Here is a 288,358-nt window from a genome sequence, read left to right on the forward strand (position 1 = left end):
CAACATCCATGGCTAACACTCACGCTAGACAGTATGATGGTTGTAACCAAGAACCTAAGACAATGCAAGAAGTATAGGTCTTGGTCAGACACTCAATAGGCTACTAAGTAGGGGTTGACATCATAGAGACTCACTTGGCATCGACAAGCCCAAGCTCAGATCGTGTGGATACAACATCCCTCAACAGAAAGGCTCTCACACATACATTTTATCATCTTAAGTTTTATTACCACTCACACATTTTATTTAGTTATCACTTATTTAAAACTTCTTCAATCAACCAAGAAATGGACACTAGGATGCATGACAGAAGCCCCCTCCATATGCTACCCTACCCTACCCATGATCATCCTACGACAAGTGCCCGTGGGCATGCATATTTCGAACCCAACCCCAATGATCATAACTTTTGAAAGTACCATGGAAGATTGGGCCCTGCCAGTCACTCGACAAATGTACACACATGTACTCGTGTGTGGCACACCACCATCACAAAAATCATAACACAAGGGCTGGATGAGAACACAAGGCAAAATATCACTCAACCAAAAAATAACTCAGGAGGATGGATTCTACATGAATCCCAAGAACCAATAAAACCATACATCATGAAATCACTCAACTAGCCTTAATCTGAGAGTATGGATCCTACACAAATCCCAATGATGCAACAAGACGAAAAGTCATGAACTCACTCAACTGACCTCAATTCGAGAGCATGGATTATACATGATTCCTAGTGTCCACAAAACAAGAACAAGGTCCAAAAGAAACCATAACAACAGGTATAAAATCACTCAATTGAACGCAAAGTTTGAAGTACAAGTGTGGCACACATCCCAATGCAACATAAAAGTGCAATAGTGGTATGACTGATATCCAAATGGATCATCTAGGTCCATGACCCACATTGTGCCAAGAAAACTCGAGAAAATAGGGTGGCACACAAAATGAGGTAAAAACCCCAAATTTTGGAAAACTTCAAAATTAAAACCCATTTGGTCTTTGGGTACAAAAACCCAAAAAATCTAAAAATAATTGAGTTCAGACACCGTATGCAAAAACGGCTAGCATAATGGTGCAAAACCCTAAACCCTCATCCCAAAAAATAGGGAAATGTTCATACCCGCCCAACCGGGTAGAACTAGCAAACAGAAACAGAGGGGAAAACTAGTTCTTAGCCTCCTAACAAATGGCTACCAAGAAAAAAGCAGAAATGGAGCCAAAACAATAAAACAGCAGAGCCTTACCTCGCAGCAAAAAGGGCAAAACAAAAATCTGAGCCATAAAATAAAAAGCCTGCAGAAGTGGCTGAAAATTGTGGCAAGCCAAAGTCTCCCCGAGTTGGATCCAACGAGCTCAAACTCACGACGATCTCATGCTCGTAGCTCCCACAATGAACAAAATAGTAAATCCTCATGAAGAGGATTTTGGGTTCTACTCTCCAACTTTCTAATTCAAAAGTGAGAAGTCAAGACTTAAATTCCTTTTTGGATACTTATTCACTTTTTGAGCGAATAATCGATTAGGGCAATTAACCAGCCAACCTAGTTAAACCCCAAATCGATCGAAACAAACATAGGCTATTCTTAGAAATAAGAATTCATTTATGGTAAAGCTACCAAATATTAAAATAAAATTAATTAAAAGCCTGAAAACCCAAAAACACATAAATTTCCTTAACAACTTTCATGACGATGCAAACCTCTAAATGCACAGACACACTCATTGGTCTAATCACATAATGCAAATGAGTTTGGATTTAATAATCACTGAAAGGCTTAATTAAATAATTAAAATAAGGATACATCGACCAAATAGGGATGAAATTGGTAAAATATGAATAGTTGAATCACTAACTCCATGTGTCACTGCTAGGGATATAAATCATGCACACTACACAACACGATCAAGTGCAATTGCATATAATAACATAGTCGAAGCAATAAATGCATTAAATCACCTAATTTAACCATTTATTTAATTATATCAGAATACTCTGTTTACATCACACACATTCACATAAAGCATAACAACATAAGAATGAAGTAAATAACCATAGCATTAAATCCATCACATAACATAATCAGTAATATGTCAAAATACTAAATAACCAGATATCATCATAAATCACACTATCATCTCAAAATGGCATCATCATGCAAATATGATCAAATGAACAACATAGTAGTCTAAAATCTATGATGTTGAAATCAAAGTATGACATTTGACCCTCAGGTCATCTCAAAAGTAAAACATAACATAAGTAGATATTTGTAGCACATAACCAATGAATCCAACATGGACAATCCACTTCTAATTATTTAAGAATTTAATAATGATTGTTTAAACAACATTAAAAGGCACTTAAAATACATAAGAGAACACGGTCATAAACATGACTAACCACTGCTATAGGAACCTAGTCCAATGTAGCATGGTAATAGTACACAGTGCAATCTTTGCACATATCTCAAGGTAATCACAAAACAACCTCATGATACCACATCGATCCTAGTAACCATTGGCAAAAACCTCAATGAACCATAAATCACATCATAATCTCATAAATCAGCCAGAGCATAATCAAAGAAATTGATATAGAAACATAAATCAAATCACCTCTATGGTGTAGACCACTCATGGTCACAATCATGATCCATCACAACAAAGGATCAACAAGGTTGCATCCATTACGATGACTTACATAAGTCAAATGGGAGAGGCACTACATAAGTCACTAGTCAGCTACAGGATCAACTTGTTCTTACCACTGCATATTTTGAGTTCTGCTGAAATCAACATCATTAATCAAATGTTTTTCCCTTTAAATGTTGAAGGACTAAAATGTGATGCCCTCACTTAGCTTAGCAATTTCTTTGGCCATGTTATTAGTTATTCCATGTCTAAGATTTATGCATAAGTGTTAGAAGATTGAAGGATTTTTCTGCTTTGTCAAGATTCAAGTTTATATTTTAGCACTGGTACCATATAAATGAATCTGAGGTACACCCACCTAGGTTTTGCAGAGCCTGAAGTAGAAGAATGGTCCAACCTTATAGTTGGCCTAGTGTCTGAAAGGGTATGTTGAAGATGGGAAGTAGCTACCCCTAGATGTATCTTGTTCTCATCAAGGTAATTTGAAACCATAGCATTTCAAAACTCCAACAACCACAATTCACTTTTTCCAACTTAGAGTAAAGATCTATGATGTTGGCCCTAATTGGACAAGCAATTATTTTGTAAACAAAATAATCCTTTCCTTCAATTTTGCTATCTTCTTTCACTATTAAAACTAATATCACTTTTCTATACACTCCGTACTGACTTCCATGTTTATACACATCATCATCAACATGTATACAATCTCCATCTAACTTCACTATTCATAATATGACATCACCAACAAGTTATAAGCAAAATAATACATTGTTGTATACAAAATTCATACTTAGACAATTTTTTGATAACCAAAAGCTTGGTATCTTTATTTCTAAAGTTTCCTATGAGCATGTACATCATGTTTTGCCATAAATGACAAAAATTACATATCTCTATTAGCCAATTGTCAACAACCCAAATATGACAAATACATAGGAATATCCAATCCCCCAGATCATTTGAGGCTATTTGGTGTTTTGTCTATGGAATTCATGCACAATCAAACGTATCTTATGTGTTTGTTCCCACAAAGTCTAGATGGTCAAGCCATGGGATTATTTTCAAGATTACCTACTGGTATTAAAAAATTTGATGAGATTGCTAATATGTTTACCTAGAAATACTCACACAATATACAACATCCAGTCAACATACGTGATTTGTGTAACCTTAAACAAAAGATTAGAGAACCTCTCATGTTTCTTCAAAGATAGCAATAATTTTATACCAAATACTCACGAAAAATCCCTAAAATAGAAAAACTCGATATCTTCATGGATAATCTTTTACCCCATTTTGGGTATAGAATACAACTTCAAGGTCCCCACACCTTTGAAGATATGATTACACAAGCTATCTGAATAGACAAGTTTATGGTCAAAAAGGATGAAATAGCCCTTCAAAAAGACATCAAGCAAGGGTCTACCTCTAGTAAGGATAAATCTAAGTATGTTAACAAGAATCGAGAGGTAGTACATGATGGAATAGTAGATAATATTACTCTGAAACCCTCTAAGATGGCTTTCAACCTCACAGATAATATCAATGCATCTAAAAATGCTAACAAATCTACTCCTGATAACAAGAAATATGGAAACAAAAAAAGAACTCATCTTGGGTTACATGACCAAAATGCAAGTACACACCTCTCAATGAACCTCTAGATGTGGTCTACAAAAATTTTCTTCAAAATCAGATCATCACTCCATTATATAATACTCGTGCTTATGATCCACAACCATGACCCATTTGGTGGAATGAGAATGCATTTTGCGAATACCATCAAAACAAGGGTCACAAAAAAAAAAATTTGTATGAACCTGCATCATAAAGTTCGTGATTTAATTGATGATGGTGAAATCATAGTGGGTGGATATAGTAAGAATTTAGACCACAAATCTTTTGAGCCATTTCCACATTATGACAAACAAGAAAACTCTAAACAAAAAACCAATAACAAGGTCAATTATATATACACCAATGATGATAACATGATCAAAATATCGAACCCTTGGACTTTGAACATTCTAATGTTATCATAATTAAAGAAAAACATGACAATATGAAACCTAAGAATCCATTTGTCTTAAGAGGTGCTACATCTATTACATCTGTTGAAGAACAATCACAACCTTGTGCCAATATTGTTGCGCGTTCTCATGCCAAGATAGTACTTAATGGCCCTATTCCTTCTGCTTCCAAGGTAGATCAACCTAAAGACAAACCTATTGCTGGTCCATTTGGAAAAGGTATGAAAATTGCAACATCCTCCATAGTTACCAGCTATAGTATCCTTGACAAATTACAATGGACGAATGTTCAAACAACATTATTTGAATTACTTAAAATCACACCTTCTCATTGGCAAATTTTTGATAAAGCCCTCAATGAGCTAAGTGTACCTAAAGATCTTGATCTTGGTAGGTTTCAATCTATGGTAGGTCACTTGACCTCACCTCACTATTTGTCCTTCTCTATAGAGGGTGATAATTGGGTTATTTTGAAGAATCAACTGATCCTCATCAAAAAATAACCATCAAGGCATATGATGAATTCGAACGTAAATCCCTAGATCTTATTGTGTTGCCACTCTAAGATGGTCCAGTCAAAAGGGATCTTACTTGCAAGTCCTTGACATTCCATTAGCATACAATATCTTGTTAGGAAGACCATGGATACATGAAATGCAAGTCATACCTTCAACGTACCATAAATGCATCAAGTTTCCATTCCAAGGCTCTTTAAGTTACTATACCTATTAATACTAGTGACACCTATAACATGCTAAAATATGTTGAAAGATTTGTACCTTCTAATAGAGAATCTACAGATAATTATGTCAATAAGCTAAAAGAAATGGAGAAGTCACTCAAGTTGACAGAAATAGGGATGGGTGAGTATCACATTGAACCTATTCTATCTTTGGAATCTCAACCTGAATCTCCCTGTCACTATGGGAGACCATCATAAGTGAAGAGACCTTTTGTGCTGTCACCTCAAACTAAATTTAATGGTGACTTTTTCAAAGCTACTATAACTATGGAAGAGGAAGATGAAAACAAAGTCATCGATGTATGGTTATATAAAGAGGAAATTTCAGCTAATCTCACATAATAGTCTCATGAGATTACTCCTAAGAAGTATGGTCCAGGTCTAATAAAACACTTTGGTTACAAAGGAAATGGGCCAATTGGATATAACAATAATGGATTGATTGATCCTATCAAAGCAATATCTATAAGGTCTAAAGATGTAATAGGCCTAGGTTTCAAGAAGGTTCCCTTTCATCTAGGGACCAATAAATTTATACTAGAATCTAAGAGTTCATTTGAATGTGAGTCATAAATTGGGTCAAATAATCATAAGGATAGATCTAATTATGAGGATACCTTTCCTTATCCAATTCCTTTATATCTTGCTAAGTTCTTTGCAGAACTAGATGACTTCATACCATGTGTTAGTGCTTGGGATGTTGACAATGATTCTTCTGAAAACACTATTGATACTCCCCATATTCAATAGGAATAAGGAGAGTCCATTCATTCTATAGTTATTGAAAGACTTTGTAAAAATCAAGATGATAATGAAAGTGGATAATGGATTCCCATCATTTTTGGGGAATCCTACAATCTGACTCCATGCAGCATAGATTCTGGAGAGTAAAAATATTATTCTCTCTCAGAGGCTACCTTAGACAATTATGCCGATCAAGTTCATATATATGAAAACTAGATTGAAATAGGTGAAAAATCTAGGGTTCGTTCAAATGAGTCTCATCCTACTAGTGTCAACGAGTCTTCAATTAATGTCATTAGAACTCAAAGGCATTCAAATACACCTTTGGAAGAAATCTCTTTAGGTCTCAAATTACTTGTCCAAGAATTTGATGACTATACCATGAATACCATCGAACCTACCACATATCTCTCACTCACTTAGCCCAAGTTAATAGATATGAATTCTAATACTACATCTAATGAAGACCTTATATTCCATAATTATTATGCTCATGCCTACTATTTTCACATTGTTGAACTAGTAATGCCCTCCACTAATGAACAAAGTATCAATATGACTAAAGTTGATATCAAATATCTCAATCACACAATTAAAAGAAAAAGAAATAGATGGTCTAATGGTGTAGTATTAGAACCCAAAATAGTAAAAATAAAAGATGTATCCAAAGGTGAAACCCTCTCTAAGGTGCCTAAGGATGAGATATTTGATGTGCTTCCAAGTCATTTTTAGGAGAAATCATCATTTTTGATAGAGAAAACACAACCAATCAACTTGGGAATAGCAAAACATTCTCACATGATGCACATTGCACAATTATTATCTGCAGTAGTTTAAGAGAAATCTATTGCCTTCTTTCAAGAAAAAAAATTGATTTTGCATGGACTTACTCAGATATGCCAGGCATAGATCCTAACCTCATTATTCATCATTTATCTATTGCACTAGAAGTAAAACGTGTCAAACAAAAGTTTAGGAAAATGCATCCTAATGTGGCATTACTTGTTTTGATTATGTAAAAATTAGTTTTAAAGGACCCGAAACCTTTAACAAAGTATCATAGAAGAACTAACAAAAGAGTTCAAAAAATAACGTGCCTCAGAGAATGAATAAAGAAACACAGAACCATGAGGCCAAGTATAGATATGCAGTAAAAGATAGTAAAAAGAAAGCAAAAGGATAGCACCCAAACAACTGTAGATTTTTCAACAGGTCCGTAGCTTGATTTGCCAGAAAGTTCATATTTTATGCAAAAGCTTTCATTTTATCCAACTTTTTCACTTCCACTTCTTCATTCTGCTTGGAATTGGCCCTTGTGCACTTGCTCGGTCCCAAGTCCTCATTCACAATAGAGGAGTCAATTCCTTCAGCCCGGTCCATCTTGTTCAGCAATGTATTGAAGTTATCAGCCACAGTCCTCAAAATGCTACAATTTTGGTCTGCCAATTTCTTGATCATTTTTTCCATATTACTTACTCTAGCATCTAGGCTCTCCATCCTTTTTTGGATATATTTATTAACCTATTATAGGTTTTTGTTTTTGGTTTCAATTGGTGGCACCCATTTCATTAAGTTTTTAACCTCTTCTGCATTGTCACTGATTCTAGATAGCCTATCAATATTGTGATATTGCTATTAGGATTTAACTGTGTGATTTTGAGTCAAACTCATTGACCCATGTTCCATGAGTAGTGATTCAACATGAATCCATCTCTCATGAGAATAAATGGAACACATAGCATTCATTAGATCTAGGTGATGCTCACAGGGGTGAAGCACCGATACTTCCCGGGAGGTCACCCATCCTAGTATTACTCCAGCCTAAGCGCACTTAACTATAGATTTTCCTCCTTGGAAAATGGGGTTTCAAGCTTTGGATTTAACCAAGGAGGAAACTTTGTAGTTAAGCACACTCAGGCTGGAGTAGTACTGGGATGGGTGACCTCCCAGGAAGTCTCGGTGCTTCACCCTATGAGCATCACCTAGATCCAATGAGTGCTATGTGTTCCATTTATTCTCATGAGAGATGGATTCATGTTGAATCACTACTCATGGAACATGGGTCAATGAGTTTGACTCAAAATCACACAGTTAAATCCTGATAGCAATATCACAATTTGACTTGCTGTGGAAATTATCTCCTACTTATCAACCTATCAATATGTTGACCCATCGTACGCTTCTCCCTTGTCATCTTACTGACTTGCTTAAAATCCTTTGAAATCACCTGCATTTTCTATTTAAGGGTCCTGACATCCTTCAAAATTGACCCTAGGTTACCCATGATTCCCTTTAGGACCTCCTTCTCATCCTCTTCCCTATTTTGTTCAAAATAGTGCTCCTACTCCTCTTGTTTGTTTTTATCCAATTGCACCTCCTTGGGAACATTTTCATCACCCTCATCCTGAACTGACATTATTTTTTCTTTTTCTTTCCATCCTTTGAATTAAGGTTCATCATCAGAGGGGACAAAGACCCTATCCACATTCTTACCCCTATTACTCGAGACCTTCCCTACAGTTCCTCTCTTCTGAAACCCTTTCTCATCTCCTCCTTGTAGTCACTATCTTGATCCAACTCACTCCCCTTTCCTTTCCTTTTCTTCTTGGAAGTGCTACCAAAATCCCCTGTCATGCTCTACTTTGCATCCACCTCATCCACTTCATCCTCGATATCCTTATCAAATTCCTCCTTTGAATCATTACCCTCCATCTCATAATCAATCACTTTCTTACTCTTCCTAGGCCTATCCAATTTTTTTGACCTCAAAAGGTTCATAATGAGAAACATTAACCCCTCATGGCATGCATGATCTCCATCAAGGTTATTTTGAAAGGCCATAATGGAATTACCCAAAGATTGTCTAAGATAAAAAGGTATATTTATCCTAATCCCATGCCTAAAATGTTGACTAATATGAAATGGTGACCATAAATTGTAGTGAAGTTCCCATCCAAAGTAAGGTACTCAATAATCACAAACACAACAAATCTCCAAGGGCATGAAATGAAAGTTGGGTTAAAGTAGGAATTACCTATTTTATCAGTCTATTGTGTTCTTTGGCTAAATCTGCAAACTCATCGATCACCCTATCTGAGAGCTTCTTATCTTGGTAAAAATTAATGTCCTCCATCTCTAGTATCGTAGATTTAGCTATGATGTCTTCAGACACCTTTATCCTTTGATTTCCCACTAGAATAATCCCATCTCTCCAAGTCTTAATGAACTGTCAAGTAATAATAGGGTTGTTTCCTTTTAACTTTTCCATAAAAACAGTAAACTTCCCTTGATCAAGAATTTCCTAGATTTCCTTCTTCTTCCTCCACTCTTTAAAAGTAGCTAGTTCAATTCTTTTTTACTTTCCTTCCATCTTCTTGTCTCCAAACTGAATTTCTTGTCTTCTCAAAAAAACCTCTGCAACTAAATGTTGTATTCGATATTGCAGCAAGGGAATAGAGTGGAAAACAAGACCCACAATCTATGTGGTATTGAATGGTAATACGTTGTCCTTCTAATAATAGCTCGTCGCTTCCCAATTCTATCCATATAATAATTACTTTTTTCTGACATAATCATCATTAATGAAGCACTTTTTCTTACTATTAACTTTGTCATTTTTTATTCGTAAGCACCCCTCAATAGGTATTATATCATTACAGTTTCATATTACCTTTTCCTCACTCTTGCATGCCACATTAGCTACCCAATGAACAACTTGATTTGTTTCTCTATAATTATGAGTGACAACACAGATTTCAAAGGAATTGATAAGATCTATGTCATCACTAATAATATTATTAATAGTCCAAGAAGACTTGGTAACTTTATTAAGGCAATTAATAGTATTAAGGCAGCCCCCCTCAAGCCATATCTTATTCAAATTCAAACTCTGTTCATAGATAAGACCATAGAGGGTAGCATTAGCCTTAGCAACATGCTTTGTTTTAATACCAACAGGAATGGTTGTTCTGCCCATTCTATTCCCATTCACATTCCTAATAATGATACCAAAACTAGAAATTCCTAGGTTTCCCTTTGAGGCCCCATCAAAATTTATGTTATACCAATCCATCGGGGGACAATCCCATCTAGCTAGATCCATGAGGTTAGGACTGATTTGCATCAAACTGAAACCATTTAGATTCCAACTATGAATCACCAATTCTTCCCATTCATTTTGAGGTTGTTGACCTTTTTCACTTGATCTGATATTCTCAATCACCATATTCTTAATCTTACAGAAAACCTAATCTAGATTAGATTCAACAGCCCTAAACACCCTATAATTATGTTCCTTCCAAACGCCCTAGCAAAGGTATAGGAGAATAAAATTCCAAAATCTCAAAACTAAAGCATTTTTAGAAGGTGGCTTCCAACCATTGAAAAAATGTCGAATGGTAGCAGGGAAAACCCAAGCAATATTCAATAGACTACAGACCCTTTCCCAACCCTTTTAGTATAAGAGCAATGCATAGTCATATGGTTAACTGACTCAACATCATTCTTACAAAGGTAATATCTATTAACAATGTTGAACCCTCTCTTCAATAGGCTATCCGTTGTCAAAAAATTTCCTGCAAAAGAATCCAAAAAAATATGTTAACTTTGGGGGTCATACCTTTAAACCATGCTTTAGCCCAACAAGGTGTAGGATGCTCTTCAAAAGCATTAGAATACACTGACGACACAGAAAAAAGCCCAATAGGATTATATTTCCAAATCAGTCCATCCTCCTCATGGCTTAAAAAGAAAGCATTCAAAATCTTGTTGAGATCAATCAAGTTTGTATCCACCCTCTTGAAATCTAGCCATATATTCTCCTCCCAATAGTCTTCTATAAAAATTCTGAAGAGATTCTTACATTGCTCCACTAGAAAAGTTGAACTAGAAAAGCTTTTAAAAGTTGGTTTCATCTGTGCTATTGATTATGCTGAATGGATCTTAAACATTGTTCCAATATCCAAACATGATAATTCTATTTGAGTTTGTATAGATTTTTGAGATCTAAAATTAGCATGTCCAAAGAAGGACTTTCCACAACCAAATATCGATATGATAGTGGATATGACAATAGGAGTTGAAATGTATTCACTCATGGATAGTTTTTCTAGTTATAATAAAATTAAAATTGCATAGGAAGACCAAGAGAAATTTTCTCTTATTCATAACACCATAGAAATATTAATTTCCTAAGGCGTACAACATTCTATTTCCTTGTACAAATAATATTACAAAAGATGAAGCCTTAATCAATAGCATGAAGATAGCAGTTGAATGGAGAGTAGATGAATTGAAGATCTTTAGTGATTCATAGCTAGTAATCAATCAGGTTAATGATGTTTATTAGACAAAGGATGAGAATTTGACATCTTATAAACAAATGGTTGATGATTTAAAAAAATACTTTGCTAGTATCACTTTTTAACAAGTTCCTTGAGTAGATAACAACATAGTCGATGCAATGGCTACTCTCACTTACATGCTATAGGTGCCTGAGAATGATTTTTGATATGAATTCCTGGTGGACATGTTAGCCTACCCTTCTTATAATTCACCTAAATCCTGAATGTTTTGTTCTATTGTAGGGCATGATTCATCCCACTACCATACTATCTACTCTTATCTATATTACCAAATAATTTTGAACAATCTAACTCGGAATGAAAAATGTCACCTAATCTACAGTACATCATGGTATATCATTATTATCAATTACTTGTTAAGGAGAGGTCTTCACGGAAAACTCCTTAGGTGTCTAGAACTCGATGAGTAGAAATGTGCATTAATCGGTGTATATGAAGGCATTTGTTGATCTCACTCTAATGGCTTAACACTAGCTCGCAAACTTATCAAAGCTGGTTACTATTGGCCAAATATGGACCAAGTGGCAATTAGATATGCCAAGTCTTGCAAGTAGTGCCAACTCCATAGAAATTGGATTCATGCTCCAGTCAGGGAGCTAATTCCATTTTTCATGCTTTAGCCATTTCAACAATGGGCCTTTGATCTAGTAGGTCAAATTCATCCATCTTCTTCAAATGGACACAAGTTCATTATCTTGGCTATAGACTACTTAACCAAATGGCTGAAAAAAATATTTCTTTATGAGGAAAATGGAAAAAAAACAGCTCTGTTCATTCCTAATTATATCATATGCAGGTATGGTGTACCATCCTCCATCATTACTGACAATGGGGGATAGTTTTAAAAAAAGGATCTCAAAGAGTTATGCTCATAGTGTAAAATCAAGCAACATTGATCATTTATTTATTACCCCCACAGTAATGGAGAAGTGGAAGTATCCAACAAGGCTATCCTTAAGATCTTACATCACATTGTCAACAAATCTAGAAGGGACTGGTAACTTCAGATTAATCTAGCTTTATGGGCTTACAGAGCTAGCATCAGAACTGCAATAGGAACAACACCCTTTGCATTGGTATACGGAGTAGATGTTGTGCTTCCTATTGAGGTAGAGATTCCTACTTTGAGAACCTCTCTGAAAGGCCTCATTAATGATGATGATTGTAGAATATCTCATCTTCAAGAGCTAGAATTGCTAGATGAACAATGACAAGTTGTATTTGATCATCTCCAAGCTTATTGAAGCGTATGTCTAAAAGCTATAATAAGAAAGTCAAACCATGTGACTTCCAAGTAGGTGACCTCATATTGAGGGAAAACCCTAAGAATCAACAACAATAGATATAGAAAGAGAAGTTTGAGCCTAAATAGTTTGGTCCATACATTGTTACTGTAGTGTTTGGATCTAGTGCTTATTAACTTTCAGCAATATTTGAGGGAGAATCGCTCAAATAGTTTATCAACACCCTTTATCTAAAGAAGTTCTACAATTGACATGCTTTCAAAAGTTCTTTGTACATACTTAAATGTCCTAAAAAACTCTATTATCTATGGTTGTGTGTACCTTGACTCATTTTATTTGGACACTTTCATGAGGTTGGGTCTTCTCCTTGTCTATTTGAGTGAATTCTCTATGCTATAGTATAATACTGGCACTCATCCTGCTAAGTGAACGTATGGGTTGCTGCGAGTATCCTTAACATAGTTCTATCTCAGGTTATGAATGCAAGGGTCATTGTGTACAAAATCTTTACTGAATACTTCACATAAGAAGGATCTCTTGTGTGTCTAGTGAGTTCTCATGCAAGAAACATTCTGGTCATCCTAGAATTTATGCTCTAATGCTTATGTTTGATTGTTACATTAAAAGGGACAAATATTTTGGTCATTCTAGCTTCTTGTGCCTTAATGCTTACATATAATTCTGAAAAAACTAAGACAAATGTCATATTCATATTCTCATGATTGCAATGTTAGTGTGAATTATATGACATTTGTGGGTCTAACAAAACACTCGATGATGATAATTTTATGGCTTCGGTAACTAGACCTAGGGATACATATAGCATAGAGTTGTATTTTATACTCCACTGGCATGAGAGTATATTTTGATTACTACTTTACTTGCATCTTTTGACATGAGATTTTTTTGGTTTCTTCAAATCATCATGTTTATTCTTAGTTTCACAAGTGTACAACTCCTTAGGTTCATCCTTTTGAATTTCATGTGATACATGTCATTAACAACAAACTTGACACCTGCATGAGATTTTAGTCCATTCACATTTTGCATTTCATATACATTTTTTCATATTCATATCATCTACACTACATTCATACATTTCATCAATTTTCATTCATCACAAATCATATCACTAACATCTCATGTATGCAAAATTATAAGAGACAAAGTGACACATGCAAAGATACTCAAATCAAAAGTGTAGATTCATACAAAAATGTGTGTTGCTCAAGCACTATCGATCTCAAAATGATACAAAATAATGTTGAGACCTCTAAAATACATCTTCAAAAGGTAAGATAGAAGAGAGAAAGCTAACTATTTCCTTCTCCATCATCCCTAGGTGGAGGAGGAGGAGGAGCATTTTGACTTTTGTTGGCTGACATACACCATTTGATGGTCTAGCTTACTCAGAAAATAAAGGCATCTGCTATGCCATATCAAGAATTGCTACAATATACCCATCATAGTAATAAGCTTCTCTGGTGCCCTATAACCAAGCCTCATCTTGCTACTACTCCAACTACTCACAAAGCTCATAGATCTCTTGGTCTCAATCTATTAACCGCATATCTCTAACTGCAACCTAAATCTGCAACTCACCCAGTTGCCATTTTGTCATCCTTAATCTCTCTCTAGATCTCCTAAGAGCATCTTAGGTCTATGCCTAATCCTCTTTGCTATGTGGATATGAAGCAGGCTGGTCCTACATCTCCTCATCAAACACATCCTACTCTGGCTATTGAAAAGGCTAGTCATCAACATGCTACCTCTATGCCTCTCTTCCAACAAAACCTAATGTCCCCATCTCACCTCGAGCATGTCTATGCCTAGTCCCACTCCCACTAGCATCTAGATCCAATCTCATTTGACAAGGAGGGATCTACACCTATGATGTATGTTGTCTCGGTACCTACTATTTTGGTGCCTGCACTAGCTATAAAGGTACTACCATCCCCACTAAATCTATAAATCAAGGAAAGGGATGACTCACAAAATACTCCATGTATGTCAGAGTCATCCCCCCATCTGCAACTACTTCCATATAATCCTAGCATGTCATGGTAATGGAGAGCACATCAATCATTAACCTCTATGGGTCTAGTATAACCGACCACCCCTTCTCCACCTCTGTGGTGAAGTAGGTGTAGGTGCAATACTCCTACGATATGTTTTGTGGCCTATCATTATTTTGTCACACACATGACAATGAAAATATCTCAATCACCTATATCAAGTGACCAATCAATGGTTGAGAGGAAAACATTTATCTTATCTCCACTCATGCATCATTCCATGCCTCAGTCTCTCTCCATGACCACCATATCACTTACACCATGTTATCTAGCTATGATCTCCACATCTTAGTATTACCCAAAGCAGTCTAGGTCATCTGACCTTGGTACCTACAAATGTAAGGCTTCTTCGGCTATCTCATATCTGACAAATGGGTCTTGTAATTGAAAAGTGCTCCCATGCCCAGACTATAACACATAAAAACCCACTGCCATGCTCTTCTTCTCTTAATATACAATCTCATGCATCTTATGATACATGTGAGCCAGCATACACTGGCCCCATCCAAAATGTGTTGGCTACTCTAGCATCCTTAGTAGCATCTAACCCCAACCACACTCTAATTCATGATGGCCTTTTCCAGGCATCAAAAAGAAACTCGGGAACACTACAATTACCATGGCCAATCTATGTGTATCACCATAGAGCTAAATCAACTCCTCCCAAAGAATGGCTCTACCCATCATGATCTCATCCTATAAGATGGTTAAATGTCATACTCTATTTGAGGTACATGAAATGGGTTATATAGTATCCTATAAATTTCCTCTAGTGTAATGGTCATCTCTCCTGGCATGAAATAGAATGTGTTCATCTTCAAATGGAAACACTAAACAAGTGTTGTCAACAATATGTGATTTAGCCACAGAACCAAGATATGACATAGACATGATAAACCAAGAGTACCAATATGTGTCTACTCTATAGCATCTAGTTGCCTAATCAATGCTCCTATAGTTAAATTATGTGATGTGAAAGAAATGTTTGGAAACACAACCTACAAACATGAAAATAATATGACACATTTAGTATCTAACATCTGAAACATCATACTACTCTTAAATGCACACAAAAATACTGCATACATGCAACAAAGACTAACGATAATGTGAAATGACAGCTAAAAATCATGTTTTTGACAAACTAATCATGCAAAAAATGTCATAATCTTGCATGATTTTTCATATTCTCACGCAAGCATGTAGATTCTCGCAAGAGGATATATATTCTCCTATGAAGAAAATACTTCCTCACATAAGGAAATCCACTAAACAATGAAAGAAAATAGTTCTATGTGAGAAAACTCATCATTACATGAAAATAAACAAAAAAAAATTAGGGTCTCTCACATGAGAGATGGGTACCTCCCACATGATGAAACCCTACACACCATGCAAGAAAGTGCCCTACTAGCACTTCCTCGTGTGAGTTTATCTATCGGCTTGCATGAAAAAATGGGTTCTCACGCAAGGATGGCTACAATAGTAACTTTAAAGCACTCAAAAATATGCAAAAAATGATCAAAATGTGTACAAATTTCAATGTAGGGGAAGATTTTCAACTACTCATCGGAGGTCCATAATCCATGGGTTAGTTGTGTCACCTGGAGCGCTCAAAACAATGACTGTACACTAGGACCACCATTTTCACCTCGGAGCTCTTTTCTTCACAAAAGACAAAATACACAAATGAATTGGCAATGACCTTTTGGGCCCTTATATAGGTTTTGACTTAATTTTTCAAAGTGCTTTGATTGACGTGAAAATTACCCCAATAGCAAATTTGGCTGCTCTAAACTCATTTTCAAGATCAAATTTGAAATCTGACAAACTTAAACAACTAAAAAACACACTTTAAATTTTTGGGACCGACATGATTGAACGCTTGTGTAGTTCCACTTACTGATACTTTGTGACTTTGACAAATATTTTCAAATCACACATTACTTCAACCTTGTCAAAAAAAATTGGAAAAGTCAACTCAAGTCAACTATGTTAAAATATAGTCAACCATGATCAACCAAGCCTTCAAAATGCTTCAAATCAACTTCATTCTAATGTGTCATCTTTTGACTTTTCTCTTGAGGGGGCAGGATGATGATTACATCATTGAACATCTTTGAATCTTTCAAATATGGCTTCAAATCTAAATATAATGTCTTATTCACTAGGGGCATCCCATCACTTGGGGCATCTTTATTCCCCCAATCTAGCATCATATGCTATTCAACTGATCAATCTTATAATAGGCCTTGTCATAGTTTGATGGATAGGTATTGGTGCATTCTAACCTTGACTCCTAAGGATTAAGCCTCGTTCTGGGGATGATTCTATGACTCATGATTAGGTATTGTTAGCTTTTTATTGACCAGTATTCAGGTGTTCTATCTGGACTTTGGAGAATTAAGCTTTCTCTAAAGAGAATTCTAAACTCTTGATTTCACTCACTATTTAATGGACAAGTATCAAGGCAATCTAAGCTTGACTCCTGAGGATTAAGCCTTGTTTTGGGGGTAATCCTATAAATCATGATTAATTTTGTCATCATCTAATGGATAGGCATCGGGGAAATCTAACCTTGACTCCTAAGAATTGAGTCTTGTTCTAGGAACAATTCTGTGAAGTTTGATAATCTTTTTTATTTCATATTGTTATCTAGGTGTTCTATCTAGATTCCCTAATGTTAAGCTTTGTTCTAGAGATAACCTAAAAAATCTCATTGATTGGTCTCTTTGTCATCAATCTTAGAAACAATCTTAGCTCTTGGTCTATATTCTCAGATTTTTTATTTCTTTGAATGAACATGTTGCCTGTGCATTCATTCAAAGAGGGGCAAATGTAATACCCCTAAATTGGTACATTGGTATTATGAACCAATTTCGGTTTATCAATATTACTTAAAGTCCTATTGTACTAGGCAATTCTGATTTTGATAATCTCTACTCGACTTACATGTCAAATGCAAAAAATTGTTAATCTTTATTAATCACTTACTTTACTTAATTCCTAAATATTAATTGAATTGGCTAAATTAAACATATTAATTGAATTAATTTAATTATAAGTCCTAAGTACTTTAATTTAATTAAATCTACCCCTTTAGCTAATACACATAAAGAAGGAATTAAAATACTTTGGTTTAATTAAATATATGGCATGCTTATTAAAACTAATTGTTTATTTAATTAAAATATCTAATTATGACCACATGTTTGAATGGATCAATATCCTTTCCTATTTCATCTCACATGAAAAAGGAATTAATAATATTAATTAATTCAAATATGTCCTCATAATTGTTGAAACTAATTAATTAATTAATTAGAAAATAGAATTACGAGCACAAATTTGAATGGATCATTGTTATCTCCTATTTCCTTTCATTCAACTCCATAAAAAATGGAGGACTCAATCTTATCTTCAATCAAGACCGTGCACTCAAATCGATCTTGACCATTGATCAAATTCCAAGATTCTATATAAGGAACCTTCAACCTCTCATTTTAGGAGGATGCACATGAAAAGTATCGAATTAATGCTAATTTGATTACTCAAGTGCCTTGTATTTGAATTTTATCTTGCTTTCATATGCTCATCATTTATACTAAAATGCATTCATCTAGATCTTACTTTCCATTGCTCTTAGATTAATTTCAATGCCATCTAGATTAATTGTTGCATCTTTGCATTTTAAAAACATAAAAAAAGTAGATTAAATTTCATTTTCATGCTTTCAAATCCTTCCTACTAGTTTGGACTAGTTGTTGATTCTTTCAATCCTGAGAGTGAATATAAAAACCCTATCTAGTTTGAAGGCAACAGTTCACTTTGTTTAGTCATACCGTATGGACAATCCCATGTTCATTTTGGAATGTTTTTGACATGTAAAGATCATGTTGAAGTGTGTATGGATTTAGAGGCCCATAATTGGCACTCACACACCTAACCCTCAGACTAACAAGAAAAGATAGACACAACTTTATAAGAAAACACATTGCTGAAAATAAATACACTTGCAAAAATTTTTTTTTTTTTATTTTTTATTTTTTTAAAGAGGGGTAAACTCTTTGACTTGGAGCAATGAACCAGTGAGGCCACAAATGGGGGACCTCATCCCCATTGGATTTGAACCTTGATGGCAAGGATAACAACTTAACCATCACAACATGCCACTATTGGCATACACTTGCAAAAATTAAACACACTTGCAAAAAACAATTTTTTTAATTTTTATTTTGAAATGTTTTGCTCTTTTAGGCCTCAAAATAATGTTTCAAAAATTGGCCATTGATTGGCAATGAGACCAATTCCCCTTGTAAAGAACTTAGCCTAAAATTATTTTCTCCCAAAATCTTTGCAATATGATAAGGGCCAATCCACAAGCATTGAAATTTAATTTGACTACTCAGTTTTTCTTTCACCTTGGCCTACAAGAGGACAAGGTTGGAGATTCTAAAGGATTTGATTGTGGCTCACTTGTCGAACCAAAATTTTATGATTGCATGATGTTTTGCCATATAATTTAAAGTAGATATCCTTTTCTCAACCAATTCCAAGAGATTCATCAACCTGATCTTTAACTCTGTCAGCATCCTCAGCATAACCTCTTATGAATTTTAACACTTAAATCTTGAGATTAAGTGAGCATATTGGTTTATGTCCATAGATGAGTAGACAAGGGGATGTTCCCAAAGCATTCTTAATCTTGACTCTATCTGTCCATAGTGCATAATTAAGTTGAGTGTGCCAATCTTTTGGGTTCTCCTTTAGCAAGTTCTTTATCATTGTGATCAAATTCTTATTGGTGGACTCAACCACACCATTCCCTTAGGGATAGTAATTAGATGAGAACTTTGTTATAACTTGATTATCTAATGCCCATTGAGTAAGGAAAACCAAAGAAAAAGATGATCCACTATCACATACAAGGAAGAATGAAATTCAAAACATAGTGACAATGTGCTCTTCCAAGAAATCAGTAACTACTTTTGCTATGCGATTTGGGAATGTTTTAGCTTCAGTCCAGCGTATGCAATAGTATGTAGTTGTGAGGATGAACATATGTCATGTTGATGATGGTGGGTTTATTGGTCCAATAAAGTCCAACCCCCACTTAGCAAAAGGGCATACTTCAAACACTAGTTGTACTGGCACAGCTGAATGGCTTTCCCTATTGGAACTTGTTTGACAAGTGTGGAAAAAGCGTTCATGTTCAAATGTGTCCTTAAAAATTATAGGCCAAAAGTAACCTGATCTCAAAATCATATGGTTCATAGCCTCTATTGATCCTTGTCTTGTTCCATACTTATCATGATCCTATTCCAATACATCTTTTTCTTCCTTACATCCCAAACACTTCAAATAAATTCCTTCATAGTTTCTTTTGTATATTTTCCTATCTTGAAACATATAGGATTCACATTTCATCTTGAGTCCTCTGCATTAGGAACTATTCATCCAGTTAGAGTATTGATTCTGTAAGAGGTAGTAGACAATATCTTGATATCAAACATCTATCATTATTCCTTTGTCAATGTCTACTTTAGACACTATGATCCTTTTTTCATTGTCAATTTTGGTTTCATTACCAAATCTGATTTCATTGTTAGTTATCATCTTGGCCAGCCCTTGTCCTCTCACTAGCTTCATTGGTTGAATTTCCAAATTGAACTCTTGTAATATGGCCGTCCATTTTCCTCTCCTTTTGCCTATTTCATTCTGCATCAATAATGATTTGACTGTAGGATTTGGATAATAGCATATACCTTACTCTTGAGTATGTAATGACAAAATTTCTTGACTTCCTTTATTAGGGTGTAAGATTGTTTGTCAAGATTGGAATAGTTCAATTCAACATTCTTTAGTGAACAACTCATTAATGTGATGGATCTCTCATCTTCTTTGTCTTTATTTTGAGTGAGAATCCCTGCACATGAGTGTTCCAAAGCAAAAGAATAGAGTTAGAAAGGTAACTCATAATCAGGACTTATAAGTACCAAAGCCATGGAGACAGCTACTCTAATATCTTTGAAAGACTTCTTTATCTCAAGAACCCATTCTTTCTTCCTCCTTTCTTTAGAAAGTTATTGAGGGGATGAATTATTTCAGTGAACCCACTAATGAACTTTCTCACAAAGTTAATCTTCTCAAAGAAATATTTAAGCTCTTTGCAATTGTAGGGAGATGACAACTTCATAATAGCTTCTACCCTTTTAGGATCAATGGATATCCTAACTTTAGAAATAATGTGACCCAAAATTTTTCCTTTGTTAACCCCAAATGAACACTTCTTAGGATTAAGAGATATGCCATATCTCTAGCATCTATTGAAAACTTGTCTCAAATAAGTAATATGAGTACTCCAATCTTTTGAAAAGATAGTTAGGTCATCCATATAGATAACTATACATTTATTGATCAGCTCCTTGAATCCTTCATCCATCACTCTCTAGAACATAGCTCATGTGTTGATTAATCCAAAGGGCATTCTCATGTATGCAAAGGTTCCCCTTTTCGTTGTAAATGTAGTCTTTAATCTATCTTCCTCATCTACCATCACTTGGTTGTATCTTGAATATATATTTAGAAAAGACATCATTTTGGATCTATTTACAATCTATAGTACCTCATCTAATGAGGGAAAAGGGCAGTTATCCTTTTAGGATACTAGATTCAGATTGCAAAAATCCACACAAAGGGGAATTTCTCCAATTTTTTCTTATTGGAACTAAGTTAGTAACCCATGTAGAATCTTGGATTCGAAGATAATTTTAGCATCAAGAAAACTTTGGACCTCTTTTATTATTAATAGTTCAATAATGGGATTCATTGATCTTTGTCTTTGATGGAAAGGTTTGGCATCATGCTTTAATGGGATGCCATGAGTAATGATTTCAAGATCATACATCTTGATTTCTTCATAACTCCATGTCATAGCATCTTTGTATTATGTAAGAAACCAAAGCATACTTTCTCATTCTTGAGTATTACATGCATTTCCAATTCTCAACAACTTAGGGTCTTCTTCTGTGACCAGATTATATGAATCACATTCTTCGATCCCTTTTTCTTCAACAGTTCTTCTACTACATGTTGATTCATCTTGATCAAAGATATGGTCCAACTCTACCATCCCCTTAGGAAAAATATTGGTTTTCAAATTTATAATCCCATCTCCATCTTCTAGTTTGTCATCCTCAAGTTTATCATCGAGAGTATAATCAATCTCTTGTCATTTGAAAAAACTATTGCACATAATGAACTCAAAAATATGTTGGTTAGCTTGGAAGACCTAAAAGTTAGTAATATTGTCTATGATAGATGGAGTGACCACCAATTCAACATAAAACCTTTTGAGTTTTTTTCTTTCAATGGGTTGTAATGCATTGGCTGAAATTGTATGGGTGTCAACTACCATGTTTCTCCTTCTCGGGATGAACTTAATGTTTAGGGGCAACAAATCTTTCATCACGTCCCAAAATATTTTTTCGTAAGAAAGTAGTATTTTATTATTACAAGAGTGAATCTAATCACCAATTGAGATTCTCCTTCAATTATGAGACCTTTGACATCCTTCTCTAATACAAAGAGAAGTTTGGGGATCAAGGATTCATATTCTACAACATTTTTAGTACATCTAAATTATAAATGACATGTAGCATAAAATGACCTACCTTGGGATTAATTAGTTCAATTCTTGCACCAATTCTTGATCTTCATTTAGATTCATTAAACCTGAGTATCCAAATTGGTTGATCTTTTGGCTTTCTTAACTTGTGTTTATTTATTCGAAGCTTTTCTCTCACTTGAAATTTGAAGGACTATTTTTTTGGGATCCATTGCAATCCTTCATGTGCAAGACTTGGTGAGTTATTATTGTTTACCTTTGATATGGGGGTTTTTTTGTTTCTCTTGTTGATCTTGAATCTCCCCAATCAATTATGTGATTTTATCAATTTGTGGCTTAGGATGAACAACTATTGAGGTCCGGCATTAGCCTTTTATAAAATGTCTTCTCCTTAGGACTTTAATCATCTATGGTGGAGAACAAAACAAAGCTACACCATCTAAAGAGGTATCACTATATGACACATTAAGATCTTCCTTTTCTTCTTCAATATTCTCCATGACTTCAGGCATGCTTGTGGAACTTAAATTTTCCTTTTGTATCTCACTTGGAGATTGACCATTTTTTAAGTGCATTGTCCATTTCAATACCCGAGCAATAATAACTTGGTAATGTGAGAACTCAAATTCTAAATGACTTACTTTGTTTAACCTACAACATACTAGAAGGAGAAAAACATTTTGGTCTACTTCTTCTCCTAAGCATTGAAAATTTGCAACCATGTTATCTAAAACTGGGTCACAATCTTTTTTCTTGTGGTAGGGTTCATTGATTCTCTATTTAGATTGTTTATTCTTTCAACTGGAGTGATGTTAAGAGCTATCACCTTGTAAGAACCTAGGTCTAATTAAATAAATGCTACTTCATTTGGGGCATTATATTTTGTAATCATCATTTTAACTTTGGCTCAGTGTTTATCTTGATCTAATTATTTGATCCTTCCAAAGGTAACCATAGTTGAGTGAAATCAATCGAGAACCATCCTCTTAGATAGTGGGTCCATTCTCTACTTAGTAATAAACCATATGTTTCCAAAATTTCTACCACATGTATATCTATGATGTCTTGAATTCTGGGTTCCATACTTAATTGTATTCGAACATCTTTCGATACCCTAATAACTTTTACTTATGTTTTATCAAGTTGAATCACTATCAAATTCATATGTTGAGGGGTGGCTCCGAATCTTTGAGCTATCAAAAATGGCATGATATTACAGGAAGATCTAAAATCTATGAGACAATTATGAAGGTTTCTTCCAAAAATTCTAAGATTGAGAAAGAAAGGAAACACTTCTACCTTGTCTTTACACATGGTTGGCATAGCCTCAAAAGTGTTGACTTGTGATACTATCTTTTGAGGATCTACATTAAGTGCTACCTTTGTATGATCAAGGATCTTTAGCAATGCTTCTCCATGATTAGGAAAATTCTATAGTATATCGACCAAAGATATATTGGCCTCCATTCTTTTTAAATCTTCACCTACACTATACTTTTCAGTTGACCATGCAAGATTCCTCAGTATCATAGGTATGTTTCCTTGGTTCTGATTTTATTTCCCAACATAAGGTGCTCTAGTAGGCACTAGATTGTTATTCGGTCATGGATCAAATTGATTGATGTTTGAATATTGAGCATTATTGTTGTTATTTGCATAGACACTTCCATTGTTTGGACGAGTATTCCATTGTTGATTCTATCTTTGAAAACTATTATTGTGGTCTGGAGGATTGAGATTGTTCCCTGCATTGTTGTTTCCACTGAGATTCTTGTTGTAATTCTAACCATAGTTTTTGTTGTAAGGACTTGCATTCATTCTTTGAAATTTTTTATTTTTCCCTTGCAACAACCTCAAATGGGTTATCTTGTTGGTAATCTGAGACATAATCTTCTTCATTTGGCCAATCTTAGTTGTAACATTATCTTTTTCTTCAATAGATGTTGCTTCCTTTTGTTCAAAGAAAGAAACTTTTGGAGGTTCATATTCTTGGTTTCTTATGGTTGGAACTTGTATAGTTAGTGCTTGTTGTAGTGGAATTGGAGTCAGTGGAATGAATTGACTAGGCATCAGTTGTGCCCCAACGAGATACATTGGTACTGTTGTACTAGCTTGGGCTAGAACCATCAATCCTCCTCCATTAGGATTGGCTTGTTTTGTAAAGGTTATTTCTTCTTTGAAGGCTTTTTCTAATGTATCAATGTATGTAGGATGCAATCTCCTTAGGAAGATAGCAGTGAGATGGTCCATAGCATTCAGATAAATTTGGGTTACAGCTTCAACTGCTATGGTGTAGGGTGTTTCCAACTTGTGGTATGTCATGTGAAATCGATGATTAAAACATGAAATGGTCTCTTCTAGATCCCTCTTGATTGATATTGAATAGAAATAAAATAAGTCTTTCCTTTCTTAACCCTATTTTCAATGTGATGATCCAAATTGATTAAGCATAAGAAAGTGATCAATGTAGAAATGGATCATCTGATGGAGAATAGGGAGAGAGGGATTTATATGAAATTTCTACTATGAGGGAGTATGTTCTTAAACCCTAAAATAGATAAAAGACAAATACTAACTTTGAATCTGGAAAGTGTTATTTTCTAGTGTTTATGAACAGTTTCTGGAAAATTTGTAGTCTTTTATGGACTGGAAATGTCGAGACAAAGAAAATCAAAAAATATTTTGTACTTTTTAAGGGAGTTCGACATTGACCCTAATAGTGGAGCACAATCCTACCTTGGGGCACAATTGTACCCCTAAAAAGTCAACCTCGACCTGCACTGCTCCAACAAAATTTATGTCCATGGATCTCACAAGTTCAACAAAAAGGGTATTTGAATGTACTCTTAAATTTGTTGTTCCACACTTGTATCTAAAAGAAAAATGATTTTTTTTTTGGACGGGGGGGTTTGCATTGGTCAAACCCTAGTTTGGAATTAATCTTGAAATTGAATTGATATTGTAACAAGCATAAACAAAGTAAATGAAACAATTCACCTTACTTATATTAAAATCCTTGTAGAGGATTTGAATCCTTGAATCCACAAGCACAGATATTCCAAATGTATGTAGAATGTCTCAAATCAATGGCATCAGATCTTCAACGCCAATCTTAAATGTATCTTTGCATAGGAAAAGTTTTGAACGAATGTAGATGGAGAAATCTTCAACAAGGGGGCTCCATAGAGATTGAATCCTTCAATGGGTAACAATGGATCTCCTTAATAAATTGGATACTTGAACACTTGAATTCTTAAATGGTTGAATGATAGTAGAACTTAAATTCATTGATCATAGGTAGATGCACTCATTAATATGGATAGTGGATAGTAGATAGTAGATCATGGATGTCAAAACAAGGGAAGGAGGCTTTGTTATATAGGGATCTAGGGCACTAACTCCTAGAGAAGGGTAACATAGGATTATTAAATCCCATTTAACCTTAACCCCTAGGAATATACCTAGATTGAATGTAATTTAAGAGTCTACCATTTTGAAAGCCAAAATAGCTAACCTAGAAGCGGGAAAAAGAAATTTTATGAAGCTCGATGTCCTAAAACTCCTAAAAATTGAAAAATAGACCTACGGTCAAGGATGAGGTTGCTCCTACCCTAGGTTAGGTTCAAGCCCATCCTTAACCTAGGTTAGGGTTGAGGTCAACCTTGACCCACCAAGTCATCCTTGACCCAAAAGTCAAAATCTTCAGTTTATAAAGCAGGTTGTCATAAATAGGCTAGAAATGGAGGGAGGGAGGGAGGGAGAGAGAGAGAGAGAGAGAGAGAGAGAGAGAGAGAGAGAGAGAGAGAGAGAGAGAGAGAGAGAGAGAGAGAGAGAGAGAGAGAGAGAGAGAGAGAAGCAGAATAGGGGAAAATAGGAAGATCCATGCAAACACCCATTCAAGGCTCTTGACATGACCCAAAACACTTACTCAGAGGGATAAACACTCTTAACATAGAAGTGCTTCCATTTGAAGATGATCCATTTAGCCCCCACTTTAGCAACAGTATGGATTTGATGCAAAATCTTGGTAAACTAGATCACAATGAAAAGATAATCTTATTAAAATCAAAGAGAAAAAGAGATCCTCAAGCCCCTAAAGACTTAAGTCTTTGTCAACTCTAAGATCATAATAAGAGAGACATCTCTAGAAAAAGAGAAAAAGAAAAAGAGTGTGATTATCTCACCCAATGAGAACTTATGTCCTATTATGAACACACAAGGAAATTGTGCAACTAGAAAGATGGCATTGAACCATCTAGTGAATGTGGCTACTCACTAGTCAAACCATCAAGGATTCACTATTAAGAATATTCTATTCTATAAGAGTAAAACCAAAAAGCAAAAGAGATCCAATCTTAAGGACACCCTTGACCTTAAGGGATCAAGAGATCCTAAAATATAAATCCATGTTTTAATGATTAGTGACTAATCCAAAAAGGGAGAAAGCTTATCTTGAAAAATAATATATATGTATTGAAAAGTGTATGTGTGTGCAATAAGTGAGTAGAGTGTATGTCCCCACATTAAAGTCATTGCTAAAACTTTAAGGGGAGCAATAGTTTTGATGGAAACATAGAGAACTCTATCGATTACATTTCCACTACAAGATGCTCCTAGATGAAGATAAATCAATGGAAATAGTACATAAACATACAGAGATCATAGAGGGGATCTACCTACTATTGGGTTAGTATGATCATAAGATAATATATATGATATTATTTCAAATGAATTGGCATCATTCCCCAAAGAAAGTAGAACTACAATCATAAAGGAGGAAAGATCACATATGAAATACAAATAATAATCTTTTCAAACCATGACCTAGAGATAAAAAATAACTAGTTCTACCAAGTCACAAATCCAAGCAGATTACACACGAAAACATGCACAAACAATAGCAAAGGTACAACATATGGAAGAATAGAGATACATATAGAGGAATATTACAATAGGTTTTATTATTTTATCACCTTGTACCAATAGAGAATTAAAGATTCTATAAAAGAATCTAACAACATATAGAAAGCACATCACAGGAGAAATACAATACAACACACAAACACACAAAAAAGACTAACATGAAGGATTAGCCAATCAAGCTCACTGCCTACTCTCTCCATCTCATTTTATATCATTTAGGTAAGGTGGGTAACTCACAAGAGGGACTATATCCAATATAGTAGGAATGATAGCTAGTTCCAAACAAGGATCCTCTTTAGAATCAAAATGTTCAATACTAGGTGTAGTTGTTAATTGTGAGGAAAGAATTTTAGGTAAATCAATGTTAATGTCAATAGTTTCATATTCATCATTAACATCATCAACATCATCAAGAGTATCTTCTTCATCTAAATTAATCAAAATGGGATTCGAGATATGAATATAATCATCATAATCATGCAACTTATTATCATTATTAGCAATAGCTTCTTCTAACACATCATGTATAGTTTTATCCAAAGAAGTTAAATATTTTTGAAGAATAGAATTATGAGCTTTAGCTTGAGCATGACACTTTTTATGACATTCATTAGTAGATTGATTATGTTTTTCCTTACTTGAAATTTATTGAGAACTAAGAGGAACAATTATAAGATCCTTCATAGTTTCTATAGGAGGATAACTAGTAGACTAAGAAACAATAGGAGGAGCTCGATTAATGGTTGTAGAAGATATAGATAAAGGAGACATGGAAGGTGTAGGAAAAATACCATGATTGAGATCTTTAGGAGGTAAACTTAACTCGACTCAAGAATCTTACAATGCTTATAGACTTGATATGCAAGGAAAAGATGATCAGGTCAAAATAGACATGAATTAGGTAATGAAGGCCAAAATAATTCAATGGTAGCATAATCCCTAGGCCTAGAAGTATGATATAACTATGATTAACTATCTTCACTTCATCATCATAAATAAACTTAAGACATTTATGAATAGGTGAAGCAATAGAATGCATGGCATTTAACCATGGTAAACCAAGCTTAACTTGAAATTTCTTAGAAGTAGAAACAACAACAAAGGTGGTGTTCACAATCTTTCCACAAAGTTGAACCGGTAAATCAATAGAACCAAATGATGGATAAAGAAAATCATTACAAGTTTGAATCCATACATCTAATTTATCATAAAAATCATGTTGCAAAATTTTCATAAAAATATTTTCTTCTATAATAACATTGACTAAGGAGGTAGAGTGAACAAGAAAACCATGAGTGGGTATCTCAACAATTCAATAAATTTAAAGGGGAACATCAGGATCTTTAATAGTCTCAAAATTATCAAAGGTAATCATAAGTTCCCGAGGTCATTTTTTCTTAGGTTGTTGTCAAGGTTTAGGTTGAAGCTTCAATTTAGGCTTAGGTTTTAGTTGAGGTGGAGGTGAAACTTGAGATTGAAGTGGAGGTTGAGACTAAGGTGGAGATATAGATTGAACCACATTCTCCACATGATTAAGATCATTCATCTTCAAATCATACACAATATCCATAGAAGATGGCTAAGCAATAGTATTAGTATCATGTGTAGGTAAAGGATTCATATAGAGTTGTAAATTTTGATTAGGAGGAGAAACAATTTTTTTCCCACTACCATCTAAATTATCAATAGATAAAGCATTAGAATCAATTAAGTCCTAAACTTTATGTTTTAAAGAATAACATTTCTCAATATCATGACCATTCTAGTGATGATATTGACAAAAATATTTTGGATCAAAAGATTTAGTTGCCATTGTAGCAAATAAAAGAGGTCAAACGATGGTAAAATAATCATATTAGTAGTTAACAAACTATTCATAATAGAATGTAAAGATTCAGAGAGAGGAGTACATGTACGATTTAACTTAAAAGCAGTGGATGTAGAAGTAGCATTATGAGATGCAACAATAACTTGATCAGAAATTGCATTTTCTTGTTTATTTACCTTGACATAGTTGTTGAATTTTTGAAATTTATTTGGTTTAGGAGAAGCATCACCTTTATCAATAGGAACAAGAGCCATTGGAGTCGTGCTCTCAAATTGACTAACTTGTAATTGATAATGATGAAGTGCTAAACAAAGTTGTTGAAAAGAAGTAAATTTAGTAAGCAGAATGTTATCTCTAATAGCATTTTGCAAATTTGAAAAAACATATGTTTAATATCAATATCAGGAATAGGATAGGAAATCTGAGCGTGCAAATGCTTAAATCTACCAATAAATTCACTCAAATTTTCTTTAGAATTTTGTTTACAATGCATCAAATCAGTCAAAGACACTTGCGAGCCAATGTTGTTTTGAAATTGTTGAATAAAAGCATTAGCAAGTTGGGGAAATGAAGTAATATAGTAAGGAGTCAAGGAGCAAAACCATTGTAAGGCCTTGTCACAAAAATTTCAAGAAAATAACTTAGCTAAAATCCTATGATCATGATCATAATCACTACAAAGGATTTAAAATGTTTTAACATGATCAACAAGGTCTCCCTTGCCATTATAATTCTCAAGATGAGGCATATTGGCTTGCTAAGGAATGAGAGTACGAATGATATCTTGAGACAAAAAACTTCTCATGTCACAAGTAGGAATACTAAACTAGTTTTAAGTCAAGGATGCAATTTTTTGTTGTAAAGATGACATAGTTTAAGCCAAACTAATAATTATAGAATCATGAGAAGAAATAGGAGGTATAAAAACATTAGATACACTAGGTAAAGTGTAAGAAGCTACAGGAATAGAAGATACAACTGAAGGAACAAATTGGTAACTATAGTTGGCATGGGAGTAGAATAAGTAAAAGGAACAATATGATAAGAAGGTTGTGATATAGGAAGGGACACAAGAGGAAAACTCATATTAATAGAGGAAACCATCACATTCACCAAAGAAAGAGTATAAATAGGAACACTAGGAAGAGGAACAGAAGAAGGTTCAACACTAGTGATAGGAGGAAACAACCCTAAATCTTGAGCTTCTTCTTGAGCTAAAGGTTTAACATTCGAATGCACAAGGTGAGTAATACCATGCAAGTGATTAACACCTTGGTCACTATCATGAAGAGCATTTTTAAGAGCCTCAATAGCTTGAATAGAATCTTGATTATGTTTTTCTTGAAGAAGCCAATTACCCATTTTATCAAGTTCATTTGAAAGTTTTTAGACTTATTCAGGAGGAACTCTTAAAGCATCATCCTCATGATGAGATGAGTAAGAAGAGTTTTTGTCCACAAGAGGATTAGAATAAGGAAGAATAAAAGTCTCATCTAGGATCCTAAGGAAAGGAGAAGAAGACTCAGGCTCAAAGGTACCCATAAGTCTACGACTGCATCTAACCCTAAGATTAGAAGTAGGACTAGAAGTAATAAAACTCATAAACCAATACAATGTAAATAAACTAAACTAAGAAAACATAAAGCATAAATATTTATTTATTTTGAATGAAATTTTGCAATTTTTTTGTATTTTTGTATTTAAAATGCAAGAGCATAAACAAAATCTAATCTTCATGCAACAAAAGACCTAACAAAATGAAATGAAATATAACACCGCAAAACACAATAGGGCATCTAAATTGACAAGATAAAAGAGGGTAAGTGTGTCGGGTTCCCCAAAATGAATAGAAAGAAAATAAGGCTTTCCTTTCTTAACCCTATTTTCAATGTGATGATACAAATTGATTAAGCACAAGAAAGTCATCAATGTAGAAATGGATCATGTGATAGAGAACAAGAAGAGAAGGAGATATATGATCTTTCTATTATGAGGTAGTATGTGCTTAAATCCTAAAATAGATAAAAGACAAATACTAACCTTGAATCTGGAAAGTGTTGTCTTCTGGTGTCTATGTACAATTTTTGGAAATTTTGCAAATCGTTTCGGGCTGGAAAAGTTGAGATGGAGAAAACCCAAAAATATTTTGTCCTTTTGAAGGGAGGTCAACCTTGACCCTGATAGTGGGGCACATTCCAACCCTGGGGCACAATTATACCCCAAAAACTCAACCTTGACTTGCACTACTCTGATGATATTTATGTTCGTGGATCTCGCAAGTTTGACAAAAAGAGTATTTGAATCTTCTCTTTAATTTGTTTTTCCACACCTATATCTACAAAAAAAATGGTTTGTTTGTTTGGATGGGGGGTTTGACTTGGTCAAACCCCTGTTTGGAATTAACCTTGAAATTGAATTGAAATTGTAATATGGATAAACAAAGTAAATGAAACAATTCACCTTGCTTATATTAAAATCCTTGTGGAGGATTCAAAACCTTGAATCCACAAGTACAAATACTCCAAATGTATATAGAAATGTATGCAAGATGTCTTGAATCAATGACATTAGATCTTCAACACCAATCTTGAATCTATCTTTTCATAGGAAAAGTCTTGAATGAATGTGGATGGAGAAATATTCAACAAGGAGGCTCCATAGAGATTGAATCCTTCAATGGGTAACAATGGATCTACTTGATGAATTGGATACTTGAACACTTGAATACTTGAGTGCTTGAATGATAGTAGAACTTCACTTCATTGATCGTAGGTAGATGCACTCATCAATATGAATAGTGTATAGTAGATAATAGATCATGGATGTCAAAATGAGGGAAGAAGGCTTTCTTATATGGGTCAGTGCAAGAAGTTGGGTCTCACTTTTGGCCAAAATGTGGAAGTTTTTTTCCTATTTTTGAAATATTTTGTCAAATGATGCCAAAATTTAAGCCATTTAAAGATTAAAATTTTCAAAACTTCAAAAATAAAAATTGTAGTGTCTGAGATCTTATTTTTGAATATGTAATTTATTTGTATACCCATATGATAGATTATTGTTTTGGTATGAATCTTTAAAAACCACTTTTTTCAAAATGCCTGTTTTAGGACCATACCATGCTCGTGTATGGACACCATAATTTGACACAACTAAATGAATTTTTGTGAACCCTTTTAAACAAAGTTACCTAACACACCAAAGATTAATGAGAATATTTTTTTTGAATTTTTTAATGAATATTTTTTCTATTATTAATTTTTAATTGTCTATAAAGGTAAATTTTTAAACCTCTCATGTATGGACAACATAATTTGATCAAAATTTCACTTTTTTCAATTTTTTTTAACTTCAAAAGACTTGAATGTAGATTGATGACATATAAATTAATTTAAGAAAAATTATAAAATAAAAAATTTATTAAAGTTTTAGTGAACATTGTTATTTTACATTTAGGTACCACCTTTGATTAAAAAACAATACAAAAATAGTAAATAAAATCATAATACTATAAACTTTATATTTCTAAAATCAAGACAGTGAGAGCTCTAATGGGGTTTTGTTTCATAAAAAAATTTGATTAGGAAGACCCTCTAAAATTTATAGCAAGGCATGAATTTGTCAGTTCAATGTCTTAGCCAAATCTTGAGAGGCCAAGGCATAGGGTATGTCTCACCAAGCCTATCACAAACCAAAATTCGAGGCAGGAAAAAAAATCCCACCTCATGTTGTAAGAAACGAGCACCCATTATTTGAATTTCAAAAAATGGGTACTCATTTTGAAAAACTAAAAGCGACATGTAAAATCCCCTTTTAAGAAATGGGTACCCGTTTTTTGCTTTTAAAAAATGGGTACCCGATTTTTCAAAAAATGGGTGCCTATTTTTTAAATCTAGGGTCGGGTACCCGAGCCAAAAATGGGTGCCCATTTTTTAAAATTGGGTAATCGTTTCTCAGAGGTCTCATTCCACGGATTTGACTTCCGCAGAATTGTGACCCAACTTTGTGCATTCACCCATATAGTGATCTAGGGCACTAACTCTTAGAGAAGGCCGACATAGGATTATTAAATCCCATTTAACTTTAACCCCTAGGAATATACCTAGATTAAATTTAATTTAAGATTCTACCATTCTGAAACCCAAAATAGCCAACTCGAAAGTGGGAAAAAGAAAATTTTTGAAGCTCAATATCTCGAAACTCTCAAAAAATTAAAAATGGACCTAGGGTCAGGGATGAGGTCAACCCTTCCCTAATTCAAGGTTGAGGTCATCCTTGACCTAGTTTAGGGTTGAGGTCAACCTTGACCCCCCAAGACATCCTTGACCCAGAAGTCAAAATCATCAGTTTCATAGATAAGGTTATCAGAAATAGGCTAGAAATGGAGAGAGAGAAGTAGAATAAGGGGAAAACAAGAAGATCCATGCAAAGACCCATTCAAGGTTCTTGACATGACCCTAGACCATTTACTTAGAGGGTTAAACACTCTTAACATAGAAATGCTTCCATTTTAAAATAATACAGATATAAACTAATGATGTATCACGATCGGGTTGATGAATGTTTTGAATTGATCTGAGAATAATTTTTCAAAGGTCGCCTAGTTTTGGATACATCCTAGTGGTAAATTCATGTACCAATTGAAGGAAACTTCTCCCAATGTGTATGGGAATAAATGGAGGACCACATTCTCTTGTTGAATCTATTTTTGATTGTATATTCCTTTGAATACTTTGATATGATCCTCAGTTGTCTGTGTTTCTCTGTAGATGAACCTAGGGCATAATTTCTTAGGATTCTTAGGAAGGTCATTGAGTGCACCTTGCAAGTTGATTGGTGAATCTACTGTATTTATGAAAGCCATTGGTGGAGGATTAGTTGGAATGATAAGGTGAGGTTGGTTGTAAGGTGGAACTGAAGATATCGAGATTTGGAATGGGAGTGGAGGAATTTTGGGTATCCCCTTATCACTACAAGAGTTTCGAAAATGACTAATTTCTAGGAACTCATGTCCACTAGGTGAAGATCATAAAGCTTGTTGAAATAGAGATGGTGGATCAGGATCTTCTAGTTTGTGTCAATTCTAGAAATGCACACCTTTGAGAAGCACATCTCTTCAAAATAACACACCTGCTCACCTATTGACCTATGTACCTTTCGACAGTGTCGGACATAAAATTTTCTAAACTTCCAAAAACTACAGATTTTCAAGTAGTAACTTGTTTTCCTTATCCAAAAGGTTTCAGGACCTCCTTCTAGCACCATTTCTTGTGAGCTATCATTTTGCATGACGTTGAGGAATTTTTTCAAATCCCTCTCTTGAAAAAATGATCAAGGACCAACTCCAAGATTTCAAGTGGTTTTGCGCCCTACTAGGTTTACCCAATTGAAGATAAATGTGCAACCTAGGGCATAATTTCTCAGGATTCTTAGGAAGGTTATTGAGTGCACCTTGCAAGTTGATTGATGAATCTACTATTTTTACAAAAAAGGCCATTGGTGGAGGATTAGTTGGACTGATAGGTTGAGGTTGGTTTTGAGGTGGGACTGAAGATATCAAGATTTGGAACAGGAGTGGAGGAATTTTGGGTATCCCCTTATCACTAAAAGACTTAGAAAATGACTGAGTTCTAGGAATTCATGTCCACCAGGTGAAGATTGTAAAGCTTGTTGAAATAGAGATGGTGGATTAGGATCTTCTAGTTTGTGTCAATTCTAAAAATGCACACCTTTGAGAAGCACACCTCTCTTCAAAATAACACACCTGCTTACCTGTGGACCTACGTACCTTCTGATAGTGTCAAACATAAAATTTTCTAAACTTCCAAAAATTGCAGAATTTTCAAGTAGTAACTTGTTTTCCTTATTCGAATGGTTTTAGGACCTCCTTCTAGCACCAATTTTTGTGAGCTATCATTTTGCATGATGTTTAATGGTAGGAACACTTTCAAATCCCTCTTGAAAATATGCTCAAGGACCAACTCCAGGGTTTCGGGTGGTTTTGAATGCTAGTGGGTTTGCTCAATTGAAAATAAATGTGTATGTTCATGAGGAGGCCTTTCCTAGTTTGAACCAATTTTGGACAATCTATTGTTATTTGAAATGTAACCACAAAAAAAGGATAAATTTTTGTATTTTTCATTTTATGATGAATAAAATTTATTAATGCAACTATATGAATTCCTATTTTAACCAAGTGTTAGAAAAGAAAATACAAAGATAGAGTAATGAGAGATTAAAGCAAATGACTTGAAAGAGAAATTCCTAATGGATATAAACCAAGGTAACAAAACATTTGAAAATTAAATTATTTCAAGAATCAGGTAGGAATTCAGTGAAATTAGGAGCAATGCTTCCCCAACTCCAATGATGCAATCATTGATGGGAACTTGATATAAACAAAAAGATGTTTCACATTTCATCAAATCATGAGGCCATGGAGAGTGTGCTCACGCAAGACAAAATGCTATGCAAGAACAAATATGATCCTTTTTCCAATTTCATCATAATAGTAGAATTCATTAACACAAGGAAAACACCAAAACTAAAAGGTTGCACAATCATAACAATAGAATAAAACCATTGGCTCCATTATTATTCATGAACATGCATTCACAAAAATAACACACTCCAGCAAGATTTACAACACTCATAATGAAAGAACCAATAGCATATATTATTGTATCAAAATAATAGCCTAGAGTACATATTACATCCATGTATTTATAAGAAATCATCTCCTCCATTTGTGTTGGGAATGATAGCTCTTTAAATGAAATCTCATGCTAAAAACTAATAAAATAAATCTAATTATATACAAACTGACACTCTAAATGGTGCTAAGTAGGTCTTGAACCTTTTTTTATCTAATAATGGGTGTACGAGCCCTTACATGACTTAAAACAACAAAATAATAAGAAGATAAGAAGAAGGAAGGTCTAAGATGATCTGGAAGTCTCTGGAAGCTCTAAAAATGGGATCTCAGGCTTCTCTACATGTTTCTTGGAGTTGAACTGTTGTCAAAATACATTTCTGGTGCATGGGATACTCTAAATTAGGAATTGGAAGTTAACTATTAGTGTAATTCTTCATCTTCAAAAGTATCGGTGCACCTCTATGAAAAGTGCACCTATGCACCTTGGTGACAATTCCCAAAAATCTAAAAAATCTTCTAAGTGTCCAAATTGAATTTCTAGCATATGGGTTTTCTTCCCATTTAGATCAAAATGATGTATGGATGTTTATTCTTAAATTTATCAATAATATTTTCTATCTAAGTAGATTCCAATAAATCTAAAGCCTCATACTTATTCTTCACTACTTGTTGGTAGTTACTGATTTTTATTCTTGTCTCTACAAAACCCCCAAGCTTGGTGTCCAAATCCAACAATGCTTCTTCAATTTTGAAAGCTTGTCTAATGTCGTCTTCTAAAGAAACATAACTTCCCTCTTCACCCATGATGGTGTGGTTCCCATAGGTGGCATGTACTTAGCTAAAGACGTTGGTTGTACAATAGGACCCTTTCCCTTATCACTTCTCTCTGGAGTCTTCTCATCTTGAGGAAGATCTTTAGAAAGAATATTTGTACTTTGTTGGGTAAGGATCTAGCCTCTATATCTCAAGGATTTTGTCAAGTTTCTTCTAGTATTTATCCCTCCTTAGATACTTCATAGGAATGAAACTATTGGAATTATCTTTCCTCTATTTCTTGACCTTTTGATTAAGCTTCTTCTACTAGAGGAGGTGGAGATACTAACCCTTTATCTAGAGTGATAGTTGTATCCTGTGGTGGTGGTAATGGAATACCCAAAGGTCCTTGAGGTAGAGGAGGAAATTTATTCCAATCCTCTCCTAAAGTCTCTCTCATAAGAGTATCTCTGATCATCTCTCCCACCATCTCAATACCCACTAGCATAAAATCAATGTTGGAGAGGTTAAAGATATTAGTTGCTTCACTCTCCATCTCTACTATCCACTTCTGGTGTTCATCTTCTAAAGTTGATACTTGGATAGCTCTCCTAGAGCAGATGGAGGTGTATGTGTATAGATTCTTCTCCTCTCTTCCTCTATGGCTTTGGTCAAGTGGGTTCTCTAGCTTAAGGGGAAAAAATTTATTTGTTCCCCTTTTTTCTCATCAATGGCTTCTAGGATGGTTTCTGGATCCTATGGGGATGGTGTATTATTTTTCTTCAATCTTCTCCTTTGTGTACCCACCATAGTTATTTTGGTCCTTTGTCTCTTTAGAGATAAGGGGGAGGATTCTCCCTTTGTCATTGTTAGTAGTGGGAACCTCTATTCCTCTCTGTGTTCCTCCTCTCGCTATTCTGGTTGTGCCTATTCTATTGGCTCTACTTGAAGCTCATCTTACTCCTATTGAGTTGGTATTGTTTGTGCCTCAGCTACTTCTCTCTTTTCCCTAGAAGGTGTCATCTTCCTCTTCTTTCCCTTATCATTTGCAAAGTACTCAACCTCTCACTCATGTTGATGTTTCATTTCTAGCCTTATTAGGGATTAAGCAGGGTAGGTTGGTATGGTGATTTTTGCACCTTTACCTTTGATAAGTCTGGTCGTGGCTTGTAGCAGTATGACCTAAGGAACTAGATCCATCTAAAATGGCTTCTAGATCTATTCCCTTGTCAGTTCAATTAAAAACCTGGCTCGATGATATATGTCATCATTTTTCTCTCTCCCTATCTCTACATTCATGATAGGCATGTCAGAGATTTTTTCTCTATTGTACAAAGGATCCATAACTTATGGTATATCCTTTTCCATGGCCTTGACAGGAATTTTCATCTTCAGCACATTCTCTGCTAGGTATAGAATCATCCTACAATAATCACTTATATGGATATCATAGTCATCTATTGCATTTATCCAATGATATTCTAAGGCATTCATATGTACAAATTATTTCCCCGCCCGATGGTGAACCATCCCAATATTGTCAAAGAATAGGGAAGGGGAGTTGTATTCTTCCAAGGGATACTGACCTCATTCAGAGTCAAAGGTGGAAATGTCATATTTCTGCTTCACCTCAAATGTGCCAATTATAATTGGTCAGACCCATGTCTTCTTCTTTTTTTTCCTCACTTTTTCATACACAGAAGTGAGTTGGTAGGCTATCTCTAGGAGAATCAACATGTCTGAGGGGTGTCTCAAAAGCTCCTTGGGGTATATTAGAGTACTAGCTACCCAAAGATATGTAAAGGTTTTGAATTGAATGTAGTAGGCACCTATCTCTATAATTCTACGTGTCGCCTCTACTGACATTCTCTTTCCATAATCACCTTCAATGAATCTGATGATGGTGAAGATGAACCCATCATTGACCACTCTATATTCCACACTCTGTAGTGGGAGCTTATTTTTCATCGATTGTGTGAATACCACATAGGGCTAAACATTTGCATCTTTCTTTCTTCCCTTTCTGTATAGGCCTAGATAATCTGTGGTTCTTGCCGATAATAAGTACACCATGTATGATATAATGTAGAATTGAGGATTAGACTTAAAAATGACTAGTTTCTAATCTAAGTTATCACTGAGTTTGGTGACCGAATCAATGATCATCTTGGTGGTCCTTATGGTTTCAATGAAACGAACCATCCATGTTAGTAAGTGACTCATTGCAAGAAGATCCATAATTATACTAAGGAGGAAAATTGAGTATCTAATGCCCTCTTTCATATAACCTCTAGTCATATCTACCTTGCCTACTTTACAACCCATAGATGTCATGTCGATCAGCAATGAGGACTGCACTAGTCCTTCACCTCTTTCTCATTCTCTTTATACCATTGTTCTGACACATCATATGAAAAATATAGGTATTGATCCACCTTTGGAAGGTGAAACACTTTCTCTATGTTTTAGGGTTAAAGGTCTAGGACTATATCTCTAGTTATGCTCTTTACGACCTTTTCCTCAGTCACATAGTGCTCTACTAGTGTCATTATTAGTTCAAAAGATTAAACAGATGTTGGATGGGATATTACATTCATTAGCCCTGATTGAATCAATGCAAATACCATACCAAACCTTTCCCTTGGTTTATTGCAGATTATAAGGAAAGCATTTTGGTCGATGTGTCCTAGCTCTAGGTCTCAAATTTCTACATGTCTACCCTAGAATCATGGCTTCTTTGGGGCTCCTTGATAGTTGAAAGGAATAGGTTTTGGTGCTAGCTTCTCTACCATGGAAGATGGTGAGGATGCTATTTGATCTACATGAAAGAGGAGATTGATGAAATTTATCATGGAAAAATCATTATTTTGTCACTAATGTCAAACTTGCAACTTGTCAGTGAGACAATTCCTAATTTGGTGTAAATTCTATCATTTGATTGATTGATGAAGAGGATTTGAAAAGAAAGGATGACAAGAGTACTTAGAGAAAGGTTGAGTTATATGGTGTATAAAAGAAGCACTAAGACCAAAGAACACTTTGATGATGTAGTGTATTATTTATTTACTCAAGGTTGCAATGAAAGGATACTTGAGAAAAGACAAGAAGAAGACTAAGAAAAGAAATGTGTTTGTCAAGCCTGACCAAGAAAATAGTGAAAGTAGAGCAAGTCAGTGTAGGTCAAGCAGAAAGTTAGTTGCGATTGAGAAAATTTAATATGTACCGAGCAAAGAGAAATCTAGTAGGTGTCGAGTGAAGGAAGTTTAATATGTGTTGAGCACCAGTTAAACTTAGTGTATGTCAAGATTTGATGAATTTGAGCTGAAAAATGAGTTTGATCAGAGATTTGATGAATTCGAGTCGAAAAAGTTGATTTCTTGAATTATGTGAAGTGTGTGGAAGATAAGCATGATGAGATGGTGGCACACAATTCAAGATAAATTGTATTAAGATGAATTTGAAGAGGATTCTAAGGTAAGTTTATAGAAGGGAACAAAATGAAAATGAGGGTAGATTCAATGAATCTGACCTAACCTTAAGATGGAAAATTATAGTGAAGTGGAAAAACACCTAAATTATCTATATAAGGAGATAGCAGGCCAAAAGAAAAGTGTCATAGTATGAACCAGAGAGAGAGAAGGAGTCTTGAGGTGTTGATTCATTTGGTGGCTGAAGGAATGAACTTGTAGTTGGCATACTAAGCATTAGGGCTTAAGGAGATGAAGGCTTGAAGGGTAAAAAAATTGTTAGAGATGAAGGAGATCGAATGCCAAGTAGTATGGAAGACTGAATAAGAGATTTATAATATGCAAGTGAGTTGTTTTGTTATCAAATCAAGTCCTACTGTTACTTTCTAAAAACTATATCAATTTGGATAAATCCTTTGGATTAATGTTGACCTAATAGACATGAGTAAATCCTTTAACAGGTTGATTAAAATTATTTAATCAAGGTCACATTTAGCAGTGTGCATTGTAATCTTTAACAAGTTTGGCTCCTCACAGAGCTCACTTCAGAAGAGTGAAAATTGGTAGCATGTTACTAGTGGTTTTTCCCAAATTGGGTTTCCATGTAAAATCCTTGTGTCAAATTGTGTGAATGATTTTGTGCTATTTCATGCTTACATTTTTGCAAAGTTCATTTGACCTAGGACAATAATATACTATGGTTTGAGATATTGGATGATAAATGCATGCACATATATTTGTTAAGTACTAAAAAAAATTATCTGTACATTTGGACCTTGAATAACTAATTCACCCCCCTCTCATTTATTCTAAAGTATCCCAACAATTGGTATCAAAGCGTACCTTAGCTTTTGATTATAACTTGGATCCTGAATGCAACTCGGCATCCATTGTATGTGACTTAACAGTCACTGATTCTTTTTTATTAGCAGCTACAATATCATTAGCTTAGTAGACATGCCTTCATAGTGGTACATAAAGGTTTTGTAATTCTCAAGTTCCTCCTTTTGTTCATCTTCATGTATTTCTATATATTCATCAAATTTTACATTTGCATTTTCCACAACTTTTTTAGTGTTAGTATTTAAAAACTTATAAGCTTTACTTATTGTGGAATAACCTAGGAATATACCTTCTTCAATTTTAATAGTAAGTGTACCATTTTTGTTTTCCTTAAGAATGTAACACTTGCTTCCAAATACCTTAAAATATTTGGCATTGGGTGAGTATCCATACCATAATTCATAAGATGTGAAATTTGTATCTTTCTTGACTTGTACTTAGTTCAAGGTATAGACAACTATACTGATAGCTTCTCCCCAATATTTTAAAGCAACATTCTTCTCCATCATCAGTATTCTAGCACAATCCGTCATAGATCTATTCCTCCTTCATCTATCCCATTTTGTGGAGGGGTCCTAGGTGCAGAAGTATTTCTCTTTATTTCTCTATTATTATAGAAGTTATTGAATTCATTTGATATAAACTCTCCACCTCTTTCAAATCCCAAACATTTCAATATTTTACCAGTTTCCTTTTCAACTTTTTCCAGATACCACTTAAACATTCAAAAAGCATCGTATTTTTCTCTCAAAAACATAACTCTCATCATTCTTGAGTAATCATCAACAAATAGAATGAAATACTCATCAACTTTGTAGTTTTGTGCATCAATTGGTCCACATAGATAAGTATGAACTAATTCCAAATTTTCTTTTGAAGTATGAGTCTCACTCTCAAAACTAGACTTTGTCATCTTGTCCAACTGACATTGTTTGCAAATCACATTGCCAAGTTTCTTTAGTTTATGTCAAGACAAAAAATACTACCTCTTGTATGATCTCCACTCCCAATGAGTTATCCATCAACATCATAGATCTTATCTTTCTTGTGTTCATATTCAACTTTGTACCCTAAACTATTTGATTGTGACACACTCAATAGATTATAGTTAACTCCTTCTACATAGTAAGCATTGTTACACATGATCTTGTTTGTCAATCGTATTGATCCATTACCTTTTACTGGACAGGGTGCATCATTACCAAATCTAAGACTATTCACATTGTAATTCTAAAGGGTTACTCAAAGGAATGAAGGAAGAAATCATTGAACCTGTGGTAATTTAGTGTGACAATACAAGTGTTATAAACATATCTAAGAACCTTGTGATGCATACAAAGATAAAGCACATTACAATTAAGTACCATTACTTGAGAGAGTTGGTTCAAGAAAAAGAAGTGAGAATGGAATATGTGAATACAAAGGAAGAGATAGCTGATATATTCACAAAGATTTTACCAAGGCATGCACATGAATATCTTAGAGGTAAGTTAGGGGTAATACCCCTATCCAAAGCTACTTAAGAAGCAAGAGTAGTGCACTGCATCAACTAAGTTGGATGACATATTTTACAACTTGATGTAGTGGGTCATACTTTAGGAGTTTAGCCTAAAGCAAGGAAGGAGTTGAAATGGAAGATTTACTATCACATGCAAGGTGATATAGGGAGAACCTAAATTGTTGATATCTACATGAGAAGATGCCATGTATTTGGCATTGTTGTCAAAGAGGGGGAGTTTACTACAAGTATGAGAGAGAGTTGGCACCTAAGAGAGAGAGACTAGAAAGAGGGAGAAAGATGTGAAAGATAGAGAGGAAGAATTACACTAAATATCTAAACAAGAAGAAGAAGAGAGATTGTAGCTTATATAGAAGGAGGACAGATACTGATAAAGGGAGAGATTTCAAAACAAGGTATTAATTTTCTTTTTGGCATTGTTTTCAGTATTGGTTTTCCATCAATGTCAAAGTGGGAGATTGCTAAAATGAAGAAGACTATTGAAGTACATAAATGAGGAGATTGATGAAACCTATCATGGAACAATCATTATTTTGTCACCGATGTCAAACCTGCTATTTTTTAGTGTGAAAATTTCTATTTTGGTCTAAACTCTATCATTTGATTGATTGATGAAGAGGATTTGAAAAGAAAGGATAACAAGAGTACCTAGAGAAAGGTTGAGTTATAAGCTGTATATAAGGAGCACTAAGACCAAGTAAGACATTGATGATATAGTGCATTGTTTATTTACTTAAGATTATATTGAAAGGATACTTGAGTAAAGACAAGAAGAAGACTAAGAAAAGAAATATGTCTACCAAGCCTAACCCAGAAAATAGTGGAAGTTGAGCAAGTCAATGTAGGTTGAGCAGGAATTTAGTTGTGGTCGAAAAAATTTAGTATGTGTCAAGAAAAGAGAAATCTAGTAGGTTTTGAGCAAAGGAAATTTAATATGTGTTGAGCACCAGTTAAATTTAGTGTATGTCAAGAAACCTAGTGTTGACCAAGTATCAAAACATAGTTTTTGTCAAGCAAATAAAATATTATTTTTGAGTGCCAGTAAAATGAGTTTGATCAAAGATTTGACAAATCTGAGCTAACAAAGTTGATTTCTTGAATTATGTGAAGCATGTGGAAAATAAGAATGAAGAGATGGTGGCACAAAAATCAAGATAAACTATTTTAAGATGAATTTGAAGAGGATTGTAAGGGAAGTTTCTAGAAGGGAACAAAATGGAAAAGAGGGTAGATTCAATGAATCTGACCTAACCCTAAGATGGACAATTGTGGTGAAGCGGAAAAAGATATGAATTATCTATATAAGGAGATAACAGGCCACAAGAAAAGTATCATAGTATAAACCAAAGAGAGACAAGGAGTCTTGAGGTGTTTCTTCATTTGGTACTCGAAGGAATGAACCTATAGTTGGCATACTAAGCATGAAGGCTTAAAGAGGTGAAGGCTTAAAGGGTGAACAAGTTGTCAAAGAAAAATGAGATTGAATGCCAAGTAGTATGGAGGAATGATTAAGAGATTTTTAATCTTCAAGTGAGTTTTTTTGTTATCAGATCAAGTCCTACTATTACTTTCTAATAGTTGTATCAATCTAGATAAATTCTTTGGATTAAGGTTGACCTAACAATCATGACTAAATCCTTTAACATGGTGACATTCTAATGGAATTTTCTTAAGTCCTCTAACAAGGCTCACTCCTAATAGGGTGATCAAAATCTTTTAATCAGGGTCACATTTAACAGTGTGCATTGTAACCTTTAACAGGGTTGGCTCCTCATAGAGATCACTTCAAAAGAGTGAAAATTGGTAGCATGTTACTAGTGGTTCTTCCCAAATTGGGTTTCTACATAAAATCCTTGTGTCAAATTGTGTGAATGATTTTGTGGTATTTCATGTTCACATTTCTGCAAAGTTCATTTGACCTAGGACAGTAATATAGTATGGTTTGAGATATTGGATGATCAATGCATGCATATGTATTTGTTAAGTACCAAAAAGTTTAATCTTTACATTTAGACATTGAATATAAGATTCACCCCCCCCCCCCCCCCAAATTATTCTAAAGTATTCCAACATAAAATAGATCAAAATGTAGATCCCCCAAAATGGCTTGATGTGCAACTTAGAGAAACTAAAGCATTTTTATTGATGTGCTAGTGCACTAATATAGCCTTGACAATGGTTTTAATTACGTAGTTGCGCACATGCACATGTGCACACCTTGGGGAGGTGTGCACATGTGAATGTCTGTAACTATGCACATGTGTGGTGCCTTGTGCACTTGGGGAGGGGGGGAATTTTGCCTCTTTTTCTTTGTGTGAGAGAGGAGGTGTGTGCATGCTCACCTCATAGGGGTGTGCATGTGTGCACCTCATTGAAGTCTTTAGGTCGATTTTTTAGTTTTTTAGTTTTTTTAGTTTTATGTTTTTTGAAATGTGTGGAGGTGTGCACATCCTCTAAGGGGTGTGCATATGTGCACATCTTAGGTGTTGACCTTTTTTTTTCTTTAACCCAGGGGGGAGTGGAGTTGCACAGAGTTGTGGATGTGCAGTTGAATCAAGGAGTATGGGGTGAAGTGAGGTAAGGGGGAGGGGTTGGGGCCTTATATAGGCCTCGAGGAGATGCAAAACTAGGAGGGACGCACATGTGTGCACCTCTGGGGGTATACAAGTGCGCACCTCTGGGGGTATGCAAGTGCACACCTCTAGAGGGTGTAGATCTGCGTGCCTCCAAAGGGTGTGCATATGTGCACCTCTTAAAGGTACACAGTGTGCATCTTTTCTAGAGATGACCATTTCCTTCTCAATTCTCATTTTTTTCTCTATCTCTAACTGCTTGAACCTTCCCAATCAGAGACCAAGGTTTGATCTAGACCTAGGGGAGGGTCCAAAATGATTAGGCCTTTGAACTAGAAGGCTTAGAAGGGATTTTAAAACTAGGGGGTCCCCATTTTCTACACAAAAATGGTGTGTGCATTTTGAAACCACAAGAAGTCTTTATAGAAACAATACTATGTTGACATCAATGAAAAAAATAGTCATGAATACAACATGTCAATCATGCTAGTGAACTCTCCACTGCTTAGAATACTCCCCCAAAGGAATACCATTAACATTCATGCTAACAATTATAGGTCCCCAAATTAAGGATCTTCTATCCTCTCATTTTTTGGTTCTCATGGTTGTTTACAAAATTATTGGTAAAGAATTCATTTTAAGATTGAAAGATATCAAATACCCATAGATATTACATCAATGTATCTTGCAATGGTGAGTATGGTCAAATTTCAGAATTTTAACATAGCATTACTATGCAGAAGGCTATTTAACAATTTGTCTTGGATAGTTAGAAAAGATTCAAATAAATATAAATGATGAATGTTTGATTCCAACACCATGTAATTATGACATTAACCTAAATGGAGGGAGAAATGTGCCTCTTTTTCCCATTGTGTTCACTTCATACCATAAAAAATTCAAAAAATGGAAACCTATCATTAGAAGTAATGTAGAATTTTTACTTCACTTCTTCATGTGCTCTGTCATCCTTTGATGGTATAGATTGCTTCATGAATGATGACTAGGTTGGAATTTGGGAAGATATGGAAACTATCAGTCTTGAATTGATAGTGCCAAAATGATCCATTTGATGATATTTCAAGATCTGATGTAACCCCTTCTCCTTAAATACGTGTATTTGTTAGCCCCAAATGATGATGTAACTGAGAATTCTATGAATTTATGTGAAATATTCATATTTGTTGTTATTTTTTTATTGATGCCACAGTCTTAGTTGGCTAGACATTATGTTGATTTAGTAGAGTGTCATATCATTTGATTGATGAAGAGGATTTTAAGAAAGTATCTTGATGGTAGATTTGATAAGTATAGTATTCAATGGGCACTTTAATGAGTTGGAAAATGATGATGTAATATTGGTTTGATTTTTTTACAATCATGCAATTCTGTAATGTAATGACAAAGTCTATGTATTCACTAAGTTATACAAGCTATACTAAGTGACAAGGTGAAAGGAGTACTACATTGGTCGAGCTACTACAATGTTAGCCAAGTAAATCATGTGTTAATCAAGTGATGTATTACCTGAGTGAAATGTACTATTCATGAAGTATGATATGGAAGAATAAGTAAAGAAATATGGAATCTCAAGTTGACTTATGGTGAAAATAGAGAATGTTCAAGAAGTTCGTAGGTGCAAGTCAAAGTTAGCTATAAGAATTAATGACTTGAAAAATACAATGAAGATGTAATGATGGATATTGAAACATGATAAGGATGAGTACAAACTTTAATGAAAGCTATATTTTGTAAGTTAATAAGTATAGTGAATTTGAGATCTATGAATGTGGTTAAGTAGAAAAATCTAGAAGCAGAGGGTTTCCTATTTAAGGAGATATTTGAACAAGTTTTTGGTTGTTAATTGATATTGTTGAGTTGGAGATTTGTGTAAAGCAAAAAGAAAGAAAGAAGTAAGGAGAACTGAGCATAGCAGTGTAATACCCCGAAATTGGCACATTGATATTCTAAACCAATTTTGATTTATCAATCTTACTTAAAGTCCTATTGTACTAGACAATTTTGATTTTGATAATCTTTACTCAACCTATGTCTCAAATGCAGAAAATCATTAATCTTTATTAATCACTTACTTTAATTAATTCCTAAATATTAATTGAACTATCTAAACTAAACCTATTTATTGAATTAATTTAATTATAAATCCTAAGTACTTTAATTAAATTAAATCAACCCCTTTAGCTTATACACATAAAGAAGTAATTAAAATACTTTGGTTTAATTAAATATATGTCATGCTTATTGAAACTAATTTTTTTTTTTAATTAGAATATCCAATTATGACCACATGTTTGAATGGATCAACATCCTTTCCTATTTCATCTCACATAAAAAAGGAATTAATAATATTGATTAATTCAAATATGTCACCATAATTTTAAAAATAACTAATTAATTAATTATAAAATCTAATTATGAGCACATATTTGAATGGATCATTGTTATCTCCTATTTCCTCTCATTCAACTCTATCAAAAATGGTGGACACAATCTTATCTTCAATTAGGACCATACACTTAGATCGATCTTGACCATTGATTAAATTCTTGGATTCTATATAAGAACCCTTCAACCTCTCATTTTAGGGGAATGCACATTAATAGTATCAAATTAGTGCTAATTTGATTACTCAAGTTCCTTTGAATTTTCTCTTGCTTTCATATGCTCAACATTTAGACTAAAATGCATTCATCTAGTTACTATTTTCAATTGTTCTTGGATTAGTTTCAATTTCATTTAGATTAATCCGTGTATCTTTGCATTTGAAAAATATCAAAAACATAGATTAGATTGTATTTTCATTCTTTCAAATTATTCGTACTAGTTTGGTCTAGTTGTTGATCTCTCAATTTTGAGAGTGAACAGCAAAAGCCCATCTAGCTAGCAACAGATCACTTTGTTCAGTCAAACTGAATGGACAATCCCATGTATATTACAAAATGTTTCTAACATGTAAAGATCATGTTGAAGTGTGTGTGGATTTAGAGTCCCATGATTAGCACTCACATTTTTAGCACCCAAAATGGGGTAGAAAAATCAATTTTCTGGCCTCAACTTTTAATTATTTTTTGACATTCTGATATTTATATCCTTACAATTCAATGAATTCTTTCACAATAACATCAATCCTCAAACAAAGAAAATGAATTTTCACTCCTACCTCTATACTTTCTCGCACACAAAAGTGTTTTCTTGTGCGAAGAAAGCAATTTCTCACATGGCACACAGTACTTCCTTGTGCGAGACCCTGTAGATTCTTGCACGAAACCTAGCACCAGTAAAGGAAAACTTGCAATTTTCAATTCTATTTTTCAAAAATTTCTTTGATCTAACACTTGTTTCTAAAGCATTTTTTTTTTTATTTTTTTTTTTTGAAGCAGCTTAATAGTGGTTTGCATATCAATTGTCAAAGACACCTTTTTACAAACATACAAATAGTACTAACGGTTTGATTGTAGGACATTTAGCCAAAGATTCACTTGTCAAAGAATATATTCAATCCTACTCAAACAATGTATTTGTTTTAATGCTTTCTTACACACATAGTTTAATAGGGCTTGTGAACTTCATAGGGCTCTAGACAAAGGAATAGGGGAGTATGCTCTTTACTAATTGGAAGTCATGCCCAAGAGTAAATTAGAAACCTAGAATCCTTTGGAAGATAGTACCTGAGGAAGGCAAGAAACTTAGTAGTTCTCCCAAGCAAAGCTTTTTATGAAGAGATGATGACTTCCTTTTATGAACATGTTTTTCGTATTTAGGTAAGGTGGCAAGGTAAAGGAGTATGCTCTTTTTCCTTTGGAAAAATAAGAAACTTTGACCCTTGAATATGAGCTACAATCCAAGTCAACCTTCGAAGGGCCTTCCAGAGCAATCCAACCTCCGAAGGGCCTTCCAGAGCAATCCAACCTCCAAGAATGACCCAAGTGAGCACACACTTTTTTCCGGTGATTCCAACTCACTCTAATAAAGAAGCTTTATAGAGAGAAATATTCCAAAGCCATGTTAATTTTCTCTTCTTCATTATTATATCACATATCAAGATGAGGCTATGTCTATTACACTGGGCGACGTCGCCCACAGTCTTGCTAGTCAAGTCTGTGCACTTACAGATGCTAGTGTGGGCTACTAGCCTCAACTTCATTCATGAAGCCACCAAGGATTAATGTGAATGGAAGCCAAGTAAAAACTTTGTAGACAGTTGCTGCCCAATTCACCTCTGAAAGGGGGCATAATCTTTATGCAAGGAGGGGAAAGAATCTCTCATGTACATCCTCACCATAGGCATGTACCTAGATGTTGGAAGGTGGTATACACCGTTGACCCCTACCACAAGGGTTATCATTGAGTGTATATGTTATTGAGTCCTTGGAATACACCAAAAACATGGGTGCCCTCTAGTGGGGTGACACGACTATGTGAGCTGAATGCATGCGCATAAGTTGTGAGACAAAGATTTTGTTGCCTCTACCATATCTGGTTATAGGGATAAAAGAGTATCTTTTTTTAGTCTAAATTTTTTCCAAATAATCCAAACAAAAAAAGATCAAGACTTCCCCATCCTTTCGAGTTTATTTTTCCTTGATTGGATTTTTTATGACTACTATTTGCATCCCTTGTCTAAAAAACAATTGTTTACTTGCAAACAAATATAATGTCCAAAATATGGAAATGATGTTCATATCTGCCTAAAACTTACCAATATTGTTAATACTTTGTGCAAAAGCTACCAAAATTATCAAAATCTCTTCAAGTATAGTTCAAACTTGTCAGTTTTGTCTTTTGCTCACATGCATTTTTGCAAAGCTTCGCATGAGAAAATACCTTTACAACTATTAGTTTGTGTTTTTTTGTGAGGCTCTCTATATTTCCTCACATGGGAAGCTGAGAATCTTTACACGAAAGTTTACTTAAACACTAAAATTTTGTCAAGAACCAATCTTTATTATCAACTTGTCAAATCCTCACATGGCTTTGTCCACATTTTCATGCGAGAAAACACTTGCAAAATTATTGTTTTAAATTCTCACCTAGTTCATTTTACTTCCGCATGTAGCTCTTTTTGAATCCTCACACAAAATTCGGTCTTAAAATTGTTAAACTTTCTCTGCTAGAAGTGTTTCCTCATTTGGTTGTCTTTATTTCCTCACCTAGAAGTCATTTCGTCGCGCGAGTCTATCCAAAATTGTCCAAAAATAGTGAGTTGTTCTGAGATTCCTCATCAAAACTTGATCCAAATCTATTCTATATCTAAAAACATTTAGTCATTCCTCTACCTATAATAGTGTAAAACTTTGATTTCTTATTTTTTTGGCCACTTATGATTCACACACAAACTAGTCTCCTTACTTGGTTCTCTTATTTTTCTCTCTTGTGATTGCTATACCTTTCATCATGATAGTTAAAACTCATTAATATTCTACCCATTTCTTAGACTATTCATACCTAGATATACAACATGCTTAGTCACTTTGAGACAATGTTCTAGTGTGATCCTTGTTCAAACTTTATCTTCAGTCATTGTATATGCTATTGCCACAAGGAGTGGAAACTTGTTTACTCCTTATAGACCATGAAATGATAGAGATAGAGGTAGAAATCACAGAAGAGGTTGCTGCCAGATTTACATACAGTTTGAATTCAGTGAAGGGTCCTCATGATCTCTTTCGCCTGTTGGTTTGCATAGTGCTCAAAGAATATTTTTCATAAACTTGTAGAAAACTACAAATCCATTATATCAAGAACATCTAAATATTGACAGAACACCTATGCCTTTAAATGGAATAGCTGAGTTTTTGTTCCAAATACCTAAACAACTGACACATACTGAAACCTTCTACACTCATAAATTGGATGATCAAGATCAAGAAATAGGAGACAACAGTAGAAGACAATACCAACAAGACTAAGAAAGAACTGAATGACTAAAAGAACCTTACAACTACAAAATGAGTATGGGGATACTGAAGAGATACCGCTAGAAGACGTAGAGAAATGTTTTAAGGATAAAAACTTTTAGAAAATGATGGAAATCTTGCTCCATGATGAGAAAGAAAAATATTTTTTCAAGCTCACTCAAGAATAAGAAAAATTATCTCAACATTTTAATGTCAAAACAATTGTCACATGAGGAGAAGAAACTGAAACATCCAACTTACGAAAACAACTACAGGCCATGCAAGAGAAATTGGCCCAAATGATGCATGACAAGGATAAACCAACTAATGCATACACGTTAGACACCATTTGTCCATTTCCTTTTGACAAGGATTTGAATATGCCTCCTTTTCCAAAAGGATTTGAGTTACCCAAATACAAAAAATACTTAGGAACATCTGATCCCCAAGATCATTTGAGGGAATTTAGTGCTTTGTCTATAAAACTCATGCACAATCAAACGTATCTTATGTGTTTGTTCCTACATAGTCTATGTGGTCAAGCCATGGAATAGTTTTCAAGATTGCCTACTGCTATTAAAACATTTGATGAGACTGCTAATATGCTTGTTTAGCAATACTCACACAATATACAATATCCAATCAACATACATAATTTGTGTAAGCTTAAACAAAATATTGGGGAACCTTTGCTCGTGTTTCTCCAAAGGTGGCAACAATTATATACCAAATAACTATTGAAATTCTTTAGAATAACTTAGAGAGGGGTGAATCAATTATCCAAGGTCCAGATGTACTTATTAAAACTTTTCATAGCTCAGTGAACCCATAAAACATTTATCATCATGCATGCATCCATAAGATTATGCAATCACTTAAAACTTGTAGGTTACTGTCAAATCAATTTGCAAAAATGTAAACATGAAACCTAACAGATTTAATAACACACTTGACACAATGATTCATGTGGAAACCCAATTTGGGAAAAATCACCAGTAACATGCTACTCTTTCTCACTCTTTTGAAGTGATGCCTTGTGAAAGGCCAACCTTGTTAAAGGTTACGATACATACTATTAAATGTGACCCTATTAAAGGATTTTAATCACCTTGTTAGGAGTGAGCATTTTTAGAGGACTTTAGACCATTCAGTTGGATTGTCACTTGGTTAAAGGATTTACAAATAACTATTAGGTCAACTTTAATCCAAAGGATTTACCCTAGACTAGTACAATTATTAGAGAGTAATAGTAGAGCTTGATCTGATAACAACTTACAACTCCATTTGCAGATTATAGATCTCTATTTTAGTCCTTCATTCTACTTGGCTTTCACACATTTCAACTCTGATAGCTTGTTCACCCTTCAAGCATCCATACCCTTAAGCCTTCTTGCTTTACTTGCCAATGAAAACTCTTCTCGTAGGTCACTGAATGAAGAAATACCCTATACTCCTCGTCTTCTTTAGGTTCTTGCACATGACCACCTTTTCTTCTGAACAACCATCTCTATAAATAAAGAATTAAGATATTTTTTCATTCATTCTCCATCATCCAATTTAGTGTTAGAACAGATTAGATATGATTCAATGAATCTACCCATTATTTTATTTCATTCCCTTCTAGAAACTTCTCCTTCAATTCTCTTTGAATTTACCTAAAAATGGTTTACAATGAACTCTGTATCACTAGATCATCAATCTTATTTTCCACATGGTTCACATAATCCAATAAATCAACTTTAACAACTTAAATCCATCAAATTCACCATCTTTCTAATAATGCTAACACTCAACATTAACTAGCTTCTAATGCTCGACACATACTATGTTGCTCAACATCTATTGAAAAATCACTCGGCATGAACTAAAGTTTACTAGTACTCGGCATCAACTATTTCACTTGGCTTAAACTAAAATAGACTTTTTCTCGGCTCCAACTAATTTTTTGCTTGGTTTGCACTAGCTTTTCTTGGCACCTATTGTCCACTCAGTCAAGCTTGGTAAACAAACTTCGTTTAACTTGTTCTTTTGAACTCGCTCAATGTAACCAACCTTTGCAACCATGAGTAGATTATCAATGCGCTATGATATCACTATCTTAGTTGATTCTTGTACTCTTTTTCCATATCATAACTCATCCTTTCCTCTAGGTGTTATTTTTACATCATTTTGATCAAATCCTCTTTATCAATCAAATAAATGATGGTACTTAAATCACATAAGTAGTTGTCTTACTAGTAGATAGAAAGTTTGACATTAGTAGAAAATAATGATTGAAACACATTTATCATACTTGTATCAATCTATTTTCAAAAATCTCCCTCTTTGGCATTGATGGTAAACCAAACGGATCGACCAAACTGACTAAGTTTGAATAGTAAGACTAACAAAATACGAAAAAGAAAATAATTCCTTGTATTGAAATCTCTCACTCTATCATCAACTTTCATCTTCTAAATAGGTTACCAAATTCTATTCTATTCTGATCAATAGACAATCAACTCATCCTTATGACTCCCTCTAAATTACTTCTTATATCTCCCTCTACATTGTCTTCCTCTTAATAGGTAGATGTAATCAATAGATAAACTTTCTCTCTTAGCAATCAAAATTTCTCCCTCATACTATGTGTTAGGATTTCTGCCTCTTTGTTCAGTACCTTTATGTGTTGTTAAGAATATCTATCTCCCTCATAGGATTCCCCTCTTTCTTCAGTATCTCCCCTTACAATTTTATATTTAGTTATATCTCCCTCTTTGACAACAATGCCAAAGACTTGTCATCTTAATATGCAAATATGAATATCTTTAGTTTTTCCCTCGATCACCTTGCTTGTGACTAATTTGTAAATCCATCTCTTTGATTACTTTAGGTAGCTCCTAATGTAAGATCCACTGCATCAATATGTAACATATGTCAATCAATTTGTTTGATGTAGGGCACTCCTCTTGGTTCTTAGATAGCCTTTGATAGTGGTATCACCCCTAGTTTACCTCTTAGATACTGATGAGCATCCTTGGGTAATGATTTTGTGAAGATATCAGCAATTTGCTCTTTTGTGTTAACATATTCCATCTACACCTCTTTATCTTGAACTAATTCCCTGAAGTAATGATACTTAATTCCAATGTGCATAGTCTTTATATGCATCATATGATTTTTTGATATATGTATAACACTTGTATTATCACAATAAAGTATCACTAATTCAATGATCTCTTCCTTCATACCTTTGAGTAGTTGTTTGATCTATAATGTTTGTACAATTTACTACAGCAACAACATATTCAACTTCAGGAGTAGATTGAGAAATACAATTTTGTTTCTTGCTAGTCTATGTAACCAACCTTTTGCCTAAGAAAAATGCTCCTCCACTGGTGCTCTTTCTATCATCAATATTTCCAGTCCAATCAACATCAGTATAGGCTCTTAGTTCAAATTTCTCATTTTTCTTGTAATATAGACCATATTCCTCTATTCCTTTTAGATATCTCATTATTCTCTTTATAGCCATCAAATGATTCTCCCTAGGATTAGCATAGAATCTTGCTACTATCCCTACATATAATGTTATATCAGATCTGTTATGTACTACATATTGCAATTTGTCAATCATAGACATGTATAATGTTTGATTCATCTTAGTTGAATCATCATTTTTTGACAATTTATGTCATGTCACCATAGGTGTACTTACTGGCTTGGAATCTTCCAATCCAAAAGTTTTTGATATCTCCTTAACATACTTTGATTGAGTGATGTATATACCATATTTCATCTGGTGTACTTGCAAACCCACAAAGAACTAAATCTCTCCAAACATAGACATCTCAAATTCTTGCTTCATTTGATTTGCAAAAGCCTTACATAAAGTATCTTGACCTCCAAATATGATATCATCAATAAAAATTTCAAATAATAAAATTGTAGTGCCCACCCATAGTTTATTTTTCTATTATATTTATTAAACTCTTTTATGCCTATTTCATGGATGTATTAGTTTCAAGGATATTATTTCATAACTTGGGCTAGAGATATATCAACAACGATTACTTAGTTGACTATATTTCATGTGTTGTTTAATGATTATGGTTATTGGTGCATTAATAATGCTTTAATGATTCGTAGTTAATAAATGTGATTTCTTTCATAGTAGTGTCAAATGATGCTTTAATGATGATTATTTCATATTCGTAATGATGCATTATTTTATCTGAGCGTTTGATGTTTGACTTATAATTATTATGGTATTTACTCCATACTTGCATGTGTATGGTGTGTGTGTTTGTTTTATCTTTCTATTTGTTGTGTTTGATGGGGTTAAGGGAGGGAGTCGTAGTCACCTGCTAGTTGGGATCTACACGATGTATCACTCCCTGTCATTGCTTGTTTAGTGTAGATATATTTATATACATGTACATGCTTGTCTTTTATGCAAAATGTAAGTATCAAACATCGACTTCCCTAAATTGCCAGGATGAGTGTGCCCTATCACAATAACTCAATGGTAAGAATGGGGAGATAATGTTCAGGTCCAATCCCAACCATAGCCTAAATACTTGTCTTGCAAAGAGGAATCATAACTGATTTTTCACCCTTTTTAAAACTCATGATTTTATCTTTGTCTGTGTTGTTTGATTTTGAGTTTTGGTATGTTTTGATAATATTGCTTTTATGTGAATTTTGCTATGTGATTTATTTGATAAATGATTTAATTATAATATTTGGGTTAATCATATAATTAAATATTATTTGATTGAAAAGAAAATATTAAAGTATTATAATATTTAATTAATTAAAAAATTAATTAAATATGTGCTTTAATTTAAAAGTCTTAATTTAGAAGTCTAAATTTAGAAAATTGGTTAAAGAGAAATTATAATATGATGATATTTAATTAATCATTAATTAATTAAATATGTACTTAGTTTAAAAGATTTAATTTAAAAGTATAATTTAAGATGTTGGACAAAAAGAGAATTAAAATATTAAAATATTAAAAATTTAATATTGCTTTATTGTAATTATTTATTTAATAATAATTAAATTAGAGTTGCATTTAAACAATGAGCTTTGATTATTATTATTAATTTAAATAATAAATTATGCTTTAATTAATGCTTGCACTAATTAATAAACTAGAGGAAAATAAAATATAACAGAATGAAATTTAAAGATAAAGTTATAGTTCTAATTGTGATGTAGTTATATTTATATAATTTAATGATAATTATTTAAGAGTTGTATTTTGATAATAAACTCTAAATAATGTTATTAATTAAATTAATAAATATATTATTAAAAATGCTTCAAAAATTAATTAAAGAGAGAAAGCTAATTATTTAAATTAAGATATTTTTTAATTAATATCTAAAAGAGTTGTGCATAAAAAGGTAAAAGGTAGTAAAGTAATAAATAGTAATTGATCGGTGAGTTCCCTCTCATGATTGCACAATCAGAGCCCCACTTTAGGGGAGAACTCTTAATCAGAGATCTAGAGCTCATTTTGCAATTACACAGGTTTTGAGGAGCAAAATTTAGAATTGGTTCAAAAGAATTCTTGAGAGTTTCAGAGGGTTTGGATTTGCATGCATTCACAGATTGTCTCAGATTTTAGCTGTGGTTTTGAGGTTTTAGGGAGCAAAATTTGAAATTGGATCAAAAGAATTGTTGAGAGTTTTGGAGGGTTTGGATTTGCATGCATTCATAGATTGTCTCATATTTTAGTTATGGTTTTGAGGTAGGGCTTGAAAACCCATTGTAGAATTTTATCGAAAAAATTGTCTACTTCGTGTCTTCCTGGGTGTTTTCATATTGCTTATTAATTTACTATAGTAATTGTTGAATAAGGAATTATGTTGTAGATTTTGAAAAAGAAAACTTGACTGAGGAAAATTATAGAAAAACTACAGAAAATTATTATGAGTGTATTCTTTTAAACCCTTTTTTAATATAGGTAAAATTTGATTACAGAAAATTGGAAGAAAATAAAAAATATGTTAAACATATAAAGCTAATTATACTATGGTTACATGCATGTGAAAATAAATATGCTAAAATAGAAACCTAAATATAGTAAGGTTACATGCATGTGAAAACAAATATGCTAAAAATAGAAAACTACGTATAATATGCATGCATGATTTGAGAGATCAAAGACATGCAAAAATACTAATTGCATGTTTATTTTATTTTATAAAAATATAATTTAATTTTCAGATTTATTTATTTAAAAATAATAAAAATAATAATTTATTAATTTCTAAATGAAATAAATATTATCCATTTAGTTATAAAGTGAATGTTAGTATTAGTGATTATTTAAGTTTAATTAAACTCTTAGTTGCATATAAATGATTTTGTAATTAATAATGCAAGAGGGAAGTTAATAAATAAATATTTAAAATTTTATTATATATTAAGAGAAGTTGTGGTAGAGTTCACTTTGTAATCATTTAGTTAATAACTAATTGACTTTATGAGAAAAATTATAAATAATTAAATTAAATTTATAATTTTATCTCTAGTTGCATTATGAATTAAAGGAAAAGTAAATATTAATATTGGACTTAAATAGAAGTCAAATTAATATTTTAGAAATGAAATTGATATTAGTATGTAATCTAATAATATACATTTATGTTATTAATTAAGTCGTTTATGATTTAAGACTATTTTAATTAATAACATGGTAATATTGCATGATATTTTATATGCTCAAAAAAGATTGGATATTGAAATACTTATTGTTTTAAATAAGTATTATAGCATAACAATTTATATTAACATGTATATTCTTACTTCATTTCTAAACACATCCTTATGACCCAAACTAAACAAGAGAAATTGGTGGAATTAAATCATGTGACTGAAAATTATGTGTTTTCTAATATTCTATTTATAGTCTTGCGATATTTATTTTATTGATAGTTTTTCTTTGTGGGTTGTTTAGTTGGCCAAGTTATGATGTGCACTAAAGGAATTTTTGAGATTTCTTTTATGATTATTTGACTGGATGTCATGAAGAACTTTATGATTTGAATTGAGATTTATATTTTATGAGCTTTATACTATTGATCATTTATGAGAACTTGGGTTTCAAGAACCAATGTTATTTTTTTTGGGTTGCCTGTTAAGGAACCAAATTCAATCAATATTACTCTTGTGGTATGGTACACTATTGTGGTTTGTGATTTTTGGAAAGGTGGTCTAGGTGCATGTCTATATGAATGGCTTGCAATGGGGGTTGAGGCCCAAAGTGGCTGCTAGGGTAACTCATTGTAAGTTGTGTAACAAGTTATAACATAGTAATTAAAATATCTTGCCTAGCCCTTTTCCTTGAGATACATTAAAAAGATAAGTTAGAGATTTTTCCTCATCCAACTTGAGTGCTTATATAGACTAAGGATGAGATTGAGATGATATCTTGAGAAGTATGACTAGTTCCCTCGTCTTCACAAGAGTGTATCCTAGTTTCGCATAGAGTCACTAGGGGGTCAGGGTCTTGAGAGACTAACAAGGTAACCTTAGAGTTGGCTTACATGATGACACTCCATAGTATGTAGCCTGAGTCTCCTTCCTAGTTTTTAAAAAAAATTTGCCTCTAGTGGTGTACTTGTTGGATATTACTTTTGATGGTGCTTTTATTGTGAGCTGTTACTCATTGATTGAATGTCATTTATTGTTGACAGTTGACTTTTATTAATGAATGATCAGTTATTCATTGGTGGTATTTTATTGTTCGAGTTAGCGATTGGTAGTTTACTTTTATTGATGACAGTTGTTATCTGTTGCTCTTTGTGCTTGTGACACTTGATATTGATTTCGAGGTGGTTGTATATTTTTGGTCTTGGTATTTTTATGTTGACTTGGTATGAGATGTTAGTATTGGAATGAGTGTCCTTTTGATTTTGATTATCTCTTCTTCTTGAGTAGTTTGTGTTACCCTTGAGGTAATTTTGGCTATCAAGATTTCTTGCCTAGGATTATTTTACGATTTGATTATCTTTGTATGGATCGTACATTATCTCTCCTGCATGGTAGGAGTGGGAGCCTGATCAGGTGACCATGCAGTCAAGAGGTAGTGTATTCTTACCATTTGGGTCCCTCTCGAATTGGCATATGTCGGATGCTCCTTGATATAGTGGTACCATTATCATTCTTCCTCTTATCTTGAAGACTTCTATTCATTTTATGTATCTATGTATCATGTGTTTTGAGATCCTATGGAATATTGTATTATATATTGATGTACTTGTATCTATTTTAACATACCCTATGACATGTGCAATGGATGTTATTTATTAGATGTATTTTCATATTATTAGTTGTACTTATACATCTGCTTATATGACTATGTATGTGTTTATTCACTTTATTATTATGGACATTGTAATAGAGACTTAAACTTATTAATAAAACTTTATTAAATGTGACTTAATGTGAAGGAACCCTTAAGGAATTGAAATTATATTTGTAATTGATTATATATTCTTGATGTGTGTATATATATATTGCTTTCACATAATTGTTACTTTGATGTTGTTTAAACTTTTTTTTTAAATAGTTCAATAAACTTTGTAACATATTAAGTTTATTTCTTTTGGGTTCTCGAGTGGGGTGTTACAAAAACATATTTTCCTTGATTTTTGTTATCATCATCCCTTTCAAATCCAATATTCACAAGATAATTATGAAGCCTCTCATACCATGCTCTTGGTGCTTGCTTCAAACCATATAAAGCTTTGTGTAATCTACATACCATGCTTTTATTGTTAACATCAACAAATTCTCTGAATTTTTCTATATAAACTTCTTCCCCTAATATACCATTCAAAATGTAGAGTTAACATCCATTTGATAAACGTTGAAACCTTTGTATGCAAAGTAAGAAAGTAGAGTTCTTACTCTTTCCAATCTAGTAACAGGGGTAAATGTTTCTCCATAGTCAATCCCTTCTTCTTGTGCATATCATTTACAAACTAATCTTGCTTTGTTCCTTGTGACTTCACCATTTTCATCTAACTTGTTTCTATATACCCACTTGATGTCAATTATATTTTTTTGTCTTTTGGTATAAGAACTAGAGTCCATGTTTTATTTTTCTCAATTTGTTCAATCTCTTCTTCCATGGCTTTACTCCAGTCCACATCTTCTAAGGCATCTTTCACTATTTCGGGCTCTTTCATGCTTAGCAAACATGTATCATTTCTTAATTTTTTCCTGTCATTGGTCTAGCATCTTTATCTCCAATGATGTGTGTAGCAAGATGATGTCTCTTGACATATTTAGACAATCTTGGTTCAACTCTAGTTTCTTCATTTGATCTCTCAACTTCTGAATCACTATGTACATCTCTGTCAGGTAGTTCATCATCTCTTTCTTGTACACTAATCTCAAAATCAGCATGTGCCTCAACTTCATTCTGTAACTCGGCACCTGAATGTAGCTCAATTCCTTAATGCAACTTGACATTTATAGTATGTGACTCAGCAGTCATTGAAACTTGTTGTTGGTTTGTAACTTGATTTACAACATCTTCTTTAGCAAGAATACTTTTATAAAAGTATACAAATGATTTGTATTCTTCTGGTTCTTTCATAGGTTCAACCTCATATACTTCTTTATATTCATCAAATTTTACATTTGCACTTTCCACAACTTTGTTAGTGTTAGTATTTAAACACTTATAAGCTTTCCTTCTTGTGGAATAACTTAGAAATATACCTTCTTCACTTTTTGCATCTAGTTTACCATTCCTAAAATCTTTGAGAATATAGCATTTGTTTCCAAATAACTTAAAATATTTTACATTGGGTGAGTATCCATACCATAGTTCAAAAGGTGTTGAATAAGTACCTTTCTTTACTTGCACACTGATCAAGGTATAGACAGTTGTACTTACAACTTCTCTCTAGTATTTTAAAGTAATATTTTTCTCCATCATGAGTGTCCTAGCACAGTCCATTATAGACCCATTCCTCCTTTTAGTAATTTAATTTTGTGGAGGGGTTATAGGAGCAGATGTTTGTCTTTTGATTCCTTTTTCATTGCAAGACATCTCAAACACATTTGATGTAAATTCATCTCCTCTATTAGATCTCAAACATTTCATACTTTTTCCTTTTTCCTTTTCAACTCTTGTTAAGTACCACTTAAAATTTTGAAAAGTATCAAATTTCTATTTCAGAAACATAACTGTCATCATTCTAGAATAATCATCAACAAGCAGCATAATGTACTTATCTCCTTTGTAGCTTTGCACTTCAATTGGTCCACACAAGTCAATATGGAAAATCTCTAGTATTCCTTTAGAAGTATGAGTCTTTCTCTTAAAACTTGACTTTGTCATCTTGCCTAGCTAACATTGTTTGCATATTATATTGTTAGGGTTCTTCAATTTAGGAAAACTTCTAACTTTTCTCATGTTATTGATTCATCACTCTAGAATAATCATCAACAAGAAGCATAATGTACTCATCTCCTTTGTAGCTTTGCACTTCAATTGGTCCACACAAGTCAGTATGAAAAAGCTCTAGTATATCTTTAGAGGTATGAGTCTTACTCTTAAAACTTGACTTTGTCATCTTGCCTAATTGACATTGTTTGCATATTATATTGTTAGGCTTCTTCAACTTAGGAAAACCTCTAAATTTTCTTATGTTATTGATACTAACATGACATAACCTCTTGTACCATAGCCACACATCATCAAATCCTACAAATAAACAAGTAGCATCCTCTATATCAAGGTAGAATAGATTACTTCTAGTTTGATCACCCTTTCTAATTAGTTTTCTATCAGTATCATATATCTTAGCAATCTTGTTTTCAAACTCAACCTTACATCTTGAATTATTCAATTGTGACACACTCAATAGATTATAGTTAAGTCCTTCAACATAGTAAGCATTGTCACATAAAATCTTTTCTATGAGCTTTATATAACCTTTTCCTTTTATCAAACATGGTGCATCATTACCAAATCTTATATTATTTCTATCATAACAATTCAAGGTAATGAACTTACCTTTATCTCCAGCCATGCGATGTGAACACCCACTATCAATGATCTATCTATCATTCTTGTTCACACAAGTGCAGTTGCCTCATCTTCATCAAATGTGTCCTTCATTGCAACATACACCACTTCATCATCATCATCATCATATTCATCTCTTGCTTCCTCTTTAGCTGTAGCAAGACTTCTTGCCGTTGTCTTTGTAATATTTGTTTGGCTTCATCTCTTCTACTTTTGTACTTGTCACTACCTCTATAATTCTTCTTCTTTGGACATCTAGTAGCAATATGACCAACCTTATTGCAATTGAAATAAATGATAGGTAATTTACCTTTAAACTTTCTTTTACCTCTATGAAATCTCCTTACAAGAAATGCTTCAAGTTGATCTACATCCTCCTCATCTATCTCACTTTCACTGGACACATATTTTGTCTTTTTCTTCTTCTTCTTCTCATCGAGTTCCTTCAATGATAACTTAGCTTTGAAAGAAGATTCAATATTTTCAAGTTTTTAATTGTCAAAATTAGATAACACAAAAGTAATGAGCCTACATGTCAGACCTTCAAGTTTTAGATCATTCCCTGGTACACATCTTAGTTCTTGTATTATAGAAACTCTAATAGCATTGATGGGCAATAGTGTTCTCAACAAAATTCTTAGTACAGTATCATCATCCATTTTATTATTAGCTCCTCTTATTACATTAGCAACATCTTTTATCCTAGAGAAATATTGAGCAACATTTTCACATTCTTGCATTCTCATATGATTGAACTTACCTCTGAGACATTCAGCTTTGGCTCTTAGAACATTCTTGTCACCTCCATAGATGGTGCATAGAGCATCCCACATTTTCTTTATAATGTCACATCCTTCAATATCATCAAACTCAGCATAGCTTAGGGCAAAGGCAATCTCCAACATTTATTGGTTGTGTTCTTTCTTCTTTTTTAGATCTTTAGCCGTTAAGACTCTAGCAAGATCAGCACGCTCAACAAAAATGATAAATTATGTATGATCTCCAAGTCCTCAAAGGTGTAACTTCATTAGACTTTTCCATGCAGGAAAGTTATCTCTATTAAGCTTGGGTACTTCTCTTTTTGACATCTTGTTTTTTGTGCTTCTAGTACCTTCAAACTAGTCCTCTTAAGCAGATGGCTCTGATACCAATTGTTGGAATTCTTTTGAATAACTAAGAGGGGGTGAATTAGTTATCCAAGGTCTAGATGTACTTATTAAAAAATTTCATAGCTTAGTGAACCCATAAAACATTTATCATCATGCATGCATCTGTAAGATTATGCAATCACTTTTAATTTATAGGTTATTGTCAAATCAATTTGTAGAAATGTAAACATGAAACATGTCAGATTAAATAAAACACTTGACACAATGATTTACATGAAAACCCAATTTGGGAAAAACCACTAGTAACATGCTACTCTTTCTCACTTTTCTAAAGTGATGTCCTATGAAAGGCCATCCTTGTTAAAAGTTACAATACACACTATCAAATATGAAATTGTTAAAGGATTTCAATCACACTATTAGGAGTGAGCCTTGTTAGAGGACTTTAGACCATTCATTTGGAATGTCACCCAATTAAAGGATTTACAAATGAATATTAGGTCAAGCTTAATCCAAAGGATTTACCCTAGACTGATATAATTATAAGAGAGTAACAGTAAGGTTTGATCTGATAACAACTTACAACCTCATTTATAGACTACAGATCTCTATTTCAGTCCTCCATTCTACTTGACTTTCACACATTTCAACTCTAATATCTTGTTCACCCTTCAAGCATCCATACCCTTAAGCCATCTTGTTTTGCTTGCCAATGTAAACTCTTCTCTTAGGTCATTGAATGAAGCAATACCCTAGACTCCTTATCTTCCTTAGGTTCTTGCGCATGACAACTTTTGCTTCTGACCAACCATCTCTGTAAATAGAGAATTAAGATATTTTGTCATTCATTCTCCATCATCCAATTTAGGGTTACGATAGATTAGGTAGGATTCAATGAATCTACTAGTTATTTCATTTCATTCCCTTCTAGAAACTTCTTCTTCAATCCTCTTTGAATTCACCTAAAAATAGTTTACTATGAATTCTATTCCACCAGTTCATCAATCTTATCTTCCACACAGTTCACATAATCTAAGAAATCAACTTTGACAACTCAGATCCATCGAATTCACAATCTTTCTAATAATGTTGACACTCGACATTAACTAGCTTATGATGCTAGACACATATTGTGTTTATTGGCATCCATTAAAAAATCACTTGGTACAAACTAAATTTTATTAGTGCTCAGCATCAATTATTTCACTCGGCTTACACTAAAATAGACTTTTGCTTGGCTCCACCCGATTTTTTGCTTAGCTTGCACTAACTTTGCTCAACATCTACTGTCCACTTGGTCAAGCTTGGCAGAGAAACTTTATTTAACTTGTTCTTTTGAACTTGCTCAGTGTAACCAACCTTTGCAACCATAAGTAGATTATCAATGCACTATGATATCACTATCTTAGTTAATTCTTGTACTCCTTTTCCATTTCATAGGTCAACCTTTCCTCTAGGTGCTATTGTTACATCATTTTGATCAAATCCTCTTCATCAATCAAATAAATGATAGTACTTAAATCATATAAATAGTTTTCTTACTGGTAGATAGCAAGTTTGACATTAGTGAAAAAACAATTATTGAAACACATTTATCATACTTGTATCAATCTATTTTCAACAATACCCATGAAAAATTCTTGAAACAAAAAAACTTGATATCTTCATGGATAATCTTTTACCCGATTTTGGGTATAGAATACAACTCCAAGGTCCACACACCTTTGAATATATTATTACACAAGCTATCCAAATAGAGGAGTTTATGGTCAAAAAGGGTGAAATAACCCTTCAAAAGGACATTAAGAAAGAATCTTCCTCTAGTAAGGATAAATCCAACTATGCAAACAAGAATTGAGAGGAAGTACACAAGATAGTAGTAGATAATACTACTCCTAAACCCTCTAAGATGGCTTTCAACCTCACAAATAATATAAATGCATCTAAAATTGTTGACAAATCTACTCTTGATAACAAGACATTTGGGAACAAGACAAAGAACTCATCTTGGGTTAAACAAGCCAAACAAGAGTATAGACCTCTTGGTCAATCTCTAGATGTGGTCTATAAAACCTTGCTTCAAAATTAGATCATTACTCCATTGGATAATACTCATCCTTATGATCCACAAACATGACCCACATGGTGGAATGAGAATGCATTTTGTGAATACCATTAGAACAAGGCTCACAAAACAAATAATTGTATCAACCTACGTCATAAATTTCAAGACTTAATTGATGATAGTGAAATCATTTTGGGTGGACATAATAAGAATTCAGATAACAAAGCCTTTAAGGAGCCATTTCCACATTATGACAAAGGAGAAAACTCTAAACAGAAAACCAATAATAAAGTCAATTATAGATACACCAATAATGATAACGTGATCAATATGATTGAACCCTTGGACTTTGAACATTTTTATGTTATCACGATTAAAGGAAAACATGACAATCTGAAACCTAAGATGCCATTTATCTTAAGAGGTGCTACATCTATTGCATATGATCAACAACAGTCACAATCTTGTGTCAATTTTGTTACAAATTCTCGTACCAAGATAGTACTTAAAGGTCTTGTGCCTTTTGCTCCTGAGGTAGATCAACATAAAGACAAACCTATTGCTGGTCCATTTGGAAAAGGTACAAAAATTGGAGCATCCTCCATGGTTACCAACTATAGTATCCTTGACCAATTACAATAGACAAATGCTCAAATAACAATCTTTTAATTACTTAAAATCTTGCCTGCTCATAGACAAATTCTTGACAAAGCCCTCAATGAGGAAGGCGTACCTCAAGATCTTGATCTTGACATGTTTCAATCTATGGTAGGTTACTTTACCTCATCTCAACATTTTTCCTTTTTTGAAGAGGGCGATAATTCATTAAGTCATCCTCATAACCAATCGTTGCACATTGAAGTTATGATACTTCAAGAACATGTCTATTGCATGCTCATTGACAATGGAGTTGGTCTTAAACATTTGTTTTGCTACTTTTCTTAAACAATTGGGTTATTTTGAAGAGTCTATTGATCCTCGTTGTAAAATAACCATCAAGGCATATGATGAAGTCAAGCATAAATCCCCAGGTTTTGTTGTGTTGCCACTTTGAGTTGGTCCACTAGAAAGGGATATTACTTGTCAAGTTCTTGATATTTTATTAGCATACAATATATTGTTAGGGAGACCATGGATACATGAAATGTAAGTTATGCCTTCAACGTACCATCAATGTGTCAAGCTTCTATTCCAAGGCTCTAAAGTTACTTTACCTGCTAATACTAGTTACACCTATAACATGCTAAAATTTGCTGAAAGCTTTGTACCTACTAATATAGAATCTACAGATCATCATGTCAATAAGTTCAAAGAAATGGAGAAGTCACTCAAGTTGACACAAACTAGGATGGGTGAGTATCACATTGAACCTATTATATATTTGACATCTCTTCCTGAGCCTCCCCATCATTATGGGAGACCTTCTGAAGTGAAGAGACCTTTTGTACTATCACCTCAGACTAAACTCAAAGCTACTATACCTCTAGAAGAGGAAGATTTAAATAGAGCCTTCATTGCATGGTTATGCAAGGAGGAAATTCTAACTGATCTCATAGAATAGTCTCATGAGATTACTCTCGAAAAGTATGGTCCAGGTCTTAAGCTAATGAAAAACTTTGGTTATAAAGGCAATGGTCCAATTGGATGTAACAAAAATATCTTGATTGATATTATCAACACAATATCTAGAAGGTCTTGGGATACAACAATCCTAGGTTTTAAGAAGGTTCCCTTTCATCTAGAGATTAATAAATTCATACCAAAATCTGAAAATTTGTTTGAATGTAAGTCACAAACTGAGTCAAATAATCATGAGGATAGCTCTAATGAGGAGGATACTTTTCCTTATCCAATTCCTTTAGATCTTGCTAACTTCTTCATAGAACTAGATGACTTTGTACCATGTGTTAGTACTATGGATGTTGATAGTGATTATTCAAAAAATAATACTGATACTCCATGTATTCAACAATAAAAAGGAGATTCAATTCATACTATAGTTGTTGAATGACTTTGTAAAAATCAAGATGATAATGAAAATGGAGAATGGGTTCCCATCACTGTTGGGGAATTCTACAATCTGATTCTATGTAGCACAAATTCTTGAGAGTACCCATTTTTTATTCTCTCTTAGAAGTAACCTTAGACAAGGATGTAGATCAAGTTCATATATATGAAAATCATCTTGAAATAGGTGAACAACCTAGGGTTCAGTTGGATGAGACTCATCCTACTAGTGTCAACAAGTCTTCAATTAATGTCTTTAGAACTCAAAGGCATTCGAATACACCTTTGGACAAAATCTATTTAGGTCTCAAATTACTTGTCCAAGAATTTGATGACTATACCATGAATTCCATCGAACCTACCACATCTCCCTCACTCACTTATCTAGAGCTAATAGATTGTAATTCCAATACTACATCTAGTAAAGTCCCTATATTCTAGAATGACTATGCTCTTGCCTATCATTTACATGTTGTTGATCCAATAACATCCTCCACCAGTAAATAGAATATCAATATGATTGAAGCTTATATCAAGTATCTCAATCACACAATTAAAAGAAAAAGAAATAGATGGTATGATGGTGAAAACCACATTGTGGGAGCATCAAAACCCAAAATAGTAAAAATAAAAGACTTATCCAAAGGTGAAAACCTCTTTGATGCACCTAAGGATGAGATATTTGATGCACTTCCAAGTCATTTTTAGGAGAGATCATCAGTGTTGATAGAGCCAACATAGCCAATCAACTTGGGAACAATGGAACATCCTCATATGATACACATTGCACAATCTTTATCTGTAGAAGAAAAAGAGGAATTTATTGCCTTCTTTCAAGAAAAAAAGACTAATTTTGCATGGACTTTCTTAGCTATGTCGGGCTTAGATCCTAACCTCATAATGCATCATTTCTATATTGCACCAAGAGTAAAACCGGTCAAACAAAAACTTAGTAAAATGTATCCTCATGTAGCATTACTTGTTAAAGATGAACTAGAAAAGATTTTAAATTTTGGTTTTATCGATGCCATTGATTATGCTAAATGGATCTCAAACATTGTTCCAGTCTCCAAACATGATAAATCTATCCGAGTTTGTATAGATTTTTAAGATCTAAACTTAGCATGTCCAAAGGATGACTTTCCACTACCCAATATTGATATGATAGTGGATATGATAACAGGATATGAAATGTATTCACTCATGGACAATTTTTCTGGTTATAATCAAATTAAAATTACACTGGAAGACTAGGAGAAAACTTCTTTCACTTGTGCATGGGGTACCTTCTGTTGGAATGTGATACCATTTGGTCTGAAAAATGTTGGTGTTATGTATCAAAGGGAAGTTACAACAATCTTTGATGATATGATGCATAAAATAATGGAGGACTATGTCGATGACACCTTGGTCAAGAGTACACAGTGCAACACTCATCTTCAAGATTTGGGAGCAATCCTAAATCATATGGATAAATTTAGTCTCAGATTAAATCCAAAGAAATGTGCATTTGGTGTCACATCTAGGAAGTTACTTGACTATATTTTCTCTACAAAAGGAATTTGAGGTGGACCAAGAAAAATTGCAAGCAATAATGGAAATGCCTCCACCCCAAAATATTATTCAAATGAGGGGGTTCCAAGGAAAACTTTAGTGCATTCATAGATTCATTTCATAGTTGGTAGATAGGTCACGACCTTTTACTAAGAGTCTACATAAAGGTGTAAAATATGACTAGAACAAAGATTGTGATCAGAGTTTAACACAGATAAAAAAATATCTTGCCAATCCATCGATCCTAATGACTCCTACTTATGGGAAGCCTCTCATTTTGTATATCTCAGAAATAGAGTCATCTCTCGGTATCTTTCTAGCTCAGGAGGACAATGATAACAAGGAATAAGCTATCTACTATCTCAGTCAGATGTTGATTTCTTATGAAATGAACTATAGCATTATTGAAAAATCTTGCTTGGCATTTGTCTTTGCTTTTCAAAAGTTGAGGCACTACATGCTTGCTCACAATATGCAACTGGTAGCCAAAATTGATCCATTAAAATATTTACTTAGCAAGGAAACTCTAACAGGAAGGTTAGCTAAATGGGTCATGATACTAAGTGAGTTTGATATTACATGTGTTGAAAGAAAGGCTATCAAAGGATAGGCCATTGCTGATCAATTAGTAGAAGCACAATTGCAAAGTCTTCTACCACTAAAAATTGAATTTCCCAATGAATCTATTTTAATGGTAACACATCAAACATGGGTGATGTTCTTTAATGGTTCTTTTACACAACAAGGATCTGGTGTTGGGCACTTATTCATAACACCACATAAATATCTATTGCCTAAAGTGTACAAGATTTGATTTCCTTGTACAAATAATATTGTAGAATATGATGCCTAATCAATGGCATGAAGATTGCATTTGAATGAAGAGTAGATGAATTAAATATCTTTGGTGATTCACAACTAATAACCAATCAAGTCAATATTTTTTATCAGACAAATAATGAGAAGTTAACACCTTATGAATTAATGGTTGATGATTTAAAAAAATACTTTTCTCGTGTCACTTTTCAAAAAGTTCCTCGGGCAGACAACAAGGCAGTCGATGTAATGGCTACTCTCACTTCCATGCTACAGATGCCTAAGAATGATTTTTGACACAAATTCTTGATGGAGACATTACTCTACCCTACTTATAATTCACTCGAATCTTGGATGATTTTTTCTATTGTAGGACACAATTCGTCCTACTACCATCATATATATTCTTACCTACATAACCAAATAATTTTGGACAATCTAACCTGGAATGAAAAATGAAACCTAATCCACAATTCATCATAGTATGTCATTATTTTTGACAACTTTTTTAGGAGAGGTCTTGATGGAACACTCCTTAAGTTTCTAGAATCTGATGAGTTGAAACATGTGTTAATCGATGTACATGAAAGAATTTGCAGATCTCACTCTAATGGCTTGACACTAGCTCGTAAACTTATAAGAGTTGGTTACTATTAGCCAAATATGGAGCAAGAGGAAATTAAATATGCCAAGTCCTACAAGCAGTTCCAACTCCATGGAAATCAGATTCATGCTCTAGCCAAGGAGCTAATTCCATTTATCATGCTTTGGCCATTTCAACAATGGGCCTTTGATCTAGTAGGTTAGATTCATCCACCTTCTTCAAATGGACACAAGATCTTTATCACAGCTATAGACTACTTCACCAAATGGGTAGAAGTAGTCCCTCTTTTTGTTCATTCTTAATTACATCATATATGTAGGTGTGGTGTACCATCCTCGATCATTATTGACAATGTGGGATAGTTTAAAAATAAGGATCTCATAGAGTTGTGCTCAAAGTTTCAAATTAAGCAACATTGGTCTTCTATTTATTACCCCCATGGTAATGGCCAAGTGGAAGCATCCAACAAGGCTATCCTTAAGATCTTACATCACACAGTCAACAAATCTAAAAGGGACTGGCACCCTTAGATTAATCTAGCTTTATGGGCTTATAAAACTAGCATCAGAACTCCAACAAGAATAACGCCCTTTTCTTTGGTATATGGAGTGGATGTTGTGCTTCCTATTGAGGTTGAGATTCCTACTTTGAGAATCTCTATGAAAGGCCTCATTAATGATGATGATGATTAAAAAATATCTCAGCTTCAAGAGCTAGAACTACTAGCTGAATGTGGAGAGGTGGAGTTTGATCATCTCCAAGCTTATCAAAAGCATATGTCTAAAAGCTACAACAAGAAAGTCAAACCACGTGACTTTGAAGTGGATGACCTCATCCTAAGGGAAAACCCTAAGAGTCAACAACAATGGATACAAAAAGGGAATTTTGAACCTAACTAGCTTGGTCCAGACATAGTTACCACAATGTTTGGATCTAGTGCTTATCAACTTTCAACAACTGAGGGAGAATCGCTCAAAGAGCCGTTCAAGACCGTTCATTTGAAACAGTTCTAGAGATGACATAGTTTAAAAAGCTTTGTACATACTTAAATGTCTTCAAAAAATTATTATCCTGGTGAAAATCTAGCAATAGGCACCTTGGTAATAACAAGAATAATTCAAATTTTCAAAAATATTTTTTTTTGAAAATTACCAAAAATAATTGAAAAATACCAAAATATTTTTTAAAAAATTGAAAAAATCAAAAATACAAAAAAAAAGTGAAATTTTCAAAAAAAAAAAAAAATGAAATATTCAAAAATACAAAAAAAAAAAAAGAAATATTCAAAAATGCAAAAAAATTGAAAAACAAGAAAAGTGTCATTGATGAAAACCTGACAAACAGGCATCATGGTAGCAAAAATAGAATCTCTGTCAAGAAGATGAAAACTTGGCAAACAAGCACCTCTTGTTTTAAATGCTACATCTTGTGGTGCATATTTTGACTCTTGTAAAATTGCTTTCCTTCTTTAGTTGTTGCTTTCACTCATGCATCAATGGATTGAATCTAGTCATTGTCTTGGGGGCAACAACTTATAGTGTCATAGAAGATCTCTTAAGCTTTAGTCACTAGTTGTTCTAATTGCATCTATCTAGTGTTGCTTATGATACTATAGAGATTCCTCTCAAAGAAGATTTCTTAAGCTTCAGTTGCCAGTTGTTCTAATTGTGTCTGTCTACTCTTGCTTACTTCACTACAGAGATTCCTCTCAAAGAAGATCTCTTAAGCTTCAATCACTAGTTGTTCTAACTACGTCTGTCTATTATCACTTACTTCACTACAAAGATTCCTCTCAAAGAAGATCTCTTAAGATTCAGTCACCAGTTTTTGTAACTATGTTTGTCTACTATTGCTTACTTTACTATTGAGATTCCTCTCGAAGAAGATCTCTCTCATGTCAGTCACTAGTTGTTCTAACTGTGTCTGTCTACTATCACTTAGCTTCCTACTAAGATTCTTTTCACTAAATAATTCTCTCTAATTTCAACCACCAGTTATCCTTACTGAGTCTATCTTCTGTCGTCCTCCTACTAAAGAGATTTCTTTCTCATATGTTTTGAACATCAACACTTGATATCAATCCTATAACACTAACATTGAAATGGAAAACATTGATATTGTTTGTGTTATGCTGAGATTTTATTTTCTTGTTTTTCTTTCACTTTATCATTTTCCTTTGAGCAACTCAAGGGTGTCACTTTTCACTAGAGAAGCTAGGACTGGAGGCATGATCTTTTCTTTTGCTTTCTACTTGTTGGTTTGGTTCCAATGATCTAAAGCACACATATAAAAGGGCTGTCCACTATAATAGCCTCTATCTTATATTAGATGGTCGTGTGTACCTTGACTCATTTTATATGGATACTTCAGTGAGGTTCATTCTTCTCCTTGATTGTTTGAGTGAATTCTCTATGCTACAGTAAATACTGATACTCATCCTACTAAGTGAACATATGGGTCACTGTGAGTATACTTCGAACATTTATGTCTTAGGTTATGAATGCAAGGGTCGTTGCGGCCAAGATCTTTACTAAATACTTAGCATAAGAAGGATCTATCATGTGTCTAGTGTGTTTTCATGCAACAACCATTATGGTCATCCTAGCCTTTATGCTCTAATGCTTGTGTTCTCTTGTTACATTAAAAGGGACAAATGTTCTAGTCATTCTAGCTTCTTGTGCCTTAATGCTTACATTTAATCCTGACAAAACTAAGCCACATCTCATATTCATATTCTCATAACTACAATGTAAGTGTGAATTGTATGAAATTTGTGGGCCTCACTAAATACTCGATGATGATAAATTTATGAGTTCAGTAACCAAGCCTAGGTATACATCTTGCATAGGGTTGCATTTCATGCCTCACTTGCATAAGAGTACATTTTGATCACTACTTTACTTGCATCTTTCGGCATGAGAGATTGTTGGTTTCTTCAAAGTATCATGTTTCTTCATGACTGCACAAGTGTTTAGCTCCTTGATTCATCCTTTTGAATTTCACAGGAAACCTATCATTAACAACAAAATTGAAACTTGCATGAGATGTTAGTTCATTCACATTTTGTATTTTATGTACATATTTTCACATTCATCTCATTTACACTACATTCATACATTTCATCAATTTTCATTCATCACAATCATATCACTAACATCTCATGTATGAAAAATTATAAGAGAAAAAGTGACACATGCAAAGGTACCCCAATCAAAAGATCTAATATATATATATATATATATATATATATATATATATATATATATATATATATATATATATATATATATATATATATATATATATATATATATATATATATATATATATATATATATATATATATATATATATATATATATATATATATAAGTCTCTCCAATGGAGTCAAGTGTACATCGATACAAAAAAGCATGCTACTTGAACACTATTGATCTCAAAATGATACAAAATGATGTTGAGACATCCACAATACATCCTCAGAAGGTAAGACAGAAGATTGAAAGATAATTTTTTCCTTTTGCCTCATCCTCGAGTAGAGGAGGAAGAGGAGCAAGAGGCGCATCTTCTCTCATTGGCCGACATACATGATCTAATGCTCTCACGTACTCAAAAAATCTAGGCATCTTCTATGTTGCATCAAGCATAGCTACAATATATCTTACATAATAATAGGCTACTTTGGTACCCTATAATCGAGCCTCATCTCGTTGCTACTCTAACTGCTCATGAAGCTCATGGATCTCTTGATCTTGATCCACTAATCACATATCTATAATTGTCAACTAAATCTGCATCTCACCCAGTTGTCACTATGCCATCCTTAATCTCTCTCTAGATCTCCTCAATGCATCCTAAGTTTGTGCATGTGCCTCTCTACTTTGTGGCTCTAGAATAGGATGATCCTACATCTTCCATCACCCATATCCTATTATGGCTGTTGTGGAGGCTAATCATCAACACACTGCCTCTATACCTCTCCTCCAATAGCACCTAAGGTCCCCATCTCACTCTGAGGATGTCTTTTCCCAATCCCACTCCCACCAACACTTAGATCCACTCTCATCTAATGTAGAGGGATCTGCACCTGTGATGTACATTTCCTAGGTCTTTTTTGTTGTTGGCCTACACTAGCTATATCGGCACTGCCATCCCCACTGGGTCTATAAATCAAGGAAAGGGATGACTCACAAAATGCTCCATGTATGTCGAAGTCATCCCCCATCTGCAACTATAGGCATATAATCCCAATGCGCCATGGTAATGGAGCGCACATCAATCATAGACCTCCCAAGGTCTAGTCTAATTGACCACCCCTTCTCCACCTCCATGGTAAAGTGGGCATAAGTGCAATACTCCTGTGAGATTTCTTGTGGCCTACCATACTGTCGCCACACACATGTCAATGGAAATGTCTCGATCACCTAGATCAATGGCCGAGAGGCAAACATGTATTTGTACTTTTCTCGCACATCATCCCATGCCTCTGTCTCTCTTCATGGTCATCATATCACTGACACCATGTCATCTAGCTTGGATCTCCATATCTCAATCTTACCCAGAGAATTTTGGATCATTTGGCCTCAATACCTACAAATGTAAAGCTCCTCAGGCTATCTCATATCATCATAGAAGGGTCTCTTAATCGACAAGTGCTCACATGCCCAAACCTATAGCACATAAACACTTGTTGCCATGTACTTCTTCTCCCAATATACCACCTCATGCATCTCATAATACATGTGAGCTAGCATATGCTAATCCCATCCAAAATGTGTTGGCTTCTCAAGTATCCTCTGCAACATCCTGTTAGAGTGGGGTTGTCATTGCACCAACAAACTATTCTATTAATGCCTGATACAATCACTCAAATTTTAGTACACAAGAGGTGGTTAAGCCCTTGTCACGAATCCTGAAGGGAGTGCTGAAAAAATTTCTAACAATCTCACCCTCAATGTTACCCAAGGGTCTGAGGATTCAAACCTGTGACCAAGCTCTAATACCACTTGTTAGAGTGGGGTTATGATTGCAGCAAAAGGCCAATCTATCAATGCCCAATACAACCACTTGACTTATGGTACACAGGAGGCGGTTAAGCCCTTGTCATGAATCTTGAGAGGAGCACTGAAAAAATTTCCAACACATCCGACCCCAACCACACTCCAATCCATGTTGGCCTCTGTCAAGCATCAGAAAGCAACTCAAGAACACTTCAAGTACCACTACTAATTGGTGTCTATCACCATAGAGCTAAATCAACTCTCCCAAGGAATGGCTCTACCCATAATGATCTTGTCTTGTAAGATGGCCTTCAGTGTCAATGTACTAGGACTGAACATCATACTCTATCTAAGGTCTGTGAAATGGGATCCAAAGTATCTTGTAGATGTCCTTTTGTGTGATGGTCATCTCTCCTAGTGGCAAATGGAAATTTTTCATCTCTGAATGTAAATGCTCAACAAGTGTTGTCAACAATCTGTGATTCACCCGCAGATCGAGGATATCACATAGACGAGATAATCTAAGTGTGTCAATATGTGCCCACTCAACAGCATCTAGTTGCCTAATCAATGCTCTTATAGCTAAATAATGTGATCTGAATGAAATATCTAGAAACACAGCCTACAAACATGCAACATCATCACATGATTAGTATTTGCCATTCAAAACATCATACTATTCTTAAATGTACAAAAACATACTGAATACATGCAACAAAGACTGACGATAATGGGCAATGACAACTAAAAATCAAGTTTTTGTCAAAATTACTCATGCACACAATGCCAGAATCTCGGGCGAGATTCTACATTCTAGAGTGAGGATGTAGATTCTAGCATGAGGATGTAGATTCTTGCATGAACAAATGACTTCTTTGCATGAAGAAATTGACAGGACCACGCGCGAATATAGCTCTATGTGAACAAACTTTACATTGCATGTGAAAAACAACCCAAATTTAGGGTTCTCGGGTGAGAGATGGGTACCTCCCTTGCAAGGGAACCCAACATGTTATGCAAGAAAGTGCCTTAGTGGCAAGTCCTTGCATGAGTTTACATAGTGGCTCACGTGAAAAGTTGAGTTCTCACGCTAGGACATCAACAAAAATGACTTAAAACACTTAAAAATATGTAACAATTTGATCGAAACGCATAAAAAATTTAATACAAAGGAGGATTGTTGACTACTAATTGGAGGTTCATAGTCTATCGGTCGGTTGTGTCACTTGGAATGCTCAAAACAATGACTTTGCACTGGGACCACCATTTTCGCCTCAGAGCTCTTTTCTTCACAAAAGACAAATGCATAAATGAATTTTAAATGACTTTTTGGGCCCTTATATAGGTTTTGACCTAATTTTTCCAAGTGCTCTAGTTGACACGAAGATTATACCATTAGTTAATTTGGCTATTCTAAACTCATTTTCGAGATCAAAATCAGAATTTGACACACTTAAATAGCTAACAACGCACTTTTTACAATTTTGGAACCGACGTGATTGAACACTTGTACAGTTTCACTTACTAATACTTTTTGACTATGCAAATATTTTCAAATCACATATTCCTTCAAATTTTTCAAAAATTTTGAAAAAGTCAACTCAAGACAACTCTGGTCAAATCTGGTCAACCATGCTCAACCAAACCTTCAAAATGCTTCAAATCAATTTCATTCTAATGTGTCATTTTTCAACTTTACACCCAAGAGGGTAGAATGATGATTACATCATTGAACATCTTTGAATCTTTCAAATATGGCTTCAAATCTAAATATAATGTCCTATTCGCTAGGGGCATCTCATCACTTGGGGCATCTTTGTTCCCACTATCTAGCATCATATGTTATTCAACTTATCAATCTTATAATAGTCCTTATCATAGCTTGATGGACAGCTATTCAGGAAATCTAACTCTGACTCCTAAGGATTAAGCCTAATTCTGGGGATGATTCTACGACTCATTTTAGGTATTCTTAGCTTTTTATGGACAAGTATTTAGGTGTTCTATTTGGACTCTAGAGAATTAAGCTTCGTTCTGGAGAGAATTCTAAACTCTTGCTTTTAATCGCTATTTAATGGATAGGTATCGGAGCAATCTAACCTTGACTCTTGAGGATTAAGCCTCGTTCTGGGGATAATCCTACGAATCATGATTAATCTTGTCATCTTCTAATGGACAAGTATCGAGGCAATCTAACCTTGACTCCTGAGAGTTTAGTCTCATTCTGGGAACAATTCTATGAAGTTTGATAATCTTTGTTCTTTCACATTGGTATCTAGGTGTTCTATATGGATTCCATAAGGCTAAGCTCTGTTCTAGAGATAACTTTAAAAATCTCATCAATTGGTCTCTATGTCATCAATCTCATAACCAATCTTAGCTCTTGGTTTATATTCTTAGACTTCTAATTTCTTTGAATCAACATGTTGCTTGCACATTCATTCAAAGAGGGGAAAATGTAATACCCCTAAATTGGCACATTGGTATTTTGAACCAATTTTGGTTTATCAATCTTACTTAAAGTCTTATTGTACTAGGAAATTCTAATTTTAATAATCTCTACTCAACCTAAGTGTAAATCAATAATCTGTATTAATCACTTACTTTACTTAATTCCTAAATATTAATTGAATTAGCTAAATTAAACCTATTTATTGAATTAATTTAATTAGAAGTCCTAAGTACTTTAATTAAATTAAATCAATCCCTTTAGCTAATACACATAAAGAAGGAATTAAAATACTTTGGTTTAATTAAATATATGTCATGTTTATTTAAACTAATTATTTATTTAATTAGAATATCTAATTATGACCACATGTTTGAATGGATCAACATCCTTTCCTATTTCATCTCACATGAAAAAAGAATTAATAATATTGATTAATTCAAATATGTCTTCATAATTGTTGAAACTAATTAATTAATTAATTAGAAAATCTAATTATGAGCACATATTTGAATGGATCATTGTTATCTCCTATTTCCTCTCATTCAACTCCATCAAAAATGGAGGACTCAATCTTATCTACAATTAGGATCGTACTCTCAGATCGATCTTGACTATTGATTAAATTCTTGGATTCTATATAAGAAAAAGTCAACTTCTCATTTTAGGGGAATGCACATGAATAGTATCAAATTAATGCTAATTTGATTACTCGAATGCCTTGCATTTGAAGTTTCTCTTGCTTTCATATGCTCAACATTTAGATTAAAATGCATTCATCTAGTTACTATTTTCAATTGTTCTTAGATTAGTTTCAATTTCATTTAGATTAATCCTTGTATCTTTGCATTTGAAAAAAATCAAAAATATAGATTAGATTACATTTGCATGCTTTCAAATCCTTCATACTAGTTTAATTTGGTTCCTGATCTCTCAATTCTGAGAATGAATCGCAAAACCTCATCTAGTTAGAAGGCAACATGTCACTTTGTTTAGTTATACCGAATGGACAATTTCATGTTCATTTTGAGATGTTTCTGACATGTAAAGATCATGTTGAAGTGTGTGTGGATTTAGATGTCCATAATTAGTACTCACAAGCAAAAGAAATATCAAGAAAAGTTTGAGCAAAGTGAAAGTGTGAAGAAGTGGATCAGCCATGCAGAGATTAGAGGAGGAGGAAGACAAAGAATAACAAAGATCTATACAAGCAAACTAATGCTAATCTTACAGATCATTTGAGGGTTACTTTCTTCCCATTGTAACAGAAAAATATCTTAACCTAGTGGACCTAACAAGCCTGTGAAATGCTATATGGTAACATTGATTAGTGATGTTTGTAAGTGCTTTAGAGCAAGCCACTCTTTAGACAAGATCAAGGAGTGATAAGGTCTATATGATCTTTATGTTAAAACCCTCTAATCAGGTCACACTAAAAATGTGCATGTAAACCCTTAACAAGGTTGGCTCCTAATAGAGCTCACTTCAGAAGAGTGAAATTATTTGGGTTACTCGTCCCAAGTGGTTTTTCTCTTTAAAAGGGTTTCCACATTAAATCGTGGTGTCAAATATGTGAATTTTTTTTATAGTTGCAAGTTTATTTTCATGATATTTACTTTATACTAAAACTTGGTAGCAATTAGGTAATAGTAAGGAAAAGTGAAGTTATATTTCTAATACTTGATAATTACATAAACAGTGAGATAATAGTTTGGAGTAAATTGATTACAAGGTTGAATTGTGAAGTTGAATGATATCACAAAGTTATTACTATTGATTTTTATAAAGTTTAATTGGTACTAAAGTGTTTGAAGGTCTATAAGATAACTAGACATAATTGATTTCCCACACCCCTAATTATCTAACAATATCATAATCTTTCTATCATTAATAAAAGAAGATTTTGAGGTAGTTACTGCTCTTTTTTTCTTTATGGGTTTGTATGTTTTTTATATTGTCCTTATTATCCTTTTGTTATAGCTCTATCAAAATTTATTTTAATTCACATGTGTTATAAATTAGGTAAATAAAAGTCACCTCAATATAAATATTGTGTGCAACCAACTTTCTAAAACATTACTAAAATTGAACAAAATAATAATATGATACACAACATAAATATATGTGGAGAACCCCAAATGGATAAAAACCACAAGAAAAGGATCAACAACCTTTTATTAATCATAAAAAATGTACATCAAAAACTCTATTTACAATTTGAAAAGAAGCTTATTATGTAGATGTGGAAACTACCAGAGAAATTATCCACCAAACTACTTATGAAAACTAAAATGGTTCTAAACCTAATCTCCTCATTAAAAGATTTATTATATTATTTGATCTCACCACTAACACTCTCCCACTTGAGATCAAATAGAGGATATTATTTATATTTTTATGTTGCTAATCCAATTTCAAACTATTTCATCATGTTTGTATCAAACCAACCAAGGCTCTACAAAGATATTATTTATCGCTCAGTAAAAAAATTGTTAACATATCGGTTGGATTATCTTTGGTGTGTATTTTCTTCAATTGTAGAAGACCATCATTGATCACTTATCAAATCTAGTGATATCTAACATCAATATGTTTTGTTTTATCATGAAAGGTTGGATTTTTGCCAAGATGAATTGTGTAAGTATTTGGTACATGGCTCTGATACCATGTAAGAATTTGGTATAGCTATGATACCATGAAGAATTTTCCTTACGAAAAAATGAAGCCAAGATCAAGAAGCACAAGACTAGCACAATATAGACCAAATAATGTATGATCAGAATAATAATATGAAATTGAATTGATGTACATAAACACTTGGAGTGCCTAAATATAAAGGCCTCTAGACTGACTAGGAGTCAGCACAATGATAATTCTCACAACTAAGCACATGTCCACTAAGAGTGGATTATCCTCTATTGAGCATAGAAGTTAGTGTGATGATGAGAGGATAAGCTTAACATGGGTGTGTCATGTAAAATTATGTTGTACAAACCATGTGCTTAATTTAGAGTGTGAGCAACTATGTAATTTAGAGTATGAACAACTATGTTATTTACATGACAACTCAATTGATTATGCAAACTCTAGCGTTGTAGGCACCATGTGCTAAAATAGAGTTGTTAACTCTTATGTTGTCAACATGAAAACTCATATGAGTATGCATACTCCTAGTTGTCTAACCTAATAGATAATAAAATAATGCATTTATCCTAAGTAAAGTGTAATAAATAATTATTTACACTAACACCCCCCCCCCCCTTAAGTGCAACTTAGGGGAATCCACTTAAGCTCACAAAAGCTAGGATGAAATGCATAATGGGTCCCAGCTACTAGGCCATGTTAGGTACCGATGTACAAATGCAATGTTATACACACAATGTAATGCAATCTCTCTGCAAAATGAAGAAAGAGGGAAATCCTCATGGGAAAAACCCTCCCCCAAAAAGAGAGATAAGTACAATAAAGAAAGATGCATGAATGGATGGAGTAAACAAGACCCCCCATTATGACATACATCATGCATATATAATAGAGAATCCCTCGATGAAATCCCCCCCCTTAGTGAAGGATCTTCTGATGATGAGTGTCTAAAGACAAAAGAAAATCCAATGCCGACAAACAACATTTCTCCCTTTAAGAAGAAAATACACCAAGTAGAGGTGCAAATATGCTTCCCACTGTGGATAGGAAGATGGAAGAGGGATCTGTATGTAGTATGCAGAGATTACTTTAGTGGAGAATCGTTGCCATTTGGAGATCCCATCTCATGGGTCGATTGTCATTTGGCGAATAGTGCATGCAATGTAGGTGAACTGCATCATTGAATATTTATCAAATTTGGGTCCAACGCCCATGGTAGTCACCCATTAGTTATCACATGATTGGTCAAAAATATTGGTCCAATTGCCAATGCAATATATATTTTGGATACATTTATTTTAAACATTTTGCCATCCTTTGTATGTTGTTTCTTATTAGCCCACGTTCTTTCGCTATTACTACAATCAAATGATTTTCCCTTGGGTTGGGTGTCACCTACCATTTTCTCGACGTGTGTTGACCACCAACCCTATTTAGCCAACTATTTCTTATTATGGGCTTGCATAGGAGGGTGCATTTCGCCTACATTTGACATTCTCGCTTGTTAATCCCACGTAATTCACCAACCTAGATTAGACTATAAGATATTATTATTCTACACAATTTTCTCTTTTCTATTCTGAAGACTAGCATTTCTTATTCCTACCAAAGTTTCAGAGTGTTGAGTGCATTGCCCATTGACTCATGGACTGTGGTTTTCGTAAAAGGCAAGTGATTTTTAATTTATTTTTTATGTCGATACTAGTATTGGTACAGTGGTACTGGTTTTTTTTTTAGTTTTACTGTCTGGTGTCCATTGGTGACTGGACATCTCACATGCTAAGATAGCATATAGGTTTGTGAATTATATTGGGTAGTACTGTAGACTGTAGTACCATAGTAGTACTACCCCTTTTTTGAGAATGAATCATATTATTATTATATGTAGTCTAAGTAGTCTATTATCATTGTTTACAGTCTTTGACTCATCACTATTTGAGTCTTTTGTTCAACAACTAAGTTGATTTATTTTTTGCAACCTTTATCAGTTTGCAATGTTAAACAAGAGGGGTAACAGGGGTTCCAATAGGATCCCTGAAAGCCAAGAGAGACCACATTACCAAAACATAGAACCATATTGGCATACTTTGGTGGTGGAAATCTTGGCAACCTATAAGATTCACAAGCTAGATCTCCAGTGCTTATTGAAAAAGGAGATTCATCACAAGTTGGAGACTTAGACCATATTAAAGAAGTTCAAGTTATTGAACCTGATATCTCAGTCGAGGATGATTGAACATGATTTGGAGGCACTTCCCCTAACTAGGGAGTCACAAACTAATATTATAGAGTTGGAGTCAGTTCCAAACCAGTCAGGTGAGAAAACCAAAAGTGATTCCATAAATCATGTTCACGCACAAAAGAGAAAAGAAAATTGGAATCAAAGAAAGATCGATCTCGCTGGGATCTATCCAAAAAAAAAAATTCAATTAGAATGGGTGGAAAAGTACTAGTTCATTGAACCAATGGCCAATACAATTGATGGTGAGCCTCCTATAGAATGCAAATGTAAGATTTGCACAAAGATAACAAAGAAGGAGAAGAGGTTGCAGCTTAAACTTGATACTGTAGAAAAGCATATTGGTAAAGTTTACAAAAAGGAAACTATAGATGGAGTTGAAAAATCGGTGCTAACTTGGAAAAAAAAGGACAACTATCTACATATCAAGAATGCCGAAATATACGAGTTACAATAGCAATTATGGGAAAAGCATTCTGCAGTAAAAGGCTTCATTCAATATTTCATTGGGAAAGTAATGGAAGTGCAAAATATGGGAAAATTAGTTCAATTAAGTGTGGTCTTTTTTATTTTGAGTAGAGGAAGTCCTATGATGGACTACCCTTCAATTATTGTCTTATTGCGCTTTTTCAAAGTTTGAAACTATCTGAACAGTCACTGGTCAGTAAACAGTGGGTGAGAATGGGCTAGATGTCTTGCACAAGTTGAAAATAAAGATATGAAGGAAAAAATAAAACACTCAAATTTCATTGCATTATCTCTAGATGAAGTTACATCAATTGATAATACTTCCTAAGTGTGCATGCATATTTATACTGTAAATGATCTTTGTCGTCAACCCTTTCTACTATCTGTTGCTAAATTGAATTGTAGTGTAATGGCTGAAAATTTATATGATTTATTAAAGAGTACTCTAATTGAATGTGGAGGTTTGGATAACATGGAGATTGCCAAAAAATTGGTGTGTGTTGGAGTGAATGGAGCTTCAGTTATGCAAGGTCATAAAGGCGGTCTTTGCAAAAAGATCAAGAATGATTTGGCACCCTATGCTATTTTCATTCATTGCATGGCCCATCGAATGAATCTAGCTTTTGGAATTGTTAGCAATTTTGGTTGTGTAAGTAAAGTGGAATCTCTAATCAAAGAGATTTACCAATACTTTTGTCGAATTCCAAAATGAGTTCGAGAATTTCAACACTTTGCTTAAGGACTTACTGATGGGAGGAAGCTTCTTAAAGACAATAATACTAGATGGATCTCTTTGGATGGACCAGTGCATCGAGTAATCTTTGAATATTCGTCATTTCTTGGACTAATCCACTCTATGTGAGACAGATTCCCTTAGCTATATTCAAGTTTAACTAAAGTTAAGATACTCTTAACTTTACCAGCTATTCTCCCCATGCTACAAGACATGAGAAATATTATTAAAAAAGTTCAACAAAGAGCTATGTACATTGTAGAATATAATAAGCTGCATAAAATGACATGTAATAGCCTACATACTCTGTATCGATTACTACCATTAGATGAATCAAAGTTTGCAAAGTGGATAGAAATCAAAGATTTGAACAATCCTGGGAACTTTTTACATATTGGTGCAAATAATGAGGTATGTGCTAGGGTACGTGGAGTTGAAATACCAATGCAGTACTATGCCCACGTCAACCTCGACTCCAACTCCAACGAAGCAAGAAGCGAAGTAGAATCAGAACTAGAGAAGGTACTTTCATGTGTTACAAGTGAAGACTTCAAGAAGATCAAAGACTCTATGCTTGACTCTGTCAAGCGAGTTTGCTACAATCTTTCATTAGAAATTAGATTCAGATTCCCTCAAGAGGAACTACTCGCAATGTCAATTATTTTTCCTCAATATTGGTCTCTAAACTATCCAACTGATTTTTGAAGAAGGATGATGACTTTGATTCAACATTTTTGCAAACCTAAAGTAATCAATGAAGTAACTATAAATGTAATTTTAGATGAATCTTGACTGAGAGATCAATCATATTCTTTTGCAAACATAATGAGGGAATAATATGATCTTATGGAGAATCCAAATAAAGAGGGAGCGGTAACAAAGCTTTGGAAAAACCTTGGTAAGAGCAATCAGTTGAGAGAGTCAATACTAGAATATTTCAAGGTTACCAATTTATGTTTGACAATGATATTGGGTTCAGTGGAGGATGAGAGAGTTTTCAGTACTTTGGGCTTCCTGAAGCCAAAGGTTAGAAACAAATTAGACAAAAAATTAGATAATTGTTTGAGGCTCTATAATTTTAGGTATAAGGTAGATAGTTTCCCTTATGACAAGGCTCTCAGCATTTGGAGAAGCAAATGTCAAACAAGAGGGATGGCCAACATTTCAAACCTAAGTGGCAGTGGAAATGTCAGTGGCAGTGGCAGTGGTTCATGTCCTAATATTGGAAGTAATGAAGATGATGTTGACTTTGGCATGCATATTGACACTGACAATGAATCTAAAGAAAACACAATGAACAATGAAATGTTATATGCAATAAATGAGGAGGATTCTGATGATAGTGATTCTGAGTCAGTCTAGGAGTGGCAACTAGAGTAGCTTCTCAACTTCAAGTTCTAACTTCTGTATGAGTCAAGTAGTAGGCTAGTAGCTCTGATCTAAGACTCTATCTACTAATTAATTATGTTTGTAGAAGTTAATTTATAGCCTTCATTCACTATCCTTTTATAGATGCTTAAATTTTTTTTTAAACATGTTGATGTTACAAATTTACATGTTGAGATTTTTATTGAAACTAGTTTTTACTTTTAGAGTCTACACATGTTGAGATTTTCATTGATTGTATTTTTTAAACATGTTGAGATTTACATAGATTCTATTTTTAATACAATAGTATATGTTGAACTTGAGATTTTCATTCATTCTAGTTTTTAGACATTTTTAATTTTAAATTTTCATTGATTCTAGTTTCTTTAAGAAATTGTAACATAATGCATTTAACAAAATAAGCTCTATTTTTAAAAAATTGTATTATAATTTATAATTATAAATTAGCCTGTAACATAATCCATTTAACAATTACAACCATTTGTAAATGACTCAATGTCAAATTGAAATGACCCTGAATTCCCTTTTGTAGATACAAGGGAGCAACAATAGTTGTAGGTTGCTTTGTAATTGTATATATAATTAGATTATTACTACATAATACATTATGTATGTACAATCATATTTTTAATTGTACAATTTTTTCAATTGGTAGTAGGAAAAAAATTTCCATCTGCTTTGTGTAGTAATAGTATGTTAGTGCCTAGCTATCCAACTATCCTAATATGTTGGCTCTTAATTCCTGAAACAATTAACATTGAACAAAGTTGAAATTAATATGAAAATTTTAAATTAAAGAGCAACAAGTAACAAAATGATTATAGTACTATCACTTTCTAAGTTGTTACTTCTTAGTGCTATCAACTATGACTGCCACTAATAGCAATAGTAACAGTTTGAGAAGATGACCCAGCTCAAATGAAGTTCTTTAGGGTGCTCCATTCTACATCATTTGGAAGCTATATTTGTTTGAGGTTGAAGCTATATTTGTTTGAGGTTGTAGCTAAATAGTTGTAACCTCGTCAACAATGAATACTTCACAGAGATAGTTTTTCATGAATCGAGGAATTTATCTATAACTACATTCATTATTGATAGTGGTTTGATGCAACTTGTAATTCTTTCTAGAGTAGTTTCCTTAGGCAAGTTGCCTAAATCAGAATTCATGATGTTCTGCAACTTTTTTGTGTAATCTTATTTTCCAATGAATTTGTCATCTGAGTAAGCTAGATTTCATAATCCAACATTTAGCAAGTTCAGTAGGCTGTGATTCATCTTCATCAAGTCTTTGGAAGCAGATTTGAGAGCTTCATCTATTTCCATTACTTGTTCACAATTGTGACAGATAGCAAAGGTCATTACAGAGGCATCCAAATGGTTTTTTATTCCATGGTTTGCCAAATCCCTGTCAGTGGATCTCTGTACTTTATTCAAAAAAAATTTAGCAAGATTTTTTAATGAATTAGTGAAGATTCATTTTTTACCTTGAACATCTTTTTTTACATTTTCAAAAACAAGTCTGAGATTGCTATTTAAATCAAGCCATTCAAACAAACTGTCACTATTCTTCATTATTTTGTCCCAATTTTCTTGTTTGATAAGCTTAACCGTGTTTATTATAATATCCTTGACATGATGGTCTTCAAAAGATGTTGTTCTATTTTGTGCAATTACATTCTCCATCTTTTTCTTCATTTTAGACATCTCTATTTAACTCTTTTTATGTATTTCCTCTAGTTTCCCTTGCCAATTAGTTGCTCTCCTCCTCTCATCCTCCAATTTCTTCTTCAAATCTTGGATTGTCTTTGCAATAGTTACCTCTTTTTTCTTCTCATCCTCAACATCCCTTTTCAAATCATGGATTTTATTCACAGTGGATGACTCATTTTTCTTCGCATTGTCCAATTCCTTCTTCAAATCATGGAGTGTTTGAGTATACTCCTCTTTCTTTGCACTCTCCAATTCCTTCTTCAAATCTAGGATTTTCTTTGCAGTTAACTCCTCTTTTTTCTTTGTATTCTCTAATTCCTTCTTCATATGGTGGATTGTGTTACTGTTTGTAGTAGCACTAGACTCCGTTTTCTTCACAATCTCCAATTCCTTCTTCAAATCAATGATTATTTTTGCAATTGACTCCTCTTTTTTCTTCATATTCTCCAATTGCTTCTTCAAATTGTGGATTGTGTTTGCACTAGACTCCTATTTTTTCTTCTCATTCCCCAATTCCTTTTGCAAATTATCAATTATCCTTGCCTTAGACTCCTCTTTTTTCTTTTTATTCTCCAATTCAATCTTCAAATTATTAGTTTTCTTGACAGCAGAGTCTAGGTTAGTTTTCAATTTATTGTTGACCTATGCACTACTCTCTACAAACTTGAACAATTGTGTAGTAGAGGCTTTTTGATGCTGATTTTTTTTTTTGTACTCATCCAATTCTTTAGTCAAATTTTGCACTTGTTCATTTAGCTTTTCTTCCTAGAAAATTGCCTCTATAGGAGAAGAATTTTTTATCCTGTTTTGCAATTCTTTGAACCTATTGTATGTTGCTCTCTCCTTGGTCTTCACATTATCAAGGTATGCATGTAACTTTTTTATTTTCTTTGTAATCCTTTTATTTTCTTTCTCCTCTTTCAGAAGTGTAGAGTAGACCATTTTGTTGCTCTCTTTTGATATATTGATTATGTCAATATTTGTCACTTTTTAAAAATTCATTTGAAGACTGGTAACTTGTACATTGTTACGATTTATTATATTTTCTGGTGGATTATTATCTCTAGCCAGGGGCATAACAGCCATGAAGTTCATCATTTCATTTTTTGGATCATATTGGAAATATTCTGTTACTAGATCCCTAACATTCAGTGACTACATCACTTTTTAAAGTCTTCATAATTTGCCTATTTCTTTCACTTGTCTGATCAAACTTTGATGCAAACTTGTTCAAACTAAAATTTGGGTTTGCTGACACAATTGAGTGTTTGAAAGGTGAATTATCAGTTGTATTGTTGTATGCTCCTCCAACTCTAGTTAAACTTACTCCTCCTACAATTGTATTTTGAGGATTGCCAATATATTGAAGATGGCCCATTCCAAATCCTAGCATTTTAAGACTATTTTCAAGGTTTTGTATAGAAGCTACTGGTGCATACATTGGTGAAGTAACCATTGACATTGCTTGCAATGTAATTATCATAATTTTTTTCTTTTATGCACAAGGTTCATCCATGCTAGTGCCAATGGGATCAACTACAACTAGATTTGAAGATTTAACAAATAATGTGTTGGGATGACTTTCAAAAGTACAATTATAATGTTTTTTGCCCTTTCTAGATAAATCATCTTCAACCTCATCAGAGAGTCCAATGATTGGTTTACTTCCTCTTTTGGGTGGGTCTAGTACTGGAACTAGACTCTAGATCCCTTCACCACTTGCACCAATGGGCCTTATACTTGCATAACCCATTTTCGTATCAGAGTTGCCCCTTTACCATATGTTTGTTTAGTAGAATCACTCATTTGAAGATTAACACTATGTCTACCCCTGGTTGACCAAGAATCCTAAATACCTTGAATGTTGGCATCAAACTCAAGGTCCTTCTATCTTTGAATATAACTGTCACTACAACTACCAAAATCATATAGTACAGGTGAATGCTCTTTATTCCAATAATCACTAAAAATTTCATCCTCGTCAATTTCCTCAAAACCTACTGATGTCTTTGGTTCACCCAAATTTTGCCTCATTTTTCAAAAATCAGTCATCTTGGTTTAATACCACAATTCAGATGCACATGCCTCTTTAATTGCTTTCAGCATAGACCTCTTAGAAGGTTGTGATACTTTCTTGTAGAAATTTAAGTATGTTAGAGGCTCTAATTTGTGTGACTCTGATATGTGCAATGTCATAATTTGGGATGACAATTCTTTCATTAAAATATTATTCTCTGTTGCATGTTTCTCCATCTCTTTCTTAACCTCATCCCACGAATCCTTGTTTTTTAACTTTTCTACCAATGGCATCTCCTGATGTTTATATTTGCTCACAAAGTTCCCATTGGAAATAAGTCTTGCTTTTATTATGTTCAATGGATCATAATTCCAATAACTGACAAAATCAAAGATTAAAAAAGTTACCAATTCATTTACCACTTTGAAAGCTTTTCTTTCAAATGTGAGGCCTCCAATTGCAAAAGACAAGGAAGGAAATATCATTTTCTTTTATTGTCCACTGAAAAGTTCATCTGTGCTCTCCATGTGTCATACATATTCTAGTGCAAAAACCCTTTCTATAACATGCATTGCAAGTTTGCATGGTTCAACCGTTGACCAATAAAACCTTAAGATAATGTACTCTTCCATGAAGAACTAGTCAGCCAATTGAATTTGACTTCCTAGTTGAATGCAATCTTTACAAGACACAAGCAATCTAAGCATCAAAGTGCCTATGATTTTTTGGTAAATAGGTGCCAAAAAGAAGTCTACAAGATGATTGTAGTTATTATTGTTAGCAATCATCCTCATCTTATGTGTCCACTCATATACTGGACTTGGAGTTTTTGATTTCTTCTAGGTTTTCTCATCAAACTTATAAACCTCAATATCAAGCTTGTCATTCTTTATATCAAATATTGGGTGATGCTTTGCTAAACAAAGGTAGCACAAATAACTTGTGAACCTAAATGTCTTCGTCTTGCCTGTAGTTGTACTTTTCTTAATCATTAATAATTGTTGTTGCATAGATTCAACAATGTGTTGAACAAAATTATATCTTACATCTACCTTTTCAATTGAATGACCTTGACAATGGATATTATGAATCATTTCAAGAACACTAGCACCCACTTCCTTGTTACTGTCCAATCCCAGACAAAATGATAACAAAGAAATAGTATTATGAACCCATGGCACAAAAATATCATATTGATAAGGAGGCTTATGGTCTATATCCAGTGTAACACTAGTAGATGACTCTGATTTTATTAAACCCTTAATATATGAATCTTGAAAAACTCTTTCTAGTTTGTCATAAGCCTGTGCTAGTTTATCCAAGTCAATGCGCTCATTAAAGCTTTTAGGTTTAAACCCTAGTCCTAGGTCTAACAGAGTGAAAAATTCACTCTCACTTATGGATAAAATTTCCTCCTGAGTGTTTTGGTTTACAATTGCCTTTCTATTTTCATCATAATTCTGAGTGCATAGCATTACAATTTCAATGCAAGGGAATTTTTCGGGTACAGCAAGGTTTGCTAATCCAATAACCAAAGCAACTAGTTTATTTGTATGTGCACGAATACTATTGTTATATTTGTAATAATTTCTCCCCTTTTGTATATCTTTCCACTTATTAAAAAATGAATGACTAATTCCCATGATTCCAGAATCTCCATGGATAACAAGATCAAAAATATCATGACATTCATCGGTGAAATCCGAGGTTTGTAGCACTTGCCTGAGTTCTATATTGTCTTTCTTTTCCTTTATGCTTGCACTCATATTGGAGGTTTTTGATTTTGTTTTGCTCATACCTGCTACTAGTTATTACATAAAATTCTTCTTCAAGCCCTATTTAAAAAAATTGTAGTATAAACCTAAGACAATAAAAATCAAGATTTCTATTGCTGCAAATTGCAATGAGAAAAAAATTTAAAAATTTAAATACTCAAGTTTCACACTTTCAGTCTTTAGAACACAAAATGGAATTCAATCAGCCTTTGAAAAGTTGAAATTTTAAAACCCTATCGTATTGAACTCTCAACTTGGAGAACTTTCAACTTCATACTCTAAAAACATTGAAGGTAAATAGTTAAAAGTTAAAATGAAAGTATTAAGTAGTTAATGGTTTTAGGTACTTTACTAATAGTATGTACAATGTACATGTAAACAACATAAAGACTCAATAATGTAGTAATGTACATAACTATAATAATAAAAAGTAAAAATTTATTATAGTAATATACATTTGAATTTTGAAATTTGTTCGTTTTAAATAAATTAATTAATAAAAATTAAACTTAATTATTGATATGATTTTCAGGTCAATTTGTGGAATGTTATCACTGTTGTCACGAGTCATCCGGAATCGTGACACTTGTCAAGGACACATGTTACGATTCTATATGTTTCTTGATGATAGCAATAGTAGAACCAAACTTTACCTAAAATTCATCCCGGGCTGTTGTCATTGTCGTTGATCTACCTTTTACTTAATAATTGTGGCATCACCGTGTCAGGATTAAGTAATATATTTTTTTAAAGACTAAACATAATAATTATTAATATTAACTAAGTCCTGACACTTAATTGAGCTGGACACGTATCACGATTCTGGATGAATCTAGACACATGGAAAAATATTTTCCAAATCAGCCCAAAATTCATCCCGGGCCATCGATCTTTCTTTTAGGTAGAATCTTCGAGTACACGTGTCCTAATTTTGGGTAGAAATAGAAATTAACTTCAATCTTTTAAAATTTGGCCCAAAATAGAGCCACGGCCATTGATCTATTGTCATTGAATAGTCCAGATCAAATTGTGAATCATTAAAACTTAAACTTTTCGAATAACTAATATTAATTATTTAAACAAGGTTCCATAGCAATTAAATTCGTGGCAAAAAAATTGATAGAATTAGTAAAAAAATGATTTAAAAAAATATTATCATGAAAAGAATTTAAATAGCATATTAATTAATTTAGAAAAAAATATTGTTAAAGAAATTGTTGTTAATTATTATTATTTTATTTTTAAGTTTGAGCATGTCAAAATCATGATGTTAATGTAATTAATTTTATATATATATATATATATATATATATATATATATATATATATATATATATATATTATTTAATTTATAATAGTTATTATAATAGTTATAATATAATATAAATAAAAGATTTTCTTTTCTATTATAGAAATGATTTTCTTTTCTATCATAAACTTTTTATTGTAAAGATGATATGAAAAATTCAATGAAGATATATTAAGTTTTATAGAATAAAATTGGTGCAAGATATGAAATAATAATGACAATAGTTTAATTTTTTTTTAAATAATTAAAATTTAAAAATATAATTACAAATGCTATATTTTTATTCATATTTATTATTTAGTTTCAAAATCAAAATGTAATATAGTTCAATTATCTATAAATTATTAACATATATTGAAAATTGTGATAACTGTTCTTCATCATTTAAAATATTTCATAATGAAAAAAGGTTAGATGACAAGATAGGTATGAAATAAAAAATTGACACATAAATTATCAAAATTTTATTTAACTTTGTTAAGGTTATAATCTTTAGTTTTCCTTGAAATCTACTCTTATCACTTCATTTGTTTTAACCAATCAGATTAAAGAAAAATAGTTTTAGAAATTACAAAACTTTTAATTGGATAATTTGCAATTGAATAATTTTTTACTATAAATCGTTAATCAAATATGAAACCATAAAGGGATTGTTGAAACCCTTTTTTTTGTTTCTAAGTTCTAAATTTATAACTATTAACAGTTAATTTTTTATAACAAAGTTGCAGACTAACATTTGAACAGTGCATTGAGATGCCAAAAAGTTGCAAAAAAGAAGTCGTAAACTAACAGGAACAATGATTTGAGAAGCCAAAAACTATTATTTTCATTGATAATATTTTAAAGTGTATAATGTACATAATATTGATTCATAGCATAGATATTCAAAATAGTTCATTAAATCAACCTGGTTTTACTATTTCGTAATTTACAATAAAGGGCAAGGTCTAATCCAAAGAAAAAATAGATATCTTAAAAACATTTTTTTGCCTAATGGGCAAGGGTTAAGGAAATAGGATTCAAGAACCAAGGAACAGGGAGGCTGGAAGCATCAATGGGTTGAGGGGCCGAGGGCTTGAAGCCTTCAATCAGAAAGGTTTTCAAATCCCTCCATGAGGAATCTGTTGGAGAAGATAATGTCATTGAACTCATCCAGCGATGTGAAGTCAGTCTCGCTAACGTCATCCAACAATAGCCACTTTTGTAGAAAATCCCTTCCAAGCCGCACCCACTTACGATGGCGAGTCAATTACCATTCATTCATGCCTAGTAGCAAGGGATACTTCTATATAATACTCCCTATGTCTTGCTCCCAACACTTGTCTGCTATGTCTACAAAAGGGATGCCAATGCCTGGCCCCGGTACCTGCTCGAACAATACAATAATTTTGACATCATCTTCTGAAAATATTTTCTTAAAAATGTTACATAGAAGCATCAAAATGTCTATTTGACTGCCTCCAAGATCGAGAAGAGATGCGAGGAAGTGGGAAGTAATATTCGTGAACACACGGTACCTCTTATCATTTCTTAAGAATTCATGGCCAAGGACTATGAATATAGCATGGCAGATAAAAGGACTTTGGGCATCTCTCTTGCAAACCATGGCAAGGACATTGTTAGGAATCCTACCCGAAAAGGGCTTTTGCAAAGCCATTGTAGTGCATTTCAGGCAAATTGGTGTATCCATGACTAAGATTCAAGAAACTCTACAAACCAAATTTAGATTGAAAATTTTGAGAAATGATAATAAAAGAGAAATTGAAGAGGTTATTTAATGGCAGTTGCATTAAGTTTTTTGGCCTTCATGATCTTTCATATCTTATTTTTTCGTATTCCTATTAATTTTCAAGTGTGTGAAACGTCGAAATTTACACACATTAATGTCGGACAGTCAAAAGTTTCTGACATTGAGTACATTCCAGTTAATGCCTTAATGGTTTTTGTGCCCACGTGTCTCCATTCTAGAGAATTTAATGTGACTCCAAGTCTTTTCAAGCCAGTGGCCCCGAAATGCATCTTCTGTCATTGATCTCTAATTAATCAATAGTTGATAAAAATATTGTATTAACAATACGAAACTTAAAAGTGATAGTAGTTGACTTGGTAATAGTGACACTGACGTAATGACGTTACGACATTATTAATAATAGACCTAAGATAGTACACAAGTCGAAACTTGAAGTGACTACTAATTTGATTTTAGATTAAACAAATTTTTAGTTTACCACTAAAGATTAGCCAATACCATTATTATTCATTTTCTTAAAAAAATAAGTAATTCGCCTCTAACATTATTAATTCATTTTTGGCAAGGGAAAAAATAACCATCATTTATTTATATGTCAACAAGAAAAAACATTAATTCGCCACATTTAAAATGACTTTTTGATGTAACCCCAATGTCGTTAAAGAATAATTCAATATTTGACACAAAACAAATGTTTCAGAATGCCATAACTCTTCATTAAAAATTATGCCACTCTACTCTGCCTCTACAATGAAAACAAACACCTACTTATTACAAATCAGAAAATTACGATATTTGGTAGATTTTTGGGAAAAATAGAAATTTCCATTTTTGGTAATTATTAAAGCACATCTTATGAATCCTAATTTTTCCCAGGAAAATCCCCCAACTAAGGCAAGACGAATTGTCAACTAATCAACAAAATCAAAGATACGATTTTGGATTTATTACAAAAACAAAATTCTAAAAAAATTGGAAACAACACTAAAAGCCAATTTCGGAGGTCAAGATGAGTGTTGGCACTCAAAATTGCAGCCCTTATTTTGAGCACTGTTGAGAAATTAAGCCCTATGAAAGCTTTTTGATGCCTATGCACTCGACTGCCAGTCTGAAGCCTAAAAGGTGTTTAATGTTTCTAACACCCTATATTCAGCCTGTCTAAATGTTCTATGAAGTTAAAACATCATTCTGAGTCATTTGACGAAGTCTTGCTTTCAGAAATTGTCAATCTTGCTTTTTACCCTAAGTGTCAAACAGCGATAGGAGGCTGTGTTTGAACCCGAATATCTTTTGTCTAGAATTGTATCATAACTCACCACTTTGAGAGTACCTAGTATCCATACCCAAGAACCTATGTTTCAAATTTCAAGCTGTTTCGAGTTCGTTTGACTAGGTTTTGAATCCCTCAAAGTTGGTCAGTTACTGTTTTCATTCATTTGCACTTTGCACACTTTTCTAAGAGGCCCTGTTTGACATACTATATCTTTGACCCAGTTGATCAAAATCTTGAATTTTCTTTTGCATTGCATGGTAGACGTCAGAGACTTCCTATGTTTAAATTTTTAAGTCTTGACGAATCCGTTTGATCAGTTTTCAAATGCTATTCCAAATACAATTTTTGAAGTTTTACTAGTGTCAGCAAGCGCAGATTGATTGGGAGCCTAGTTCGGGACGTCATATCTTTGTGTCGGTGATTGGTAAGACCAAATGGTTTGTTCCCCTGTATTGTCCACTAAAAATATTACTAGTGTCAGTTTTTAGAAATTGATGAATCTGTTTGCACACTTTTCCAAGGTCATTCCATTTGTAAAAATTGTTATGTTGTCATTGTTCCTTGTCCTACAAATCCAGGTAGCCAACTTCAGACGCTTGCCAAATTTTCCCAGTTATTTTTTATGAGCCTAAATCGTATATCCATAATGTCCTCATGACAAAGAACTAGTGTCTCAATTTTCGTCCTTCCAAGTGTTAGTTTACCCAGCTTTTAAACTCGATTCCGAACCCAGTTTAGTGTTTTCTGAACCGATTCTGAAAATGAATTCTAGAAATATTTTTACCCTTCTTGAGTTCATTTTTAATCAAATTTTACCATTCCAGATCAAGAATCAAATCAGTTATTTGTTCAATCATAGTTTCAGATATTTGATGCTTTTAGAGCCATAACTGAAAGGGATTTGATTCATCATTTGAGGGAAAAGATTTGAAAGTTGTTTTGAACCTGTTGAGAAGGTTTTTTCAGTTGGACAGATGGTAATAGCATATCAGATCCAGGAATTTCATCTTCTCCTATATCTTTCATTCTTTCTTTCATTGTAAAGGTTCCAGTCTTTGGAGAAAAATCAGTCACTACTAAGATACCAGATTTTGGATCCAGTTTTGATATGTTCCCATACTGTGATACCACATATTTCTTCAGCAATATCTCTCATGTGAACAGTAGTAGGAAGATAAATATAGATAGCTCAGATCTGTTAGGTTGTTTCATGTCTTTCATTTCACGCATATGATTGTATATTTTCAAGGAAATAATGCAAAGAGCAGTAGATAATTAAGTTTCAGTTGAATCTTGTCTCCAATCTCATTGAATTTCAATGTTTTGCGATCTCTGAACAAAGAGTTTAGGTCGTAGTTGCAGTCCCCTAAGACTGTATGTTGTTTCATTGTTGCTGATAGTTCAAAGAATTGTGTAAATGCTTCATAGAAATCAACAGGGTTGCAGATTTATTGAGGAGGATATCAGGTAAGAACAAGATTTTAAACTGAATATAGATGTCTATTTACAAGTTAAATAGATAGATCTATATCTGAAGATACACACATGTCTTAGATATTCATATGTATGTTTGTGATCCATGAATTTGCCCAATGGACTAGGCACTAATCAGCTATAGGGTCATTACTTTCTCACTGTTGCATATCTGAGGGTTGTTGAAATCAACATCAAAAAATCAAATGCTTTTCCCCTTTCATGTTGAAGAGCTATCATAGAATACCCTCACTCAGCTTATGAGATTCATAGATTTGCATCTAGCTATCGTAGGTTTGTGTTATTTCATGAGTTCTTAGGAGCAATAAGGGTTTTATCTACTTTGAATAGATTCAGTGTATGCTTTGATAACTAGTACCATATAAAGAATCTATAGGTTCACCCGCCTAAGTTTTGCAGAGCCTAAAGTGCAGAAGGAGTATAGCCTTATAGTTGGCCTGGTGTCTGAATGGGCATGTTGAAAATGGGAGTTAACTGCCCCTAGATTTTTTTTGTTCTCATCAGGATAATTGGAAATGGGTAACGTTTTCAAACACCAACAATGAGTTTTTAGGCTCCTGAAAAAATGTTGAAACAGCCACCTATCAAGTTGACCTCATTGGCAATCCAAATAACTCCTTCTAGTGCAACTACCTGTAAACTTTCAACCAAAACCCACATCCGAGTCAAAAGTTATGACCCCCAGAAGTAAATCTCAACCAAAACCCACATCTGAGTCAACAGCCTTGACCCTCAGATGCCCCTGCATTATTTTTGCTAGGGCAAGAAAAAATTCACCAACATATAATATTTTATTTCCCTATATGGAACAAAAAAATCACCCTCGACATTAAAAAATTTCCTACCCACAAAATGTTGGACTCGCGAGCATTTTAGGCATTTTTTTCTGGAGGGGTTTCTTAAAGTTATCCCTGGTAGTATGTTGTGGATGTTGCCTCTGAAGTCTACTCATATGTTGACAAGTCCTTGATGAATGAAGATGCCACAAACCAATCTGGTGGATGCCCAAAAGAAAGTGGCAAACAAGGTAACATGTTCATGGATGAAACTGAATCAAACTCCAAAGACGATGAAGTATCTTGATAGGAAGATGTAGAAAGAGAAGCAATATCACCTCCCCTCAATAATGAATGCACACCCATGATAGAGGCTCCTTGATGACCGAAGAAGTTGCACCATGAAAGCTGCTTGATGGTCCTCCGTGTGGGAAGAAATGGTGCCATAGGTGAAGTAGAGAATGCTCCCCAACTAGTAAGAAGAAACCTCAGAAAATATGATGTCTGAGGAAACTAGAATACAATCTCCAAAGATTGATATGTTTCCTTTGAAGTGAAAGAATCCTTCTCCATCTGTTGTAAAGAAATGTCCACAATCATGTCAGAAAGATCAAGTGGTTGAGGGTCAGAGTGTTCCCTCGCAACAAGTGAAGAAGAAGTCTCCTCAACAAAGAGAAGATGGATGTCATCAATGATGTCTCCCACATCTTCAATGTAAGACTCCATGAACAACACTACAATATCTGGAAGGGAGTCATCCCATGAAGATGAAATAGGAAGACATGGTATTTCCTGTTGCACTAAATCAGGAGTATCTGTGGCTGGAACTAGATCAGTAGAAGCAACAGGAGCATCAGGATGTAAGATCTCATTTGGAGTTGAAGGTACCATAACTGGAGTGACTACAAGAAAAATGTCCTCTAGAAATGGAGGAATTGTTGGATCTCCATATGCTTTCCAAAGAGCCAGCCAAATGTCATAAGGATCAATGAACTTGTCAATGATATCAAAACAATAAGCATTGACAATGAAAGAAATTACCAACATAATTATTTTGATAGGTATCAGATCATTAGAGGGTAGTTCTTTGGAACATAGAATAAGGAAATACTTCCTTATGCTCTCTTCTTAGATGATCAATTATCAAGGCACTCCATTTCTAATAGTTCCTCTTTATCAACCTTGGTCTTATACCAAACTGACATGTGAAACAAAACTCCATGAGATCAATAAATGTATGCACCTCCCAAAATGCAAAAAATAATCAATCAAACTCCCCTAATGCATGATTTGGCACTTTATACTTAGTGCGATTACAATAGGCCACTTTGTCAAAATGGACTTGGTGGACTTTTAATTTTGTTGTTCACAACCTCCTCTTGTAGGTCAAATCTGGAACTTTACAATGTAGCTCAGGATACAACAATTTTGAAGCAATACAATGCAAAGAAATGACCTATTTCTGAAAGTGATATTTTTGTCCACACAAGCCTATAATTGGATTGCAGATCTGGAAAGTATACAAAAAATTATTCACTTTCAAAAAAATGAAACCTAAAAATGTATCTAGATGAACCCGTACGAAGTATTTGAAGTTGCAAAATGCAAGATTGGACAAGTACAGTCACCAAAAACTAAAATTTTTGAAAAATTCGTGGACCAAAACCAGAAAATAATAGCACCACTGAAAATTTGAGGAAATTATAGCCAAATTCAAAAAACAATTGCACCTGATTTGGAGTCTAGATCACTAAGATATGGCCTCCTAAAGTCGGACTATCAAATCAAAACTAAATATGGTGAGGGGTCTAATTACCAAACTACGAGGTTAAATTTGACGTCCAAACAATAGTTGTAGTAGTACAATTTGGCCTACTAGTGACGGTCAAATGGCCATCAAATTTAAGATAGTGACTGGCTGACGTTAACAAAAAAAGGCCTCCCGGGGTGACATAGCAGTACGGATTGCTAATGTCAGTAGGTGATGTCAGCAATACAGACAGGGCCACGTGCGAGTGTACAGAAGGCATACTTAGACAATGTGGCAGGTACGGTGTTGGTGATGTGGTAGTTGCATGGCGTTGTTGTGTCACATGTGACATGTTCAGCTAAGCTGTTCGTAGGTACACGTGGAGGGTTATCAAGGACACTGCATGGCATAACTAGAGGCTGATGCAAGTGTCGAAAGTTTTTAGGTCGCCAATGGCTCAAAGCACCAAGAGGTTAGACTGTGTCATGGGAAGAGGACCAACGGCTGAGTTGCTGTAGAAAAGTAATCATCGGCTCGTGCAGCAAATAGTCGTCGTCAGAGTTTGACGTTACTGACGATCAAAGAGTGGTTGTCGGGATTAGCACTGGCGGGAGAGCACAATCGCTAGTGGGAGGTTGTTGTCACTAGCGAGTGTTATGGGATTAGCCCTACATACATAATGCAGGGCCTCTTTTACTTGTTTAAAAATAAGGAGCCACCATCGTAAAATAAATCAAAGTTGTCGAATGCTTGATGAGACCGTCGATTATGTCGCCGATTGGTATGGGGTTGCCAGTCGGTTTGAATGTGAACTGCCAGAATTTGTGGTCGGCAATGATGGTTATGTTGATGTTGTTGGATTTTAAGGAATATTCCTCCACGAGGGTCGGGATTTGACCACTCAATTCTTGCAAAAAAATTTCTCTACAGGCCTAATTAGCTGAAAAAAATTCAAAAATATAATCCAAAAAATACAATAAATGTAGAGAAAATAAATTGATAGATTTGAAACAATAAATTCATAGATCTAATAGATCATACCAAATTCTGAAAATTGGGCCTTCGGGTGCCAGTTTGCAAAAAAAATTTGCCTCAATTTTGACTATTGCCCAACATAGGCAAATTTATAGTCAAAATTCACTGAATCGACACTTCGGATGCAATGGTGAGATCTGCTTTGGCTCTAGACACACTCAATGACTACAGATTCACCGAATCTAAATAGGTGGCCCTCTAAGAGGTGAAGCAAGAATGGTCTCCAATGGCTATGAAATGATGCTCCTATGTCTCTAATACCATTTAAGAATTTGGTATAGCTCTTATACCATGTAAGAATTTGGTATAACTATGATACCATGAAGAATTTGCCTTAGGGAAAAATGAAGCCAAGATCAAGAAGCACAAGACTTAGAGCACAATATGGACCAAATAATGTATGATCAGAATAACAATATGAAATTGAATTGATGTACATACACACTAGGAGTGTTTGAATATAAAGGCCTCTAGACTTACTAGGAGTCAGCACAATGATAAGTCTCACAACTAAGCACATGTCCACTAATAGTGGATTATCCTCCATTGAGCATAGAAATTAGTGCAATGATGAGAGGATAAGTTTAACATGGGTGTGTCACGTAAAATTATGTTGTAGACACCATGTGCTTAATTTAGAGTGTGAACAACTATGATCTACATGACAACTCAGTTGATTATGCAAACTCCAATGTTGTAGACACCATGTGCTAAAATAGAGTTGCTAACTCTTGTGTTTTCAACATGAAAACTCATATGAGTACGCATACTCCTAGGTGTCTAACCTAATAAATAATAAAATAATGCATTTATCCTAAGTAAACTTAAGTAAAGTGTAATAAATAATTATTTACACTAACAAATTGGACTTTGATTATCAGAATTCAATACACGCATGTCTTGTTTCAAACCTAGTTCTTCCAATAAACTTTCTCATCCATGGCATTTCTTTTCCCACTTTAGTCAGTGCAACATATCCATCCTATGTGGCAGACAAAATGACTTCTTTTTGTAACCTAGATACCCATGAGACTACAGTTCCTATAAATATATAAATATATCTTGTTGTAGATCTTTGAGAATCTGTCACTTATCATATTAGCATCTATATATCCTTCCAACAAGATATCAACATCCTAAAAACACTAAAAATGATTCATTGATCCTTTGATGTATCTAAGAATCTATTTAACATCCCAGTGTTCTTTTCTTGGATTTGTTAGAAACCTACTTACAACTCCCATAATATGTAATTTCAGGTCGTGTGCATACCATAGCATACATAAGACTTCCTACTATAATGGAATATGGAATCTTTCACGGTTCTCCCTTTTCTTCAATAGTAGTAGAAAGCTGATTAGATGGTAATTTAAACTGAGAATAGAGTGGTGTATCTACAAGCATTGCATCAGACATATTAATTTTTTCTAATACTTTTTCAAGATGATGTTGTTGTGATAACCATAATTTTTTATTCTCTCTATCACAAGTAATTTGCATCCCCATCATCTTTCTTTTTAGTCCCAAGTCTTTCATTGCAAAATCCTGACTTAATTCTTCTTTTAACCTTTGCATCATCAATTTGTCTTTTCCAACAATCAACATGTCATCAACATACAATAAGACAATACAACTTCTATTTTCTTCTCTTTTAAAATATACACAATGATCTACATCTAATCTTTTAAATTCATTATCAACCATAAAAGAGTCAAATTTCTTATACCATTGTCATGGGGCTAGTTTCAACCCATAAAGACTCCTTTTTAATTTTCAAACCAAACTCTCTTTACTTTTTCCAATAAATCCCTTTGGATGCTCCATATAGATCTCTTCATCTAAATCTCCATGTAAGACAATTGTCTTGACATCTAATTGTTCTAATTCTAAATCTAGAGCAACAATAAGACCAAGTACTACTCTTATTGATGTCATTTCAACAATAGGGGGAAATAATTGTAAAATCAATACTTGGTTCTTGTTCAAATCCTTTCACCATAAGTCATGCTTTAAATCTTTTCTAATTTTCTTTCCCTTCATGTATTTTGTGATACACCCACTTGTTCTTTAGAAATTTTCTTCCATTTGATCTTTCAACCAAATCCTACATCTCATTATCATGTAGAGATTTTATCTCTTCTTGCATAGCCTCTTTCCATTTCACACAATCTTCACCTACACTTCCTTCTTGAAAACAAGTAGGTTCACTTTCATCTATTAGTAACACATATTTGGATGCAGGATATCTTTGTGAATGTCTATGTGCCCTACTTGATCTATGAGTATGTTCTTGTACTTCTTGTTGGCATCCCTAGTTTTCATTTTGTTGCAAGAGTTGTTCATTGTCTTATTGTAATGGTGGCTTATTTTCTTGTTGTGTTTCAATTGGAATTCCAATATATTGATTCTCCACTCAGTTTTCACTAATCTCAAACATTTTTTCTTCATTAAAAATAACATCCCTACTTCTAATAATCCTTATTTTGAAAGATCCCACAACTGATAACCTACCAACATATCCCAAAAAAATAAATTTAAAAGACTTTTCATCCAACCTAGACCTTTTTCCATTAGGAATATGCACATATGCTTCATAGCCAAATACTTTCAAATGAGTATAGCGTAGATCTTTACTGGTCCATACCTTTTCAAGAATACCACCATTCAGTGAAGTTGTAGGGGAACGATTTATTAAGCAGCTAGTTTATGTTTAAATGTTCAACCACTAAAATTCCTTCATTTTTTAGATTAAATAATATTTTCATCATTAAAAAAAATCAATTGGCATGTCTCATTCATATAAGTCATGGAGTTTCATCTATAATGATGATTGTCGAATAGTAGCAATTGTCTTTCAATCTAACTTGCCCGAATCTTTATCACTCATATTCTGTGGTTGCTTTGATTTTCCCTCAATCAACAAATGTAGATCCTTGAGGATGAGTAAATCTTTCATTTTTTTTATCTCCATATATTGAAGTTTGCACATGTAAGTTTTTCAATACTTATCATTGATTCTATTGAGTCTCATTCCATTGAGTCACTTGGAAATAAAACTTATGCACACCAAATCTACAACAATGGCTTAGCAAGGCTCTAATACCAATTGTTATCAATTAGGTAAATAAAAGTTACCTAAACCTAAATGTTATGTGCAGCCAACTTCCTAAAATATTGATAAAATCGCCAAAAATGTACATTAAAAACTCTACTTACAAGTTTGAAAACAAGCTTTATTATATAGGTGCAAAAACTACCAAAGAAAATGTCCACCAAGCCACTTATGAAAACTAAAATTGTTCTAAACCTAATCTCATTAAAATATATATTAAATTATTTGATCTCACAACTAACAATATGGGCTAAGATTAAAATTGGTGTCTATTCAACTACTTTTATCAAAAGAAAATTTTGAAATAAATACTCTAAATCCTCCTTTCAATTGATGAGCTTAAGGGGCTTGCTAATAAATGGTTCATAAGGCACAACACTTGGTGAAGGTTTTGCAAATGGGGTTGCAAGCAGAGTGGGTTTAACCATGGAGGAAACTTCGTCGTTAAGCGCGCTCAAGCAAGAGTAGTACTAGGATGGGTGACCTAACAGGAAGTCCAAGTGCTTCACCTCTATGAGCATCACCTAGATCCAATGAGTTCTAAGTGTTCTATTTATTCTCTTGAGAGATCGATTCATGTTGAATCACTACTTATGAAGCATGAGTCAATGAGTTTGACATAGTACTAGGATGGGTGACCTCTTGGGAAGTCCTGGTGTTAACTGTGAGCATCGAAGTGCTTATGATTTTTTGGTAAATAGGTGCCAAAAAGAAGTCTACAAGATGATTGTAGTTATTATTGTTAGCAATCATCCTCATCTTATGTGTCCACTCATATACTGGACTTGGAGTCTTTGATTTCTTCTGAGTTTTCTCATCAAACTTATAAACCTCAATATCAAGCTTGTTGTTCTCTATATCAAATATTGGGCGATGCTTTGCTAAAAGAAGGTAGCACAAATAAATTGTGAACCTAAATGTCTTCGTCTTGCCTGTAGTTGTACTTTACTTAATCATTAGTAATTGTTGTTGCATAGATTCAACAATGTGTTGAACAAAATTATATCTTACATCTACCTTCTCAACTGACTAACCTTGACAATGGATATTATGAATCATTTCAAGAAGGCTACAAAAATATCATACTAATAAGGAGGCTTATGGTCTATGTCCAGTGTAACACTAGTAGACGACTCTGATTTTATTAAACCCTTAATATATGAATCTTGAAAAACTCTTTCTAGTTTGTCATAAGCCTGTGCTAGTTTATCCAAGTCAATGCGTTCATTAAAGCTTTTTGCTTTAAACCCTAGCCCTAGGTCTAACAAAGTGAAAAATTCACTCTCAGTTATGGATAAAATTTCCTCCTGAGTGTTTTGGTTTACAATTGCCTTTCTATTTTCATCATAATTCTGAGCACATAGCATTACAATTTCAGGGCAAGGAAATTTTTTAGGTACAGCAAGGTTTGCTAATCCAATAACCAAAGCAGCTAGTTTAATTGTATGTACATGAATACTATTGTTATATTTGTAATAATTTCTTACTTTTTGTGTATCTTTCCACTTATTAAAAAATGAATGACTAATTCCCATGATTCCAGAATCTCCATGGATAACAAGATCAAAAATATCATGACATTCATCGGTGAAACCTGAGGTTTGTAGCACTTGCCTGAGTTCTATATTGTCTTTCTTTTCCTTTATGCTTGCACTCATACTGGAGGTTTTTTACTTTTTTTTTCTCGTACCTGCTACTAGTTATTACACAAAATTCTTCTTCAAGCCCTATTTAAAAAAATTGTAGTATAAACCTAAGACAATAAAAATCAAGATTCCTATTACTGCAAATTGCAATGAGAAAAAAATTAAAAAATTTAAATACTCAAGTTTCACACTTTCAATCTTTAGAACACAAAATAGAATTCAGTTAGTCTTTGAAAAGTTGAAATTTTAAAACCCTATCATATTGAACTCTCAACTTGGAGAACTTTCAACTTCATACTCTAAAAACATAGAAGGTAAATAGTTAAAAGTTAAAACGAAAGTATTAAGTAGTTAATGGTTTTAGGTACTTTACTAATAGTATGTACAATGTACATGTAAACGATATAAAGACTCAATAATGTAGTAATGTACATAACTATAATAATAAAAAGTAAAAATTTATTATATTAATATACATTTGAATTTTGAAATTTGTTCATTTTAAATAAATTAATTAATAAAAATTGAACTTAATTATCGATATGATTTTCAAGTCAATTTGTGGAATGTTATCACTATTGTCAAGAGTCATTCGAAATCGTGACACTTGTCAAGGACACATGTTACGATTCTGGATGTTTCTTGATGACAGCAGTAGTAGACCCAAAATTTATCTGAAATTCATCCCAGGTCGTTGTCATTGTCGTTGATCTACCTTTTACTTAATAATTGCAGCATCATTAAGTAATAATTTATTTTAAAGACTAAACATAATAATTATTAATATTAAATGAGTCCTGACACTTAATAGAGCTAGACACATATCACGATTCTGGATGAATCTAGGCACATGGGAAAATATTCCCCAAATCGGCCCAAAATTCATCTTGGGTCGTCGATCTTTCTTTTAGTCAACGATCAGGATTTTAGGTAGAATCTTCGAGTACACATGTCTTAATTTCGTGTAGAAATAGAATTTAACTTCAATCTTTTAAAATTTGGCCCGAAATAGAGCCATGACTATTGATCTATTGTCATTGAATGGTCCAGATCAAATTGTGAATCATTAAAACTTAAACCTTTCAAATAACTAATATTAATTATTTAAACAAGGTTCCATAGCAACTAAATTCGTGAAAAAAAATTGATAGAATTAGTTAAAAATTGATTTAAAAAAATTTATCATGAAAAGAATTTAAATAGCATATTAATTAATTTAGAGCAAAATATTGAAATAAATATTGTTAAAGAAATTGTTGTTAATTATTATTATTTTATTTTAAAGTTTGAGCATGTCAAAATCATGATATATATATATATATATATATATATATATATATATATATATATATAATTTATAATAGTTATAATATAATATAAATAAAAGATTTTCTTTTCTATTATAGAAATGATTTTCTTTTCTATCATAAACTTTTTATTGTAAAGATGATATGAAAAATTCAATGAAGATATATTAAGTTTTATAAAATTAAATTGGTGCAAGATATGAAATAATAATGACAATAGTTTAAGTTTTAAAAAATAATTAAAATTTAAAAATATAATTACAAATGCTATATTTTTATTCATATTTATTATTTAGTTTCAAAATTAAAATGTAATATAGTTCAATTATCTATAAATTATTAACATTTATTGAAAATTGTGATAATTGTTCTTCTTCATTTAAAATATTTCATAATGAAAAAAAGTTAGGTATGAAATAAAAAATTGACACATAAATTATCAAAATTTTATTTAACTTTGTTAAGGTTATAATCTTTAGTTTTCCTTGAAATCTGCTCTTATCATTTCATTTGTTTTAACCAATCAGATTAAAGAAAAATAGTTTTAGAAATTACAAAACTTTTAATTGGATAATTTGCAATTGAATAATTTTTTACTATAAATCGTTAATCAAATATGAAACCATAAAGGGATTGTTGAAACCCTTTTTTTGGTTTCTAAGTTTTAACTTTATAACTATTAACAATTAATTTTTTATAACAAAGTTGCAGACTAACATTTGAACAGTGCATTGAGATGCCAAAAAGTTGCAAAAACAAAGTCGTAGACTAACAAGAACAATGATTTGAGAAGCCAAAAACTATTATTTTCATTGATAATATTTTAGAGTGTACAATGTACATAATATTGATTCATAGCATAGATATTCAAAATAGCTGATTAAATCAACCTGGTTTTACTACTTCATAATTTACAATAGAGGGCAAGGTCCAATCCAAAGAAAAAATAGATATCTTAAAAACATTTTTTTGCCTAATGGGCAAGGGTTAAGGAAATAGGATTCAAGAACTAGGGAACAGGGAGGCTGGATGCATCAGTGAGTTGAGGGGTCGAGGGCTTGAAGCCTTCAATCAGAAAGGTTTTCAAATCCCTCCACGAGGAATCTGATGGAGAAGATAATGTCATTGAACTCATCCAGCCATGTCAAGTCAGTCTCGCTGACATTGTCCAACAATAGCCACTTCCGTAGAAAATCCCTTCCAAGCCGCACCACTTACGATGGCGAGTTAATTACCATTCATTCATACCGAGTAGGAAGGGATACTTCTATATAATACCCCCTATGCCTTGCTCCCAGCACTTGTCTGGTATGTCTACAAAAGGGATGCCAATGCCTAGCCCCGGTACCTGCTCGACCAATACAAGAATTTTGACACCATCTTTTGAAAATATTTCCTTAAAAATGTTACATAGAAGCATCAAAATGTCTATTTGACTACCTCCAAGATCGAGAAGAGATGTGAGGAAGCAAGAGGTAATATTCGTGGACACACGGTACCTCTTATCATTTCTTAAGAATTCATGGCTGAGGACTATGAGTATAGCATGGCAGATAAAAGGACTTTGGGCATCTGGCTTGCAAACCATGGCAAGGACATCGTCAGGAATCCTGCCTGAAAAGGGCTTTTGCAAAGCTATTGTAGTGCATTTCAGGCAAATTGGCATATCCATGACTAAGATTTAAGAAACTCTGCAAACCGAATTTAGATTGAAGAATTTGAGAAATGATAATGAAAGAGGAATTGAAGAGGTTATTTAATGGCAGTTGCATTAAATTTTTTGGCATTCACGATCTTTCATATCTTATTTTTTCGTATTCCTATTAATTTTCAAGTGTGCAAAACGTCAAAATTTACACACATTAATGTTGAACAGTCAAAAGTTTCTGACATTGAGTACATTCCAGTTAATGCCTTAATGGTTTTTGTGCCCATGTGTCTCCATTCTGGAGAATTTCATGTGAGTCCAAGTCTTTTCAAGCCAGTGGCCCCAAAATGCAACTTCTGTCATTGATCTCTAATTAATCAACAATTGATAAAACTATTGTATTAACAATACGAAACTTGAAAGTGATGGTAGTTGACTTGGTAATAGTGACACTGACATAATGAAATTACAACATTATTAATAATAGACCTAAGATAGTACACAAGTTGAAACTTGAAGTGACTACTAATTCGATTTTAGATTAAACAAATTTTTAGTTTACCACTAAAGATTAGCCAAGACCATTATTATTCATTTTCCTAAAAAAACAAGTAATTTTCCTCTAACATTATTAATTCATTTTTGGCAAGGGAAAAAATAGCAATCATTTATTTATATGTCAGCAAGAAAAAACATTAATTTGCCACATTTAAAATGATTTTTTGATGTAACCCCAATGTCGTTAAAGAATAATTCAAAAGTTGACACAAAACAAATGTTTCAGAATGCCATAACTCTTCATTAGAAATTATGCAACTTTACTCTACCTCTACAATGAAAACAAACACCTACTTATTACAAATCAAAAAATTACCATATTTGGTAGATTTTTGGTAAAAATAGAAATTTCCTTTTTTGGTAATTATTAAAGCGCATCCTATGAATCCTAATTTTTCTCAGGAAAATCCCCCAACTAAGGCAAGACGAATTGTCAACTAATCAACAAAATCAAAGATACGATTTTGGATTTATTACAAAAACAAAATTTTAAAAAAATTGGAAACAACACTAAAAGCCAATTTCGGAGGTCAAGATGAGTTTTTAGGCTCCTAAAAAAATGTTGAAATGGCCACCTATTGAGTTGAGCTCATTGGCAATCCAAATAACTCCTTCTAGTGCAAATACCTATAAAATTTCAGCCAAAACCCACATCCGAGGCAAAAGTTATGACCCCCGAAAGTAAATCTCGACCAAAACCCACATCTGAGTCAACAGCCTTGACCCTCGGATGCCCCTGCATTATTTTTGCTAGGGCAAGAAAAAAGTCACCAACATATAATATTTTATTTCCCTATATGGAACAAAAAAATCACCCTCGACATTAAAAAATTTCCTACCCACAAAATGTTGGACTCGCCAGCATTTTAGGCATTTTTTCTGGAGGGGTTTCTTAAAGTTATCCTTGGTAGTATATTGTGGATGCTGCCTCTGAATTCTACTCATATGTTGACAAGTCCTTGATGAATGAAGATGCCACAAACCAGTCTGGTGAATGCCCAAAAGAAAGTGGCAAACAAGGTAACATGTCCATGGATGAAACTGAATCAAACTTCGAAGACGATGAAGTATCCTGATAGGAAGATGTAGAAAGAGAAGCAATATCACCTCCCCTCAATAATGAATGCACACCCATGATAGAGGCTCCTTGATGACCGAAGAAGTTGCACCATGAAAGCTGCTTGATGGTCCTCCATGTGGGAAGAAATGGTGCCATAGGTGTAGTAGAGAATGCTCCCCAACTAGTAGGAAGAATCCTTAGAAAATATGATGTCTGAGGAAACTAGAATACAGTCTCCAAAGACTGATATGTCTCCTCTGAAGTGAAAGAATCCTTCTCCGTCTGCTGTAAAGAAATGTCCACAATCATGTCAGAAAGATCAAGTGGTTGAGGGTTAGAGTTTTCCCTCGCAACAAGTGAAGAAGAAGTCTCCTCAACAAAGAGAAGATGGATGTCATCAATTATGTCTCCCACATCTTCAATGTAAGACTCCATGAAAAACACTGCAATGTCTGGAAGGGAGTCATCCCATGAAGCTGAAATAGGAAGACATGGTATTTCCTGTTGCACTAAATCAGGAGCATCTGTGGCTGGAACTAGATCAATAGAAGCAACAGGAGCATCAAGATGTAAGATCTCATCTAGAGTTAAAGGTACCATAACTGGAGTGACTACAGGCAAAATGTCCTCTAGAAATGGAGGAATTGTTGGATCTCCATATGCTTTCCAAAGAACCAGCCAAATGTCATAAGGTTCAGTGAACTTGTCAATGATATCAAAGCAATAAGCATTGACGCTAAAAGAAATTACTGACATAATTATTTTGATAGGTATTGGATCATTAGAGGGTAGTTCTTTGGAACATAGATAAGGAAATACTTCCTTATGCTCTCTTCTTAGATGATCAATTATCAAGGCACTCCATTTCTGATAGTTCCTCTTTGTCAACCTTGGTCTTATACCAAACTGACATGTGAAACAAAACTCCATGAGATCAATAAATGTATGCACCCCCCAAAATGTAAAAAATAATCAATCAACCTCCCCTAAAGCATGATTTGGCACTTTATACTTAGTGCAATTACACTAGGCCACTTTGTCAAAATGGACTTAGTGGACTTCTAATTTTTTTGTTCACAACCTCCTCTTGTAGTTCAAATCTGGAACTTTACAATGTAGCTCAGGATACAACAATTTTGAAGCAATACAATGCAAAGAAATGACCTATTTCTGAAAGTGATATTTCTGTCCACACAAGCCTATAATCGAATTGCAGATCTAGAAAGTAGACCAAAAAAATTTCACTTTCAAAAAAATGAAACCTGAAAATGTATCCAGATGAACTCGTACGAAGTATTTGAAGTTGCAAAATGCAAGATTGGACAAGTACAGTCACCAAAAATTGAAATTTTTGAAAAATTCGTGGACCAAAACCAGAAAATAATAGAACCACTGAAAAGTTGAGGAAATTATAGTCAAATTCAAAAAGAAATTGCACATGATTTGGAGTATGGATCACTGAGATATGGCCTCCTGAAGTCGGACTGTCAAATCAAAACTAAATATGGTGAGGGGTCTGATTAGCAAACTATGAGGTTAAATTTGACGTCCAAACAACCATTGTGGTAGTGCAATTTGACCTACTAGTGACAGTCAAATGGACATCAAATTTAAGATAGTGACTGGCTGACATCAATGAAAAAAGGCCTCCATAGGTGACGTAGCAGTACACATTGCTAATGTCAGTAGGTGATGTCAACAATACAGACAGGGCCACGTGACAGTGTACGGAAGGCATACTTAGACAGTGTGGAAGGTACGATGTTGGTGATGTGGCAGTTGCATGGTGTTGTTGTGTCACATGTGATGTGTTCGCCTAAGTTGTTGGTACGTACACATGGAGGGTTATCAAGGACACTACATGGCGTAACTGGAGGTTGATGCAAGTGTCAAAAGTTTTTAGGTCGCTAGTGGCTCAAAGCACCAAGAGGTTAGACTGCATCATGGGAAGAGGACCAACAGTTGAGTTGCTATCAAAAAGTAATCATCGGCGGGTGCAACAAATAGTCGTCGTCAGACTTTTAGGTTACTGACGATCAAAGAGTGGTTGTTGGGATTAGCACTGGCGGGAGAGCACAATTGCCAGCGGGAGGTTGCTGTCACTAGCGAGTGTTATGGGATTAGCCCTACATACACAATGCAGGGCCTCTTTTACTTGCTTAAAAACAAGGAGCCGCCATCATAAAACAAATCAAAGTCATTGGATGCTTGATGAGACTGTCGATTATGTCGTCGGTTGGTATGGGGTTGCCGACTGGTTTGAATGTGAACAGCCAAAACTTGTGGTCGACAATGATGGTTATGTTGATTCTGCTGGATTTTAAGGAATATTCCTCCACGAGGGCCAGGATTTGACCACTCGATTCTTGCAAAAAAAATTCTCTACAGGCCTGATAGGCTGAAAAAAATTAGAAAATATAATCCAAAAAATACAATAAATGTAGAGAAAATAAAATGACAGATTTAAAACAATAAATTCATAGATCTAATAGATCATACCAAATTCTGCAAATTGGGCCTTCGGGTGCTAGTTTCCAAAAAAAATTTGCCTCAGTTTTGACTATTGCCCAACATAGGCAAATTTATAGTCAAAATTCACTGAATCGGCGCTCCGGACACAATGGTGAGGTCCGCTTTGGCTCTAAACACTCTCAATGACTGCAGATTCACCGGATCTAAATAGGTGGCCCTTTGAGAGGTGAAGCAATAATGGTCTTCAATGGCTATGAAATGACGCTCCTATGTCTCTAATACCATTTAAGAATTTGGTATAGCTCTAATACCATGTAAGAATTTGGTATAGCTCTAATACCATGTAAGAATTTGGTATAACTATGATAGCATGAAGAATTTTCCTTAGGGAAAAATGAAGCCAATATCAAGAAGCACAAGACTTAGAGCACAATATGGACCAAATAATGTATGATCAGAATAACAATATGAAATTGAATTGATGTACATACACACTAGGAGTGTTTGAATATAAAGGCCTCTAGACTTACTAGGAGTCAGCACAATGATAAGTCTCACAACTAAGCACATGTCCACTAATAGTGGATTATCCTCCATTGAGCACAGAAATTAGTGCAATGATGAGAGGATAAGTTTAACATGGGTGTGTCACGTAAAATAATGTTGTAGACACCATGTGCTTAATTTAGAGTGTGAACAACTATTATCTACATGACAATGCAAACAGTGTTGTAGACACCATGTGCTGAAATAGAGTTGCTAACTCTTGTGTTGTCAACATGAAAACTCATATGAGTACGCATACTCCTAGGTGTCTAACCTAATAAATAATAAAATAATGCATTTATCCTAAGTAAACTTAAGTAAAGTGTAATAAATAATTATTTACACTAACAAATTGTACTTTGATTATTAGAATTCAATAGATGCATGTCTTGTTTCAAACCTAGTTCTTCCAAAAAAAATTCTCATCCATGGCATTTCTTTTCCTGCTTTAGTCAGTGTAACATATCCATCCTATGTGGCAGACAAAACGACTGCTTTTTGTAACCTAGATACCCATGAGACTACAGTTCGTATAAATATATAAATATATCTTGTTGTAGATCTTTGAGAATCTGTCACTTATCATACTAGCATCTATATATCCTTCCAACAAGATATCAACATCCTAAAAACACTAAAAATGATTCATTGATCCTTTGATGTATCTAAGAATCTATTTAACATCCCAGTGTTCTTTTTCTAGATTTGCTAGAAACCTACTTACAACTCCCACTTAATATGTAATGTCAGGTCGTGTGCATACCATAGCATACATAAGACTTCCTACTATAGAGGAATATGGAATCTTTCACGGTTCTCCCTTTTCTTCAATAGTAGTAGGAAGTTGATTAGATGGTAATTTAAACTGAGAATAGAGTGGTGTATCTACAGGCATTGCATCAAACATATTAAATTTTTCTAGTACTTTTTCAAGATGATGTTGTTGTGATAACCATAATTTTTTATTCTCTCTATCACAAGTAATTTGCATCCCCATCATCTTTCTTTTTAGTCCCAAGTCTTTCATTGCAAAATCCTGACTTAATTCTTCTTTTAACCTTTGCATCATCAATTTGTCTTTTCCAGCAATCAACATGTCATCAACATACAATAAGACAATACAATTTCTATTTTCTTCTCTTTTAAAATGTACACAATGATCTACATCTAATCTTTTAAATTCATTATCAACCATAAAAGAGTCAAATTTCTTATAATGGGGCTAGTTTCAACCCATAAAGACTCCTTTTTAATTTGCAAACCAAACTCTCTTTACTTTTTCCAATAAATCCCTTTGGATGCTCCATAAAGATCTCTGCATCTAAATCTCCATGTAAGAAAATTGTCTTGACATCTAATTGTTCTAATTCTAAATCTAGAGCAACAATATGACCAAGTACTACTCTTATTGATGTCATTTCAACAATAGGGGGAAAAAATTGTAAAATCAATACTTGGTTCTTGTTCAAATCCTTTCCCCATAAGTCATGCTTTAAATCTTTTCTGATTTTCTTTCCCTCCATGTTTTTTGTGATACACCCACTTGTTCTTTAGAAATTTTCTTCCATTTGGTCTTTCAACCAAATCCTACATCTCATTATCATTTAGGGATTTTATCTCTTCTTGCATAGCCTCTTTCCATTTTACACAGTCTTCACCTTCACTTCCTTCTTGAAAACAAGTAGGTTCACTTTCATCTATTAGTAACACATATTTGGATGCAGGATATCTTTGTGAATGTCTATGTGCCCTACTTGATCTATGAGTATGTTCTTGTACTTCTTGTTGGCATCCCTAGTTTTCATTTTGTTGCAAGAGTTGTTCATTGTCTTATTGTAATGGTGGCTTATTTTCTTGTTGTTTTTCAATTGGAATTCCAATATATTGAATCTCCACTCAATTTTCACTAATCTCAAACATTTTTTCTTCATTAAAAATAACATCCCTACTTCTAATAATTCTTATTTTGAAAGATCCCACAACTGATAACCTAACTCATTATCAACATATCCCAAGAAAATACATTTAAAAGACTTTTCATCCAACCTGGACCTTTTTTTCATTAGGAGTATGCACATACGCTTGATAGCCAAATACTTTCAAATGAGTATAGCGTAGATCTTTACTGGTCCATACCTTTTCAAGAATACCACCATTCAGTGAAGTTGTAGGGGAACGATTTATTAAGTAGCTAGTTTTATTGATAGCCTCTGCTCAAAAAAAAAAAAAAAGGCAAACTAGAATTTGAACGCATACTCCTTACCTTCTCCAGTATGGTTCAGTTCATTCTTTTAGCTATTCCATTTTGTTGTGGGGTATTAGGAACTATTTTAATGTGCTTTATCCCATATTTGTTACAATACTCTTCAATAATTTAGAACAATATTCCCCACCATTATCTATTTCAATACATTTGAACACTTTGTTAGTTTCTCGTTCAACAACCATATGAAATTTCTAGAAAATATCCAAAACTTGATCTTTTCTCTTCATAGGATAAGCCCAAACCTTCTTTGATGCACCATCAATAAAAGTTACAAAATAAATTTCTTCTCCAAGAGATTTTACATTAAATGGACCACATACATCCGAATGTATCAACTTCAATATGTTTGTATCTCTTTTAGGACCATCTCTTATAAATGATACCATTTTTTGTTTACCCATAACACAATGTTCACAAAAAGTAAATTATGTACCTTTTTATTGCAGGTAAAAGTTTTTGTTTGACAAGAATTTCAAACCTCAATTAGTCATGTAGCCAAGTCTTTTGTGCCACAAATCAGCTCCAGAATCTTCCTTTGCAACAACAATAGTGTTCGATCTGTGAACCTTTGGTAAAGTTCCAAATGAAATCAAATTCATTCCAAGTTCGGGTACATGCCTAACTTGTGTCAACAATAGACTACAACCATCTTATGTTTTTATTAGAATGTCTCTTATCCCTTTAATATTACAAAAACTCTTATCACCCAAGCGAACTTGACCCATATAAACCAAATCTATAAGAAATAAAAATTTCTTTGCTTGGTGTAACATGATAAGAGGCTCCAAAATCTAAAATCCAATCATTATCATTATTTGAAGTAGAAAGACATACATCCTCATAAGGTACAATAATTAATACCTCTACTTCTAATAGAATAGCAGTAGTTTCCTCATTATTATTGGCTACCTTTTACTCCTTTTATTTCTCCTTTAATTTCCAACAATACTTTTCGATATGGTCAGGCTTTCCACAATGGTAGAAGGTAATTCTTCCACACCTAGACTTTAACCTCCCTCTTGAAATTGATCTCTTGGAATTATTTCTATATGACTTTCTTCCACGATCAAATAAGGTTAATGCCTCCTTATTTGGCATTTCCTCTCCCATAGACCTCCTATGCATTTCTTCATTCAACAAACTATTAGAAACATCTTCAAAAGACAATTTGGCTTTTAGTGTTGCATTACTTATGATGACAAATAAGATTTTCCAACTATCGGGCATAGAAATTGAAAGTCGAAGTGCTCTAATTTCATCATCAAACATAATTTTAAATGATTTCAATTGATTCAACACAGCATGCAACTCATTTAAATGTTCAACCACTAAACTTCCTTCATTTTTTAGATTAAATAATATTTTCATCATAAAAAAAAAAATCAATTGGCATGTCTCGTTCATATAAGTCGAGTTTCATCTATAATGATGATTGTCGAATAGTAGCAATTGTCTTTTAGTCTAACTTGCCCCAATCTTTATCACTCATATTTTGTGGTTGCTTTGATTTTCCCTCAATCAACAAATGTAGATCCTTGAGGATGAGTAAATCTTCCATTTTTTTGTATCTCCATATATTGAAGTTTGCACATGTAAGTTTTTCAATACTTATCATTTATTCTATTGAGTCTCATTCCATTGAGTCACTTGGAAATAAAACTTATGCACACCAAATCTACAACAATGGCTTAGCAAGGCTCTGATACCAATTGTTATTGATTAGGTAAATAAAAGTTACCTAAACCTAAATGTTGTGTGCAGCCAACTTCCTAAAATATTGATAAAATCGCCAAAAATGTACATTAAAAACTCTACTTACAAGTTTAAAAACAAGCTTTATTATATTGGTGCAAAAACTACCAAAGAAAATGTCCACCAAGCCACTTATGAAAACTAAAATTGTTCTAAACCTAATCTCATTAAAATATATATTAAATTATTTGATCTCACAACTAACAATATGGGCTAAGATTAAAATTGGTGTCTATTCAACTACTTTTATCAAAATATTTTTTTGAAATAAATACTCTAAATCCTCCTTTCAATTGATGAGCTTAAGAGGCTTCCTAATAAATGGTTCATAAGGCACAACACTTGGTGAAGGTTTTGCAAATGGGGTTGCAAGTAAAGTGGGTTTAATGATGGAGGAAACTTCGTAGTTAAGCGCGTTCAAGCAAGAGTAGTACTAGGATGGGTGACCTCACAGGAAGTCACAGTGCTTCACCTCTATGAGCATCACCTGGATCCAATGAGTTCTAAGTGTTCTATTTATTCTCTTGAGAGATCAATTCGTGTTGAATCACTACTTATGAAGCATGAGTCAATGAGTTTGACATAGTACTAGGATGGGTGACCTCTTGGGAAGTCCTGGTGTTAACTGTGAGCATATCACCTAGAGTGCTGAGTGTTCTATTTATTCTCATAAGAGATGGATTCATGTTGGATTTCTACTCATTGAGCATGGGTGAATGAGTTTTGACTTAAAAACTACATAGTTAAATCTTGATAGCAATATCACAATCCTCCTTTCAAATTATGAAATAAGCAACTTTCAAGTTATGAAATAAACAAATTATTAAATGAATGTTACTTTACCCTTTCCCTTACATCTAATAAATCTTATTATAAGACAATACAAAAAAGCAATGCAATAATTAAACATTCTTGAACCCTAGCAAAATGAAAGTGACGTCCCCCGATATTAACTAGGAAAGACAATCTGAAAAGTTAATTAAAAATAAAGCAACGTTGACAAATATTTAATTAAAGAAATGTTAACAACTATGTAAAACGAAAAAAAATTGTCTTTAAAAAGTGTGAAGGGTAAACACTTGGTATCCCACAAAATCCTGAATGACACTTGTGCACTTAGAACGCAAATCCCAAAAAAAAAAAAACCTCTCCAAACCCAACAAAGAAAAAGTAGGGTGCAAAACGATATAAATATACATGAGTGTAGTTGATTTTTTTAATATTCATAATTATACCATATCACGTGTTTATCCTTTTCGAGATTAGCTACCGTGCTGGTTACCAGTCGTTCATGAGGATAAAAGATTAAGGGCGGTTTGTTCAGACATTGAAAGTACCAAATCATGTGAAGATTGGGAGATTTTCAAGCTTTCTCAGAAAATTATGATACATAGACTTGCTTGTTTAAGATCCTTCATGTATACCATTGTCCCAAAATTACAAGGGAATCAAGGTTTTTCCTATTCCGTTGCGAGTGTAAGATTTCTATGTAGACGATGTTAATTGTCATCTTTGAGTTTTCTCAGCTAATTATCATGGCGGATTGAAGTACACATTAAGAGAATTTCCTTTTCCTAAGACTGTGCATTTGTTCTGCACATTGTTAAAGATCTGACGTGAGGGGAAACAGGACGAGCAGAAGCGACGGGCATGGGCTGCCATGGCGATCTGTGCGTGGTGGCTGTAGCAACTCTTTCGCAGGAGGGACACATGGTGAGGGTTGCTGCTGGAAGTTGCATGTACAATGGAGTTGAAACCTTCAGAGCTCGCAGCTCATGCACTTCCTTCTGCAGCCGCCTGTTCTCTTCCGTCAGATTTTCACAGCACCGCTTCAGAAATTCGCAGTCCACTTCTGTCTGCTTCAACTTTGTCCTGCAATATAATCACAAATTATTTTTTTAGCCATAAATTATTCGTAATCACAAATTATTTACCCGTAACATCTTTGCAATCACGCCATCTGTAAGCAGTTGGTAGCTTTAAGGGAAAATTATACCAGACGGTTACCACAACAAACTGGATTCTGTTAAAATGGACCGTTTGTTGTGATTACTGTTTGTTATGATTTCCGGTTGTGCAAATGTTATGGAGTTGGGCGGTAAGAAGTTAATAAATATTTAAAGCTAAAGTTTTGTGAAACTTGTAAATCTTCTGGAATTGTGCGGTTAAGTAAATAAATATGTAAAGAAAAAGTTGTGCTAAACAAACCTTGCTCTTCTGTTCTGGAACCAGACTTCAACCTGCCGTGGACGAAGGTTGAGCTGCTTTGCCAGGGCAATTTTTTGCTTCTGCGCCATAAATTTCGATTCGGTGAGCTGAAGAGAAGAGGAAGAAACAGAAAATCTTGCTATATTTAACAGATTTGAGCAGTTATTTAAACGATTTGAGCACTTATTTAAAGAGTTTGAGCAGGATTTGAGCAATTACCTCAAGAATTTGAGCAATTAATTAGAATTTTTGAACATCTACTTAAAAGGATTTGAGCACTTATTTAAAGGTTTTGAGCAATTATAGAAAGAATTTGAGCAGTTATTTTAAGGATTTGAACACTCGAAGGATTCGAGCACAAATTTAAAGAATTTGAGCACTTGTTGGAAAGATTTGAGCAAATATTTACCGGATTGAGTGTGTTGTGCTTTTTAAAGCTTTCTTCTAGGAGAGCCGACTGATCTTTGGAAAGGCGGAGTTTCTTCCTGCTATTGTCTCCTTCCTCTTCATCGCTCCCTCTCCAGGACGCCCTGTCGCTCTCCCTTTTGTTGTTGCCACTGCAACAAAGCCCGCCCTCTTCCATGTGAAAGGACGAAACGGTGCTATTAGGAGAAGACACGGCGGCCTCTTCATCATATTCGCAGTCGCCTGCCGAAGGCGAGGGCATCTGGTTCATATCGATGCCCTGCCTCTCCTTCCTCCCTATACCGCACCATAAAAAAAAACCACTCAGAAAACCTGACAATTTCTCTAAATAACCAGATAATTTCACTAAATAACCAGACGATTTCACTGAATAACCCTAAACAAACGAAACAGAAACGCAAAAACACACCAGAGGATTTCATCCAGGAGAAGACGGTGCCACTCAAGGGCGCAGAGCCAGGGTTTGCAGGGGCCAAAGAGAGCAGATCCAACGGCACACCAGGCCCCTCGCCTCTGCTCATTTCCTTGTGCAATGATCGCGCTTCTAAATCTTCTTCGACACTGCAAATTCCGAGCTGTAGCTCGGCACCATAGCTATCCATGGAGGCTGGCCTCGTCTTCGCCCAGTAAGGAAGCTCAGCCATGGAAGAGGAAGAGGAGATATTTAATGGAGTCTGGGCTGGCGCAACAATACAAAGTTTCCGGCGATTCTCGTGAACGGCCAGTGAAGATTCCTGGGCCGCAAGGGGAGTAGAAGAATAGGCCAGAGCCGGAGCGAGACGGCAGGCGGCAGAAGAAAAGATGAGATCCCGCTATCGAATCCTCAGACGAGTAAGGTATGAAACAAGAACGATAGTGGAAGGGAATGGATGAGAGTTTGCAGCAGTTGGGAATATAACGACGGCCTTCCCCGATTACCTCGCGCCCTACACCTGCACTCGCAACTTTGACTACTGACCACTTCGCTGGAAATCAGGTTAATAAACTATTAGTAATCATTATTTATAATAAATGAGTTCAAGCTGCACGCTGCACACTTCACCTTTGTATTTTACTTTGACAGGCGTAATTTATTGGCTATTTGACCGGTTTTGACGGTATATAGCCGGTTTTCTAACAAAATGAAAATAAATAAATATTAGATTTTCCTATGGCCAATGTATTAATTTGAAAAAATTGTGTGGAAATATATGATTTTTTAATTTATTTTTTTAATACAAATTATGTATTTTTATATGGGAGTGTGATGGATAGGCAATGGGTTTTTTTTAATATGTGAGATGTTCTAATGAAATTTTCTTAAAGTTCAAATATCCAAAGTATTGAGTTGAGATTTTTCTTTTGAGATCAAAGATGTGGTCACATATTGTAACTTTACTCTGTTACATTTAAATGTAATGTCACAAAAAGGTGTACGAGATGTGGTCACCAATTTGACCTCACTTTCTTGTGGAAACAAACTATCATAAAAGGTGTGGTTATCTATTATAACCTCACTTTCTTACTTAATGAAATGTATGAACAACACCTGAAATGCAAAGTTGACATCCATTCCCTTTGAATGGGAGATATGGTCCCCTCTCTTTCTCTCTCTCACACACACACAATTTCAAATGTATTTTTTCTATTTAATATTATTGTTGTATTAATTAAATATAAAAGTATTTTTATTTTACATCATTTTTATGGATGACATAAATGTATAGTATTGACATTCAATCTGATACATTAGTCAATTTTAATTTGTTTTTCTTTTGAGTGCAAAGTGGGCCAAGCCACATATATAGGTGAGAGTGGAATTTAAGATTTCCTATATGGAGGACACCCCACTTCACTACTAGAATTAGTCAATGTCTAATATGTCATATTCATGCCTTCTTGGATACAAACATCATCATCTTATCAATCCATACACTCATTTTTTAAGAATATCCTTTAAAGGACATTTTCCAAATCATTAGTTAGGATCATTATTATTATTAGAATGTTAGAACTAAACCTTCATTAAAAGATTAATTACAATATTTTACTCTAATTTTATCTCTTTTTATCTTTAGGTTTAATTTTAGTACAAACATCTATTAATTTAAAGGAAGATATTTTGTTTTGATTCATTTTGGTGAATTTTGTAATTTCCATACTTCTAGATAAAATTGTCCAAAAGGACTTGACTTTGACAAAAGTCATGTTTGTAGACACCTAAATGGTACAAAGTTCAAATCTTCTACACTATCAAAAAATCTTTCTATTAATATTTATCATGAAGTTCATTTATTGATATCCATAACATTTGCATTCATATTGTCCTACCACAACCAACATTCCCCACAAATGACCTTTCGCCATTAAAGATTTGGAAGACATGAAAACTCATCCCAATTACTTGTAAAGGTTTCCCAAAAAGGATTCATGAGTTAAACCATTGTCAGTGGTATGTAACTTTTCCACCAACCTCATGTGGTTGAAAATAATGAACTTTATGACTAGTAGAAAAATATATTATTATCCCCAGTGATTATATTTGTCTAGTAAAGTACAACTTTTCATTTTTATATCCAATTTAATTAATAAAAAACCACTTCTTGAATCTTAACAATCTATTTTCAAAGCCTACACGAAACCGATTCCCCCTGCATCAGTTAATTCTTTATAATTTGTAATATGTGGGGTAGTAGAGTTCGCTTGAGGTTGTGGGTAGTTCCTCAAGGTCTTCGATTCGAATCTATTTCCATATTAAAGTGGTGTGATGACTTGCAGATGAATAGTCTCGCTTGAGTTCGCACAAGTACCCTCTAGTACAACATGGATATGAGAGAGAGGACTTCATAACTACTCAAAAAAACTATTTCTAATCGAACTAAACTCCCAACACCACCCTCTTAACTACTATTTGTAAGATGGTCGGATTTAGAATACTTTCTCAAATAGTCTCACCTTAGCTTAGAGGACGCTAAACTAAATCAGAGAGATGCCTCTTAGTACCACATGAACTTGAAAGGGGAGACCTCATTCCTATCCCAAAAAAAATTATTACTAAATATTAAAAAACTCCCAACCCCACCCTCTTAACTTCTATGGGCATTGGGAACATAAAGAGTTCCCTTCCCACAAGCTCTCCACACCCATTCTAACTACTATCTAAATGTGGGCCGACAGGGAGAGGTGGGCGTCAAGTTATAGGCAGCGCCCAACCCATTTTTAAAATGCAATAAATGAAAGTGTTATGAATAGACAGGGAACAGACTGCCTACCGTGGGCGACACAATTGAGGATATGCCCCCAAAGGAATGGGATGACGATGACTAGTTGTAATCTTCATCCACAACCATCGTGTGATATCTTTTATTAACCCCACCCCTATTTTACGTTTCACCCACCTACCCATAAATAAATAAATTACCATTTACTCCTCACGATCTTCGCGTAATCCACCTCGACTGCGCACACTACTAACTCCCAGATTTCCTCAAGGTAAATATCTCTGACAAAGTCACGAGACTGAATGATGATTACATATACGAAGTCCCTTAAAACCCCTTAGGGTTGGGTGGGTGAGTCCACCGGGAACGGCCGGTTCCCGGTCGCCTTGCGACCGGCTCGGGAGCGTTATAAGTTAATAATGAACGTACGTGCAGGCGACAATAAAATGTGAGGGCCACGTGGGCGGAGGAGCGATATGGAGGAGGTATTGTCACATGGACCAATTCTGTTTCGTCTAACCGTTCACCGACAGTCTGCGTGGATGGTGACAGGACGCAGCAGCAATGATGACGCCTGCACGAGGCACGCCGCTCTGCCCCCTCCACTGGGAACACCTCCGTGCCTACAATCATTGGCTGCTATTTTCTATTGCTACAAGTCACCGCCGGACCCACGGTCAAAAACATGTCGCCCCCTGCGCCCTTGCCTTCTCTTATTCCTTAAACCCGGCCCCACCGCCGCCCTCCCTCCCTTTGCGTGGGGCCCGCCACGGCTGGGACCCGTCTCACCCGTCCTACCCGACCCGGGCGTTCACCACGGTTCGATGGCCATTTGGAGGTTGTTTATTAGGCCTTTTGTGGTTAGGTGTTGATAAGGCAGAAAGATATATATATATGGTATGGGCTGACTGATTTTCTTTTTCTTTTTAAATTTTAACTTAGTTTGTGATAGTGTGTTAAAGTTTCTTTATCGGTGTTTTGGATCAAGCTATACAAGTCATCATGAGGACAGTAGAGAATTGCAGTATCGTTAGGGACAAGGACTCAAGTGAATCAACCTCTCTAAGTCTGTCATGAGGATATGAGAGAGTTGGGATCATCAAGGGAAAGGAGAGGGAGTTTAATGACTATGATCTTTTTGCCATTTAGACCTTCTAATTACTAATATTTAAAGAGTTTTAAAATTGATGTCATATGTACCAATATTTGATCTTTTTATAGTTTTTTGGTTGACAGTCGACCCACTTGTGCACTACTATTGGGACATATTGTAACTATTTCTGTGATATTTGGCCACAAGTATTAGCATGTTGAGTGGATGACTATTGGTACAAGAACATAGTGGGTATTGAGCAACATTTTGAAATGACCATTTTTAACCACCGTGTGTTTGACACTCTCTATTGAGAGAATTGTGAATACCTAGAAGTTGAAACATTAGCTTTAAGGAGTTAACTTGCATATAGAGACAACAATTTTTTTTAAATACCAAAATTTTGCCTTCCTTTTATAATATACAAATGCACAAAGTCAGGGTGTGCAAGTATTCGATCCTTTCCCCGTGTGTGTGAGAGAGAGAAAATAAGAGCGAGGGTTATGATTATATTTAGGATTCTGATTACATTTAGCATTATGATTAATGTCAGAATAAATTAAGACATGATGCTTAATGTTGGGGTTCGCATTAAAATTAGGGTTAGATCTATGATTAGAAATAGAATTGTGATTAAGAGCAAGTTTGTGGTTGAGGTTAGTTGAAGGTTACATGAGATATTAGAAATAGATAAACCTTATGATTATAATCACAATTAATACTATAAGAACTAAATTAACATTATGAATATGATTCCAAACCTTGACAATTGATTGTAATAGATTGTGGGACCATCAAAACCTTTATTTATAAGATTCAACAGCATGAATATAATTGTGTCAACATTTGGATCATACTCCCAATAGTAATAATAGAAAGTATGAGGAGAATATAAAGGGCATTGATAGTTCATTAGCAACATTATTAATGGGACTTGGTCCCATGTGGTGCATGCCTTGTTGCTCCATGTGACAATCCATGACTTGCCCTAACTTTCCAAGAGCATAGGTTGAACTTCATCAAGGGGCTCATCATTACAATAGCAACAATAGTTTATCTACACTTTCGGCAAGTCCCGGGTTCCAATCACAGGGTTACGTGCGTGGAAAAAACATCTCAACCAAGAAGCATGTGAACACGGCACCTTGGCCCATTTTGATTGATTGCCTCTGAAGAAAAGATTTGTTTTTAGGTTACACCAAGTACTTTACTAGTCTCTAATATATGTATGTATTTGTTTTCTACACGTGCAGTAGCAATCAATACCCCGACAACGTGCATTGTTTTCCTTGTTTTCAAAGATAACAAATGGGTGCCAATAGGTACTTGGGTACTTTCCTTCCTCTCTTCCTTCCTTAGCATGCAATTTGCAATGCTTTTCTTTATTTATCTGACCTCTGATGTTTCCATGTGATAAAGTGATGTGGATCACATCCCAAGAATTTGGTGGTGGGTGGGGTGACTTTTGGTCTTAATAATTGACTCCCATCATTTCTCTAAGCCTCCTTTTCAAGCAATCAAATGAAATGATGAATGAAAGAGGAGGAGGAAGGCAATAAACAAAGAGGGTTGTACGGAGGGGGAGAGAAGAGAAGGAACAAAGGTGACCCACATGCTGGATCCCTTTCATTGCCCCGACAATAGCATATTGTGTGTATAATTAACCCCCCATTATTGCCTTTTAAACTATTTTATGCATAGGTATCACCACCAATTATTACTTCCTCACTCATTCATTGTCTCCAACTCATAAGTACCATCACTAACTTCAAATGGAATCTCTAGTGGGTAAAATATCATGGTTGATTCGTGGGTCATCCATTTCCTATTGTATGATAGTTTGTTAGCTGTTACATCATGAGGATGAGAAGGTGAGAAGAGTTTAGGATTAGTGGCATAGCATGCTTATAGATATTTTATGAATATAAAAACTAGTATCTTATGAGGGATCTTATTAGATTTTCATTGGTTTAGTCCTTATAAGCTTTGTTAGTACAATGTTGTTTTAAAAAATTAAAACATTTAGTTAAAATATATTATGTTATGTTAATTTATGTTGTTATAATAGTGTCATTCTTGTGGACGGGTTATAGTATATGAAACTAAGTCTTGTACTCTAATATTAGAGGCATCTACCCTACTTCAAATACAAGGCGTGAATATAAGTTTCATATACCCTACAATAAGAGTTAAAAATTTGACCTCTCTTTCAATAACACAAGTTCTTTACCATTAGGTCATTTCAGATTTACTATCATTCATCTCATCTTGTATGAAACCATTGTAATGAGGTTAAGAAGGTCAGAAAAGTTCATCATTGATGAGTGTACTATTTGATCACGTGGTTGTTATTAAACATTCCATTTTTATGTAAAGATTTGATGAAGATGAAATTTGATCATGTGTCCTTCATATTCATATTTATACTTCACAATTTGAAAAGGAAGTCTTAATGAAATGATTATTTTTCATCATAGCCTTTTTTTTCTATTCTTTAAATAATTGAGAATCAATAGCTTAGCATTATCATTGTGTCATATCATTATTGAGAAAATCCATGCTATGTCAAGGAATAACACCAACCATTTTTGCTAGGGAGATTGAGATTTTATTAAAATTTATTGTTTTGGATGCAAAAGGAGAAAATTGAATAGGGTAAATAAGAAATTATTAATGCAAACTTTCAAAATGAATTATAACCCTTTTTCTTGAACTTGGTTTAGTCCTTATAAGCTTTATTAGTACAATGATGTTTTAAAAAATTAAAACATTTAGTTAAAATATATTATGTTATGTTAATTTATGTTGTTATAATAGTGTCATTCTTGTGGACAGGTTATAATATATGAAACTAAGTCTTGTACTCTAATATTAGAGGCATCTACCCTACTTCAAATACAAGGTGTGAATATAAGTTTCATGTACCCTACAATAAGAGTTAAAAATTTGACCTCTCTTTCAATAACACAAGTTCTTTACCATTAGGTCATTTCAGATTTACTATCATTCATCTCATATTGTATGAGACCATTGTAAATTATTACATTGTAATGAGGTTAAGAAGGTCAGAAAGGTTCATCATTGATGAGTGTACTATTTGATCACGTGGATGTTATTAAACGTTTCGTTTTTATGTAAAGATTTGATGCAGAAGAAATTTGATCATGTGTCCTTCATATTTTTCTACTCTTTAAATAATTGGGAATCAATAGCTTAACATTATCATTGTGTCATATCATTATTGAGAAAATCCATGCTATGTCGAGGAATATCACCAACCATTTTTCCTAGGGAGATTGAGATTTTATTAAAATTTATTGTTTTGGATGCAAAACAAGAAAATGGAATAGGGTAAATAAGAAATTATTAATACAAACTTTCAAAAATGAACTATAACCCTTTTTCTTGAACTTGATTTTCTCTCATAATATGATTTTTTTTGGAATCAACATTACACTTTTTAAAATAAAATGAATTGAAAATTGATCATGCACTTATCAAATGCTATCATAAAAAACTATTCCTATATTTCAAATCTTGTAATCATTTTTATTCACTTGAAAATAGATATATCACATAAAGTCTAACTCATGAAAGGAAAATTTCAATAGAAGGTTATTTCTTAAAGTGCTTGAGCTTAATTTTCTTTTATAATTGGTTATATTTTGTATATTTAATTAGTATATATTTTTTAATATGAATTGTGAAGCTTATCACATAAATTTTGAATGGAAAATAAATAACTACTCTTATATTTCAAATTTCTATTTATATGAACCACACATAAATATGTATATTATGTGTGTATACATACACATAAAAGGATAATCTTAGTGGTGAATATTCACTAATTGGCCAATTTCATTCATCAGGGACCCCAAATTTGGTAAAACAAATTGCACTTTTGGGGTGGTCATTTGACCTACACTATATGAAAATTGGGTCTCATGCTTAGGCCTATCACTAATAATGATACAAAATTATTTGCATTTTAGTGATGACTTCACCAATAGAATCTAATCTTTCCATGCGGTAAATTTAATATTTTCTCCTGCAATTTGCAAGGCTCATCTTAATCGATGGTTGTATTTGCCAATATGTGGTAAACATTTAAATGAGGTTAAAGGTTAACTACGTATATTTGACATTTCTCCCTATTTCAAAGACTTTCCATGGAAAAAATTATCCTTTCTCAATTTGGCTCAAAATATATTTGATTGTGGACACGTGTCTTTATTTTAGGGGCATATGATGATCTCCCGTCTTTTTACCATAATAGAAGGAAGCCGTATTGCTATAAAACTAAAGCATATTCTAGAAGTGACAATAAAGATGAAAATCAACTTAACCTTCCTATGTCTGAGGATGTCTCTACAAAATAAAATCTTTTGATCATTGATACCTTCAATATAAAAATGGATCCTAATGATCCCAAGAAGGTCATCAGGGTTAGAACATGTTTAAATGAGGAAGAACACATGCAACTTACTTCCCTTATTCTGGAATTCCCTGATATCTTTGCTTGGACTTATTCTGATATATCAAGTTTTAACCGTAAGATCATTACTCACAACATCATTCTTTCTCCTACTGCTAAACATGTGAAACAAAAGACACACAAAATGAATCCTTGTGTTTATCTCTTGGTCAAAGCTATGATAAAAAAGCTTCTTGATTTTGGTTTTATTCAACCTAATGATTATTCTCATTAGATTTCTAGGTGAGAATAAGATTTGTATGTGCAATGACTTTCATGATTTAAAAAAAGACTCCTTGAAGGATGATTTTCCTCTCCCTAATAGTGATATGATAGTTTATTATACAAAAGGACGTTCTTTATTTTCACTCATGGATGGTTTTTATGAATACTATGAGATTTTCATTGCCCTTGAGGATCTATACACAACTACTTGTGTCAAATCATGGGGAACCTTTTGCTAGGTTGTTATGTCTTTTGGTTTAAAGAACACAAGTGCTACATATCAAGTTGTTATGATGTAAATCTTTCATGACTATATCCATAAAATTATTGAATATTATCTTGATGATATTCTTTCTAAATCCATCAAGCATTCATGTGTCAATACTTAAAAAATAATTGAATGAATTCAACTTTATAATATGCACCTAAATCCTAGAAAATGTGCTTTTGGTGTTGAAATTGGTAAACTTCTTGGATTTATCATTTCTAACCAAGGAAATGAGGTGGATACTGAGAAAAATAATGCTATAGTTAATATGCCACTTCCTCAAAATATTTCACAAATCTGAAGTCTACATGAAAAAATACAAGTTGTTCATTCATTCATGTCAAATCTAGTAGATCGTATAATCAATTTCACTTGTTAAAGAAGGATATTATTTTATTTTAGAATGATGATTGTAAAAACTCATTTGAACAATTCAAAGAGTAAATGACTAATCCTCCAATTTTAAAACCATATCAACCCAATCAACCTTTCTTCTTATACACTAATGCTTCTCCAAATGCATTAAGTATGATTTTAGCTCAACACGATGATAAAGGTAAAGAGTGACTCATATATTATATAAATAATACTTTGGTTGATTATGAAATATGTTACACTATAATTGAAATTCAATGTCTTCAGTCAATTTTTTATTGTCAAATATTAACACATTATCTCCTTAATGTAGAGTTCAATGTCATTATTAAGTTTGATTCTTTAAAATGTCCTTTTTCCAAAACAAATATTTTAAGTCACCTCACTAAATGGGTGATGCTATTGAGTGATTTTGATTTTAAATTTATTTCTCATAAGGCTATTAAAGGACAAGATTTGACATCTCATTTGCTTGAATCTCTTCCATCATTAACCCCTGATCCTATTATTTTTCCTGATAATTTTGTGTTACTTATTGATATTGACACTACATGGAAATTATATTTTTATGGGTCTAGATGTAAAATTTGTTGACATTGCAGTCAAGTTTTTTATTAGTGACACACACTTATTCAGACAAATAGTATCTTCCGAGCTTAGTGTACAATTAACAATGTTAACCAAGCATTTCAAACTTTACTGAGTTCTATAGTTGCTACCAAGTTCAAGGAACAACATTTAGTTTGCGTCGAGCAGTTTCTACCAGGATGGTGATCATCAATATAAATCAAGCTTCTTAGTGTTTACTGAGTTCCTCAGTGCAAACCAAGTTGTGAGTGCTTACCGAGTTTGCAATTGCAGTGATGTGAATCTAGTGTTGACTGAGCCACTTAGTGTACAGTTTATATTGAGCTCGTAGTGATAGCATTGATCAAGCTATGCAGTGTGAATCAAGTGATTCAGTTTATATGTTGAGTTTCATAGTATTCACCGAGTCGCCAATGCAGACCGAGTTTAGACTACTTGGAAGTGATCAGTATGGACCAAGCTTCTATGTCTACTAAATGCATGATGATGTTGAGCATTGATAGTGGATGTCGAGTAATAGAACCTCACCAAGCTAGTCTTCAGAACCCGAGTTCCTGCAGTTGGGCCAACTTTGTGTATTTTGTGTAGTCGACTTTGTTGAATTATAATTTGGATTGGTATATATGTAATACATTTTATCACATCCAAGATGTGAAGATATATGATAAGAAGTATAATGCAAATTTTAAGAGAAGATGTGTGAAGTAAAAGGCTACAATAGTATAAGGAGTAACAAAGATTTATCTATCATAGCAAGGTGATCATTACACTCAAAGGTATCTCATTCAACAAATCAAGTTGCAGATCAGAGATCAGCCACTATTTCATCCTAACAGGTGGATCAGTTAAATCCTTTTACAAGGTAGACTTAACAATCTTTTGTAAATTTCTTTACCAAGTGCATACTTTATTGTATGTTTGTAAATCTTTTTGAAAGGTGGACCTAGTAGTCCTTATTGCTCCTAACTAGGCAGATCATCAGAAGTGATCATTGTAAGCCTTAACAGACCAAATTTATACTGTAGTACTAAAGCTTGTGGGTATCATCCCCACCCCAATTTTACTTTCTATTTGGAAGGTTTCTGGGTCACCATATTGTGTATCAAAGTGTTATGAATGTTTTAATGATTTCAGTTTTTCATGCATGCAATTAGATCAAGATTCACATGAAGAATTAATTAGTAAATAAAGATTAAGTTTTGTTGGTTGTTGATTTACCCCTCCCCTCTCAATAACTTAACCCATCATATATATTTTCAACAATTGGTATCAGAGCTTTGTGGTTCGTAGGAAAGAAGTTTAACAACTTGAGAAAAGGTCAAAGGCTATGGAGGTATTCAGACTTGACAAGGCTATTGACAATGAAAAGTTGGATTTGGAATTGGCTATTGGACAACTCAAGAAAGAAAAGGAGCAACTCTCTCAATTCTTGAAAAGAAGAAAAGATCTTGCAGTACAGATGAATGACCAACTCTACATTGAAGAAAGAATTGAAGACATTCATTCTAAAAGAAATTCAAATGAAGCAAATGAGGCAACCTATGAACTATTAGAAAAGAATAATACACTTCAAAAAGATGTAAGAAAGCTGAGAAGAGAGCAAGAAATCTAGTCAATAAGATTATGTGAAGTCGTGGAAGAGAAAAATAAGATAAAAGAAGAGATAGAAGGAAAGAACAATGAAATTCAACACCTATCCCTTTAGCAAGCAGACTTTATTGATCAGCTCACCAAAGAAAATGAAGAAATCATAAGTCTAAGTTCAAAAAGTGAAAGACTGTAGAACGATCTAAACATTGAAAGGAAAACCAATGAGAGGATGATGAAATCTCAAGCAAACATGGATCAACTAAATGAGAAAATCCAATACAGATAGAATGGAAAAGCAGGAATTGGATATACAGAAGAAGGTGAATCATCTAAGTAAGGAGCTCAAAATAATCAAAGATCTACTTGCAATTACTATGGTAAGTTAGGTCATCATCAAACAAATATTGGAGCAATGGAAAAGCTAAATTCACTACAAAATGCTACAATTGTAATCAACATGGTCATAAAGCTAATGAATGCAAGAGAAACCTAAGTTTGAAGGAAAATCTCACAAATGTATTAAGCATGGGCACAAATCCTCAGAATGCAAAACTAAGATATTGAACCCAACAGAACAGATTGTAAAAGCTACATTTAGTTGGGACTATAACACTCGGTGCAGAAGTCATTACTGTGGCGAATATGGACACATTGGAATGAATTGTGGTAAACATCACATGAGGACAAGAGACACCACCAAAAGATGTTTTATTTGTACAAAACTTGGTCATCTTGCCAATAATTGTATGAATAGTAGAAGAATTGAAGATGAGAAGAAGGCAAAAGATGATAACATCAAAAAGTAGATGAGACATCAATCAATTCCAAAATCTTTTGAAAATACTAGTCTGAGCAATGAAGCAATTGTCACTCAAGAATTGGGTGACTCAAGCATTTCTACTTGATCTCCCGCAAGGAGAACTGGAACTAGGATTCTGAAGAAGACATCTCACATCAGTTCTAGTCAACTACAAGAAAAGATCCATATCAGCATTCAAGATGCAAAGGGATCATCGAGCATTCAAGAAGATGCTAGGCATTACCAAGTGAGGTCAGGTTGTAGACCTTACTGAGCAAGGTTGGGTTGTAAGACCCTGTCGAGCTAGGTTGGGAGTCACTAAAATTTTCATGTGGACACTAAGTCATGGATGACTCTACCAAGCATTTAATGCAACTGAAGTGGAAGATAGTCTATCATCAACCAAGTGATCATACTAGGCTTTTATGGTGATTGAAAGGCAAATTTTGATAAAAAGGTGAAATCAAATTCATTTGTCATTGTGAATTTTGAAGAGCTATCTATGCAGAGCTATTTTAGTTCATATGAGTGATTTGTGCGAATTACTGTTGAAGATTTTTGTGTCTTTGCAAACCTTATCGAGCAAATGGGATCCTCTAGCAATAAGGATAAGAAAGGGACAGAGATGTTAGTTCGAGGCGTGGACTGGAAGGCACCAGACTTCAAGTTGAGTTCGACTGTCATGGAAACCCTATATCCAAGTGAAGCACAATCTCAAATTCCATCCAAGGTACTATTGATTAATGATATCCGTTTGTATTTTTGATGTGTTATTAAAGATATTGGAACGCTAGAAATGGATGAAACCTTGGAGAAGCTATGTGTGAATGGCGTATTAAAACCAGAACATCAACATCTTGAAGCTAAGGGTTTGACTCACATTCCTCACATGACACAAGACTTTCAAATTAAATGGATAAGATTTATTCTCAACCATGTGCATAACGGTCAGTTGTGGTTGGAGCAACCTATTGTGATAATGAAGAAAATGATTCATAGGATCACAGGTCTCCCAATGCTAACTAACGTAAAGATGCCAAAACCTTAAGTTGGGTCAAGCTAGAAAAGAAAACCCTAGCCGAGTGGGATGGAAGGGGAATGAAGATTAGTTGTGTTATGGATATGGAATTGAAGTTTGGGATATATATCATTGCACATAAAATATACAACTCAAGCAGACTCAATAGTGTATCATGTGAAGCTATGGATCTCACGTACAAAGTGGTCAATAATAATATGTCATTTGACCTTGCTGAGTTGATGTTGAATTAGTTCAACAAAAATATGGAGAGCATAAGAACTTCAAAGAACAATCCTTGTAAGTTCGGTTCACTCTTAACTTGTCTATTTTTCTATGTGCAAAAGTTCTTCCCATCAAAAGGTACATTTCTATGGAGGAAGGATGTACCTATTCTTTACCAAATTAATGAGTATATAGCTAAAATGGGAGAAACCTATGTTAGTATTATAGATAACTATTTTGATGCATTTAAGGACAAGATGAATAACAGATTCAAAATCCCCAAGAAACTTGTAGATGACTATAAAGATGATATTTGTTTCATGGTTGATAGTGATAAAGTGTATATATAAGCAATAAGATTGAGAATTGTATGGTTCAAGCCTCTAGGTTATGGGGTTAATATAGATGAAACCAAAGATATCATTAAAGCACTGTTAAATGAGCCTGTTGATCCAAAAGTTGTCCAAAAGTTGTATACTTTGGCACATATGATGAAGCAAAAGCAAGAATAGAAGTAGAGATAAAACTTCCTCAGGAAATCAACACAGGAAAGAAGAGAATAGCAAAATTGAAACAATCTAGCACCACTCTTCTATTGACAGAAGGGAAAAGGTGACGACATTGAGGAAGATGAAGTAGAAGATGAAGAGAAGTCAAAGGAAGAAGAGCCAATAAAGAAGAAAGGTAAGGTTATTATAACTAAACCTATAAAACCATCTACTGCAGTGTTCACAAGGAGGGCATCCAGGAAGAAACAAGGAGGAGATATAATCTTCAAATGGCCACAACCATCATTCCAAGAAAAGTTGAAGGAAATTGACTCTGGAGCCGGTATGACAAATTTCAAATCACTGAAGTATGAGACAAGAACTACAGAGGAGCAGAAGAAAATTGAAGATATGTTTATGTCTATGATGGGCAAATGGAAATATTCTCTAGACCACCTTGTTCAACAGATTCCAAGTGAAATGATGTAGAAAGTTAAGCCAAGATGGGAACAAGCCAAGAAAATTTCTAAAGACATATATGAGCAAACCTTGAGGCAACTCATGCTGAGCTTGAGTAATAAAGAAGTTAATGAGTCCATCAAGTAGAATGAAGAAAAACTTACCTTGAAGTTTAACACTTGTCTGATATTAATCAATGACATTGAACATGTAGTGAAGAATGCTACCAACACATGGAAAAATATTTTTCATCTTCATAAGAAGAGTGATTTTTTTGTTAATGTCGGTGACAAGGATGATGATGGTGATGATGGTGACAAGGAAGAAGAAGGAAATAATGATGAAGAGGAAACAAAAATTGACAATTTAGATGATGAAGAACAGGAACAGGAAGACAATGAAGGGAATCTACTTGAGATTCAGAACACTAAGGGGACCAACTCTGAGAAGATTGCAGCAATAGTCATAGCCTCACTTCTTCATTCTCCAGCAAAGTATTGAAGACATCAAGCTCAGAGAAAGCTACTGCAGAATTCATTGTGTCAAACATTGCAAGCACAAGCACTCAATCAATTTTGCACCTGTTCATCTTAGTATTTCATTGATAGAAGTGGCAAGCACTTCATCTACTAAGCAACCAACATTTCCTCCTCCATCAATTTTGGTTACACAAGGTATTTCTTCAATAAGTGCAGTATCTACTTTTTCTGCCAGTCCTACTATTTCTACCATTATTTCCATTCCAAGCATGCAATTAATAAGTACAAGGACAGTTGAGACCAGGCCTCAACCAAGTACAAAATTTTTGAGTAAAGGCAAGGAGAAGGAAGAAGAAATTGATCTTGATGAGGCTATAGTCATCTCAAATTGGGATATCTCCAATCTTAATCCTGATCAAATGCACATCATTGGAGAACTTCAGAAGAAGAAAGCTAAGCAACCTAGGCTTAGAGAAGAAAGGAACAAAGAATTTCAAGTGCTTGAAGATGCAAAGAATATTCTTGCAAAAGCACTCAGCGTAGGGGTTGACACTTCACAACTAATTTTGGCTCAGTTAGCAGAGGTAGTCCAAAAATTTAATGAAGATTTGAATGGATAGGAGAAATTTTTGCAAAGAGCAGAGAAGAAATTTGAGAATAAAGTGTTGGAGCTTGTAGCATAGAAGATTGCAATACATCAAGTAGGCTTGTCTACTATTCTAAGCCCATTGAAGACCTCTGCCATCAATGTGACCTCTTTATTTGGTAAACTCTATGACACTTCAAATTTCACCAAGGCAATCAAAGATAAATTTTCAAAGATTGATGAAGATCTAAATGCAAGTGCACAACAGTTGCAACTTGACTCGAGTTACAACTCTGCCCACTATACAAAGATCTGATTTCAAACTGGTATACATGCAAAACTTCAAGAGAAGAAGCCAAGATAAGAGCTATGTTGGTAGACATATAGGGCATGATTCTCCTGAACATTGATGCATTGCAGAAATATATTGCACATGCTAAAACCTTCATCCATGATAATAACTTCTCTATTGTTGATCACATGATAGAACTATCAACATAACTTCAGATTACATTGCACACAAGCAAGGTGTTGCACAAAAATTGGGACAAAACAATGGCACTAATTCTAAAGGTACATTATGATTTCTTTTCACATTTTGGCATTATTGTATAGTATATAAAATACACCTTTGGCATTAATGTCAAAAAGGGGGAGAAGTTGTATATAGCATACTACAAAGGGGCAGAATATGTAGATGTATATAAAGCATACTATAAAAGGGAGAAGATATGAACAAAGGGGAGAAGATGTGAGAAATATGTATAGTATATTGAATATATATGTATGGGGGGGCAACATCATAATATATACATGTACAGATATTCAGTGATACATCTCTTACAAAAGCAATTTTTAAAAATCTCAAAAACAGAGTATGCTACCGAGTTGAAGACACAGGATGAAGAATAAAAAGTGTTTTGAAATTTTTGAGAATTCAGTTTTGACTGATAGGTGTTTTTGTCACTAATACTAAAGGGGGAGATTGTTGACATTGCAGTCAAGTTTGTTATTAGTGACACACACTTATTCAAATAGATAGTATCTTCCAAGCTTATTGTATAGTTAATAATTTTAACCAAGCATTTCAGGCTTTACCAAGTTCTACAATTGCTATTGATTTCAAGGAACAATATTCAATTTGCACAGAGTAGTTTCTACCAGGATGGTGATCATCAATGTAAACCAAACTTCTTGTGTTTACTGAATTCCTCAGTGCAAACTGAGTTGTGCAGTGTTTACTGAGTTCACAATTATAGTGATGTGAATCTAGTGTTGGCTGAGCCACTTAGTGTTAACCAAGTGATTTAGTTTATACCGAGCTTGTAGTGATAGCATTGACCAAGCTATGTAGTGTGAATCAAGTGATTCAATTTATATGCCGAGTTTTGCAGTATTCACTGAGTCACCAGTGCAAACTGAGTTCAAACTACTTGGAAGTGATCATTATGGACCGAGCTTCTACATCTACAGAATGCATGATGATGTTGAGCATTGACAATGGATGTTGAGTATCGAAACCTCACTGAGCTAGTCTTCAGAACCCAAGTTCCTGCAGTTGGGCCAACTTTGTGTATTTTGTGTAAACTTGTATTGTAGCCGACTTTGTTGAATTATAATTTGGATTAGTATATATGTAATACATTTTATCACATCCAAAAGGTGAAGAATATATGACAAGAAGTATAATGCAAATTTGAAGAGAAGAAGTGTTAAGTAAAAAGGCTACAATAGTATAAGGAGAAACCAAGACTTATCTATCACAGCAAGGTGATCATTACACTCAAAGGTATCTCATTCAACAAATCAAGTTGTAGATCAAAGATCAACCATTATTTCATCCTAACAAGTGGATCAATTAAATCCTTTTACAAGATAGACTTAATAGCCTTTTGTAAATCTCTTTACCGAGTGCATACTTTATTATATGTTTGTAAATCCTTTTGCAAGGTGGACCTAGCAGTCCTTATTGCTCCTAACAGGGTCGATCATGATGAGTGATCATTGTAAGCCTTAACAAGCCAACTCTATATTGCAATACTAAAGCTTGTGGGTATCATCCCTACCCCAGTTTTACTTTTTATTTGGAAGGTTTATGGGTCACCATATTGTGTATCGAAGTGTTATGAATATTTTAATGCTTTCAATTTTTCATGCATGTAATTAGATCAAGATTCACATGAAGAATTAATTGGTAAATAAAGATTAAGTTTTATTGGTTACTGATTCACCTCTCCCCTCTCAGTAACTTAGCCTATCATATATATTTTCAACAAAAATGGCCATAGTGTTGCTATAATCTTGATATTCCCTTCAAAAAGCCTATCCTTTATCTTATAAACTCTATTTTTTGCACTAACAATATAGTGGAATATGAAGCTCTCACTTTTGTCCTGAAAGACACTTTATCCCTAAATATTTAAAATATTAAGATATTTGGTGATTCATAGTCAATTATTTAAAAAAATACTGGAACCTATCAATCTAAAATGATAAGTTAACCCAATATCATGCTTTGGTTTTAATTTGTTTTTGCCAAATTCACCTCTCGGTCTATTTCCTCACTTATTTGAAAAGACAATTGACATGAAAATGCTATAACTAGTGTGTCCTCCCTTCTTTCCTTTAATAATGACATGAGTAGTTAACAATTCACTATTCATGTTCTAGATGCTCCTGCCTTCTTTGACAATTCTTCACTTGATACTTGTTGTTTGCATTTTCATAAGGATGTATTGTATTGATACACTTATCATAATTTGTGTTTAGTAGTGAAAAATGGATGTTTGTTAATGAGTTTGATGATGTAAACTATATGAGGCAAATTCATTTACAAATAGTTTTCATGCATAAGTATTGAATATGAGAGAGAGGGTCTCAAACATAACTCTCAATATAACTCAAGTTAGATTAGCAAAACCCAAATGGATGAAGGGATGCCAAATCTACACCCTAATTATATTAAGGAATTACATAAGAAATTCTTTTTTATGTAATGTCAAGTTATATAAGATAGGCATTGTGAAAGTAAATTGAACTAATTGATTTAATGTCAAGTGTAAGATAGATCTAGATGCAAAATGTATGCAATCAGCCCAATTAAAATATGTAAATACGTATATGATAAAAGGTGAAATGAATGATGAAGGACTTACCTTGAATTATATGAGAGAAGATGTATTTTTTCTCTAAAAATCATAGATTTGAAACTATGACTATAATTATGACTATGAATTTGCTATCATGACAGAAAATCTAGAAAACCATATTTTCTTAGACCTCCAAGAACAAATCAACTTGGTGGGAAATTACCCAACAACCTTATAGGAAGATGGACATGTTCCTAAGATACTATAGCAAAGTCAACCCAAGTATTTGTGCCTTATAATTACTACAAGAGATGATGGATGTGAAAATGAGGTGCTTAGGCTTCCTTTTATACTAGCTTTTGGGTGTGAAAATAAAGCAAGCTGATAGGGTCATCTAATTTCCAAATTTTTAACCCAAGACAAAATTGGCCTCAAGACCTAAAGTCCATATGAAATAGGTTGAACTTGGTCATTTTATTCTAGAATAGGTTGGCATAGGCTAGTCTATTCTAGGGTTGACCCAAAAAAGGCTAACCTCGAGGTCTCAACAAATTTGTAGATGAAAATGTAAGAAGCGTGACATATTAGAAAGAGTTGATTGAGCACGAATCCCTCCATGGTCCATAGGGTCACTAAAGGATAGGAGATAAAAGGTCGTAAATGATGTTGCTTTCATTTTAAGACAACAAAGTTAGCCCACACTTTAGTAGGAGTATGAGTTACCTCAAGCTTATAGTAAAGTAAATCAAAAGAAAAAGTTGATCATTGTGACTAAGGAGAGGAAGAGACTATCAAGCCCCCCAATAGATTTGATTCTTGATCATCTCAAAAAATTTAAGAAGAGATATGTCACTAACAAAAAAAAAAGTGAGAAAAGGTGTAGTCAACTCGCCCAATAAGGTTTGTGTTCCTTATTGTGAATTACACAAAAAAGGTGTGCTACTACAAAGATATCGTTGAATCATCTAACAAGTGTGTGTGGCATCCTATTAAATCCATCAAAAATATTCATCCTCAAGGGAGCTCCATCAAGGGGCTCATCATTATGACAACAACAAGAGAATACAATAGTTTATCTACACTTTCAACAAGTCCTGGGTTCCAATCATAGGGAGGCCTAGGTTATGTGTAGGGATAACTTTAAGAAACCCCTCTCAAAAAATGCCTAAAATGCTAGTGAATCCAACATTTTGTGGGTGGGAAAAATTTAATGTCTAGGGAAAAAAATTTCCATGTAGGGAAACAAAATATTATATGTTGGCAATTTTTTCCTTGCCCTAACAAAAATCATTTTAAATGTGGCGAATTAAAGATTTTTCTTGCTAACAGATAAATAAATGATGGATTTTTTTTCCTTGGCAAAAATGAGATTGTAATGTCAGAGGTGAATGATGTGTTTTATAGGAAAACAAATAATAATGGTCTTGGCTAATCTTTAGTGGTAAGCTGGAATTTTTTTAATCTGAAAGCGAATGTGCAAGTGTATTGGCTAGTGACCATTAGTAACCAACTGTACTGACTAGTGTATTTTCTATTATTAATAACATCAGTGTCACCATTGGCTAGTGACCAACAATACTGACTACTGACTAGTGTACTTTCTATTATTAATAGCATTAGTGTCACCATTGGCTAGTGACCAACAATATTGACTACTGACTAGTGTACTTTCTATTATTAATAACGTCAATGTCAATGGTCACCATTAACTTGGGTACCATCACTTTCGTATCATTAATACATTAGTTTTATCGACCGTTGATTAATTAGAGATCAACGACAGAAGATGCATTTCGTGGCCAGTTGCTTGAAAAGACCTGAAGCGGCATGTGAATCTCCAGAATGGGGACACATGGCATGTTTTGCACGAAAACCATTAACTGGAATGTAGTGAACATCACATCGAGATTAAAATCATAAACATGGTATTGATAGTTACAATTATTATATTCCATTTACAACCACCTTGGCAAACACTCCGACTCTTTAACATTAATGCGAGTACATTTCCCACACTTGCAAATTTCTAGGAATATGAAAGATCATGAACATCGAACAATTTGATGCAATTGCCATTAAAGAGTCTCTTAAATTCCCCTTTCATTATCATTTCTCAAATTATCAAATCTCAATTCAGTTTGCAAATTTTCTTAGTTTGCAGGGTTTCTTAGAATCTTAGAGTTGTAAATTGTAATTGTCATGGATACACCAATTCGGTTGAAATGCACCACAATGGATCTACAAAAGCTCTTTTTGGGCATGATACTTGAGGATATCCTAGCCATGGTTTTCAAGGGGGATGCCATGGGTCCTTTAATCTGTTATGCTTTTTTCATGGTCCTAGGTCATGAATTCTTAAGAAATGAAAAGAGGTGTCGCGTGTCCACAAATATTACCTCCTTTTTCCTCACGTCTCTTCTCGACCTTGAAGACAATCAAGTAGATATTTTGATGCTTCTACGAAATTTTTTTAAGGAAGCATATTTAGAAGATGACATCAAAATTCTTGTATTGGTGGAGAAGTTACTAGGGTCGAGCATTGGCATCCATTTTGCAGATGTAGCAAACAAGTGTTGGGAGCAAGGCATAAAGAGCATTATACAAAAGCATCCCTTCCTTCTTGACATGAATGAATGCCAATTGACTCGCCATTGGAAGTGGGCACAACTTGGGAGGGATTTTTTGCAAAATTGGTTATTGTTGGACAACATAAGCGACATCAACTTCACATGGTTGCACAAGTTTAGTGACATTATCATCTCCAAGAGATTCTTCATGGAGGGGCTTGAAGACCTTTCTGATTGAAGGCTTCAAGCCCTCAGCCTATTAATGCTCCCTGTTCCCTGGTTCCCTGTTTCCTATTTCCTTGACCCTTGTCCTTTAGGAAAAATAATGTTTTAAAGATATTTGTTTTTCTTCGGATTGGGCCTTGCCCTTTAATGTAAATTATGAAATAGTAAAATCAAGTTGATTTAATTAGCTATTTTGAATATTTATACTATGAATCAGTAGTATGTACATTGTACAAGCTCAAATATAATCAATGAGAACAATAGTTTTTGGCCTCTCAAATCGTTGCTCATGTTAGTCTATGACTCTGTTTTTGGCTTTTTAGAATCTCAATGCATTGTTCAAATGTTAATCTGTGACTCTGTTATAAAAAATTAACTATTCTAAAGTTAGAAACAAAAAAAAGATTTCAACAATCCCTTTATGATTTCATACTTGATTAATGATTTATAGTACAAAATTATTCAATTGAAAATTATCCAATGAAAATTTGTAATATGTATATGTATATGTATGTCCTTAAAATTTTAATACCTGCAAGTTATTAGTTATAATAGTTTTAACTATTATTAATTTATTTAAAAATATTAAATAAATAAATAAATCGTTTGTTAAAGTTTAACTTATGATACATGTAATATCATGAATCATGATTGGACTGAATCTTGATCAATGATCATGCAATTTAAATTGTATAAGATAAGATAGATAAAATAAGATAAATTTATTAATGTCCAACGAGAGACCAATAAATAATATTGAAATTTGATATAAAAATAAAAAGTTCAAATGAACATATATATATATATATATATATATATATATATATATATATATATATATATATATATATATATATATATATAAATGTCCATATAAAATATTGAATATTAATTTATTTATTCATTACTTCTTATTTTCAAATGTAAATTTATAGAAATATCATGATCATCATAATATTTTTGAATTTTTATCATATTTTGAATTAAATGAAAAATACCATGGTTATTTAAATTTAAATTAAGTTATCACTTTTCATTATCAAGCTGAAGCAATTTAACAAATATTGATTATAGTCTAAATTAGTTTTAATTAAGTAAAAATGCTATGATTATTAAATCAAGTTATCATTAATTTATCAAACGATTGCCAATTATTGATTGATGAATGATAATCGATTACAATTTACAAATAATAATTTTATATTTTGAAAATTTCAATGTTTCATTAATTTTACATGTTTAATTTTCTTCTAATCCAAATCAGGGATTTTGGAAATTGTCAAGAAATTCAAATAATTTGTATGTTTTAACTAAATCATTTAGTTAAAATGTGTGCAACTCATTACTATACTTTGTGATTTAAGTTTTAATTTGCATTATGCAACAATAAGATAAATTATAATTTAAATAATTGATATTAGTTATGCGAAAGGTTTAACGATTCACAAATTGATCTAGACCATTCAATGAATGATAGATCAACAACCGCAACTCTATTTTGGGCCAAATTTTAAAAGATTTTAAGTTAAATTCTATTTATACTTGAAATCAGGATACATGTACTCGAAGATGCTTTCTTATAGTTATGTCTGAGTCCCGACCGTTGATTAAAAGAAAGATCAATGACCCTAGATGAATTTCAGGTAACTTTTGGCAATCCTATCTCTATTGTCAAGAAACATCCAGAATTATAACACATGACTATGAGAACATTCCACTACCCGAAATTGGGACACATGTAGTCCAAGATACTTTCTTATAGTTATGTCCATTGTCTAATTCCCAACCACTGATTAAAAGAAATATCGATGGCTGGAGATGAATTCCAGATTGATTTGGGGTATGTTTTCCCATGTGCCTAGATTCATCTGGAATCGTGACACATGTTCGATCATTGCAATGCTCGATTAAGTGTCAAGGCTCAATTAATAATAATTATGTTTAGTCTTTTAAACTTTTTATTAGTTAATCCTAACTGTTAAGTAAAAGATAGATCAACGACTCGAGATGAATTTTGGGTAAATTTTGGAAATGCTATCGCTGTTGTGAAGAAACATCTAGAATCATGACATGTGTCAAGGACACATGTCCATGACAAGTGTCATGATTCTGGATGACTTTTGACAATGATAACATTACACAAATTTACCCAAAAATCATATCGATTGTTATTAATTAAGTTTGATTTTTATTATTTAATTTATTTAAAATGTACAAATTTTAAAATTTAAATGTACATTGTACATTGTATATTAATGTAATTAATTACTACTTTTTATTATTATAATTATGTACATTATTGAGTCTTGATGTCATTTACATGGACATTGTACATGGTATTAGTAAAGTACTTTAAACCATTAATAACTTAATACTTACATTTTAACTTTTAACTATTAACCTTTTATGTTTTTAGACTATTAAGTTTAGAGTTCTTAATAGTCCGATACTATAGGGTTTTCAAATTTCAACTTTTCAAAAAGTCTGACTGAATTCCATTTTCTATTCTAAAGATTAAAAGTCTGAAACTTGAACATCATTGGACACCACCAATTGTTTGAGTATCTAGTAGCATCAGTATTATCAAATCTTGAACCTTGATTCCAAGTATTTTTTTAATTTTTTTTTAAAGTTTGCAGTGCAATTGTAGCAATAGAAATATTAATTCTTACCATCTTAGGTTTACACTTTACAATTTTTCAAAATAGGGCTTGAAGAAGAATTTTGTGTAAACAGTAATAACTAGTAGCAGGCATGGGCAAAAAAAAGTCAATAACCTCTAGTACGAGTGCAAGCATAAAGGAAAGAAAGGCATTATAGAACTCAGGAAAGTGCTATAAACCCCAGGTTTCATCAATGAATGTCATGATATTTTTTATCCTGTTATCCATAGAAATTTGGGAATCATGGGAATTAGACATTCTTTGTTTAATTGGTGGAAAGGTCCACAAAAGGGGAAAAATATTTCAAATATAACAAAACTACTGGCACAAATACAAATAAACTAGTTGCTTTGGTTAATGGATTAGCAAACCTTGATGTGCCATAAGTTTTCCCTTGCCCTAAAATTGTAATGTTATACTCAAAATTATGACGAAAATAGAAAGGCAATTGTAAACAAAAACACTCAGGAGGAAATTTTATCCACAACTAAGAGTGAATTTTTCACTCTATTAGACCTAGGGCTAGGGTTTAAACTAGAAAGCTTTAACAAGCGCATTGACTTGGATAAACTAGCATAGGCTTATGAAAAATTGGATAGAGTTTTTCAAGATTCATATATTAAGGGTTTAATAAACTCAGAGTCGTCTATTGATCATACTAGTGTTACTATTATAGTGGACATAGACCATAAGCCTCCTTATCAGTATGATATTTTTGTGCCGTGGGTTTAAAATATTATTTCTTTGTCATCATTTTGTTTGGGATTGGACACTAACAAGGAAGTGAGGGCCAATGTTTTTGAAATGATTTATAATATCTATTGTCGAGGCCAGTCAATTGAGAAGGTAGAAGTAAGATATAATTATGTTCAACACATTGTTGAATCTACGCAAAAACAATTACCAATGATTAAACGAAGTACAACTATAGGCAAGATGAAGAGATTTAGGTTCACAAGTTACTTGTGCTATCTTCTTTTAGCAAAGCACCGACCAATATTTGAGACATCTAGAACAACAAGCTTGACATTGAGATCCATAAGTTTGATGAGAAAACCTAGAAGAAATTAGAGACTCCAAGTATAGTACATGAGTGGAAACATAAGATGAGGATGACTACTAACAATAATAACTACAACCATTTTGTAAACTTCTTTTTGGCACCCATTTACCAAAAAATCACAGGAACTTTGATGCCTAGATTGCATGTGTCTTGTAAAGATTACATTCAACTAGGAAGTCAAATTCAATTGGCCGACTGTTTCTTCATGGAAGACTACATTGTGTTAAGGTTTTATGGTTCAACAGTTGAACCATGTAAATTTCTAATGCATGTTACAAAAAGAATTTTTTGCACTAGAATATATACGATAGATGGAGAGCGTCGATGAACTTTTCACTAGACAACAAAAGAAAATGATATTTCCTTCCTTGCCTTTTGTAATTGGAGGCCTCACATTTGAGAGAAAGGCTTTCAAAGTGGCAAATGAATTAGTAATTTTTTCTAGCTTTTATTTTGTCAGTCATTGGAATTATGATCCACTAAACATAATAAAAACAAGACTTATTGCCAATTGGAACTTTGCAAGCAAATATCAACATCAGGAGATTCCACTGATAGAAAAGTTAAAAAAACATGGATTCATGGGATGAGGATAAGAAAGAGATGGAGAAACATGCAATTAAGAATAATATTTCAATGTAAGAATTGTCATCCCAAATTATGACATTGCACATATCAAAGTCACACAAATCAAAGACTTTGACATACTTAAATTTCTACAAGAAAACATCTCAATCCTCTAAGAGTTCTATGTTAAAAGAAATTAAAGAGGCATGTAAATCTAAATTATGGTGTCAAACCAAGATGATTGATTTTTGGAAAATGAGGCAAAATTGGGGTGAACCAAAGACCTTAGGAAGTTTTGAGGAAATTGAGGAGGATGAACTTTTTGACAATTATTGGAATAAAGAGCATCCAACTATAGTATATGATTTTGGCACTTGTAGTGATAGTGATAATCAAAGATAGAAGAACCTCGACTCTGGTGTAGACATTCAAGGTACTCAAGATCCTAGGTCAACTAAGCATATTTTTAATCTTAAAATGAGTGATTCTATTAAACAGACATATAATAAAGGGGCAACTATGATACAAAAAATGGGTTATGTAGGTATAGGGTCCATCGGTGCAAATGGTGAAGAAATTTGCAATCCAATTGTAGCAGAAAACCCACCCAAAGTTGGAAGTAAATAAGTCATTGGACTCTCCGATGAGATTGAAGATGATTCATCTAGAATAAAGGGCAGAAAACATTATACTTCTACTTATGAAGGTCATCCTGACACAAAATTTGTTAAATCTTCAAATCCAGTTGTAGTTGATCCCACTGGCATTGGCACTAGCACTAGCATGGGTGAACCTTGTGCAAAAAAGTAAAAAGTTATGACAATTACAATGCAAGCAATGTCAACGGTTACATCACTAATGCATGCACCAGTAGCTTTTGTACAAAATCCTGAAAATAGTCCTAAAACACCAAGATTTGGTATGGGCCATCTTCAGTATGTTGGCAATCCTCAAAATATAATTATAGGTGGAGTAAGTGTAATTGGAGTTGGAGAAGCATACAACAATACAATTGATAATTCACCTTTCAAACACTCAATTGTGTCACCAAACCCAGATTTTAGTTTAAATGACTTTGCATCAAAGTTTGGTCAGACAAACAAAAGAAATAAGAAAATTATGAAGACTTTGAAAAGTGATGCAATTATTGAACATCAAGGCTCTAGTAACAGTATATTTTCAACATATGATCCAAACACCAAAATGATGAACTTCATGGTTATTATGCCCTTAGCTAGAGATAATAATCCACCAAAAAATCTAATAAATCGTAACAATGTACAAGTTACCAGTCTTCAAATGGATTTCTCAAAAGTGAAAAATAATAAGAAAATCAATATATCAAAAAGAGCAACAAAATGGTCTACTCTACACTTCTAAAAGTGGAGAGGAAAAACAAAAGGCTTGCAAAGAAAATACAAAAGTTACAGGTAGACCTTGATAGTGTGAAGGCCAAGGAGAAAGCAATAGATAATAGGTTGAAAGAATTGCAAAATAGGATAAATAATTCTTTGTCTATAGAGGCAATTGTCCAGCAAGAAAAGATGAATGAACAACTAAAAAATCTGACTAAAGAATTGGATGAGTACAAAAAAGATTTTAGCATGAAAAAGCCTCTACTACACAGTTGTTCAAATATGTATAGAGTAGTGCACAAGTAAACAATAAATTGAAAAATGATCTGGACATTGTTATCAAGGAAAATAATTATTTGAAGATTGAATTGGAGAATGAAAGGAAAAAGTACTCCTCTACTAAAAATACAATCCATAATTTGAAGATGGCATTGGAGAATGAAAAGGAAAATGAGGAGTCTAATGCAAGGATAATTGATAATTTGCAAAAGGGATTAGGGAATGAGAAGAAAAAAGAGGATTCTAGTGCAACCATAATCCACAATTTGAAGAAGCAATTAGAGAAAATGAAGAAAAAAGAGGACTCAACTGCAAAGGCAATCCTTGATTTGAAGAAAGAATTAGAGAATGTGAAGACAATGGAGTCTAGTGCAACTACAAATAGTAACACAATCCACAAAATGAAGAAGGAATTGGAGAATGCAAAGAAAAAAGAGGATTCAACTACAAATAAAATCCTTGATTTGAAGAAGGAATTGAAGAACGCAAAGAAAGATGAGTCTACTCATACTGCAAACAGACTCCATGATTTGAAGAAGGAATTGGATAATGCGAAGAAAAAGGAGGAGTCCATTGTGAAGACAATTCATGATTTGAAAAGGGAACTCAAGGATGAGAAGAAAAAAGAGGTAACTACTGCAAAGACAATCCAAGATTTGAAGAAGAAATTGGAGGATGAGAGGAATAGAGCAACTAATTGGCAAGGGCAACTAGAGGAAATACAGAAAAAGAGTGAAATAGAGATGTTTGAAATGAAGAAAAAGATAGAGAATGCAATTGCACAAAATATAACTACATCTTCCAAACACCATCACATCAAGGATACTATAATAAACATGGTTAAGCTTATCAAACAAGAAAATTGGGAGAAACTAATGCATAACAATGATAGCTTGTTTGAATGGCTTGATTTAAATAGCAATATCAAAGATGTCTTTGAAAATGTAAAAAAGATGTTGATGGTAAAAAAAAGTATCTTCACCACTTCCTTAAAAAATCTTACAATATAGATTTTGAATAAAGTATAGAGATCCAGTGACAGGGATTTGGCAAACCAAGGAATAAACAACCACTACGATGCCTCTGTAATGACCTTTGTTGTTAGTCACAATCGTGACCAATAAATAGAAATAGATGAAGCTCTAAAATCTACTTCCAGAGACTTGGTGAAGATTAATCAAAACATACTGAACTTGCTAGTTGGATTACCAAATCCAGCTAACTCAGATGGAAAACACATTAGAAAAGAAGATTACATGAAAAAGTTGCACAACACCATGAACTCTAATTTAGGCAACTTGCCTCAGGAAACCACTCTAGAAAGAATTGCAAGTTGCATCAAACCACTGTCAACAATGAATGCAGTTATAGATAAATTCCTAGATTCATATAAAAATATCTCTTTAAAGTATTCATTGGTCATGACGTTACAACCATTTAGGTACAACCTCAAAAAAATGGAGCTTCCAAATAATGCAAAATGGAGCACCCTAAAGAACATCATTGGAGTTGGGTCATCTACTCAATATGTTACTGTTAGTGTCAGTCATAGCTAATAGAACTAAGAAGTAACAATTTAGTAAGTGATAGTACAAATACTATAATCGTTTTGTTACTTGTTGCTCTTTAACTTCAAATTTTGGATTTAATTTCAACTTTGTTTAATGTTAATTGTTACAGGAATCAAGATCTAGCATACCAGGATAGCTGGACAACTAGGCATTGGCATACTAGTACTACATAGAGCAGATGGAAATTTTTTCCCTAGTCCTACTTGAAAAAATTGTACAATTGGCAATGTGGCAAAGTGATTGTACACACATAATGCAGTAAGAATATGATTATATATACAATTAGAAACTTATCCACAACTATTGTTGCTCCCTTGTATCTATAAAATGAATTTTAGGGTCATTTGACATTGAGTCATTTGACAAACCGACCTACACGTGTCTTTATTTTAGTTACTTTCTCTAAAAATCGACATCCTCTAAAAGTTGTTAATCTCATATTGGTTTTGACAAGGCAGTTACAAAACACTTAGTCATAATCTAGCAGAATTATAGTGGAAGCCAAGCACATAGTGTATGTTGAGTGATTAGAGTGAGTTGAGCAATCAGTGCACGCTGAGTGATTAAAGCATGCCAAGCATAAGTTGTCAACCAGTACATGCCAAGCAATGTGGATACTTAGTGTCGAGTCACTCAAATGTTGATCAACCTATACATGTCGAGTGGTTCAAGTGCCGAGTAAATAAAGAGTGTCGAGCTATTCAAAAGCTAAGTTATAACATTAGGAGCACAGTGAAGGCCAAACATCAAAGTCTTTGGATGCTGAGTGAATAGTTTTTGGCATAGTTTTTTGTAATGGCACAAACTTCTATGTAAAACATTTTTGGGCCGACATAATCATGTTTTACAATTATGAGAGATAAGTATGGAGGTATATTGTGAATCCCTATGCAGTACATGCAACCAATTAGAAAAAGAAGAAGCTTAAGGTGACAATATGGATCAACCACAGTCATTGATTATTGTCTAATCCATCCCCACCAATATTTATCTAACAAGGGAAACCCTAAAGATTTTGTGTGTGTGCGAGGAGACACATGTTAATAGTTCATAGAGAATTCATGGTGGCTGAGATGGCTATGACAGAGCTATGCAATGAAGAATCATTTTGAGAAGAACAAAGTATAGAAGTGAAAGGAAAAAAGAAGACATATTTGATCAGGAGGATCAAGGTTTAATCAATAAGGAGAAGATCTAACATCAAGCAGAAAAGTGCTAATTGAAGGATCATGGTGTTGAATCATTCTAATAGGTAGTATGGAGCAAATCTCTTAACTGAGTAGTCTTAACAAGCTGTTGTAAATCTCTTAATCGAGTGCTTGCTTTATTGTAATTGTAAATCCTCTAACAAGGTGATACCTAACAATCTTTGTAAGCCTTTAATAGGGCAGACCTTTCACAAAGTAGATCATAGATTATGATCAAACACATTGTAGTGATAATAGGCCACACTTTACAACTACAGTAGTGAAGATTTGTGAATCCCTAACCCCGTTTTACCTTCTCATTGGAGGGTTTCCAGGTAACCAATTTACTGTGTCATGTGTTATTATTTTTCTACTATGGATGTGATGCATGTTATGTTATTTTAGTTTACATGTTAATTTATGAGACGGATGTTGGTGATATGTTTTAGAGGAAAAAGTTTTAAGTGTTGATTCACCCCCACCCCCCTCTCAGAACTTACTTTCCCATTGTTATTTCCAACAAAAGTTTGGCTCAAAATAGGATTCATGCCATTAATTTAAAGATCATCCAGCTATTATCTAAAAATAGCATTGCTATATGTTAAATTTTGTAAAATTAACTCGAGAGTGCACCAAGGGTGCTGCCCCCAAACCTTCATTCAATAATTTGGGCAAACTTCAACGATAAAAAGTGGGCTAAATTTAACCATCAAGTCTGATAATTAACTAGGCTCCATATAATAATAATAGGAAAATGATGGGTGCTAGGTATGTGTACTTGTGGTCATGATTTTCTTCAATTTTGAAAGATTTTCCATGATTTTATAGATTTTTCATACGATTGAAAAAAAATTGCCAATCAAATTAAAAAATTTCTTACTTCAAAAAAAATCTCCAATAGAAATTAAATTGTTTCCCTTGAAATAATGATGTATTTTCCAAAATTGTATACTTTTTCCAAAGGGGTTTTCTTAAAGTTGTCCCTACGTTGAATATTGACCACATTTGTGTCAAACCCCTAAGATTGATGAATCCTTATTTAATTGATTACAGTTATTAGAAAACCTCTTTTAACACTTTTACCATTAATGATGTCTTGACTTATTTCTTGGGGGATATGATGATCTGTAATTTTTTTACCATAATAGAAGGAAGCATTATTGCCATAATAATGAAGCATATCTTGGAAGTGACAATAAAGATGAAAATCAAACTAACCTTCCTACACTTGAGGATGTCTCTACAAAAAAAATTTGATCTTTGATACCATAAATATGAAAATGGATCCTAATGACCCCAAGAAGCTCATCAAGGTTAGAACATGTTTAAATGAGGAAGAACGCATGCAAATTACTTCTCTTATTATAGAATTCCCTGACATCTTTTCTTGGATTTATTATGATATATCAAGTATTAATCGTAAGATCATTACTCACAAAATCATTATTTCTCCTGATGATAAACCTGTGAAACAAAAGATACGCAAAATGAATCCTTGTGTTTATCTCTTGATCAAAGCTATGATAGAAAAGCTTCTTGATGTTGGTTTTATTCAACCTATTGATTATTCTCATTACATTTCAAGGTGAGAATAAGATTTGTATGTGCACTAACTTTCATGATCTAAAAAATGCCTCCTTGAAGAATGGTTTTCCTCTCCCAAATTTTGATATGATATTTTATTATAAAAAAGGACATTCCTTACTTTCATTCATGGATGGTTTTTATCAATACAATGACATTTTCATCCCCCTTGAGGATTAATACACAACTACTTTCATCACATCATGGGGAAAATTTTGCTAGGTTGTCATGCCTTTTGGTTTAAAGAACATAAGTGCTACATATCAACTTGCTATGATGTAAATCTTTCATGACTATATCCATAAAAATATTGAAGATTATCTTGATGATATTCTTTATAAATCCATCAAGCATTCATGTGTGAATACTTCAATAAATTTTTTTGAATGAATTCAACTTTATATTATGCACCTAAATCCTAGAAAATGTGCTTTTGGTGTTGATAGTGGCAAACTTCTTGGATTTATCATTTCTAACCAAGGAATTGAGGTGGATATTGAGGAAAATGATGCTATAGTTAATATGCCACTTCCTTTAAAATATTTCAAAAATTTGAAGTCTACATGGAAAAATACAAATTATTTATTCATTCATGTCAAATCTAGTAGATCATACAATCCATTTCATTTGTTAAAGAAGGATGTTATTTTATTTTAGAATGATGATTGTAAAAACTCATTTGGACAATTCAAAGAGTACACTAATCCTCCAATTTTAAAACCATATCAATCTAATCAACCTTTCTTCTGATACACTTATACTTCTAAAAATGCATTAAGTGTGATTTTAACTCAACATGATGATCAAGCTAAATATTGACTCATATATTATATGTAATGCCCCACCCGGAGATCCTTGGAAAAAGGATGAAATATAGCAAGAATTTTTTTATTTTTTTTTTAAAACCAAGTGTAAGTGCACATGATAACAACCTACATAGATCAAAAGATCGCAATGGAAAACTAAAAAACATCCAACACCAACGAATCTCCAAACATCACCATTGACTAAAACATAACCATTAAAAATAAGAGATCAACCAAGCTGAAAGACAAAAGTGGATTCCTAAAAATTGGCTAAGGCTGAAATCCTGAAGTCCTAAAATTTGGCTAAGTTTGAATTTTTGAAGCCCCAAAATTTCCTATAATCTTTATCTTAGCCTATAGAGGTCTGGAACCTATCTCAAATGAATTGTCACATATATTAAAATATATCTTAAGTATAAGAACTTATACTTAAATGATATATTTTAAACCCTTAGGAAATCTGTTTTGAACTAAGAAGGTGGAAAACCTAAAAGGGTGTCCAAAACTAATTTCCAAACTTTTCTCTGACAACCCTAGATAGCCCCTTTTTTCATGCAAAGGAAAAGAATATCAGAGGCTCGCGTGATGAAGTGCCTTCTTGCACAAAGAAGTGCATAGTGTCATGCGAAGAAGTGCATTTCTGCATGAGAAAGTGCATTACAACAACATAAACTAATGTCGGGTTTCGCATGAAGAAGTGCAAAGCTGCGCAAAGAAACCCATCATGTCGCACAAAGACTTGCATTATCATGTGAGAAAGTGCAATCTCACACGATATCTTAAATTAGCATGCAAACATGAAACACAATAGAAAGATAAGGAAACTACGAAACAAAGTTCCTCCACACCGGGGAGTACTGGATCCACATTTCAAAGAAATAACACTTGACATAAAGAGAAATATGGAAAGCTGGAGCCTAACCATCTAATCAACATCGAAGGAAATAACAAAAAAAAAAATTGCAGTATACTGAAAGCAACATTGCATTTAAACATAAATAACAAACTAAGTACGTGGTTCCTCCCAACCATAATAGCATCATCAGACCATCGTGAGCCCTAGCCAACCCCCGTGCATAACATTGTTAAGTACCGATCGAATCATCGATACTATCATAATGGAAATGTCACTACTAAACATGCTACAAAAAGCAAAGGAAATCTAACATGCTAGTAGTAAAGAAAAAGATAATCCTACGAAGTAGGTAACATAACCTACCACATGCTAATCATCATAATAAGGAATGCATTAAAACTAACATCATCTAAACATGATAAACAACATCCCAATGAAATCATAAATCGTAAGAAAGCATACTCCGTAAACCAAAGTACCAAGTGAACACCTCCAACAACGGTCGCACTAGGATACAAGACCATCTCTGTACACCTGTCCCTAGCAGTGGTGTAGGTAGCTATGCCTCCCAACCATGTAGCAGTCGTAGGTCCACACCTGCCATGCTAATAGAGATAATGATCCAACCACAACCACACACGAAGAAAACATCCATGGTTAACACACACGCCAAACAATATGATGACTGAATCCAAGACATAGACAATGCATAACTACAGGTCCTGGTCAGACATCTCAAAGGGCTACTAAGAAGGGGCTGACATCATGGAGAGTCACTTGGCATCCAAAAGCCCAAGCTCGGATCACATGTGGCAACACTCTCAAGGTACTCCCTTGGAACCATCACATTAATGCAGAACTTTTCATTATCTTAAGTCTTATTACCACCCAATGTTTTATTTACTCATCACTTATGTGAAGCTCCCTTTGGCAACCCATGGTGCCATGATCGTCGGGCTGCGAGATAGAAGCCCCCTCCATATGCTACCATACCATACCCATGCTCATCTAATGATGAGTGCATGTAGGCATGCAAATTCCCAACCCAACCCCAATGATCACAACTTCTAGAAGTACCACGGAAGATCAAACCCCGTAGGTCACCCAACAGATGTACCCATGTGTGGCGTACCACCATCACGAAGATCAACACAAGGACTAGATGAGAACCCAAATAGAACGTCAATCAATCGAAGAAAAAAATAAGGATGACAGATGCTACACGCATCCCAATGCAACAACAGATGCAAAAGTGGTTTAAAAAATATCCAAACAGATCATCCAGGTCCACAAACCACATTGTGTCGAGAAAACCTGAGAAAATAGGGTGGCATGCAAAATGAGGTAAAAACTCCAAATTTTGAAAAAAAATTGAAATTAAAACCCATTTGGCTTTTGGGTGTGAAAACCCCAAAAATCCAAAAATAACTGAAATTAGATACCGTACGCAAAAACGGCCAACATAATGACTCAAAAACCCAAACCCCCATTTTAAAAATAGGGAAAACATTCATACCTGACCAACCGGGCAGAGCCAAAACCAGAAATGAAGGGGAACACTAGTTCTCAACCTCCTAACATATTGCTACAAGATGCAGACACTGAAATAGAGTGAAAACAATAAAATGAGAAGGCCCTACCTGACAGCAAAAAGGGCATAAACCAAAACCTCCGCAATAAAATAAATACTTCGTCGAAATTGCTGAAAATGACGACAAAGCAAAAACTCCCTTGAGCCGAATCCAACAAGACCAACCTCGTGAAGATCCCACACTCGTAGCTCCCAAAATGAGCAAAACAAGAATCCTTCAAAAGAGGATATCCAAATTTGCTCTCAAATTCTATTTCTAAAATGTGAGAAGTGAATAATAAAATCACTTTTAAAATACTTATTCACTTTTCGAGTGAATAGTCGATTATGGAAAATAGCCAACTGGAGTAGCTAAACTCTGAATCGACCCAAATGAAAATAGGTTATTATCCATAACATAAATTCACCTAAGGCAATGCTGCCAGAAATTAAATCCAAAAATATTCAAAACCCAAAACTCAAAATCGCAAAAAATCACTTAACACTTTCGCAATAGAGCGAACCTCTAAATGCACAAACACGCTCAATGGTCTAATCACATAATGCAGATGAGTTTCGATTTACTAATCACTACAGGTTTAAATTTAAATAACTAAAATAAGGGTACATCGACCATACAGGGACGACATTGGTAAAATATGAATAGCTGAATCACTAACTCCATAGGCCACTACCAGGGATATAATTCCTGCACACTAAAATATACAATCAAGTGCAATTGCATATAATATAGTAGCCAAAGAAATTAAAATATTAATTAATTAATTAATCCATTTACATCACTCGCATTCACAAAAAGCATAAAAACCAAGAATGAAGTAAATAACCATAGCATAGAATCCATCTCATAACATAATCAACAAATATGTCTAATAAACCATATAACCAGATATCATTATAGATCTATTGTTATCTCAAAATAGCATCAATAGGTAGATATGATAAACTGAATAGCATAACAGTAAAGCATCTATGGTACTGAATCAAAGTATAACATCTAACCCTTAGGTCGTCTCAAAGTACATAAACAATAAGAGTGACAAGTATCTCTCTAATCAAAATAAACAAGGTATAGATTGCAAACCCAAGAGGCACTACATCCTCCCCCACTAGCATAGGCTTACTCCTGGAAGCTAGCAAAAAGGTAGGGGTACAATCCCCTCAGTCATGTAGCATCTTCCCAAGTTGCAGAGGTCTCATTACTCGGGTCCCATTGGACCCTTACTTGCTCAATGTCTCGACCTCGTAAGGTCAGCCTCTGTGCTGTAGGATATGAATGGGCTCCAAAGTAAGTTTCTCATCCACTACCTATAAATCATCCCAATCAAGAACATGGGTCACATCTAGAATATATTGCCACAAAATAGAAACATGGAAAACATCATGGATGCACGATAGAATAGGTGGCAATGCCAGTCGATACGCAATAGGACCAATCCTCTCGAGGGTCTCAAAAGGTCTAACAAAATGTGGCGCCAACTTAGAGCCTTTCCCATAATGAATGGGGCTCTTACTCGGACGCACTCACAAAAACACCTTGTCAGCAAGAGAAAAGTGACAATCCAACCTATGGACATCTGCATACTTCTTCTACCTCTCCTAAGCAGTAACCAAATGCTCCCTAATGCAAATGACTTGTTGCTCCATATCCTGAAGCATCTCTAGACCCAAAAGAACTCGGTCCTCTAAATGATCCCAATTCAAAGGGGTACGAAATTGTTGTATGCAAAATCAACAAGGTAAAAATAGTCCGCCCACTTCACCTGCCTATCCATAACATACATGTGAAGCATATCCTCCAGAACTTGATTCACTCTCTCAATTTGACCATCAGTCTCTGGGTGATAAGCCAAACTGAAATTGAGCTGCATGCCCAAAGCATGCTAGAGAGATGTCCACGGTGTAGAAGTAAACACTAGATCTCTATCTAAAATGATCTGACAAGGAATCCCATGCAAATGAACAATGTCCACCAAGAAAACATGTGCTACAAAAGAATCTACATAGGATGCTCTCATGGGTGAACGGTGTGCTACCTTGGACAACTTGTCCACTGTCACCATGATACAATCATGTCTCCGCAATGACATAGGCAACCCTGTGATAAAATCAATAGATATCGTATCCCACTTCCACTCTGGAATGGTATGTGGCTGCAAAAGACCTGTCGGATGCTGATGCTCTGCCTTCACTCTCTGGCACTCAAGACATCTAGCAACAAAATCAGCAACAACATGTCTCATCCCTACCTAAAAGTACAACTATTTGAGATCAGCATGCATCTTCTTGACTCTAGGATGTGTGAAATATGGTGCACGATGCGCTTTCAACAAAACTAAGGTATGAAGATCACTCGACACGAGCACATAGATAAGCCCCATGTGTCACAGTAGTCCATCAGACTCAAGCATATAACTTGAAAATCTCCCCTCAAGGGTACATCTAGACTCGATCTCCACCCTCGCCTCTTGATACCAAGTGTCACTGGGCAAAACCTCCAAGATATGGCTTTGCAAATCCACTCCCAGTGACATCACTGATACCTCATGTTGCCTTCTGCTCGAAGCATCCATGACAAAATTCTCCTTCCCTTTGATGTAATGAACATCAAATTCACACACACACAAGAACTCCATCCAACGATGTTGTTGTGCATTCAAGTTTGGCTGAGTAAAGATATGCTACAAGCTTCTATGATCGCTATGCAACTCAAACCTGTGTCCCAAAAGAAAATGCCTCCAATGGACAAGGGCATGCACTATGGCTACAAGTTCCAAATCATGAATGAGGTAGTTAAGCTCATGGTCCTTGAGTTTTCTAGACTCAAAAGCAATCAATCAACTATCCTACAGTAACACCACACCCACGCCTTCCAACAAAGCATCTGTGCAAACCATAAAATCACCTACATGATTAGGCACTACAAGGATTGGTGCACTAGTCAAACACTCCTTAAGAGTATTAAATGTTGCCTCACACTGGTATGACCAAACATACTTCTTCCCTTTCCTCTAAAGAGAAGTGATGGGATGAGCTACTCATGAGAAATCCTTCATGAAGTGACATTAGTAGCTTGCCAATCCCATAAAACTACAAACTTCTAAGACATTAGTGGGTACCGACCAATCCATGATAGCACGAATCTTCTCTGGGTCCATTGCAATTCCATCACCAGTGATGATATGTCCCAAATACTTCACCTCAGACTGGAAGAACCTACATTTACTCAAGTTGCCATACAACTGATGGTCTCTCAAACATTGCAAAACCTGATGTAAATGGACTTCATGCTCCTCCTCAATCTTCAAATATATCAATATGTCATCCAAGAATACTATGACACAGTGATTGAGGTAAGTGCAAAATACACCATTCATCAAACTCATAAACACTAATGGCACATTGGTTAACCCAAAGGGTACAACTGTGAACTCATAATGCCCATACTGTGTACAAAAAGTTGTTCGATGAATATCAACCTCCTAGATATGAAGCTGATGGTATCCCGACTTTAGATCAATCTTTGAGAACACTCATGCTCCCTTCATCTGATCAAACAAGTCATCTATCCTCAGCAAAGGATAATGATTCTTCACTATCACCTTATTCAACTACCGATAATTGATGCACAAATGCAATGAACCATCCTTCTTCTTCATGAAGATGATTGGTGCACCCCATGGGGATACACTAGGATGAATATGGCCCTTGGCCAAAAATTCCTCCAAATGCACTTTTAGCTCACTCAACTCTTGAGTAGTCATGCAGTAAGGAGCTCAAGAAATTGGCTCCACTCCTGGTACAAGATCAATCCAAAAATTAATGTCATGTTGCGGTGGCATACCTAGTATCTCATCAGGAAACACATCAGCGTACTCATGAAGGAGTGGGTGATCATCAAGAGTTATTGTATGGCTCTCGGCTTCCTCGAGATCACTGAGAGACACAAGAAACAACTGGAAACTCTTTTGCACACTTCACTTCAGCTGATTAGGTGAGATCATATGAAGTGAAACTAGTCTTTGAACTCCCAAAAGTTCCACTTGCCCACCTATGTTCTCAACACACTATACCACCTTACGATGGCAATCAATATTCACTTGATGGGCGGCTAACCAATCCATGCCCAAGACAATGTCATTTGATCCTAGAGGTAGAATCTGTAGATCCATTATGGTGGTGAAGGTTCCCAAATTCAAACAACAACTCCTAACCAATGAGTCAATAGCCAACTTAGAACCTGTGGCTAACTCCACCTACCACCTATCAACCTGACACATTGCCACTAGCCCACATCGTTGAATAAGAGATGGCAAAATGAAAGAATCGGAAGCACCAGAGTCAAACAAAATTGAAGTTGAAATACCATGCAATGTACCTGTAGCCTTGACTATCGTACCTTGACGCTTAGCTTGACGGTTGTCAACCATCGCAAAGACTCTCTGATTTTGACCCACATCTCCCACAGTAGGCTTAGATCTCATTGCACCCTTACCAGGTCTTGAAGATGGTTCAATGAAACACTCAAAAGATCTATGGCTAGGCTGACCACAAGAGTAATAGTTTCCTCCAAAGCTGGTACCTGTTCTACGGCCACCTTGAGTAGCACTAGGGTAAGGTACATTACCCTTACTGGAATTTTGCTGACTGCTCTAAGGAGACAATCCTACTGAGATTTTTCTCCTTAGTTTTGGTTATCTCCTTTCTTTCCTGATTTACCAGAAGATTGTCCCTTCTTACCCCAAAGTTTCTTCTTACTCTTACCATGATAACCACCTTGAGAGGGTTTTGATTGGGATTGGCTCTTGCCTGAGGACTAAGTGAACTGAGCATCCTATCCCAAATTATGAGCACTTTGGTTCTAAGAACCAAATTTACCATTGTACCCCCTAGCCACATTACTCTCGATGATCCTTGCCTTCTCCATGGCAAGAGCAAGTGTCCTCGGTTGATGGGTACAAACATCTCTAGTGATGGAGTTTCTGAGACCCCTAACAAAATGTTGGGAGATGAGTGCATCATCATGCCTGTAGCTTGAATACTATTTCAAACCAAGGAACTTCTTCTCATACTGATCCACCATCATAAACCCCTATTTAAGCTCATGGAATTCATCAATGCGAGCTTCACGATACTGTGGTGAGAGAAACTTCTCTCTAAACCTTTCCTTGAAGTTCTCCCAGCTGAGATATGTGACATTGATACCAATTCTTTCACTCTCTTCACCCCACTAAATGGAACCATGTTCCCTCAGTTATGTGATCATACAATGGGCCTTTATGTTGCTCCCATAAGGTAATAATGAGAAATAATGCCCCATGTCCAATAACTAGGTCTCAACCTTGATTCTTGTTCCTTGGCCATCAAACTCTGGTGGTTTGGACCTTTGAAGTTCCCACATCATCTCAATCTATGTAAGATCAAAATCATCTTGGCCATGGCCCCTCCATCAGTGCCTTCTTTTACCGAGTGGTGTCTGAGAACGTTCACATTCATGCTCATGTTCCTCCTCTCTATGCTATGAATGGTGGGACTCCCCATGATGAGATCCCTCTTCCGGCTCTTAATCATGCTAGCACTCCTCAACATGAGGGCCCATTCGAGTAAGAATTTCCTAGAGCACTGGCATTAATGCCCCCAAGAGATTCTAATTAGCATTGTTATCCTGTTCTCCCTCTCCTTCTTGACGTTCCTCTTCTCGATGTTCTTCCTCCTGAACAACTCGTCAGTTACCACCCTAACTAGACCTACGTGTAGGAGGCATCCCTATAGAAGCAACAATAAAAAATTAGACATAAGGATCACAAGCATAAGAGTCAAAACATGAACCCAAGAGATATCAAAATAACAACATAATATAACAATACATAATGGAAAACAAAACCATAGTGGAAGCATAACACCGAGATCCCAATATTGCAACATGGGCTCTAATACCAGATGTAATGCCCCACCCAGAGATCCTTGGGAAAAGGATGAAATATAGCAAGATTTTTATTTTATTTTTAAATACCAAGTGTAAGTGCACATGATAACAACCTACACAGATCAAAAGATCGCAATAGAAGACTAATAAACATCCAACACCAACGGATCTCCAAATGTCACCACTAACTAAAACATAACCATTAAAACATAAGAGATCAACCAAACTGAAAGGCAAAAACAGATTCCTGAAAATTGGCTATGGCTGAAATCCTAAAGCCCTGAAATTTGGCTAAGTCTAAATTTTTGAAGCTTTGAAATTTCCTAGAATCTTTATCTTAGCCCATAGAGGTCTGGAACCTATCTCAAATGAATCATCACATATATTAAAATATATCTTAAGTATAAGAACTTATACTTAAACGATATATTTTAAACCCCTAGGAAATCTATTTTGAACTAGGAAGGTGTAAAAACCTAAAAGGGTGTCCAAAACCAATTTCCAAACTTTTCTGCGACAACCCTAGATAGCCCCTATTTTTTATGCGAAGTCAAAGAATACCAGATTCTCACATGAAGAAGTGCATAGTGCAGCGTGAGTTCCACGTGAGGAACTGCATTCCAATAACATAAATTGATGCCAAGTTTTGCGCGAAGAAGTGCAAAGCTACACGAAGAAACCCACTATGTCGCACAAAGACTTGCCTTATCGTGTGAGAAAGTACAATCTAGCGTGAGATCTTAAATCAACACACAAACACGAAACACAACATAAAGCTAAGGAAACTACAAAACAAAGTTCCTCTACACCGGGGAGTACCAGATCCACATTTCAAAGCAATAATACTTGACATAAGCAGAAAGATGGAAAGCTGGAACTTATCCATCTAATCGACATCGAAGGAAATAACAGAAAGAAACATCGCAATATCCTAAAAGCAACATTGCATTTAAGCATAAACAACAAACTAAGTATGCAATTCCTCCCAACCATAATAGCATCATCAAACCATCATGGGCCCTAGCCATCCCCCGCGCATAACATGCCCAAGCTACTGATCGAATCATCGGTACTATCATAACTGAAATGTCACTACTAAACATGCTACAAAAAGCAAAGGAAATCTAACATACTAGTAGTAAAGCAGAAGATAATCCTATGAAGTAGGTAACATCACCTACCACATGCTAGTCATCATAATAAGGAATGCATTAAAACTAGCATCATCTAAACATGACAAACAACATCCCAATGAAAGCATAAATCACAAGAAAGCATACTTCGTAAATCGAAGTACCAAGTGAACACCTCCAACAACAATCGCACTAGGATACAAGACTATCTCTGTACACTAGTCCCTAGCAGTGGTGTAGGTAGCTATGACTCCCAACCACGTGGCACCTCTAGGTCCACACCCACCGTGCTAATGGAGATAGTGATCCAACCACAACCACACACGAAGCAAACATCCATGGCTAACAAACACACCAAGCAGTATGATGATTGAATCAAAGACATAGACAATGCATAACTACATGTCCTGGTCAAACATCTCAAAGGGCTACTAAGTAGGGGCTGACATCATGGAGAGTTGCTTGGCATCCAAAAGCCCAAGCTCAGATCACGTGTGGCAACACTCTCAAGGTACTCCCTTGGAACCATCACACGAATGCGAAACTTTTCATTATCTTAAGTTTTATTACCACCCAATGTTTTATTTAGTTATCACTTATATAAAGCTCCCTCTGCCAACCCATGGTGCCATGATTGTTAGGCTACGAGATAGAAGCCCCCTCCATATGCTACCCTACCCTACCCATGCTCATCCAATAATGAGTACCCGTAGGCATCCGAATTCCCAACCCAACCCCAATGATCACAACTTCTAGAAGTACTGCAAAAGATCAGGCCTTGCAGGTCACCTGACAGATGTACTCGTGTGTGGCGCACCACCATCACGAAGATCAACACAAGGACTGAATGAGAACCCAAACAGAAAGTCAATCAACTGAAAAAAATAAAAATTAGGATGACGGATGCTACATGCATCCCAATGCAAAAAAAGATGCAAAAGTGGTTTGATAGATATCCAAATAGATCATCCAGGTCAACGAACCACATTGTGTTGAGAAAACTCAAGAAAATAGGGTGGTACACAAAACAAGGTAAAAACCCCCAAATTTTGGAAAAATTCTAAAATTAAAACCCATTTCGCCTTTGGGTGCAAAAACCCCAAAAATCTATAAATAACTAAAATCGAATACTGTATGCAAAAATGACCAGCATAACGGCTCAAAAACCCAAATCCCCATTTCAAGAAACAAGGAAAACGTTCATACCCAACCAATCGGGTAGAACCAGTAAACAGAAATAGAGGGGAACACTAGTTCTCAACCACCTAACATACTACTACAAGATACAGAAGCTAAAATGAAGTGAAAACAATAAAACAAGAAGGCCTTACCTGACAACAAAAAGGGCAGAAACTGAAACCCGCATAATAAAATAAATACTCCATCAAAACTGTTGAAAATGACAGTAAAGAAAAAACTCCCCGAGTTGAATCCAATGAGACCAACCTCTTGAAGATCCCATGCTCATAGCTCCCAGAATGAGCAAAACAAGAATCCTTCAAAAGAGGATTTCCAAATTTGCTCTCAAATTCTATTTCTAAAATGTGAGAAGTGAATAATAAAATCACTTTTCCAATACTTATTCACTTTTCGAGTGAATAGTCAATTATGGAAAATAGCCAGCTAGAGTAGCTAAAGTCCGAATCGACCCAAACAAAACCAAGTTATTATCCCTAACAAAAATTCACCTAAGGCAAAGCTGGCAGAAATTAAATCCGAAAATATTTAAAACCCGAAAACCCAAAATCATAGAAAATCACTTAACACTTTTGCAATAGAGCGAACCTCTAAATGCACAGACACACTCACTGGTCTAATCACATAATGCAGATGAGTTTAGATTTACTAATCACTGAAAGGTTTTAATTTAAACAACTAAAATAAGGGTACGTCAACCATACAGGGACAACATTGGTAAAATATGAACATCTAAATCACTAACTCCATGGGCCACTGCCAGGGATATAATTCCTACACACTAAAATACATGATCAAGTACAATTGCATATAATATAGTAGCCAAAGCAGTTAAAGCATTAATTAACTAATTAATCCATTTACATCACTCACGTTCGCAAAAAGCATAAAAACCAAGAATGAAGTAAATAACCATAGCATAGAATCCATCTCATAACATAATCAACAAATATGTCCAATAAACCGTATAACCAAATATCATTATAGATCTACTGTCATCTCAAAATAACATCAACATGCAGATATGATAAACTGAACATCATAGCAGTAAAGCATCTATGGTACTGAATCAAAGTATAACATTTGACCCTCAGGTCATCTCAAAGTACATAAACAATAAGAGTGACAAGTATCTCTCAAATCAAAATAAACAAGGTATAGACTGCAAACATGAGAGGCACTACATTATATCAATCATACTTTGGTTGATTATGAAATATGCTACACTATAATTGAAATTCAATGTCTTAATTCAATTTTTGCTTGCCAGATACACAAATATTATCTCCTTAATGTTGAATTCAATATCATTATTAAGTTTGATTCTTTAAAATATCTTTTTTCCAAAACAAGTCTTTCAAGCTACCTCATCAAATGGGTGGTGCTATTAAGTGATTTTGATTTTAAATTTATTTCACGTAAGGCTATTAAAGGAAAAGATTTGACATGTCATTTTCTCAAATCTCCTTCATCGTTAACCCGTGATCCTATTATTTTTCCTAATAATTTTGTGTTACCTATTGATATTGATGCTACATGGAAATTATATTTTTATGGCTCTAGATGTAAAAATGGCCCTAGTGCTAGTCTAATCTAGATATCCCCTTCAAAAAGTCAATTCCTTTATCTTATAGACTATATTTTCTTGCACTAACAATATAGTGGAATATGAAGCTCTTATTTTTGTATTAAAAGATGCTTTATCCCTAAATATTTAAAATATTAAGATATTTGGTGATTCATAGTTAATTATTTAAAAAATTACCGGATCTTATCAATCTAAAAATGATAAGTTAACCCAATATCATGCTTTGGTTTTAATTTTTTTGCCAAATTCGCCTCTCGATCTATTTCCTCACTTCCTTGAAAAGACAATTGGCATGAAAATGCTTTAACTAGTATAGCATCTCTTATTTCCTTTAAGAATCACATTAGTAGTTAAAAATTCACTATTCATGTTCTAGATGTTCCTACCATCTCTAACAATTCTTCACTTTATACTTGTTGTTTGCATTTTCATAAGGATGAATTGTATTGATATATTTATTATTATTTGTGTTTAGTGGTGAATAATGGATGTTTGTTAATGAGTTTAATGATGTAAACCATTGGAGTTGAATTTATTTACAAATAGTTTCCATGCATAAGTATTAGATGCAAAAGAAAGAGGGGCTCTCAAACATAACTCTCTGTATAACCCAAGTTAGATTAGCACAACCGATGAAGGGATCTCAATTCTAAACCCTAATTATATCAAGGAAGTACACAATAAATTCCTTTTTTATGTAATGTTTAGTTATATAAGATAGGAAATGTGAACACAAATTGAACTAATTGATTTAATGACAAGTGTAAGATATATCTAGATGCAAAATGTATGCAATCAGCCCAATTACAATATTGAAATAGGTATATGATGAAAGATGAAATGAATGATGAAGGAATTGCCTTAAATTATATGACAGAAAATGTATTTTTCTTTGAAAGTCATAGATATGAAACTATGACTATAATTATGAATATGAATTTACAATCATGACAGAAAACCTAGAAAACTTTATAGGAAGATGGACATGTTCCTCAGATACTGTAGCAAAGTTGACCCAACTTCTTCATAGAGGTTTCAATGAGTGGTTTTTAGGTTTATAACCACAATTCAAATATTTTGCTCTTGCACATAGGAAAAAAATGGTTTTATTTGTTAACAGAGGGATTACCTTTTTCAAGACCTAAATTAAGGAATCAACCTTAAAATAAAATGTAATGTAAAGAATAAAAGGAAAAAAGAGGAAAATAAATATTCAACTTTCTTGATGAAAACATTTTTAATAAGGATTTTGTAATGCGTGTGTGTTGTCAATGTTGAATTTATAATGAAGGATGTAGGAAATATCAACAAATATAATCGATTTACCAAAAGCACATCATGAAGCCATGGATGTAAATGTACATCAATGAAGAAGATGATTAATGCCACAATTTATATCTCTTCCCTTTATGGCCAATAAAATGCTAGATCTTGAAGAAGAGATGCTCACAAAGAATCCTTGAATCTTGAATGCCTTGAATGCTTGATGGATGGTTGAAATGTCTTAGGAATATTTGTTTCTTAAGTGCTCATATTTGTGCATTGTAATTACTACAACAGATGATGGATGTGAAAATGAGGTCCTTAGGCTTTCATTTATATGAGCTTTTGGGTGTAAAAATAAAGCATGGTGATAAGATCATCTGATTTCCAAATTTGTAACCCAAGACAAAATTGGCCATAGGACCTAAAATCTACATGAAATAGGTTGAATTTGGTCATCATATTCTAGAATAGGTTGAATTGGGTTGACCTATTCTAGGGTTGACCCAAAAAGGGCTAACCTTGAGGTGTCAAGAAAATTGTAGATAAAAATGTAAGAAGTGGAACATAATGGGAGAAAGAATTGATTGAGCATGAATTTGTCCATGGTTCATGGGGTCACTAAAGGATAGGAGATAAAATGTTGTAAATGATGTTGCTTCCATTTTTAAGATGGTATGGTTAGCCCCCACTTTAGTAGGAATATGAGTTAACTCGTACTTATAGTAAAGTAAATCAAAAGAAAGAGTTGATCTCATTGTGACTAAGGAGAGGAAGAAAATATCAAGCCCCAAATAGATTTTATTCTTTATCATCTCCAAGATTTCAACAAAATATATTTCATTGAGAAGAGAAATAGAGATAAAATGTGTAGTCAACTCACCCAATAAGGTTTGTGTTCCTTATTGTGAATTACACGAAACAGATATGCTACTGAAAAAATATCATTGAATCATCTACCAAGTATGTGTGGCATCCTATTCAATCCATAAAAAAGATTCATCCTCAAGGGAGCTCCATGTTCCAAAAGAATAATAAAAAATAACCCAAGCATAAGGATGTGTGTGCCCTTAAGGGATCAAAAACAAGATTAAGATTTCAAGACTATCAATAGTCCAAAGAAGGATCAAAATAAGGATCGATCCTCCTAGAATGTTAGTAATCCAAATAGGGACCAAAAGAAAGGACCGGACCTCCCATACTATTAGTAATCCAAAGAGGGATCCACAAGGATCAAGCTCCTCCAACTATTAATAGTTCAACAGAAGAATCCAAGTCATTGAAGTATGTGTGTGAACAAGAGAGAAAAGTGTATGCTCCCACATTAAAGTAATTCCAAATTCCTTAACATGAGCAATAACTTTAACATAAGTGTACATGCATCTACTAGGAATGTTTCCACTATGAGTTTTCCCCAATAGAGAACACTTCAAGGGAAATAAACACATGCTAGAAATAATGCACAAAAGGGATCTACTAACTTTGGGGTCATTGTGATCATATGATAGTATATAATACTATATCAAGTATGAAATGTCATCATTCCCCAGAGGAAGTAAAATTACAACATAGTGGAGTAAAATCACATAAGAGATATAGAGAATGGTCTTTTTGGGTTGGTAACAAGGAGACCAAAAAGAATTAGTGCTACCATGTTTATAGTATCCAAGAAAACTACACATGGGCACATTTACAAATAGTATTGCATATATGACACAACATGTAACTGTTCAGGGGGGAAATGACACCAATGATAAACAAGACTAACCAAGTTGAACAATTTCTCCTTGAGTCATGTAATACAAGAGAAAGAGGGGCTTCCAAGCATAACTCTCGACAAGCCCTAAATTTTACTAGCAAAACCCCAAAGAGAATAAATGGATGCCAATACAAAATCTAAAAACTTGTCAAGGAAGTATGCTAGCAAGTTCTCTTTCATGCAATGCAAACAAGAGATATGACAAGTATAGATCTGAAATACACACAAATATCCCAATAGAGATCTGAAAGTAGATGTATGCTAAGAGGGAAAATAAAAGATAAGGTACTCACCTCAAAATACAAAGAGGAAGATTTAATTTTGCTTCAAAACTTGCATATATGATCTTTTTTTGAACTTCTAATCAGGGATCTCCAAATAAAATGAAGAAAAGACCAAAACCCATAAATCTCCCTGAAATCTAAGACTAAAGGACTAGGTTGACTTGGGAAGATGTCCTACAACCAGGTTGACATAGTCTGGCGACTTGAAATTGATGACTCCATAAAACTTGCGAATAGTAGGTTTGAGATCTATAATTGTTTTTGCTCCCTCCTACAAATCAAGCCCCCAAGGCTAAAGTACTCTAACCATCTTTGAGATCCCTTCACAACTACATGTTTTGTGTATTTTCCTTTGTATGTCCTTTTGTCTCAAATTTTGCATCCTTCACAACAAATTAACTTGATAATCAACAAGGAGAAATTTTTTCTTCATCTCTCCAATCATCTTCTCCTATACATTCTTAATATTTTATTTTCCCCTTTCTTGTCTCTTAGTATGAAAACGATCCCACTAATGTGAAGCATGACCCTTCAACTGTGTGATTTCTATTTCAACCTTCTTATTATTAGGAGCACCTTCACACTCAAAATATTTATCCATCTTAGCAATCCAATCTAATACAACATTAGTCTCATGTCTTCCATCATAATAGGAAACTTCAATAGCAGGTCTAACATTCACCCTAGAAAAAACTCTCAAAAGACTTTACTCATCTTGTTCAATCTCAAGTTCAAGATTAGGATTCGAGGCTACCTCTTCATCATCACTAACATATTCAAGATGTACATGTCTTCTCTACGTTGTCTCCATAGCTTCAACTCTTGTTGCAATCTACCTCAATATGTCCATAATAGTATTAAGCATTTCCTCTACCGCGAACCATCTTAACAAAAGCTCTTGCAAGATTGAAACCTTCTACAAGTTATAGGCCATATTTCAATTATGCCACCTTACAACCAAATTCAACAAGGTTCTCCACCATCCAAGCCTCAAGAAAGAAAGAACTCTGATAGAACCTGACATAAGGAGGTAGGGGAATTAAATAAATGCATGTGGAATAAACTCAACTTATCCAACACTCCCCTCTTAGAGATGCAAACGAAAGCTACACATATGTTAATAAAACTAGAGAGAACACAAGGCTAGATGCAACATATTTTAGGTGTTATTATTTAAATTTGCATATAAAAAAAACACAACATGCCTGATTGTGAGGCCTTTTGGGTTGCAATCTTATACAAATCAAGAAATATACAATCATAGATCCTCAATTCATATCTTCTATCTTCCTCCAAGAATGCTACTTTCCTACATCTAATCAAGATTCTTTTATAACCAGCTAAGCCACACGTTGGCTAGTCAAGCATTTAATTACAATATAGGTCCATACTTGGAAGAGTAAAGCAAAATCCATGCAAGTGACAATATGAAATGATTTTCATATGAAGGTAGGTCCCCACGTGTGTTTGGAGTTGGCTAAGCCACAATTCTACTTTCCTACATCAAGCCAAGCTTCTTTTATAACTAGCTAAGCCACAAGTCAACTACTCAAGCATTTAATTACAATATAGGTCCATACTTGGAAGAGTAAGCCAAAATATATGCAAGTGAAAAAATGAGATGATGTGCACATGAAGGTAGGTCCACACATGTGTTAGGAGTTAACTCCAAACTGTGTAAGATGTCACATAAGCAACAAAAATTGCACCAATCGATACAACATGCTACATAATATGAAAATAACATGAAAATTGGACCATAAAGAATGACACAAAAGTTGAGAAATATAGAAAATAAGAATTTGTGCACTTAGGAAAAGGATCTAGGATATGTCCTTAACATGATGAGAATTGCGCATAACATGAAAATAAAAGTAGTAATGGCTACTCTGAGACCAGGAGGCTGGTATGGGAAATAGGAAATATTTTTGGTTGATCCATCCTAGGCAAGGGAAATCTATACTTCATTGTGATCTTATCAATAGCTCTTGAATCAGTGCACATTCTCCATTCTCCATTCTTCTTAGGTGCTAATACAAAAGTAATGCACAAGGATTCAAAATTTCTCTAATCAAACCTTTCTTAAGAAATTCTTCTACTTGTCTATTCAACTCATCATTTTTAGCAAGTTTCAATCTATGTGGTGATTTATTAGGCAAACGAGCTCTAGGTATCAAATCCATACATTAACTAAGTAATACTTTTCACAAGAGGTAAACCATCATGTACATTATGAAAAATGATGTCTTGAAACTTTGTTAATAAAGACTCAATCTCAAGTGCATGTTCGAGTTCATCTTGTTTCTAAGTCTTTCTAGGAATCAAAGCATAATAAACATTATGTTCCTTCATATCCTTAGCAAACTATTTTCCTTTAACCAAACATACTCTAACTTTGGTATAATAGTTCTCATCAGGATTTTCTACCAAAAGTAACAAAATTTTATTCTTCCCATTGACCCAAATAGTATACTAATTCAATCTACCATCATGCAAATTTTGTCTATCATACTGCCAAGGTCTGCCCAAAAGAATATGACAACAATCCATAGGCATAATATCACACAAGACTTCATGAAGATAATATTATTTTAAATTTAACAAGGCACTGCTCACAAGTAAATTATGCTCCTTCTAGATCCAAGCAACATGGTAGGGCTTAGAATGTTTCAATCTCTATAATTGCAATTTGTTAACCAACTCCTTTGTTGCCAAATTATCATAACTTCCATTATTAATGATTACTTTTCAACATTTTCTAGCAATCTTACATATGGTATTGAACAAAATTATTCTCAAAATATGTTCTTCATCATATTTTTCATTCCACAAAATCCTTCTTATCATCAGGTTCTCACCATGCTCAGGTTCATTAGGTGTTTCAACAACTTCTTCATAAGCCAAAGTATTTCTATTGCTACCTCCAATCTTCTTACTAGAGTTAGAACATTCAAAAGCTCTATGTCCTTCTTCTCCACAGTTGAAACAAGTGCCCTTAAACAAAGACATTTCTTCTCTTTTACCACTGTTATTATTCCTAGAGTAACCAGTATAACTACCTCTTTTTTTCAAGAAAGTTCTTCTTTCCTTTATCTTGCATTGCATTGTCATATTTTCTACATTCTCCATGGGTTCTGCCTCTTCTTCTTTGAAATCTACCACATCTACATCTTAGTCTTAGATCATGTTTCTTCGCCAATCTTTCTTTAGCCTTTAGAGCATACTTATTTCCTTCTTCTAGACTATCCATCTTAACATATCTAATCTCATCTTGAATTGTTGTCGTCAAACCATTCATATATCTAGCTGCTTTCTCAACTTTATCATGCACATTTCTTGATTTGACATCCAATTTGTAGAATTCCTCAATACATTCCTTCACACTCATGTCCTTTTGTCTTAGATTTGGCATCTTTCTCAACAAATTGACTTGGTAATCTATAAGGAAAAACTTCTTCTTCATTTTCACCCATATCTTGATCTTTTATTTTCCTCTCCTCTATCTTTCAGTTTGCAAATGATCTCACCAAAGTGAAGCATGGCCCTTCAACTTTGTGATTGCTATCTTCACCTTCTTGTTATTACGAGTTCTTTCATACTCAAAGTATTTATCCATCTTAGAGATCCAATCCAATATTGCACTAGTCTCAAGTCTTCCATCATATAAAGTAACTTCAATTGTAGGTCTAGCATTTACCCTAGACAATACTCTCAAAATCCTTTGTTTATCTTGTTCAACCTCAAGTTTAGGATTAAGATTAGTTGTTGCTTCTTCATCATCACTAACGTCTTTAAGATGTACACCTCTTCTTTGGGTTATCTCAACAACTTCAACTCTCACTACAATCTACCTCAACATGTCCATTATGGCACTATTTGCATTCTCTCTACCACAAACCATTTCAATAATAGTTCCTCCAATATCATAACCTTCTACAAGTTATAGGTCAATTTTTAGATATGTCACCCTACAAAAAATCCAATAAGGTTCTCCATAATCCAAAATTCGCAAGGAAAGATAACCTTGCTTTGATACCACCTAATTCACGATGGATGATAGGAGGAGTAAGATGGAATAAAACCAACTTAAACCTACTAACACCCCTACTAAGAGTCACACATGGAAGCTTTACTCATATAGATCAACAAAGAACACAAAAACCATATGCAATAGATCAATAGTGTAATTATTTTACTTCACATGTAAAGGAATAACATGCTAAGGTGTGAGGCCTTTTGAGTTATGACCTGATACAAATAAAGTTACAAAATTAGAGTCCAAGGTCACATCTTCTATCTTCTTTTTATCTAAGATGATCTTCTACATCTAACCAAGCTACATATATAGACAACTAACCCACAAGTCAGCTAGTTAAACATTTAATTTGTAATTATAGGTCCAGTCTTGGAAGAGTAAACAAAAACCAAAGCAAAAGAAAACAAAAGATCATGCATTCTAAGTAATAGGTCCACACACAAGTTTAGAATCAAAGTCCAATTGTGCAAGATGTCACATCAACATGGGGAATTGTGCAAAAATAAACAACACACCATACTAGATTAAAACTATAGAAATAAAGACCACAAAGAATGACATAGAAATCAAAGAATATGAAACATCAGAATACACATTCTTAAGACAAGGATCTAGGATAGGTCTTTGCATGGTATCAGTTGTCATAACATGAAACCAAAAGCAACAGTAACTGCTTCATGAATAGAAGACTAGTACATAAAATAGGAAATATTTTTTGTTGATACAAGATTTCTCAAAGACCCAAGATGTTCCTACATTAGAGCCCTGCCCCTGTCTAGCCTGAATTGAGAGTAGACAAGCATGCATCAATCCATGATCAAGGAACAAAGAAGTATAAAGTTGGATTGCTGAAGAACAAGGGACTAATCTATAGGGGGAGCATTCAAAAGAACATAAGAGAAGAGAAACAAAGTGGAACACAAGAAAGAAGATGAGAGGATCCACATAACAATCAAAGCATATGGATGCACTATCTAAGGGGGAGATGTTGAAACAAGAAAAGAAAGAAAAGGAAATGCACAAAAAAAGTGAGTGGTAGAATGTAGTGCCAAAGGGGGAGATTGTTGGCATAACTATCTTGAACCCTAAAGACTAACTAGTAGACATAGTTATCAAAGGTGTTTTCATTGATGTCAAGGAACATGTGGGAACTAAGACTAGTAGAGAGAAATGAATGAAAAATCACATTGATGTGCATTTAGTTGACAAGGGTGATTGGAGAAGAGAAGAATTGTGGGCCCAATAGAGGTGATCCACTTAGCTAAAGTATACTAAGCGAAGTTTGTGTGAGAAGAAGAATGCCAAGTAAAAAGGAAAGAAGATCAACTAATGGCCAAACAAGATGGTTTGGAAAGGTTAGAAAGGTAAGTATGGAGCAAGCTACTTGTGACTGCCAAATAATAAAGAGGGTAGGAGTGCACTCATCATTATACTTAATGACGATGGGTTAATATATTGATGAATAGTCAAAAGAATTCAAATTTGAATTCTTTCCAATAAGAGTAAGTCATTGAGGACACATGAAACTTGTGAATCTTATATGAACACACTACATCTCATAAGAGTGGCACACTACTACAATAGGAAGTTAAGCTAGTAGTAGGGTGAGAATTCAAATTTTGAATTAATAGATTAGGGATTCAAATTGAAGATAGAAGAAAGTATAAAGGGAGACAAAGTTGAAAGAGAAAATGTTAGATTGTTGAGTGATTACCCAAAGGACCAAAAGAGTTGAGCTAAGTGGGATCTCAAGGTGTGAAGGAGAGTGACAAGAGAGAAGTCAGTTTCAAATAGTTATCATGTTGAGGAGAAGTGAGTAACCATGAAAAACACAAGGTTTATCATGTGCAAGAGAAAGGAGAGTCAAGGACACAAGTGATCAAAGTATGAAATTGTAGAGTGAAGAGAAGTATCTAGCATAGTTCTAGATGGGTCAAGAGAGTTGAAGAAGGACTTATTTCAAGCTAATTGTAGTAGCTATTTATTAGATCATTCCCTATTGTTTACTAATCTTTGCAATAGTAATTACTATTGAGGGTGGACCCTAATAGGTTCTTTGTACAAATTCCCTAACAGGGTGATATATTAAACTATGTTCCAAAGTCCTTTAACTAGGTTTCTCCTAGTAGGGAAATAATTTAATAGGTCTTATCAAAATCCCTTAACCGGGTACCACCTAACAGTGTCTTTGTAAACTTCTAACACAAATAAGCTCTTGGCTAGGTGTACTTCAAGAGAGTGCAAGTTTTGTGAGGATTGACTCATGCACCATGATGTTTACCCTAGTTGGGTTTTCATGAGATAAATATTGTGCTATGTGTTGCTATTTCCACATTCTTTATTTTTTCTTAATCTTGGCTGGTTAAGTTATAGCCAACACAAACCTATAGACAAATGTAAAGTGTGATATGGAGAGTAAAAAATTGAAACTAGTGAGTATATTACATTGGTACATTGCCTTGAGGGATGTAGAGCAGTTTCAACTCTAAAATTTTCTTTAAAGGCCTTCAAAAATGGACTTTTAAAAAATATTGAAAAATAAAATTTTGATTTCTTAACTTTCTCAATGTATCACTTTTGTACTACTTTAAATTGCCTAAAATGGCCTTAGAATTCTCCTGATGAAGGTCTTGGTAGATAAAATCTACACCAATATAATTAAATATCAAGGAAAATAGAAATGAAGATAAATTGACCTGAATCAACTGATTATGTAGGTTTTAATTAATTGACATAGTCAAAAGATTTGGGGGATAAAGCCAACATTGATCACATAAATGTATTTACTTAGTTAATTAAAAGGTGAAAGATAGAGGTGAAGGTTAAAGCTAATTAAATAAATGTGAGGGGTAAAGATAAATGATGATTAATTGGCTAGAAATGGATAAAGTCTAATGTTGTTGGCATGGATGACTTTACATGTCTATAATAATATTACATTAAATAACTTTAATTAGACCACACATTTAGTATCAATTTAGAAATCATCTCAAAAATCCCTTCATAATAATACATTACATATGATTAAAAATTCCTTACATATAGCATACTGAATGTATCAAACAAAAATAATTTTTTACTACCATATGTATTTAGAATCATTTAGAACTATATAATTATATTAGTTAACTAGTTCACATTTCTATTGCGACAATAAAAAATTACAAGATAATTGTTTATTCCTCCCTTTTAGATTAAAATATTAAATTATTTGGTACTCATATAAAAATAGCAAGATGCAAATTCATTTCTAATGTATCCAAGAAACTTGATAAATCAATTACAAAAAGTAAGGCATGTGCCCCCCCCCGCCTCCCCTCCCTCTCAATCTCACTTGTCCTTGCATAAGAGATAATGAAGTAAAGTCCATCTTAAATAAAACTCAACAAAATCAAAGAAAATTCAACCTATAGCATTTTTATAAGCAAGTTATTACCTTACAATAGAACTAAGTAGAGGCAATAAACTAGACAAACAACTAACCCTCTTTAAAGATTTGATTGAGATAGAAAGCCATATCCTCCTTCCATATACACAAATTCCTCTAATTTATCTAAGTGAGTATGCTCCTTTTGACACCTTTTTGCTTTAAATGACTACAATTAGATTATAAATAGTTTTAATTCATCATTCATCTTGAAAATCCCTTGATAACAACATAAGACAACCTAATAAAAAGAAAAGTACTTACTGATAGTGCATTGCATATATTATAAAAATAAAAAATAAAATAAACTTTTAAATCATATTCATTTGGAATCATTAACTTTTTAAATTACATCAGTTAATTTATTCATATTTAAATTCGTGTTAGTAAAAAATACACGAGAATCATTTATTTCTCACATTTAGATTTAAACACATAATTAGTTGATATTCACCTAGGAATTATCAATATTAAGATTCATTAATAATATATTCAAGGCACTCAATAAATCAAATACACAAGTGCAAAAAATGACTCATACCTTTTTCTTCTCTCTTCCACTATCAATCTCATATGTCTTAGTGTTAGAGTGAATTGGGTAAAGTCCATCTTAAATGAACTTGAAACCACTGAACCAAATTATGTTAGGAGAAAGTTATTATCTTGTAGTAGATCCAAGAAGAAAACAACAATAGACGATTAAGAGAATGAGTCCTCCTTTAAGAGTGATTACAATAGAAAACCACCATCCCAAAATATCTCTCGCTAAACCTAAACAAGAGCTAGAATTGATTTGAGACAATAGTATACTTAAGCATAGAAAATTTGTTGTAATCACACCTCTTCAATTTTTTGAAAATATTGCAACCACAACTCTACCTCCAACACTATTGTCCATCATCTTGTACTCCTTTGTCATGTGATCAAGGGTGCTCTAACCTTGTGCCAATTATACAAATATATCACATGTGCTAATATAAATCTATCTCATACATAATCGTAGTAAGTGTACTTAGAATAAAAAATGATCTAATACTTAAGATACATCACAAATATGATCATATTTTATATTTAAAAACGTACCTATTAGAAGTTAAATAAAAAAAGTTCTAAAATAAATGTTTCTACATATTAAAATGCCCAATTCAAATTGTAGAAGCAATAAATACAAAATAAAATAAAATAATATTTTAACATTTGATGTCAACCACATCCAGAAACAAGAGACGCATGGCATCATAATGCTTCCCTTTAGCCAAATCGTTGTAGATTGGAGACGACAATAAAGAAATTAGAATTGAGTTTCATTAATGCCTTTCAAAATGCATTCAATTTGAAACATATTAGTTTTAATAACATGTTCTTGAAAGAAAAGAACTAAGTATTTATGTTTTTCATGAGAACTAATTGAGATCACTTCCAACTTAAGGCCAAATATGGAAGAAAGTGTTCCTTATTTGCAGCTTATGATACACTTTAAGTGAAGGGTCTTTTATTGTATTGCTTGTAACAAAAGAATGTTTTAGTATTAATAAGAAAAACAAGTCAAAATTATATTCTTTTGAAGTTTCATATTCCTTGGCCAGTTATCATATTATCTTAAAAAGAATAAAAGGAGTTTGAGAGTTATTAATATCAAAATTGAAGATTTCCAACCACCTGTCCGAGCTTTGAGAACATGTCTTCCAAATTTATCAATAGTGTCATCTTTGGTATATTTAAGATTCTCCATTTCTGCAGTGTATGGAATTGAACTTTTGTGGACACATAGCTCCATGCTCTTGTGCTTATTTATCTACATGGATTCAAGAGAAGGAGATCAACTTTGTATAGGCTATGGTTATCTTGCTTGAAGTGAATATACTTCCTAGAAGAATTTGATATAATGACTATATTCAATTCTTAACTTAAAAAAGAAGAAGGCATCATTCTATTTTATGTTGTCATTATAAATAGAATTAGAAGTACCAATGGTAGTCATACTTGCATATCACATAACAAAAAGATCTTAAAGTTTGTATGTATATAAAAAAGAAAAATATTTAAGAATTAAATGGATAAAACTCAAGTTGAAACCAAATCCTAAAAATTTATGAGTTTTTTCATCTGTAATAGTAAGGATATCTTCCAATAAGCTCTCACAACTTCTTATCTCACAATATTTCAAAACATTTCACTATTCATCGATAGAATATAATTGAATCAAAACAAGTAGAAATTACTTTTCAATAACTCCTTAACTAGTTGGCAATGCTTAAGCTTATAACACCTGGACAAGTTACTTGATCTGATATTTCTTTCTCTTTCTTCTAATATTTATAGCACCTTGGATACAAATTTTTATTCTATATATTGTGCTTTAGTCTCACATAGGGTTTTGATGCCCCTGCACATAACAATTTTAATTTTAATTTATAATTTTTTAAATATTAAAAATAAAATAATAAATAATACTATGATTACTTTGAATTACTAAATTATTAAAAATACCATCTTCAAAAATAATTTCTTATTAACAAGTTTTAAAATATAGAATTTTCATGACAATTATATAATTACAGTTATAGTTATCCATTGTCATCTTTAAGGCACATAATTTAATTTCAATGGATGGATGACAAGTGGTTTGTTGTGTTTGCCAGCTGCTATGAAATCCCATAACAAGTGCCTCTAATAATCCATGCATCTGCACACTTGTTTAGTTGTTGAACATTTTGAGAAAGTGTGCCATGTCTTCATGAAAATACTGAAAATTTGTTCTACCTTCACTATGGGCTTTAATAAACTAAAGAATAAGAGGAAATGAAATGCAAGACTACATGCATTGAAAATATTGATCATTCGCAAATGAAATGCAAGACTACATGCATTGAAAATATTGATCATTCGCAAGTTTACAGAGATGGTGAGAACTACTACATACTAGAAATTGAAAGGGAGAATAACTAGCACTTTTCTTCTAATGGTACTAATGATCAACCAAATTTCAGTTCTAGTGCAAATCAATTAGAAAATTAGGAACTTGGCCAAGGACGAATCTGTGAATTTTGTTGTAAACAAGGCAATGATGATCATACCAATGCTATTGATGTCACATGGCGGAGGTGACAACTATGGAAATGGAGGCTATGGCGGGGGCAGTGGAGAAGCTAGGGGTTATGGCAAGAAGAATGCAAAGGCACCAACTAATGGATCCATTTTTTTTAGATCTCTAGTCAGGTTGACCTCTATTGAAATAGAAGAATTGACATAAATTTTAATCACCAACTAGGTCCAACAATTTTGAAGGGAACTCTACCCAACACTAATCCTCTAATAATAAAAAAGTTAAGCGTTCAAATTACAGTGAAGTGATTTAGGATGATTTTATGCAGTTTAGGGATTATCAGGCATAGAAACTTGGTATGTTTGTAGGGCTTTTGTTTTAAGGCTCAACATAGATTGGTAGTTTATGAATATGTGAACAATGGGTTGCTTGATCAGTGACTATTTGGTTGCAGAAACAAGACTGGGGAATTGAATTGACAGAGAAGGTTTGACATGTACACAACAAGTCAAAACTAAAGAGGCTACAAAATCAAACAAATTTAGAGATACATCTAAGCATTTTCTATTTTTAACGGGTGATTTGTTGAGTTGTAAAGCAAACCAACTTTGTGGAAACATGGTGGTGTGATCTCTGTATGATGTGTGCATGTTGATCTAGTATACTCAACAAAGTCTTTGCAATAGTTGTTTGTTGTGTCTCCATTGTGTGAATTTCTCTATGAGGAAGCACAATTTATTACATTAATTTACTCATCTAAATAAATTAGCTAGGACTCGATCTTGTGACGTGTTATTGCTTTACTTTTGAGTTATTAGGCCTACATTAAATTAGTTGAAGGACCTTCTTGCTCAGCTACTGAAATAATTAAACCAACTCTGGACTTACTTTGGATCCTCCAATTGCAAAGAAAGCTTCCTTGTTGTCTATTTGACACTCTCATTCTAGGAAGTTATATTGTGCCACATTAGGCTTATGAGGCTTTTACTCTCATGGCTTCATAACCCTACTAAGATTCTAATTACAATCCATTATCCTAAGATGGCTTATGCTTTTTTCACTATCATGTGCTCTTAACTATAGTTGGTTCTTTAATTAGACAAATCATCAATTGATCTCTATGCAAGGTAAGTTAATGAATGAAACAAGGAAGTAAATCTGACTTACCTAGATCAATATTTAGGCATTTATCTTGCTCTCTCTCTAATAGGGAAATGTTCCTAGTCAATTTTTTTGTACATGATAAAGCTACTAGGAAGAACTTTTGCATTGGTTTTGGTTAACAATTTGACAAATCCAAGTTTGATTGATTAAGCGTGCAATTGTATTAATTAGAAAGAAATTGGAATAGCAAGTCATCTTCTTTCTTCATGGCTACACTTTTCTTCGTAATTTGGGAAATTTGAAATTAAAAAAAAAAATTCTTGTTGAAGTTTGAACAAAGTCTTTCATTTAATTTGTTCTACTTGAATAAGATCGACTCAACTAGTAAAACATAGGCTCTTTCATAATGGATAACAATGTTCAAGTCCTTTGTTGGGCTACGCTAGGGGATGCAAAAAAGGAAGAAGAAGAGGGAAATGGAAAAGCAAAATACCTAGAAGAAAAGAAAATCAAAACATCCATAAAAAAGAAAGAAATGAAAATCAAACTATGCTCTACAAACCAAAATATCCAAAATATCAGAGTTAAATGCTATTGTATCTGCTTATGCTCAGCTCCACAACGATTTGTATGATATAGATAAATGGTCAGAAAAGCATCTCACCTACATAAAGAATTGTAAATTCAAAAAAATTAATAAAATAAAAACCTTTTAAAATTCCTCTTCAATAATACTTACCTGAGAAACTGGGTAGAGAAGTTGGAGTTGTAGATTGTAGGAGGATTTTTAAAACTGGAGCACACACATAAATGTCTGAACTTTATAGGAAGAAACTAGACTAAGCATTTATTGCTCAGTCTCCAAGGAATTCATAAAAGCTCTATGACAAAAGCATTTAAGAATCCATAACTCATTTAAAGTAATGGAAAATAATATACTACCATCACTTTATTTTTTAATAAAAGTTTTAAATTATTATTTTTCACCCTACCAAAATTAGTGGGAGCCAATGAGAATAACAATGAATAGTATTATTATTATATATGGTAAAATATGTGAAAACTATAAAACTCTAGAAAAAGCAAATTGCCTCTTAAAATATTGAAACTAGTTGATCTCCTTAAAAAAAAAAAAAAACTATTTGCATCCAATGGATGCAATAGTATGACATGAACTACTAATAATAACTCTAGGTCAAAAAAAACAAACACATTTTTTTCATTTACAAATGAAAAAGTGAAGAAAAGGTAGGTATTATTACATTAAAGAATTTAATCCCACTTTTACTCATGATGAAAAGGCCTATATAAGGGCACCTATTAACTGGAAAGCAAAAATGTTGATGGCACAACTTAGAACTAGTTCACATCAGTTGCGATGTGAAACTGGTAGATGACAAGTTCCAAAGGAAGAGTGGGCAGACAAAACATGTTTATTCTGTAATATGGGGACAGTTGAGACAGAGCAACACTTTGTCAAGGAGTGCCTGGCTTACAACGACATCAGATCTAATTATACAAAAATACTGCAGAACAAGGACTTCAACTATTTATTCGAGGAAGATCAAGTGAAGAGAACATCGAACTTGATTATCAAACTTCAGAGAAGGAGAGACAAGTTAACCAAAACTTTGCAACTGACTAGTTTCACTCCTGACTCGGGAGGGTGATTGCATGGGTCCCATAGACTACTTTAGTCTTGTGGACGTCATTAAAATCTATCATATCATATCATATCATTCTTAAAAAAATACTTCAAATTACAATTGGAAGACTATTATTTATTATTTAATAAAAAGAGTTTTGCTTTTCCATGCCTATGAGATGATTAATGCACATTGGATCGCCTAAAGCAAACTTAGAAAAACTAACCCTAACCCTGACGGTAGAAGAAACCCTAGTGCGAGCAAGATGAAGCCTCCTGTTTTACATCTTGCTGTAAGCTGATCTGATGCCTCGATGGTCATTGAACTGGTAAGCAAGTTTTTCTGTCATATATATATCTTCTCCATGAATTTACTGAAATAAAAACCGTTTCTCTGTTTACAAACTCCAACTCTGAAATAAAGAACCTAAAACTATATTTTTGGTTTTTATTTTCTAGTATCATCCTAGTGTTACATTCATTAATGGAGCTTCTGAGCATTTTAACTGCAGCATTCCTTATTGTAACTTTATTAGAAAACTCTTCTACAAATAATTTGCATTTGATTTGCCAAAACTGTAAGGTCTTGATTATAATCATTTTCTCTAGAAAGTTCAGTATATGCATAAGTACAGGATTTTTGTTAATTTTTTGATTTTGGTTTCCTTTGGTTTTAACTGGGGTAACCTTCAGTTTAGATGTCACTGTTTAGGGGCAGCTTCAGGGGCATTTGAATCCACCTTTGTTTGTTATTTATGTTACTTTACTAGTTGGATGCAATATTTTAACCAAATTTACTTATGCGGGGGTTTGAATCGAAGCTTTGCATGTGAGTATGCTTCCACAAGTAAGGTGAACGCTACTGCCAGATGATGTTGAAGCATTGCGCAAGGGCTTTGAGTGTCATCTTGCTTACACTGCAGAGACAATGAAAAAATCAGCATTGGCTTTTCTGATGGCAGTATAAGCCTTCTAGGTTATTTTTGTGGGTTTGGAAGCATCATGCTTAGGATGTTAGTAGAGGTTTAAATCATTTGCAGGGGTTGGAAATATCACGTCTGTTATACTTCTTTCTTTCAAGATTAAAGAGCCTAAAATCCTGCAGTTTGATGCATAATATCACTACTCAACCCAAAAATGTTAACAATGATAATGGAGACTTCCAGTTCGCTGCAATATTTTGTATGATTCAACATGTATTGTTGGTCAAGTGATTTAAACCTGAGGCCTTCCTAGGAAGGTCTGCTTCTTTTAGTTTAAACACTTGATTGGGCTCATCATATTGTTTGGTTGAGACTTAATTTCTGATAAGTTGATTATATTGCTGTAGAAATTAGTTCATGATCTCTAAGTTGAAGAGTGCTCAGATGATATTGAAACATAACTCAATGGCTTTCACTGTCATTTTTCACATTCTAACGAGAATGAAAAAATATTGTGTTACTTATTTGTATATTTCAAGGTCAAAGAAGAAAAAACTCTGCAGTGCATTGCACCAAATTATCTACCGAAGGAACAGAAGTCTAAACAACAATGATAACATGGCAAAAACTCAGCATCCAGTTTCAATAAGGTGCTGTGTTGTAATTGGAAGTTCAATACAGAATTTGAACCGGTAAACCAAAAAGATTGAAATGGTATAACAATGCAAATCAGATGACAACAGCTTCACTGGAAGTTCAAGAGGACAAAAGAAAGATGAAGAATCACTCAATTTTTGTTTCCATGTAATTATTTCAAACCCTAAATATATGTCAAAAATTCAAAAACTATTCAATGTTGTGGAAATGTGGGCTTTCTCCACAACCATGACAGTAAATAAATGCCATGGGAGGCCCAAAAGTTTCATGGACATTGGTGCCACTCACACGTTATGCATCTGGAAGCATATGCATAAAGAATTATAATTAATTTTATCTTGTCTCGTCCTGCCATCCCAAATTCAATTTGCTACAGCAATACATATTTCCAACTGTGATCTTCATAAATCATTTGGTAGTTTATTCAAAGTCACCTTCTCGGATTACCCTATACTCTGCCCCAGAATCACAAATCTAATAAATAGAGAACATAATCTAGTTAGATACATACATTTACACAAAAGAATGTAAAGCAAGATACAAACTTGTTGAGTTCACGCAATCATGTTAGATAACTTATTGAAGGTACAATTCATAAGGTCAACTAATAATAGCTTTTAAGAACGCATACTCATGTAATGATTTTGATCAAATAACATATCTAGTTTGTCATGTGGTTTCAACCCTAATGGAGCTATATGATAGAGTGCCCAAAATGATTCTCTACCCTGGGCCCAAGAGCGAATATACGTCTTGGGGCCTTTTGCCATCTATATGAAATGGTGTACTAGTGTGAGGAAACCTATAGGCATTCCTCTTCGTCATGCCATCCTTATTTACTATCTTATGATTGAGACTTCTTAAAATCCATCCCAACAATTGCTTAATATAGAGCTCGGGGGAGGAACTACATAGAGTGACCAAGTGTTTCTCTACCCTAGGCCCAAGAACAGATATATCATCCTTCTTGACCTTTGGCCATCTCATATGAGGTGGTGTGCCTAATAAGGTATCCTATAGACAATTCCCCTCCTTGTACTCCCTTCCTCACCTAGCGATGATTGATTCTTGCTATTTGAAGATCTGTATTATTGCTTATATCCAATATATACACAATGTTATGTGCCTATATTAATATGATATCAGGCATACACATTTAGACATATATTCATGCATACCACAATAACAAGAATATTATTACCTTCTAATTAATAACAGATTCTGATGTAGTCCTGTTTGCTGTTAAGCTATTGCTGATGCCATTCTGACTTATAATGTGTGTGATCTGCTTGGAGTCTTCTCAAGTCTGCCTTAAGCGAGAATAGTATTCAATGAAATGTTTCTCACAATTTTGCATTGCCTAGTCTTCCTTGAATGCGATCAGATATATCTCATAAAATATCTCAATTAGATGACAAGGATGTGCCATGGTAACTCTTTATTTATGTTCTTTATGCCCAAAAGATACGCCTGATTAATTGCATTTTGAATTGCCAAGTAGTTTCTATTTGTACCCTTCATCATGCACCTCGTCACCCAATGGTCATGTCACTCCAAGGGGATCAGACAAATGTGTATATATATGTATATATAGTATTGAAGTCTCAATTCCCAAAGACGGGCTCCAATTCCATGAGGTAGCAAAAATAACTTAATCTCCCTTTACAAGTGTGACTCCTCTTGGGGATCGTCCCGATTTAAGATGATATTTTTCAGCCCTTATTTTGAGCCCAAGAGACGGTTCAGCCCCATTATTTATTTATTTATTTATTAAATCACCTAATATAAATACCACAATCTGATCTCATAAAGGTTGTGATTTTTATAATAATTTCTGGCCAACATTAGATATGGTAGGGCATGACAATCTACCCTTTCCAATAGTGCATGCCTTTTAGTGGGTGACTATTTTAACCAATTATTTTTTGATCGGTACAATATTATTTTATTAATATGTATGTAAAATGATATGTATGAAGTAAACATTATAGTATTTTGAACTCATCCTTGAGAGCACCACTCCAAAATTGGCACTCACTACTTTATAGCACCAAAATTCAACCACCTGATTGCAGATTCGACCCATAAACAATCAAATGGATTGGTATACAATCTAAAATCACCACCATACTGGACCATCACTATTCAATACAAAAAAAAAATCTACAACTCGTGACTAGGTAACATTCATTTCCGAAAATAAAAAAACTTGAAAATTTTCTAGAAATTGGGTGGGGCAAAAATTGGAGGGACAATGAACCGACCCTATCTTTAGCACCAGCACCACTCGATGCCTCAAAATGCTCGCAGAATCACCACACAACCTAACACGAGAGGAATAATGATACAAGGAGCGACCCACAATAGCACTGGCCTCTTTTAGCCGAGCACCCGTGCTACCAATAGAGCTGACACAGGCTCAAAGGCATCCTCTACGAGATGCACGAGCATCCCTTTGACCTTTTCCTCAAGCACCTCCCCCACAGCTTCTATCTCGACCCACATTGGCACCTCCACGACCACAACTCGTGCCTTCGTCTCCTCTCCTAATCTATTGCTCTATTTCCTTCCATGCTACAGTCAACATCAGTCGAAACAAAGTCAAGTTCATCTAGCTCTTGGGAATCCTTGTTAGCAATTCTAGTTCCCAGTCATAAACTAAATCGACCAACAAGGCATGCACCTTTCTTGCTTCTCATTTCCTCTCCAGGTTGTCTTCCGGGTCCCTGTGAAGTAAGAAACGATGCACTAGAGGTTGACACCTAGGAAAGCCAAGCCAGATTCCATGCATTGTTATGAACCCTTGTTCGGGTACTGCACACTCCAAAATATCCTCTAGCCTTACCCTCTATTTTAGGTGCACACAACACTTCACAATTCGTTTTACTTCTTCCTTTGTCCCAAAGTACAAACCTTGGGCACCAAAAAGAGTTGCAAAGTCTGTGTTTGTTCGCCATCGAAAATTTGAAACCACACTCTCTACCCCCAACAATACCCAAATGATATTAAAGGAAAAAGGATGAGCCAAAGAAAAAACATTCCCCAGTTGCTCCCCCGTTACTTGCTCTTTGAATACCATTTTTGCTTCATGGCATCAAAGGAGAAATTCGCTTCCATACTGCCTCTCCACTTTTTACTCTTATCAAACCACTTAGCCTCTTTTTCTTGCACTCAATCGAATGCACCTTTGAGCCATGAGGAAGACAATGTATAGTGTATACCTCAACCGCTGCATTGAATGTTTGCATGAAAGAATGTGCAAAGTTAGTATCAACAAATCCACATTACACTGCCTTCTTCATTGAATATAGAAGATGTCCTTCCTCCTCCAAGACATCCGCCAACTCAAAAACATCACATTATGCCCCACATGCCTCATTGCATTGATCTTATTGTCTTTGTTTGCTATGTCATCGCTACATCAAGTGCCAATTGGATAGAGAATCCACCGTTGTATTCCCGTCCTGGTAGACATGCAAGATTTTGAAATTTTGGATTAATAATATTTTTTTTCTTGATAACTGACTACCTTTTGTAATCGTCATGCGTGTGATTTGCCTGTTGTAGTGGCATTCATGATTATTTGAGAATCGCCTTTCAACTGTAAGTTGTCAACTTTGTAATCTTTGTGTCATTTCTACCCCCAACAATGTTCAATGAACCTCAACTTCATTATTAGTTCCCACTTCCAACCTCTCCGGCTCAGTACCAATGAACTGACCATTAGAATTCCTGGCCACACACCCTACACCAAAAGGCCCCGAATTGCTTTGCACTGCTCCATCAAAATTGACTTTAATTCATCCCACATTTGAGGCTTTCCACTTCAGCACTTCCCTACGTATCTTTTGAAGTTCAACTTTCATACACCCATTAATCGGTAGTTTTAACCAATTCTTTTTTAGTATGAGGACCCCTAATCTAATCTTTAGAGCTCTTAGATTCTACTGCACAACTCTGACAGTATCTAAAGGTTTAATTTAATTGTGAGTTATCTCAACCAATGACTGGAAATCGGCAAAGTTTGTAATATTAAGACAAGTTTTCTCTCATTTGCACAAGTCTCAAATTCTCTTCTTGAATCATAGCAAAGTTGTACTAAGATGAAAATTAGAAGCATGAAATATATCTAGAATGTCGTGTGTATTAAGAATCGAGCATATGCGCCTTACTTTTAATTTGAATGTATGAATGGATCTAGGAACACTTGTGAGTATTCACACATGAAATAATTCGCTAGAAACACATCTGACATAAGTCATCCATAAGGAGAGCATGCACACCCATGAAGTCACCACTTTGAAAACACCTTAAACATTTGAAGCATAGCCATAAATATTATGAAGCATGCATTAAAGGCATGGAACGTACATGAAGCATGAACTATACACATGAATACACAAAGCATGAATCGTACACATAAATGCACATAAGGCCTGAATACTCACAATGCACGAATCATACACATGAATACATGTGAGACCTTATTCATGCACATAAATTCACAAGCCTTGAATACACGTAAGGCGTGAGTTATATACATGATTATATGTAAGGCATGAATCATACAGATGAATACATGTAAGCTAAGTTATCGATATGTCCAGGTATGTCTGTCGATTCTATTTATAGAATGAATGTGATTCAAAATCATTGTGGAATTGCTTAGGGTTCAAATTTTGTGCCTGGAATGAAATCGCCTAGTCCATCCCAAATCAACGGACTTTGTGCTTACATGGCAATTCAATGCAAATTTTGGGCTTTTTTTTGTCAAACAAGGCAAAAATCAATAATAATAATAAATGCTAAAGAAAAAGTATTATTCTTCCCAGTAGAAGACATTCAAAGTAGAGTGAGGGAAAAAAGGGCATTACGCAAGAAAAGAATGTGTTGCAATTTGAGGGCATAGGAAGAAGCACTGTGACATAGATTGAAGGTGTCACAGATTGCAAAACACAGGAAAATAAAGGACAAAGGAAAATCCAACAAAAGACAAAGTAGGAAAATCTAGGAAAAGGTAACGTAGGAAAATCCAGGAAAAGGCAAAACGTAGGAAAATCCGAAAAAGGCATCACAATAGGTAGACATTACAATATGCTTTATGATTGTGTAGCCACAGACTATAGACTATTTATTATACCAAAAAAATTCTTGCAACTCTCATCGATAATCATAAGTTTTATCTTCCACTCATTAATAACCAAACTCATGTGAACAAACAAATTGTCATGATGCACTAGCATATCAAATGATGATCCAATTAGAGGACCAAAACCAATGCTTATAGTTCCCTACAATAGAAATAATTCCAAAAATATGTTCTAACCAAACCTCTACCATGTCTTTCATAGATCGAAAATTCTTTACTAAGTCCTCTTTTTGTCTTTGTACTTGCAACACCTTGGCTTGAAGCTATTGAAATTTGATCCTTTTGTTTTCTACCTTCATTGTTAAAGAAGTCGCAATTATTTCCAATTTCATTCAACTCATATTCAATGATCTTGATCCTTCCTCTCGAGTTTTCAATAGCAACAAGCCACCAGAGACAATATGAGTAAATATCACAATTTTTTTTTATTCATTCTCTTATATCACCTATCTATTTTGATAATTGTTTTGGAGCATTAGTACATTTATTCTCAATTGCTTCTTTGAATGTTATACCATACACACCATACTACAACAACCTTCTCTCAAAATTATTTTCTAAATCATCTAGCGGCATAGGAGACACATTAGAAACAACAACATTCTTACTAATAAAATATTCAACCAACATAATTTTTATCTCACTTTTACTTTTTCTCTTTGAAGACAAAGCAGGCCACATATTAAAAATTAGTTAACTTTTATTTCCAAAATCATTTGAACTACATCTGAATCCAAAAAGAAAGATTCAAATTAAGAGACCCCATCCTTTTCCATCTCCTCTTCTTCCTTCTCACTTTATTCTTTTTCTTCTTCTTCTTCTGAAATAGTAATGATTTTCTTCCTCCCCTTTCTAATGGTTTTTCTCCTCATTGGTTTTGGAAAGGAACCACCAATAGAAAATTCCAAATCTTTCTTACTAGAGGAGGAAGTTTTGTCAATATTAATAACATGTACAACTCTAGATATAATCACACCAATATTAATAACATGTATATAATCACACCAAAAAAAATATTCATCTGCAAAGATATAAAATATGATTTACAAGCATCCTCCTTATTTTTTAAAAACTCTAAATTCCTATAAATTTGTTTTTCAAAAGGAATGTCAAACTTTCATTCCATATTCTCCCTACTTGATAGTCATCTTAGAAAGTAAAACACCAAACACATAACCAGATATCCAAATTGGAAGACATAACTTTCTTTTAATAATATCTTTACATTTTCAACTAATTTTTCTAATAGAAGACTACACAAATCAATTTTCTTGCTTTCCTTAATCATTTTATATTATAGATAATAGATACCGTAGATATAGCACCTTCATGATTTTGAAAATAAATTTATATGTGATGTCATGGGAAATATACCTCTCAATTGGATTAACAAGAGTGTTAATAAATAAGACATGCTAATCTTTGTTGATGTGAGTCGACTCCTACACACCCTTTTGACTTTACTAATTATTTTCTAAGAATGGCTTAGACACTAGACAACCTAGTGACTTCCTCAATTACCCTCTTCATCAACCCATAGGGTTATCCAATAATAAATTCTCATTCTTGAACCAAATCAATAAACAAGATAGGTTCCTTCTTTGTGAACTAGAAAGATTCTTTGAAAATTGATGCAGGAGCATCCTAGGGTAGCGGGCAATCTTGTAGGATCATAAGGCTTGGATTTTGTCGACCTTATGTTTCACACAATTAAGGTTATGCTTGAGTCATATTGGTGGACATTATCCTATGTGCACACAATGATTGGAGTGATCGTGTTGGAGTTAGAGCCCTTTTGGTGGCTGTTGGTAACACATTCCTATTTCTTGGGGGAACTTTGGAGATTGTTTTTGTGAGCTTCGATTGGTGGGAGTTGACTTTTGCAATCTTAGATGTGGATCATTAGATGGCATGTGGCCCTATGTCTAAGGTCGCATAATTTTATGTTGTCATATGAGTTAGTTGTTCATTGTAAACTTGGGGCTTGACCTAAGTATTTTATTTAATTTAGTTTGTCAAGCTGACTTGTGGTTGGGTGTTTATTTAATAGGAGTGTTTATTTAATGCAACTTGCTAGGTCAACTTGTGGCTTGGTTTAGTATAAGTTGAGGGCCTTGTGATGTCTAGAGTGGTGGAGTTCAGTAAGGAAGAAAACACAGAATAGCTGAGAGGAGCGAAGTTTAGGAGAGCTAGTAGCTAAGTATGAGCTTGGGAAACAAGAAGGTTGCTTGGTGGCTTGCAAGCACAAGTGTAGATTCTTCTTGGGGTTTTCTACCAGATTGTGGAGTTGGGCTAGCTATGGTTTGGATCTTGCAAGGTCTTGTAGCATAGTTATTGTATTTTATTATTTATTTGGCCGTAATTCAGAAGGCCTTACAGTCAGGCATGTTGGATGTAAATCTTGTGATTCTATTGTCTGAATATGTGTGGCAATTGATCTAAATCTCAGTGTTATTGTTTATATTCCGATGTGTGGTTACTTGTTGGGGACTAGGTCATCTCCTTTGGGATACATCTGCGTTGCACTGCATCAAGTGGTATCCAAGCTGATTGATTTGGTGGATTTGTTGTTTTGGGTTTTCGAAGATCTTGGACAATGCTTTCGAGAAGATTGGATCCTAGGGAAATTGCAGATCTATGTGATGTTGTGGAGACAAAGTTTTGAGATCATGAGGGCTATATTTGGTGTACCAAGGAATGTGGGTAAGGACGACGATTATGAGGAAGCTGCTAAAGACTTTGAGGTTGCTAGATCTAGTGGAGAAGATAGAACCGATTGCATGGAGAGATCTGTGGAAGACAAAATTGGTCATTTAGATAGTTGTGAAGCTTGGTTGAAGCTGAAGCATAAGATGGAGGTTTCTAATTTCTTAGGTACTTTGAATCCCGATGACCCGATTGATTAGATTGGTGAGTTGGAAGACTATTTTGAGTTAGAGGATATTGGAGATCCTCTCAGAGTGAGGTTGGCACAGACTAAGTTGAAAGGACATGTTTTATGGTGGAAAGAATTGCAAAGAGATAGAGAAGAAGGTGAAATGAAGATCACTGGGTGGAGATTGATGGTGACTAAATTAAAGGCTAAGTTCATTCTCGCTGATTATGAACTTAGTATTTTAAGAGATTGCAAAATCCAAAACTAAGGAGTTTTACAAGTTGACTATTCGGTCTAGACATAGAGAACTTTCTAAAGAAAAGGTGGCTATATATATATATATATATATATATATATATATATATATATATGGTTTGAGATTGAACAAAGGAGAAAAACATGTAGAGATGCGTTAAAGGGAACTTGCTTCAGATGTGGTGAAGGACATAGATCTTTTCAATGTCCCAATGTTGACAGGAAGGTCAAAGATAAAAGAGTTGTTGTGGTGCATGAGAATGAGGACTCGGTGAATGAGTGTGGGGTGGAAGATAACTTGCTGGTTCATTGAGTGTTGTTTGGTAAAAAGGTGTTGGAACTTTGTCAAAGGAAGAATTTGTTCAAGACTCGTTGTAAGTCTAGAGGTAAATGCTAGAATGTGATTGTGGATGGTGGTAGTATTGATAACCTAGTTGTTGAGGAGATGGTTCAGAAACTTGGTTTGAAGAGGGTGAGACATCCTTGCCATTATAAGATCAATTGGTTGCAAGATGAACATGCTTTGGAAATGAGGGAGCATTGTCTTGTTGATTTTAAGATTGGGTGGTATATTGATCAGGTGTTGTGTGATATTGTGGACATGAGTAATTGTCACATATTACTTGGTAGACCTTGGTAGTATGATTGCAGGGCAGTGCATGCTTGTGTCAAGAATGTGTTTACTGTTGAGAAAGGTGGCCGAAAGTTTTCACCGATTCCTTTGTAGAATGTAGAGCTCAGTAGGAGGAACTTGAGTTTTGGTAGGCGAGTTGAGTTGAAGGATTCTCAAAGAGTTAGAGATCAACATGGGAAAGAAACTTGTGGCACACTAAAGACATATGTGAAGATGACAGTTGTAGGAAAGGAGTTGTAGAAGTGGATCAGAGGAAATAGTGTACAAGTTGATAAATTGGAGGATGTGTATGTGAAGAACCAATTTGGGGTTTATTGCTGAATCCTGGAAGATGTTCTTCCAGCTATTGAGAACATCTTTTCACACTTGGGGTGTCTAATGCAGGAGCATCCCAGGGTAGTGGGCAATCTTGTAGAAGCATCAAGCTTGGATTTTGTGGATCTTATGTTTCACGCGGTTAGGGTTCTGTTAGAGGTATATTGGTGGAACTTATCCTATGTGCACATAAAGATTGGAGTGATCTTGTTGGAGTTAGGGCCCTTTCTGGTGGTTGTTGGTAACGTGTTCCTATTTTCTAGGGCAAACTTTGGAGATTGTTTCGGTGAGCTTCGATTTGTGGGAGTTGGCTTGTGCGATCTTAGATGTGGATCATTGGATGGCGTGTGGCCCTATGTCTAAGGACACATAATTATATGTTGTCATATGCGTTAGTTGTGCATTGTAAACTTGGAGCTTGTCCTAAGTATGCTATTTAGTTTAGTTTGTCAGGCCGACTTGTGGTTGAGTGTTTATTTAATGTAACTTGCTAGGTCGACTTGTGGCTTGGTTTAGTATAAGTAGAGGGTCTTGTGATGTCTAGAGTGATAGAGTTTAGTAAGGAAGAAAACATGGAATAGTTGAAAGGAGCGAAGTATGGTAGAGCTAGTAGCTAAGCGTGGGCTTGGGAAACAAGAAGGTTGCTTAGTGGCTTGTGAGCACAAGTGTAGATTCTTATTGGGGTTTTATACCATATTGTGGAGATGGGCTAGCTAGGGTTTGGATTTTGCAAGGTCTTGTAGAATCGTTATTGTATTTGCTTATGCATTTGGCCGTAACCCAGAAGGCCTTACAACCAAGCATGTTGAATGTATAAATCTTATGATTCTATTGTCTAAATATGTGTGGTAATTGATCTAAATCTTTGTGTTATTGTTTATATTTTGTTTTGTGGTTACTTGTTGGGGACTAGGTCATCTCTTTTGGGGATATACCTGCCTTGCACTGCATAAAAAAATTCAAACCAAAAGTTTGAACCATTTTCAACTCCTCAGTAGATAATCCTGCTTCCAAATGCATGATCTTTCCATGATCATTTTTTTCTAATTCCACTCTCTTCGACTTTTGTCCACTCTCTTCAACATTTGTGATGTGAGAACACAAGAATTGTGAATAACCAATCTCAATTCCCTCTTGCACTTAACCAATTCTACTAAAACCTTTGAATCTCTACAAAAATATCAATTCATTTTGGTAATAGTGACAAATGATCAATTTTTTTACCCTTTTAATATTAACTCCTCATAATTACTTTTCACATTGAGAATATATATTGTTGATGCAATCATTTGTACATCACGCATTAATCAACCTAAAACAAATGCATTTATGAATTTATCATTTGATTATACAATATACAAGGTAGTTGCAATCAATATTACACTTGACCAAGGAAGGTGACAGATTTACATTTCAATAACTCCCCAACCAAAGAAGTAGGCTTAGTTACCAAAAGATCTAGTATTAAGATCTCGTACTACAAAACTCTCTTCACTAATATCCTTCTTTTTCCATACCACGATTGTATCTTGAGATTCACTTGAAACTGTAACTCTCTTATCATTTCCAAAATGAACTACAAGTATAAGCATAATGATCAATTTGACCATGTTTGAAATAATTAGCATTCCTCTATCTCGGTCTTACTAATTAAACAATACATCTGTATTGATTAGCCTTGTGACTGTAATTATTACATTCTCATGAAATATATTGTTAATTATATTTCTCCTAACTAGATATATTATCCTTGTGTCCAAACTTATGATAGCTAAAGTGTTGAATATTATATTCCTTCTTGATATTGCATTCAACAAGTTATGACCATAATTGTTGCATATAAAATGATGATCATTAAAAGATAAGTACCTTGGAGCATTTGGTTTTATGATGACGGGCCTTCTTGTAGATGTTCTCAAAATAACTAACCTAGCTTGTTTCTTCAGACAACGCTTCTTCTTCAGCTTTCTTTCCCTTACCTTTGATCTTCTAATTTGAGCATTTAATGATGAAATCTAATTCTTTCTTGTCATTGTGACATTTTAGCATGGCCAAATTTTGATCTAAAATAGTATTTCTTTTACAATCCTTTTCTTTAAATCTCACATTCCTCAATTCTCGATCCAACTTCTAATTTTTATCTATTTCCAGTCCCTTAGACTCTCGTTGGTCGTGTTGGATATTAATAAATTTATCTTATCTTATCTTATCGAATGCCTCTAAGATTTTCTTTGGTCTCATTCAATTCCTCCATTTTTTCCTTGATAGTATCTTTTAGATCTTCTTCAATCTTCTTTCAATCTTCCATACTTCACTTAAAATTCTCCTTGAGAAATCCTTTAGTATAATATTTTTCCTGGATTTGATTGTGTGTTTTTTAGCATCAACGTTTCATATCACACTTCGTGATCCATCATCAGGATGATAGAGAAGGATATAAAAGAATGAAAGAGTGTGATCTGAAACGCTGATGCTAAAACACACATAGACACACAAAATTGAATCCAAAAACAAAATTATATTAGAAATGGATTGTGGAAATCTGATATTATAAATTCTTTAGTGATTTTTGTACTCATTCAGTTGTTTCATAATCACCATGTTTTCTTTTGGTTCCTTCAAATCTTGGCTTACTTCCTTTATGCTTTTCTTTGAACTTCTAGACTTGTTCGCTCATCTTTGAGTACATGAATTAACTTTAATATTCTCTTTTAGCTCCTCATTCTTATATTTAATGCTTTCAGTGTCACCCATCATGATCTGGTAATCTTTATCATAATAGTATTCCCCTTCCATCTATTGAAAAATCTAGATCACCCTCAAGCGGATAAGCTCTACCTACAAGGGACTAAGATTTGATACCAATTTTTTAATAGGTTGAAAAATTGAGAGGGGGGTGAATCATTATTCCAAAATACTTTTTGTAATATTTAAATTGGTACAAGGTTAATACTGTCAGATGCTTAAAACTAATATAACCTTGAAAGAGAAAACATAGTAAACACCATGGCACCATGTATAACATGGAAACCCAAGATGGAAAATTTTATGGAGAAACTAATTCTCAAATTTTATGGAGAAACTAATTCTCATGAGTGCAAACATTGGGTAAGGTGACACCAATTGAGGCAATTTATACAAGGCCCCACTTTCGGTTCCCTCATCGTCATTAACACTCACCACTAGCTGAGCTAATTACACTCATACAAAATGATTTATTACAAAAAAGTCTTATAGAAAAAATGCGAACTAATATAATTGCATGTGCATGAGATAGTTCCATTTGAAACTTCAATAGTAACTAATTGCAAAAAATCTATTTACATTTTTTCTGCCAGTACTTTCTTGACCATATGCAAAATTGAACACTCCTTCCTATAGCAATCTTTCTTTGACTTCACAATAACCCTCGGTCTTCTTAATTCTAATTGCATAGATCACCACTAATGATTCATAATCATCCTTGCATCATACTTTATTCATTATACTCACTCTCACCAAATTGGATATATATATATATATATATATATATATATATATATATATATATATATATATATATATATATATATATATATATATATATATATATATATATATATATATATATATATATATATATAGCAGTGTTCAATTTTGCATATGGTCAAGAAAGTATTGGCAGAAAAAATGTAAATAGATTTTTTGCAATTAGTTACTATTGAAGTTTCAAATGGAACTATCTCATGCACATGCAATTATATTAGTTCACATTTTTTCTATAAGACCTTTTTGTAATAAATCATTTTGTATGAGTGTAATTAGCTCAGCTAGTGGTGAGTGTTAATGACGATGAGGGAACCGAAAGTCTCATGAGAATTAGTTTCTCCATAATTTTTTCCATCTTGGGTTTCCATGTTATACATGGTGCCATGGTGTTTACTATGTTTTCTCTTTCAAGTTTATATTAGTTTTAGCATCTGACAGTATTAACCTTGTACCAATTTAACTATTACAAAAAGTATTTTGGAATAATGATTCACCCCCCTCTCAATTTTTCAACCTATTAAAAAATTGGTATCAAATCTTAGTCCCTTGTAGGTAGAGCTTATCCGCTTGAGGGAGATCTAGATTTTTCAATAGATGGAAGGGGAATACTATTATGATAAAGATTACTAGATCATGATGGGTGACATTGAAAGCATTAAATATAAGAATGAGGAGCTAAAAGAGAATATTAAAGTTAATTCATGTACTAACATGTTGGCTTACATTACAAGAGATATAGCAATATAGTTGTGACACACTAGCACCAAACTTAAAAGATAGGTCATACATGTCAAATATTCATACCACATTACCATAAGACCTAAAGATAGGTTGTTTATAAAACAGACACTTTTCATAGCATAATTACTAGAAGAAAAGTGTATTTTTGGACCAATGAGAATACCAAAACCGATTCCATGACTTCATCGACAAAATTTCTAAACCAATTGATGGATAGAATTGGATTTAACCTATCCAAAAACTAGATACAACTATTATACAAAAAAACATTTGATATATTGTATGAACTCCTAGGTAGCAAAGATACCTAGAAGCACTTATCATAATTACTAGAGGAAAAATGTATTTTTGGACCAACGAGAATACCAAAACCAAATCCATGACTTCATTGACAAAATTTCTAAACCAATTGATGGATAGAATTGGATTTAACCTATCCAAAAACTAGATACAACTATTATACAAAAAAACATTTGATATATTGTATGAACTCCTAGGTAGCAAAGATACCTAGAAGCACTTTGAAACACAACAATGATATCCAATTGAAAACTTCATAAATCTACTTTCACCAAAGACAATAGATGTACCAAAAACTTATATTATCATAATGAAAACAAGGAAATCCATCTACATGAGCCATTATCAGAAAACACCACATATAGTAGATTTGATATTCATGTTACCAAAGTATAATCAATTGGTATACATGCAGCCAATACATGGGTTTTGACATCAATACCAACATTAAGAACATCTTAATCATGCTCCCAACACACATCATATAAAGAATACTAGATTATTTGGAAAAGGGAATTTTTATGAACCTATGTCAATGTGTTGTTTTATTTTATCTCATAAAGCTCAACCTACTTTTGTGGAAGTGTGCAACTCTTGACAACATGATAAAAATAAACTTTAAGCTAGACATCTCTAGAAAATTTTTTGTAGAAGGAAAAGTGATTAAATAGTCTTTTAGGAGTATAGAAAAAAAAAAAAAAAGTTGTTTAGGTGGAAGAAAAAAGAGAGAATTTTTAATGGTTTTAGAAGAATAAAATGGATTTAAAATTAATCATTTTAAAATGGGGGTGGGGGGGTGAATCTAGAAAGAGGAGACAACTAATAACTCGAACCCACTAAAGAACACATGTTTCAAGTTCCACATAGACCTTAACTCCTTGCTTTATGGCTCAAAGACTATTTTTATTGTATCTACATTTAGAAAGAATTTTGAATCCAATCATGCAACGTGTCTGTAAGTCAAGAGGAGGGGAATCAATACAACTAGATTTGTTGAAATAAGATGTCCATCCATATATTGAAATAGTTGTTAGGATAAAACCATAGACAAAAATAACATTTACATGCAAATATAAACAATATCAAAAAATAATAGATCACATAGAAGAGAACACAAGACACCAAGATTCAACGTGGTTCACCCAAACCCTAGGCTACGTCCACCAAACAACAAGTCCAATATTATTACAATCCAGTGATTACAAGGTTTGATTACAATCCGTAATCCCTTAAAACTCAATATTGCCGCAAGAAGCAACTTTGCATCACACCTTATTAAACAATCCCTAACCCTAAGGCCTTTTATACAAGTATCTTTGCCACTTTAGGGTTAAAATTAGTTACAACATGTCAGCCATAAATTGGCGAATACTAGCCAAAAAAAAATACCCCAAAAATTTTATGAAGTATGTACATTACTTCCCTAATCAGTCACCACAAGCTAACAATCTCCCACTTTAGGACTGATTAGACTCCACACTAGACAACAAGAGTAAAATATTCCAAATAATAAAAGCTCATTATAGCATAAGTGAATTGATCATGTTCAATATAGGAATTTCAAAGTTAGAAAATTCAACAATATATTTAGTTAGATAAGAAGTGAAGTCTAAGGATATTTAAACATCACCAACACGTGTTTGAGTTAAAATAAGGCACAAACATTGATGTTTTGTAATGATTGTGTTTGTTGTAAATTTGGTGTAAAAGAAGGTATGTGATTATGAAAAGAAGAAAGCTTCACATGACCTGATTCAACTTGTTGACATTATTAAAAGAAACTAAGATCAACCTTCATGATATAAACTCTATCATTATGAATAAATTTAAGACATCAAGATGCAAGGTAGTTGAAACTACATCCATTTTATGAACACATGGCCTATCCAAAAAAAGGTTGCATAAAGGACCCCTACAATGATATAACCCACAATAGGTAATGTAATAGGGTCTAGAATGATAAAATACATGATATTTCTTCAGGTTGGAAAACTTGCATTATAACATAATGTAAATCTAATGGAGAAATAAAATAAGATTGAATGTAAATACAATTTAGGAGGCTTATGATATAAATGTTGAGATAGGAATTACTATCAAAAGGATTTGATTAATTTCTTTTGAATTTTGACCAAAAATAATTATAAGTCATTTTATTTATGTACTTGAAGAGAACTAAACTTAGATTGAGGAAAAGTGATATCCATTTTATTTGAATGATTGTACTCAATAGTAGTAGTCATGTACATATATATTCAACAATGGTTGTTGAATATGTTATGATAGTAAGGTGATGTTTGTATCATGCTCTAAATTATTTATTAATATTTTTAGTTTGTAATTATTTAATAAGATTTTATTATTTAGTTTTCTTTATAAAAAAAGACAAAAATGTGGTAGGAAAAAGATTAGGTGGAGGAATGCAATGAGGACATATGTAACCTTTTCATTTCATTGAGTATCATATGTGTGGGATACTTCATAATAGTTAATATCCACATGGATATCACACTCTATATATTAATACAACTAAAAGATTGATGTTGGGGATGAAGGTAATTATGGAATGAGATGATGCATACATGTTAGGGAATTCAAACAAGATAATTAGTAGAAAAATATTGGACATTATTGCAATTATCATGCATCACCTTGGTGGGTTGGAGAAGTTTGTTACAAGGATCATGCTAATTGCATGATTTGTTTCTTAAGGAATAAATGAAAGAGAAGAAACATAACTAGTAGGGTCAACAATTGTTGACATGGGATTTGATATGAGGTCAGATTCATCTATTGGCAAGTTGAATGTGTTGTCATTGATGACAACATATCTATTTTTTAGTTTAGGCACTAGTGTAGAATCTTTAAAGTTTGGGTGAGGATCAATTATCGTAGATGATTGATCATGCACATAATATGATGTTATAGAGAGTGTTTACTTGGTCTATGCCAAGTTTCAGGGATCAATATGATTATTTGGATATGTTATGAGACCTGAGATGGTGATTGGTTATTTCACTATTTGCTAGTGTTGACAGAGTCATAGAGATTGGTTACACTTCCTAGTTGATATTTTAAGTGCACAGCTAGCAATTTGGAACATGTTAATGTGTCCTTAGCTCAAAGGGTTCACGGTCCAAAGGGTTTGCAAGGCATTTTCAAGTGTATCAATTAATGGAGACAATGCTCTTGGAGTTAGGTATAAGATATGTTGAGAAATCTAATGACGTGGATGGGTAATATGTTTGTGTGTTCCTCGTGACGTCTATATATTCTTGGATTGTGTTCCTATTGACTTGGTTCAATTGAGGTGATTAAATTTGGAGGATTTCTCAGTTGTTGGTGGTTGTTCTTTTGTTCTTGGCTTGCTGAATGGTAAAACATTTTATGATCAATTGGTAAAACACTTTGTGGATGAATTAAAACGTTGAGTTTTCCAATACAATTTTTATAGAAGTATGAAATTAGAGTAGGGGTTGACCTTGTTTAGTTTTCAAGGTTGACATATTATATAAGGAATTTAGGGCAACATTTTATGTGGTGAATGCTTGGTTGATAGTGAAGTAGTAGTGGAAGATTTGTTGGTGATAAGAGTGTTGGTCTAAATGTTGAAGAGGATGATCAAGAAAAGATCTACATTGTACTTATTGGAATTGACCTAGACATGTCTTATATTTCATCATGCAGTTCATAAGATTCCTATGATCATTATACTAATCTTGTAAGGAAGTGACATTTTCGTAGGATTATAGCCCTCTTATAAGCGAGGAGTGTGCTCTAGGCAGCGTGCCTAAGTGCATGTGCATTCGTCATTGTAATAAGATTTACTTATAACAAGGTATATTCTCATTGTGGGTTTCAGCCCCACCAAGATTTTATTAGCAAGGTTTCCTCACTAAAAATCCGTGTGTTATGTGTTGTGGATGTGTTTCCAATTTTCTTATGCATGCTTGATTCATAAAGACTAGAAATAAGGGGTTTAATTTTTAAGGGTTAAAAGATTTGAAGCAACTATTTCAACCCCCCTTGGCATCTTATTTCTTACACCATCATCCAAAAATTCATTAGGTAAGAGAATTAACATGAAGATAAATTAATGTTAAGAAAATGACAAGTAATTTCATACTCTTTTGTTACAATATCCTTTGAGGTTGGAGTAATTTTAGGAGAGGGGTCAAATGGGTAAATTAAGATATGAAGATATGTTGAAGGCATAGAATGGGACATATTTAAAATTTTCATCACCACTATAAAGTAATGATAGAAGATAAGCTCATTGTGAAAAATCCATGGAAATGGTAAGACAGGTATAGAAAAATTGGTCAAAGATGAGTTGTGGCAAGTTTGCCAAAATGTAATGAAGAACATTTGATACAATGAATAATTTATATCCTATCTATCTAGGAGACAAAATCCAAACTTATTAGAATTGAAGAATATAATTTACAAACTAAATTTAGAGTTGTAAATAGGAAACAAAAAATCTCATCAAAAGGTAAAGCTCATTGCCTGAGATGCTATTACGATGCATCAACATATGTGCAATGTATTATGACCCCTCTAACATTTTATCATCTAGATCACACATTTTTCCAAAATCTAGTGAAAAAATATTTTTGTCAAATATTAAAGATTTCTACACATCAAGATACAAGGAAACTAAATTAAAAAAATTAGGGAACATGAGATAATACAAAAGAAAAGAAAATTAATCTAATATAATATTAAATGACAAGAAATAGATTAGAGGATGCAAACCAAAATCTAAGTTGATCATTAAGAAACATGTTTCTAAGAGATTTTTTTTGGAATACTAAGGAACTTGCCATGAATTGGCAAGCTTGTGCTTAGGTCCTTCAACCTCCACAAGTAGCTAAGATGTAGAATAATGTACACACTCCTTTACAAGTGTGTTTAGGGATAAAAAGAGTTATGATAGTAAAAAAATTACTATAAAAAAGAGAGTGATAGTAATTAGGAGATGATATCCTAAGATGTCAAGAGAACTATGTATGCAAGGATACAATAATAACAATAAGAACATATGGAACTTGAAGGAGGAAAAAAAAGAAAAGAAAAATGTCACTTGTAGGATCTAGATGAAATTTAAAATAAAAAATATGTCTTCTATTCTATAATACTAATGCATAGCTATGGAAGCATGGACTCACACCCAACACTAACTATGCCACAACCCTAGTGACATCAATCAGTCTCATCAACTTTTTATTGGATTCACCATGGGAGACTAGGTTCAACTTTATACCCCATCGAACCCAATTTCTCTACTAAATAATTTCAACAAACATGATACACTTTACAACATCCCACACATATTTGTTTATTGCTTTTTCGTAATGGGTTTCAAGAAATTCAACCTCATGAGCAAAGTTATCCTTCGCAGATCAAATGGAGAATTAGGTTGACCTAATTGGTTTTTTAGGTATAATTTCATAAACTTCCAAAGGAATTACCAAATTAAATACAATTTTTTGATACCCTTATGGGAGCTCTATTAATCTCGAAAGTCTTGGGTTCTATAACTCAAGTATGGTAGAAAAATGATCACTGGTCCTAGTAGATCACTAGGTCTAATTAGGTCTCCATCCTTAAAAAAACTATTAGGAAATGGATTTCTATCCCCAATACAACACCTATAGAAGGTGTTTTCTAACTCATCTATGATGTTTCACCACTCTCCTTCCACCCTACCACCCAATTTACAACCCAACAACTCAATTCACATAATTTGACTTCTCAGTCATATGAAGATGCTTGGCTAGGGTTAGCTGGTTCTCCTTTGTCCCAACAAATTTATGCTTCAAATCAAAACAAAATGAAATCACATCCCTTATACTTGTAATTCCCAAATGTCCATGAAATTCCTATAGTGGGAAGTCAAGTAAAGGGACCCATTTCTTCTAAACCTTAACAAAACAAGGGTTCCACAGTCTGTTACACAATTTTGACTTATGGAGAAAACAAAGCACAACTAAAAGTCACCAAAATTAAGGGAAAATAAGTTAACACACATCTTTCTCTATCACACATTTCAACTTTTCCTTCTCAATACATATACTCTAACAATAGCTTAGATTTCTTGCAAATTGTAGAAAATTGAGATTAAAACTTTATTGGCAACAACTCAAGCTTTGCAAGTACATACTCTGACCACTATAGTATGACCAAATGGTCTTTTATTCGCTCCTCAACTTCCCCAAGTAGTCTATTTCACTCTCCAAGCATTTTAAATGAAGTTGGTTGTTCAACTTCCAAAAAGTTTTGCAACTTTTGCAACATTGCATTTCTTGTTTTGCAACTTGTCAAATATTGCTAAAATGACTTAAGGAATACTCCTAGGACTTATGTGATTTTGTACTAACTCTAATGGCCCTTTTGACCAATACACAATGGTCTATAAATAGGCCTTATTTCTTGGCAAATTTTAACTTCTACTACACCATTGACACTCAATGACATTCCATGAGTTTTCTTGATCGAATTCCATGTTTCCTTGAAGTAAATTGTTAATTTGCATGGATGCAGATAAGTAAGTTGTGAAATAGAAAAAATATCACTATTTTTCCAAGATGGAACTAAGCAAGTTGCAAAATAGAGAAATACCTTCTAAGAACTTCTCTTACCCTATCTAACTAGTATCAAATGACAACACTTTCCCACTTTGACTGAATAACACAAAACCTTGTACTAGGGTGTAATCTAGGCTCTTTCTTGATCAAATTTAATATTTTTGGGGTTTCCCTTACATCATACTCCGTGGGTTGACAAATCTCAAGTTGACTTGAGATACACTCTTCTAGAGTGCCTCCATGTTTCTTGATGTCTAGCTCGTCCGTCTAGTCTAGTTCTACAATGATCCCTTCTGTGACCTTACTTGATTTGATCTAGACTTCCCCTTTCAAGGTTCATAACGTACTTAGAGATCTTCGTTATATAGATTTTATGAAATTTCCTTCACTTTTCCAATTACTTGAGTTTTTCCTAAGATGGTAGAATTACTATATGATGGTTGCATGAAACAAACTACAAGTGATGTCCTTGAAGGCCTCACCCTAGTACTGGGAAAATTTGTCATGTTCCCAAAAATACTTTGCTTTTCCCTTCTACCAACTCCCCATCCCAAGATACCTTAGTAATAGGTAGGAGATGGGATCTCATGCCTATATAAATATAATTTCAATTTATGTAACATATAAATTTAGATAAGAATCATACTCCTATAATTTGTAGTTTAAATCTTAACCCCAAGAATATAGTTTCAGATATTTATCTTAATTTAATATAACTCTTGTCATAATAATTTATTAATCAATCCCTCTATTTATAAATATTCATCACTTAGAAATAAACCATGTATAAATTTGTCTAATTATATTTAGAATGAATATCTTTTAATTATTTATTCACACTTTTAATAATTACTATACACACACAACATGAATTTATTACTTACTACATATTCCATAACTTATTTGTCTTCGACTTAGCCATCTTATACTTTCTTTAAACTCTCTATATAAATGACTTGAATTTTAAGAAGTTACACGCGATTTTTATGAAAGTTTCCCTATCTCAATTATTTAACTTTCCTTATTCTCTTCTTGTCCTAGGTATTAAGCCTTTCCTTTATTACTTATCCCTAATTATTATGGTATATTTTTCTCATCATTTTTAAACATTGTATTTACATGATAAAGTCTAATAATGAAAGGAGGCATGGAATATGTATCTCTAATAGTATTTTGACCACTTGCCATGTCTATGCTCATTGTCAGGTGCAAGACCTATATTTTACCTTTTCTTATTATCATTTTTTTTTGGTGTCATCTTCTATTGTTTCCATATAAGGAGTATGTACTCCCTTAATACCATCTTTTAATTGTGCCTCATTTGAGTTTTGTTGTTCATTCCTTATCCCTCAACAAGGCTCCTTCATTGCTTATATATATGACACATCCTTTAGTTCACGGGCCATGACATGTTATTTGATAATTGATATTACTTCTTGTTTTTTGATTAATGGTAAAAATAGGTTTTGAAGGGACCTGAAATCATGTACACAAGAAAAGGGGAGAGAGGAGATCCCCACAACAAGTCTAAAGCTGCCACTAAGAAGCATAACATGTCTAGCAACCCAAAATAGATCAACAAAAAAATGCCAAGGATATCTCTATACAAGACCATAATTACATAGACAGTTAAAAAATATAAACATTGATTCCAAACTATCCCAATAGGATAAGAAAAAAGGATCCCACAACCAAAAAAACTAAAGGAAAAGCAAAGTTTTGTCAAGCCCAACTAATAATGTAATTGATAGAGGGAGATTGTTAGTTGATTGTGCAATGAATGTAAGTAAAAGAGTCATATTAGTTGCTATATTGTCATTGATGTCAAAGTCTTAGTTGGCTAGACAATATGCTAACTCAGTTAAGTACCATATCATTAGATTGATGAAGAGGATTTGAAGAAAGTATGATGAAGACAAGAGTGATATGTAAGGTATTGAATGGATACCTGAATTGGAAAATGAAAATGTATTATTAATTTGATTATTTTACAATTATGAATTGTTGCAATGCATTGAAGAATATGAGCTTAACGAAGTAACAAGGTTAATGAAGGGAGATTGTATTCATCAAGTGACTACAATATTGCCTGATTGATTGGAAAAGCAAAAGATAAACATGATGTTGCCTGAGCAAGTCAATATTAACTGAGTGTTATGTTGCCCAAGTAAATGTTATGTTTATTGAGTGACCACTGGATGAACAAGTTTCAGAAATTGGAATTTGGGGCCAACTTTTGATGGAAATTGGGAAAGTTTGAGATAGTCTAAGGCACGAGTCAAAGTTTGTTACAAGATCAACGATTGAGAAAACTTAAGAAGGATCTGATGATGGAAATTGAATGAATATGAGGATGGACACAAGGTTCTATGCAAGTTTTATTTTCAAAGTGTCTAGATTCATTGTATGAAGTTTTTGAATCTAGAAATTTTGCAAGAACCTAAGATTGATGATAGTGATTAAGCGGAAAAAGATGAAAGGATCTAGAAGCATTGAGAAAACTATTTAAGAAGGAGACTAGGAAAATTTAATGTTGCTGATTAATGTTGTTTGTTACTGATGATATGCAAGAAAGGAGATCAAAGTACAAATTGTTGAAGAAGGTGAAAGTAAAGAGTTGAGGCAATTGAACCAATCAGTGGAAGGAAAAAGAGAAGGTGATAATCAGCCAAGTCAAAGTACAGAGTGAAAGAAGATCCAAGAGTGAGATCAAACAAAAACAAGGGTAAGGATTAAATATATGAACAAGGTAGTTGCTATTCTTAACAAATCATTGTATATTGTTTATAATTTAACCATTGTAGGATGAAATCTCAAAGGAACCAAGTGGACCTAACGAGTCTATGAAATCCTATATGGTAACATTGATTACTAGTGTTTGGAAGTCCTTTAAGCCAGACCACTTTGTTTAGTCTGGAACTGGGAATGATAAGGTCTAAACAATGTTTTGTTGAAATCCTCTAACAAGGCACATTAACAATGTGTATGTAACCTTTAACAAGGTTGGCTCCTAGCAGAGCTCACTTCAGAAGAGTGAAAATTTTGGGTTACTGGTCCCAGGTGGTTATTCCCTCCACAAGGTTTCCACGTTAAAATATTGGTGTCAATTGTGTGAATGTTATTTGTGTTGCAAGTTGTTTTATATATTTTTACAATTTACTACAACTTGGTAACAACTAATTTTAAGATCAGTAATAACTACATAATTTTACTGATACTTAGTAATGCAAGAAGCAGTGAGTTAATTGTTTGAGATGTATTAATTCACATAGATAATTAATGTTTACACTGGTTGATTGTTGTTGAAGTTCATGATGTTTTATTGGTACTAAAAAGTTTGAAGGGACTGTGTGATAACTAGACATAACTGATTAACACCCCCCCCTTCAGTTATCTAACAAGTTTTTCCTTTAATTCCTTTCTTATGGAAGTGAAGGGTCATATCAAGTTGAGGATGAGAATTCTTTGAGTACTTTCTAATAATCAAGATCTAACCCCCCTCAACTGTTGCTAATTTATTTTTCCAAGAATGTGACTCTGGAGATCCAATATGAGGCTGAGATCCCATGATCAACACAACATAAGAACTACCAACCCCAAAACTAGGTCCTATATATATATATATATATATATATATATATATATATATATATATATATAAACAATTCTTGTCACTTCTCCCATAACTGCATCATGCTGGACATAATGAGAAACATCAATACTATGTTGATCTACAATAGATGACCTGGAAAATACTATAGCTTGAAGATCCTAGCTAATAGGATTAGCAAAGAAAACAACTTTCTTTGAACTAGTGATCATATCAGCAAGCACCTCCATTTCCAACATAGAATCAACAATAGGAATGCCACCCCATTCTAAATAGCCATGACCCAATCCAATCCAGTAGATCCTTGAAGCCCTTATGTAGGATTCACATTCTCTTGGGAGGTATTCTTATTAACTATCTAGTCCTCTAATAAGGCTCCCTTCCACCATGAAGGTCTCTTAGGTTTAACTCTAACCATGTCACACTTTGTCGCCAAATGACCTAGTTTAAAACACTTTCTTCTTCTATAAGGAATACCCTCATAATGTAAGTATGTAGCCAGGAACACTTTGGTGTACAAAGTTTAATCTTTGCCGACAAACCTTTGGAAGCATTAATGTTTACAAGAATTTGAATGTAGGTAGAATGAAACAAATCAGAAGAGGAAGAATCTACCATTAAAAAATCTCCTAAAGTATTACCCACTTCTTCAAGAGTAGAATCCATCCAAAGATGTATGGGAAGATTAGGAAGGTGAACCCATATAGGCATCTTACAAAAAGCTTTAGAGGAAGGATTGAAACCTTAATGCCAGGGCTTAGTCATCAAGGGAAATCAGTTCTCACAAGTATAAAAGTGGTCACAAAGGATGACCCTTATATCCTCTAGGTTATCGAATCTTGCAATAAAGAAACCATTAGCCAAGTGGTAGATTTTCTTTGAATGAGAAATTTGTGGTTCCCATTGCTTATTAATCCAAGCATGGAGTCCCACTAGTGTGGGCTAGGAGCCCCTGAACATATAGATAATATCATCCTTAGTGACAGCCTCAATTCAATGCTTAATATTCAATTTTGTAGCTTCATCAAGTTCAAAAAAATAGAGATACAAGTAGGAAAAAGGTTTAGAATCTACCCTTTTAGTAGCAACCACCAAACCACCACCATCAATGAAGGTTTGGGCATAGGAAGAATCATTGATTCCAACAAGTGTTCCACCATTGGCAATCTCAAGGGAGGAACAACCCTCTACAAATCCCTTTACACTCACTCTACATGTAGCCTTGGGCATGTCAGGGAGATCCTTAAATATGCCCTTCTCAACCACACAAAGTTTAGGGAAGGTAAAACCCTTCACCACAACTAAGCTCCCTACAATCGCTGAAGATGGCATCGAATAGGGACTATTCCCTAACCCAACAATAGTCGTACAATCCCCATTTGTAGTGGGAGCAAAACCACCCACTCTAACATACATCAAACTAGTTATAGATAGAGAAGGGTCCTCAACTACATTCACCTTCTGCAATGACTCCAGCCCAAGTGCCTTAGTAGACAATGCTCACAATTGTCATTTTTTCCAAATATTAGATATTTATTTCTTATATACCACAGGTCTTTGATTATGTGTTATGACCTATATTCATTAGCTATTTAGTCAATGATTTATTATTTAGTTTATAACTAATGATTGTTTCTTTACTCATAGGAATTATATATTAAAATTAAGGATACAATAAAATAATAATTAAGTATCGATACTATATCTATTATTTTAATTGTTGGTATAATATGATTATTAATATTACATTAGTATTATTAATATATATTAATCAACACTAATTACTAATTATAGATCAACAACATATTTATAAAGTATTTATTTGATTAGCATAAATTATCTTATATTGATATCATAAATTAATTAATATTCATTAATATTTTTGGTTTACATATATTTTTAGAGATAGGAGATGGATTACATATTCAAGAAATTCATAAGTGCGTCTATTAATTAAGGCTCATAACAACTTCATTATCAAGTAATCCATGTCATTTTACCAAATATTGTTTGTAGACATTCTTCCTTGTCCTTTTAGAAACTTTGATGTCTAGTATTTGTTAGCCCCAACTGGTGATGTTAAAAAGAATATTATTAATGTATGTAAAAGAGTAACATTAGTTGTTATGTTGTCATTGATGTCAAGTCTTAGTTGATTAGACATTATGCCGATTTATTAGAGTATCAGTTCTTTTGATTGATGAAGAGAATTTGAAGAAAGTATCTTGATGACAAAGTATTGAGTTGTATCATATTCAATGTGCAATGGAATGAGTTCTATAGTGATAATGTAATGTTGGTTTTATTTTTTTACAATCATGTTATCTTGTAATGTAATGAGCTATACAAGCTACATCGAGCAACAAGGTGAAATAAGGAAGATAGTGTTCAAGTCTAGTGTTAACCGAGTATGAGTTGGAAGAACGAGTTAAGGAAAATGGAATCTAAGGCCGACTTATGATAAAAATTAAGAATGTTTGAGGTAATTGAAGGCTAAAATCAAAGTTAGTTATAAGATCTATGATTGAAAAAATAAATGAAGATCTAATGATGGAGATTTAAGAAAGATAAGGATGAACACAAAGTTAAAAAGAGTTCTATTTTCAAAGTGAGTAAATTCAATGAATATGAGATTTGCGCATGTGGTTAAGTAACAAAACCTAGAAGAATTTGGAAGAAAAGATATTACTATTTAAGGATATGCTTGAACAATTTTCTAGTTGTTGGTTGAATGTTGAATGAATGCAAACTATTGAAGGAGAAGAAGAATCTAAAAGAAGCAATGAAAAATGAGTAGAAAAGAGAAAAGATTATAGTAGAGTTAAGTAAAAAGTGAAAGTGAGAAGGTGTGAATCATCTAGTAACAGATCAGAAAGAAGAAGACAAAGAAGAACGAAGATCTAATCAAGCAAGGTAATGCTAAAACTAACAGAGCATTTGAACTATTTTAGATTAAGGTAAAAACAAGTTTTGAAGGGACCCAAAACCCTTTATAGAAAACTAAAGATAAACATTAAAGCACCACCAGGTTCTACAAGGACTTGGAACCTAAAGTTTTAAACATTGAAACCAGGTTTTACAGGGACCTGAAACCAAAATTTTAAACCAAAAAAAAAACCAAGTTTTACAAGGACTTGGAACCTAGAGTTTGAACAAGCTGGAAAGAAAATGTAAGAACCAAGAGCATTTGAACTGTTACTTTCTTACTATTTTAGCAAAAACTTATCTTAATCGAATGGACCTAATAAGTCTATGAAATCCTATATGGTAACATTGATAAGTGGTGTTTATAAGTTCTTTAAAGTAGGCCACTCTTTACATAGGATCAAGGAATGAACAAGGTCTAGATGATCTTTTGGTGTAAATCCTTTGACCAGGTCACATTAACAATGCATATGTAAACTTTTAACAAGGTTGGCTCCTAACAGAGCTCACATTAGAAGAGTGAAATTTTTGGGTTGCTAGTCTCAAGTGGTTTTTCTCTTTATAGGGTTTCCACGTTAAATTGTGGTGTCAAATGTGTGAATAATTTTTTGTTACAATTTGATTTTCATGTTATTTACTTATTATTACAACTCAAAGAAAATTACGTAAAAGCTAAGTTAATTTCTGATACTCAGTAATAACATAAACAATGAGTTAATAGTTTGAAGTAAATTGATTATAACTGTTAATTGTAAAGTTGAATGAGATCATCGAGTAATTTCTATTTAATTTTATGAAGTTTGATCTTGTACTAAAGTGTTTGAAGGGATTGTGGGATAACTAGACATAATTGATTCACCCCCCCCTCGCCACTCTCTTAGTCATCTAACAAATGGTATCAGAGCACAATGTTTGGAGAAATAAGTTTAAAGAAACTTGAGATAAAGATTCGAAGATGTATAAGAGAGAGGTACCTAAGATGAATAAGGAGACTTTCTCCTCATAGAAATACATAATCAGGCTACATCTATCTGGAATTGGAGATAATGTTACACATTGGTTGGATAATGAATACATTGCACCTACTGCTCCTATGATTGAGAAGAGAAATCACATTAGCCTAATGATTGAAATTGCATCTTCCCTCAATGATGTTGAGTTTGATGACATCAAGAATTGCACTAATGGTAAACAAATGTGGGACAAGTTGGTTCTTGTACACGGTGGAGTTCCAAATGTGTTGAGAGCTAAAGAAAAATGTCTAAGAGGCAAGTTTGATGATATGAGAATGAAAGAAGGTGAGAATGTTGCACAATATGTAAACCAAAACAAAGAGGTTGTGAGTGCAATCAGATTTATTGGAGGTATTATCAATGGTAGTTTAAATTGTAAGTAAAGTTCTTAGAACTCTCTTGCCTATCTATACTATACAATTTTCCACAATTCAAGAAATAAGAGCTATGCCCAATAATGTTTTGACACTTGATAGTTTAGTTTGTTAGTTGACTGCATTTGAATTGAGCAATTATGATAATAGTATGGTTATACTTGGAAATTCTTTTGAGTCTTCACTAACCATTGGTAGTTCAAAGAAAGAGAAGAAAAGTAAAGATGAGAGTGAGTCAGAATTTGAAGATGATATGGATGAAATTGAAGCACTGCTTGCAATAAGGTTATCAAGAGGTAAAGTTAAATTGCCCTTGATTTTTTTTTAAGTGCAATGAAGTTGGTCATTTTGTTGCTAAGTGTCCTAACAAAAGTAAGAGTGACATAAATGACAAGAAAAAGGGACTACAAAGATAAATGAAAGAAATTGTGCTATATTGTTGAAGAAGAGCACACCGAGTCCAACACTGATGAATTGAAAAAGATGTTGCATAAATATTTTGGAGAGAAGCTATTAGCACTATAGCCTCTACTCTCAATCGAGTTTAGTTGAAGAAAGGAACAAATAAGACACCCTATGAACTCTGGTATGGTCATACACCTAATTAAGTTATTTCAAGATCTTTGGAAGTACGTGTTACATTCATAAGGATGAAAGGAATGGTAAATTTGATTCAAAAGGGGATGAAGGTATTTTTCTTGGATATTCATCTAAGAGAAAAGCTTATATATGTGTGAATAAAACTACTAACACAATGATTGAAAGTGCAAATGTAAGGACTAACAAGTTTATAGACAAGAACGATGTGGAAAGAAAGAAGGAACCTAAATAGTATAACAAGTTTGTGTATGTGAAGGAAGATGTACCTAACACATTACCCAAGTTACAATAGAGAGATACCAAGCATCAACATGCCTTAACGGAGTAGGAAGTTGAACCCCAACCAAGTGAGAATAATTTTGATAATCAAAGATTTGAACCTTTATTGGACGAGTATGTGAGGAAGAATCATTCACCTAAACAAATCATTAGAGGCAGAAGCACTAGAGTATTGCCAAGAAGTAAGATAAGAGATAACACATGTTTGATAGCTGATTTTGAACCAAGAACAATTAAGGTTGCACTTGATAATGGAGTTTGGATAAATGCTATGAATGAAGAAATTGATCAGATAGAGAAGAACAACACATGGACACTAGTATTGAGACCTGTAGACACGAATGTGATAGGATCAAAAAGGATTTTCATAAATATGTTGAATGAAAATGGAGAAGTGGCACGAAACAAGACAAGACTAGTTTGCAAAGGTTATGCACAAGAAGAGGGGATAGATTATGGTGAGACTTTTGTACCTATGGCAGGATTGGAAGGAGGAAGAAAATTTCTGGCCTATGCTACTTACAAGAAGTTCAAAGTAGATTAAATGGATGTCAAATCTACATTTCTGAATGGAATACTTGAAGAAGTGTACTTTGAACAACTAAAAGGATTCATTGAACCTGATCAGAGAAACATGGTTTGCAAATTAAATAAGGTACTGTATGGAATGAAAGGTTTTCCTCTAATCCTAAGGAAACACACATGACTCTTGTCAAGCGGATATTCAAATATCTAAAAGGAACTATAGATTTTGGACTATGGTATAAACAAGCCGATGACTTTACTCTTAAAGTTTATACTGATGCAGATTGAGTTGGTAATGTTGAAGATAGAAAAAGCATAAGTGGTGGAGCTTTATTTTTGGGAGAAAGATTGATAACATGGTTAAGCAAGAAAGAGAGTTGTATTTCACAATCTAGTAACGAAGTTGAGTATGTTGTTGGTGCAATCAATCGTTCAAATATTGTTTTGGATTAAGTAACTTTTGGAAGGTTTGTAAGAAGAGATAACCGAGCCTACTACTATTTGTTGTGATAACACTAGCACAATAAATATATAAAAGAATCTAGCGGTGCATGCAAAGACAAATAATATGTCAATCAAGTATCACAACTTGAGGGAGCAAGTACAAGAGAAACAAGTAAGGCTTAAAATATGTGAAGTCTAAAGAGAAAATTGCAGATATATTTACTATGTCATTACCTAAGAATTCTTTTGAGTATCTAAGAGGTATGCTAGGGGTCCTTCCCCTATCCAAAATTAACTGAAGATGCATGTTGCATCAATTCATGGATGAACAAGAATATCTTTGTGGAGTTGATGCAAGATTTCACTCTTTAGGATTTTTTTGAAGTTGTGAAGATGACTATGATGAAAACTGATGTAAGCTATACATGCAAGGTACAAAGTATAACTACAAGGTTTTACGAGTTTAACATTGGAACTTATAATTACCTTCTACATTGTTGTAAAAGGGGGAGAGAATTAGTAAGGAAGATTAAGTCAAAGGGGGAGATAAGAGAATATAGAGAGATTGCAAAGAACTAGAAAAGGAAGTGAAGCAAAGGGGGAAGTAAGAACATACATTGATATCATAAGGGGAAGAAATGTTGAAGTTTTCCACTACTAAAGATACAAATTGAGTACACCTCATGCTGGAATTTTTTTGCAGAGAATCAGAATGAGAACTTGGAGCTAAAAGTTGTATTATTGTCAATGCACACAACTGATTATCTTATGCAATATTTTATAGTGTAAAATCATATGTTTAATGTGTTGCCATCAATGCCAAAGAGGGAGGCTATTAGCGTCAATTGATGTTGTAACCGAGAATACTATGAATGTATGTAAAAGAGTCATATCATTTGTTATGTTGTAATTGATGTCAAGTCTTAGTTTAATAGATGTTATGCCAATTCAATAGAGAGCCATATCTTTTGTTTGATGAGGATTTTATTGATGAAAAGGATTTGAAGAAAGTATGTTGATGATAGAGTATTGAGTTGTATGGAATTCAATGGGCATTGGAATGAGTTGGACACTAATAATATAATGTTGGTTTGATTGTTTTACAATCATGTAATCTTGTAATATAACGAGTTATACAAGCTACACCAAGCAATAGGGTGGAAGAAGAAAGATAGTGTCCACCGAGTGACTACAGTTTTCACCGAGCAGTTAGCAAAGCAAAGTTGAAAAGATTAGTATTAACCAAATAAGTCTAGTCTTAATTGAGTGATGTATTATCTAAGTTAAATGTTATGTTCACCGAGCATGAGCTTGAAGCACAAGTTAAGGAAAATGGAATATGAGGTTGACTTATGATAAAAATTAAGAATGTTCAAGATGTTTGAAGGCTAAAGTCAAAGCTAGTTACAAGATCTATGATTGGAAAAATAAAATGAAGATTTGATGATGGAGATATAAGAAAGATAAGGATGGACACAAAGTTCAATAAAAGTTCTATTTTTGAAGTCACTAAATACAATGAATCTGAGATCTACAAATGTGGTTAGGTGAAAAAACCAAGAAGAATCTAGAAGCAAAGAGATTACTATTTAAGTAGATGCTTGAGCAGTTTTTTGGTTGCTGGTTGAATGTTGAATGGATGTTAACTATTAAAGGAGAAGAAGAATATGAAAGAAGTGAGGAGAACGAAGAAGAGAAGAGAGAAGAACATAGTAGAGTTATGTAAAAGGTGAAAGTGATAAGGTGTGAATCACCCATTAAGAGATTAGAAGGAAGAGGACATAGAAGAATAGAGATATGAACAAGAAAGGTAGTGTTAAACCTAACATATCATTTGAACTGTTACTTTCTTACCATTTTAGCAGAAAAACCTCTTAACTAAGTGAACCTAACAAGTCTATGAAATCCTATATGGTAACATCGATTAGTGGTGTTTATAAGTGCTTTAAAGAAAACCATTCTTTAGACAGGATCAAGGAGTGAACAAGGTCTAGATAATATTTTGGTGCAAATCCTCGAACTAGGCCACATTGACAATGTACATGTAAACCTTTAGCAGATTTGGCTCCTAACAGAGATCACTTTAGAAGAGTGATAGTTTTGGATTGTCAGACCCAAGTGGTTTTTTCCTTTATAGAGTTTCCATGTTAAATCATGGTGTAAAATGTGTGAATACTTTTGTGTTGCAAGTTGATTTTCATGTTATTTACTTATTATTGCAACTTGGTAAAAACTAGGTAAAAGCTAAGTTAATTTTTGATACTCAGTAATAATAGAAATAGTGAGTTAACAATTTGAAGTAAATTAGTTATAAGATTTAATTGTGAAGTTGAATGAAATCACCAAGCAATTGTTATTGAAGTTTGAACTAGTACTTAAGTGTTTGAAGGGACTATAGGATAACTGAACATAATTGATATACCCCCCTCTTCTCAATTATCTAACAATATCCTCTCCATCTTAAGAGGTTGTTGTGAGGGGAAATTATTAATCAAATCTTTAGTTTCTTAAGTGAAAGAACATGTTGTATCACTGACATTATCTCCCTTATATGGGGTTTGTTGGGATTCAAAATTGAAGCCCTGATTTTGAGTACCATCCTAAAAATCAAGCCCTATAAGTGCTTTTTAATGCATGTATACCTGACTGTCCTTTTGAGGCCTAAGAGGTGTTTAATATTTCTAACACCTTGCATTTATCATATCCATGCATTCCATAAAGATAAATTGCCATTCTGAGTCATTCCGTGAAGTTCCGTTTTGAGCAACGTCCAAATCTGCATTTTTTCTTAAATGTCAAACATCGACAAGAGGCCTTGTTTGCAATTGAATATCTTGCACCCAATAATGTTTCATGACTTGCTGCTTTGGGAGTGTTTAGTATCCATACCAAATAACCTATGTTTCATATTTGAAGTCATTTCAATATGTTTTGTCTAGGTTTTGAATTCCTCAAAGTTGGTTATTTAGTGTTGTCATGCTGATGTAAATTGTTCAGAATTCTGGGAGGCCCTGTTTGGCTTTTATAACTTTTACCCAGTTGATCAGAATGATATAATTCATTTTTCATTTCATTCTAGAGGTCAGAGACTTCTTATGTTTCAATTTTGAGCTTATAACAAATTTGTTTGATCAGTTTTCAAATGCAATTTGTAAAGTTTTATTGGTGTTATAAGTGCGGATTGGTTGGTACCCCTGTTTGTGATGTCATAACTTTGAATCCGTGATAGGTGAGATTGATTGAATTCTACCATTACGATCTACTCTAAAATTTCTTTAACTGTGTTAGTTTGCAAGTCTTGACGAATCCATTTGCACACTTTCCAAGGTCCATTCTGTTTGCAAAAATCACTTTTTTGCTAGTGTTTCCAGCTCTTCAATTTTGAGTATCCCACTTTGACCGCTTGCCAAATTTGCCCCGTTATTTTTCATGAGCCCTAATCAAAGATTTATATTGTCCTCATGACAATGAATTGGTGCCCCAATTTTCTTGTTCCCTAGTGTTAGTTTGACATGTTTTCAAAGCCAAATCAGAATGTATAGGAAGTTTCAAGTCAAGGATAAATGCGATCAAGCTAGATTGTTAATCTAAGTGATTTCCTTGTGGCATTTGTACAGAGCGTACAAGTGAAGAATGGATTTCAAATTTGTTGGTTTCCTCCAATATAGATTGTCATACACAGGCTATGTGGGGCTTCAAATTTCCAGAGTTACAAAGCTCACTCAAGATTGTACTTTATCCATCATGGCCAGATTAGATTCAAAAAACGGACGGAGCGGTTCTTCATTCAATCAAATGTTATCATGTTTGATTGTGCTTGGGGAGATACTTATGATTTGGATGGTAAGAGCAAGTAGAGTTGTAGGAGTAACATGTAGTCCAAAATATAATTGAGATGTCACTCAAGGTTGATGCAGGGCTATTGTTTTTAACAGTTCATGATATCTTAGATTGTATGGTGATTGCCCAATTTAATGACAACAGTAAATACCTTTACCTTTGCAACAAGATTGTGCCAATAGAAGTTTGTGGAAACAAACCAAGAGGTTGCTGCAGCTCCAAATCCAGGAAATGACCGATTGGGAGAGAGTGTATTGTTGAGGATGGAGGATGTTCACTGCACCCATTTGACTTGCTTGCCCCCATTTGAAAAGTGAAACATTAATATGTATTGACTACTTTCTACTGTTTCCAAGCTAGAGAGTGGCGTCATTGGACTGTTGTCACACATGAAGGAGCAACTCACGGTAGTAGAGGCACAGAGCAGGACAATTGTGTTATGTTTTGACCTGAGCACATTTCTATGCTCTTACATCTGCTATAAAAAAATGTCTGCAATATGAAGCCATACAACTTTAAAGAAGCCAACGATGAGAAAAATGTAGTCCACGATGGAAGGCACCATTCCATATTGGAAGGGATGAGGAAATAAGTGAATTAAATTTTGTTTGAACTTGTACTTGCCAAACTTCACTCCATGCCTTGTTGAAGATTCCTTTGTGAAATGCCACCAATTCAACGAAGGAGTTGCGCTCTCTCAGTCCCTGATCAATTTATATAATGTGTACAATTTCAGTGCAAGAAGATAATATACAAAGACTATGAAATTAATTCCTAATCATATTGTGGTTTAAGTCGCAATTTGTATAGAATATAGCAAAAGATAAGCCTTGAGGTTATGGCACATTTTATACCACAGAGGTTGGCATTCTCAGTTTAATTTGAGTAATTTATGTAAGGGATTAGGGACACCCTATACATATGTTCACCAAATCAAAGCCCCTCATTCTAGCTGCGAAGAATCACAATGTTTCAAGGATGGAGATTATGGTACCAATATCAGATTGATGGTAGTTTTATGCTAGTCTCTCCATTTAGATATCTGTTTTCAGTGAAAGCTAGTGAAACATGAATGATATGCTTAATCCCACATTCATAGTGTGGATGTTCTTTTTGGTCTTTAAATATATCAATACACCCTATTGTAGTGTCTAAAAGGCTCATGCCTTTTGAGAAACAAGGCAAGCTCACGGTGGACCCCAGCTAGTTGGAGGAAGGAAGACATTTTGAATGGACATGCAGACCAAAGTGATGACACCATGCTGATGTGGAATTTGACGACGAACCAAAACTTGACAAGTGGTAGTGATGTGGTGCCAGAGGACGAACCGAGAGATGACAAGTGGCAAAGACCTCTAGCTTGGATAGAAAATGAGGTGTTGATGTGGCATGAGGGGGACACATGTCGCAAAGGCATATTCCTACATGCGACATGGCACCTACTGACTGTGCATGCGAGGATGCACCTAGCCGGTACGTAGTAGTGGGCCTCGGTTGATATTGACATGATAGGTACAATCAGATGATGAAATGGCGATGATGAGACTGTCAGGAAGCCAATAAGGTATTAACATGTGGCAGTGACGTGTGGACCAGTCAGAGGGTGCCATGTGCACCCAAGTGGAAGGTGACATGGTAGATGCTGACCAATGGTGTGTTGCCATGTGGCATAGAAAGTCAAAGCTTGTTGACTCGGATGGAAAAAGTGAAGAAATTCAAATTTCAATATTTCATTGTCCAAAAATTTCACATGCAAAAATTTTAAATTGAAATTGATATGCCCTAAAGTCTTGACTTTAGAAAGTGTGAAATTTTTGCATAAATCTTAAAGAGGCAAGTGCAGACTAGAGAGCCTTGATTGAGCTTGTTTTTCATTTTGATCTCTCAAGCGTTTCCGGTAAGCAAATATAGCGATATTATATATCGTTAGAATTAGGAGAGAATGAACTTTTCATTTTTGGAGTTTGTTTTCGCACAAGAAGCCATCTACTCAGGTTATACAAGTTTGTCCTAGATGCTCAGTTTGCAATCACATTCAAGTATTGAAGTTCATATTTGTTTTCTAGCAAGGTGATAAACTAAATGTGTGTAAAAGGTAGTTAAAATGCAGTTAGGGGCAAAATTGGTTACCTCCAAGTCAGTTGAATCAAGGTATTATCAACATTTCATGATGCATTTCAGATATTTGAGTGACATAAGGGTTTTCGTCATTCATAAGAGATATTTTCAAGTTTGTTATAGAATAATGATAAAAATCATATCAAATTTCATAGGTAGAAAGATGAGAGATGTTTTACAACTACAGGGAATGTAGATTCAAGTGGACACATGTCACTTCTAGATCAGATCTAAGATTTCATTCCTCTCCTATATCTTTCTCTTTCTCATTCATTGTAAGGGTTGGTTCTAGTTTTGGAGAAAATTTCTCATTGCTACAAGACCATATTGTTGGATCTAGAGCTATGATTCGACCACATTCTTCAACATATTTCTCTTATATGAATAACAATAGTTAAGCTAATATAGATAGTTCTGATCTGTTTAGTGGTTTCATGAGTTGTTTACATGCATCTTGAATGTATAGTTTCAAAGAAATGAATACAAATGAGCAAGAATCTTCTTAGTTTCATTTTGATTCTCATCTCCTATCTTAGTAATTTGCAATGTTATGTGGTTTAGGGATAAGGAATTGAGATGCATTTGCATCCCCTTAAGATTGAATGTCTGATATATTTTACTATTGGAACAAAGGGCCAAGTAAATGCTTGATGTATTTGGCAGGGTTCCTGGTTATTTGAGAAGAATATTTCATGAGAATGAGGTCTTTATGAACACCAATGTCTGATTCACAAAGTGACAAGATAGATCTGATATCTAGATGTGTGGAATATGTCACTAGTATCACATATGTATGTGTGTGATTTATAGAACTGCTCAATGGATAAGACATTGATCAGCTACAGGATCAGCTTGTTCTTACTGGTGCATATTTGGAGTTTTGCTAAAATCAACATCATTAATCAAATATCTTTCCCTTTAATGTTGAAGGAATTGAAAAGAATTTCCCTCGCTTAGCTTATCAATTTCTTAGGTCATGTCATTAACTATTTCATGCCTGGGATCTTTGCATAAGTGTTAGAAGATTAAGAATTTTATCTACTTTGTTAGATTCAAGTGTATGTTTTAGCACTGCTACCATACAAGTGAATTTGAGGTCCACCCACCTAGGTTTTGCAAAGCCTGAAGTAGAAGGGTCTAGCCTTGTAGTTGGCCCAGTGTCTGAAAGGATATGTTGAAGATGGGAAGTAGCTGCCCCTAGATGTATCTTGTTCTCATCAGGGTAATTTGAAACTGTGATGTTTCAAAACACCAACAGGGTCAAATTTGGAACATTAAAAATAGGATATAGACTTGTGTCTAGGGGGAGACCAATTTTGTATGCATTTGGACCACATTTTTGGAGGATTTTGCAAGGACCTAGTTTGCTCATGATGAAATTAATGGACTTTCCCTTTGGTAATATTTTGTTCTTTAGATTTTCCCATACCAAGTCACCTATTTAAAATTGTATATCCCTTCTCTTCTTGTCAATTCGCTCCTTATACTGTTGTGCAGATTTTGTAGGGTTTCTTTGACTTGATCATGGATTTCCTTGATCTTGTTACAAATTCTTCTCCATAAGTATTGATTGGTTCACTTTTTGGTAGGTTCCTCAATTCTAGTACCCCTCTTGGATGCATAACATATACAATGTGAAATGGGATCTTCCTCGTAATTTTTATTGATTGAATTATTATAGGAAAATATTGCTTGGGATAAACTATTATCACATTTTTCATCATGCTACTTAGTAAGCCATCCTAACAAATTTCCCAATGTCATGTTAACAACTTTAGTTTGTCCATCTGTTTGAGGATGCTATGTAGAGATAAATGACAAATTTATGCCTAATTTCTTCCAAAGTGTGTACCAAAAATGTCCCACAAACACTAGCATTTGGGTACATTTTTCAATGAACAAGACATTTTGTGTCAAATTTGTTTTTTATAAATGTTGCCCACTTTTGTCAAAATTATAAGCAACAACACATTTTGTGTCAAAATTGTGTTTTTTCAAATATTGTCAGCATTTGTCAAAATTTTGACAAGAGACATCCGTCGAGCAACATTTGAAAAAAAATGAGGGTTCTCATTTTTTTATTATAACTTCAAAAAATGGTGATTATTCCATCATTTCCTTGAGACTCGTGAAGGTACTCCCTCTCTATGCAACCTAGTATTTATTTCTATGTAGATGAACCTTCTCCTCTTAATGGCATCACTAAATTAAGCAACCCACAACTATAATTTTGGGGGAAGATAGAATAAGGACTTCTAGTTATGTAGGGATTGGGTGTTAATTAATCAGTAAATAACTATATAAGATTGGTGAAGACACATTCAATTGGTCTTCAACATATTCATCAACAAGTGTTTGGTTAGGAGTAGATGGAGAACAGAGAAGCAAGATTAGTGTGATAGATCTCTAAGAACAATATTGTAACCAAGTTCCACTTCAATGCGAAAAAAATTTATCGACAAAAGATTGCAGTTAAATTTCAAGAAAGAGGTTAGTCTAAATGCTTTGTACATTTCCATCTAGTATTTCTTTATTTGTGCATTAGATTTATATTTGTTCTTAATGAGGGATTAGAGAGTAAAAATGCTTAGGTGACATGTTTGACATCTTAATGATCTTCAAGCTTGATTAGGAAAGTGTTTATTTGTTAACTGTCAAACCCTCGGTTTAGGGTATCCAATAAGCCAAAAAAATGTAGTTTTACAATAGTTCATGTGTAATGAAACCCCATACTTGGCATAGATTGGGGAAAGGTGTATATTATCTTCTTCAAAAGTTTTAGGAAATCATGCAATTTCTATCATGTGAAATTGAGAATGAAATAGATTGAAACTTGTCTCAGTCTGGGTGAATAATGAGTTTGGCAGGAAGTCTGATCACAAAGTTATTGTAGAGGAAATTTAGGGAAAGGTTACTGAGAAGGGAGGGGTGAATCAGGAACCAATAAAACTTAATCTTATTTTACCAATTAATCATTCATATAATATTTTGATCTAATTGCATGTATGAAAGAATGAAAGAAAATAAACATTCATAGAAATTTGACATAAGAAATGGTGACTTGGAAACCTTACAAGTAGAAAGTAAAACTGGGGTGGGGATGATACCCACAAGCTTTAGTACTACAGTATAAAGTTGGCCTATTAATGCTTACAATTGATCACTTTTGATGATCTGCCTTGTTAGGAGCAATAAGGATCGTGAGGTTCACCTTGTCAAAGGATTTACAAAACATACAATGAAGTATGCACTCGTTAAAGAGATTTATCAAAGGCTATTAAGTCTACCCTGTTAAAAGATTTGACTGATGCATTTTTTAGGATGAACTAGTGGTTGATCTCTAATCTGCAACTTTAACATGTTGGTTGAGATTCCTTGAATTGTAATGATCACCTTGCTGTGATAGATAATACTTTGTTTTCCCTTATACTGCTTGTAGCTTTCTTTAATTTGCACTTATGCTTATCATATCTTTCATACCTTATCTGGATATGATATAATGCATTACATATATACCAATCCAAATTAAAACTTACTGGAGTCGGCTACAATACAAGTTTAACCATAATCCACAAAGCCGGCCCAACTACTATAACTCGGGTTCTGAAGATAAACTCGATGATGTTTTGATACTTAGCAACCACTGCTCGGTTGACGAAGAGGCTCAGTTCATATTGAAAACTTCTAGGTAGCTTGAACTCAGTCAACACTATGTGACTTTGTGAACACTGTGAAACTCAGCATATACTGAATCACTTAGTTGACACTCCATGGCTCAATCAACACTAGATTCACATTGCTAACATTGTTGGCTCGGTAGACACTGTAGAACATGGTTAACATTGTGAAACTTGGTTAACACTATGGAACTTGGTTAACACTAGAGTTTCTATCACTTGCACTAAATAACTTGGTAAACACTGCTGCACTTGGCATAAACTGTACATAGGTTTTGAAGCTCGGTAACAACTAAGAAACTCGGTAGCAACTGTATATTGACTAGGTGTGAGTCACTAATAGAAAAATTGAACTTAATGTCAATAATCCCCTCCTTTTGCATTAGTGACAAAAACACTTATCATCCAAAAAAATGAATACTCAAAATTACAAGTCAAAACATTCTTTTATCTCCATTTTGTGTCTTCAACTCAATAACATACTTTGTTTTTCAGATTTTTTAAAACTACTTTTGTAAAGGATGTTTTCTGCTTATCTATTCAATACAATATTGTTATCCCATACATATACCTGGAGTACTACTCCCCCATACATGTATTCTTTACATATCTTTACATATACTCCTACCTCTTTATACATATATACATTCATCTATACTTCTCCCCTTTTTAATATAAATGCCAAAGGTTTATATTATATGTTAATACCAAAATGTGACAAGAATTCAGAGTACCTTCAAGATTAATGCCATTGTCTTGTCCCAATTTTCTTGTAACACCTTGCTTGCATGCAATGCAATCTGAACTTTTGTTGATAGGTGTCTTAGCATGTGCAATGTGTGTTTGCAATGCATCCATGCTTGGAAGAATCATGCCTTGGATTTTTGCAAGTGTGACTCTGATCCTAGCTTCTTCCTTTAGTAATTCTGCTTGCAAATTTGTCAAAAATATGATCTTTGAATAATGAGCAGAATTATAGCTTGGGTCAAGTGACAACTGATGTGCACTTGCCTTCATGTCTTCCTCTATCTTTGATAGTTTATTTTTAATTTCTTGTATGAAGATAGATGTGTCACACAACTAAATAAATAATGAAGTGACATTATTTATAGATATCTCCAATGAAACACGAGTAGTAGACAATTCTACTTGGTTTATCACAATTTTTTGCACCACTTGTTCCAATACCTTGTTCTCAAATTTTATTTCTGCTCTTTGTAGCAACTTGTCCTGTCCATTCAAGTCTTCATTGAATTTATGGACAACTTCTACTAACTAATCCAAAATAGGTTGTGTACTATCAACGTCAATACTCAGTGCATTTAAAAATATGTCATTTATATCTTCAAGCACTTGCATTTTCTTTCCTTTCTTCTTTAAGCTTTCATTACTTAGCTCTCTTTTGCAATAATTCACCCATAGTGTTCATTTGATCAGGATTGAGAGTAGAGATATCCCAATTTGGGATAAATATATCCTCATCTAGATCAATATCTTCTTCTTACCCTTAACCTTATTTGAAACTTTAGTACTCGGTTGAGACTTGTTTTCAACTATCATTGTACTAGCTATATGTGGAATAGAAACAATAGTAGAAAATAGAGGGGCTAGCAACAAATATAGACATAGCACTAATAGTAGAAATACCTTGTGTTACATGATAAATCTTGATGATGGAGGTGCTTGTTGCTCGATAAATGAAGTGTTGGCCACTTCAGTTAATAGAATACCCAACTGAATAGGTCCTGAGTTTGATTGGGTGCTTGGTGTTGTAATGGTAGTCACAACCAACTCAGTAGAAGCTTTCTTGGAGCCAGATTGCACTAAGGCTTTGCTCAGAGAATGAGGAAATGAAGCCATTACTGCTGCAGCAATATTTTTTACATCAGTTTCCTCAATGCTTTGAATCTCTCAATAGTAAATTTAGACCTAATTTTTGATGAGTATTTGTTGCAATTTTGACACCACTATGTCGACAAAACGACGAACATTGTCATCGATCTTTTTTCGTTGAACTTACAACACCCAAAATGTGTGTCAAAATTTTGACGTTACTATTGTAGATATATCGATGGATTTATTGTTAGGATATTTGCCTCAACCCGCAAGCATTGTAAGCATCCTCATCAAAATGATATGCTCCTTGCCATTGAAATTGTAACGAATACACGTCAAAACTCACGTCACATGTATAGCATCCTCATCAACTTTTCCCTAAAAATTATGATGAATATGCGTTGAAACTTATGCCGTATGTATAACATCCTTGTCAACTTTGCCCTCAAAATTGTGATGAATAAGTGTCAAAATTGATGTCGCATGTATAGCATCCTTGTCAAAATAAGATGCTCTTTACCGTCAAAATTGTGATGACTACGCATCGAAACTCATGTCGCATATATAGCATCCTCGTCAAAATGCTATGCACTTTTCCATCAAAATGGTAATGACTACACATAAACATATGTCGCACAGATAGCATCATCGTCAAAATATTGTGGTTCCTTTCATTGAAATTGCGACATCCAATTCTGTTTTAAAAATAACATATTTTATTATTGATTACAATATGTAATGCTATTGCACGTGATTATTGTAGAGTTCTTCAAGCTCTACAATGGCGACCTCTGTAAGAAATTCTAGAGTGTTTGCACAGGAAGGACAAGCTCCTTCTACTATCACACGTCACTTTTGTAGATTCCTTCAAGGTCTACAATGGCAACCTCCATAGGCAAGTGTAGAGTGTTTGCCATTTTTTTCGGCACTACCAGTATTTTTAATAAAAACCCCTTGATGGGGCAGATTTGTCCAATTTTTTGGTTGTAGGACTTGTAGTTTATAGAGATAAGGGAGGCAATAGTGCAAATGATGGGAATCACTTGTAAGTACCTGCAGGAAGCGGAGCTAAGGGAATTGTCAGGAGAGCAGTTGTAGTGCATCTTCAACAAAGCCAACGAAAGGGAGAAGGTGACCATGATTGCACTTCCATGGGTGGATTACTGGTCTGGCCATCATGTTCATGATGGAAATCTTATTCACAACCTTTTACTGCCCATCATTCAAGTTATAGGCCACCCGACACTTGTCAACAGTATGGTCAGAAGAATGCTTGCAAATGAACTCTTTCACCAAGTGACTGTGGCCTTAGACCTGATGGATGCCAATCTCTCGGGTGGGCTGCTAAAGGCATTATTTGCTCTAGAAGAAAGGGAAAAGAAAAAGATTATGAAAAAAGCCTAGATGATCTTCAAGAACTATATTGCTCAAGATAATGACATGGAATTTTTTTTGTCATTCTCTCAAGTTAATGACAAGCCTTTTTTAGAGGATGTTGTAGCTAGGTTGGCCTCTATTGGCAAGGGTATTGGATACCTTTATCATTGAGGATGTATTTTCAGTTTAGTATTGGTGGATCTTCTCCGTAACATATGTATATGTTTTTTGGTGATCAATATAATGGGTACTGCCCCCTAGGCAGAACAAACAAAGAATGAAATGCATTAATGCCCACATATGATTGAGTAGGTCGATACTAGTGAAAATGTACATATATGCTTAGCATGATATTAGATGATCTAAAAGGAAAACTATTTAAGATAGTTTGCATGCTTTTTTGAATCAATGACAATTTAAAAGAATAAAATGAAAACAACGTAGACTTTAAATCCATCAAATGACATCTTATTTAGCTACAATAGTGAACTGTACTAGCTAATTGGTCAGCAAGTAATATACCTTTTCTCAGAAGACTCCTTGAAGCATGCAAAAATTTGCACTAAATCCTTGATAGTTAACTAAACAACATAGATCTTCTAAAAGTAAGAATTTGACTCTTCATCAATATCAGCAACAAATACTTTAGATGGTGACTACCCTGCAGTACCAACACTTAACAATTAGGGGTTCACACGGATCATTGCAGAATGTAACCATTTGATTTCTTCCACAAGATCTTGGGGCTCCAATTGGCCAACATTAGACTGAAGCACCTAAAAAAAAATCACAGTCCTATAGCAAAGCAAGATACGTTCATTCCTTCTAAATATATCAAGGAGAGAAAAATAAAATCCATGTCCCTAGAAAAAGCATACAACATTGCTCATTGTAACCAATTTGAAAGGGATAAGCATCATTCAAAACCTTTACCTGAAATAAGGTATCTGTATGAGTGCTCAAATTGTCATTTAGCCATGTTTCCAAATTCAAATACTCCCTTCTGGATGCAAAAGCTACAAGTTCAATTGCAAAAGAAAAGGATGTCATGTCCAACACAAGAGACAATGCTTGAAAATTGCAAGTTATAAGTTTAATAATGATGACAATAACCTAAATATTAAACCAAAAGAAACTCTAAGATAATAAAACATAAATTACAGGGGCCCTCTCAAGTTGTTTCTTTGAAATTTAGTACAGGGTAAGGAAAACATGGGGTTCCCCAGCTGTCCCCAATACACAATCTGTGAGCAATGACATGGCTAATGTTTCTAATACTAACTTTTACCTAGAATTACGAGAAATTGCAACACTTGGTTCTTTCTTTATGGAACATTAGTGAGACATGATATGCATAGATAGTCCATGTTAAAATGTGGGCAAACAATATAGCTTCATTCCTACATACACAACAATAAAAATATGCACACATAATTGTGTTGTAATGAATTCACTATCTTACCTTTATCTCTTGGCATGCATCTGCAATTTTTGAGATACTACTAGGATCTTTTGAATGGATGTCCATCATACTCTAGAGGACAATTTGAGGATTAATATGCCAAAGTTGGTTAAGTACAATGCTGATACTAAGATTTCCCCCAAGGGATACAGAAAAAAGAGTAGAAAATATATCACGCTGAAGCATGTTGAAGTTGGTTTGCACAAGTGGTGTTGCATTCTAATTAGTCAACAAAAATTAAGTGTCACAAACATAGAAAAGAAATGAAACAAAAGTGCCATAGGAAACTAACTTTAACTTGGGCAACAACAACGAGCAAAGTCTCTAGATAGTGATTAATAGGATACTCAAACATCAAGCACACAATAGCCCCATGCCCCATCTCTACCAAATGGCACAGTAACTCTACCAGATGAATAGACAACCATGCCTGATTCATATTACCAAATGGAAGTTTATTTCCATGTGGACCTTCCAAGGGTGCCTGTTAAAGCGGGATTTTTTTAATTAATCAAAATCGAAAAATAACATAATAGCTAAGAAGGCTGTGTCAAATGTGATGGGATAAAATGTTAAATCATTGAAGCTTTCCTAGTGGAGAGTTGTGTTCAAATCCCAAAAAAAACACAAATATGTTTATGTGGAATAAAAGATGAACGTTAAACCAAGTAACCATTGCATCCAATTCTGAGTATGGTGTACTCCAATGGGCAATGCTTCTTGCAAGTCATGGAGAAATTGATTGAAGAGATGACTCCACTCTTAACATTGAAAGTAAAGGGAACTCCACCATTAGAATATCAATATATAAAAAAAGATGAACTTGTAAGCTAAGTCATCACCTGTAGCCTTCGTGAATCTATAAATGTCATAATTTTAGCTGATGTGGATACAACAAATCTCAAGAAGAAGAATAGCTGACCTCCATCATTCTTCCATACACAGCCACAAAATGTCTGAATAGGACGTGGATCTTGTAGGTAATTATAGAAATGCACAAAATATATAAGCATGCAAATAGGATCTGGTGATATAGAACTCTACCATGTTTACTTGTCAAATTTTTGCATAGGTCAACATTAGCATTGAGAATGACTGTTGATCTGGTATATAAAACCCTCCATGATCTAAAGCCTCCATTACTTTAACCCAATTAATGTCTAGGGTTTGCAGTAACAACCGATATCAACTTCATCCAAAGCTCCTTAAAGCATGACATGAATAAAATATATAGCTTTGCAACAAGTTAAGTAAATCTTAGAATACTCACCAATTCCTTAATAGAATCTAAAAGAACGTCTGTTCCAGGAGGTTAACCATGAACAACCAATTGTGGAACTACTAAAAAGTGAAGAATAAAATGTTCCATGTGTGCCATGAGCATCAACAAGGCCTATGTGAGTGCGGACAACAATACTAATTATCTTGGAAACAATCTACTTTATAAGTGGGCAAAATGACGCAGGCAAGAGGGTGAATAACTAGGGCCAAAGGCTCACCCAACTATCCAAAACACCCTGCAAGAGTTAACACAATAGAAACGAACACAAAGAACATCAACCAAAGGAGAGAGAAGAGCAAATACTTCTGTTGATTCATCAAAATATCTTCATACATGCCCAACTGTGAGGCCTTCTGGGTTATGGCCAATTACAATACATTTAGTTACAAAGATCCAACAACAAATTCACACTTTCAGTTTTGCTCCCTAATCTGCTCTCTTTGAAGCTTGCCTAATTCTAAGTCTGAACATTCTATTTATACTTGCCAAAACGACTTACAGATCATTCTAGAATCATTACATAAGAGGAAGGCTGACCCAACAACGGTTTGGACTCATCCCAAGAAAAGATCTTAACATAAATGTCGCAAATGAAATAAATCGGGCAAGTCGGCTCGCAAAATCACGTCCAAGTACTGACACTCGACATACACTGGGTAACTTGGCACATGAAGAAACACTGAGTAACTCGACACATGAAGAAACACTCGGCATACACTGGGTAACTCGGCACATGAAGAAACACTTGGCATACACTGAGTAACTCGACATATGAAGAAACACTGGGCATGCACTGAGTAACTCGACACATGAAGAATCACTTGACATACACTAGGTAACTTGACACATAAAGGAATGCTACAGTAACTCGGCACATGAGGGAAAAAGGGTTACTAGGCACATGAAAAAAACAGGGTTACTTGGCACATGAAGAAAACAAGGTTACTAGGCACATGAAGGGATTGCTAGGCACATGAAGGAACTAATAGGTGAACAAAATGAGTAGGATAACAAGGCAACCCAGGATGCTCCTGCATCACAAAACAATGACAAAACATCTTTGCAATGCACAACATCGATTGTATAGCCATATCCAAGCTCCTCCATTATTCTTGCAACATTAGCAGCCTCTTCCAACTATGTCAAAATATTATTCGACACTTGCAAATTGCATGCCAAGATTGAAAACTCCCATAGTGACCAAATAGTACAAAATTGAAGTAGTGTGAATATAAAACTAGCATATAACTCTAATTATTTACAACTTTCAACCTTTATCATTGTACTCTATAAACAAATATTCAGAAGAAGAAGAAGAATATAAGGGTAATGGTGGAACTTTGGACCTTATGCCATAAGACCTTAGGTTACCAAAATAACATTTGCTGCTGGCGCAATCCCACAACTCAATGAAGCTTGTGCCTATTCTCCTGTACTTTCCTTTGCAACCCTACAAAGCTTCTTCCACCCCGATGAAGCAGATCTGGTTATTGAACCAACAAAATGAAGTACAATCAGAATTGGGAAAAATCAACTATAATTTCTTTGAAATAGTTTAACTAAATACCTTCACAAATATAAGAGGAATCTTGAAGGTAGTTACCACTAAACTGCAGCTTGATGGGATGCCAATTCTTCCAAGAAGAAAAGCCAACTATTTCCTGATAAAAAGAAAAAAGCAAGAATTGTGTGAGAAAGAAATTATTAATCTTATATCCAAAAATCTAAATCAGACAATGCAACAATCCATTTTCTTTCCATGCCATGTATGTAGTGCCTGCCCTCGTTCACATCTTTCTAGACACATTGTTGCTATTATTGTCAGACTATGTTAGACTAGTTTTATGTTGATGGATTAGTAGCATTGTTTTGAGACTATCAGACATTATGTTATGTATTCAATTGATATATGATGAGATTAATTAGACTCTACATTTCATGTATGCATGATGATAATTACATTGCTTTCAGTTATTGATGATGATTAGTTAGATGGTTTATTATCACATATGTTTTATTATGGATACTTACCCCATACTTGCATGTGTATGGTGTGCGTGTTTGTTCTTTTTGTATGGCGTTTCTGATGTGGTTAAGGAAGGGAGTCATAGTCACCTGCTAGTCGGGATCTACACGATGCACCACTTCTTGCCATTGCTTGTTTAGCTTAGCATTATATATATTGTATGTACATGCATGGTTTTTATGCAGGTTGCAGGTACCGGGTATCGACTTCCCTGAATTGCTAGGATGAGCGCACCCTATTACATTATCTCAATGATAAGAGAAGGGAGATAAATTCTCAAGTCCAAATCCCAAACCCTTAAAACCATTGTCCTAGAGAGATAGGACAAGTATCTAGATATTTTACCCACCGAATGTGTCGGATAACATAATTCATGATTTTTAACCCTTTAGACTGATTTTGTATGGATTGTTCTATGATGGGTTTTCATATTTTATCTTGGAGGTATATAGTGAATTTCCTATTAATTAAGTCTTAATAAATAGATTTAATTAATAAATTAATTATTTGGAGAAAATTAATATAATATCACGATCTTTGATATTTTGATTATAATTAATTAAATAGAAATTAATTGAGAAAAGACTTAAATGAAAGAAATTAGAAATAAAAATAAAAATAATAAATATAATAATAAAGTAATAAATAAATAATAATAATAAAAGTTATAATAAATTTAAAATAAAAGTTATAAAAATTAAAATAAAAGTTATAAGCTTGCCTAGGAGTAAACACACATCTTGATTGCACATATGTCAACAACACAGGAGTTAGTGCACCAATTAAGCACATGGTGTCTACAACCTTATGACTCATCTAGAAGGTTGGAAAGAGCTCATACTTAGTTGTCAACACCTTCTGGTTGTTTCTAGAGACATTCTAGGTGCTTCTTGAGAGTTCTTTATATTCAGGCACTCCTAGAGGCTTAGGGGGAGCATTTTTGGGAGCGCGTTGGAGGACTCAGGAACATTGGAGAAGGAAGGAGCTTTCTCTGCGGATTCTGAGGAGAAGTGATTTAGCATCAGTGTCCAAGTAGACACTTGTGATTTTGCTTATGGTAATTCCGCTGTCTTCTTTGTGTTTTCCAAATATTTTTTGAGGGTTTTTCCTATTTTGGTTGTATGCATTCTTGATATGGGTATTTAAAATTTATTTGAGAAAACTTTAAATGCGTAGATCTGAGGAGATTACAAGGCTAGGGTTTAAATTTATAGCCAAATCCATTAGATGAATTGTTGGGTAAATTTGGAGAACACATATTTTATAGAAATTCTTAAAATTGAAAGCCTTTATTTTAAAATTGTGTAGATAAAGACATGTTTATTCAGATCTGCGCGCGCGCGCGCACACACACACACACACACATTTTTTTTTTTTTTGGGGTGTGCGTTGGAGGACTCAGGAACATTGGAGAAGGAAGGAGCTTTCTCTGCAGATTCTGAAGAGAAGTGATTTAGCATCAGTGTCCAAGTAGACACTTGTGATTTTGCTTATGTTAATTCCGCATCTTGCAGTTCTTGTCTTCTTTGTATTTTTCAAATGTTTTCTGAGGATTTTTCCTATTTTGGTTGTATGCATTCTTGATATGGGTATTTAAAATTTATTTGAGAAAACCTTAAATGCGTAGATCTAAGGAGATTACAAGGCTAGGGTTTAAATTTATAGCCAAATCCATTAGATGAATTGTTGGGTAAATTTGGAGAACAAATATTTTATAGAAATTTTTAAAATTGAAAGCTTTTATTTTAAAATTGTGTAGATAAAGACATGTTTATTCAGATCTGCACACACACACACACACACACACACACACACACACACACACACACACACACACACACACACACACACACACACACACACACACACACACACACATGTATATATATATTTTTGGGAGCGCGTTGGAGGATTCAGGAACATTGGAGAAGGAAGGAGCTTTCTCTGCGGATTCTAAAGAGAAGTGATTCAGCATCAGTGTCCAAGTAGACACTTGTGATTTTGCTTATGTTAATTTCGCATCTTGCACTTCCTATCTTCTTTGTGTTTTCCAAATGTTTTTTGAGGGTTTTTCCTATTTTGGTTGTATGCATTTTTGATATGGGTATTTAAAATTTATTTGAGAAAACCTTAAATGCGTAGATCTAAGGAGATTACAAGGCTAGGATTTAAATTTATAGCCAAATCCATTAGATGAATTGTTGGGTAAATTTGGAGAACAAATATTTTATAAAAATTCTTAAAATTGAAAGCCTTTATTTTAAAATTGAGTAGATAAAGACATGTTTATTCAGATCTGTACACACACACACACACACACACACACACACACACACACACACACATATATATATATATATACACGTTATGCTGTAATGCTTTATATATATATATATATATATATATATATATATATATATATATATATATATATATATATATATATATATATATATATATATATATATATATATAAACTGCATGTTAAAATCATGGCAAAAAGTATATAATTAAAAAACCGAATCGCAGTGGATAACAAAACATTTTTTGTAAAACCTTTAATTTAAAAAATATATATATCATATTGCATTATGGGGGGTGGGAATCCCATACCCACCTTTACGTACCGCAAGCTTGTGAGATCGCAGGGTACCTGCGACCGCAGTGTACTGCGGTCGGCACTTGACAGTGGCCGGCGCGATTTATAAATCACCCTCTTTTTTTTTTTAAAGGTTGTTATCAATAACATACATTACAATATGTTAAGATATATGTATTTTGTGATTTGGTTTTCATGGGTGGGAAAATCGAATTTTCACAATTCGATTCTTATAACATTTTAAAATATTATTAAATATTAATAATTATATATATATATTTATGTATGTATGTATGTATGTATATATGTATGTATGTATATATGTTATTAATAATTAATAATTATTATATTTGATAAATGATTTGAATTAAAGGATCATTCTTTATAATAATAAATTATTTTGTATTATTACAGTCTTACAATATAGATTTAATTAATTGATTTGGTTAATGAAGAAAAGATGTTTATGAACTTAATTGGTAAATTCTCATTACAAAATTTACTATTTAAATTTGATGGGGGTTGTTTTCAAATAACAATTATATAAACAAAATATCATTATGATAATTGGAAGATCAATTTTTTAGAGTTATAGGGGGGAAACCTTTATTTACCAAACATACACATGGGTTAGGAAAATCGTACAAAAAATTCCTCCATTCAATATCTAAAATTGGAAACAGAAACAAAAACCTCCATACTCAATTTAGTTATGTAATTTTAGCAAACTAAAGCATGTGCTCTCATTGTGTACTCTCTATGCTATTTATTTTGGGTTTTAGGTTGACTAGTGTTGACCAGTATAGGACCTCTACCAGAGGCTCGGGGGTTATGATTGTGATGTCATGATAATGTCTTACTTCTGATCTTTATAAACCGAACCATGGTTATGTGATGGAATGCTCTATGAAATATTTGTATTTACTGATTGTTTTTATTTTCCAATCTTCTTGTGTGAAGCCGAGATTCTTATGTATGAGACACTTGACTTAATCATTTTTGAGTCATCGATAAGTTATCTTTGGATTACTTTCCAGTCGCCATGATGGGACTGAAATGTTGATTTATGTTGTCATGTTGTGACATGTTTTGACTTGACCATTTTGAAGTCTTCGATCATTATGATTTTGAGATATATTTTGGTTATTGAGAACCAATGGATACTTTTGATTATTAGTGATACCTTTAGTTGCCAATAGAGAACTGTTGTGGTCATGATTATCTATGGATGCTTTTCAGTTGCTCATGGAGATTTGATGCTTTTATTATGGATATTTGATGTTCTTATTGTGGATTATCTTTTGGTATTTCTTTCCAGTTGCTTGTATAGGACTGGGGTGATTATGAGATTTATGATTCCATGAGCTTAGGGTAGGTTATCTACTTGTAGTGTCGAGAAGTGGCTTGCAATGGGGGCCGGGGCCCTAAGTGGCTGCCAAGGTAACTCATTGTAAGTTGTTTTAATAAGTGAAAACATTCTCACCTAATACTGACTAAATGAACCTAATAAGATAATTTTTTTGTTCTCGCCCATGCCTCGAGTGCTAGTATACACTAAGATGGGAGTAGAGAGAATGCTTGGTTGCGACCTTGCATTCCATAGTATGCCTTGTCAGTATGAGAGGATATTGGTGGCCGCATAAGGATCAGTAGGGACCTTGGAGTCCTAAGCTAACTGCCAGGGTAACTTCTACATGATTTATGCGATGACACTTGCCCGCTTACAGAGTAGGTTTCCTACATGTCATTGTGTGCCTCTAGGATTAGATGTCGGTTTTGTGATTGAAACCTTTGAGTTAGTATATTTTTAGGATTCCTGTACTTAGAGAGTATTTATACTTTGTGATTGTTAACCTATTTGGGACTTGAGATTATCTCCTCAGCATGGTGGGAGTGGACCACTTAGGTTCTACGCGATCGGGTGGTAGTGTTTTTCTACTCTTATCATTTGAGATCCGTTTGAGACACCGTAGCTGATGCATTCTTGGAGTATGATGGTGGATATGTATCCTTACATTTATAATTATCATATGTTAGATGATGTTATCTTATGCTTTTATTTTCATGTTATATTACTTTCTATATACGATGTAGTATGTTTATGTGTGACATTCCTACTATGTTAATACCGATGATCTCTTCGGTAAATTTTGGAATGTAGAGGGATGGCTAGGACCCACGATGGTCTAATGATGCTATTTACGGTTGGGAGGAACCGTGCACTTAGTTTATTATGTTTGATCTTTTATGATGGATGTCTATATCTTCTATGATGATGTATCATGTATGACATGTGATTACCTTTACTTTGTTGCATCATGGATTAAAATAGGATGATGTACCTTATTTCACATATGTATATTCTTTTAAGCCTTTTTTACCCTGTGACATGTACAGTGGATGATTGAGTATTTAGAAATGTAATGTATAAACATTGGACTTATCATTATTATTTCATGTGGTTGTTGTATTAGATGGATTCAATAATGTTAGTTGAATTAGATGTAATTCAACGTTAAGGGATCCTTAAAGAATATAACCTGTTATGTTTACTTTTAGATGGACATTGCTATTGCTTCCATTATTATGTATAAGTTGTAAATGGATTTACTTTCATGTTTTTTTTGAAAAAAAAAGCTACCAAACTTAGTGAAATTTTAGGTTAATTCTTTGGATCCCTTGGCGGGGCGTTACAATGTATGTACCTAAATTTGATGAGAATGGTAATGAACTAGAAGAAAAGAGTTTAGTGGTTGATTATAAGCTGCAAAGTGCATGCGTAGAAGATAATCAACATCCTCTGCCTAATAAGGCATAGATGATTATATATAGCTGGCTGTAGAAATTTGATTTTAGTTTAGTTTAGTTTGAACTTCACTTGGTTTCGAGAATAGTTTAATATTCTCTACTTAACAAGGCCAACCACGTGAAGGTGGAAGCTCATTTGGCCCCTCCCCTCCCCCTCCCCTACCCCCAACATCACTCTAAATTCCCCATTAACATCTAATAACATTCATTCATTCAATCAACCATTTTTGAAATATAACGTTCAATCATTATAATCACATGATAACATTCATTAACACGTAAAATTAATTAACATCTAATAACGTTCATTCATTCAACCATTTTTGAAATATAACATTCAATCATTATAATCACAAGCTAACATTCATTAACACATAAAATTCATTAACATCTAATAACATTCATTCATTCAATCATTATAATCACATGATAACATTCATTACCACATAAAATTCATTAGCATCTAATAACATTCATTCATTCAACCATTTTTGAAATATAACATTCAATCATTATAATTACATGATAACATTCATTACCACATAAAATTCATTAGCATCTAATAACAGTCATTCATTCAACCATTTTTGAAATATACCATTCAATCATTATAATCACATGATAACATTCATTAACACATAAAATTCATTAACATCTAATAACATTCATTAACACACAACATTCATGAATATTTCATTAACACATGAAATTCATTAACATCATTTCCTTTTGGGCTTCTTAATGTTCTTTTTAAAAAAGTATCTTGTAAGAGGAATATCAATGTCCTCATCATTCCCCTCATCTACTGATTCTAATGCCAACACATGTCTCCTCCTCATCTGTTCAGGAATAGGTGGTTGCTACGGCAAAGGGGAGTTTGCTGCAAAAATAACTGCACCATGAGTTAAATTCAAACCATTTATAGTAGTGAATGACATGTATTTAATTAAGTAAAAGAACTATAAATCAAAAAAATAATTTAAATGAACAAAACATAGATTTTCTTTACCTAAATGTGCCACATGATCTACATGGTGATCAATTTGAACATCCTCCAGCACTCGTTCAACATGACATTCTATATCCTCTAAAATATACACAAAAAAGGTTACACCAAGTTCAATTTAAGATGCTAAATTGTATTAATAATTACATAATTATTTTTAAATAGCAAATGAACACCTCCATCAACACTACGATGCACATCAAGGGCTTCATCATGTGGCATATAATAAGGATCTGTGTTCCAATTAGGAGGCTGCATTGCAATGTCATTCGCACATTATTATCAAATATATTGTTGCTCAAGTATTCAATTTCTAATCTATTTTTTTTGTCACATGATGTAGGAAACTCTTGGGTTGGGCCAATGGAAGCTTGGCATAGGCATTCAGCCATGGCTTGATAGCCTTCCTTGAAGGCAATTTTTTGGTGTTCTCTCGTGGCCTCTAAATTAAATTCAGAGCCCTACATTTTTTGATTAAACAAAATTATTTCCATTTTATAAATAAAATTTTCAGGAATTTATTTACTCCTACTTACAATTCGCGCTTTAATTTTTGAATATCCACCAGAGCCAAGTTTGTGCTACCCAATCTTTTCCAGCCTGGCCTTTGTTGCCTTTGATGTATCCTACAACCTATGAAAAGTTTGAAATATGTTAGTTGATATAGATATAAAGATGCCTAATCAGTGCATTATTACATTGTACTAGTAGTTAATACTATTGCATACCTTCTTCTCTCATTTGCAGGTGTAACTCCTCTTTTAACATCCATTTTTTCCTTTGCATCCAAAATGAAGTCATTCCAATCCCTTATTGAAATAAAGGGAGGATGCTTGTACTTTGGATTGTGGACAAGAATCCTTTTATAGGAGTCCCTCATAGTGCTCAGATGTTTTGCAACTTTTTCCAAAAGTTTCTTCTCTTTAATTTTTTTTACCAAACTCATGCTCTGAATCTACAATGAATTGATGTTTTAATTTTTTAGCTTGCAAGTTCCACCTTTTAAGAAAAACACAAAATTGTTAGATAGAAAAATTAACTAAAGTTGTGTACCTTGAATATACTAAAAGAAAAGTTGTGTACCTTATATGTATGGTGCGCCTGAATATCTTCAGTGCATTGTCATAAAGCATCTTATAAAAGCAATTATTTCCTGCAAAAAATATCATGGAATCATCAATCCAAAACTTTTTATGAATAGGTAAATGCATAGTACAATATAAAAAATATTAATTTAAAAGTAGTAGGAAGCTTAGGACATTTCAAAGGTATCAATTCATTGTCATCAATCAACAATGAAGTTTGCATAGCTCTCGTGCTAGAAACACAGGTAGATCTAGGAAATGATGGTGAATTATCACCAATACATGTACTATGATCTGTATCTGGTACCATAGACCTCAACAATGAATGTACGACTAGATGCACCCATGATTAAAGTACAAATTATCAAATCATAATTAACACAAAACCAAATATAGTAAAACAAGGATTTACTAGGCATAGACCGTGAAGGCATCGATGTTTGCATGGCCCTTGTTGCCTACATTGTAGTTAGCAATCTTTGATGGACCTCTGTCGACCTCCTAGGATTCTCCTGCACTTGATGACCTAGTGAACAATACATTGTTAGCAAATACATTTTGATATAATAAAAGTAAGAGTTAACTTAAGAATTTTTTGAATGTTCAATGAAAGAAAAAATTCCTTGTAACTTGTCAACTTAAGGATTATTTGACCTAAGGCAATTGGAGCTCCGCTAGTATCGGCCTCATCGCAATGTTTTGGACCAAGCACTTGAGTTTGCAAAAAGTCCTGTAACAAGAACACATACATATTTTAGTTCACAACATAAAATTAATCTTTATTGATTTTTTGTTATAATTAAAGATTCATTACTACTTACTTCAAAATGACGTGTTGTGGCCATCAATTCCTATTGCCTCTTCAACACCTCCTCCATTGGATTTGGATCTTTAAAAATGCTCATAATTTCTAAATTGATTTTTTTCAGTTTTTTCCTCATCATGTATGTTAAATTTGGCACCTCTATGATATCATCATTAGAAAGGGTAGGTGCTTCTATTGTTGCAGGTGCTTTTCCCCTATGTTGAACATCAAATTGTGATAGAAATATCGATAAAACTTAAATAAAAACTCCAAAACCCTAAATAAAATAACATTTTTCAACTATTTAATTTGTACAATTTCAATAGGGCTTACCATCGCTGAGGAATGAGTGGGAGTTGGAGCATCCTCATGGCCTTTATCTTGTGGGGGATCCATATTGTCCTACAACAAAGATTAAATATAAAAACTTCAGCGATTATAAAAAATGCTCATTATTTCTATATTTATATTTTTTAGTTTTTTTTACATCTTGTATGTTAAATTAGGGACATTTATGATAGCCTCATTAGAAGGGATAGTAGCTGCCTCTGTTCTTGTAGGTGCTCTTCCTCGATCTTGAACATCAAATTGTGACAGAAATATCAATAAAACTTTCATAAAAACTCCAAAATCATAGCTAAGGATGTTGATTAAGATTCTTGATTATTTTTTCAATTTTTTGTTTGCACATCAACTTCTTGTTTATCAAGCTTAATTCAATACTATTAGTGTAAATAATTAATTATTATTACACTATACTTAAGTTTACTTAGGATAATGCATTTTTATATTAGTTGTCATGTAGACACTTAGGAATATACATAGACATATGAGTTGTCTTGTTGACAACACAAGAGTTAGCAACTTATTTGAGCATATGGTGTCTACAACATCTCTTTATGAGATACACCTATGTAAACTTATCCTCTCATCATCGCACAAACTCTTGTGCTCAATGGAGGACAATCCACTCTTGGTGGATATGTGCTTAGTTGTGATGTTTATCTCTTTTTCGACCCCTAGTCATTCTAGTTGCCTTTGTATACAAGGCACTTGGATGTTGTATTTATCTCATATCTCATATCCAATCATCTGATATCCATTCTCATTTTATCATCATTTGTCTCTTTGTGCTATCTATTGAGCTTCTAGATCTTGGCGTCATTTTGCCCTAAGGTAAATTTTTAAATAAGAACTATACCGAATTCTTACATGGTATCAAAGCCATAGGAGTTTCATTGCATAGCCATTGGAGAGATTTTTTTTTTGTAGGTCAAGATTGGAGCTTGCTAGTGCAAATTAGATATTGGCATTATATTTAAAAGGTCAAAAAACTCCTAAATTGACTTTTGTTTTATCAAAATGAGATATTTGAGGTGAAATCTAGAGTCATTTGATTTTTGAAGGTGTGACGACGACGATTTAGGAAAAATAATTACAGAGTTGATTTTCAAATAGTGATATCTCCCTCATACGACCTCCTTTTTTCGAGTAATATTTTTGTTTTGAGGTAGAATTTTGTGATCTACACATTGCTGGAGGTTGTTTGCAATCCCCATTCCTAATTTTTTCTAAAAATTGCCAATCCTGATTTTTACAACTTCAGAGGCTTCATACGGGCTCATATGGACACATATTCAGTTGCTATTTTTTTGAAAGTATATGATTTTTTGTCTACTTTCCAGATTTGGTATCAGTTTGGAGTAATTTTGAGTAGACATAGTACTTTCAAATTTTGGTCACATTTTGGCCTATTGGCACTTGTAATTAATTAGATCCTTGAGAGGTCTTGTATCTTATCTTGTTGATTTTGATATAGCTTCATATTTGTTGTTGTAACTAGAAAAATTAGAAGTCCACTTATGCCCTAAATTGGCAAGTGGTCATTGTAATCGCACTAAATATAAAGTGTCAAATCATGCATTAGGGGGGGTTTCTTTGATGTTTTTTGCATTTTGGGGGTGCATACATTGTTTGATCTCATGGAGTCATGTTAAAAGAGTCACTTTGGTTTAAGATTCAAATTGACAAAAAAGAACTATTAGAATTGGAGTGTTTTGATGATTGTTCATCTAAGAGAACATAAGGAAGTGTTTCCTTATCCATATTCAAAGATATTTCCACCTAATACTAATTGGGGACATCTTTCTCTTCTTCTTCACTTTATGTATAACAATACGAGTAAGGAATCTTTTGCTCCTCTTAGTAAGGCAAGTAGTCCCCATGAAGTTTGGATGTGTCTTTGGGAAGCATATGGAGATCCATGAGTCCCTCCATTACTTGAGGACATTCTACCTCCAGTCACTCTAGTTGTGGTACCTACAACTCTAGTTGAGATCATACCTCCTAATGCTCATGTTGCTTCTACTGATCCAGTTCCAGCCACAGATGCTCTTGATTTAGTGCACTAGGAAACACCATGTCTTCCTATTTTAGCTTCATGGGATGACTTCCTTCCAGACATTACAGTGTTGTTTGTGGAGTCTTACATTGAAGATGTGGGAGACATTATTGATGACATCCATCTTCTCTTTGTTGAGAAGAATTCTTCTTCACTTTTTGTGAGGGAACACTCTGACCATCAACCACTTGATCTTTCTTTTGAGACTGATATAATTGTGGACACTTCTTTTTAGCAGTTGGAGGACTCTTTTACTTCAAAGGAGACATATCAATCTTTGGAGATTGTATTCCAATTTTCTCAGACATCATATCTTTTGAGGATTCTTCCTACTAGTTGGGGAGCATTCTCTACTACACGTACGAAACCACTTCTTCCTACAAGAAGGAACATCATTCAGTTTTCATGGTGCAACTTCTTTAGTCATCAAGGAGCTTTTTTCATGGGTGTGCATTCTGTTGGGACTAAAAATTGCATGGTCAATTTTGAGTACCATTGAGAATTTTAAGACCTATAAATGATTTTTGATGAGATTGTACCCGGCTATATCTTTGAGCCCCATGAGGTGTTTAATGCTTCTAGCACCTTTCATTTAGTGCATCTACTTGTTCCATGAAGTTAAATTGAGATTCTAAGTCATCTTGTGAAGTCTCGTTTTGAGAAATTGTCAATTCTGTATTTTCACTTGTGTTAAACAGTGATAGGAGGCTGCGTTTGTCATTGAATATCTCGTATCAAGAAATGTTTCATGACTTGCCACTTTGAGAGTATTTAGTATCCATACCTGAGAGCTTATGTTTCAGATTTTGAGTCGTTTTGAGTCTATTTGACTAGGTTTTGAATCCCTCAAATTTGGTTGTTTATCAATGTCATACTGATGCAATTTATTCATAATTCTGGAAGGCCCTATTTGATGAGTTATAACTTTGACCCAGTTGATCAAAATGCTAAAATTCCTATTGTGTTGCATTCTAGAGGTCACATACTTGTTATGTTTCAAGTTTGAGCTTATGATGAATCTGTTTGATCAGTTTTCAAACGCAATTCCAATTGCAATTTCTAGCTTTTTACTGGTGTCAACATTTGTAGATTTGTCGGAACCCCTATTTCTGATGTTATATCTCAAAATATGTGATAGATGAAATTGAATGGATTGTACCATTGTGTTGTACTCTGAAAATACTTCAACTGTACCAATTTTTAGGTCTTGACAAATCTGTTTGCACACTTTTCCAGGTCCATTTCATTTGCAAAAATCGCTTTCTTGCCATTGTTTCCAATCTACAAATCGAAGTAGCCTACTTTGACCACTCGCCAAATGCATCTTGTTATTTTTCATGAGCCAAAATTGTAAATTTTTAGTCTCCTCATGGCAGAGAATCAATACCCCAGTTTTCATGCCCCTAAGTGTTAGCTTACCCAGTCTTTGAAGCTGATTCTAAACGCAATTTATGATTTTCTAACATGTTTATTTGTAGGTGATTTTAAGTAAGAAACTTTGACGGTCAATATTTTTTGACCCCGAATTCATCATGAGATGAGATTCAACATGGTGCAAGAGTGTGGAATAGAGAATTAGTGTGTCGGTTTTTAGAGCCCGATCAAGTGTTTTGGTCAGTTTTTAAGGCTAGTCAAAGGACTTCCTAGCACAAAGTCGACAAGTTGCAGATTAATGGTAAAGTGATCTTTAATTAATGGTTTGGTGATCGAACTTGTTTCTAGTCAGTTCAATGATGTCGATGGATCACTTTGCCATATCAGTTGTTCAAAAACAAATTTTTTTTTAACCAAACCCACCTTGGGTCCGACTAATTTTTGCGAATGGACATTGTGGATTTAGCCATTAAAAGTCCCTATAATTTAATAGTGTCTCCTAGCATTGATGATTTAGATGAGTCAAATTGGAGTGATACAACAGTTATTTTCAGGCCAAAGGGCCATCGGGTAAGAAAGAAGAGGGAAAGGGCTAAATCACAAGGCCAAAGAGTTGGAGGCTCTTATGAAAAGATTCAAAAGTTTAACGAAGGGTGAAGAAGTAGACTATGGTGGAAAGATTAATGAGCTCTAGAGACATGTTTAAAAGGACACAAAGGAGGCTAAACAATTAGAGGCTGATAAGGATTCTTTCCTGTTCTTGGCATTAGAGAGCTACTAGCATTGCTTGATCACTGGAGAGAAGTATCATATGAGAGTCATTTTTCAACTTGTCTCATTATGGTTTAATTTCTCATCAAATTAGAAAGTAATTGATTCCATGATCAACACAATTAAAAATGTTTAATCGTATAAGTTTCTTCCATTAGTGTATCAAATTGCATCAAGGATGGGCGAGCTACATGAACAAAGGAAGAGCACAAGTGACATTGAAGCAAGTTTGAAGACTATTCCTCTATAACCAGAGACCATCAGGGCCATCAAAATTTCCTTGTTTGTGGGATAAAGAAATAGAGGCAATGACATGAAAAAGGGAGGCATTTTGTCAGAGGAAAGCCACAAGATGGTAACAAAGAGAGCTCCACACGCCAATAAAGCAAGGGCAGAGCCCATTGCTAAGACAGGGAGAAGGGGAGCACACCGAGAAATTGACCATTGAAAATGAGCCCATGCAAATTTTAAAGGAATGAAGGCACTAGTTTTAAAAGGAGAAAATTAAGCAACACTCCATGCATTCAAAGGAAGCAAAACACCAATGAAGCTGCCAACCATAAAAAATGCAGTCAAAGCCCTCTAGCAGTCAGAAAAGCCCATGCCTTTTAATAGGCAACCCACGCATCAAATAAAAATAGAGCTGGTGCCATGGAAAGAATAGAAACTCCAATGAATAAAATAGCAAAAGAAAAGCTGACTAATAAAAATAAAGAACCCTCACACTAATCAATAGGGCAATCCACACATGAGTTTCAAGTCATAGGTCCACGTGAAACAAAACAAAATACAGGAGAATCCAAGCAGCCTACACCAAGAAAAAGAGTCTCAGCGATGACAGCTATAGTCCACGCTAGTAGCAGGGGAGGGCAGGGCATTTGGAAGGTAGCATCAAGCATATAAAAGGAGCAACCTCACGTCAAAGCCATAGGACACAAACACATCAAAAAGAAGCTCCACATGCAAGTAGCAGAGAGCAGAGCCCATGCCAAGACCAGAACAAGCAGATCAAAGGGCAGACCATGCAATAAAAAGAACAGAGGAAGCCGGCTTAAGAAAAGTCAAATAAATAAAAGGAATCCAGACAGCCATGAAAGCCAAAAAGCCCATGCACATAATAATAAGAGCAGTGAGTAAGGAAAGAAGTTGTAGCTCCAAACAAAAGCCACCATTAGAGGAGGTTCACGCCATGAAATAGTTAAACACCTTATCTGACATTGGGGATATGGGGACATTTTAAAACTTTAAATGCAATAACACTCAAAGCGTAAGTTGTCTTCGAGACAACGGCTTTTGGAAGCCAAGCTTGCACAGATGGGACAGTGGTCGGCCAGAGACAGGTAAAGTTTTAAATTAACACACAGACCAAAGCTCTAACGTTAGCAACTCATTGAAAACTCACTAGAAAGTCCAAAATTTGGCAATTTTCCATGTTGCTAGTCGAAAAATCCAAGGTTTTTTCGGTAGCAACATAGCGAATTGCCAAAAAACCTAAAAATCTGGCAAGACAATGATGGGTCTCATGTGGTGATGATGTGGCAATGTCAGCGAGTTATTGAACGACAAGTGATAGCCTGAGAATAGATCAGAGGAGGATATTTGGCGAGTAGATTGCGGATAAGATGATGTGGAATCCAAGTGTCGAGATCGCAACACGTGGCCAATCATGCGGTTGTCGCTACGTCACCAAACAGATGATGCAGGGAAGATAACATGGCGACATAGTGAATCACAATAGGAAGATGACACATGGCATTGACATGGTGGCGAGGTGGATAAATCTCATGCTGACACATGGTGCCCAGTTGGGGAGGTTTGGCAGATGTGAAGGATCGAACCAATCATGTGTTGCCATGTGTCAAAGTTGGTCAAACTAGCTTTGACCCAAATTGAAAAGGCAGAGAAAATTAAAAGATTTCAAATATAAAATTTATTTTTGTATTCAGGTTGGTTTCATGTGTAGTCAAGAGATCTTTTAAATAAAGTTTGAACTTTTGATATACTTAAAACTTTGGAAAAGTTTAAATTTTTGCAAAATAATGCTGTGGAAGCTATGAACAGAGACCTAATTTTCAAATGGCCATAACTGGGGTATTTTTATCTGAAATGGGCACTCCAATATACCACTGAAACTAGGAAGAGACAAACTTTCCAAATATGAGGTCAGTTTATGCACAGGTGCTCACCAGTTCACTTTATAAGTCAATTTTTGATTCCTAGGGCATTCTTAGAAGAATGGGTATTTCTCATCATTGATCATCAGAATTGGTTAGAAGGTAGATTTAAGAGTTTGTTGGAGCTTGATGGTGAAGAAAATCGACTCTAAGAGGTTTTCTTGTCTTTTAGAAGCTAGCTAACTGATTTTCACTTTTACATTGAGTTCATTTTTACATCAAAATTAGTTACATCCTTTCATCATCAGGTTTATGAGATATTTGATGCCTTTGAGAGGTAAAGTACAAGGATTTGATTCACCTATTGAAGAGAGAGACTAGAGAGAGTCTTTGATGCAGGAGCATCAAGAGGTATAAGGGCAATCCTGTGTCACCCAAAAAAATGTACTTAGACTTAGTTTCTGTTTCATGTCTTTACATTTTTGGATACCCATTTGGGTCAAATAAAGGTTCCAACTCTCACAGTTCAACTATCAGTGTGCTAGAAAATCCCAAAAAAATAGGAGCGTGCAATTTGGCCATTATTTTGGTGACCTAGAAGGTGTGAATTGGCCAGATGAATGTAATTGTGATTTAGAGCATTCCAGAAAAAGAATTAGGTCAAAAAGCCCCACGATTTGAGAGTTATTGCAATTTTTTGAGTTTTGGAGACCTCCTAAGAATGCTTCAAAGTCAGGTTAGGGGCATTAAATGACCTCGAAAAGGGCCAAAAAATGGGGGACGAGTGAAGCTAGTCCATAGGGCTATAGAGCGCTTCGAGAGCTTTCTGAAAATGTAAACGGTTCGTCAATCGGAGCTACGGTTCAAAAGTTATGCCTCCCGAAAGTTCGGTTACCGTTTCTGGATTCTTCTAGATTTGCACCAACTTCTAACGCAGCTTCTGGAACCTTCTATTTTGTCGGTGGATGCCTACTAGCACTTTCTAGAATGTACTCCTAGTCCTTAACCCTCCGGGGTCTATTTAAGGAGATTTCTGGCATTGTAAAAGGCAGTTCGGAGTGGAGTTTGAGAGGAGGTACTGAAAGGAGAAATTATCTCCGGATTTATGCTATTGTAAGCCCTTAGGGCATGTTCTAAAGTTTATTTTCTCTGTACTGTTTGTAATAGCTTATTTTTTCAGTTAATACAATTTCCCTTTTTTGTTGTGTCCATTCTGTTCTTGGGTTGTGTCCCCATCAAGTGGTATCAGAGCTGGTTTTCCTGAGTGTGTAGACAGAGCGCCGACTGTGACGCAGTTTGCACTAGGACTGTGTGGTTGTGGGATCGAGTTAGAAGATGCCTCCACGAAGAGAGCATGGCGGAAGGGCCAAAGCTATTAATCCTGAGGAGGTTAGAGCCCTCCAAAGGCAGGTACAAGCATTGCAAGAGGAGCTCCGTAGAGGAGCAAATGTTGACGTAGGTGACAACAGTGAGGATGACAATGAAGAAGAAGTAATAGGACCAGAAGGGGAACTTGATGGGGAAGTTTTGAATCCTGTAGAGGAAAGGCTTTTTAGGGCCATTTCTAAGTTTGGGAAAAGACCTACAATTGAAGTGGGTGTATTTTCAGGAAATCTGAAACCAGATGAGTTGATCGATTGGATCAATGAACTGGAAGAATACTTTGAGTATGAGGATATCAGGGACCCAGATAGGGTTAAGTTTGCAAAGGACAAACTGAAAGGCCATGCCAAAATCTGGTGGCAAGAGGTTCAATTGGAAAGAAATAGAAGAGGAAAGGAGAAGATCACAAGATGGGATCGCATGGTGGACAAATTGAAGAAGCAGTTCATTCTTGTGGACTACGAGCTTGATCTGTTTAAGAAGATGCATGGGTTAAAGCAAGCAGGAAGATCAGTCCAAGAATATACAAAGGAGTTTTACCGACTCTTGATTAGAGCGGGGCATGCAGAAGCAAATAAGGAGAAGGTTGCTCATTATATCAGTGGGTTACGACCTAGCATCCAGGAGGAATTAAGTCTAGTAAGAATGACCAGCGTTGAAGAGGCATACCAGTTTTCCCTACGAGTTGAAGAGAAGTTAAATAAAAGGTTTGAAGGAAGACAAAGAGGGCGCGGTCAAGGAGGAAGGGGAAGCGGTAGATCATCTGGAGGTCGCAATGAAACCCAAAAGAAAAATGAAGATGTGGGTACTAGCAGGAACCAAAGGAATGAGGGTTTCAACCGCTCCCATGATCAAGACTTTGGAAATCAAAGAGGAAGAGGTAGAGGACGTGGACAAGGAAGAGGAGGTTTCCGTGGTACCTGTTTCCATTGCAATGAAGAAGGCCATTGTGCCTTTGAATGCCCTCAATGACAAGGAAGGATAGATAGGAGTGCTGAGGGCCAAGCTAGGGTTGCTCATGTGGATGAGGATGCACAATCATCACATTCAGAGGATGCAGAAAGAGGAGAGACCTTGGTAAATGAAAGAGTCCTACTAAGTGGTGAGATTGAACCAGGACAACGGAGGAGTTTGTTCTGTACCAGATGCAAGTGTGAGGATAAATGTTGTGACGTGATCATTGATGGTGGTAGCACTGATAACTTGGTATCAGAAGAGATGGTCTCTAAGTTGAAGCTCAAGAGGGAGAAACATCCACAACCCTATCGGATTGCTTGGGTAAAAGATGATCATAAGGTCATGGTAAGTGAACAATGTTTAGTAAAATTCAAAATTGGGAGTTACCATGATGAAGTTCTCTGTGATTTTATTTTGATGGATGTTTGTCATCTATTGTTGGGTAGACCATGACAGTTTGATAGACATGCAGTGCATGATGGACATGCAAACACATACTCTCTCACAAAGGATGGAGTTCGCCATAAATTGAAGCCCATGAAAAAGGAAGGTGAAAAGGTATGTAGCAGTGCTAGGATTTGTCTTGTTGATGAAAGGAAGTTTTTAGATGGATGAAACATCAGCATACGTGCTATGCTTTGATTCCTAGGAAAGATAAAGAAGGTAGTAGTGAAATACCATTTGAAGTTTCAGATTTACTAGGGGAATTTGGAGATATTATCTCTGACAATGTTCCAGATGGATTGCCATCAGTAAAGCAAATCAGTCATCAGATAGATCTGATTCTAGGAGCTAGTTTGCCTAACAAGGCTACTCACAGGATGACTCCTACTAAAACAGAGGAGCTAAATAGACAAGTTCAGGAGTTGTTGAGGAAGGGCTTGATTCGAGAGACCCTGAGTCCATGTGTAGTACCTGTAGTACTCGCACCAAAGAAGGATGGAGAGTGGAGGATGTGTACAGATTCTCGAGCTATAAATAGGATCACCATCAAGTACCGATTTCCTTTGCCAAGGATGGATGATATTATGGACTGTTTGAGTGGAGCTCAGTACTTCACAAAGATAGATCTTAAGAGTGGTTATCACCAGATACGGATTCGAGAAGGAGATGAGTGGAAAACAACCTTCAAGACCAAGGAGGGTCTTTATGAGTGGTTAGTCATGCCCTTTGGATTGACGAATGCCCCAAGCACTTTCATGCGGCTCATGAATGAGGTACTTAAGAAGTTCTTGGGAAAATTTGTTATTGTCTATTTGGATGATATTTTAATTTTCAGCAAGACTTTGGAAGAACATTTATTGCATATTCGTAGTGTCCTTGAAAGGCTAAGGGAAGAGAAACTGTTAATTAATCTGAAGAAGTGTAACTTTGCAAAAAGGGAGTTAGTCTATTTGGGGTTTGTTATATCACCTAAAGGTCTCAAAATGGATCCGGAGAAGGTAAAAGCCATCTTGTAATGGCCTACTCCAAGTCCTGCTACCGAGGTAAGATCATTTCATGGTCTGGTTAGTTTTTACAGGAAGTTTATTAAGAATTTCAGTGGCATATGTGCACCCCTAACTGATACAATAAGAGAGGATAGAAAAGAGTTCAAATGGACTGCAACAGCTGCGAGAAGTTTTGAATTGCTGAAGAAGAAGGTGACAGAATAGCCTGTGTTGGCACTTCCAGATTTTAGAAAGGTTTTCCAAGTGGATTGTGATGCTAGTGGTAGCGCTATTGGGGCTGTATTAAGCCAAGAAGGTAAGCCTATTGCATATTCTAGTGAAAAATTGAATGATGCAAAGAAGAAGTATTCTGTTTATGATCAAGAGTTCTATGCAATAGTTTAGGCCTTAAAGAAATGGAGGCATTATTTATTGCCAAAGGAATTTGTTTTGTATACTGATCATCAGGCATTACAGTACCTAAATAGCCAAGGTAAATTGAATCAGAGGCATATGAAGTGGGTAGAGTTCTTGCAGAGCTATACCTTTGTGTTGAAGTATAGAAGTGGAAAATCTAACAGGGTTGCAGATGCACTAAGTACGAGACAGTTGTTACTTACAGTAATGCAGGTTGAAGTATTTGGGTTTGATGAACTCAAGAATTTGTACCTTGACGATCTCGATTTTGCTGAAGCCTAGAAAGCTTGTAAAGAACCTGTTGCTGTAGATAGAACCAAGTGGTTAGACTATTTGATTCAGGATGGTATGTTGTTCAAAGGTAGTCAATTGTGCATTCCAAGGAGTTCCATGAGGGAAAATCTAATTAAGGAGAAACACAGTGGAGGGATGGCAGGACATTTTGGTCGAGATAAGACCATTTCCATTCTTAGAGAACATTATTTTTGGCCTCAAATTTCACAGGATGTGAAGAAGTTTGTACAGAGTTGCCAGGTTTGTCAAGTTGCCAAGGGGTTTAGTCACAATACTGGCCTATATCAGCCATTGCCAGTTCCATCAAGGCCATGGAAGGACATAAGTATGGATTTTGTTCTTGGATTGCCAAGGACACAAACGGGTAATGACTCAGTATTCGTGGTGGTTGATAGGTTCTCCAAAATGGCACATTTCATTCCATGCCACAAAACTCATGATGTTGTCCATATTGCAGACTTGTTTTTCAAAGAGGTGGTAAGACTAGATGGTCTTCCAAGGAGTATAGTTTCTGACAGAGATACTAAATTTGTGGGCTATTTCTGGAGGACATTGTGGAAAAAGTTGAGAACAGACTTGAAATTCAGTTCCACACATCACCCACAAACTGACGGCCAAACAGAAGTGGTAAATAGGAGTCTGGGCAATTTGCTGAGATGTTTAGTTGGGGATAAGCCCAAGGGATGGGATTTGATTCTACCACAGGAAGAGTTTGCTTATAATAACTCTGTAAATAGGAGTACTGGAAAATCACCATTCCAAATTGTATATGGGAGTAGCCTAAGGACTACACCAGAGCTGAGGAAGATAGAACAAGGCGAGAGGACAAGTGTTGAAGCTGAGGAATTTGCTGAACATATCAAGCGTCTACATGAGGAGGTTCAAGCACACATTACCAAGATGAATCAAGAGCATAAAGCTAGGGCTGATCAAAGGAGAAGACATAAGGAATTCCAAGTAGGGGATCTAGTCATGGTGCGCTTACGAAAAGAAAGATTTCCAGTCAGGACTTACAACAAGCTGAAAATGAAGAAATTTGGCCCCTGCAAAATTTTGAAGAAACATGACTCAGGAAATGCATATGAGGTGGAGCTGCCAGATGGTATTCACATTTCTCCCATTTTCAACATTGCAGATTTAACAGAGTATCATGATGATGGTGCAGATGAGGAGTTGGTGTTAGAGCCATGTCCAATTCCTGCTTCTAAGAAGGAGGAGATAGAAGACATTCTAGATCATTGTGTGGGTAGGAGTACCAGAAACAAACAGTATGAAGAATATTTGGTCAAATGGAAAGGACGACCGATCGAGGACTCAACTTGGATTTCAGCAGCTGAGGTTTCCCATTTGGGATTTCCCCTACCATCCATAAAGTGACAGGGTCACTTTTCAATCTACCTTGGGTGTCTGATGTAGGAGCATCCAGAGGTATAAGGGCAATCCTGTGTCACCCAAAAAAATGTACGTAGACTTAGTTTCTATTTCATGTCTTTACATTTTTGGATACCCATTTGGGTCAAATAAAGGTTCCAACTCTCACAGTTCAACTAGCAGTGTGCTAAAAAATCTCGAAAAAATAGGAGCATGCAATTTGGCCATTATTTTGGTGACCTAGAAGGTGTGAATTGGCTAGATGAATGTAATTGTGATTTAGAGCATTCTAGAAAAAGAATCAGGTCAAAAAGCCCCACAGTTTGAGAGTTATTGCAGTTTTTCGAGTTTTGGAGACCTCGTAAGAATGCTTCAAATTCAGGTTAGGGGCATTAAATGACCTCGAAAAGGGCCGAAAAATGGGGGACGAGTGAAGCTAGTCCATAGGGCTATAGAGCGCTTTGAGAGCTTTTCGAAAATGTAAACGGTTCGTCAATCGGAGCTACGGTTCAAAAGTTATGCCTCCTGAAAGTTCGGTTACCGTTTTTGGATTCTTCTAGATTTGCACCGACTTCTAACGCAGCTTCTGGAACCTTCTATTTTGTCAGTGGATGCCTACTAGCACTTTCTAGAATGTACTCCTAGTCCTTAACCCTCCGGGGTCTATTTAAGGATATTTCTGGCATTGTAAAAGGCAGTTCGGAGTGGAGTTTGAGAGGAGGTACTGAAAGGAGAAATTATCTCCAGATTTATGCTATTGTAAGCCCTTAGGACATGTTCTGAAGTTTATTTTCTCTGTACTGTTTGTAATAGCTTATTTTCTCAGTTAATGCAATTTCCCTTTTCTGTTGTGTCCATTATGTTCTTGGGTTGTGTCCCCATCAGTTGTCATGTAGACACTTAGGAATATGCGTAGACATATGAGTTGTCTTGTTGACAACACAGGAGTTAGCAACATATTTGAACATGTGGTGTCTATAACATCTCTTTATGAGATACACCTATGTAAACTTATCCTTTTATCATCGCACAAACTCTTGTGCTCAATGGAGGATAATCCACTCTTGGTGGACATGTGCTTAGTTGTGATGTTTATCTCTTTGCTGACTCCTAGTCATTCTAGTTGCCTTTATATAAAATGCACTTTGATGTTGTATTTATCTCATATATCATATCCAATCATCTGATATCCATTCTCATTTTATCATCATTTGTCTCTTTGTGCTATCTATTGAGCTTCTACAGCTTCGCGTCATTTTTCCCTAATGTAAATTCTTACATGGTATTAGAGCTTTACCAAATTCTTACAAAAACCTAATCAGTTTGAAACTTTGATACAATATTAATTAACAATAAACTTTATCAATGTTCAAGTCAGAAGTTTATCATTTGCAATATGTCATTTTCATATGATTTATGATCTTCTTGTTCATGTTTAAAGTCTGTTTTCTCTTTTATGCATCTAAATAGTTATCATGTTTGATTATTACAAACAAACAACAATCTGAAACTAAAAACAATATATTACATTAGCAAACTTTCTCATTGTTCTTGTTTTAAAAAAAACTTTTCATGACTCCTAATTTCAGATTTTTTATATATCAGTTAACATTTTGAGGCTATTAGTTGTCCTCTATCAATCAGATGGATAACTGACTAAAATGACATGTTCTATTTTCTCACACTGTGTAAGGTTCAAAGAATGAAATGATTTGTTCATGTAATAATTTAGATTTGCAATTCTATGTTTTAGATTAAGGTAAAAACAGGTTTTGAAGGGACTTGAAAACCTTAACAGAAAAGCAAAAGATAATCCAGTAAGCAATTCTATGTTATATGGCAAGAAAGTTCTATTTGCATTACTATGGTGTTCATTTGACAAGAGAGTTCTAGGAAAGGGTTGTTATTACAATGAATTATTAACTAGGAAGATGAAATTATTATTTATATAATAAAAGTCTGAAAGCATTTATGGGTGATTCAAACACCAATGATTTCTCATCCTACTGGGTTTCAACATTTCAAGTTTAAACTGTTTCTCTGCCAATTATGATCTTCTTGTTCATGTTTAAAGTCTGCCATCTCTATTATGCATCTAAATAGTTATCATATATTATTATTACAAACATACAACAATCTGAAACTAAAAACAATACATTACGTTAGCAAACTTTATCATTGTTCTTGCTTTAAAAAAACTTTTCATGACTCATAATTTTAGATTTTCTATGAATATAAAAGTATAATTAAAAATTAAGTTTGACATTCAAGTACCCCCATCCCTTATTATGAAAAATAGCCATACTGATACTAGTACCGGTACCCTAATTACCCAAAGTACCCTCGTCCCCATGCAAACCTTGATAATAATATAACATTCTTCAACTATCTAATTTGCACAATTTAAATAAGGTTTACCGTGGCTGAAGAATGGGTAGGAGGAGCATCCTTGTGGCCTCTATCCCATGTTTGATCCATATCATCCTATGACAAAGATTAAATATAAAAACTTTAGCCCACTAATCTTAGCAAAAAAAACTTATTAATAAAATGGTATATAGTACTTACCACCCTCATGATAGTAACTTTTTTTGTATCTAAGTGATTTAAATGGTGATCTATTAGCAATTCTTCCCCTGCACTTATTGATTTTATTGCACATACAAAAGGTTGATTCCCCCCACGTGCCTCAAAAATGCAATTGGGTTGCTTATTAGTTGAGGAAGGTTGCATACTATTTATAAAACCCACAATATTACTTGTTACTTTTGGTCTCCCATCAATGTACATAGCAAATCTTTTACTTTGATAATTTTCTTTCTATTGTATATAATTTTTGGATAGTGCATACCTGCACATACTTTTTTTTATTGAACAAATTGCATCCAATCATTGTAAGTGTAACAAGGACCAACATACTTCATCAATTCAACAACTTTCTTATAACATACATTTATCCCATCCATGGAAAATAGGCCCAAACCATGTAATGAGGATGGAGCTATGTGATACATCCTCTCATTAACACAAAAATTAGTGTTAATTGGAGGTAGCTCATTAGGTACGCATTCTTTCTCAATATGTGTCTACCAAAAGGGCACCTTGATGTCACCTTTGCTCTCATCATCATAAGAACATGACCCCCTTTTAGCAAGGAAAAATTGCATGCATTTATTGATTTTTTTTCTAATATTTTGACCTCTAGTTGATCTCCCCATTTTAGTTGTAGTACATGTAGAACTTTCATCCACCATTTCCTCATTTCCCTCATTTGATGTAGATAGATCAACAATTACCTATTTGGTGGTCCTTGCGATCCATCAAATGAAATATTGTCATGTCCCCGCTTCAACAACCAGAGAATTTTGATAATAATTAAATAATATATATAGAATAATCAAGTCGTGACCCATGCGTATAGTTCTTCTTTGCCTATACATGAGAGATATAAAATGTACTAAGTTGAAAGTGATTATATAATTACATGTCTATATGGTTATTTGTCTATTTAAAAAAGAAGAATATAAGAAAATTATGTCTATTTATTGACTTATACCTTCTAATCCATGTCACTATGCACGATCCTCACCAAAGGGGTTAAATTTCTTGCATATGTTAATCATTTATCTTAAGTTAGCTACAAATAACTTAGAATACAACGTGAACATTTCACTCAATTTATTTTAGGACACGTGTGTGTGAAATGATTAGAGCTTACTAGGAGTCATGTATATCTTTAAAAATTTGGACATGTTATACTTAATGTTTATATCTACACATATGATTTTGAAAGAAAAATTTGGTGCATGTTGTACTTAATAATCAAAGCTTATTAGGAGTCATGTATATCTTTAAAAATTTGGACATATTCTACTTAATGTTTATATTTGCACATATGGTTTTGAAAAAAAAATTGGTGTATGTTGTACTTAGCTATCAAAGTTTAGTAGGAGTCATTGATCATTAACCTTGTACATTTCAATCATGTCATTGATCATCTTCTTCATCTATCTCATCATCATCACCATCATCATCATTATCACCACTATCATCATCATCATCATCACAATCATCATCATCATCATTGACACCATCATCATTATCACCATTATCATCATCATCATCATCACCACCACCACCATCATCACCAACACTATCGTCATCATCACCATCATCTTGATCTTCATCATCTTCTTTTTCTTCATCATCTTATACATCTTCTTCTTCCATAACATTATACTTTACCAATCATCCTCTTGGTTCATGTCTAACAACAAATGACCAACCCTGTTTATGTGGAACCTTTGAGTAAAACACTTTCTCACATTGGCATGGAAGAACATAGGGCTCATCACCAATTGGCTCAAATGACCTTGTATTAATAATTGTAAATCCATTATTATGTTGAATAATAGTTTTATCTGAATCATTTTGATTTAGTCGTAGCCTGTACCATTTGAAAACGAATATAACTACTTTGAAGGAGTTAAATTTGAACTCAATTATATCATCCAAGATGCCATAGTATCAATTTTGAGATTGTTGAGGATGTATGTCATTTCTAGATGATATATTACTGACCTTAAAAACAACAGTTATCCCAAAATCACAAGTTTTCTTAGTGTCATCCAACTTTTTTATGTGAAATATGTGCCCATGATAGTACATAGCTTTGTGGTGCTTGACCTACAATTTTTAAAGCGTGAGACAATTATTTACATCCTGAGTTGATATGAAATATATGAGTGATGATCATTAAAAAATTTGTACGTACCTGTTCACCTCTTAAACCCTTTACTAGATCAACTACCATTGACATAACATTATAATCTCTATTATGATGAGCTTCTGTAACCAATGAAGCAACACATTCCCATGTTAGTGAGCAACCATTTTTTTGACATCGTTCAATCCATACCATCATCCAATCATGATTTTTTGCAATATACAAATGTATTGCATCCCACTCTCGACCATCTGTATTAAAAAAATACACCAATTATAAATAACTTATATTGAAGATTTATAAGAATTAATTTAATAAAATAACATATTATATTTACCTTTCACTTTATATTTACTTTTCACTTTCCTCAATCTACTTTTGCCCATCAAGTACTCCCTTTCGAATTTGTTAATGGAGTTCAGATCTCAAATATAATTTACATGGATCTTTGCTGCAAAGTTAGGAAGATATTCACTAATGTACACCATGGTCTGGTATACCATATATCCCTCCACCATAGAACCCTCAGGATGTGCTCTTTGTCAAACCAATATTTTCAAAAAATTCAAGTTCCTCTCAACCATCCACATTGACCTAGTTGGTGCAAGTCCACACAATTCAATCTCCTCAACTTGATGTATGAGATAATGTTCCTATGCATTGAAAAAAGTTGGAGGTAGACTATTTTGCATTTTACACATAAGATGAGAAATTTTTCTCTTCCAATATTTTATATCTTCTTTATTGATTTCATTTTATGACAACCACCTCATATATTTTTCAAGATCATATATAACTTGTTTGACATTGTTCTTGAAGTGGTGTGGGAGAGATAGAGGTAGAATGTACTGCAATATTTGTAAAATGAGATTATCAATATTTTATAAAAGAATGCAATGAAAATTACATGCAGTATACAGATATATAGTAAATTAAAAATAACATGAATTACCTTAATAAATGTATGCCAATCATGTGTTTTCATCCCTGGCCCAAATTCACTTTTCTTTGATATGAGATCATTTATGTTCGCAACAAATCCTGTGAGAAATATTTTTTTTTGTGACTTCTTTTATAGCATTGCTCTGCTACTCCAACAATAACCAACTAAGGGCACTTGTATCAAAATGGTCTCGATTTTTATTTGATCAAATTAAATTTTTCATTACATGGTTGAATTCTTCAATGTCACTACAAATTTTGACAATTTTGTCTTTGTCACACCTTCCATCCAAGATTTTCCATAATGTCTCCGTTACATTCTTTTCAATATGCATAGAATCAAACAAATGCATGATTGAGTTGCTCATAGTATGGAAACCTACTAAATTGCATAGGATAACTTTTTACTCCTTTTGGAAGTTGGTCATTAATGCCTTGATGACTTTCAGGAGCATCAATTACATCATCAGTAAAAAAAATCAACATATGAATTTCAAACAAATTAAAACCATCAGATGGAATGACATTACCTTTGTGATTTATTTTATTGTATTCCAACTTCCATAGGCAAGGTGTCATTCTCTGTGGCTTTAATGTAGTCTCATCTTTTCCATTGAAAAGATGTTTTTCGATAATTTGGTACTTATGATTTCTATGGAGAAAGTGTCTATTCTCATCAAACACCTACTTTCTTGAACTTTTTGAATGACGAGATTTCATCTTTGGACCACAAACTAGACATGCAAATTTTTCCTTTGTCTGAAGACCTACAAGATCATGTATAATTGGATTAAATATGTTAACTTTGTGTTAGCACTATAACATACCAAAACAGAAGTGCTAAGAAGAGAACATACCACAAAAATGTGTTAGCCCAGGGGCATCATGTATTGTCCATACAAACATTGCATGAAATTGAAATTGTCTCTGTCCTATTGGTCTAGAGACGTCATACATAGTAATTCCATTCCATAACACCACCAACTTATTGACAAGGGGCTCAATATGTACATTGATATCTTTAACTTGGTACTTACCTAGTTGAATGAACAAAAACATTACATAATTATTATGACTATTTTGATGGATTATTTATAATAAAGTAATTTAGATGACTATTGAATTAAAAAATATTTAGAATAATCAGTTGCCAACATTATAAGCTCCTTCTTTATGATCATCCAAGGAGGACTATTATTGTTGATAACAAAAATAGGCCACACCGAGTAAGTAGATCTCATCTCTCCAAATGGATTGACACCGTTCGCTACCAATGAAAGCTTGAGATTACGAGGTTCTTCCTTAAAGTGTGGCCATTTTTTCTCTATTTTCTTAAATTTTGAACCATCTACAGGCATTTGCGTAATGTCATCTCAACTTTTATTGTGTGCATGGTAAACCATAAATGGTGCCAAACTATTCCACCTGAATAATTGTTGCAGATGTGGAATAATAAGAATAACTTGAAGAACCTTGCGAGACACTTTTTTTGTTATTTGATCTAATCGATATCTACTAATATGACAAGCATGACATTGTATTGTAACTTCATGTTGTTTATGATATATAATATGATCATTCAGACATGCATGTATTGTTTGATACTCCATTCCAATATCTTTCATAATGGTAGTTAATTCTTGATACAAGCGAGGTAGAATGTTTAGTGGTGGTAACAAACACTCACCTATCAACCTACAACAAAAATATAAATTGTTAATATAAAGAATATTAATTGCTACAAAATTCACCCAATGTTAATTGTAAGGGAATTACAACTTTAAAAATGAAAAAAGATAACACACGTGTCATTTCTACATTGGATAAATCATTCATAACCTTCAAGTTCACCAATGACAATACAATGACAAGAAGAGTTATTTGGGAGCCTTCATATAAGGGCTTGTGTGCCTTCTCAAGTATAGGTACATCAAGGTCTACATCAATATCATCATCGTCATCACCATCATCTTGATCATCATGATCTTCTTCAATTGGATCATTACCTTCTACTTCTATATTCACACCTCCATGTTCCCTCATTTCAAAATCCACATTCTCTGAATTTTCATGGTTCATAAAATGAAACCTAGGGTGGTTGGCCTATATCAAAATGATGACCTTATATTGACCATGACCATGATGTCACCATCAAATCATGTCCTATTTATTTTATAAATTATTAAAATACATAACAATGGATGAAATTCATTTCCCCCTTCAATGTGACCATGCTGCCTATAATGTTCCTTGATTATTTTGATTAGATATCTGCGAGTCTTAAAGCCCTTACAATTTTTGTAAGGACAATAACATTTTCCATCACCTTTTCTTTTTAAGTTAGACCATAGTCTAGCAATTGTCTCCCTATTTTTGTGTGTTAATATCATTAGACATGTTCTTTCCTGAATGGACTGACTCTTTGGTGGAAGAAGGATGATTTGTTTGCAACCTACATATTCTATATCAAGTGTATTAAAAGAACATCCAACATTAATAATCAAGATTCCTTTTGGTAGGTTGATAGTTAGATTGAAAATAATATATAAATCTATTAATATTTAACACTAATCAATATTCACATTATACACTAATCATATATTATCTAACCTTGCATTATTTCTCCTCTATTATTTTACAAGACTAGTTAGGAATATCTTTACATCACCAATAATAATATAATCATTGATTACGGTAGGGAACAGTATCGATCAGCAATACATGAAACAAATAGATGAACACACCGACCAACTTTAAGAGGAAATAGTTCTTCCAAAGAGCCCTAAATTTTAAAAAATAGTCTGGTCTTTATTAAGTGTAGCCTAAAGCTCAAAGTCTTGGCCTTGCAGTTACAGAGCTTCTACTGAGCATGTAGGTGTACTAATTTTATGAAAGCATATGGCTCGTGAAATGCTAATTGAATTTCATTTTGATTTTTAGGCATGTGGGTTTATAATTAATTCTATTGAAAAGGGAAGTGCAAAGTGAAGGAATCTTGCTTTTGCAAAATGCTGAAGAACAATCTCTTTAGTCTTTCGGTTGTGGTTGCCAAGCTAGTATAGGAATAATCTCAATTGGAATAGTGTTATAGAAGTCTCAAAGAGAAATCAATTTCCCTACCAAACAAAAAATTACGATTACCAATATTAAAGAAAAAGGCATCCCCTTTCCACCTACATGAATTGTTTATTAAAATCTATAGACAATTGTAAAGAGTAGCTTCTTAAATCTGCTAGACAATAGGATTCATAATTGTTTCAATTTCTTTTTCCTTTGCCTACGACCATTCCTTGTACATAAATGGGTAGCTGCAATCTATTTATTATTGTGCATAGGGCTCTCTACCCGTAACTTGGGTTGTATCTCTAATAGTTTGAAAGAGCAAGAAATTCATTCATTTTGTTTGGATACCCTTTTACGGGATAAATTGTACATAGAGAGATATCAAATTATTTTCTAATTGCATTGTAACTTAAAGGAAAGAAAAGACAATTAAGAGGGAAACAATCCAATGCCAGGAAATATCTGAGTATCAGGTGTCTTGCCTAAACTCATCTCAATTGGGTTTGAATTTATGGTGGATTAAGCATATGTAATTTATTTTCACTTGTTTTTTAGTTTATGTGTTTAACAAGCAATCAACTTAAATGATTTTGATTCTATCATCCATATGCAAGCAAGACTCCACAAAAACATTGATTTGGGGAAGTGAATTATATATCTAAATAGCATGCTATCATATGGACTAAATCTTTTTTTATTTCTTTATTTATGTAGTTCTCAAGTTAGTAGATTTGCCTCTAGAAGCCACACATGAGAAATAAAAAGCACTTCAATCAACCTTTTCTTGGTAATTTTATTTCAGAAGTTCTTGATTTAATCAACATTTTGATTCTAAGTTAAAGCTACTAGTTTGTTGTCAAACTATGTGTGACCAATGTGCCCTATATAATCCACTCTAATGACTTTTGAATATTAAACGTTCTGCCCATTGACAAGCTTTAACTTGTCAAATCCTAAGACTATTAAATTTCTCATAGACAAGAAAACCTAATTCTATCCTTTGAACCTTCCTTGGTTATTCTGGTTTGTAATTTGGGGGAAACAAGGTGCAATAATGAATTATCAGGACTATCTAGCAAGGTTATGTTAGCACTTTGTTTGATATTGAATAGGAGGAAAATACATGTCAATTAAAGGTATGTTGTTTTAAGGTGTGCTAAAATGAATCACGGATGTAAAGTGTAAAGCAATGATATTGGTTTTCCTTTTGTATTCAGTTAGTATTGGCAAAAGAGAATTCCAGACAAGTCCTTCTGAAGTAAATGGAAGAAAAACAACAGTGTGAAATTCAAAATTTTCTTTCTAAGTGACTATTTTTGCAACTATAATTTTTACTCTCTTATTTCTAATGATCTCAATTTGGTGTAGCCTTGTACTGAATCTTCAAGACAATCTAATGGTGTCACTTCTTGATAGCAAGGGCGACACCATTTCTCAAACATATTTGTTTTTAAAGAACTTTGTGAGTTCTATCTTGATATATAGGATTGAGAATATGTTCAAAATAGTTGGCTCATCAAGTTAAATATGAAATCATCTATAAAGATTTTAACCCCAATTATTGTTGAGAAGGGCTACTTGGAAGAACTATTTCCTCTTAAAGGTGGTGGGTGTGTTCATCTAAGGTTGAGCTCTAGGAAGATGTTCAATACTTTCTCACTTTCTTTTTAAGCAAGGGAACTCTTCAACACAACCTTACATAGTTGCTCACAACATACTTTTATCCCATTCTGCTACTGTCAATATGTACATGCAACATTTCAAGGTCTCAACCTACTTTTTCAAATTTTTATTTTCAATAAAAAGAGGTCCTATGGAGGAAGGTACTTCCTTTGTGAGCTTTTTGTGGATCAGCTAGGACTCAAATCTAAGTATAAAATTTTTAGACAATCTTACAAGTTAAATGATGTTTCTTGCATGTAGGAGAAACAAAGAGGCTGCATTGGTATAACTCTTGATGCCAAGTGGTTTGAACCAATGCCGTATTTAGTTGAAGATCAAGATGTTTCTCAGAGAGCACGAGATTTTGAACTTGGATGGTAAATACATTCAAAGAAAGAGGACAAATGATTTATTTTTAAATGATTCTTCATATTAGTTGTTCACGATCTATAAACTAGAATATGATTGTTTTTAATTTTAAACGTTTGCATTTTTCAATCAAACACATTTAATGATTCATTATCAAAATGAAAAAAAGAATAATCCTAATATCTATTGAAAAACTTTGACATAAATTGCAACCCTTGATAAAAATATGGATAATAATTTTACATAAGCAATTTTAAACATTATCTTATTAAGGTATCATCCATAACTCCTACAATCAAGACCATAGGATTACCAAACCTTAACATTATATCCACCAACCAACAACTTGCACGAGAACATTATTCTCACTTGGTTGAAGGATTTTGTGTTCATACATATTCCTTATCATAATATTAGCTCTCAATCTTCACCTATATACACATAAAACATCATTAACGTATCATTTGAAAAATCTTTCATAGTTCATTATCTCTCTCCCTATTTAATTCTTTTCATTCATCATGATTGTATTTGTTTGACCTAACACAACACTATCCTATTTTAGGCCAATCATCCTTCACAATAAAACATGGAAAATCTAATTTGGTTTTGCATGACTTAATGAGGATACTAAGCCCTTCCACAAGTTCATTTTAATGAAAAGCTACACCTTTGGAATATTTTACAAGGAATCATGATGTGATCAACATTTACATTTCCCATAACCCAAACTTGACAAGTTTGCACTTTCCTATACACAACCATCTAGTAACCTTAACATATAGTATCTTCCTTACCTCTACCATCAAAGACACTTTTATCATGATGTGATCATCATTTACATTGCCCATAACCCAAACTTGACAAGTTTGCACTTTCCTATTAACATATAGGTTAACACAACCATCTAGTAACCTTAACATATAGTATCTTCCTTACCCCTACCACTAAAGACACTTTTACAAATCTCTATTGATTTTCCAAAACTCCAACCATATTTTAGACACACTAAATATCTTTAATCAAATGAAATAAAAACAAGTTTATACCTTGCTATTGTGTCATGATAGTCTACTCCAAATCTGCAATTTCTTGTATCCAATCTAGAAATCTTGTTTTTAGGCTTAATATAGATCTTTCAGACATCAATATACTCTTATTATACTATTTTCACAATATTATATCCATATTTTGATGACCCATCTAATGGACAAAGCCCTGCTGCAACTTCACACACTCAAAAACCTCACCCTATGATAGTTTACTAGTCACATTCTAGTAATCAAATGCACATTGTTTCCTTGCATGGGTTCCTAAAAATTACATGGAATTTTTTTATCTACATCTCTCCACATTCAATTGAAATCATGCAAAATATTACCTTGGAATGCTCTCGGGTTACCCTGGATTAAAGGTTTGCTAGTCAATTTTCAAAGGAATGCTCTCAGGTTACCCTTGTCACGTTTAAGAAGAACAATTTTTTGGGGATTCTACTTTGGTGAGGGTAACCCATTCTTTCTCAATATGTATTTGGGTTTATCTTCAAGGGATCCCCTACCAAACAATACACTTGTGGCCTTGTAAAAAAATTAGAGGGTTTTGCGCAAGACGAACAGATATTCCATGTGTATAAAATAAGCATAATTCAGAAAATAAATCACCTAAATTAGCCGGCTATGGGGTTTTTGTGTAGGGATTTTAAAGAATGTGTGATTCTAAGTATATACAAAATGGGTCTCTCAACGTTTTCATGCATTTCAATGCATTATCTCAAAAAAAACTTATCGCCTTTGTATGCTAACTCGCCTCTGTATGCGAACCCACCTCCTCCCATGAACAATGAATCCCGTGAATAATGAAAAATATGTTTCAACTTTTTTTTTCAAATATAATCCCATGTTCATAGTTATTTTGACATCCCATGCTCGTGTCTATTTCGACATACATGGGAGCATTAAAAAAAAGAGAGAGTAGTTCACAAGCCGATTTGGCCTCTTGTCGAAAACTTTCGTCAAAAATAGAGGCCAAATGTACTAGTGTCTGGAAGACTTCCTCTAGTAGCTTATTGTTCTTCCTCCTCATCTTCCATATTTACATCATCTATTTCATCATCTTTTATTTGCACATTCTCTTCCTCATCACCATCTTCATCTTTGTCATTAATATGAACAATAAATCACTAGGTTGATGTATTTTGTAAATATTCTTCCATGTTGTTGTAGCAACCTTCAAAACATATTCAATATTATTGAGAAGTATCATGCAAGTGTTCATCTTGAGAGTGAACTTCTATTCATTCATCTTCAAAGATTCTTTCACCTCTTTTTCACTGAGATTTGGCATGAGTTGCCTCATAGTATGTTCAAAGATGTCTTTTGTAGTCTTCTTTGCATGCTCCCATCTAGGCTTGATTTCTTACATAAGCTCATTAAGAATTTGCTGAGTAAGCTCATTAGGAGAATACTTCCATTTTCCAAATTTGGCCATAATGGTGTCTTCAATTTGTCTTTTCTCATCTGCATTCCTTGTTTCATATTTGAGGAATTTGAAACATGTCATGCCAGTTCCTTCTTCCAATTCCTTTAACTTTTCTTGAAGAGTAGGTGTAGGCATTTTGAAGATAATTTGCTTGGCATCCTCTTCTTCTAACCTCAATTTCTTCCTAGACTTTGGTGCCCTTCTTGTTAGTACTATTGTGGATGACTTAGTAGGTTTGGTTATGATAACCTTACCTTTCTTCCTTATAGGCTCTTCTTCCTTAGATTTGGATTCCTCATCTTCATCCTCTGCATTTTCTTCTTCTGCGTCATCACCTTTTCTTTTTGTTACTAGGAGAGTAGAACTTGCTTGTTTTAGTTTTGTTATCCTCTTTCTTCCTTTGACAATTTTTTGAGGAAGCTTAATTTCAAGTTCTATTCTTGACTTGGCTTCTTCATAAGTCCCAAAATATGGTACCTTAGGATCCACAGGCTCATTCAACAGAGCCTCAATGACATCTTTGATCTCATCTATGTTAACCTCATACTCTAGAGGCTTAACCCATACTATTCTAGGCCTGACTACCTAAATATATACCTTTTCACAATCTACCATAAAATAGGTATCCTCCTTGTAGTCTTCTAAAAGTTTCATAGGTATCCTATATCTATTCTACATCTTCTCTTTGAATGTTTCAGAGTAGTTGTCCATGATGCTATCAAATTTTTCACCCATTTCTACTATATACTCATTTATTTGATATAAAATAGAGCCATCTTTTCTCCACACTATTGATCCTTTAGAAGGGAAGAATTTTTGCACAAAGAAAAATAAACAAGTCAAGAGTGAACCAAACTTACATGGATTGTTCTTGGAACCTCTGATGCTCTCCATGTTCTTATTGAAATGATTCAATAACAACTCAACAAGGTCAAATGACATGTTATTCTTCACTACTTTGAGAGGTAGATCAATTGCTTCACATGACACACTGTTGAGACCAATGGAGCTATAGATCTTATGAGCAATGATATGGATGCCAAATTTTAGTTCCATGTCAGTCACATTGCTAATCTTCATTCCTTTGTCATCCCACTCGATAAGAGTTTTCTTTTCTAGTTGCACCTGGCCTAGGGTTTTGGTTGCTTTGGCTTTTTCAACAATTGGAAGCCCAGTGATTTTGTGAATCATTTTCCTTGTGATCAGAATGAGTTGGTCTAACCATAAGTTTCCATTGTGAACTCAACTCAGGATAAATTTTATCCACTTTGACTGAAAGTTCCTTGGTATATGTGAAATATGTGTCAAGCCTTTAGCTTCCAGATGTTTATGCTTAGGTTTTAGAATGCCATTCACACATAACTCATTTAATGCTTCATTCATCTCATGAGTACCTAGCTCTTAGATATAACATTTATAATATGAACGGATATTTTGTACGAGCAATACCTTGGGTAGATTTTACAATTGTGCACTAGTTGGGTCAAGCACTTCTACAATTGCTAGATTTAATTTGAAGTTTGATGCCTTGTAATCGACTTCTCGAACCAACATTTCAGAACCCTTTTTGGTTTTGCTGCCTGAAGACGCCATGCTTGATAGGGTTTTGGAAAAATCAAAATTTCTTCAATAGCAAGCACTCAAATCATTCTTAAGATCTGAAGTCACTCTTATGAACTAGCTCTAGAAATTCACGGTGAAACAATACATTCACTTTCTTCCTTTTAACAAATTTCCTCTTTACAATCACCATTAATGTTTGGTACATTCGTTTTCTCAGTGACAGATTGTCTTTCACTTAGTTCAACTTTTAATGCTTGATAGACATTCATAGCTCAGCAGAATCATTATCACTTGGTAGAGTCTTTAACAACTCAATGTCCACATACAATGCTTTAGTTTATCCCGACCTTGTTTGGTAGGGTCTTGCAACCCAACCTAGCTTGGTAAGGTCTATAATTTCCAAAATCACTCGGTGATTGTTGTGCATCTTAAATGTTGATATGGATCTCTTCTTCTTGCTGGCTAGAACTGATGAGATATGTCTGCTTCAGAGTCTTAGTTGTAGTTATTCCCATAGGGATTCAAGTTAAAATTCTTGACTCACCCAACTCTTGAGTCACATCTGCTTCATGACTCAGACTTGCATTCTAAAGAGATTTTGCTATCCGTTGTTGCTTCATCTGTTTTATGATATTGTCAGCTTTGGCTTTCTTTTCCTCTTCAATTCTTCCTGTGCTCATAAAGGTCTTGTCAAGATGTCCAAGTTTTGTACAAATAAAACATCTTTTAGTGGTATCTCTTTTCCTCATGTGATGTTTTACACAATTTGTTCCAATGTGCCCAAATTCACCACAATAGTGGCATGTACACCATGTGTTGTAATCCCATCCAAATATTGCTTTTACAATATGTTCTTTTGGATTCAATATCTTGGTTTTGCATTCAGATGATTTGTGTCCTTGTTTCTTGCAATTGTGACATTTACCTTCAAACTTAGGTTTCTCCTTGCATTCATTTGCTCTATGACCATGCTTATTGCAGTTGTAACACTTTCCATTGAATTTTTCTTTACCATTACCCCAACATTTGTTTGATGTATAACCTATCTTATCACAATGATTGCAAGTAGGCCTTTGATTCTTTAGAGCTCTTTGTTTGGATTACCAATTATTGAAAATATGAGATAGGAAAGGTTACTTAGAGTGGAGGGGTGAATCAAGAAACAATAAAACTTAATCTTATTTCACCAGTTAATTATTCATATAATATTCCAATCTAATTGCATGCATGCAAGAATGAAAACAAATAAACATTCATAGCAATTTGACACAAAATATGGTGATCCAGAAACCTTCCAAATAGAAAGTAAAACTAGGGTGGGAATGATACCCACAAGCTTTAGTACCGCAATATAAAGTTGGCCTGTTGAGGCTTACAATTGATCACTTCTGATGATTTTTCCTATAAGGAACAATAAGGACTATGAGGTCCACCTTGTCAAAGGATTTGCAAAACATACAATGAAGTATGCACTCGGTAAAGAGATTTATCAAAGATTGTTAAGTCTATCTTATTAAAGGATTTGACTGATGCACCTATTAGGATGAACCAGTGGCTGATCTCTAATCTACAACTTTGACTTGTTGGTTGAGAGTCTTTGAATTATAATGATCACCTTGTTGTGATAGATAATACTTTGTTGTCCCTTATTTTTCTTGTAGCCTTCTTTAATTTACACTTTTGGTTATCATATATTTCATACTTTATTTGGATATGATATAATGCATTACATATGTACCAATCCAAATAAAAACTTACTAGAGTTAGCTACAATATGAGTTTCACCAAAATCTAGAAAGTCGGCCCAACTGTTGTAACTCGGGTTCTAAAGACAAACTCAGTGATGTTCTAATACTCGGCAACCACTATCAACACTTGACATCATCTGGCACTCAATTGACAAAGATGCTTAGTTCATATTGATCACTTCCATGTAGCTTGAACTTGGTCAACACTTTGTGACTTGGTGAACATTGCAAAACTTAACATATACTGAATCACTCGGTTGACACTCCATGGCTCAGTCAACAGTAGATTCACATCGCTAACACTGGTGGCTTGGTAAACACTAGAGAACATGGTTAACACTGTGAAACTTGATTAATGCTATGGAACTTGGTTAACAGTGGAGTTTCTATCACTTGCACTAAACAACTTGGTAAACAATGCTACACTTGGTATAAATTGTACATAGGTTATGAAGCTCGGTAGCAACTATATATTGACTAAGTGTGAGTTACTAATAGAGAAATTGACCTTAATGTCAACAATTGTGTCATGCATATGTCCTGGAATATTAAAGGAAATAGTTCAATTGTTGTGTTCAAATTAGTGAGTATGATGGATTACAACATATTTATGATGATACATATGTGTTTGATTGAAACATATTTATGATGGTATGGATGTGATCTATGATATAAATTTTTCTATTATTACTCATATATTTATTGTATTTTTTATCAAATTATAAATGTAATGCTTATGATGCTCAATTTTTGGTGTTGATTACATGTATATGTTTTGTGTGAGTTTTTCACCCTTGGTAGAAATAAGTATTTGAGTACAAACAACCTAACTCTTTTGTTAAGGATCCTATATAGTCTAGATAAAGGAAAAGTAAGGAATAAAAAAAATACAATGACTATGATAATTGCATGATGTAAGAAGAAATAAATCTATTTATGTTGTCTACTATATAATTTTTAACATACATATCATGTGACTTGTGTAAATCTGATTATGATTGACCTTCATATAAAAGGTAAGCTAACATAAGATAAATGAATTACGTATATAGGAAATTGAACCCTTGTGATGAAGATCCTATAGACTTTCATGGTCGATCGATAAATATAAGTCATTACACCCTATATAAAACATTGCTTACTTTTTTTCTTTCTCTTTACACCCATCATAGAGTGGTTTATAATAAGTCAGGATTTAGCAACTATGTTTTGTGAAAACTCATATTTTTTTCCCTCTTTGGAACCGCCTTGACATCTACATGTTATAAATCATTCCACTTTCTTGGCCCTCTATATGCTTTGAGTGATGAGAAAGATTATTTTTTCAAAACTTTGATTTTTTTTCCCTCTTTGGAGCCACCTTGACATCTACATGTACTTATATCTCATTCCATTTTCTTGGACCTCCTATATGTTATCCTTCATTCCACTTACTCATTCCAAAGTTACTCGAAAAAAAAACTTTCTCATTTTTTCTAACCTTTACATTAGCAAAAAATCTAATATAATTATCAACACTTGACACCCTAATTGGACTTATTCAATTTTTAATCACAACATCAAATTTAGGGCCAACTTCATTATCAACATTCTTAAAATTTATTTCATCTCACAATAACAATCATCACCCTACCAATTATCTATCTCATTTGATGGAGTGCATGTACCACCAATTAGGTATTTTTTATATGTGTCTTCCTTGAGCAATGAAAATATAGGAAGAGAAGATGAAAGTGAGACATATAGTAGGACTAAAAAAAGGAGATTAACTAGAGGTCAAATATTAGAATAAAATTCAGTAAATGAATGGATTTTTTCCTTGCTCAAGGGGGGTCATGTTCTTATGATCATCGAGCATAGGCAACGTCAAGGTTCCCTTGAGGTACAAACATCTACAATAATGATAGGTACCTATGGAACTTCCTCCATTAAACACTAAGTTTTGTGTTAACAAGAGGATATATCACATAGCATCATCATCATCATTACATGGTTTAGGGCCATTTTATATGGACAACCTAAAGGTATCTTACAATTTTTTTTTTGAATTGATGGAGTATGTCAAACTTTGTTGAAATTGCAATAATCAGATGTATCTTGTTGTTATAAAAAGTATGTGGAGGTATGCATTGTTAGAAAAATATATACAACAGAAAAATAATGATCAAACTAAAAGAATTATCATGCACATTGACAAAAGGCCTAAAGAAATAGGAACTATTGTAATTTTTATAAATAGTACACAACTTGGGTCAACCAATAAGAAACCCAATTGCATATTTTAAGTGTGGAAAGGAAATCTTGTATTTATATGTACGATAAAATCAATAAGTGTAGGGAAAGAGCTACTAATCAATTACAATTTGAATCACATAGATACAAACATATTTATTATCATGGGGTGACACGTACTATATACTATTTAAACCAACCTCCCATTAATGACTCTAATATACTATTTTTTTATTGAGTATTTTTGGTAAGTCTATTGATTACATTTTGCTAATGACTTTTTTTTAATATTTAATATTTTTTAAAACATGACATGGATCTAATGTCATGTAGTACAAACTAGGATGTAGCTCTAGGCCCTTCTACCCAATAGGAAAACCTCATTGTAATTCTATAAATTATATGGAAGGGAAATAGGTATTTGGTAATGAGAAAGTTACTACTATTCTTATCACAAATTAATGTTTGGGGAAGGTACCTACAATACTTGAGTCCATCGACACAAATGTAGACACATTATAATGTGATGATGACATCACATATACCACACACCATGTTGAAATGATAAAAAATTATGCAAAAAAAATAAAAAAGAAATTATTTCTTTGGGATACATAATCCCTCAAACTTATGAGATAAAAGAGAGGGTGCAACAAATGATGTAGAGAGTACAAAACTTACAAATAACCATGAAATCTTTGATTATAACATAAGTTCATTAATGGTTTATATTTTATACTCTTATATGAAATGCACTAAAATATGTATTTGTTGATTTATAAGAATTTTTGCATCCTTATGAAGTTGTTCATGATCAGGGTGCTCCCCATGATTAGGGTGCTCCAAGTGGTTGAGTTGATGACAATGTTCTCTATATAAACCAACTCATTTTTACACATATTCATATCCTTTGGTTAATGAGTTATTGCTAATATATTTGATGTATTATACTTTAGGTGTTGTCCATGTTCTTGTGCATATGTCACCCTATTCAAGCCCATCATCACCACTTGTTTTGTTGACTGTAGGGTCGACACCACACAACATACATATATCAACTTCTACTTGTCATACTTGTTGGAACGTTGGCTAAGGTAAGTAATGAGGATAAGAAGTTGGATGTTTTCATTTATGTAAACACTATTCATGGCTAAGTTCTCTTATATTATAGATAGAGTTTTGATATGATGAAGTGAAGAAATTGCCTAAGTATGATAGAAGAAAATAGGGTACAGTTAGATTATTTTCATCAGCGTACTTCATTGGAAGCTTAGACAAGGATTTAATTTTGGAATATGATAGAATGGGGAGTATATATCATTTATCTATGTTCATTTATGCTACTATGACAATTAGTGCATGTTTTGGATGAATAATCAGAAGATAGATTGATATCGCAGAGGTAGAGCACACATGATAGAATGAATATTTTTGCTAAGACATTGAATTGAAGTATCAATTCAAGGACTTCAAAATATAGAGATGAAATCCTAGATGTCAACCCTTAAGAAAATTTTAATAATAAGTTTGGAGAGTGTATAAGTCAACTATTCATGCCGACTGAATAAAGAATTGAGGAAAATGGTATGAAAGGATTTTTGGATTAGCAAAGTTTCCAATAATTATATTATGATATATTTATGGTATACAAGATTTATTAATATTAGATATATTATGTTTTGATAGTTAGAGTAGAGAAGAGGTATATGGGCATAATCAGATGCAAGGAACAACAAAGAACTAATCAGATATTTGAGATATCACTATAGTCAATCTTTTAGTATTTCTCTATACTACTTTAGTTGTATATTGTTGTAGTACAGTGAACATTTTTTGTATTGCAACTCATATCAAGGTTGACGCCTCTAAAAAGGTCAAGTCCTCTAACAAGGATTGGTACACTATATGAATGTAAAAGACTCCTAACAATGTCAATACCTTTTAAAACATAATTTTAATTAGTGGATCTTTTTATAAGTACCATCCTTGTCAGGGTTTTTCCTTGGTGAGGGTTTCCCTAGTTAAAAAAAATTATGTTATGAGTTTCTTCATGAGATGTTCATTACTTTTTAGTTTAGTTATTTATGCATAGATACGATTTATTTTTTATATCCATAATTGGGTAAAAAATGTTAGAATACTAATTCACTCCCCACCACCTTTAATATTCCCCATTTCTAACAATCGATATCATAGATCAATTACTTAGATGAAGCCTAATAACTTGAGGGAGATCAATGTGGATTTAGAAGATTTTCAAAGAAAGTATGAGGCAACTCTTGAGGAATTGGATCCAGCTAATGATGAAAGAGACACATTGAAGACCAAGCTTAAGGATGCACAAGATTTCATTAAGAAGCTGCAAGATCAAATTGTGAATTCAAAATTTAGGAGGAAATAGCTAATAGACCAAGTCAAGGAACTAGATTTAGTTGTCAAGATAAATAAGGAGACATAAATATTGAAGCATCAACTAGAGATCATATCACTAAAGATGAGTATGATGTTTGATGAATGAAAAGAAGAAGCATATCTAAACTTGAAGTTACAACTGACTAAGGTAGCATCTAAGCTTGAAGATACAAAGTTATGGTACATAGAACTTGAGAAATATAATATCATTGTGAAAGGCTAACTTGCACAAACCAAACAATATCTTGTGAAGTTATATTCAAGCACAAAAAACTTGATGAGCAACTAATGACACAAAAGCTAGTAGAAGATGTGACATGCATTGGATACAATAAAGGTGGATCATCGAAAGAGTCAAAGATAATAGTTGAGAATGAACATGAACAGGAACCTAATCAGTCATCAGATCAAATTTGACAACCGAGAGATGAGAAAAAAAAACATTCAAAAGAAGATGTTATGCATGCAATAAGTATTTACACATGAAAAACGATTGCAAAGGTAACTTGGATACTAAAGCCTTTATTGGATATTGTTTTAAGTACTTTCTTTATGGACACAAATCATATGAATTGAAAAATCCTAATTGAGATCTATTGTAAGGAAAAATAAAAGAGCTAACATGATAGTTAGAAGACCTTTGGGAATTGTCATGCCCAAATTTTGAACAAGACACACACAAACAAACATACTAAATAATAATAATAAAATTAAAATTTGAAACACATTAAGAAACCATATCAAATCATTTATAGATTATTGCTATAATTTTTTAAAATACATCTAATCATATTCCAAGAAATATTTAAAGTAAAATATATTCACAACTGTGACATGTCTCTTCCAATATTACAATCACATCTGGATCTTACAACAAAACAAGATATACATATATGAAGATCTACATGTGATCTTTTACAATATAGAACTTTTACAAATATTCATAATAAATCATCTTGAAATCTCCAATAGAAAATGAAATCTTTCAAGCTTTTCTTCAACACAAATCCACATGAAACCTATAGAAAACAACACTGAAAACCATGGAAAGTTCACTTCCCATCCTAGGCCTCTATGAGACGACCCACCGAGCTTAGAGAACCAAGACCAACTATGTAACAATCAAGCACAGTCACATAAAATAATAATTACATGATACAACATTTAACACCCTTTTTGAGTTTACAAAATAGGTTACCATTGTATATGCTACTTTAGTATGTTAGAAACACTAAATTAAAACAATCAAAAGCATTTGCATACTAATTTAACATAACTTCATGAGAGACAAAGTGAAGTCCTCAAATGAGAATATGAGCCATGGATAGACTCTCTCAATGAGGATGATCACTTGATGTAGAGGTGCGTCTAATAGCTAAGATGGCTTGATTATGTATGTATGCTCAAATTCTCAAATGGGCTTCAATGGAGGATTTTTGATAGATTTTGGTGAATGGATTTGATATAAAAATGGCTTCTCAAAATGGCTTTATGGCTTTACTTTCTAGATTGTGTTAAAATGGCTTGGGAGAGGATTCCTTAAATAGGCAAAGGGCTTGAGGGACCAAGGGCTAGGATGCAAGGATGGGAGAAAGCTTATGGAAGGTTTAGATTGAATGAGAGGAGAGCACATGGATTGTGCTTCCTTACAGCCAATCAGAGAGTGACACATGTCACAAGGTCATTGGTTAGAGAAAGAGGGGTTGAGGGGTCAACAAAGGAGGCTCAAAGCTCATAAAGACCCTCATAATGGCTTGTAAGAGCAATGAATGGGCTTGTAAGAGTCATTTATGGCTTTGTGGGCTTCATAAAGTTTTATGGTTGGGATATTTTGAGGGGATAGACTTTGGCTTGGCTTAGGAAAGTCTTAAGCTTGTTTAGGATTGTGAAAATGATTAAGGGTAGGATTAGATATGGCTTAGGATTAGATTAGGGATGTTAGAGATGGGCAAGTGGATGGCATTTAATGAGGGTGGGTGAAGGAGGAGATATTTGTTAACTTTGGCTTGGGTTAGCAAGTCTTAACCCATGTTTAGGGAATGTGACAAGGTTAGGAGGGGATTAGGATTAGGATTAAAGATAAGGATTGACATCTTCTAGAAGAGTCTAGGCTTTGGATGAGGATGAAGACTTTCTAGAAGAGTCTAGAACTTCCTAGGATGAGGATAAATAAGGTTTTTAGGAAATAAATAAAGTTTTATTTATTTCAAGGATTTGGGTTGAGGAGATATTTATTAAAATATTTTTAATAAACATGAGGATTAATATTTAATCTTAATTAAATATCTTGAGTTGGGATTAGGGGTAGGAAATGATAGGATTAGCCTTTAATCAAAATTAAAGAAGGATTAGAATATTTTCGAAGAGGTTAGTGGTCCTAAGGAAATTGGCCAAGTTTTGGGCAAAAAATAAATAAATTATTTATTTTGAGATTTTTGGTCAATTTATTAATTAAATAATTAATAAATAAGGAAATAACGTTTAAATAAGGTTTAAAATTTTTTGAGAGGGATTCCTTAATTAAATATTTTTTATTAAGATAAAGGGATTTAATGGCATAAAAATAAATAAATTAATTAAATAAATAATTAATTAATTAATGATGATGTCATCAGGGACTTTTTCAAAAAATAAAAATACTTTATTTTCTAAAAGATTTTAGGTGTCTACAACCATAGAAACCAATATAATGGGTGAAAGTGTGCCTAAAACTTTGAGGAGAAACCAAATACATAAAACCAAATTTGTCTTCATAAGACATACAAAATAATTACCAACTCTCACAAAATTCCTCCCCTTATCACTCCCAACGTGCATAACAATGTACTAGCACATGCAACCCATACTACATGTGTATCCCTCTTCCTTCTAGGGAAGAGACTCTGCACCCAAGGGAAAGGCCCGACTAACCCCTTCACCCGAAGGCCACTTCTTCCCTCCCAAGGGTGAGTGATGTCCTTCCACACCCATAACATCATATTCTCAAAATCAAAGGGAAAGAAAATAAACAATAGAAATTTATTCACACCCAACAATACAACATGGATAATGAACAATACACATATGCATCTATAGCCAAATTTATATAACTTTTATTTAGAAAAACAATACAATGCATAATTCCTAAAACATGGCAAAAATTCCAACCTTTCTCCAAGTTATGGCAAATGAACCAATTTGAGAAGAGCCCTTTATCCTTCTTTGATCAAATCTTCAAAAATAGAAAATCTCTAAAACTAAGAGTGGGTGAATGAAAACTCTATTTCCAAATTTCCCTTTAATAAGAAACTAAAACTCCTTCTTTTTCTCAATCATGAAAGAGAAAAATCACTTTAACTCCACCTAAGTTTCCCTATTTGATTGAAACTTCAACTCACTGAAGATAAGGTGAGAAGTTGGGTAAGATTTCTTCCCATTTTTGTAATACTTAAAAAATGAGATTTTAGAAGGGTTAGAAAAGTGAAAGTAAAGTCAAAATTAAAGCCCTAACGTATAGTACTAACATGTAGGTAACTTAATTTTACCAAAAGAACACCCTAGGACTCTAATAAAGCCCTCTAAACTCACCTTAAACTTAAGAACCACATTTAATCTAATAAAAACCTTCATATGATAATTTTATGCAAGGGTATATATCTTAAACATTTCTAAATGGTTAGAAATGAGGTTGGATGTCTTTTGCCAATATCTAAAACTGAATTTCCACTTATAAACATAACAATACAAGTGCCAAGTGACACTATAAAATATACACTTAACATTACGAGTGGCAAATATAATCTAACACACTCATTCACAATACGTTCACAAAGTAAAATACTAAACAACAAGGCTAAGATCTCTTCATTAGATGTAGCCTTGGCATTCTCAGTAGATACAAAGGTATAGTCTTGGTTCTCCATTTTACCATGGTTATATTTCCTACACACTCAAACTACATATCAGTAGTCCAAGATATATAAATCATATGCATAGACAAGTCCTAAATTAATTTTATATTCATAATTGAATCAAAACATAAAATATATCTCAATTAAATTTCAAATAACATTTTTCCATTTCTATAATACTAGAAAAATTAACTAAGCATGATATGACCATTTGTAACATTTCATGATTTTCAAACATATGATCCATCTAATCTTTGCATTCAAACATAATTTCATACTCCTCAATAAAATAACCAACCAAGTACATGAATGTAAACAATCATCAAGCATAATCAATAAGTTCTAACATCATAAATAATCATCATAAAAATAAAGCATCCCATAATATCAAACAATCTAAAAACTAATCCAAAATAGGTCCAATGTATAACAAGGTCTCAAAATATAAAGTATCTAAAACATAAATAAACTACTATGATGGGCTAGGTTGAGGCCTCACATGAATGTCGATGTTATCAATAATGGAGACATATGTTGTAAATGCAATAACTTTGGACACTTTGCTAGGGATTGTAGATTGCACATTAATCAATTTGTACGAAGGTACAGAGATGCATTAATTACATATCATATTTATAATAGCTTGGGACATACAACTAGATTCTATAATTTTAATGGATTCATGAACACTATGAGAACAACATTTGTGGAAGAAGGGATGGTAATGTTAATAGTATGAGAGCATTGATAAGATATTTGTTGAAATAAGGAAACATGGCGAGCACAAAGTTATGGAAGGAAAAGGTACAAGATTGTACAAAGATCAAGGTAGATGTAATGCACAACACTGAACCTTCTACTTCATCCTAAATCACTATTATAGAAATAAGGTGAGTACTTTACTATTCAATTATTGGACCCAAAATTGTCAAGGTATTAGTAGTTGGCTACAAATGTGCCAGGCATTCCAAATCCTAAATCTCAATTCTTATATGCCAATTTGGAGAATATGATGATAGAGATTAGATTTGGTACATTATGTGAGTTGCATCAGGCTTTTGTATTTTCACAATTTGCAATTAATGCCAAAAGGTTTCTACAAGGATTTAAGGGCCAAATATGAGTCATTATTCACCATTCAAGCAATTGGAGAGAACGAAGAGCTTGGAGTGTGATTGCAAGGAGATTTAGAAGAATTTATAGTGATTATGTTGGATGCCCTGGTATAAATATAACAAAGTATTTATCTCTTGCAAAGTGAATTTGCACTTTCAATTGCAGTTGTTTGTGAGGTTAGGAATTCATAGACAAACCACAACTTTATAATGTAAATGATGGGATAAGATATCAATTCAAGAAAAAAACTTTTATATCAAGGGAGGAAGACCCGTTTGGTGCATTTCATAGACCCTATAAGGTTTTTTGCATACAGGGGATATTAGGGCTTACATCCATTGTAAGCTATAGTCAACTGGTGATAGTGATATTTGGTCAGACATAGACAAGGTTTATAATGATGAGAAGACACTAAAATTTGAATTTGCACACTTAACAAACCTAAAAATCCTTTATTATGTAGATCATAAAGAATTTGATGAACATGAATGGTTTAGAATTGTCTTGAACTAGATACACGATCAAATGTTTTGGCTAGGTGACCAACCTCAATGATTACTAAGGAACTCATCTTCCTAGTGACCAACCTAGACAATGCAAACATAGTTCCTGTAGCTACTAAAATAGTAAAGAAGGGAGTATAAAAGAGTATTATAAATAAATAGGATAAGAGGGCTATGACCCTATTTGACATAAGGAAAAAAAATGTAATATTGATTGCTAAAATGATTGGATATAAAATGCATACAATACAAGACCAAACTTGGTATTATTTAGAGTTATTCAAACTGCATATGAGATGGTTGAGGATAACAAGAATTCTAATATATGAGAGATTCTAAGCCAACAATTGCTTGAAAACTTGAGAAGAATCAAACACAACAAAAATTATTTAGATTTGGATCACCGATAATGCACATATTCTTTCATATCATTCACAAGTTTCCTAACATGCACCTTAGAGCATGGGTAAATGACAGATGTACTATGGATATTATTACTGAAAACTATAACATGAAAAATAAAGAAAATATTAAAGTAGACATATTTGGAATGATCAAATGTTTTTAGATGGAAATAAAACACAATATAGGATACCAAGGTTACTAGTTGAGAAATATGCAGAGACCATTCTCTTTGTGATGGAAATGGATAACACATGCATGGAAGCAATTGAGCCCAAAAAAAACTTTATACATCCTATGGGTTATGAAGTAACTCACGAGTTATTGGAAGGTTATGCAAGGTGATGCTTGAATCACCTAAGGACACAAGTTGTGAAATATAGAGGAACATATCAATAAAATTTTGTTTAGTTAGGGAACAACTCCACAGAGGCACAAGAAAGAGGAAATTCTAAAAGATGGTAGAAAGGATTTCTATCATGGAAGGTGGGATAAGTAAGGAAGATTAGAAAGAAATCAAAAGAAAATCAAGTGAATTTCTCACAAGATCCAATCTTGAAGGCACAAGCACCGAGCAAGTTCAAGAGCCTAGTTGCAAGCACAAAAGATGTAGAGGAGGTGGAGATAATAAGGGTAGAGGTTAAGCTTGAACCTCGTAGTACTCCTAGAAGATGTACAAGGTCTACACCATTGGTGAAAACAAAGGAGCAAGTTAAGATAAGAGTAAGCCTAAAATGACTCCTAGGAAGAAGGCAAAGACCTATGATCCTATCCCCAAGAAACCCAAGATTGTAGAGAGGAAGAGAGTGCAAGAGGGAAGAGAATAGTGACATCAAAACCTGATACTATAGAAGGACCAAAGGATCTTGAAATTAATGTTGAGGTAGAGAGAATAAAATGGAAACCATATTTGAAGACCATCACAACAAAAGTCGAACATGAAAAATTGGACCAGATTCAAATTTTTTATTGGAGGTATGATGAACATAAACAAGGTATGATTGAGATTTTTGTTATGAAATATTTGTTAAACTTTGAGAATAACTTAGTACAACTTCAAGGTAGTATTCCTAAACATGTATTCAACAAATTAGAAGAGAAACTATTAAGAGTCATGGAAGAGAATACAGAAATAAAAGAGGATAAGGTGGGTCAACTACATACTCTAATTAGTTTTGATGATATGCATGATATTATTGATCAAGTGAAACCTAAACTAAGACCCAAGATGTAACTTGTTAAGTTAATGGTTTGATTGTATGACAAGGTAGAATTTGAGATAGAAAAGGCACTCATCAACGTACTAAATAATCCTAGTCTCAAGAAGTCACAGCCAAAGAAAAGAGCAATTCAAATAGAAACTAAAGAGACTACTATTAAGATTATAAAAGATAAAGACACAAATCACTCCCTAAGCACTGTCAAACAACTAGACTTCTTCATTAGTGGAGTACCTATCACCCTAGAAGCCACACCAAAAGAGGAAAAGTAAAAGAAGTAGGAGGACAATTTGAATAATGCAGGAAATGTTGAAAATATAATGACTGTAGCGGTAGAGATGATTTCCCAAATTAGTCATAGTGACCAAGAATAGGATAAACAAGTTGAACTAAATATAGAAGAAGATTTGTTAAGTAACATGGATTAGTTCCTGCAAATTTAATTACACTGCCATTGTTATAGGTATGTTACAAAAGTATATCACAATCTCTTATAAATATAAGAGTAGGAGACATATCTCATGAAGTGGCATGTCTCTATGATTGATCATTATTAGATAATATATATTAAAAATATAAATCACAATATAACATATGTATTATATATAATATATATGTATAATATACCATATATACATATATAATATTATATATATATATCAACATTGTATCTTACTATTAAATCAATCCAACTATAGCTATAATCTTAACACTCCCTCTTAGCTAAGGAGGATTTTTTATGGAACACAATATGCTCTCAAGCATATGGAGATATATCATTTCAATGTTATATTCCTAGAATGGTATATTTACGGATATCAACATGAAACTAAATTTCTCAACACTTTGTCTTTAGCAAAGAGAGAATTAAAGCAATAATAATACAAGCTATGAACACCACTTTAAGTGTGGTCTATGATAGATTTAAGTTATGGTGTTTGTCAAGATCCGACCCAAAGAAACATAAAATTTTGATTTTCATGGTGTTTAGCAAAATCTGGCTTGAAGAACCATGATGAGTTGATTATCAAAGTGTCCAACAAAATTTGGCCCAAAGAACCATGATAACTTGGTTATCAAGATGTCCAACAAAATCCAGCCTGAAGAACCATGATAACACTTGCTCCAACACAGTTTGGTTTTAGGGGATAGATCAACTATTGATAGAGTTGTCACCTTACAATAGTTACCTTCTGGTTGATACATTTGTTATCATGACTTCCAACAATCTAGGACATCAACTTAATGAAGTCTATCATAATAACATGTCTACCATTTATAAGATCGTCATCTTACAATGGTTACCTTCTATTTCTATATGTCAATGAAATATCGTCACCTTTAATTACATATCATATGTGAAATAGGAACCACCATGAACCCAATCAGAGGGTGGTACAAAGTCTTACACCTTAATTTTCTCTCACAGAGAGGAATGCATTACAAAAAGTTTCACTTAGAACTTCTCCTCATAGAGAAGATATCATTTGCAAACGATTGCACCTCAAAAATTCTCCCTTTGAAAAATGATCCTGAAAAGTTAGGTCCAATAACTACTCCCTTAGAGGCTATCTTCCCCAAGGATTCTTTTCAGACTCACTTTGAATCTGATATCTAATTTTTCAGTGATAATTCATTACTTCCTCATGATATACATGGGAGTAGGCCCATCAAAATCATGCAGTCACACACATGTATTTCTAGACTCCCTTTGAGTATCAATCTTCTAAGCTCCTTCATTGCTTTAGGAGAACTGTCATACTCCCTCTAAATGTAGAAGAATCTCATAATATCAATCATCAAAAAAAAAATTTCAAAAGCCTCATTTTATCCATCTTGATCATTAGGGTCTTTGGAGCTACTATCATTAGATTGAGTTTGCACAATATTAGGTAGAATACTTAAAGTACCAACCTTCTTTTCTTGTAAGAATATCCTCAAACATAAAGAAAAATATCAAGGTAAATAAGTCTTATAGTATATATAGAATTACAAATAAGAGAGAGACTACAAAGAATAGATAAATATAATAGATAAGAATACTTATCTGCACATGAAGATTCAGAAATTGTATTTTAGATTATTTGAGAATGGAACATCTCCCCTCTAAATAAGGTTCAAGTGGGAATGGAACATTGACTATTATTCCCCCCACAATGTAAAGTTTCTGCTCATTCTTATATTGTTGGACAATTTTGTATCAAATATGACAACTCCTTTCTAAGTTCCAACTTGCTCTTTCATCCATTAAAGGTCCAAATATTCATTTATCTTAACAGTAGAAGCAAACATGTCCTTCTATTTTCTCAAACTTCTCCATAATATACCAATATCTTTGATTGAGTATGTTTGTGCCACATGAATGAATCTACAACTCATACATCAATTTTCATTCATCAAAGAGAGACTCGTAGATGGTTCAAATGAATTCTTAAAAGCTTCATTAACACTTCACAACAACTCAAATTTCCTTTGTTCATGCAAAGGTATTTGTTTGATCTTTTGATAATTTATCCACTCCTTTAGATGGATGTGTTAGACTTCCTCTAAATCATCAAATTTCTAAGCTTCTTTATCTTTGAAGAAGTGTGAGACTCCCTCTGAATTTGATATTCATCCTCCTTTTCCTACAATAACATTCTTAGAGAAAAGGATCAAGGAAAATAACTCTTATAACATGTACAAATAAGAATATCAATGCCAATAGAATGTTAGTAATTTAACTCATGCCCATTACTAATGCAGGAGCATCTAGAGGTGTAAAGGCAATCCTGTATCACCCAAAAATATGCTTAGTGTTGGTTTATGTTTGATGTATTTTCATTTCTATACCCATTTGGGTCAAATTAAGATTCCAAATCTCATAGTTCCACTATTGGTTTTTTGGGTTAGAGTTTTTGAGCACCTTGGGGTACGTGCCAATGTAAAAAATAGATTATTTTGTAACTGAGCAATAATTATAATGAGTTAGAGGGTGTAAGTTGGAGGGATGATTATACTTGTAATTTAAAGCACTCTAGAAAAAGAATAAGGTCAAAAGGCTTTGCAGTTTGAAATTTATTGCAATTTTAAGTTGCTTGAAGACCTCCTAAGAGCACTTCAAAGTCAAATTTGAGGCACTAAATGGCCTCGTATGGGCCCAAAAAATGGGAGATGAGCTTAGCTCCTCCATAGAGCAATAGAGTGCTTGGAGAGCTTTCTAGAAATGTAAACAGATTGTCAATTAGAGTCCTGGATCAAAAGTTATGCCTCCCAAAAGTTTGACTACCATTTCTAGATTCTTCTAATTTTACACCAACTTCTGACATGTTTTCTGGAACCTTTTGTTTTGGTGATGGATGCCAAATGGCATACTGTAAAATGTATTCCTAACCCTAAACCTAATTTGGGGTACTTAAGGACATTTCTAGCATCGTAAAGGCAATTTTTTAGTGGAGTTTGGGAGAAAGTATTGTGAGGAGTGTTTTTCTCTAGAATTAGACAACATTGTAAGCCCATAGGGCATGTCCTGGAGTCTATTTTTGTTGTACTGAATGTAATAGCATATCATTTCTGATAATAATATTTCCCTTTCCTGTTGTGTTCATTTTTGTCTTAGATTGTGCCCTCATCAAGTGTTATCAAAGCTGGTTTTTCTAAGTGTATAGACAGAGCACCAACTGTGAGGTAGTTTGCACCAGGATTGTATGGTTGTGGGTTTTGATACAAGAAGAATTCAAAAATGGTAGTCCAACTTCTGAGAGGCATAACTTTTGATTCGGGGCTCCAATTGATAAAATGTTTACATTTTTGGAAAGCTCTACAAGTGCTCTATAGCTCTATGGAGGAGCTTGGCTCATCCCCCATTTATCATGCTTGTACAAGGCCATTTAGTGCCTCAAATCTGACTTGGAAGTGCTCTTAGAAGGTCTTTGAGCAACTCAAAACTACAATAACTTTCAAACCGTAAAGCCTTTTGACATGATTCTTTTTTTAGAGTGCTTTAAATTACAAGTATAATCATCCCTCCAACTTACACCTTCCAAATCATTATAATTATGGATTAATTAAAAAATAACCTATTTTTCTCATTGGCACGTACCCCAAGGTACTCAAAAAATCTAACCAAGAAAACCAATAGTGGAACTATGAGAGTTGGATTCTTAATTTGACCCAAATGGGTATCCAAAAATGAAAACACATTAAATAGAAACTAACACTAACCATATTTTTGGGTGATATACGATTGCCCTTACATGACTGGATGCTCTTGCATCAAAAACCCAAGGTAGATTAAAAAGTGACCCTATCACTTTATAGTTGGTAGAGGAAAACCCAAATGGGCAACCTCCATTATGGATAACCAAGTTGAGTCTTCTCTTGGTCGTTCTTTCCACTTCACTAGGTATTCTTCCTAGTACTTGTTTCTGGTACTCTGACCCACAAGACTATCCAAAATTTCTTCAATCTCTTAACACAAAAGTTTGATGCAAGGCAAAGAGGGTGCAATCAAGGAGGAAGGGGCAATGGCAAGTCATTTGGAGGTTGAAATGAGAACCAGAAGAAAAATAAAGATGTGGGTACTAGCCAAAATCAGAGGAACAAGGGTTTCAACTGCTCTCATGATCAAAACTTTGGAGATCAAAGAGGAAAAGGTAGAGGACATGGACAAGGTTCAGGAAGAGGAGGCTTCCATGGTACTTTTTTTTATTATAATAAAGAAGGTCATCATGCCTTCAAATGCCCTCAATGCCAAGGAAGGACAGATAAGAGAGCTAATGGTCAAACAAGGGTTGCTCATGTGGATGATGATGCATAATCATCACATTTAGAGGATGCAGAAAGAAGAGAGGTTATAGTTAATGAAAGGGTCTTATTGAGTGGTGAGACTGAACCTAGACAAAGGAGTTTGTTGCGTACTAGGTCCAAGTGCAAGCATAAATGTTGTGATGTGATTGTTGATGGTGGAAGTACTAACAACTTGGTGTTAGAGGAGATGGTCTCAAAGCTAAAGCTCAAGAGGGAGAAACACCCCCAACCTTATCAGATTGCTTGGGTGGAGGATGATCATAGGGTCCTAGTTAGTGAGCAATGTTTGGTAAAGCTCAAGATTGGGAGTTACCATGACGAGGCCCTTTATGACATCATTCTAATGGATGTTTTCCATTTATTGTTGGGAAGGTCGTGGCAGTTTGATAGGCATGCTATACATGATGGTCATGCAAATACATACTCTTTGACAAAGGATGGAGTTTACCAAAAATTGAAGCCCTTGATAAAGGAGGGTGAAAAGGTATGCAGTAGTGCAAGGGTATGTCTTGTTGATGGAAGAAAATTTCTGGATGGCATGAAACATCAACATATGTATTATGCTTTAATTCCTAGAAAAGATAAGGAAGGTAGTAGTGAAATTCCACTTAAAGTTTCAGGTCTATTAAGTGAGTATGGAAATGTCATCTCTAATAATGCTCCAGAAGGGTTTCCACCAGTAAGGAAAATTAGTTATCAAATAGATTTAGTCCCTAGAGCCAGTTTTCCTAACAAGGCTACTCATAGGATGACTCCTACTAAGACTGAGGAGCTAAACAAACAAGTTGAGGAGTTGTTGAGGAAAGAGTTGATTCAAGAGAGCCTGAGTTCATATGCAGTACCTATAGTGCTAGCACCAAAGAAGGATGGAGAGTGGAGAATGTGTACAAACTCTCAGGCCATAAATAGAATAACCATCAAGTATCGATTTCCTTTGCCAAGACTGGATGATCTTATGGACTATTTGAGTGGAGCTCAGTACTTCACAAAGATAGATCTCAAGATTGGTTATCACTAGATACAGATACAAGAGGGAGATGAGTGGAAGACTGCATTCAAGACCAAGGAGGGTCTATATGAGTGGTTAGTCATGCCCTTTGGACTGACCAATGCACCAAGCACCTTCATGTGGCTTATGAATGAGGTACTAAAGAAATTTGGAAAATTTGTTATTGTCTATTTGGATGATATTTTGATTTTTAGTAAGTCTTTGGATGAACATTTATTGCACATTCGTAATGTCCTTAAAAGGTCGAGGGAAGAAAAATTGTTGATTAATTTGAAAAGTTAGCTTTGTCAAAAGGGAGTTAGTCTATTTGGGGATTTTTGTATCAGCTGAGGGTCTCAAAATGGACCCAAAGAAGGTGAAGGTCATCTTGGAATGGCCTACTCCAAGGTCTACCATTGAGGTGAGGTCATTCCATGGTCTAGTGATGCATGATGCTCGAAAAAAAATTAAAAATGTGGAAGATTTGCATGTTGGTTTTCTTGTTGAGGTGGAAGCTTGTGGTGAAGATGAAGATGGTTGTATATCTTTCTTTTGGAATCAAAGTGTGGGACACACTTTTCTATCTACTAGGGGAGTCTGATGCAGGAGCATCTTGCATGGAAAAATTAAATTTTTAATATAAAAAAAAAATTGGAGGAGAGAGAAAGTGATGAAAATAGAAAGAAAATAATAAAAAATAGAAAAATAGGAAAAAAGGAGAAAAGAGGAATTTCTATTTTCAAGGTGCATAGGTGGCATAAATAGAAAAATAATAAAAATAGTTGTGATTCCATTAATCGAGGTGTGTAGGTGGCATCTTAGAATTTTGAGGAAGGTTCCTTAAATTATGCATTTAATATTTGTTGTGATCAACAAAAGAAATTTAATTTTCTAATTGGGCCACATGGTGGTGCTTAGTTGTATATAGGTGGAAATTCTAGAAGGTTGTGGATATTGTAGAAGGTTGTGGATATTCTAGAATGTTGTGGATAAATCATGCATTGGGTGGTAAGTGCCTATTTAAGGAAGGCTTATGTTCATTTGTAATCTCGCTCTTTGAATGTAATCTCTTGTAAGGAAGCTCTCAAGGTGTAGCGAACAAGCTCTTTATTGTAAGCTCTTCTAATGTAATCTCTTGTAAGGAAGCTCAAGAAGTAGAAGTTGGGGAAGTAAAAGCTCTTTGAGTATAACCTCTTGAAGGATAGGCTCTTCTTGTAGAAGCTCTTAGTGAGCAACTATCTCTTATATTGTAAGAATTTGGAATCCTTTCATTTGGAGGATATTGTAATGAATTTCAAGTATTAATGGATACTTTATGAAGCATTTTTGTCATCTCTTTGTCTCCATCTTGTTGTAATTTTGGTTGTGTATTTGTAAGAGTGGTGTGGCCCTTCATTAGTGGTATTAGAGCAAGAGTTCCTAAGCATAAGGATAGATCGTCGAACGTGAGGCAGTTTGCACCAGGACCTTGAGTTGGGTGAAGTTTGTCAAGAAGTTCTTGATTGTATAGACAGATCGCCAACTGTGAGGCAGTTTTCACCAGGTTCTTGTGTTGCACTAGATTTTTCTTCTAAAGACTTGATTATGGAGAAGACAAAGAAGAAGATGACTTTTGTGATTGGATGGATTCTAAGGATTCCTAGACTCGAGAAATTTAGAGCAAGAAATCAACAGTCATTGCTAGTTGATTTGCAGAAGCAAGTGAATGAGTTAGAAGCAGAGTTGTGAAAGAGAGGAGTTCTTCATCAGAAAAGAGATGTTGAGGATTGTGCAAATGTGGAAAACAAAGATGATCCAATGGAAGAGCAAGTGTATTAAGAGGAAATCATTTGTGAACCTAAAGTAGATCAAGATGATTTGAAGATTGCAGCAATGGAGGAAAAGTATAGTGCCTTCGTTGGAGATCAAGCGAGTGGAGTAGTTACATGCATTATTGACAACATGAAAGAGGCAAGCGAAGATGACGATGTCAAATAGGTAAATTCTTATGAATCATGGGATGTTGTCTTTGAGGTGAGTTTGAAAGATATTGATAATGGTTTGCATGAGGATCTTGTTAGTGATGTGTGGTATGCAAAGGAAGATTGGTATGGTGTTGCTGGGTTTATTACAGGTGTGATTAATTCAACAAGATTGAATGAGAATGAGATTTATACTTGGACAAAGTTCATTGCAAAGGAGAAATTTCAACAACGGACACTTTTTCTAGCTATGTGTTGGAGGAAGAGAAAAAAAAATTGTCAATAGTGGCTACTTCATTTTGTGAATCCATATTCACAAAATTTTTCCTACCATGGGAGTCGGATGCAGGAGCATCATGCATTAGAAAAAAAAAATGTGGAAGATTTGCATGTTGGTTTTCTTATTGAGGTGGAAGCTTGTGGTGAAGATGAAGATGGTTGTATATCTTTCTTTTGGCATCAAAGTGTGGGACACACTTTTCTATCTACCAGGGGAGTCTGATGCTGGAGCATCTTGCATGGGAAAATTAAATTTTTTTTTTTAAAAGAAAAAAAAAATTGCGGAGGAGAGAGAAAGTGACGAAAATAAAAAGAAAATAATAAAAAATAGAAAAATAGGAAAAAAGGAGAAAAGAAGAATTTCTATTTTCAAGGTGCATAGGTGGCGTAAATAGAAAAATAATAAAAATAGTTGTTATTCCATTAATCGAGGTGTGTAGGTGGCATCTTAGAAGTTTGAGGAAGGTTCCTTAAATCATGCATTTAAAATTTTTTTGTGATCCACAAAAGAAATATAATTTTCTAATTGGGCCACATGGTGGTGCTTAGTTGTATTTAGGTGAAAATTCTAGAAGGTTGTGGATATTGTAGAAGGTTGTGGATATTCTAGAATGTTGTGGATAAATCATGCATTGGGTGGTAAGTGCCTATTTAAGGAAGGATTATGTTCATTTGTAATCTCGCTCTTTGAATGTAATCTCTTGTAAGGAAGCTCTCAAGGTGTAGCAAACAAGCTCTTTGTTGTAAGTTCTTCTAATGTAATCTCTTGTAAGGAAGCTCGAGAAGTAGAAGTTGGGGAAGTAGAAGCTCTTCAAGTATAACCTCTTGAAGGATAGGCTCTTCTTGTAGAAGCTCTAAGTGAGCAAATATCTCTTATATTGTAAGAATTTGGAATCCTTTCATTTGGAGGATATTGTAATGAATTTCAAGTATTAATGGATGCTTTATGAAGTATTTTGTCATCTCTTTGTCTCCATATTGTTGTGATCTTGGTTGTGAGTTTGGTACGGGTGTTGTGGCCCTGCATCATCTAGCTAGTTTTTACAGGAAGTTCATTAGGAATTTCAGCAGCATATGTGTACCCCTAACTGAAATAATGAGGGGGGATAAAAAAAAGAGTTCAAGTGGACTACAGGAGCTGCAAGGAGTTTTGAATTGCTAAAGAAGAAGGTGATGGAGCAACCTATGTTGGCACT

At 34.0% G+C, this 288,358-nt stretch overlaps 1 protein-coding gene and 1 long non-coding RNA gene across 2 annotated transcripts; one reads left to right on the forward strand and one right to left on the reverse strand.

The window, feature by feature from the left end:
* Positions 1-117,676: 117,676 nt before the first annotated feature.
* On the reverse strand, positions 117,677-119,943 carry LOC149567263 (homeobox-leucine zipper protein HAT4-like). Its single transcript, XM_089820434.1, has 4 exons — positions 119,379-119,943; positions 118,953-119,245; positions 118,544-118,623; positions 117,677-118,207 (listed from the first exon to the last, which is right to left on the reverse strand). Exons 1-4 carry the CDS (start codon positions 119,611-119,613, stop codon positions 117,910-117,912), a joined length of 906 nt encoding a protein of 301 aa, XP_089676560.1. The 5' UTR covers positions 119,614-119,943; the 3' UTR covers positions 117,677-117,909.
* Positions 119,944-180,834: 60,891 nt separating this feature from the next.
* LOC149567264 (uncharacterized) lies at positions 180,835-182,566 on the forward strand. Its single transcript, XR_016361626.1, has 2 exons — positions 180,835-180,979; positions 182,113-182,566. It is a non-coding gene; the product is annotated as an uncharacterized LOC149567264 (long non-coding RNA).
* The last annotated feature ends 105,792 nt before the right edge of the window (positions 182,567-288,358 follow it).

This window comes from Cupressus sempervirens, chromosome 3 (genome assembly GCF_028749045.1).
Source record: "Cupressus sempervirens isolate cs-2001-9-10 chromosome 3, ASM2874904v1, whole genome shotgun sequence".
Classification (NCBI taxonomy): Eukaryota; Viridiplantae; Streptophyta; class Pinopsida; order Cupressales; family Cupressaceae; genus Cupressus; species Cupressus sempervirens.

Coding starts and splice junctions, on each gene's coding strand:
- LOC149567263 (XM_089820434.1), bottom strand. CDS start 119,613: ATGGCTGAGCTTCCTTACTGGGCGAAGACGAGGCCAGCCTCCATGGAT. Junction 119,246..119,378: donor CTCCTGGATGAAATCCTCTG/GTGTGTTTTTGC, acceptor GGTGCGGTATAG/GGAGGAAGGAGAGGCAGGGC. Junction 118,208..118,543: donor TTCCAGAACAGAAGAGCAAG/GTTTGTTTAGCA, acceptor ATTATATTGCAG/GACAAAGTTGAAGCAGACAG.